This window comes from Xylocopa sonorina, chromosome 9 (assembly GCF_050948175.1).
Source record: "Xylocopa sonorina isolate GNS202 chromosome 9, iyXylSono1_principal, whole genome shotgun sequence".
NCBI lineage: Eukaryota > Metazoa > Arthropoda > Insecta > Hymenoptera > Apidae > Xylocopa > Xylocopa sonorina.
This window is the reverse complement of record NC_135201.1, coordinates 4,947,343-5,161,337: the sequence shown is the minus strand read 5'-3', so window position 1 is coordinate 5,161,337 and position 213,995 is coordinate 4,947,343. Positions and strand designations below refer to the sequence as shown.

General features: G+C 40.1%; 15 protein-coding genes, 2 long non-coding RNA genes and 2 other non-coding genes across 38 annotated transcripts; 7 read left to right on the top strand and 12 right to left on the bottom strand.

Annotated features, from left to right (window-relative positions):
- Window positions 1-3,717: 3,717 nt before the first annotated feature.
- Window positions 3,718-17,735, bottom strand: Nf1 (neurofibromin 1). 4 transcript variants are annotated; one of them, XM_076901533.1, is made up of 23 exons: window positions 17,520-17,733; window positions 15,112-15,439; window positions 14,782-15,000; window positions 13,966-14,653; window positions 13,582-13,852; window positions 13,080-13,457; window positions 12,625-12,811; window positions 12,273-12,314; window positions 11,962-12,035; window positions 10,933-11,807; window positions 10,551-10,852; window positions 9,887-10,448; window positions 6,961-9,793; window positions 6,753-6,893; window positions 6,409-6,667; window positions 6,174-6,289; window positions 5,894-6,010; window positions 5,423-5,509; window positions 5,082-5,284; window positions 4,787-4,973; window positions 4,418-4,682; window positions 4,132-4,303; window positions 3,718-3,933 (listed from the first exon to the last, which is right to left on the bottom strand). In XM_076901533.1, exons 1-22 carry the CDS (start codon window positions 17,577-17,579, stop codon window positions 4,215-4,217), a joined length of 8,283 nt encoding a protein of 2,760 aa, XP_076757648.1. In that variant the 5' UTR covers window positions 17,580-17,733; the 3' UTR covers window positions 3,718-3,933; window positions 4,132-4,214. The 4 variants fall into 4 exon arrangements, with proteins under 4 accessions (XP_076757648.1, XP_076757646.1, XP_076757645.1 ...); XM_076901531.1 differs by lacking the exons at window positions 3,718-3,933; window positions 4,132-4,303 and having other exon boundaries at window positions 4,360-4,682; window positions 5,423-5,482; window positions 17,520-17,735; XM_076901530.1 differs by lacking the exons at window positions 3,718-3,933; window positions 4,132-4,303 and having other exon boundaries at window positions 4,360-4,682.
- Window positions 17,736-18,421: 686 nt separating this feature from the next.
- Ipk1 (Inositol phosphate kinase 1) lies at window positions 18,422-91,535 on the bottom strand. 4 transcript variants are annotated; one of them, XM_076900505.1, is made up of 9 exons: window positions 56,894-57,036; window positions 34,314-34,521; window positions 28,375-28,579; window positions 22,025-22,224; window positions 21,519-21,938; window positions 21,243-21,449; window positions 20,589-20,929; window positions 20,270-20,504; window positions 18,422-18,564 (listed from the first exon to the last, which is right to left on the bottom strand). In XM_076900505.1, exons 2-8 carry the CDS (start codon window positions 34,503-34,505, stop codon window positions 20,294-20,296), a joined length of 1,776 nt encoding a protein of 591 aa, XP_076756620.1. In that variant the 5' UTR covers window positions 34,506-34,521; window positions 56,894-57,036; the 3' UTR covers window positions 18,422-18,564; window positions 20,270-20,293. The 4 variants fall into 4 exon arrangements, with proteins under 4 accessions (XP_076756620.1, XP_076756618.1, XP_076756619.1 ...); XM_076900503.1 differs by lacking the exons at window positions 18,422-18,564; window positions 56,894-57,036 and adding exons at window positions 59,430-59,514; window positions 91,183-91,535 and having other exon boundaries at window positions 19,821-20,504; window positions 34,314-34,514; XM_076900504.1 differs by lacking the exons at window positions 18,422-18,564; window positions 56,894-57,036 and adding exons at window positions 59,430-59,514; window positions 59,849-60,017 and having other exon boundaries at window positions 19,821-20,504; window positions 34,314-34,514.
- Window positions 48,168-53,893, bottom strand: LOC143427440 (protein BTG2). Its single transcript, XM_076901592.1, has one exon. It carries the CDS (start codon window positions 53,096-53,098, stop codon window positions 52,550-52,552), a length of 549 nt encoding a protein of 182 aa, XP_076757707.1. The 5' UTR covers window positions 53,099-53,893; the 3' UTR covers window positions 48,168-52,549.
- Window positions 71,146-71,896, top strand: LOC143427201 (uncharacterized). Its single transcript, XR_013102279.1, has 3 exons — window positions 71,146-71,261; window positions 71,561-71,749; window positions 71,844-71,896. It is a non-coding gene; the product is annotated as an uncharacterized LOC143427201 (long non-coding RNA).
- Window positions 83,345-84,584, bottom strand: LOC143427528 (uncharacterized). Of its 2 annotated transcripts, none has more exons than XR_013102322.1 (2): window positions 84,295-84,584; window positions 83,345-83,492 (listed from the first exon to the last, which is right to left on the bottom strand). It is a non-coding gene; the product is annotated as an uncharacterized LOC143427528 (long non-coding RNA). The 2 variants fall into 2 exon arrangements; XR_013102323.1 differs by lacking the exon at window positions 84,295-84,584 and adding an exon at window positions 83,763-83,922.
- Window positions 91,536-102,095: 10,560 nt separating the features above from the next.
- Dhc62b (Dynein heavy chain at 62B) lies at window positions 102,096-116,842 on the bottom strand. Its single transcript, XM_076900746.1, has 29 exons — window positions 116,643-116,842; window positions 116,130-116,506; window positions 115,790-116,036; window positions 115,252-115,650; window positions 114,953-115,163; window positions 114,600-114,873; window positions 114,143-114,523; window positions 113,946-114,039; window positions 113,721-113,875; window positions 113,346-113,631; window positions 113,115-113,276; window positions 112,839-113,050; window positions 112,647-112,764; window positions 112,058-112,298; window positions 111,740-111,986; window positions 108,456-111,633; window positions 107,707-108,308; window positions 107,183-107,469; window positions 106,858-107,111; window positions 106,412-106,708; window positions 105,855-106,350; window positions 104,990-105,735; window positions 104,568-104,921; window positions 103,994-104,460; window positions 103,733-103,890; window positions 103,420-103,666; window positions 102,924-103,329; window positions 102,559-102,822; window positions 102,096-102,459 (listed from the first exon to the last, which is right to left on the bottom strand). The coding sequence occupies exons 1-29, from the start codon at window positions 116,685-116,687 to the stop codon at window positions 102,109-102,111; spliced, it is 11,556 nt and encodes a 3,851-aa protein (XP_076756861.1). The 5' UTR covers window positions 116,688-116,842; the 3' UTR covers window positions 102,096-102,108.
- A 2,821-nt stretch (window positions 116,843-119,663) lies between these two features.
- On the bottom strand, window positions 119,664-123,558 carry Muskelin (muskelin 1). The gene is made up of 12 exons (XM_076900476.1): window positions 123,258-123,558; window positions 122,968-123,037; window positions 122,641-122,783; window positions 122,350-122,554; window positions 122,049-122,241; window positions 121,733-121,968; window positions 121,393-121,673; window positions 121,155-121,329; window positions 120,877-121,077; window positions 120,607-120,798; window positions 120,285-120,527; window positions 119,664-120,197 (listed from the first exon to the last, which is right to left on the bottom strand). The coding sequence occupies exons 1-12, from the start codon at window positions 123,344-123,346 to the stop codon at window positions 119,955-119,957; spliced, it is 2,271 nt and encodes a 756-aa protein (XP_076756591.1). The 5' UTR covers window positions 123,347-123,558; the 3' UTR covers window positions 119,664-119,954.
- Window positions 123,559-124,761: 1,203 nt separating this feature from the next.
- Window positions 124,762-129,231, bottom strand: LOC143426724 (ubiquitin-protein ligase E3C). Of its 2 annotated transcripts, none has more exons than XM_076900333.1 (5): window positions 128,763-129,229; window positions 128,220-128,677; window positions 127,603-128,138; window positions 125,481-127,522; window positions 124,762-125,376 (listed from the first exon to the last, which is right to left on the bottom strand). In XM_076900333.1, the coding sequence occupies exons 2-5, from the start codon at window positions 128,660-128,662 to the stop codon at window positions 125,209-125,211; spliced, it is 3,189 nt and encodes a 1,062-aa protein (XP_076756448.1). In that variant the 5' UTR covers window positions 128,663-128,677; window positions 128,763-129,229; the 3' UTR covers window positions 124,762-125,208. The 2 variants fall into 2 exon arrangements, with proteins under 2 accessions (XP_076756448.1, XP_076756449.1); XM_076900334.1 differs by lacking the exon at window positions 124,762-125,376 and having other exon boundaries at window positions 125,500-125,657; window positions 125,738-127,522; window positions 128,763-129,231.
- Window positions 129,232-129,294: 63 nt separating this feature from the next.
- On the top strand, window positions 129,295-135,697 carry LOC143426645 (uncharacterized). Of its 2 annotated transcripts, none has more exons than XM_076900233.1 (5): window positions 129,295-129,723; window positions 130,243-130,422; window positions 130,505-130,698; window positions 132,602-132,811; window positions 132,899-135,697. In XM_076900233.1, the coding sequence occupies exons 1-5, from the start codon at window positions 129,647-129,649 to the stop codon at window positions 135,577-135,579; spliced, it is 3,342 nt and encodes a 1,113-aa protein (XP_076756348.1). In that variant the 5' UTR covers window positions 129,295-129,646; the 3' UTR covers window positions 135,580-135,697. The 2 variants fall into 2 exon arrangements, with proteins under 2 accessions (XP_076756348.1, XP_076756347.1); XM_076900232.1 differs by having other exon boundaries at window positions 129,296-129,723; window positions 130,239-130,422.
- Window positions 130,651-132,459, bottom strand: LOC143426646 (carbohydrate sulfotransferase 9). 2 transcript variants are annotated; one of them, XM_076900235.1, is made up of 4 exons: window positions 132,092-132,459; window positions 131,695-132,014; window positions 131,437-131,623; window positions 130,651-131,358 (listed from the first exon to the last, which is right to left on the bottom strand). In XM_076900235.1, the coding sequence occupies exons 1-4, from the start codon at window positions 132,107-132,109 to the stop codon at window positions 130,846-130,848; spliced, it is 1,038 nt and encodes a 345-aa protein (XP_076756350.1). In that variant the 5' UTR covers window positions 132,110-132,459; the 3' UTR covers window positions 130,651-130,845. The 2 variants fall into 2 exon arrangements, with proteins under 2 accessions (XP_076756350.1, XP_076756351.1); XM_076900236.1 differs by having other exon boundaries at window positions 131,695-131,833; window positions 132,092-132,439.
- Window positions 135,698-138,384: 2,687 nt separating the features above from the next.
- LOC143426861 (solute carrier family 2, facilitated glucose transporter member 10) lies at window positions 138,385-141,884 on the bottom strand. 2 transcript variants are annotated; one of them, XM_076900558.1, is made up of 6 exons: window positions 141,633-141,884; window positions 140,360-140,764; window positions 139,594-140,151; window positions 139,175-139,512; window positions 138,715-138,943; window positions 138,385-138,635 (listed from the first exon to the last, which is right to left on the bottom strand). In XM_076900558.1, exons 2-6 carry the CDS (start codon window positions 140,703-140,705, stop codon window positions 138,388-138,390), a joined length of 1,719 nt encoding a protein of 572 aa, XP_076756673.1. In that variant the 5' UTR covers window positions 140,706-140,764; window positions 141,633-141,884; the 3' UTR covers window positions 138,385-138,387. The 2 variants fall into 2 exon arrangements, with proteins under 2 accessions (XP_076756673.1, XP_076756672.1); XM_076900557.1 differs by lacking the exon at window positions 141,633-141,884 and adding an exon at window positions 140,991-141,250.
- Window positions 141,510-157,367, top strand: LOC143426862 (uncharacterized). The gene is made up of 13 exons (XM_076900559.1): window positions 141,510-141,724; window positions 142,848-143,128; window positions 143,739-143,843; window positions 143,922-144,144; window positions 144,231-144,354; window positions 144,441-144,528; window positions 144,604-144,759; window positions 144,848-145,008; window positions 145,126-145,200; window positions 146,544-146,686; window positions 147,433-148,441; window positions 148,487-151,034; window positions 151,140-157,367. The coding sequence occupies exons 2-13, from the start codon at window positions 142,943-142,945 to the stop codon at window positions 156,249-156,251; spliced, it is 9,930 nt and encodes a 3,309-aa protein (XP_076756674.1). The 5' UTR covers window positions 141,510-141,724; window positions 142,848-142,942; the 3' UTR covers window positions 156,252-157,367.
- Window positions 157,368-167,048: 9,681 nt separating this feature from the next.
- LOC143426860 (FERM, ARHGEF and pleckstrin domain-containing protein 1-like) lies at window positions 167,049-173,665 on the top strand. Its single transcript, XM_076900556.1, is given in 10 exon segments — window positions 167,049-167,173; window positions 168,816-169,015; window positions 169,100-169,189; window positions 169,487-169,862; window positions 170,171-170,280; window positions 170,360-170,500; window positions 170,742-170,896; window positions 171,192-171,534; window positions 171,843-172,102; window positions 172,168-173,665. Coding segments are annotated over 10 exon segments (1,755 nt in total). The 5' UTR covers window positions 167,049-167,169; the 3' UTR covers window positions 172,244-173,665.
- Window positions 173,666-175,280: 1,615 nt separating this feature from the next.
- Window positions 175,281-177,941, top strand: LOC143426863 (uncharacterized). The gene is made up of 4 exons (XM_076900560.1): window positions 175,281-175,434; window positions 175,686-176,435; window positions 176,552-177,389; window positions 177,495-177,941. The coding sequence occupies exons 1-4, from the start codon at window positions 175,368-175,370 to the stop codon at window positions 177,640-177,642; spliced, it is 1,803 nt and encodes a 600-aa protein (XP_076756675.1). The 5' UTR covers window positions 175,281-175,367; the 3' UTR covers window positions 177,643-177,941.
- A 1,788-nt stretch (window positions 177,942-179,729) lies between these two features.
- Window positions 179,730-186,510, bottom strand: LOC143426856 (uncharacterized). 5 transcript variants are annotated; one of them, XM_076900544.1, is made up of 10 exons: window positions 186,140-186,510; window positions 185,692-185,730; window positions 184,841-185,608; window positions 184,442-184,621; window positions 184,046-184,216; window positions 183,158-183,997; window positions 182,105-183,085; window positions 181,161-182,027; window positions 180,105-180,236; window positions 179,730-180,025 (listed from the first exon to the last, which is right to left on the bottom strand). In XM_076900544.1, the coding sequence occupies exons 1-10, from the start codon at window positions 186,210-186,212 to the stop codon at window positions 179,988-179,990; spliced, it is 4,089 nt and encodes a 1,362-aa protein (XP_076756659.1). In that variant the 5' UTR covers window positions 186,213-186,510; the 3' UTR covers window positions 179,730-179,987. The 5 variants fall into 5 exon arrangements, with proteins under 5 accessions (XP_076756659.1, XP_076756661.1, XP_076756662.1 ...); XM_076900546.1 differs by having other exon boundaries at window positions 184,106-184,216; XM_076900547.1 differs by having other exon boundaries at window positions 184,106-184,156.
- A 1,315-nt stretch (window positions 186,511-187,825) lies between these two features.
- On the top strand, window positions 187,826-194,494 carry Ars2 (arsenic resistance protein 2). Of its 2 annotated transcripts, none has more exons than XM_076900549.1 (15): window positions 187,826-188,006; window positions 188,126-188,395; window positions 188,625-188,819; window positions 189,989-190,055; window positions 190,153-190,400; window positions 190,468-190,640; window positions 190,735-190,866; window positions 191,011-191,252; window positions 191,337-191,477; window positions 191,552-191,800; window positions 191,879-192,049; window positions 192,248-192,510; window positions 192,603-192,878; window positions 193,004-193,126; window positions 193,938-194,494. In XM_076900549.1, exons 1-15 carry the CDS (start codon window positions 187,885-187,887, stop codon window positions 194,014-194,016), a joined length of 2,751 nt encoding a protein of 916 aa, XP_076756664.1. In that variant the 5' UTR covers window positions 187,826-187,884; the 3' UTR covers window positions 194,017-194,494. The 2 variants fall into 2 exon arrangements, with proteins under 2 accessions (XP_076756664.1, XP_076756665.1); XM_076900550.1 differs by lacking the exon at window positions 193,938-194,494 and adding an exon at window positions 193,323-193,623.
- Window positions 194,495-194,512: 18 nt separating this feature from the next.
- Window positions 194,513-213,554, bottom strand: LOC143426859 (uncharacterized). 4 transcript variants are annotated; one of them, XM_076900552.1, is made up of 9 exons: window positions 213,215-213,554; window positions 202,368-203,408; window positions 198,905-199,148; window positions 197,413-197,839; window positions 196,922-197,049; window positions 196,040-196,159; window positions 195,689-195,700; window positions 195,165-195,312; window positions 194,513-194,775 (listed from the first exon to the last, which is right to left on the bottom strand). In XM_076900552.1, the coding sequence occupies exons 2-9, from the start codon at window positions 203,406-203,408 to the stop codon at window positions 194,679-194,681; spliced, it is 2,217 nt and encodes a 738-aa protein (XP_076756667.1). In that variant the 5' UTR covers window positions 213,215-213,554; the 3' UTR covers window positions 194,513-194,678. The 4 variants fall into 4 exon arrangements, with proteins under 4 accessions (XP_076756667.1, XP_076756666.1, XP_076756669.1 ...); XM_076900551.1 differs by having other exon boundaries at window positions 195,683-195,700; window positions 213,215-213,551; XM_076900554.1 differs by lacking the exon at window positions 195,689-195,700.
- Window positions 201,163-201,324, bottom strand: LOC143427779 (U1 spliceosomal RNA). The gene has a single exon (XR_013102359.1). It is a non-coding gene; the product is annotated as a U1 spliceosomal RNA (small nuclear RNA).
- Trnaa-ugc (transfer RNA alanine (anticodon UGC)) lies at window positions 208,346-208,417 on the top strand. The gene has a single exon. It is a non-coding gene; the product is annotated as a tRNA-Ala (tRNA).
- Window positions 213,555-213,995: the final 441 nt, after the last annotated feature.

The following is a 213,995-nucleotide window of genomic DNA, read 5'->3' as shown; positions in this document are numbered from 1 at the left end:
ATGATAGAAAGATACGAGCTTAATGGAAATCTATTCTGCTAATCTTTTAACATTCTATTAGCAATTTTTTTACTAATTAATCGTTCAACGTAGATGTAAATTCAACGTAGATTTAAAAATACACAGCAAGAAATTAATTTTAACATATTTATGTCTATACAATATTAAATAAAATACATTTGAATTTGTACAATATTATTCTAAATTAAATGTATTTAACTCTATACATCTATACACTTCTATATATCATTAATGAAATCTAGACTGCGGATGTTTATGTAATTATTGGAAATTTCTGCGGAAAAGTATAGAACGCTCGGCAAAATATACACGATAATGGAAAGTAATGAATACATAATGTTACAACGTTTAAAAGATGGAACAAGTCTCTGTTTGGATTCAATTTCGATAAATGTTTTTGCATGAACATCCGCAATACAATGAGAACAAAGGAGAGAGAAATAAAATTGAAGGACAGAAAATCATTCAAAAACATTAAGATAGTATATTTGCTTATAATCTATCGCAAATCATAGGTTTCTTTTTTTTTTTTTTAAACATCGCTCGATTTGTTATTTGCTCTCAACTTTTACAGAGGAACTCGATAATCCAAATGTTAATAGTGTGAAACCATTGAATTGTTTTATTTCTGTTTAAGGAATCTTTCGTTTTTATATTCCACGATCGCACACACGCGGTGCGCGTGTACGTGTGTTTGTTGTGTGTGCACACGAAGTAGATATAACACTTAAACATTTAACTAGATTAACAACGCTTTGTTCGTAGCGCAATTTGAGACGCGCCAAAAATATCTAAGTGTAAGCATTTAGAAGATTGTACGTTTTAAATCAACATTCGACGTGTGGACATTCGAACCTATATAGAACGCCTTCCCTAATAATTACTTATATACTTATCTTACTCGTTAATTTTGAAACAATTTCATCTCCAGAAAATTATAAATCTCCAAAAAGTGTGCATGTACTATACAAATGTTTTTATAGTGTATTCGTATGAATATACAGAGTATTTCATAAGATATGGTATTATTTAGACGGCACGCGACCTTTATATTTTGATAAATAAACCAATCGTTGAATGTTTTCAATAGACTATTGAGTGTCAACTTTTAATAATTAATGATACTTAAAGGATACGCACATCTATTGTAATATTAAGTTCCCTTACTGTTAGTACTTTGTCTTACATTATTTATATATTCGATAGTATGAAAATGAATAATTCTTCGATCTAGAATGACATTTATATCTTTGGTGTAAAATCACAAAGAAGAATATTAGACATTGATAGGATTAATGCCGCTTTCTGACGGAGTGAACGTTTCAACAGGGACAACAATAAAAGAGATGGGGAGATACAAAGAAGATGAAATTAACAAGGGACATACCACAATTTTGGTCGCGTTCAAGACATTCTTTTACACTAAATTAACGATGAATTATTATCTAGCGAATAACGTGGAAGAAAGTGACGGTATTTATAATTATCTAGATTCGATACATATATTTCTTTTAGTTGCTAATTCCTAGAAAATTAATAATCAATAGTCGTATGAAAACAATGGCAAGTTATCTCATATATTTTATTTAAATTAATTATTCCTCCAATGTAGTATACCGTATGAAATACCCTACATAACAGTATTCCGTAAGTTTTACGTCAGTTGTTAACACGTTCACTGCCTAAACTTCTAACAGTCGCCACTCGTATATTCGGCAGAACAACAGAATGTTCGAACTTCCCAATTTCCCAATATTTCCAACGTCTATGGAAGTTTTAAAGAGATTATACTTGTGCATCAACTGCGTGATGTTAGAAACGCGACAGGAAAGAAGATTGGGCATCATGTCTGATACATCGGACAGTGAACGTGTTAAGAGAACATTCGGTTCTCTTAAAATCACGCTCTTTTTTGAAGAACAGAAATTTTTGTGCGATTTACAATGAATGTTCTAAATACGTTAAAATGAAAGCATTTCGAAACGCCTTTTGCTCTCAATAATTTCATTGGATTAGATATCGTTTGACTTACGAAACTTACGAAACGACCTGCATATAATATATATGTATATACTATGTATGTACAAACGCATTATCGAGTTCGTTACAGGTATTCTATTGCTGCAATCAATCTATTATACCTATGTATATTAAATGTATATATCTTTCATATCTGTAGCCGTTGTTCGACAGAAATATCGACACTTGTGTCATTACCGTTGCGCTTGTATTGTTTTTTTTTCTTTTCTTTTTTTCTTCTAATCACTAATAATAAGGTGCCCCCCCCCCCCCTCCCCCACCCGTGTGTTAACACACTTTGCGGGGAAAAATAACGCGTGGTCTCGCTTTGTACTTTAATAAGTAGTAGACAGTAGAATCATTGGTGTTTCATTTTTAAGAACTCTAGAAATGACCGTCCGGCTGCTCGAGCATCCTGAGACGAAGGGAGGCCTCGATGCACCGAACGCATGCTGGTCCAGAGCGTCTTTGTATTGTCAACCCCTTGCCACTCGTTCCTTCAAACATCTGTGATATACGTGTTCTGTATATATCCGCGGTATTTTTTCCAACCAATCGTCTCGAATAAATATCCCGTAAACTATTACATATTAACAAGAGAAAAATTCTCAATCGAAATCCATCGTTTTTTAAATTTATTAAACATTAACATTAATATAAAAATATATATGCAAGCACCATGAATATACAATGGCTAAGCGCAAGGGGTTGGAACAATGTAACGATATTCGAGAGGTGAGTTCCTGAGCCCTCCCGAAAGCTCTATTCGAAAGCAAACGCGACATGTTGATGCCGCGGTCGCGTAAAAACGCACATATACTCGCTACGCTTTCTCAAATAAAATACAATCACACTCAAACAATAAATATGGAAAGAAATTTGAAGTTCATCGTATATGATATATATGTACTATACGAAGGATCTCGCACTGACCTAGAATTCTATTCTAGTCAATTGTCACCTCCCTTGTAATACCCGATAACGTGTGGAACATTCGTGGTTTAGTTTCGCAGATACATTATTTTTTCTCGTCTTACGTTTTTGTTTCACACATAGAAAACTTTGTGTGACTTCTTTTACATAGGCGTCTTGAACACTCATTGCCACATCGATGAAACTTCTATTAACGAGGTATTGTATTAGATGTTCCATTGAAGGTGTTATTTTTTTTCTTTTTCGTATTTTCATATATCGATTACCACTTCTTTCTTTCAAACCATTACATAATGTGTTCTCTTTTGCTTTTCTTTTCTCTTTCGTCGTAATCAAGTCTAATCTGTCATAATGTATTGTTTCATCTAATATATATATCAATGAAAAATAAACATGTTTAGTATTTCACAATCATACACAAAATAAGACTTCCCAGATAAACTACGTATAGAATTATTTCACATTCTAGTGACATGAGTTACTATATTAAATTTACTCTGAATCTAAAAACAAATTTGCTTCTATAATATAAAAATATTTAGTTATAAAGGAATAAAAAGTACATGAATTTTTTGTTGCTGCCATGAAACTGCCAGTCATGCGAATTGATTAAGAAAATTATTTAGTTGTACAAGTTTAAACAATTCTCTACAGTGTAGAATCGTTATCCATATAAAATAACGCTGACGTAGTAAAAGAATCGATGACTGATACATTCTATCATTTTTTTCGCTGTCGCAATAAAAATTCATAATTAAACATTGCAATGCAAATTTAAAAGTAACACGAAATCACTGAAATATACTTCTTCAATAATCAAATAGCTGTTAATACTAACGAAATGTTGACTAACTTATTGAATTTCCATTCCAGCGGGTACATTAACGTGAAGTGGACGGCATTGGATTAAACTGATTCGACATGTTGCAGCAATAACACGGAGCCAAAATGTTTGCGTTCCTGAATTAGAAACATACATATCTCAGAAGTTTTAGGTTTCCATGCCCCTGGGTCTCAGTTTGAAGAATGTTCAGAGTGTTTTCTCTATCTCTATTTTTAATAAATTTGTAACTCTATTGTGTTCATTCTCTCCGTCTCTTGATCTATCTTTTAAATTACTAAACTCATTTTTTTACTAAATCGAAATATTAAACGTACCTTAATTGTCTTTGCAATTTCCGACCAACCTGTCCTTTTCGGCCATGTTTACCGCACTGTCTTTTAAGTTCACATACTAATCGCTAAGGTTGTGAACTATTACTAATGTTAGTATTTTCTCCTTGACTCGTCGAATCCAATGAGATATCTCTTCTGCTATCCATACTGTGATTAAAATTATTGTTTACATTATTTCACTTTCTTCTCCTCGTTGTTATATTGACACCTATGATCGTATAGCATTTCTTTCTAATTAGTTTCAACGGATTACTATCATTCACTTACTCTCTATGAACGAAAGAAGTATTACTTCGAGAAGTTTCCTCCATTCTTTCTGAAAATGCACGTGTATTTGCCGGATCATTTCCACTACATGTTGAAGGTTTAGCTTTTTGTGTGACTTCCGACTGATGACTGTCGGATCGTTTATATTTTTCGCTTGTAAATTTGCTGGTACTCGGTCCTTCCGGCTCGTCTACTGGTAAACACGTTTCTACCATGGCTTCCAGGCAATTAACAAATAACTGAGCACTCTCAGCTGTGCAATTAGACTACAGAGTATATTTTATATTATAAATTTTTAGAATATTACAATAAAAATTATTTATTTCTCTTATTTTCTCAATATCTCCGCAGCACACGTACGTACACTTACATTTGTGTATGGACCTGCGAATCTCCATAAACCTCCAAACCCGCAACTTTGCAAGTAATGTAACTGTTGCTGACTCGTATCTTCACAAGCGATCATGTTTTGTATAATTGCTTGTACAGAATTCAATATACCTTGGTCATGGCATGAGGATAGCACACTATTGATTTTTGCATCGAGCAAATTGTGACTGTGAATAAACGTTAAGTCTTTATTAAAATATTCTATAATATTAAATACACTCCAATAAGTAAATTCTTCTGAAGTGTATAGAAAATGTTGACAGTATAATACTAACATTACTGGAAAAACTTTTGGAAACACCACAGAAGCTTCCGCGAGGTATTCGTAAAGAATGCGTTGTTCATTTTCGTCGGTTGAGTTTTTCACTAAAGTGACCAGAACAGTTAAAACCAAAGTTTGTGTTGAAAAGTCTGTCAACACTTCCGGATCGAGTAGTACATTATTTTCATTGCTCACGCTCACTCTGGCACTTCGATTCTGCATAAATTACAACGATTCTAATAAATACGTGTACGTAACTTAAAAAAGTATTCGTACGCTCACGATTTATAAAAATTATTATTCACACACGAAATAAGGTGCATGGAAAACTGTACGAGACGAATAACAAAATACCTTCGGTTCTGTTTCTTCGCTTGGTTTTGTTTCCTTTGCAGTTGGTACAGAAAATGATCGCTGAGTTTTAAATAAAATCCGTCCAGTCTTGTTAATGACGCACACATCGTAATTTTTGGGCAAATTGATGGGGTATTACATATTTAAGCCATAAGTTGCATTGTAACCCAGGCAGAAATGACAGATATAGGTAGATGCGAGAAAAGACATCGAAAGAGCAAACAGAGGCACATACAAAAATATAAAGCAATAACGTTATTCAAGATAAAATACTTAATACAGAATTTACTTTTAGCATATATTATAAGATATTATGAAAATTAACGATTATATGTCAATCGTTGAATTATGTAAAAGTACTACTATGCTTCAAAATCTTTTGCAACTTAAAAGAATATTTGATATCGCATATAATAAATATTGTAACAAATACTGAATTGCTTGTAAATAGATTTGGTGAGTAAAACATACCTGATGAGATGAATACTGTTTCTGTTGCCTAGCTTGAGTAAGCGCAGACTGATCGAGCAAGTCCCACGATTTTTGCCTGCGATTAGTAGGATTGGTAGATATTGCGTTTGACGAATCCTATAAAACAATATCAAATTTATGAAAGTTTATCTTTATTAATTAACATTTTATTTGTAATCGTAATCAGTTTAAAACTAGTAAATTGTAATCAGTACAGTTTCTGCAAGCGTAAAAAGGTATAATCAAAATATATAACAACAGACTTTACAAAGTTACTCACTGCATTCTGTGGAAGCAAAATATCAAGATAATCTGTACTACCAGACTCTACATTTTTGGTAACGGCGTGTCTAATATGGCATCGACTTCGTACTTCCTCGGATACAGATACTAATGCTAATGGGTACAGAAAGTATTAATAGGGTACAGACACTATTAATTTCAATTGAAAGAAACAAGGAAAACATTGTAAAGACATTCCAAACGTTTGAGAAATAGTGTATATGCAAACTTACCAGATAAGTATGCTACACTTTCAGGTGTGACTTCAAATTTATCCCTTCTGAATGGTTTAGCAACAATACTCAACAACATAGTCAATACTCTAGCTGTTCTTGTAACAGTAGTAGGTGTGGGATGTCTATACCCTTTTAAAAGATGGCCAACCAAAGCAAAATGAAAGTTAGATTTAAATGAGAGTCCTACAGCTTGATCTAATTGTTTAAAATGCCATTCTAGAGGCTCGCGCGTTGACATCATAACATGTTCCAGCGTCTGAAAAGATATCAAGAGCTTATAATAGCAATAAACGAAACACACATGATGAGATTATAGGCGAAAATAAATCTCAGATTCCTACCTTATCGTCAAAAGTTCCTTGAGAATCTAAGGTATGTAAATTTTGTTCAAGAAGTGCTAAGCCGCATGCATACAAGGATGCTTCGTCTAATTGAAGAATCGAAGTTGCGACCCAAAATAAGTATCGATGTATGGGAGATTCCTTGAAAAGTATAAAAATATTTTAATATAACTGTATGAGACTAACTGACTGTACACATGTCACTTACAGGCCTAAGCAATGGTTGTAACCGAGTGAGGCACATAATGATCGCTTCCAACAATGTGATATCGTTAAAACTTTCAAGCGCTTTCACCAATATCCTCAATAGCTGTTTCATGTCCTGATCGGTGATACTTTTGCTGATACATCCGAAAACGATCAGAGCTCTAGGTTGAAGAGCTGGGTTAAAGCAGAAAGCGAAATTTCTCGCCAACGAGGTCCAAGTCTTCAACCAATCGCACTGCGGAATGTCTCGCATGCAAGCCTCCATAATTTCAAGAAGAGCATCCGTAATTATTTCTAAACTGGTCAATGAAAGCCTTTCCTTCTCGTGAGTCCCCGTGACGGTGCGCTCGTTGCTGAACCATTTCTCAGTCGAATGCCTATAGCTGGATCTGAACGCTGTGCCAGCGGCAGATTTCACTTCACTGATCCCAAAGAGTAGATAAAATTTCGGAAGTGAAAATTCGTCCAAGCTCATTCGCAATATTCGATAAGTGTCCTCCGAGAATGAGGGGGAACTGCAGGTGCACAGTGAGTGAATGCTGTTAATAACCAACCCGTGCGTGGAAGCACGCATACTCAGACTTCCGGAACAAACCAGGAAAGTTACCGTGTGAAATAAATACGGTAGATGTTTTCCTACGTCCAAACAGTTGTTGAACGACAGCATTAGTAAATATCTCGCTAAAATTGCGATGTCGTCCCATCTTGTATGCTGCTCCAATAATGGTGTCGGAGATGTACAAGTTTTATCAACGACACGACAAAGTCTCCCAATCACTTTCTTCGCGACCAACTGAACGTTCCCAGAGGCCAAAGCAACAGCTGTATCGGCCATTATTTCGACCGTAGGAGATCCAAGTCCGAAACTAACGCTACGCTGAATAAAATTATCCAGAACCGTATCTATAAGGTCTGGCAAACCTCCGATTGTGCTCCATATCTTGGCTTGTATACTTGGATACATCTCTACCTCTTCGATAGTCAAGGCAATTAGTTTCTCCAAAATTTTTGTAACCTGCTTCTGACGTTTCCCGCCTTCATCGTTCGGTTTGTAAAATCGCACGAGATTATTCAACCATGGTGTCATGTACTCTAAGCAGAGATGCTTCAATTCGATGCTCGACGATCTGAAACCCTGTATGCACTCTTCTAAGAACTCCAGCGTGAGGTGCGGATCATGCGCTGCTAAAGTCTCGCTTAGATGTTTGATGAATATAGTATTGTTCGATGGTATGCAAAGTCCGGAAGTTTCTAACAGTTGACCTTCAATCTTCAAATCAAAAGTCGCTGTCAGAGCGCACAATTGATTGTACGCTGCTGTTCGTAAATTTGGATCTGAACTACCAAGGTTCAATAGCGCCATGTTCAACAGTGTTCCAGGTACATCTTTCGGTCTTATCTTTGGATGAACTGACACGGATTCTGGCTGTGATAATTCCCATCGGTTTCTTATGTGAATAATAGCCTGTACGATACTATCACAGTCGCTGTGAATAAAAGACAATGGGCCAGTTTCATTCGATATAGTCAATGTGAATTGATTGTCGTCTACTAAACAAACTTCTTCTATCTCGGACGCGTAATAAACATCGTTTAAAAGAACGGGATGCGATAACACTTTGCATTTCTCCGACGAGGTAATTTGTATCGCAGTTGGTCCAACTTTCACGGAGACCTTGGTGTCTTTGTGAGAAAGTTTCAATACGCTGTTGAAAACTTTTAAGTCTTCGTCGAGTGATAGGGTAGCACCGGGCAATTTCTGTTGATCAATGTCGATCACATCATTTAAACGGCCTGGCCCGTCGATGAAGACCACCTTTCTGTTTCCTTTCAACGGTGCTAAGATTCTGTCGTGGAACTTTGTGTACTCTCTCACCCAGCTGTTGCAATTGTAGATATACGCGGCGTGAATGTTCTCGTAGGCAACTTTAGGCAATACGTAAAACCATTTCTGTAGAAATTCAGTTCTAAATCGATTGTCTGAACATGTGTGTGTGAAATCAACAACCAATTCGAACGGAGAATGACAAAATGGTTTTAGAGTTAGTATTACGTGGTATATTAGCAAATCGCCGTTCGTATCGCCGTTTTTGTAACGTCTAGCAATGTAATAAAACACTGGATATCCTTGTTTACTGGTTCCTGCTTGATAAAAAATGTTCAAATTCTTGATACTCTTAAATTCTTCGTTTTCGTGCATATTATGCTTGACCATAATTTCTTCGAAATAGTTCGAAGACATATCAATATTTGACCATCGTGCATAAGACGAGGAAAATAGTAGATGCGAATCGATTGGTTTATGCTCTGGAGGACCAAGGTAAGCCAACAATGTAGCCATTTTATCGAAAGGTCTTCTACCTACTGCTTTATGGTCCCGACTGCTGCTAAGATAATCGCCAATTCGTTCTTGATGATTCCACAGTAATCTATGCAGAGCTAAAACGTTGGCGTCCGATACGAACGACATCGGATGGCTAGCCTGATCGACCGTTTCGCAATCCGACGCAATCTGTATGAAAAATCTTCGTCCGATCTCGAAATGAGCTCGTAAAAAGTCGTTAAACGGTAGCATGTGCTGTTCTTTGCTAAACTCTACATGATTTGCAATATTTTGAAGAATTTTAGACATCAGCATCAGACCTCGTTTAATGTGTGGTGGTACCGGTTTATTCACGATACCCATCTCTTGAGGCGATACAATAGCTGGATTGATGAACCGCAAAAATATTACAGTCCCAACAGCTCCGATATTATTTTGAGGGCACTGTGGAAATCTTTTGCTGAGTACTTGATATAAGCAATGACACATAGATCGCAATTGCGGTGGAAATCTGGAAAAGCGCAATCAAACCATTGGTATTTTAAGTGTAAAATATGGATGCAAGAAAAACTTGAAACTTCAATTCAGAACTTCTTAAACTTACCGATCAGCTGATGAAATTATAGCATCGAATACTTTTTGCGTTAATGCGATTAAATTACGACCATTTTGCTCTATATCCTCATTACCATCTATTCTTGCGCTGTCAACCTCGAAACCAGTAGTAGGATCATCTAACAGCGGCATAATTAAGGGTTCTAGTAAATTTTGCAAGTAACTTGCGCCATAAATTTTAAAACAGAACGCCATGATTTTACTTCCGAGGCTGTTCCCTCGAAATAACGTTTGCATACAATCAGAAACTTCGACTTCGCGATAAAACATGTTCCATAAAAGAGAGGATAGTAAGTGCTTCGCATCGAACAGCGTAACAAATACTCGTGCCAATTCGTCCATCTGATTTGTCGTCACTACATTGGCTAAAGCCATCGCGATAGGCAATTCCCCTTTGTCGCTGATCATCGTAACAAGTTGAACTAATTGCTCGAATCTATCAGCCAATACTGTTTCTGCAAGCGTGTCGAATTCTGTACCCTGTTGGAGAATTTTAGTAAGAACCTCCATGAAAGCTGCTCGCGTTTGTAGATCCGGATTATAACCCAAACCTATAAATATTCAAATACGAATAATATTAAATATTAAATAAATCAAAAACTATGTTATTATATAGTTCTCACGTATATGGCTGAACTACTGCAGTTACTTACTTAACGAATGCATTAAACCGCTGTCGATATTTGCGCTAAGAAGGTTGCTCATTGCTTGTATAGTGGCGTTGCGTAAGGTGGACAATTTACCGCTGGTCAAGCACGGCTGCTGAGACACGATTTCTTTATCTTCAGCAGCCGCCTCGTTGCAATCGTTTAGCAAATTCATAAACAAAGTGAAATACTTTAAGAATAACTGAGATTTTGCATCCATTAAATCACCACGATCAGATTCCTCAGGTTGGAGGGGCAAGCCCCGTAGTAATGCTCCGACTGCTTCCATACACGCTTGATCTAAATCTCTACAGATACGGATAAAAAGAAACATTTATAATCAATATACAATAAAACCTTTCTTGTCTAAACTAATCGGGAAAATTACCGTGTATAAATAATCAAGTCTCCACTGGCTGATGAAGTAACCTGATGAGCAGCACCCATCACCCAATCGGTTAAGTATTCAACTAGTTTATTTCGAAATTTCATTTCCTGACGAAACGCTAAATCATCTCGTCTTTTCATCATGGCCTCAACCAGTTGGCATAATTGCGTTTTAATATGAATAGAATGTACAGTCATGTCCAAATGCCTAACATATCTGACAATCGCCAACATCATTCCTTCAATGCTGGTCATCCCAAGGTATTCAGATGGTTGATCCGTCTTAGAGTCCAAGATGTTTTTCATTATGAATATTATATGCTCGATAAATTGAGTATTATTGTCTATTACTATAACTTGTCCTTGTTGATTGAAGAATTTCTCGACAATGCTTTTAATTTGATCGAAAAGTATCGGATAGAGCGCAGGGCTCATTTCATGTCCAACCAATTCTTTGACGTGTTTCTGAATTTGATTACCGCATTTCTCATTGTTACAGATCAATAGACGCAATAAATGGTAAACAAACTGCGTGCAGTATTGCACTTCTTGACTTGGATTCGACAAACAAGGTGTGGGCTCTTGCTGCTTCGAGCTTTTTTTTGATTCCGGATTAGGATTGGATATTCCTGACAGTGGCCTATTTGAAGAACGTTTCTGTAAGCATACACCGCCTAATGCGCAGAGAAATCCTGTCATGTTGGCCCATTCGTTAATTTGTTCCTCTAATTCGTGTTCAGAATTTTGATGCGACGCTCTCCGCTTTCCTGTGGTTCGATGAAACGACTCCATCTGACCATCTTCCGCTCTAGATTTTGGGTAACTTATCAATTGCCGCGACATCACATCCCAATTTCTAAATGTTTCTTCCCAAGCCTAAGAAAAACAGAAAGATTTTACATTCGCATAAATATTTTTCTCTTCGAACAAATGTTAACATTTAATTCATTATTTTGTTTCTGTTTCAGGTTAATTAAAATATGTCGAAAAAGTGTGCGTATAACATAGATTAAAAAAAACATATACGTACAGGTTGCACGCCATTTACACAGTGCTCTATCTTCCTCAATAAGGCCATAATTCTTTTCTGTAAAGCGGCGCGCCCTAAAAAGTATATAAATAATCATTGAATTTATTAATGTTATTTCTGAAGTAATTATATATTGATTATTATGAACACACACAAAATAAAGAGGAAAAATAATAATATTGCCTTAATTATATAAACATATATATATATATATTAATTATTGCCTTAATTTATATATATATATAGTTGCCGTATACACATATATGTATATATATGTATATGCTTACTTACAAGTTTTGAACAACACTTACCATAATTATGATCGTGATAGTATATGTTACTTTCCCCGCTGGCTGTTATGGTAACAAGGTCTTTAATACTCTACTGCAGCCATATAAGGGTTATACTAATCAAAATACAAAGTGAATTCAAAAATTCATGAATGAATGTTTGAATTCAAGTAAAATCATTGTTAGTGGATATCCGAATCGAAGATAACTCAATAAAACATCTCATGTAATATGTAAATTGTGTTTGTTTAGAATTGAATAATATAGCATTATAATTTTCTCGATTCGAATTTCTGCTTATACTTTTGGAAAACAGGATATTTTACAATGTGGATAGAATCGAATGAATAACATTCTGAATACTTAAACTCACCAGTGATTAAAACAGTAGAAGCTTGTGCCAACTCAAGATATAAGTGATAGTTCGGAAGTAAACAAGTCACTGCTACTTCATCGCTACCACAACGAATTTCTGCTTCTTCGCAGAGTAATGCAAAACAGGACATTGATACTAATACAGCCTCCATATTTATACTCCACAAATACATAAAAAATACAACCTAAAAACGAGAATAATAGAACATGATAAAGAAGAGTCTTCTCATATTATCTAATTTTCGTCATCCGATCGAGAATAAATGTCGACTGATTATCACTTGGAATAGTGCTTATTTTATTGTTTTTGTTTACTGCAAGTATATATGCATTTTTAATGCCACTCGATTATGCATACAATTGATATAGCAGCATAGTAAACGTTCATATCGGCAATCAGTCGACATTACATTTCAATCGGACGATGAAAATCAAGTATAAGTTGGAACAAACCTCAAGTTTGATGTGTGCTTGCTTACAAACAGCAATCTGGCTACCCACGTTAGCATAATCCTTATTTTGTGTCAGAAAAGCATTTCTACAAATTAGTATTTCTCTAAGCCATTTTAATATACACGTATAATTAACAATTTGGTGTTGAATCAATTTCTGGGATATTGAGAACAGAACTTGAGAACTAACATCCCAAAAAGTATTGATTGGTGCCTCTGGATTCCATGCTTTTATTTTATCTGGATGATGTAGTACCAGTAATGCCTCCATTGCTTCATTCGCAATATCGGACATTGACGGTTGATGAACTAAAGAAACTAAGCCGTTAATCAGCTCTAAGGTCGAGCTTTGAATTTCGTGACCAGCTTTCCCTTGATTCTGACAAATAAGAGAAAAATTCATTATACAGGGTTTACAGGAATTATACAGGGTGTTTTGTGTAGAATCATCCTCTACCGAATTGTAAAACCAATTACTTACGGTATAAAACCACGGTACTTACATTCAACAGTAACATAGGATCGGCATGAATAAGTTTTACCATCCACAGTAGTAAATTTCTATAACTCGATACTTCTTCACCACGGTCTCTGTACTTATTTTGTTCTTTACCTTTAAGCGTTAAACTTTGAATCATTCGCAATGGTGTGTGTGATATGTAAGTCTGTGTGACTTTATTTAAAATATCAGTAAACATATTTCTAAGTTCTGCACTACGAGAATACAGAAGATCTATTTGAGGCCACCATGGCAGTCTTGGTTGAGTTACAATTCTAAAAATAAAAAATTTATATTCCATTTATGTTTCATCTAACATTACATCTATAAAATATTCAAAAGCTGAAAAATACTAAAACTTTTGCACGTAAAATATTAACTTCCTTACTTGTATAATGAGCTAACCAAGACAAACTGATATATCGCTGGATAATTCAGGTTCAAGCAGACTTTAAGTACTTCGTTGTTTTGAGGTTTAATGCGAAAGAAGCTAACGAAACAGTCTATCATTAGGTCGATGTCTTGAGCAACGTAGCTTTGACCACGAGAGAATACTTTTCCTGGATTAAATAGTAGTGCCATTAAATCATTCATAACGTGTTGTACAAGCTTGAAGATAACGTTGTTCGAATCTAAATTATTCACGTATGTAGACGCTTTACAAAGTTTAATACAAGCAACCGCGGCAGCCTCCACTTGCTGCCTACTAGAGCTACCGTGCATCCCTAGGCCCCGTTTAACGCTGTCTATAAATTGCTTTTTTTTCGAATGCCTCGGTGAACAAGGTGTACCAAAATCAGCATTAACTATTTCTTGCAGAACTTTCGGCGAAAGTATCAGAAGCATTATTTGTAAACGCCAAACAGCCGCAGTTCTTCCCTTCTTATTGTCTGCGAATGTATCAAGAATGTCAAACAGCTCCTCGCACGCTTTACCGAGATCTTCGTTTGGTTTCTTCTGAAGATCGGCGAATTCTTGCGAATAAGTGTCCATCCAATTCCAAATTGCTTTCTCCAGAGAATTCATAAGAACTATGTGGGCTGACTTCTTGAGTTGTTTGAACTTTTGTATCGCTTCTATAATAATAATAACAGTAAAACGTATTAATATTAACATGAAAATTATAAATCAAAAGTAGAGGAAAAGAACATTGGAACTTCAGCATCTAATACTTTTTAAAAAAATTATTGTTATAAAAAATTACCATTTAGTAGTTTTGTTAGCCTGTACACATCCACATTAATATGTTGAATTAATTCGATGTCACTGTAATCAACATTTTCGTCGCCACATTTTGCTAATTCCTGAAGTCTAGATGATATTCTGCTAAATACAGTATTAAAGAAATTTAAACTTAGTGCAAACAAAACTTTGCTCGCTAAATTTTTTAAATGAGCATTTTGTGGATTATCATTTGGTATATCTGAAAATAACATTAAGTTACATGTAATAGACTTATAAGTAATGGATTTCCTGTGTATGCCCACAAGAAAAATATACACCTACATAATAACTGTACATATAGTATTATTACCTATAAACTGACATATTTCTTTAAGCAGAAGCTTAACATTCGTAGCTCCATCACATTTATCTGTATCTTTTGGCTGATTAGCAAGACACTTTTCCAAGGTGTCCAAAATGATGATGATAGATTCATAGCAATGCCGATCTTGTTCTGTACCATGAAATATACGCTGACCCCCGATACATGACACCATTTCATTGACACCTTGCAGTATCTTGGTGAGACTTGATATTACAAGAGAGAAACGGTACCGAGAAATTTGTATCAAGCATTTTTTGTTTCTCTCCTCGTTCATACGAGAATGAGTGGTTTGGGGGCCACTGTGACATGGTAACTAAACAAAAAATAGAAAAGAATATAATTAAAATCCAATAAACAGTTTTACAAACATGACAATGTGATCAAATGAAATTCTACAAGTTGATAATTTTACTTGCAATAATTAATTATTTACTTATTTATATATTTACAAGTCTTTCTAGTTTATATATTTCATTTATGTTTGTCCAATAATCAAGAAACTTATTATTATTGTACAATAAAGTGCTACTATTCTCTTTAATTATTGAACAAGTAATTAACAACTCTTTGTTTTGCTATTTCGTTACTTTTGATTGCATGAAAACTAGAATCGTATTTACGATCGAGGTAATGAGTAAAGACGTGCGTTGACTACTTATTAAACACAGTTATCAAGATATTCTTATACGCTGCATTTGTGTATATGCATGCACGTATGTTGACCGATCGAAGGCACAGTTGCAATGGCATATGTCTTCGATACAAAACATGAAAGTTACGTGCATGCTCTTGTAATGGCATTCGGTCGCATTTAAGTATATCGAGGTATATCGTAGATTCGAATTTTTCGATAAGCCGTGCGTGAAGGGAATGCAATTTTCATTCATGTATCCGTGACACGACGGAAGCGACGTTCTGTGGTTATAGAAGGGGTTACGGGAGGCGGAATGAAATTCTATAGGGTCATACAAGTTTGGATCCGCAACAAATCCTCTCTAAATTTTCGTCGCGCGGAATATTGCACTTTTTCATACGATAAATTACACGTGTCTTAAATCGAGATCGAGAGTTATAAAATGCTCACGTGCTTAAACTTTGTCGGGAACGTATAGTTTGTCATCGAACGTTAATTCGAAGCATTGTTTCAACGTTAATACGATCTACAACATTTATCGTATAACTCAACGACGAATTGATATCGTTGACGAATTATGGGAATAGCATGTGAATTTTGGGACATCCTGTATACACCTTAACTGAATAGCTGTTGAACGAGGAGGAGAGGGAAAAGGGGCGAAGGTCAAACCGTGGACTCCACGCGTGTAGAGGGAGGAGACCGCGAGAAAGCATCTTCCCATGAATGAACGAATCAACGAACAAACGAATGACGATGCATTCATGGGAACAGCGATATCAACTATCAATAACTACATAGGTGTTCTAACAATAGAAGAATTAATAGTTGTATTTTCTCTCTACTAAATGGCGCATTGATTGTCTTAAAATTCATGAATCTAATTTCGAGTCACTGAATTATTCAGAATTAATTCATATTTGATAAGAATACGAAACGTACCCAATCACTTTTAAACGATATGTAAATACTAGCACATTTTAGAGACAGGTGTTTCCTTTATCGATAACGTACTTCAAAGTTCTTAGGAAGAACAGTATCGAAGAGAACCGAAGGTACGAAAAAGGTGTACACATTGAAAAAATTCAGAGAAACGTTTGTTTTGTACGTTATCGCACCGTAGCAAAATATGAAAAGAGATCGATTGAATGTCAGTCGAACAGAAGAATACTGCCAGAGAATTGTTCAACGTTTGAAAGAACGACCGTTATCAATATTACTCGTGTCACTAAACGCGTTAACTTCTCGTCACTTGTCGAATGTTCACTTGGTAAATGAGAATAAAGCTTCTCGCACTTCGCTTCGGAGAACACCACCACCACGTAGAATACGTCGTCGGTCGTACGAAAACTTAACGTATCTTGAAACAAGATGGGAATCAAGCGAACCGTTACAGTAGAATGCGGTTTTTCTTGATGTTAACTGCCATTTCTCGGGCACAGTCCACGGTACGTAAACGAGAAACGAAAGAGAAGCGGTGAAACGACCAATTTCCTCTAAATTGCTAACCTCCTAACGAAGGGAGGCGCGAGAAGTAGAAGGAAAGACGAGAATACCAAGAACGGGATCGAGAGACAATAAAGAGAAAGGGATTGAAAAGAAAACAGAGGAGTGAAAAGTAAATAGTGGAGGAGAACGAGAAAGAACGAGAGAAAGCACCGGAAGAGGGTAAAGCGAGAAAGAGAGGGAGCGGAAGACGGATAGGACGAGAAACGAAGGCTAAACAGATTTGTAGTTCGAGTCACAGCTGGGATGGTACCTGTTCCTCGAAACGTGTGATCAGCAAATTCGCCCATTCTTCTGGCTTTTGTGTGCCCATCGCCGTCCGAGGTTCAGTTACGAGCCGTCATCACGTACGACGATTCACCAGTTCGCTATAAGCATTCGACATCGGTACGGCGCCATTTACGAATGTCGACTGGCGGCCGAGAGAGCGCCGCGGCGGTTCGCTCTTTCTCTCGCGTTGGGGAGGGGCGATGTGACAGAGCCGTCAAGAATTACGGCGCGCGGCAGAAGGGGCAGGGGTAGACGTTAGGACGGGGATCTCGCTGATGGAACCGATATCGGCCGAAGCTACCCGATATTCACTTCCGACTAGCCAATCGCGTTGCAGCGTTCAGGGATGTACCAACCCACGCGACTACCCTCACCGTTCGAACCTAAAACAATACATTTGCAAACTGTTAAGCGTAACTCGGAATACAATTGATTTCATATTACGTTCGTAATATTTGCAGCAATTTTTAATTATTTCAAGTGTAAAATAATAGTACCATTTTTGTTTATTGACATTCGAATATTTTTCTACTACGTTTTTCAAACACCTCGGCAATACACTCCTGATTCAAATGGGTACCCCCACCCAGTCTCATTCGTGTCATTCATAACTGTGCAGCACGCCCTTGTATATATACCAGGTAATTAATCGTATGAAAATTTAATCAAATTATTTTTCTAAAACACTTTGACACGCCTACTAAAATTGTTGAATGACATCATGGGGCGTTAATACATTCACACCTCCGCTGCAATTATTAAATGACATCGTAAAACCAATTAATTGACGCTTTGTAACGTTCTATTTATTCATAAAAAAATATTGTATTTACGGAAAGATATAATTCTTTCTTTAAACAAGGGAAGGTACATACCCATAGAACGAAATGACTGCAATTTGATTGTAGATTTGTCCATAACCTGAAGACAAATCCATATTCATCTGCATCCCTATTAAGCTTGTGTTTTGGTAGTAGAACTTGTCGATACGATCTGAGAGTAGATTGGTGTCAGAAACTGAGCGGCTTCTGTCAACATCATGCACATTAAGTGTTAAACAAATAAAATAGCACAGGGACGTAAATAATTTAATTACAAAAATTTATTACTTAGTAAAGTGTACATTGATATACATTGTAATAATAATCGATGGATAAAAATAATTTTAAATGTATATTCAAATCGTTTTAAAACATAAATTGCTCTACACTGCATATAATACAAATCACTTCTACATCAACATAGATATATGCGTATAGTATATGGAGAGAGTATTAATGTAAAATATAATGTAACACAGTTTGATACATAGTCTATCATTTTAAGTTGTTAATTTATAATTATATATTCCATATTTACTTATATCACATATTTTTCATTCACTTCGTTGAACGTTAATATCAAATACAATTTCAGTATAAACCGAAAACAAATATTAAATATAAAATTTTAATTTTAAAATATCTAAAAATCTTCATATAAAACAATTACACAGCATTCATCACACAGTACGTGTATTTTTGCACAAATTCTTAAGAATCACAAGTTCTTTCGCGAATAAATAGAATCACTATATTTGCATTGTTTTAATAATATCCTGACATAAATAAGTAATGGTAAAAACTTATAACTTTCCGCATTTATAAAGTTTTTACTTCCAATTTATACTTTATACACCATTGTTTAGCACGAAGTAATCGTACTCTCATTGTAATAACTTCACCAACAATAATTTAAACAATTTTACCAAACAGTTTTACTTCTAATTAAGTCAATAATTATTAAAAAATAAAATTCGAATTCCTAAATTAGTTCTAACTAGGTAATAAATACCATCGAATTTTCAAATAATATATCGAACACATATAGGTGTACTAGCGTTTAAACTTTGCGACAAAATTACCATAGAGATCATCTGTTGATTACCACATTAATTATAGTAATACTAGAAATATATCATCCTGCATGATATCAAGTCAATTCGCGTATCTTAACGAGGCAAAATTAAACCGTCTTTTCACCATGGCAATAGTAACGTGCATTATGTTTGATATATTATACTTATTTCAAAAATATATGGTCCATAGCAAAAATAACTGAATGTTTCAAAAACAAAAGAAACTAGTAGCGCGACTGCTACGAAAATGTTATAATTAGGGAATACATATTTTATTAATACTGTATCAGAGCTTTATAATATTTGGATATTAGAAGTCCAGTTATAAAATTTTGACATGGCATTAACGAAAGTTGTATTTTTCGCCAGATAACGTGCCACTGTTTTTTTCGTTTTTAAAATTTTAGTATTTTTGCAAGAAATTTTGTATAGTTGTTCTCTGTTATACGTTGTCTTTAGTTGCATGTATTATTTACCAAATACATCATGGGTGTACAAGGAAAATCCTCTAGAAAATTTTTACTTTTCACAGAAACGTGAAATGATCAGTATTGACTTTCCTTTTATTACAATATCTTATTTTTTAATATACAACGCTCGTAAATAGTGGATAATTAGCTTATGGCTATAGCTTATTTTTACGAGTCAATACTATGCATTGTTCACTTTGTTCATTTTATGTTTCTTACTTTCGTCTCGTAATAAATACGATTAAAATGTGTATATACATTACTTTATATTTTCTAAACTTCTCATGTCAAAAATGGACATAATCAATTTTGCTTGTATACACCCACCATACTTAATATCTCCGTACTTCAAAAAACCTAAAATACCTATAGGAACTTCGCGCAATAAAATCACTTTTCAAACGACGATTGATTTTTAATCACAAGTTCTTCTTCCAGAATTGATACCACTGCATTTAAAACATCAATATCTCGTCGACGATGTTTCTCAATGCAAAGTAGACTTTTTGGATCTATATCTGAAATCCCAATATTACAAATGAAACTGAGTCCATCCGATAGTTTTATTACGTCTCTGTCCAGAGGAGCCGGGACTGTGTTTCTACAACATAGCAAGAATGGAATCAGTGGTTAATATTCAATAAAAAAAAAATGAAAAATACTTCATATCTGAGTATTAACTTACGGATTTACTTCTCGAAAAGACATTAATATCGAACAATCTCTAGCGCAAGAGAACAGGAGATAATTCTGTAGACACAACATACTTTCGGTGTTCATATTAAAATATGCATCTTTGTCGTTATAATATAAATTATCTCCATTGTGTATCGCGCTAGGTTTATTACACCATGAATTACTTAAAATGAATTTTGATACAAGAGGAATATTCTCAATAGATTCCATAATATGTTTGTTGCCAGCACGATCACCGTCAAGCTTCAGCTTTTTTGAAATCAGAGTATCTTTGGCACATGGCTGTATGTAATTATCTCTTAATGATTCGGTGGTCCCCGTGATAGCTTTCTAAAATATAAATTAATCGTTAGAGAAGTAGATATGTATATAAACATTAGAGATGCAGTGTGATTTACACAACAGGAACTGGCGTAAAATCCCCTTTGAATCATTCACCTTTTTCTTCTAACAATGTATTCTATTCACAATCAGAAATAAAATCATAACTTATTAATACACTATAATGTCCAAAATACGTTATACACAGGTGATTAAATTCTAGTTGATCAATGACTTGAATTCATACACGTAACGAATTAAGAAATTTCAATTCATTTAATACGAATCACATAAATACACGTTAAATGCAACATTTACTTACTTTTTGTTTAAAATAAAATAATCGATGATCTCCAAGCTTGAACATTTTTATTAAATTAGAATATACCACGTCGTCCGTCAACAATGAGTGATACTTTGAGTACGCGTTGTAAACGTACTCTGAGCTAACAAAGGGTAGCCTCTGCATACGGAGAATTCGTTCCAGCACCGAATTATTTGGTAATGCTTCACCCTTTAGATTGCACTCCTGTAAAATATAATATGCAAATTTATGTGTAACTAAACATCTATCAAAATTTCTGAGACTGATACTTACTTCCCCTGTAAAATAGAGAAACTTCTTAGCTTTCGCAATTAGATCTGGATTAATGTACGACATTGACTTTAAGTCTTGCTCGAGCGACGTGCACAATTCGAACGTAGGAAATGGATCGGTGTTACGCTCGTCCGAAACGAACGAGTGCAAAAGAGCAGTGGAAATTAGAGTGCAGAATTTGTCGATGTACTCTTTGTTCGTTGAATTGGCAGAATTGCGAAACCATTCTGTTAAGACGCGCTCGAGATCGCTCGAGGATGATTCCTGGTCGTAAACCACGACGCCATCCTTGAAGATCTTCAAATTGTTTTGCGGTGATTTTAGTAGTCCTTTTAGCGCCGATTTCATACGCGACTCCACTCCCGAAAAGAGATCAAAGGGGCAGTAAGTGCTACGGCTTGAGATCATCTTCTTCTTCAACTGAAACCATAGAAATCGAATTAGACTACACATCTATATGTCTTGAAATAGTGAAACGAAGGCGAGATACCGATGAAGCATGTTACCTTATAATATTGTGTCAGACAATAAGGACACTTTTGGAATTTTTGATCAGTGTTGCGCAAGTGACCCTGCTTCGGTTTAATTTCAACGCAGAATGTTTTGTTCGACCGGAAGCAATCAGAGTCGTATCTTGTCTGAAGAAACGTGTAGTCTGGAAATTTCGTGGCGTACGTCTCGACGATTTCCTTGTAGCGGCGTTTATCTGAAACCAAAGAGAGGAACGTTAGAAAATCTTACACTGTCGTAAATAAATAGGAACATAAAAGAGATACCATATCTTATTTCGAACGACGAGTATTACTCGAAGCAATTAATTTATACGACGTGTAACAACTATAATTCCAGGGAAGAATGGCAGGGAACAAAATCAATTTCTCTTTTCCTCTTCAATCCTATCATACCAATACGCAGATGCGTGCGGTTTGTACGCGTCTACTCGTCCCTTGTTTATACACATTCCCCACGGCGAGTTTGAAAATAAATGATCAGACGGTGGTCCAGTTGCGAAAATATCTCGTCTGTCGTGACGCGACGTGACGTTCTCATTTTCTAAAAATAGGTAACTGGAGAGAATTTCTTTGGAAAAACCAAGGAGGCGAAATACAAAAGGAGGAGAGGCGCGTGCAACAAGTGCAAAGCACGCGTGCACATTTAATTAAGAATATTTTAAATATCCCTTATTCATCGACTGTCTTCTTGTTCAAACAGTCTGCGATAAAGACGTCGCATCTTACGATAACTTTTAGATCTGAACCGGAGACACATCGAGGAGAGCACACGTCCCAATTTTGTCGAATCATCCGCGACACATCAGGCTCTCGCCATCCGCGTGCAGAAATAAACGACGAGCAACGCGTGTAACCGTCGACTGTATAATTTCTAACTGAATCGTAAATGAACGGAGCAAGAGGAAAAAGAATAATCTCGTTCGAGTCCAGTTTCACTGTGATTAACGTTCTTCATTTGAACTATGTTATTTTTGTTCGTACGTACGAGGTATTTAATCTAAGTGGGACGGAAGAAGGTCAATGATAAAATAATCGGCAAATATGAACGCCGATGGTGCTGCGTTCGTGTGCGCGAGCGGGTTGACATAAAATAAAAAGCTACGAAGTGAAAGGCTCGTTGGTAGGGTGAACAGGACTGACGTAAAAGCAGGCAATCAGGATCGAGAAGATCCGAAGGAAGAAGCTACCAAAGAGAAGGGATGATGTAGCAGGTTTACAGGGTCGTGAATGCGCACAAGCCCAGAGGGAATCGAGTCTTTCCTTCTTTTCCTTTTTTTTCTTTTTTCTCCTCGTATCAACCGTTTTGTCCTTCTATGACTACACGCAGAAGTTGCATAATTGCGAGCCGTTCCTCAACGTCGCACCCCGATTTTATCCGCGTTGGTTTCTACAATTATTCACGATTGATATCGCGTACGCGACGACTGGCTGAATTATTTGTCGCGGTAAGAAACTTCAAGGAGAGAGATCCCTGCCCGCTCGTTTTCCTCAAAAACAGGCGTTTTAATGCTAACGAAAAATTGATACCATTTTTCAACGCGATACGCGCTCAAGGAATTGAATGTTTTGCATTTCGGGAATAATACTTTACCGCGTTTAAAAATAAAATCATTTCGCTCGGCCAGTATTTTGTTGTTTCCTTCCTCGCAGGTAGAGAACTTTTTATACCTCCCACGTATAATAACGCGCGTTCTTCGCCGTGAACGTTTCAAGACAGGAAATCGATATTCTCGTATCGTACATGCGCAATATCGTTTCACTGATAATTGCATATGGTACATGCTTTTAAATTGATCGTTCTCGTACACGAAATTCGAAACATTGTGAGTGAATAACGATTACAGTATTACATATTGGCATCGACAGCTGTAAAGTAAATGAATCGAACCAGAAGGATTGAAATTGTCATTGCAGATAAAATTTAAGAAAAGATGCTTCGAGTGTACAAAAGAAGGTGTGCTAAATTTATTTAAACAATAGGACAAGGCGATAATTAAGAATTAAACGATTGGATTCGAGTATGCGCGGATTAATAGCGACGGCCCCTGAACCACTGCAACACGAGTAACAGCTGTTAGTGACCACACGGAACAGCAATTTTCAGAGTGGTTTTTCTCGAAATCGAAGCTTCGTACGTAATTTTTTTACTCTTCGTTATTGTCCTATTTTGGCCTCTAGAATCAATTCTGAAAATTTCATCAAGTGAAATATCCTTACGTAAAAGTTCTCTACGATATAAGATACAGTTGCACAGCAGATGGATACGTTGACTTTACGATCGCAATAATTCGAGGGTGTTTCGTTCGAACGGAAGATCGATATTATCAGCAACAGTGTTTTGTAGCCAGCTGACGACTTGGCGGTTCATATTCAAGCACGATTTCCGCCGGCACGGTCGTTAGAGGGGACTTGGAAGCGAAACTTTCGCTTTTCGTTTTTCTGTCTAGCCAGAACTTCCTGAGAAAATAATGACAGGCTTGTACGACACCAGCACGATAGGTCCTCTATAGAAACGTACGTGTTTGAATGTCAAGCAATAAGAGTCGTGTACAACCGCCGCTAAGAAAAGCTCAACGTCTTCCAAGCGGATAGAATTTTCCTTGAAACGATAAAATCGTGGATAGTTGTAAAACATGCACAGGTATTTATGTAAGTACTTCATGCGTTAGAGAAGTACTTTTATCTGTTAGCATAAGAACGCTCTGTTAACTAAAATAAAAATGACTTTAATAAATGACTTTTTCTATCGTGGCAGTAAAGTGACACTCATTTGGATTAAGCAAAAGTCAATTGAACACTTTACTTGGTTCAAATAGAAGTTTATAACAATCCACTGCGCGTGAACTATCTTACTGTTAGCCTTCGAGTTGGTCGTGTATAGTTCACGGAATTGCATCAGTACGAGTTTCAATAATTTCAAACATATGTGCACCAAGGAACAATACGAATTACACAGTGCCAGTCTCCTGATCTCAGTTAAAAGGTCATGAAAGAGAGAGGAGGAGGTACGGTATAAAATTGCTTTTTTTCCTTCGAACACATAAATCTAACGCAAACAAACATGGCGATATTACGAAATAAACAGAGAATAGCTTTACAATTATAAAAAAATAATAAAAAAAGCTTACGCTGAACGAGAAAAACCCAGATAGTTCGTGAAAACGGTAAAACCAAGATGGTCGACCCACTTCTTACTGCAAGTAAAAAAAAAAAAGAGTAGTTTGTTTATCGGAAAGCAAGTTTAGAGATCACCGTTTGTTGTAGCTGACGCGTTATACATTTCTGTAATTGGTGTTTTAATCATTTAACAAGCGGGACGAAAAAGAAACGTATCGGGAAACGAAGTCCAGATGAAGCGTACGTCGTTCATTAAGGGGAACCTCTTCTGGCTTCCTGTCTAACGTGTTTTCTTCGTAACTCGAGCGGTTTCCATTCTACGCGGAACGGTTTCTCATATCGTTCTAATTTCTTCCTGTCAGCCTGACGCGTTCGCGTAGAAGCAGGTTTCTCGTGCATCGTGCAACTTCCAAGATAAGGCCGCTACCGCCTAGCAATAAACTCTCCCAATAGGGCTACTCTTAATGAACAAATTGTAAAGTCACGATCGTATCTCGTTAATGCATTCACTTCGCGAACACATTCTTAGACATGACGTAAAAAAACTCTCTGTCCTTTATTTAATCGCATGACTGACTCCAACAATTATCGTCGTATAACCAACGAGCAGAGAAACTTTGAATACGTTTGCAAGACTTGCAAGATTCTCAGGAGTTTCAAAATTTTTCTTCGAGACTGATCGAGACTTTAAGTAACGAATCGTGTTGGAAACGATTCAGATTCGATAGGAACGCCTAGCGGTAGCTAGCCTCTGTTCCATCAGCGTAGGAGGATATCGTCGAACTTCCGTGAAGGCAATTAATTGTTCGGGAAAGGGGATAGGCCGCGAGAAAACGGTATTTAAGTGACCCTGCGCGACGGAGGAGGTGACTCAATAGGCCGTACATCAGCTTTCCCGAAGGAGAGCTCGACGGATTACCCGTGGGGTCGTGCCCTTTTCGTAGGAGTAGAACTGGTCGCACGTGTGTTCCAACCATGGAACGTGTGAATGTCTCCGTGGAGGCAAGAACGAGTGCGAAGCTAGCTTTAATGTCTTCTCGAGACCGTCTGGGCGACGTCGTCATCCTTTCGAGTGCCCCGTAGCTGCAGCCGCAGCGTAGGCTGGTGCAACGAGTGGGCTTCCGTGAAACGCGCCTCGTAAATTTTCGTTGGCCCTCCAACGATTAATTTTCATACAGTTTTTTGCTCACGGGGTACGAATATTCCTGGCCAGAAAGAAAGAAAAATGTTCGTTGCTACGCTAATATTGACTTTTCCGTTGAATTTCGAGAAACTGGTTGTTAAAATCAGCTACAGAGGTAGATCCATGGATAGGAAGAGTTGCGCGGATGGAAATTTCAGTAACTTCCGTTCCGTCTGTTACACAAAATCCTTCCTCTAAAAATATGTCATGCGGCTTGGAATAATTAATATTTCGTAAAACTATTCTCTTTTCTTCTACTGTCGTGCGTTCCCAGGTTACGAGGGCAATAAGATGAAAATAATACATAATCCACTGAAATCGTACATTTAAATACAAAGTACGTTGCGCGACTCTCTTCTCGTCGATTTAATTTACTTCACAGTTTAATTACAGGAACGCATGCAACTATTTTCTGTTAAGTCTAATTTTATAAAATATTAATCAATTCAAATTAGTTTCATGCACTGGGGTTATACGCATATCTTCTTTTCCTAACAGCAGATTCAATGCGATATAATTACTGTTCGTCACCCTTGTACCAAATCTGTATTACATTATACCATATCAGTGAATTACAAAAATATCTGATAAACCATTATGATCTACGTATGATCTACAAGACGGAGCTTATAAAAGTTTCATACGGTTGCATTGTAATTTCAAATATGACCATTTGAAATTCAGCCTCGCTGGTATTTTTTGCGCTGAAAGTGGTCGCATTATGCGGCCGTTGAATTATCGATCCGGCTAGAAAGTCACCCGTGCGGTGCGAATTTATCTGGTGGGCATTGTGACGTTATACTTCGTTAGGCCAATCTTCGTACCAGAAAGATCCAGTTCAGAAACGTTCGAGGCTGTTATACAGGCTGATTCACTACTCGTCTGATAAATTTTTACAGCTGATACTACAACTCAAAAACCATAAAAAAGTTCATATAAACGTAGGCCCAATTGGCAAAAATTGCAAAGAAAATTAGAATTTTTGTTTTCTTTCAAATAGTATCTACTCTTCTTGATTCGACTGACGGTTTGGAAGATACAATCAATAATGTGAGTGAAACTCCCGTTTCTCTAAAAAAAAAAAAATCCTAACTTTCTCTACAATTTTTGCAAATTGGTCCTAGGTTTATATGAACTATCGGCTGTAAAAATTTGTCACAGGAGTAGTGAGTCACCCTGTATACTGGCCTGGCTTACAGTCTGGCTGGTCTGACTTTCTGTTCGAGCCTGGCAGGTCGCGGCCCACACTTAGAACGTAGCGCAATGCCACTATTATTGTGATTGGAGATGTGTCGAGAAGAAAAACCGTGACCCTATCATTGCGAATGCATACGTTACACTGGCTGCTTGAATAAAAGGTATACGCTCGTTCAAAGGTGTCGGAATGCTTGCACGACAGCGAACGAACCTTTTTTATGCGACAGAAATTATTATTAACGAACAATGGACGCGAGGTAATTCCTTACTCTACACTGTAAAAATATCATAATAAACGACAGCTTTTGCGTGCTGCATTTCAGATGCGAATGAAATATTATTGAACGCGTGACTTCCTACGACTGTAATCGATCAGCGTAATCGAATTTCAAGAAATCTGTAAATTTTACGGAACGGGAGCTAAAGCTGCGGAACCATTCCACGACGGATGAGATTTCATCGATGCGAGAAGCACCTCAAGGTGCGGCGGAAGGTTTTTACGCGCGTGAACGCCGCATTTTTTACCGGCAAGTAAAGGTGCAGCCAGCAGGTGGACGCGTAAGAAAAGAGGCGTACCACTTGAGCGGTGAACGAAAGTTGAAAAAAAATATCGTCCGCGTGGATGTAAATAGTTAACGCAGCCCAACACCTGGCGGTTTTTGCGAACAATGACAGCGTCGATAGACATCTGCCTTCGTGCAGCTTGTCCCAAAAATAATTCAGAAACAACCTTAATAATGATTCTACCGAACGATAATAAAATTTTAATTTCAATTGAATTGTAAAGTATAATTTAAAAAATACGCGTACGCATCAGTGCCCCGGAGTGGTTATGGCGGTTGGTTACCTGATCGTAGGGGTCGAATGGCTTCCGAGAGTTTGGCGATGTCCCTCGCGTCGTAACGAAGAATCTCAGGGACTTGCGTGTACGGACCCAAAAAGCAGGAAGCGACGAACCTCGCGAATTCCACTTCTCGCTCGGCTCGTTGTTTGCCGGCATCCGGTGAAACATCGTTCGGCAGTGACTTCCTGAATCGAATTACCTTGTGCTCCTGTAACACGTAGGGACAAAGGCGTGACACTTGATCTCTCGTGTGTATCAAGCTATAATTCCGTGTCGAACGTGCACGTACACGATGAACCTGACTTAACTTAGCCCAACGTGTTTGGTCGTGCTTTACAAAAATCGTACAGAAATCTCGTTCTATAAGCGTTACAAAGGAGGTCCTTGAATCCGCTGCGAAAAGGGAACGCTTTCCACGGCACGTCAGAAATATTTTTAACAGTGAAATCAATTAGAGAAAGAACCATGGAGCACGGTGCCGCTGTTCCGAGCGCGACAAACGATCACGCGTTTTGCATACTCGCCACTGCACAGTCGATTATCTATTATCAGGGACGTGCGAGCGTCGTAGTTAGCCCGTTGTGACATTCGAGAAAATATCCAGGTCAACGGCGTGAAAAATATTCATAAACGGAGATACAAACGCGGAGGATAGACCTTCATAGTTTACCTTGTCGCATTCGGATTTTTAAGGTTGATAGTTATCCCGCGCGTTTTAACGCTCCACGTACAGTCATCTCAATAAATAAAGAATAGAATTTGTAATTCGATTAGTTAATTACTTGAATCTAATGGAATAAAAAATTTTAGCCAGAATTGATGCCAACGTTGAAATGCAGTCGTAAAGCTTGTCGTAAGGAGAGATAGTATGAAAAATAGAAAAATTTTCGTCGATGTCGTCGACTTTGAATTGGAAAATAGGTCGACACGCAGCATTTCATATCGCGGCGAACCACAATTTCCATTGCGCAGCAGGCTTCAATTACTATCAGTGAATTGCTTAAATGACCCAGCGTTAATTACTGGCGCACACGTACAATCGTGCTTTATAGAGAAACCAGCCGTACCATTAACAAGTCCACGTTATGTTAAAAAAGAATGAAAGACAAACATTATCATTTGATCGATGATGGTACTCTAACGATCGTCTGTAAATAGGTTAGAAATACAACTCTCTTTCGATTTCTCACCAAGAGTTCTTTTCGTAATTACGTTAACTCTTTAAAGCATGGCGGTGCATTAAAAATGTTTCCACCTTTTTGATATGTAAATACGCATGGTGAGACATTTTTTCTACCACCTTAAATTATTACATGTGCTACTTGCACAAACGTTAAATTTTGCTTTATATTAGTTCATTCCTTTATTAACAGAAAGAAACCGGCTTTGTTCAATTTCAAAGGAATCAAGTTTCTCTCCAACATGGGTCGTTTTATTTTCTAAATCTTCTTTTACAATTCTTTGTTTGCGAACTCCAACATTCTTCGTTATATTGTTTTATTTCGTCCCATAAAAGTCACCGCCATTGCTTCGACCCACCTGTAGCGCTAAATCCCGTACAGGATATATATGTAGCCGTAAAAGCAGGAAAAGAATTCTTGCGACAACTTATAAAGGATATTTAACTGCTTGGCAACGACTCTGCGGCTAAACTTAACCGTCCACACGAAAAACTCATGTATTTTAACTTGATCAGAATCGAGAGAATGGTTTACCACCAAGCCGAGGTACGGAAAAATTCAGCGGTAGGCTGGTTTCGCGTTTATCGATCGAACGAAAAAAAGGGGAAACGGGAAGTCGATGTAGGTAAGCGATGTCAACACACCCGAGTGAAAATAAAATCTAGAACATCTGATTTCGCGGTATCCATGTGAACTTCTCAGGTGCTCGTCGCCTCTCATAAACGTCCAATCGATGTATCGGCTGACGTGGCTCGTAAGTTTCTCATGCGTCACCCACGAGTTTGTTTTAACAAGTTTCCGTGCATGCACGTACTGCTTTTTAACGGGCGTTTATGCAACACCCCTGAACTCATGCATATCTACATTGCGACCGTTGCATTTTACCAAGAACGATATCGCGGCGCAAGTTTCCTATTAAAAAGTTATTCCGCTCGGGTCGAAGAAATTTACTTAATCAATACTCGTTTCGTTTTTTGTAGAATAAACCAATAACTCTTATCTTAAACATTTCGATAACATCGGGTATTTCCAATACGTTGTTTATCATATTTCCACCTGGAAATATTTTGTTTCAGCCTTTGACATACATTGGAAACGCAAATATGGTCCACATATCTCCCTTCAGTTTTCCAACGAAAGTCTATATATAAGCAGGAAGGAAGATATTTTATAGCCGCTAAAAAAAGAAATTAAACAAAGCGTAGGTGGGACGTAATCGGTGCACCCACCATATTTTAGAATTTCCTTTCACGATAGCTTCCACGAGTATGAAAGGCAAAAAGCTCATCGATCATTCATCGAGCCCCCACTTCAGCAGCTTAATGTCCCACTACCTAACAATTCCCCCCTTCCCAGCGTTTGTCGAGGTCAACGGCCATCGTTTTATTGTGCCTTTTTTTTCTCTTCTTTCCTTGCGAACTCTGCACAGTTACGCTTCTCTTCTTCTCGTTCATGGACGCGCGGTGCATGCGCGCAAAGCCGCAAATAGGACGGGAAGCTTGGTTGTTTGGTCTTCTAATTCTTAAAAATTCTTCGTTCTCTTTTCAGCAGTACGACTATTCCAAGAAGGATAAAACATTTCAAGATTGCCAATCTATGGGTGAAAAACGGTTGGAAAACAATTGAAAGGATTTAGCTGGAACGGTTTCAATACCAGCTGTTTTTACTTCGCGGTTACTGATAATACGATAATTATTTTTGCTCGGCAAACGGGCACGTGAAAAAATAAGCTTGTCAGGAGAAATACGAAATAGGCTTGATTGCGTGGAACGTGGGCGAAGATGGGTGATTTGTGATTCGCCGCGAGTGCGAAGGCGGATGTTTATGCGGATAGATAACCGCTACGAATTGTAAGAGGACGTTGGGGCGCGAGTGGAAAGTGTACGAACCGTTCGTTCCACGTACAGACGTCCCCCAAACGATTCTGGCAATTCTGGGTAATGAGCGATCACCATTGTGTTTCCACTATCGTAACGCGTGGCGTCAAAGTCGTTTAAAAAGATCATTTTATCGTGCTTGATTTACAACGAAACTTTGCGAGTCGATTCTGCGAGCAAAAATGAGCAAACAACCAGGAATAACAAAATTGCATATGACGCATCGTTTTCGCGAAAAACGACTTTGAAAATCTTTTGGATGCGCGCGGGCGCGCGCTAATGGTAAGACTCCGTTCGCCAATAAATGTAGCTGTTCGTCTATCCATCAACTCGCAACAGCTTTGAAGAAATGATTATTGCAGAAATTACTGTTTTCTTCCATTTCTTTGGGTGATACAGCAAATACAACGCGTACTGCCAGTACCGTACGGTAGTTAATGCTCTTTTAACGCTAGTCTTTATTATCTGCGATACGTAAGAGGTAATCGCAGGTAACTAAACAGCGATTTGCAGATCCTTCAACTTTTTGCATAAAAAGGCTGAATCAGAATGGTACGGGTATGAATCACGGTGTACCATTACGTAGCAATAAATCACGACTCCGTACAATAAATAGTTAGGTCCGTGGTCAAGATAACTGTCGCCTGTAGGGAAATATACGATCAGCGTCGCAGAAATGTTTTACCTTATCTGGCTTAGAGGCAGGTGCCTCTGTAGCATGTAAGAATTTCTCATAATACAATTTATCGATACAATAAACAGTTTACAACAATTCTTAACAATCACCACTTTTCATTTGAAGAAAATCGTTATATTTCCATACGTATCAAAACTATAGATAATATTTTACTGTCAAACAAGATATTATTGAATAAAATTATTCAATTTCCTACGATCAATAAAGAAGCAAAAAAGGAGTCTAGATTCAACGAGATTCCTGTATTATTACTGTTTCCACTTTTTGTTGGAGGTTAAAGTGGTTTTTAAATACCAGCATGCTGAATCATGCGTTCAAATTATAATGTCGTGATGATGAGTCAGACCCGGCTAAGGACGCTCTGTACGGTGAAAACGAGCGATTCCGTCGTTCTCCTAATCGAACAAATAGCGCGTTGCGACAGCACACTTTCTTCCGATTTTCTCGTGGACGAAACTGGCAAAACGCGTACGCGAGGCCTGCCATTACCAACGGTCGCGCCTATGCAGCTTCTAAATATATGCACCGTCTTCAATTTGCGCGGAGTTCCAGGTTCGATAAACTCGTAGTCACGGTTCAGGAATAAAGGTCGTCAGGGGTACGTGCTCGCAACGTTGAAAGTGCAACGTATCAGTGACGGTTCTAACGTACATCGCGATATAACTTCGAATCGTAACACTCGCGTGACATCCGTTTCTCGAACGAAGAAATTTTCGAGAACGGCTCAACAATCCGAAACGAGAAGATAACGTAGAGTGTAGAAATTGCGTTAAACGCTTCGTATTCGAGAGAAACGTGTGTGAAAGTTCTGCAAGCATGCGCGCACTTTTGGCGGGAACCCATAAGCCAATGGTGCTCGCGAGCGACCATTAATTTTCAAAGTCGTATTTCTCGAAAACGAAGCAGCAAACGCGATTTTATTGTTCTTGATTTTCGTCTTGTTTTAACTTTTAGAATCGATCCTTGAAATTTCTGCTGGGACTGGTCGAGTTTACCTTGTACAGGGTGAGTCATAACGAAGGAATGGTCATTTGAAATAACTCGTTATTCGGGAACCCGTGTTCTGGAGAAATGAAGCTGTAATCTCAGAAACGAGACTGACGAGAAAAAAACTTGCTTTGAAGTTGAATGTCTCTGATTAACCTACATAAAATTATCTATCGATTGAAATATATATTTTCGAATTTAGTAAAATCGAAAGAGGAGATATTATCAACGATTTACACGCATTCGTATTTCCTGGAATGTGAGAGTCTGGGAATTTTTTCATTCGCTCACTGTCAGAAATATAGTCAGAATTACTATGCAACCGTCTTGAAACAGTGTTAGTGTTCGTAATATCGCAGTGAAGTAATTTTCTTTGTCTTCTATTGTACTTTTAAACAACTTGCAAGCACAGCTGTGTTCACAATAAGTTATGTTAACGGCCACAACTGTCTAGTCCGTGAAAGGGTTAGGAGATAAGCGTAACAATGTAAGAACAAGGCGATAATACGTACAGTTACGCGTGTGTGCATGTGAAAAATATTTGCGGACCATTTTCGAACGAAAAACAGGCAGCGGTGTGGCGTGATATTGCAATGTTATCACGGCGACGCGTTCCACTGCAATAACTTCATACAGGGTATAAATTTACTTTGAAACGTAAATAACAAAAGGTCAGAGAAGGTTAACGTAGAGAAACCATTTCGTGTCAAGGCGAAAATACGCGGTCCACTTTTGTTCGCCATCGTGGTTCATCTAACGAGAGATCGAAGGCACGGTGAACAGTTCCAGTGAAATTACACGCTCGAACTTTGGCTCATTAAATGAAATTTAAGGCAAAACGGACAGTCTGAATAATAATTTAATTGAACACCTTAATCGAGCAGTATCGAACACTGATAACATTGAATTCGATTTTATCGGACCAATCGTATTGCTCAAGCAGAGTGGACCTTGTTATTTCACATTTGCAAATATCATTTGACTCGTTTAAATATTTAACGGCTTGGCAAGGTAATCAGCCGAGCAAATAACTCCTCGGTTACTATTTTCCAAGTCTAATTATAGCCAACGGAGTTTCGGTGCGTCCAGTAATAATGATAATAACGCCTTTGATTCTTTGAACCCTTTTCACGAGATGCCGTGAAACTCGGAGAGGAAACGAGCGTGGAGGAAAGCAAATTTATCTGCGATCTGACTTACTTGTGGTAGCGCAACAACGACGTTTGCGTTCCCTTCACCTCTGTAAACACAGTCCTCGATGGGGAACGTGGTCGAGCAAGTGGGAGGTTCTGGAATTGTTGGTGTATCGTCAACCGAGCTTCCGGTGGAAGTGGTCGTCGATTCTGGAGAAAAGGTAGTGGCCGCCACAGGATTTCCTTCGTTGATTCTCATTGTTTTGTCCTCGTCCCTACAGGAAAAAAAAAAGAAAACGGATAAAATTCCTTGTAAAAGAGTGACGCGTACGCTTTGGCGGATGCCGTTGATTAATTCGATAATGCATTGTCACGGATAAAAATGGAAAAATAAAAAAGCAAGAACTGTTATTCCCGTGGCACACAGTCCACAAGATCCTTTTAACTGTACGATTGATGCAGAAATATACGTTTCAATAAAGATTGCATTACAAGCTGAACCGGAAAACCAATTTGCAAAAGAAGCACATACGAGTTTTAAATCGAATAAACGCTTCGATCCACTTGGAGTGGAAAAAGTTGCAAAACTTTTATTGATTTTTCAACGCATGCGTGTCATCCTTTATATTTACCAGGAAAAAGATAAGAGTGAATCATAAGTGACACGATCTTTTAAGTGACGATTAAATTGGAGAACGTTATCAAAGGGATTACCTTGACGATTATTAAATTGGTGAGCGTCTGGTGACGCAATAAACGAGTTTCGAGTAACCGATGGTAGCGGTCAAGATTTCCGCAGCCATGACATTTCTCTAAACATTAAAAATAGCTAAGTCCACGAGCGCAGAGACTCAAAGTCTATCGCGTAACAGAGAATTGGTGAAAGTCGATTAACGACCACGTAACGTGACCACTTACCACTTGAAAGTCAAATTTCTGGTAACTTCATTTCAGGTTTGCCTTTGTACGAATCGAACAAGCGACTCGTACCTGCTAAAGTTATTAGGACTCAGGCTACTCGAATCGAAATGAATCGATTTCCACGCCTAATCACTGTTAGATAGTTGGATCGTCGCCGACGTAATGGAACGTGAAGCTAATTGAATATAATCGTATACTGTTCTTCTAAACGGACTTTCAACCGTCCACCTGCTTCCTGGACTTTTAAAAAGAGTGATCGTAGAAATGAGAATCTGTATAAATATTTATTGCTTCATTAAATGTGAGCGTTTGGTGAGAGGTGGATAGGTGAACGTGTAGGTGGTGGGATTAGGCGCTAGAATGGCCGCATCGATCACCTGACTGGAATCCTCTGGATTTCCTTTTGCGTGTACATTTAAACACTCTAATCTATTCGTCAACGACAAGTAATACCGTTATTTATCTAGTTACCATACAACGACCAGAGAATATGTATCGTACGACACACAGGTGACCAGAGGAATACTTAAAAATGTATTGTGCAGTCGACTTATGATTCTCAGATGATAGCGCCACTCCCATACTGGAATAGAAGTGATCGAACGCTTCTTGGAAGTGTGAAAAGGTGGTTGGACATCCAGGAAGAACATAAACTGGACAATGGTTTTCATATATACCGTAGAGATTGGAAGAATCGACACGTAATTGGTTTGCGTATTTCAAACGTCGTCCGCGCTTACAATATCGATGAATGATTCAAGCAGGCTCGCCTGGCTTTCTCTCCTGTTATATTTACGAAATGTATTTGAGCAAAAGATTCGTGTCTCCGCGCCAGTACTGTAGCACCTTACCTTACGTAACTTCCTTTTACAGGGGCTACAAGTTTCTCATACTGAACCGACCGTTCGGCTTGGGTAAGCAATTTTTTCGTTCGTTTCCTTGCTGTTTGATTGGATCACCGTGTAACCAAAGGAAACGGCGATACGCGTGCTAGTATGTCCTGTACACGTACATACGTGTGTATTCTTGCACGTGAAAATCATACTGGATTCGAAACAGTCCGACGAATAACATTTGACCGTTTAATATTAATACTATTCTATATTGTTAAGTCCATAAAGTCCAATATAGCGACTACAATGTTAGCCAACTTGTTTAGTACTAGCGTTAGCTGTTTTGGGTTTAATATGATATGTAACATCTCAAGACTTCCGGTATAATAGCCCACTCTGTCACCCTATTGAAATGGGCCAACGATGCCATCCTGCGTGGTAATGAGAAACATATGCATGGGTTCGTCTCGCCAAATTAGAAATTTAGTAGCATTAGAACAAAACACGAGGCGATATACAATAAGGAATGTCTTACATTGTATAATTTTATTATTAACAAGTCGAAATCCGGTTTACATCCACTGTACCAAAGATACCCACTACCAGAGGAGATCCTAACATCGAAAACCTGCTAGCAATGTTGTATCATAGGATCATGACCTAAGAAGATTAGCGTCTAAAACGTCCCCAAGCCGAACGTTTCTAGATCCAAGTTAGATCCATACTTATGTCACGATATGGGAAACGTGGTAACGGTGGTGCCTAACGATAATCTCGTTACAAAAGCAGCAATCTAGTTATCAGAAGCCTGGAAGATAGGAAGAGGTGTGGGAGGTGCGTCAATCGTTCGCAAAGGTGACACGAGCAGCGTACGCACGTTGCACGTGAACGCATCCGGTCCAGCTGCACGTGCGCTGCCGTTTCCCGTATCCGTGCGATCTTCTCCGAACTAGTGCCGTTCTACGTAAAATCTCCCGGTAATTAACACTGCGCATCGAGCCTCTGTTCTTTCCTCTTTCGATCGCGCGGCGTTCGAATCGGATGCAACAATTATATTTTTAACGTTACGTAAAGCGGGTGACGTGATCCCATTAAGTACTCGTTCAAGATAATCACCGGCTATTTTCACGAGCAATCTTTAATTGCGGAGATATTCGACGTTATTTGCATTCGATGCGGAGCATAAAAAGAGGAAGAGATATATGCGCTAATAGTCGTGTACGAGGCATAATGTAACGTCGATGGGTGAGCGCAAATAGCAACGTTGATACGGACGGACGAGAATATTTAAAAAATGGCTTTGATATCGAACAATTCCGTTGAATCGACTACATTGTTCCATATCGAAGCGAACCGTGTACTTTCGTCGTTTCCGACGCGTTGGCAACAGGACGTGGGACTGCTATATCTGGAGGACTACTAATTCTAGCCATTTGAATTAAAACTAATGAAACCTAACAGACTGCGATTACCTGAAACACGATAAATCTTACAACTCGTACGGCTAAAACTGAAATCTTCAATCTGAACAAAAAGAATCGATACGACGGGAAAGAATAATCAACTGCATTTGCTATTTCACGATGACACGTTATTTATGCTCGTTGGATTTAGAAAATAATTTGTGGCCGAGTCGAAAAGAGTTGATAGATAACGAGGGAATTGTTAATTTGTTTCGCTTGAAGAGAAAAATAGCTAATGAAACGTTTAAACATATATTTACAGTGTGAGCAAATTTTATTCGTACCGTGCCGCGATAACTTCATGCAAATTGATTCCAGATGTAAAAAGCCGAAATGCGGATCGATAGTATGCGCACCGTTACGCATTTAGTCGATCTCGTCCCCTTTTCTGCTGATTGCGACTTGGCAATTTGCTAGAATGTGTATCCTGCCAATCCTTTAATATTTTATACAGCGAACTTTATTCCATTTCTAGTTTTTTAACTACGGTGTACGTAGACTGAGACTCATAAAGATTCACAAGAAAATTGATATTTCTATTTTCCAAGCTGTTCAACACGTGAATCAATACTATGTGAACGTACTGTTGCAATCTGCTCTTTAACGTATACTTCAGCCTACTTTTTATTGAAAGTTTCTCGCGTCAAGTTTGTTATTCACGTATTCAAAGCGAGTTCGTTTAATATTAATTGAATAGAGCATGCAAGGTACGCATGCAATTTGCTATACCCACTGAAATTTTCTAGTCATGGTTACGTTGATCAATACACCGTGGATGTAGACGCGTTTATGGGAAATCTAAATATGGAAAACAGTAAACACTGGATGTACAAAACGTCCAAAATGTAGTGCGCGCTACACAAATTAGAAGATAAACACAATTATCCAGCGCTACAACTCGACCCGGCTTGTGGTAAAATAATTGCGACGAATAAAACTTATAACGAGTCGCATGAATCCGAACTAGAACGATTGTAGTAACTTAAAAATTACGTTCAACCACGAACTGGTCATATTGTGGAAAAAAATGTGTCGAAACACATTCAAAGTTGTGCCATGTAATACTAGGTGTCTCGACAGTCCCCGTGTCGCAAGCTGGTCCACGAAAGAGGTCCGCGTAGCGCAACCAAAAACGGTGCAACCCTGTCCGTTTCTGTAACCGAGTCACGGAAATTCCCGAGCTTTTTTAAGCGGCCCACGTACTTCTGTACGCGCCCGCGTCCTTCCACGGTTCGGTCCCGCGGCCAAGCCCAGCCAGGCACGGTGTCAACCCGCCATTCCCAATTACACAAATACGTCATGCCCGTAGGAGGCGCAGATATACGTACTACGCTTCCAGCAGACGCTCGCGCTCGCCTCGCGAGCGGTAGAGTTTCGCAAACCCATCGGTCGTTAACCTTACGCGAAAATGGATAAGACCGTGTCCGACTGTGGCAACGTCGCCGCTCTCTATAGACGTGAAAACGCGCGGCGCGAGCGGGTACGTAAATGGCTTCAAACATAGTCTGAAACGTGTTCACGGTTTACGCGCATAGACGCGCATACGGGGTGTCGTTCGACGAAATCCTCTAACGAGTTCGAAAATTGATAGAGCGCGCGTTCTATCGCGCGGCTGCGCGGGGGTAGCTTGTATCGCAGTGATTTAGGGGCTCTGTCGATGTACAAATTTTCTAACTCGTTTTTCTTCAAAATGAACGTTTAAACGCAATTTTGTTGCTTTTCGTTTTCATCCTATTTTAAAGTTTTATTGTAGAATAATCTGTGAAAATTTTGCACGGATTGATTGAATATTCGTCCCATTTTTACAAAAATTGAATACGATACACTGGATTTCTATAAGCGAAAACCATTTAGATTCATGAACAGAACTCTGAAGGCAGAGTTGTTTCAAAATTTTAGTTATTTTAATATCGTGTAATAAAAGTATATTAGATTATATTCGATAAAAAGATCATGACGTTGCTTAATTCATATAAGACGCGTTTGTAAATCACTAACTCCGTAATTGCTTCCCGAATGTAGAGGCACCGAAAATCCATTTTTACCGCGTCACGAAATATGGCGCAATATGCAATTTATTAGACCTGCACACGCGTGTACAAAATGAGAGGTACGTGAGAAACGGAGAGGAAAATGGTTTTCACGATAAATCCTTATGGCAACTACATTCCTTTTTGATGGATTTACTGAATATTAAATACAATTGCTTTCAACACTTCCATATTAAAGGCTCGGTAAAAGTTGGAAATTCTATACTATTAGTGACACGTACGGAGCAAGTTTTTACTGAAATTCAATTTTCATACACCTAACTCTAAGAGTTAAACCTATACAGAAACCCATTTTATTCTGTAAATATTGTACCATCTACTTTGCTACTTTATCACGTTTTATACTTTCCGTACGCTCAAATTTTATAAACGCATTTTATAAACCATTTATCTCCCGATAGTTAATAACAACCCACACAAAAGATAAAAAATTAAATACCAGAGGTGCTCCTCTCGAATCACTAGAACCCCATTGTTAGCTCTAATTGGTATTTCCGAATCGAAACTACAAGAACCCAATTCTGTGTCCAGAAAAAAAAACTAAAGAGGAGGAAGAAGAAGAAAACGAAGGCGGAAAGTACGAAAGCTGGTCTCGCGTTGGGCACGTGAAACGTGCAAGGCGCCATTTTTATTTCTTTTTCCTTTCGTGGACCCTCGAAGACTCTCGCGACGTGCACAATAGTCTCCGCAATGCGAAGCACACTCGACCAAGGCACAATGCACGACGACGTAAAGAGAATGCACCGGGGTAAAGACGCGAGAAGAAGTTGGCGATCCGATGAAGGAGGAGAGGAACGACTGCTTCCTTTCGCAGCCCAATCGTCAACTCGAATCGAGAAGGCTCGGTTTCTCCACCGAAACACCGCAGCCAATGCACTTTATTGGGGTTCAGAAGTCTCGAACGAGGCAACGATATCGATAATACATAAATAAATACGAGATATATCGCGTGTTAAAGCCTATTTACACTTGTACAGTACCATGTTGGGTAAACATGTTGCGATAAGTCTGCTAATTTTGGCTGGTATTATACGTATATATCCGAGAAATCTGACATCATAGCCCGTAATCGTGCGTAGTCGAAATTGGACGAAACCCTCTCTGTTATTCCTAGACGTTGTGCACCATCTCTCACTGTTTCAGTACATCGTTAATCGCCTCCTAACGCTGCGTAATCCAAGCTAACAAAGATAACCAGTCTCCGCTGAAAAACAAACGACGAACGTATGCTACAGAGATTATCTGAATTTATCGCAGTGGTGGTTCCACCGATCGGCTGGAACGAGAGCTCGAAGAATAAAGAAAGATGCGTATTCTTGGTCGCAATGTGTCGGATGCAAAGGTTTATTAGAAGATCAGGGCTGGTTTAAACGACGGCGACCAGCGTGCAGTTAGGCGACGGTAGGAAGTCTATTGAAGGGGAGCACACTTAAATTGTAATATTTTATAATAAACGGGAGACATTATATCGGCCCGGTTGTTTGACACGTTCACTGCTGTATGCACGTTGAACTCAATATCTATGCCAGCTATGTTTGTCGTCGAGGGACAACAATTTGTCTTATCATCTACGAATGTATTCTGTTATCGTGTTTTCGAGTGGTAAACCGATTTTGGCACACGTGGCGCGAATTGGAGATCGTGTGAAAGCGGTATAACGTGGAACGCGTTGTTCCTGTAATATCACACGTATACAAGATCCCGTTAACGCCATATCGGGATACTGCATATTTCAAAGTTGGGAACGTGTGTATTATACTAAATGTATCCATTTTACACCAGACAAGCATCATATATTTCATATAAAAGCACAATGCAAAAATGATTCCACTATGAGAGAAGGCTTCCTAGAAAGATTTCACCCCACCTCCCTTAAAAAAAACTTGACCTTCTAATTTTATTGCAAAATAAGATGAAGGATAATCAGAATGGTAAAACAAGTCCTTGGAAGATTTTTGTGGAAAGCTGTCTTCAGGGTTAAAAATGAAATTAAAAAGTAATAACAACGTAATCGTCCATTCTACTATCAGAAGAAATTAGTTACAGGTCGTAACGTATAGAGCTGAAGTAGACCAATTTTTAACACATAAATGAACCAACTAATGGCAGACCAAATGAAATACATGCGAACACTGATAACTATGATAACAAAATTTACGTAACAGATTACATAATTGAAGAAAACCCATTATTGCCCTCGACTCGTAATGTAAATTACGTAACTCGTACTTTTTAATAAGCTTCTCGATTAACTGGCTCCAGTTTAAGTGATGTAACGCCGAATTGTGCATTGCACAAGCAGAACCGCCTTTCTTGAATGCTTTTTTCAACGCGAAATGATTTCGTATTGTCCGCGCAATAACATATCCACTGTAAAATATATCATCCATACATGTATCTCAATCTATTATCGTCGGTTCGCAATGATTTAATCGCAGCGAAAAATTTGGGGGAGTTCGCTTCTAGTGTGACGCTCCATTCTTGAAACTGATCGTACGGTTTCGCGCGTCGCGAACTTTGCGCTTCGAACGGACACAGCGGTCCAATTCCACCAACTCGACTAATCTCTGAACGAGGCTTTGAGCTCCCTTAATTTTCTCGACCGTACTAATGCTCATCCCAGTAGTACAAACAACTGTCCGTCGTTATTATTCGCGTGGAATTTCTGGAAAGCGATACCATTACATTGTGCGACGCGAGGCGCACCGTTATGGGACACGCGGTCACGGGGAGTCTGTCGCTTCTCAACTTCGGCGACACAAAAGGCGCACGTTTGTCTGAAACGGACCTAGAAACTGACAGAACAGCGCGCCTGCTCTCGTACCCGTTTATTATCGTTCGCAAACATTCCCGTTCGCGAAACTACGGCGCGCATTGTCCTCGTAACGACAATACGCGACGTTAATTCGCGGCTATTAAAAATAAGTAGCTCAGACAATGATTAATTGGCGTTTCCACGCGGATGTTTTGTGTCTCTTCGTGTACACAAACCCGTTTCTTCTTCGCGAAACGTTTTAATACGATTGCCACTCTATTTTCTCTATTCTTTTTTCGCGTCACGTTCCAGCTAGGCAAAGTACATAAACGCATTTAAATGATTCGTCTCCTCGTTTTTTATGGAGTTGAAATACAATGTTTAACTTGTACCCTTTACACGCAATGACGAATACACGTTATCAGTATTCGATTAACGTCTCGTATATACCTGTACCTGTATTTAGGATAACAGGTCTGAAATCCGTCGTTTCGACGGGTTTGGCTGCTCTAGGTTAAGACACGATGGTGGGGTAGAGCAACCGAGCGGGCCAAGCAACGTCAGGGGGCCAGGGCAACAACCGATGCTGACCTCCACGACAAGCATCGGTTCGCCTTCTCTTCCTCCCACTTGCAGGCACCACCACCGCGACCCTAACCCTTTTTGCTCCCTCCGCCGCCCTCGTGCCCTCCACCCGGTTACCAGTCCCCTTCCGACCACTCTCTGCACACAGCCTTTTGTGGCTCTTCTTCCTCCGCGGCATAATAATTCCCCGTCATTTCGCACGCCGCAGACTTCTCCTCCGCGAGAGCGAAAGAGAGGTGATCGCATTTGTCCCACATCGTCATGGCCTGAACCGAGAAACCTTAACAACGCTCAGGAACGGGTTGTTGAACCGCGCCTTTGCTTCTTGTCGATGGGACTTAACCCCTTCCGTCGTGAATTAATTTCAACTCGGATAGAGGCAAGAGAAAAAAAAAAAGAGAATCCCGGTTCCGGTGACAGATCGATCTTGCGGCCCGCGCTGTCATACAAGTTACATGGCTTGGAATTGTCCGAGTCGAAGTAGCGGATACCTTCGTCTTCTTTCTCCATAAGAGAAACTTGTAAAAATATCATTTTTCACACGTCGAAGTGATGACTCATCGATTCTTATCCGCAGTAGTTGAATGCTAGCGGCTTTCGATGGCCGACTGATCCCAGTAGATTGTACCGGTGGGGATAGCTCTGGCTCCAGTTGCGTTTTCCGAGACATTACTGCAATTGTACGGCGAACGAGATATCCCTTATCGATACATCGGAAGAAACATTTTGTCGGCGATAACGCGAACGCAAAGACCAGTTGCCATATCGCAACGTACGCGTTTTTCTTCTCGCTTAGACACGTGCTCGTATGCCCGAGCAGCGAACAACGAACACCACTTTCCAGGTGACTCGGGACTGGTCTTCAACTTGAAAACCCGACTTTCAGTGGAAAAATGGCGTATCGAATTCCCGCGGTAGCACACGGTGGTACACCTTTTCTCCCTTGGATACGATCGGCATCGGTCATGGCAATACGCGTGTTCCTTCCGATGGAACCAGTTCGCTTCGATTATCGAGCATCAGCGATTAGCTCTCCGACTAAGTAAACGTTTCTTAACTCTGTCGTCGTTACTTCGCGCGTGCAACGTTTACCAGCAGAAAAAGGAAAAAGTTGCCCGTACAGAACCACCTTTTGCTGCTTAATCAAATTAATCAATCGAACCATAGTCTTGACGTAAAAACGCGTCCACAGCGCCTCTGATTACGTCAATTACACGTTAGTTGCAATGATATACCAACTCGTAGGTTCTGTACGACGCATTCGCAACATCGACCGATGCGACTACGTCGTTACCACTCAAAGGGTTAACGACATCTGGCCAAACGCACGAACACATGTGCCCGCGGACCGTAATGGGTTAACACGCGTTGGGAACCATGACCTCTAGCAGAAATGCATTTCGTTCGATAACGGACGGGCATCGGGTTCGCACGCTGGAACGAATCGGCAAAAACTCGCCGACACTGGCTACATTTCACGCGAACACTGGGACTGGTCCGCATAGTTAGAAAGCAAACGAGAAAAACTTGCGCGGACCCATTAATTACGCCTGACTAACTATCGTTTTGTGGAAAGTACGCTGTTCAGCGATACACCGACCGAGGGGCGGGCAACCTTTTGCGGTAAGGGGAACATATTGTGCCAATGATATATAACCTGTTATAGTCTATACATTCTCACGAGGGCGCATGCACGGTGTATCTGAGATAGCTTTGCTCGCGTTAATACTACTTCCTCTGACCATATGCATATCTACTCTTTATTTACGTATGTTCTTAGAAAGTACACAAATACTATACTGATAAGGTAAACTGTGAATTTGCCGAATAAAATTGGGAAATTTTTACATTACGAGTATTAGTGCTCGAATGAACCATTTTTAAATGAGAGAGAGAAAGAGAGGGAGAGAGAGAGAGAGATGATTATTTAAAATAAAATAGTGTATGTGTATAGTTCATGCGTAATATGTGTGTCAGTCTGTTTGTACGAGTAGCTGTTTCTACATTATTTGACAAATTGAAACACATTTGTCCGAAATACAAAGTGTCTGATAGGTAAATGAGTCACTCACAAGTCGAACTGATAAATTCCATGGAAATCAACTGGTTGGTTTCTATAAAACTGAGTATAAATTGTATGCATTTATATTAAGCTTTTTGGCATTCGTGGATAGTGGATTTCATCAGTTTGACTTCTATAAATTATTCTCTAAGTATTTCGCAATTACTGTTGCCTGCTTCAATTTAAAACTTTTATTCATTTTTCTCGAAAATGAATAAAACTCGGTTGAAATTTGCACAATTTTATTGCCACTATATATAATGGATATAGAATCTTACTGGAAAACAAAATATATATCTAGCGACATTCAAGTGAAGTTATCACGCCGATATGAGATTTGAATAAAAAAAAAAATATGATTAATTGTAAAACACACGTACATAAATAAACGTTGTAAATGTAGAAATATATTTTTCCTAAGGTTACGTATTCAGAATTCGCAAAGTTGTATACAATCAAGACTACGATTAAAGCAATAACGCCATATGGTAATGAGCCTGTTACAAAACACGCATCAGCAGTTTTTTTCATGAAAGTTAGATTAGGTAGAGATCGACCTGATAAAAAAAATTTGATGCGAAAATATTTTATACTTAAAAGGGTATCGACCATACATACAGAAAACTCAAAAATGAACTTAATAATTGAAATGCACTTAACAATTTGTGATGCAAATAAAACTTAACAATCCTATCCTTCTAACTTGAATGATAAACATTGTTTGCAATATAAAGCACCATATATGCTTTGCAAGTTATTCGATTCTTCAATTGCACCCGTCTTACTTTGTATATCGGATACGAGTTTTTATTTCTTAAACAAACTCTAAATCTATCATAAAATTGTTCTCTATACAAAGTTTTAATAGATACCACGTTGGAAAAAATTCGTCGCAAAAAATAGACGATATATTTCGTAGGCTGGCGAGCGTATTTAAAATTGAAGTAAGTACGAAGAGAAATTAAACGCTTCAAGTGTACAAAAATCTCTCGCGACTTGTGCTGAGGAGATGGTATCTGGGATCACGAACGAAAATCAAAAACACTGGACACAGCGGCGTTTTGTATTCATGAAATTTCATAAGCACGAGGCCTTTGTTTTTATTATCTCTGTACAAAAACAGTCGAAAAAATTATAGATTTCTTTTGATAAAGATTTAATTTTTTCGAGCTCACGGCATATGTACAAGCGGGAAATGATAGACATAGTAACCTAAAAACTAAATATAATTATACATTGATATAATAATAGATATAATAATTATAATCTATAATAATTAATAGTAAACCTACAGTCTACAGATTCGAGAGTGTACGTAACGTGTTCCTCGTGTCTGTTCCATGTTATCTTGTCAAAAGTGTGGCTTCGTGTACATTTATGTACGTGCATATTTGCGTCTCCCCATGTGTGTAGTTCGTATCATTTTTTATGACCCGTGTACGTGTATTTGTATACATCGACAAAGCGAATTCCTTTTATACAGATTTCCTCGAATAGAATCTCGTGTAATTTTGTCTTCGTGTCTGTCCTGTGTGTACGTGTGTGTGTGTGTGTGTGTGTGTGTATGAACGAATGTTTATTTCTTGTGCACTGGCCAACAGGGCCGCCGAATTCGGATCTCGATGACCTTGGGTCGGTGTCTTTTTTTCATTTCCTTTCGTTCGATTCTGAATTTTCGGTTCGATTGCGTATTAAAATCACTATGAATCTTCCCTAATCGATAGAATAAATTCGGCATCACAATTATATTACCACAACGGGACCCACGGGCCACTTTACCCGAGTTGAGCACCCCTGCCGGGTCTCACGCTCTCTTACCGCCCACACATACATTCCCGTTTACTTCTTTATCCCTTTTAATATTCCCTCGTTATGCTCTCTCACCCTCTCCCTACCTTCCTTCTACCACGCTGTCTTTCTCTCGTCCCCATGCTTGCGAACCAAAAAAGAATGCTTCGTCCAATCGCTCCGATATCCGTATCTCTTCCCTATTAAAATATGTGCCCCTTCCCACCATGCATTCTCCTTCCTGGTGTCCCAACAAAATAAAGAAAAGAGTTTACTTCGCGGAAAAGAAAGACACACGGCATATATACTATAATTTCGCGCATCATGTACATCTTGCTTTTCTGATTTCGGTTACCGTCTTTCTTTTTCCCCCTCTTTTTCACAGTCACGCACACACGCGCATAATAACACGCACACTATCTCTCTCGCTCGTCATTTTATGCCAGCAGAGAAAGCGGAGGGAACATACTACGTATGTGAAAAATGCGAACGGAAGACGCACGTAATAATTTGTACAAATCGATTTCGAGACGATCGCAGAAGAACGCGCGTTTAACGCGAGGCGAGCCTGTAAACGATCAGAACGTACTCGAGTACGATTGCTTCGAACGTTAAACGGATATCTGTTTTAAGATCTTGGATTTTAAAACTTCAATGTACAGAAAATGAAAATACAAGGCATTTATAATCCTTACGATGTCAGGTATAATACATAAATATTTAAATTTTGTTCATAAAGCAAGATAACATTCTCGCCTCCCGTTTGCACGTGCCATTTCTACGAGCGTTCGATCGAAATACATCACATATACAATTAGCATCATATTTACAATTTTAGTCGAGTTGGGAACACAATTGTTTTGCACAACACTCGCGCCGCGTGTCTGCATAGAAAAATTTCAAGCTCTAAAATCGTTTGTCTGCAACGCAGCGTGCAAGCAATGATTTTTTTTTGTACAATGTATATCGCATTAAATGTACACGCGATAAATATCTCGCCGTTTGCACTTTTCTCTCATTTTCTTTTTCCACCGCGTTTCCCTCCTCTTTCCCTTGCACGCGCCCTTCGCAAACACCACCCAATAATCCGCGTCCCAGCATGCGCACGCAGTGAACGACAGTTCTTCATAGTTTTTTTTCGCATACAGAACTACTTTCTCCCGCTCACGTCTCATGCACGAGTTCTCTCGCAGTTCGAATCTTGCATTATTTTTTTTTTATCGTTTATCTTGATTTTGTCTCGTTTTATTTAAAAAAATACTGAATTAACCAAGCTAAAATCACAGACTTGCTGGTGCCTTGTCCCAGCGGGTTTGTACAAATTCTTCCTGAAGGACTCTATGTATAGTTACAAGACATATATACACATACATATATATGTATATGTATATACATGTATATATAATATATGCGCATATATATATGTATATATAGTTAATTACAATTCACGCAAGAAATAGTGGTTTTCTTTTTTGCACCTCTCTCGCTCTCATTCTCGCAATTTGTTTCGCCGAGTTTTTCCGCTTGTTCTCTCGTTACTCGTGTAGTTGTCTTACAGATCTCGTGTATGTGTACCGTTTTGTTGCGTGTAATGTCTCTAGATATATATGTACGTTCCACGTACGCGAACCTAATGGCATATTATCGAATGAGTGCGTTCGAATGTAATCGTCAGAATTTCGTTTCCCGATGGCATCAACCAAAAGGTGAACAAAACGCAGGAGGATATTTAAAAAGAAGAAAAAAAAAAGGAACGTCTCTCTCTAAGCTATTATCATCTAGAACTGTATCAACGATATACTGTAACGGTGTGCGAGATATTCTACTTCGCCGTTCGACTCTCACACTTTCACCTAGCTAGCATCGTCTAACATATGCTTTCGACATCGATTTTTTCGTTTTCCCGGTCGTACAGAGAGAATCGGTTTGCATTTCTGTTCTTCGAAATGAAAGAGCGAATTTGGATGTTCCTTTGTTCGTGATTTTGCGCGCCCGGTCGCAATTTCGCAAACGGAGCATGTTTAGCAATTTTAATCGAACCATTAACGGGACACGTACCTAACCAAAGCGAATCATCGAAACGTATTCGTTCCAAGAAAAATGAACCAAGCTGAAAGTACGATAATAACGATCGAAACGATCAAACCTCCGTCAACGTAAAAATGCTGTCTTTTGTTCGTGCGACTGACGAAGAACATGCAACCTAACCGAAAGAAAAAAGAAAAAAAAAAAGTAAAATCGAATTGACAAGCGTAAAAGGTATTCATATACATACGTAATGCACAATCCGCGGTTAAGGTTGATCGCTAAAACGATTAATCTAAAAATCCGTTTAAAATTGCCACGCATACTTTTCGATATAAACATATTTATACATATATACTTTTACATATCGGTACAATACAAGCGCGTGTGCTCGCACGCCTGTACAGACGCGCGCGCATCCACGCGCTTCTAATTAGGTCGTTCGTACACACAGAGATTGCTCATATTGTCTCTCTATTTTTAATATAATCACAGACACGGTTTCTATATAATTGCTACGTACTGAATCATCCGATTCAACACCGAACGCGACAAGTTCTTTCTCTTTTTCTTCTCCCCATTTCGCTCTACTCTTCACAAACACACGTCTCTTCTCTCTCGTCTGTTTTAATATTCCTTAATCACACAACACTTCCTCGCGATCTCACGTATCGCCTACCAAACTGAACGGCACACTCTCAAATTCTTGCACACCACAAATTCAATATTCACGGAAAACGAATAATTTTCTTTACGTACGAGAGAAATGCGAGCGCTCGTTCCGCCTTGGAATCGCATGGCAACGGCTGGCCAATGAAAAATGACGTCACTAGATAGAGTCACTTCCCATTGGACGGTTGCCACACGCGTTCGTCTTGGTTAGACGGAATCGATGTTCTCGCACATTTGTACGCGATTAGAAGGTTACGTTATCGGGGGGATGTTGCTCATTTTCACATTTCACTCGACGCGTTTCACGAAATTCTGCGCGAACCGGACGCGCCATCGGAGAACCTACGACGAAACGATTGTATACCTACATATACATATACCACGTATGTATAGAATTGAATTTCATCTTGAAACAACGTAATTACCAAGTTAAACTGAATCTATTATATGTATATATTCTTCAATTTCTATTGCATTATATATCTGATTAATTGCATTCAATTATTGCAACGACCGAGCTATTTGAAACAAATTTTTTCTTAATCTATCACCGATGCAAAAACCGTCCAAGTAAATTAGCCCTTAAATGCATGGTGCTGCTTTCAGCAACAAATTATTGCCAATATGACAAGCACATTAAAGTGTTTAGGTTGACCTATGCGTAGATAAATATAATATATACTTTATAATTTCTTCATGCGTTGCACACATAGTTCAGAAAAGTGAAATAATTTTTAAATTATTTTACTCGATACATTTTGGAACATAATCTAGAAATTTCAAAGTATTTGATAATTTTTAGAAAATCATGCATTTAAGAGTCAATGGTGGATTGTATTAAAGTGAATTATGAAGCCGAAAATGAACAGTAAAATATGTGACTTGCATGAAAAGATATGAAAGAAATAGAAGCAATGAGTCATTACCATTATTGTCGAAATGCAAATTGATGGATCGAAAGATAGCCACGACGTTCACCTCTACACGTTTCTCAACACGCACCAGCATACATTCACCACACGTCTCGATCACTCTGCCACGTACGAAACACCAGAAAAGATAATTATACGGTTATATATGCACGAAACACGCTCTCTCTTTTTGCGAAGAGAATCACAGTTGTTTACTTCATGTTTGTCGCCTGCTTTCACGCGCACAACGCACACACGTCCCTCTTCCTTTCTACCCTTCGCTCATCCAGCAAACTCGCGCGCACATTCTCCCTCTCCCTCTCTCTCTCTCGCTCTCTCTCATGGCACTCTCTCATCGCTCACTCTCACTCTATACTCGCGGAAACAGATAATATACAATTTATACGCAACATATACGCGCAAGCTTCGCGTCTCGTCCGCTCGCGCGTACATGCGCTCTCTACATACATAATACCTATATATATGTACATATAAACTCACGCGTTTTGTTAAAGGTTTGTACGTATGAAGTGTTTTAACGTGTGTTCATATATATTGTGTCAACGATGCCAACGATGCTGGGGTCGGGATCGAGACTGCTCGACAGCCGACGGCCAATGAAACAACGGTGATGGACGATCCAAGAACGATAAGTGGGCCACTGCTACGACGGGTTAAAACCGCCGTCGATAATGCTGAGTAAAACATCTGTCATCAGCGTTTCTTCGTTAACTCGTTCCCCCTTGAAAGAAGCTCCGGATCAGAGAAGAAAACTAAAATCCGACAGAAGAACAATTGTTGTTGACAGTAAATGGTTTTCGTTCTCTACGTTCGACGACATTTTTGGCGACGGTAGTATGTATATTATGTTGTTTTCTCTTTCAAGACTGCTATTTGTAATTTTTTTTGTTTTTTTTTTTTGTTTTTTTCTCTATGTGTTTGGTGTCTGTATGTGGCTCGGTGGTAATTTGCATTGATAGTGCGAGGTTAGGGAGAAAATGTAATCCTTGACGACCACAGCAGTGACGACCATCTATGTATGCATATGTATATAACGCGGCGGACAGAAGAGAGAATGCGGCGGACATTGCTCGTCGATCCTTCGCCAGGGAGTGAATCGTTTGTCCTCGTTTTCTTTTCATCTTCGTCCTCGATGTTTGTTCTTCGCCCGATTAGGAGGGGTTGATGGTGGAGGTGGGGGGGAAGAGCACGAGAGCAAGAACATCGGAACACGAGAGGGTTCGGAATAATCAATTACATCGATACATAAGAAATGTTCGTGGAAGAAAAAAGATTTTGCTTTGACGGTAGAGAAACACGGTTCTGCTGTTGAAACCTTCTCAAGGGAGAGAGGTACCGGGGGTTCCGCGCGTTTCCTCTCTCGGGAACGGAGGAGAGGGTGGTTCAGACTGATTCGTTGTTCCCCACTCCGGGCGTAGCTTCCTTTTAGGATAAACGGAAGTACGCGGGAGGAGAGCTGAGATCAATTTGTCGGGCTGAGGGAGAGATCCTTGCGCAACTCGCCCGTTTTAATATTTCTTCTCGCTTCTGCTGACGCGGTCTCGCTAGACGGCGTGGTTTCCATCGGGAAAAATGCAGCTGGATGTTCACGCGAGAGACGCCGGGACGCAAGTGTACCGGTGATCTGGATGAACGCGTAGTTACGCGAACGCGCAGCATTCTCCTCGAATATCCGAACGACGATGATGACATCTCGTCACGAGCGTCTACCCTCTTTCGTACGGTCGACGATAATATTCAAGATGACTCGTATATATATATATAGATATATATTATGTGTACATATACGGTTGGACTAGAGTCAGTCGTGGTTGATGTCGTTGCGACTTATCCAGAGAGCCCATCGGGAATCCATCGAGATCTCGTCGGACGACACGTATTGGACGAATTTCATGGGTGAACCGGATTTGGCCAAAATAAAGCGGTTGCTCACTTCTCTTTTCCTCTCGCACTTTTGCTGTCCGTCTGTTTTCTGTTTCATATTTGTCAACGAGACGCACGAAAGAGCCTGGTCGCACTAGAATTTACATGAGAAACTGGAGAGTAGGATTTTGCGCGTTCGTGTGTACGAGTCGAAATCTTCCACCCGACCAGAGAAGCGCGATCACATATCACGAGACGCATATGCTTTGATCAGTCCGAGAGCGTGATGCACGTCTAGTGGAAATGAGGCGGGACGCTAGCGTCGCCGCTACGCTTAATCGTCGTAAAACGCTTCAACTGGAAACGAACGCAGCGATTTGCTCGCTGAACTGCGAATGCTCCAGCAGCAACGAGTCCTTACAGCTCTCGAACTGCTGCTGCTGTTGCTGTTGTTGATGATGCTGATGCTGATGTTGATGCTGGTGTTGGTGTTGGTGTTGGTGCTGGTGTTGATGCTGATGTTGAGACTCCTCTGGGTCAGGCTCTGTTCGCTCGTACAGCACGCAGATGGATCCATTCTCTCCGATTCTGTAGGAAACTTCCGACGGGTCGATCCACATGGTGAGCTCGCTTGGGAACAGGCTGTGCAACACCGTGGGCAGTAAACCGACGTTGGCGCCTGCCTGCGCGATCACCGGATCCATTTTACCGTTGATACGTATACAACGGTAACCGGATCCCCGATTCGGACGATCCGGGAACCAATGATCCCTGTAACGATGACGCAGTACCTCCGTTAAGGAGGACTTGAACATTTCCAGCTGCCGTTCGGACAGCTGCCCCGTTTGGAGGCGCAGTAAATGCACCAAAAAGTCCGCCGCTGACACAATTTCCAGTCTCATGGTTGCTATGCGATGCGACCCAGGACGAATGGCCTATGATAAAATTTCGTCGATGCTACACCACACGTCGTCCTCCTCCACCTTCTTTTTTGCTCCTTTTCCCGATTCAGCCGAGAGACGACGACGCGTTCGCAAGAAAACACTGTTCCTTCCGTGATTCGGGCGGTCACGGCACGAGAGTAGCCGTTGCTGTTCGCGGGACGCGCACAAGAGTCTTCACAAAATGGCGTCGCCGCCACGTCGCACGGTCGCGTTTAATATTTGTTCGTCGACGCTCCAGCGCGAAACGAAATGTTAAGCGTGTCTCGGTAATTCTCTCGCGAATATTTACAAGGATCCTCACTGCGACTCGCTTCCGGCGTGAAAAGCGTCCGCGGTAGTCGGCTCTGTTTCGCCTCTGGTTCGTCTTTCGGAAATCCGTTAGGATGATCTCGCTAAAGCGGCGAGACTGATCCCTCGTTTAGTCAGAGACCTCGCGATCGTAACTGACAATTTTCTGATCGTGTGAACGCGTTCCAAATCGTTTCTCCGATCCGTGGGATGCCCGTGAGAATCGACAAGACGGCGATTAATTGCTGTAAAATTCGAACGATCGCGACGACGGTAACCTTCTTCCCTTCCGACACTGTTTCGCTCCCCGTACACCTTACAACCGCGGAAAAACTTTCTCGCGAAACCGACGCACTTTCCTCCGCCTAGCGGCACAACCGCACCCATCAACATCCAACGACTTTCTACAACCAGCGACCGTCGACGCGAACGAAGTCGCTTTGTCTCTTTGTCCACGCACCCTACGGCAAGGATAGTAGCCGCGCTCTAATTGGACCGTTTCGTCTCCCACCACGCCGGATGATCACGTGACCACAATCTGCGCGGTCTTGGTAGCGCAAACGTCTGCAGCTGCGTCCCGAATACAGATCGTCTGCGCGAATAAGAGTTCTCAATTGGTTTATGCCGACATCATCCGACGGCTCGGTAATTTTCTACATTTCACAAAATGTTTCTCCGAAATTCAAGTTACGAATAACTTGATGCACGGACTCTCTCTAATCGAACAGTTTAGAAATCGGAGCCATGTATTTTTGTAATTTTTGTAAAAGTAAAAACGATCCCATTTCTCTTACGAGTATATTTATTCTTTCCCTTCCGTTTCCCTCCAGATAATAACGTGTATATCAATTATACTTTCAGCCTGTATTTACGTGTCTATGCGTGCATACATTATCAAACGTACTTTTAATTAACATTAATTACTAAGGGCAAGCAAAGAAATTAATAAGTTAATCGTAGGTTATATTAACCTACTGATAAAATTTATTCGCGCTTCTGGAGAGAAATAAAAACTATTTCTTTTCCAAAGAAAAGATTGCTTAAGTAAAGTACTCTTAGAGAAGTAAGAAAAAAATTCAAAACGACGGATACTGCCGCGTGCAGAGTATACTTTTTGGCACGGAGTCCCGTTCGGTGGTGTTCTAGCGCTTATACCCACCGTGGCGAAAGGGTTAAATGAATATTTATTTCCCATTAGCATACCTTGACATATTTTAACGTTTGCTGTGGATTCTGGCAGAATCGTTTACATTTTTTCAATCCAATGCACGAACGTTGTCTTCTACAACGTTTTGTTCATTTTAGCCTACCTCATTCAATTAAAATTTAGTTTCCATTAAACTGTATCTAAAAAAGATATAACGGAAGGTTACAAGTTTTATCACTTGATTTTCAATTGTACCTTCTTAGACATAAAAATATGCAGAATCAATTGTAAACTAGAAACACATTCTATGGAGTTATATCCGCGTGCGCTATAAAACGGCATTACACCTACACCGTTGCTTACTTACAACCATAATTGTGGGAAAAGGATCCTAATACAGACAACAATCAGGCAACAACGTTCTGTAACTATCTGGTTGACGATTGCAGGTCAAAGTACCGCTTTCTGGAATGTTCTAATTACTCTAAGCACAATGGACTTTACGATCGTGTCAATAAAGTTCTTAACATCTCAAGGTTTACAAGCACTCCCTTGAAAATGTATAACCACGTATTATAAATTCCACGCTTGGTGATACAATGGAAAGCCATAACACCGTATTTTCGCTGATAATCATACATGTTGCCAGACACGAACGTTCGTCGAGTGTTCGTGTTTTACATAAGATATAAAGCTCGAGGATACATCACGTACAACGCAACATTGTTGATAATAAATTCTTGTCCGGTAAGGTGAATATGAAATACTTAAATACCGAGGTGTGTTTAAATATTTAGGACTTCCATTTCCGCTCTTTCATTTTTTTTTCACAAGTGACGCAAACTCGTTAAATAAATGGTGAAATGACTGATTTCTATCGTAGCTATTCTACTTTTTCTGTCGAATACAAACACTGTGTCTCGTTTTACAACCTATGTATTTGCTCGGTTTTTACATGAATTTCAATTGCAAAGAACGTTAAAAGTATTTCGTATCCCCCGTCCAATGACGAATAAACATTTAAATCGTAAATTGGCAATTTGAAAATGCTATATCATTACTGGAGAAATCATGCACTTAAAGGTTAATAAGATCCGTCACGTTAGAGCTCTTTCCCAGCACGAAATTTGTAAAGTTCACTCGTCCGGCGTTTCCCTTCACTGAATCGGGAAGAGCGCTTTCATATATCGATTTTCTCACAATTTCCCCCGGTTTATTTCATTCTACCGCCGCTGGATTATTCCCCCCCTCACCTCTCTGGTCGTGCCTGATAAAAGGATACGCGGAGCGTACATACCTGATGGCCGAGGGTGATCCGTTATCCATGATCTCCCAATGAACACTACCGCGACCCCCCCAAGAGTTTAGCTACCTATACCAAGCGAGCCGTCCGAATATAAAACTAGAAATGCACGCCGTGTAAAAAGTGCCCGGCTGACGAGTGTCTGCTCGTTTCTCGTAATAATAGCGACTGCGAGCCCGATTTCGACAATTGTACACGGCCCTATTATCAAAAAGAGGAGGAGCGAAGGAAAAAAAAAAAGAAAATAAAGCTTGCCTGCCCGCTGTGCAACCCTTTCTATCCCCTTTCAGGGCCCCTCATTTTTTACGGATCCTATCGATGGCGCGTCTATGTACGATCTGAACCAGTGGCTCTCAAAACTTTGCAACAGTTGTTCATTTGTTTGCTTGGGAAGTTGGTTGCAGTGTACTGTGTGTTATCGGGATCGACGATGTAATTATACATAATTATCGTTATATATTATTCGAGGCAGAAAATGAAGACACGAAATAAGATTACAAAGGAAATTCTAATAAGGAAAAATAGTTAGAGTTATGAAACTTCTTAGCACGTCGAACGAAATGCAGAGATCACAGGCTGATGGTAATTTTTAAGTAAATGTCAAACGATCGATTGGGAACCACTGTCAGCTAGAATTGGAGGGGGGATTGTTCAAGAAGTTAAAGGCAAATCATGCAGCTTTGAAGCTTTGAGAACAGACATTTATCTTTCATTTCGTCCTGCACATTATTGATTATTATTGTTATTGAATGATTTCAAACTACGAAGATATCGAGTTGACATAAGAACCGAGGATTTCTACCGAGTAAAGCCAATGCTCAACAGCCGGTCGTTTCGTAATAGAAATGTTCATGGTACGTAACGTTTAGCTGATTTAATTCGTTTCAACGGGAATTTTCAATCTCGAGTGAAATTCCGCCGAAAAAGGCGATTGGTTGTCCCGCGTCTATCGCAATTAAAGTGTACGATCGTAAAAAAGTACTGCGTAAACATAAAAGCTACGTTTTATACGTACCGACTTGGATTTCCGCTGCACGGACCGCGCGCGAGCGCACGACAGACTGTCGATATTGTGTAACGCGTGTGGTATGATCGCGCGTTCAAGTCCGACGCGGGACTTGTAGCTGCAGGAGTTATCGGGGCATTTCCGTTCTGGTGTATCGTATCGTATCGTATCGTCTTGGTTGTAATTAACACTTGTCAGAATGACTCAACAGCCACGGGACTGTTATTTTCGAAGTTAATGGTAATCCGAATAGATTTCACTGGCTTTTTAAACATACTCGTTTAAAATAATTAAGTTACGCTTACTGTTACAGCTGTACAAGATCGTTGGAAAATAATCGAATGTATTATGGAAAAAAGGAAAACTCGAGAATTACATAAAATTGAAGAGAAAACGCAATTTTATAAAGTAGTGTCTAAATATGTATATGCAGAAAGAAATGATAATCAGTTAAGTATAAATTCAAGGACTAATGTGAATGAAGTAATATTTCGTATTTCATGCAACTTTTTCAATGTCGCTTACGAAACATGCGTTCATTACACTATCTCAAGGGAAATATTGAGAAACTTCCAACATTATTTCAAGATAAGTACACCTGAACGCATAAAACAAAAAATGAGATTAGAATTTTAAGTCAGATGGCTTTATCGGATTTAGAACTTGTTTTATCCCTAAGTAACAGGATTAAGTTTGTTACAAAAGAAATACTCGAGTTTTATCAAACTTCTGAAAAACCCAACAATTATAAATAATAAAAGGAAACAGATAATTAGTTCTACTATTTGATTTTACTAATAGACTTTGGTAATATCGAGATAGTGCAATACGATAGTAATATATTTTTTGTTTCTCGCTACTTAATACATAAAACTTAAAAATGAAAATCTCGTTGCTCTTGTATATGAATATGAATATTAAAGCGAGTAACTGTAAATGTTGTAGCCTTAACGCGATCGTTATGTGCCATTGAACGGACATAACTATTCATTGGCAATACGAGACTCATCATCTTCAACACTATCGCCTTTAAATACAAGTACACGCGTCGAAAATAGAAACACAATACAGAGGCACGACAGAAGAAGTATTATTAACCTCGAATATAAATGCGATGAGTAAGGACCACATGTTAATTACCGAGCCCGTTTTTAATTGATACAATGATTCAGATAACAAGATATATAGATATAGTTTCGTGGCAACGCGTTGGTGTCTGCGTTGCAGTGCAAACAATTACATTCTTTGTTAACAGAAACGCTGTGATTAAAGTGTTATCTTGTTTCAATCGAAATTATCGATACCAATACCGAATGTCCACAAAGTTCCTTACCAATTCTGAAATTATTGATTTCTTTTCTGTTTGCAGAATATTCATCTTTAAGTGCAATATATTATTTCTCAATTTAACAGACGCAGAAATTAATGTATTGAAAAGAATTCTTTGACATTTAATTATTTTTTTCGAAATACTATAGTATCTGCTTATAATATTCATCTATATTGTAATATTCATCTATTTAAATTATATTTCAAGAGTTTGTCAAGGCTCGTCTCCTCGTGTTTCAACCACTCTGGATGAAGTAATAAGCAGTTTTTCGTGAAATGTCTTCGGCCCTGACTCTCTTACTCTCTCCATAAATTTTTCACGCCCCTGGCGAATAGACCGACGGTGGAAGTTTTCCATACTTTGTTCTAGAGTTTCGCTGAGTCTGTCTGGCAGATTTAGTTTCAAAGAACCAACGCGGAATAATACTGCGCCGTTCTTTACCATATGGCGAGCCATTCCGCGATAAAAAACATTCCTTATATCTTTCGAATTTCCAAAATAACACGACGCTTATAATCAGTACGATGAATCAACTACCAGTGCGTTCTGCTCGAGAACTATGCGTACACCACCTACGACAATAACTATTTTTATGTACGAGACTCACGTTACGGAGGTGAGCGACCCGAGGCCAGTAAAATTTTGGAATCGTGCGAGATTCTAATTTCGACGTGACGAATAATTAAAATTAACAAATTATTCAGAAACGAGAAATTATTGATATTCATTGAATTATTACAAAGTAATTTATGTTAGATTTAAAGAAATACTTCAAGATACTCTGTTAGATGCAGATCGTTTAAAAGGGAAAAGACAGAATTAAACGCAAACTTAAACGATTGCTACTCTCGCTCGGTGCAGGGTAGGGCAACGTCTCGTCCAATTGTTGCCAGGGGAATAGTTTAAACATAAAACATCTCGGAATGCAGACAGAATTTCGGTATACAGTCCCACGCAAAGGTATGAAAGCAGACCTGATTTGCCAACCGTTTTCGCTATGTGGAACATTTCATTCGTAATTCCGGGAGTTTGCCGTTGCCAAGTTGGCAACTAAGAGTCGATCGATAAACTCAGATTATTCTGGCTGGCTTCGCTCCCTGCGTGTATGCGCGGGCTTTTCCAGCGTGTACTGCTCGTAAACGCCGAGCAGGGAGAGAATTCGCCGAGCCCCGACAGCCATTTGCGTATTTAATTAATAATTAACGTAATAATAACGCGCTAACCTCTTTTTTTTTTACAATCCGACCATTCCCTCGCGGACCTCGATCTGACGGAAGTGACGGGCTCGCCTTGATGCCACCTGCAACAGAAAACCGTCCAACAAGGTTAATAACCCGTATAAGTAGTGATTTCCATTAGGTCCCTCCATTTCTTTACTCCCAAAAAAGGAGAATACAATTTTATTACTATCTTGTTTCATTAAAAACTGATAAATTCTCCTGTTAATTAGCAACTTGTTGTTAATTCAAATTCTTCAATCGGTATGCAGTGTCGAAAATAAGACGAAAAGGGAGAATAAGAAATTCTCTATCGACAAAGTTACCGAATCGTTACTATACATTCCATATTTGAACAACATTCGCGTATTGGGTTCACGCAAAAGTGTCCGGATATTAGAGCGTTATCGTACGTACAATGCTCGGTTTTATGGCCGAATAGAAGGATGCGGTACCGCTATTATTGCCACTATAAACCTGCGTATCCACCAATCGCGCAAGAGGCTTGGCGATCGCCGATGGATCGGCGTAGCCCGCATGAATATAAACCGCTCGCGACCGTCCGTGAACGCCCGACAACTGTCTCTGGCAAAGTCGTGTCTGCTCGCCGCACACTATTCCAAAATAGCCGTTTGACCGCCAAACAGCAAGCGAAATTATTAAAACTCACGTCTAGCATAATCATATTATCTCCCTTCTGACAAATTCCAAGAATTTAGCGGAGAATCACCAAAGGTCCGATACTTAAACAAATGCAAAGTGTATTTGTTTAAGCTCTACTCGACCAAAGTTCTTTCGAAAGAATTTTCTCTTCCTTTTCTAGAAAGAATTGTCAAATATAAATCGTGTAATTTCGCCTTCACGAACGCGATCGCAAGCTTCCTGGGGAGACTTGAGGACATGTGTACACGCGGCTGTACCAGTCAAGTGTTTGCAAAGGACTATTCCACGTTCCAATTGAACCTACGATCATCGAGGACTGGACTACGGTATCTTCGTACCTTGGCAAACGTCCACGAAGAGACGCGATGCCGTAGGGTCGATTTAAAAATAGGCCACTGGCTCGTCCTTAGAATAACGCATCACTTACAGGTTTCTTTGTAAGAACCAAGACAATAAACTCCATTCAGCGCGATAAAAATCGTGATGTTGATCGCTACGAATTTTTACAAATATCTATTATAAGTTGATTGCAAATTTAATGCAGAACAATGTATGACCGAGGTATGCATAAACACCACAAAAATGCACGATGATTTCATTGAAGCGGATTCTGTTCTCCGAATCCAGTTGGAAATACTAGCGAGGAGGAAAAGATTGAAATATGCTTTTTCTTCATATTAATTCTGCCTAAAGAAACACAATATCTGAAAAGTGATCGCATCACCAGCATTCTATGCATTCTCGGAGATTTAACTTTCCAAAGGTAAGTGTATAAACATCATAGTGATTACATCAGAAAAAAATGAATCGTAGTTATGTAGTAATTTGTTGAATAAATGGAAAATTCATAGAATTCGTGCTGTGTATGTATATTTACGCTCAATTTAATTGCACTGTATAATAGACCCATTATAACCATTTATATAACAAAAATATCCGAGAAATACTGATTTCTCAACGGAAAGCATATATATCATAATTACAAAATTAGTAACTCTCATGTTCAACTACTGTTATTAGATATTTTACTTCCTCGGACGAGAAATAATTATTCATAGAAATTATTATTCATTAGAAATAATTATTCATAGAAAATCGTAAAAGGAGAAACTTAAATACTTCAAATTTATCATAAAGATATTTTACAGTAAGATAGATAACGATGTAAAAAAAAAATGTGTTTTTCTGCATTAAATAACGAAGATTTGCACTTTGCTCTTGATCAACATCGAAAAAATCTACTCTATTTTATTAATGTTGTACCTTCTACTGGTTTAAAGTTATTCGTGTGTAAAAGAATACATGCTCGAAGATATTTCCTTAAATAAACGAAAACGTATGCATTATTTAAATAGAAATAGGGTTACGCGAGGATATAACATGTGCATCTTGAATATTTTAGCATATTATGTGCGTTCTGTAATTTTTGGCACGTTTCAAATTCCCAAAATGCATAAACGTCCGCAGTCTAATAATAAAATCCGCGACAGCGTGTTTTCGACAAGTAACAGGCAATATTTCCGAGCAACCATCCGAAGCAGCCTGCGCTACAACCTCTGAAGAGGGAGATGGAGTGGTCAGTGTGCAGTACAATCAAAGAGGCTATTAGCAATACTTCAAACTATATTTTAAAGACTCCAGATATGAAATAAATAAAGGAACATATTAAATTGAATTTCCTCCAAAACGAAATCTCAAGAGAAATGTTTCATGCCATCTATTATTTCTTGTTATACAACGCTCTGTACGTCGAGCAGGAATATTAGAATGCTCGCAAATAGTCGCGTTAAAAGCAATATCAATAAAAGCGCGATGGGACGTAGTATCGCTAATGGGTTTCCACAAAAAAACGAGAGAATCCTCTGGAGATTTTCAATCGAGGAAGCGGAGGCAGGGAGAAAACGAGTAGCACGGCTGGCAAACCCTGGGGCAGAACGAGCCGTATGGCCGGTCAAATATGGCAAACTCGAAATTTGCCAGGAGGGGCATAAAGGGGTGCCGTATATTCAAATTATGGGGTGACCCTTCTCGAAAACTTGACGAAGGGGAAAGGGGGAATTACCGCGTGTAAGCTAGCAGGCTTGCTGCTCTAAAATCAATAGCTCTGGCTTCGACTATGTATGCGCCCTGTGCGTTTAGCTTGCGAAGCGACGCCTCGAAATTTTCACTTTCATTTCGAAAACACGTAGCCACATCGAACACTTTCAATTTATCAACTTGAAAGTGATAAAGTCATAAACGGACCCAAACTGAAATGCGAGAGTAAAAAGTGTGGTCCTGAAAAAATCAAAGTACGTAATTATTTTCCAATGGCGAGTTTGATAATAGCTTCGAGTAAAATCTGAGCATCACAGCTGGCATAAAAACGTCGTCGAATATCAGGCTGGAATTGGATTTCCATCACCAAAAAACGGGCTATACGGTTGTAAAAAAAAGAAGGAACGATCGTGCAACAGTCCCCGCATATGGAGACCCATAAAAGCGCGGGCTTTTTTATCTAACCCGAAGACAAACGTATCCCATTCGTGATCCAGCGCGCTGGTGAGTGGCAGACAGGTTTGTCGAAGAAGGATCTCGCCAAGGAGGCTACGAGTCTGGCTCGACGCTCCTCTATTTCTTCTTCAGTCGTCTCTTCCTCCCTGTTTCTGTTGCGACCGATATCCTCGTGGAACGAACAACCACGCATATAATAGCGAAACATTCTCACGCGATGTTCCAGAATAATAGCATTTCCTTCTCTTTTTGCATTTTAAATAAAAAGGATCTTTATTTGGTAGCCCCAACCAAACCTCCAAGTAATGAAACGTTTTTTATATTTATATTAACTTCGGAGGTACCTAATAGCACTTTATTCAGATGTAGCGTACATTTTAGTGCGTTGCGCAGCGAAAAGTCTCTAAAAAGGTGAACAAAGTTAGCAACAACGAGGCGTACATCCACGGTGAAAGCTTTCATCACGACTCTATTGCTCCGCTTCGAGTAGCGGAGTTTTGAAACAGAACAGCGAACAACTGTTAGGCCCAACCGCTGATTGTGCCCACGAGTTTCTAGCCACGTCCTACTAGGTCTATCTAAGCGTGCATCTAACGTGTTAGGAGATATATACAGGATGACTCTATCACCATGCGAAACGAACCACGCAAATTCACACATACCATTCCCTTAAAGAAAAGAATAAAATGTGAGTCACGAAACGTAGTAGTTTTTGAGTAATTCGATTTCTTCTCTCTACCAGCAGTATCTTTGAATTGCAGTACCTTTGGAAGAGAGATACGACTGGTTCGATGAGTCACCCGGTATATAGACGAAGGCGGAGCAGCAGCGAGAGGCCAAAGATTGACAGTCCGGAGAAAACGAGGATCTCGATCTCTCGAACCGGTCCTGCGGGCCAACTTCTACGTCCAAACAATCTACTCCTTTCCTGACACAAACGCGCGCCACATCACCTTGACTAACTCGTACCATCGGACGTTTCAAGTCATTCCGTTCTAAACCGAGAGATTTTTATCCAGATTCTATTCTCGCACGATCACATTAATCAATGTCGACGCGAATTTCTAAAAAATATTACTCATGATGTCTGTATATATTTAACTACGAAATGTGAAATCCGTCGAATCGGTGAGTTTCATAAGTAGGATTGGAGGGATAACTTGAAACACTCTGAGCGCGAGTCGACGTTCGCGTGATAAAGATACGATAAAAACGAAGGAAACGTTGAAAATATAACGTCGTTAGACTGTTAAACGACTGGATGAAAAAGGGTAATGTGTGCGAATACGTGTGCGCGCGTATCAAGGCGAAAGGAGGTGTGAAGGCTTGGCGATTTACTAACATCAGGGTCATCTAACTGTTTTGTAGATCCATCCTACTTTTCATTGAACGCTCGCGAGGTGCTCAACTCGGATCACGGATCCTTGAGCTGTTCGATTTGGAAATAGAAACTCGCGGCGGGTTTGTAGAAAAACGCGTCTACCGACGATAGACGCCGAAAAGAATCCTTGACTGTTTCTAGGTGGGTTTGTAAAGCGATAGTACTTTCTATTTTGCGCGTGCAATCATCTAGACGCGTACGCGTGCAAAAATATTGAACTTTATAACGTTCAAGAGCCTTTTCCTGAAAAGCCATGTTTGGCTCTGAGAATGAAGAGCAGAGTGTATCCAACGATGTAATTACTCGTTGGGATTACATGTGTCCGAAAGTAAGCAACACGTAATGGCAATTTCCATCGAGGCTGTTCATTCTGCTTTCGAAACTTGCTCCCTGGTGAGATTCGTACTTTGAGGGACTTTTATCTTGTTTATCAAGCGAAACGATAATTTGAAACGGCGAGCGCTATCATTAATGACACGAACGCTTCTGTCGTTAAAACTGTAAAGCAGAAACTGGTTTACAACGTAAACCTACGGGGCTATCGATTTCGCGTTGCAAAACATGGCCTATCGTCGCGAACGAGTAATCTAAGGTGAAGAAACGAAGCTCGGAAATCTTTCATCGGTATTTTCTCTCACGAAACTGTTCGAATTTACAAAATATATTTATTCCAATATATTTCCAAATTATGAGAGAACAGATCCAACAAGCATCCATTGGCTTCCATAATACGAAATTCAATTTTGCATAATGGTTAACAGGCACGCCAATGGGTTAATATTTCAAAATTAATCCATTCAGCAAGATAATGAGGCAGTTAGATGAATAAATAATTTTTATCTTCATCATTATTTCGTGTTTTCGCGAGGTATAAATAAATACTGGTGATAATTGAATTCGTCACGATAAACAAAAGCGCGGTGACTCTTGGGAGCGTCATAGCTCCAGAAAAATCGTAAAGCAATAAATGACTAAGTAGGTAGGCGATAATCGAAGGAACCGAGTTTTCGTTGCGTCTATCATTTTGGACAACGAGAATAGATGTGGACTAAAGGAGCGAAAGGCAACGAGAAAAGATCTCACAGCCGAACTCTTAACCGGTCGTGCGATCGAAAATGTGGCTCGTGCGCAAGCGCGGTCGCTAGTAGTAAAGTTAATACGTGTGCGTATGTGTGTGCGCTAGTGCGCGCCAGCCAGACGGTCGAAGAAGCCCAGCATCAGGCTAACTGTTAGATGGAACCTCCCTCCACACGAAGGAAACTCTTCGTTCTACTTTTTTTTATTCCCCTCCTGTCGACCCTTGCGGTGGATCACAAATCCCAATCGCAAGCGGTGCTCAGCCTGCATCTAGACCTGCAACATTATCGATTCTAGCAAGCACAGTTCGCCATCGAACACCGCGTAATACAAATTTCTTTATCGTTTCGTAGTCAATCCTTAAAAACGTAATCATTTCGTTATAATTTTAAAGGCATTTCGAAAAATATAAAGAAGCGAGGGTGATAGGGTTGGCTGGTTATTTGAGCAGCATCAACGGCACGTAGGTCAGGATAACGCGTGATTTATGGGGGTAGAGATAACGATAGTTACAGAACGGATGATTCAATGTTGTTCGGTACAGAAATTATCTAGGGGGCATATATTATTATTCGAGTTCTTGATTCGATTTTAATGGACATTTTAATCACCATTCCATTGACTGGAATTTCTGAGGAAATATAAAAATGTTACGTGTTTTTGTCACTTTGGTGAAATTACTTTTATATGCGAATGGGCTATGGAATCGGAAACGCCTCGAAATGTCGAAATTGATTTAATGGATTGGGGCTCCGTATTACAGCAAATCGAACCAGTCGATTGACTTTCGAATGTTTCACCTGTTCCATACGGGAGTCGAAGTTTGGGTTGCACAATTTAATCAAGGATTTACATCGTTTCGCTACATATATTCCATTTAAAAGGAGAGTTTCTATCTTGTTTCTAACATTGAAGACACGTCACTCATACTTTCCACTTGAAAATCCGAAAAACCTAAATTATATATGTTTGAACAGGTGTTTTATAGTAGAAGCAAGTTACTAAATAGTCAAATACTTGGACGTGACGTTGATCACATAGAATGTAACTACGTCACTACGTTGCGTCGTCAACACCAACAGCAATCAACCATAAACGTCGTTTTTATGTGCCATCGACTACCATAGATCATTTAACGACGAGGCATGGCTTGTATTTCGATTAGGTTAATATATAGCCAATAGAAAATGTGTTAATTTCATTCCAACACCTCAAGCGTGGTCGAAACTCGATAATTCCACGCTGTATGCGTTCATCGAGACTCACGAAATAAGATACAAATATCTTCACTTACTTAAGCTCCAAAAAAAAAAAAGATATGAGAGATTCAAAAGTATTTTAGAAAACAAATACCTGCAAACATGTTCATTATACACGTAGCTACAAAGCAAAATGTATCAAAGAGAAAGATGACCAGTAACGGTAGACAGAAAACGGTTTTCCAATTTCTGTAGCGAAGAAACTTTCTGGAAGAGCGTCGACGCTAATGAACAGAAGCCTCCCGAGGGGGTTAATCCATCGTACGTAGTAGATATCCCATCTCGAGACTTTCTCTCGGTTCGAGCCGCCGCTGACATCGAAATAACGTCGAATAGATTGCCCAGAGCTGTCTACTCTTGGAAAGTCGTCCGTTTCGTTTCGTTCCGCTGGTGCAGTGGAACCGGGTATCGGCGGCCACTTTGATGCACCAGCCACAGAGTTCGAAACTACGATTCCCGACAATTACAATCCCGTCCCCGCCATCTTCTTTCCTTTTGCTACCGCGGTTTCAAGCGGTCTTCGACTTGAAAAGTCTCGTTCAGATCCACTGATTTCAGAGCCAGACGTAAAGCGTTTTACGACGAAGACGAGCACCGTTGCGCACGTTTCGGTATTTAAGTCCACTGTACGCGCTCGACTATATCGTTATCTCAATACATATTACAACTGGTCGTATTCAAGTCTCTAACGAATGTACAGAGTATGTTCCGTTTAGATTGTAAACAGTGGAGTTTCTGGGCTAAGTGCGTTAGAGGTTCGGTTAGGTTGCAAGTAGTTGTTTCGAGTTCGTAACGAATGTATGCGCAAGGTGTTTCTTTTGAACGGAATCAGAAGGAAACGTTCCCCAGCGTGAATAAATTTAAGCAGAAAAATCGAATCAAACCGCGGCCGAACGATTCCAATTAAGGACGCTGCATTACGAATAAAAGCAGCCGATACAAAATAACTTTCTGACCCGAATTAATAACAAGTTTCGAAGAATTTCCAGGGAACTTTCTCGTAGGGTCGTAAAATTATAACGATTCATTGACGTCAACGCAGAATTTCGCTTGTTTTTGTCTTCACGGGCGGAATAAAAACACACAGCGGGTACGGATTTATTTAGCTTATCGTCATCGCTGTCACGTGCACGCACTCGTGTATTCTCGCGTCTAAAAAGTTTCTGTATTCGAGGCTTACTCTCCGATTACCTTTATCCTCGGTCCGAGCTTAGACGGAATTTTGCATCGAAATAAACTTAATAGAAAATTCGAGGAGTAGTCAAAGCACGAGGCAAAAGCGGCGGTAGCCTATCTGAATCGTAATTTTTAGCAAATTATCGTCGAATAAAGGGTGGGTTGCGTCGCGCACGCGGCGCACCAGTTGCCCAGGGAGTTTCGCAGGTAGGAAGTGATCCCTGGCAAATACCGTTCCAGCTCGGCCAGCCGGGGACAGAAAATCAATTTCTGTTCTCGTACAATTTCCTGGAACGTGTCCAATTAAGAGGAGAAGGTCACCGAGAGACGGGTTGGTTTTTCTTGAAACAAACGCGCGCGCAAAAAGCACCTAGTCACCGAGCGTCGCGATGGCAAAGACGGAGACATCCGAGAGGACGAGGTCCTGTTATCAGCACGGATAACGATGATAATAAGCGACCTTTGCCGTGCCGTCCCGCACCGATCTCCGCTCTTTCGTTCATTAAATCGCTACGGCGAGCTCGAATATGTAATCTGAGGTAACGATGAACGATTACTTTGGAAAACCTTATCCAATATTGCCTCCACTTTTCTCCTTTCGACGCTAAAAAGATCTCACCCTCCTCTTTTAATGCAATAAATGCAGACAAATGAACGACAGCGTGTAGCATCCTTTATTATCAACACCCAGTTGCAACTTAATAGAATCTATAACACACTTAGCTCAGACAATTTAAACGAAACGTAACAAAGTTTCATTTTACGCTTAATCATCGGTAAGGACAATACCATCCTAGCCTCGCGTTTCAACGTTTCCAAGATTGTAAAATTGGTGTAGGAGCTTGGTTAGGTCATAACCAATACCACTGGCATGTTACGTGTTCAGTATTATTGCTTTAACCTTGACTTGGATTCGTATGAGGCGGACTTGGAAGTAACAAAGATTTAATGACCCCTATTGATCGGCCTTAGTCACCGTGCACTTCTATTATATACCTCTGAAAGTGGTAATAAAGACTTTCCGTTGTCTCTGTCAAAACAGACGCCAATAATTGTATTGTTGGGCAGCAAAAAGGTCAGGGAAAAGTCCTAAACCCTTCATGGGCGAATATGTAATACATAAAATTCCCTAGTCTTTAATACCAGTACCCGACCACTGATACGTCCTTAAAACGAATGGTGCTGTGGGAAATTTTGTAAACCATTACACCTGACCATGGCTGGCTTCCTCGTTCAGTATCAGCTATTCTGACATGGAATTCTTTCTATCCTAAAACTTTCAACATTGCGTGCTTCTTCCTCTAACGTTCAATTTTAAAGTAACAATAATAACTTGAATTAGCAATAATGAATGTGCTTTTGTTTTCGTGTACGTTAGTATGGCAAATGATATTTGGCTAAGTAAGCGCGTGTTAAACAAAATAACACGAATTCTAAAACCGGGCAAGATGTACGGAAATATTTATTTTTCCGTACAGATCAAGGTAAAGTGAAATTGTAAAAATACATAAGTCTAAAGTCTCCCAAGAGTGATATCGCAGTCTCAGGAGAAATTTTCAATCTTGTACCGTAAAAACGATTTTTCTCAGAACGTTGAACGTAACAGGCACATGTAGTCACGAAAATATTTAAGTGTTTACATTCGTAATTTGTAACGAGTGAAAAAATGCGAACAAACGTTCCATCGGAAATGTTTACCCGTTGGAACTGTAGATACTATTAGTGGATGACGTCGAAAAAGCCGAGGAGGGAATGTCGTCTTAAATATTTATTTAAAAATAAACCAACTCGAGATTGATTTTGCAGGGAACGTAGGTTACATAAAATAGACACGTGACGCAAATAAGAGAGGAGAAGGGTTCGTAATAGGTCATGGGCTTACGTGGGGTGTGAATAGCAAATTATTAATAATAAAAATTGATTGCTTCGAACAACGGCTTGTTCCAATCAATCTTCGTAGGCTCGCGCGATCGAATCGTCGACACGATCGCTAGCAGCGACAATTTTTCCATTCTGAATCTTTAGTTAAAATAGAATTGTTTAAACAATTCTACTTTTCTACGAAAAATTGAATTTGCTCTTAAATATCACTATAATACGTCCCTCTGTTTATTCTTATTAGTGGACTGAATAGTGCATTCCTGAGATAAAGTAGAAGCTTAGTACACGAACAAATATGAAAATGTCACGGAAAAATATGATGCGATGTGAAGAAGAAGATAAACAGGTATCCCCTTCTTCTCTTAATTCGTTTCACGTAATGCGTAGAAGCCCTTTTACGCATCGCAGCAGCGTTATGAAATTTTTCTTTACCCAACGCGATACTCACGAGATTACAGTTATCACAATACGTGATACCGATCGTTAGTTAGAAATGCTTTGAAAATTGTCCCTGGAACTCGAGATCATCGATATTTTTCACGAGCCTATCAATTGTTCAACTTCTTAACCAGTACGAAGTAAAAACGGATAACGTGTAGATATAACTAGTTCGATAGCGATAATAAACTACAGAACAACCGTGACTGAAGACTTCACGAGTATATATGGAACAGTTTCGAATTCTTCAAGTAATACAATTCGATAAGTAGGAATCAGGCTTAAGACTGGCATCTACAAAATCTCTTTACGTTTCTACCCGCTATGAAATCGGCAGACGGAACTTACGCAGCGTGTTCTACCGCGGCGAGAAATTATTATCAAGGAAATAAAACGAGACAAATGAAATATTTATGAGCGAAACAGACTGAATGTTTGAATATCAAGAAGAAACCGGGTAGATATTCACGAGGAACCCGACTTTCCATCTTGCCGTTCAGTCGATCTCAAATGCGAGATTTTCTTAGTGAAATACATATCAGATCCGTGAGAAACGTTAAGGCCTAATTACACGGTTCACTTTTGTTCATAAAAGTCTGACGCGTTTTATTAAACAACGTAGATTATAATTTAATTAGTAATCTACATTGTTCAGTTTTCTTTCGATCTACTAAAGTAACTATCTAGTCTCGCGACTCCAAATATTAGTAAATATCCATTGAATCTAAAAATATGTGCACTTAGTGGGCATTCTTCCGTCCTGCTTTTGCTTTCCCCTTCATAAACTCAAAATTGTGGAAGTATCGATGGATCTTTATCTACATCTGGCAGTTCGCGCAGCATTCTGGAACCAGAACGATTATTTTCGAGAAACGAGAGGACGCACCGCCTAGCTGGAATCAAGCGGAGAAAAACGTTTCTACGAACGAGTCTCTCCACGCCTGAGGCCACTAGGTTCCTCTATTTTTCGAGACGTATATTACTCCCGTGCTTCTCGACCCAAACCGTTTCACCACTGCGACGTTACGTAGCCCTACGAAACTCTAAAATTCTTTAAGTCACAGTCTGAACAATTAATTACTTTTGAACTCGTGATAAAGTCGATCTATTGATGCAAAGATCTCGAAAAATTCTAATCGTCCATCTTGATACCAGGATAAAGGTATGTAATAACAAATACAATGGAAGAACGATAAGATAAAGCTTGAAAAATATAAACGAGGGTATGATGCTTCCAAGTCACATGATCTGTTATAGAGGATTATTAACGAGACCGCGCGAAAACACTTCTGTCTTCGGTTTTTCTCGCGGATATTTGTCGATAAAAAGTCGCGACGAGACCCAACCGAAGATACGGGCAGAGTACCAAATTGAAAAACACCGGGTTACGTGATACGCGTGAAACGCCGCGTCCGAGGAACGTGTGGAGCCACGATGGCGCTTCGAAAATCTACTCGTTCGTGTGAGTGATCACGTAAGCCGTGTCTATGGGGTGTCCCAAAAATGATTCGAATATTTTTAGACCTTCTAAGTGATAGAATCGTACAGACACGCGTATATAATAATAATGGTAATTTAAGTGAAACAGGAATGGATTGTTTTCGAAACCTTTTTAGATCGTAAAAGAGGTTACGGGCATCGTATTTACGACCTCGCCAGCCATTTTTATCTGTCATTGAGAAACGGCTTTAGTGTATTTGCTAACGAAGTCGTATATACGATCCATCGATTTAATGGGTATTTAAATTCTCCTTTATCCAGGTATTATCAACGCTCCGTTTTACAAGCGGAGGCGAACTGGCTCGATTGAGAGAAAGTGGCACGTACAGCTCGAACTTACTACAGTGTATCCGCGTGATTACAATCTGATCTACGATTGGCAACCGGTGCTTATTGTACACGTTAACAATCGATCTTACTGGCCGAAAAAAAGAAATCACTCGGATCGAAGTTGAAAGCTGTGCTACAAAAAATAATACGTGGCGCAACGTGGTATTTGCCTTTAATATTCCGTTGCAACATTACGTCCTTCTTTAACATGTAGTACCCTCGCTAGCTGTAGAAAATGTACGCAAGTGTAGATTAAGCCCTCGATAAATACGCATCAAGTACAGATGTTATCTTATACTTAAACAAATGCACGTGTTCGATCAAAACTTGAGTGTATTAATAAAAATTTCAATTTTCGACCATTATTAGCTAAATGTAAATGTTCTTTGTATTCGATAGTACAGAATGATACTTAAATGTAATCCATTATACTACTGTCGAATTAATTGTTACATTTGTAGTAATACAATCAAGTTTAAACCGGTATAATAAATTGATGGGAATATCGCGTGTGTTCATCGTACTGTTACGATCACTCTGTAGAATCAAACTCTACACTGAACTCTTCCTACGACGAGACTTCGTGTCTCAGCGTGGTACGATAAAGAAGTTTAAGAATACACGATATAGACGTGTATGTGCACTGGCACAAGGCTAGAGTTGTAAGGCAGACCTTCTAACTTGGTTTGTTTGAACGTTTCGACGAGAACCGATTAGGTGTGGGTCCTCCAGCTCTACGTCATTCAAACCTATTTATATTCCATGGTACTGTGTACGCGAATGTACCGGGTACCCTACACGTTTCATGTCTCATCTCATGATCGTTCAAAATATGGCTGTGGAAAATTTGCGCAATTATTCCTTAATCCGGTTATCACAGAGCCAAATTTAATACGGATAGAATCTGGAAAATGATGCAAAACTTTGAACCGGTAGTGCGCATAAAGAGACAAAGCCAGCGAAAAGTTCAGCATCTACAAAGCGTTCCCTTTTCTCTAGCTAGATTGTAAAAGATGATTGCTTCGATAAAAACAACCGGTCTTCCAGTCTATTTGCCTTGTGCCGACGATATCGGGAATACGATTTCTTTGGTCAATTTCCGGTCGATTTGACCTGATATCTAAAAATGGATCATCCCTTCTACGTAAACCGTTACGGAGTATTTGACGAACATGGGGAGAAATTCTGAGGGACGATTCTAGAAAGTAAAATAAATCGAAAATCAAGAGTAACAAAATTGCGTACGAGGCTTCGTTTTCGAGAGAAATGAATTTGAACATTACATGTGCATGCGCGCATCAAAGATTAGAGTCCGTAGACCAATTCACATATCTTCAATATCGTTTTTCTCGCACACGAAGCTTCGGACGCAATTTTATTATTCTTCAATTTCGTTTTATTTTTATTGGTAGAATTTCCTCGTACAATCTCTTTTTAATGCAGCGACTATTCGAGATAGAACAGGTATGGTAATACCACATAAAGTATCAGGAAGATATCGATCGCGTAGTCGATCGCGGAATGTTCCTCGTCTTGCCTCAAAAGTACTACGAATTACGTATGGACCACGGTGTATACACTTTGTCAGTGGTGGAGTCTGTTTCCGTAACGTCTCGATTTTCTTTCTGTCTTCTATGTATGGGCATGATTCATGGTGTAACTGTATATTTTATATACACGTAAGCCTCTGTTACTTTTATCCGGACCAGACAACAATTTCTCTGTTTCTCCCCTCAATTATAACATAAGAACGTATATAACGAAATCGTCGTACATTTTTCAGGGAGAAACAGGAAACGGTATCGAAGAGAAGTACATACTTTCTACTATTACATGGCTGCATACAGGGTGGTCCACGCGACCAGAACAAGCCCTCCAGGCTGTCTCAGCGACTCTGAGGCCTCGTGCGATCTTAAAGCGAACTTAGACTGGTGAGCCGAGAGAGGAGTGAATTGAGACAATTTATACGACTTTTTCCGTTTCCACGGACCACCCGCTATAAAAGAATTGCATTTTGCTCGATCACGAATACACGGGAGATACGAGGAACAGAGATTTCATTGACACTTGGGTGTACGGTCTCGCGCTTCCCACGCTCTTGTTCTTTATTGGCTGCGGTAACGATTCGCCGTGGCGGAAGGAGGGCGAAGCTGTTTCGACGCAGAAAAACCGGCGCTACGCGTTGGCGATCCGGTAGATTGTTGGAAACGCGACGGGTAACAATAAACGGAGGCGGCGAGAATTATTTAACGGTACCAATTTCTTGGTTGTATTCACCGGTTTCCCATAATCGAACCGGTAGTTCGAAGAAAGAAATGAAAATAGAAGATTAAAAATCGAGTCGAAAATTTCATTGGTACGACTTTCAATGGACAATAATGAATCGATCGTGAGAATAACGAAGCCATTTTGGACCACTAGGCAATAGGAAGTACTGGAGAGCATTTCACTTCCGGCAATGCCGTCCGAATAGGTCAACGTCAATTCGAATCAGCCGACGTGAGAAAGAGAGAGCACGAGGCACTAAAGAAAAAGAAGCATATACTGCGACGAATGGACAAATATCAATTTCCCGACTCTCGTGTCGTCACACCGGTCCCCAGCGTCGTTTGCATTTTCAATTTCCTGTACTCCTGCACTACACAGTAAACCCTCAATTGTTGCAACATATGAGGCTGCTACCCCCACTGCATAGGTCAAACCACTTCGACTCTCCCTCCGACCCAGTCGAAGCGATTTACCATTTATTATCCATAAACGTCCCAAGATGAAAAGAAGCGATTGAAAAGTTGAAAACCACTGTGCACTGATTACGCGCGGAAGGAAAAAAAAGCCACCCCGAGGGCGGATTTAACGAGCCTCATTTCCGAATGATCCGCAGCGTCGTTTCGGCCGAGTTACGAACAAAGGAAAGGGCCCCGAGATCTGGCAACAAGGGAAACCTTTTGGAAAGGATACACCGTAGCTGCGATGGCGGTGGCCGTGCACACGGTGCCGCGTAACCCTCCAAAAAACATCTGTCGGGGACGCTGGCCCGCATCACCACACGCTCGCTCTCTTTCTTGGGCAGCGCGCCGGCTGCACACGCCACCAGAAAAATACTGCTGTTTCGACAATGCCGTTTCGCAGGGGAACCCGTCGCGTTCTGCTGCCCAGGTATGTACAGAGAAATTTCGAACACCACTCCCGATGAAATTTTTAGATAATGGACTCTTCTAACTTGAGTCCAATTCGAGAGATCCTAGGAAAATGCGAATACGTAGATGTGACGGATTCAAAGTTTCGTGACGGCCTGGTAACAAGGCCAGGTACCAGCGGTGCATCGTACAATAGTCGTAGTAGAAATAAGTCCGGTGCATAAACCTGTAAGCCGTGACCTGAAGCACCGCGCACGACCGAAGCACAGTTCAGAAACCCTGCCACGATACGATTTGAAAAGGAATTCTGTGTCCATTCATTGGCATGAAATCTATGATAGATGAAAGGAAAGCACGCAGTGGAAAGTCCCAGGTTCAACGAACAAGGGATCGTGTGTCTGAATATATAGAAGGCTTAATGTTAATGTTAACCCTCGATAACTGCACACAACTTGAAACTGAACTCGCGCGAGTTATTCAGCTATGAAACCACATCTCTGATTAATTTTAAGCTGACTCTTGGGGTGACAATTTAGAGCGACAAATGGCTGCAACAATTTTTTATTTCCTATACTTAACCGGCCGACAAACAGTTTATGATTATGCACTTTCGAATCGTTAAAAAGGTGAATCATCCGGTGTATTATGTACTGTAGGGATCAAGAGAGGCAGTTAAATCGGAGTGCACGACAGGAAGTGGTGCCTCCGACTCGATTTCTTGTGGGTCAGGAGCGTGGGTAGCAGCGAGGAACTGGAGCGCCCCTCCTACAAGTTGCCCCTTCTCATTTCTACTTTCACTCTACGGGCGAACCGTCTGCGTTTATCCACCAATGTGGAAGTGAATATTACTGGAAAACATCTGCTGGGAGTGTAGCCGGACTCCGCTACGGCTGATACACGCTCCCACGTTCGCTTATCGTCGACAATAAATTCAGTAACGGTCGAAGTGTTTAACCCTTTGGTTAAATTGCTTATCAAACCTCGCTACATTTTTGTATCACTACGCTATTTGCATTTTATCATTATGCCATTATATACGGTCGTGCGCGTATCGCGGGGGAACTATCGACGTGGAGTATTTTCTAGGCGCGGGACTAGAAGAGCGAAACGGGAAATCATTTTGCGTTCTGTGCCGTGATTTTTCTACTATAGCTTTTCCCCTTGACGCACTGTTTATTGGAATAATCGAGATATCGCAATAAACGACCGTTCACTGGAAACGACGCAAAAAGTTAGATCAACAAGTTTCGTATAACACTCCCCTCTACTATGTTCTTGCGTTCGACTTTATATCGTAGGCACATAACGTACACCAATGTCTATAAACCCAAGGTTTCGCAAAAACCAAGTTTTATTTCCCACAAGAAATGTAAATGTTGTATTAGGTTTCATAAATAAACCTAAACTTATACATTAAACTAAAAATGGACTCGTAATAGACTTGTCCTGTAGATTCGTGTAAACAGGGGTTAAGTTCGTGTCTGTGCGTGTGAGAACGTAATGCGTGCCCAATAATATTTTCGTTTCACGTGACAAAGTACATAAAGGAATATGGGATAAGATCCAACAGTTGTTATTGGTCAAAAGTATACCACACCTTTGGAGACACTCCTTGCTAGAATACATGAACTATACGAGGGACATAACTGATAGAAGATAATTCCGATCGATAGGTTATCAAGTGTGGAATACAAGTTTTTATAACTACATTAGAAAGAAAAGTTTCTTCAATTCCGCTATACTAATAGGAACGATATTATCAGAAATAACACTTAATATAAACAATACTTTAATTACAATATAGTACATGAAATTTTGTAAATTTTTAACACGAAGAGTAATGATAGTTTTTCCAGCATGTCCTCAATAATAAGATAATGTATCTACAAAGTTCAACAGTTTTGTTATTTCAAATCTGAAGAGCGATAACAAACTCAATAAACGAGCATTAACTTAAAAATAAAATCAATTACGTGCGGTTTTACTATTTATAAATCTAATCTTGGATGGATTTGTTTAAACTTTTTACGAGATACCACTCTTTTCAGTTAATGGACAGAGACAATAAAAACAGCTCTGAATTATTCTGAAACACAGTCACTAAGTTTTCGAGCAACCCAATAGATTCAATTTAATTCTAATGTGTGGTACGTAACAAAAGCCGGAAGTCGATGACGGAGTCTTAAAGAGTTTAAGGACATCAGCATTCCTAACGAGTCTATTTGAACCAAACACCTTCTAACCCGTATATACATTACCCACCAAAAGTTTAAGACCAAACATTTCAAATTGTATTATTTAAACAAATTCTTCGATAAAAAATTGATTTGAAAAATTAGATGTACACGTATATGTATGTTCCCGAAGAGATTGTTACTGAAATTGACAAAAGAATGAAAAGAAGGGTTGACATGTACCAAGCCTGGGAAATTGCCTCGAAATTTTCGATGAGAGTGTACTTGGACAATGAACTTCTCGAGTACAAATTCTTTCCTACCCGAATCTACCATCGTGCAATTTATATCGACAACTTTTGGGATGTTCGTTCAGCATTGCTACGTTACATCAAGAATAACTATACACCGTATGCAAAAAAGCACAATTGGTATTACAAACGAAGCTTTTCACATCAGCGTGTACGGCTCGATAAAAAGAAAAGATACTTCAAAGGAACCATGTGCCGCGGATAAACAGTTTTCGAGATAAAAATTGATAAGATTTCGGGAACGATCGATTGTAGGAAGCGGTGTTCCTCAATGCGGGTTCTACGAAATAAAATCGATTGGATGTTGTGTAATAAGTGGCACATGCACTCGTCTGATTCGCCATCATCTCCGCCCCATATCGCAAGACCCGAATCGAAGCAAATCACCGAAACGACTGTCTTCCCTTTCGCAACTGGTACACCATGTGGCGAATGGACACGGATCGTTTGCTTCCCAACTTTACAGAACATAGTTCCGTTGCGAAACAAAGTCGAAAACAACATTTCAGACGAGTAATTACGACGAGACAACTCCAACTTCGATGAACCCTTAATAACAGTACAAAATAAACTTTAGAAACTCGTATCCGACTTATCTACCTTTAACACGCGTCCCTTTCGTTCCTTTTCCTAAAAAAGAAATATTACCCTTTAATTGTAAACCTGTTTTGCCGATTAAAAATGCCCTCAGTTAGTTCCAGTTGGGACAGAATGTTGCATACATGTATGCTTAAAGAGATAAAGAAAGTCGGGGTGGTATATACAATGTTAATGGTGGTATTGAGCCGTATAGACATAGCGTACTTAATAATGGCGTAGTTTCCACGAGTTATCGCTATATTATAAACCTCGTTCTACTCTTATTTCAGTGTAACCGGTTTAGGAAGAGATTACGCGCAGCACCCATTTAGCAAAGCAAAGGGTACACGTGTATATTCTCTAACTTGAGAAGACACGCTCTATATTTTCTCCCCTGTATATTAACTCTGACTAACTCTACGAAAGTATTACAAAGCATTTGCAAGATGTTTACATAGAGAACGTCAGACTAATATAAACTAATAACAAAAACTAGGAAACGTTTCAAAGAATTTACAACGTAATGATATTTGAAATATCAGTACATGCTTCAGACTTAAATTTAACTTAAAATTATCGTTCTATTGTTGCGGCATAAAGTCAGATCAGAATAATAAATCAGAGTTTTGGCAAAGGATTGCGAGGAGCACGATAATCGAGCCACTCGGGAGCTAAACTAATCAACTCCACTTTTGGCAAAGATCTCAAGTTTGGTACCGAAACGTGCAATTAGTGCTCAACTTTAGCACTGAAACTAAACGCTTAACTTTTATAGAATTGATCGATTTAATTGCGTAGACTGAATTAAAAATAAAAAAAAAAGAGTCCATTATGAATATGCTTCACATGTGAACTGATAAAAATTGAGAAACAAAAGGGGAAAGAAATTCTGAGATTCAAGGTTCGGAAATGCACAATGAAATTTTACAATAATCGAAGGGTAAACGTGAAAAGGCCATGAAATGGGGTTAAAAAGAGGCCAAAATATGCAACGAATACATTAGTAGTTGCCTTTTGCTGAGTGGCAGCTGGCAAGGGCCAGATGTTCATCGTTAATGGAGTATATATTGGTCAATACGAGATTCTATCAGAGACGTACAGCTCTCGACTAAAATTTCTGCTACCAACAGTGAAACAATATTCAATAAATTCAAAAACATGTAATAAAATGAGTAATACATTCATATTTTCGTCCTCTTGTCAGTTTCTGTTAATCTAATCATTGTCAAAAAATGCAATTTTTATCAACGAAGCATGCTCTAACTGCATATATACAGGGCTAACAGCAGGTGATACAACGAAGTATGGTTTATTACATTACATGCTCTAGGTGTTTGGTAAAGCCTCGGGCACGTTCTGAGGGTCAAAAAATAGGACGTTGTCGCATCGATTTTACGTCGTTTTAAGTTTGTTGTTAACCTGTTTATAATAAAACTGTCGCGCAACATTGATATAAAAAACAACCTCGACTCACTCTGCACGGTGTACCTTTACTAAACAATAGATATATCAATTTCTAACATTTTTAATGCTTCCATTTTATACGCTATTTTATTCTTGCGATCGATAGACCAATAAAGTACGATAAAGCTGTTCGCGTGAGAAGTTTATTAGGTGTTTAATATAAAACTAAAGCAAGTATACTTGTGTATTTGTAAAATCGTCAAAATGTTGTTTTCATTGTAGAAACAAAGCCAAACGCGTCCAGTAATAGCGAGACAGTAGGAATGTTGATTCTATCGCTACGATATTAAGGACATTTCACAACTTCCCCGATCGTAAATAACGTCCGGTGTTGATCTAGTCCTGTACGAATAAACAGGGTATAATTAAACATCAAAGGCGCACTGCTGGTGGTTGGGCTAGGCTACCGTAGGTATATACATATTTACAGGCGGCCACCGACACAGCAGCGCGTGTTTCTTCCTATTTTTAGCAGTACTAGATAGGATGCTTTTTGAGTGCGCGCCCTTTGAACAAGTGGAAGAATTATGTGTGGGGTGAGCGTCTCTGTACGCGTGACCGATCTCCGCTCGAGACGTGATAAAGAAGTAGACAGACAAGAGGGAAGAAGAAGACGCTGAGTAAAATACATAAAGAAAGAGAGGGAGGGCAGTACCAGTATAAGTGGTGTACGAGTCGCACAGTTACCCTGGGCACCATTATTAATACAAATAGAAACATATAAAATGTTTATAAGGAATCATTTTTAGTAGTACACAACAGAGGATAAAAATTAAGTAGAGACTGAATCAGGAAGATACAGAATTAAGAGAAGAAGCATAGCATGAGTAATTCTAATTTTTCGCACGGGGCACCAAACTAGTTAAGGCCGTGCCTGAGGAAAGGGCGCGTCAAAGGGAACTCTGTCTCCTTCTTTCTTCTCTCTTTCCTATTCAGTAGCACCACAGCCGAAGGGAACAAATAAAACTAAACTGCAGAGACAGCTGGTCGCTGGAGCTCTACCCGAGAACGAGTGAGAGAGAAAGAGAGAGAGAAAAAGAGAGAGAGAGAGAGGGAGAGAGACAGACACAGAGGGATGCGAACAACAAGCCTAAATGACGCGTGCACGGATACACACAAGCACGGAGCGCAACCGTGCACGTGCACATGCGCGTTGACCGGCTCTCTTCCCACATCCTGACTAACCTCCTCGTGGCCATCGTTCCATGACGCACAGGCGCAACTGATACACTGGCGGTAATGAAAATTCACCGGGACTTTACTTCACCGTTTACCCTTTTATTTCGATCGTCTCCATCGCCCGAACATGGGAGCGTCACCTTTTCTTTTAGAACGTATATTGGCTACAAGAGGCATCCGTGCGTACCCACATTTTCCAATGCAAACCTCTTTGATCAACTTTTGCATAGATTAAACACGAAGATATTATGTTAAATGATAGGAATTGTAACTCTACAGTTGCACATAGTTGATCCGTATGTAAATGGTAAAATAAATGCAGAGGAGTGCCAGCATTTTTTGCTACCATTGTGATTTTCCACTGCGCTGTAATTTAAATTTACTCATTTTCTGTCACTCATACGATGTGAATAGTTAACTTTAGGCGTGTACCCGTGAAATACGTACGGGAAACATTTGTTTCTCTTCCTGTAATATTCATGAAATGTATCTAAATATCTTGTCAGTGATAAATGAACAATTCTCGCAATATCCTTCTTCATTTCCTCTTTTAAATCCAAGATGATTAATATATGTATCTCACAGACCAGTACGGCCCACCGTGGCAGCGTTCTACCCCGACCTACGTAGAATTATACTGTGCCTCGAGATTCAATGAGGAGATTACGAGACCTCGTTTTTTGATGCGTCATTTTTTCCACCAACTCGGAGCCTAAAGATTTTCATTAAAACCCGGAGGCTTTGGGCCCCAACCAGGCAGGTTGCAACCCTATTCACAGCACAATAATGGAAATCAGCATCCTGTTGGGGGTCATAAAAAACCCCAACGAACGAATTCAGTAAAATTACTTTGTCACCTCGGCTTAAAGAAACAATAAGCAATACTTTCTCAGCAGAAGGAATGGATACCACAAAAGACAGCGTTATATTGGCGTTTGTTCTTTGTATCAGTTTATGACGAGATAAAATAGCACTTAAAACGTGAGATTATAAGATATTAGACAATTGAATCTGATGATCTGTTTTCACGACAAGATTAGGAGGTTCCAAGTAATAAAAAAAAGTAGAGTTTAATTTTCTGAGGAAGAATGAACATGAATTAATACAACGTTTTGGCAAATTGCACGCGGGCATCAAAATATTATACAGCATGTGTACTACACATGTTACTCTGCGAATATACGCGGCATACACGTGACTACTGTCATGCACCCGTAATATACGACATTTAGGCATGACAAGAAAATAACTTTCCTGTCATTCTGTATTTGTGCTGTTTATTTATAATATAAAATACGTGCCACAAATATACGTTATCTACCACATAAAAAATCACTATCCAAAATACAAACATTCAAGTAGAAATAGAATGATAAAATTGTTGTTTCAACACCAACAAGAGAAATCGAGAAGACTTACTACATTAGGAATGGATCTAGCGTGCATAAACCTAAAAACACGCTAATTTAGTGCTCTTAGTATCGTCTACCCAGCCGGTATTAAAACCATGGAAATAGTACGCAAGCCACTAACACGATAGGTGTTTTAAGCATGGAGTCAGGCTTCGATCGAGTCGCTGAATGGCTTCTGTTTGCATCGTTTCAAGAGCTTAAAAACCCACAACGCCTTGAAAAGAGGGAAAATCGTCTGGTTGAATTTTTTTCTCTCTCCTCCTTTTTTTTTAACAGGAAACGAGAAAAACACAGAGAACGAGGCCGTGGCATAAAGGATGAGAAACGGCGTAGCGAAACGAGGTCAAACCGCGAGGCTGAGAGAATTTCTTTTATCGCCCTTCATTTGAAAATATCGTAGGCATGCAAGAAAAATGTTCTTATTTTTTACTTGGAAGTTAAATACGAATATAACTAGTTTAAAAAACGTGAAATAAGAAATATTTACGTTTCATTAAACAATTTCTCAACGCTTTTTATTTCACATCCAATTCCTATTTGATAATCGATTTTTAAAAGAAATGACGAACTTCCTTCCTAATGATATAATAACAAAGAATTGTTAAACAATATACTGAGTTTCGTCACTCAGTCTATCGTACATCTCGATTGAATCCTTATTTGGAAAACACAACATTTTTTATGAACAAAAGTTAATTCTTTACACAAAAATTAATCGATAAGAATAATTGAAATCCCGGAAAAATGAATCGAAAGCGAGTGTAAACAGATACATACATGCAATTATGCGCATACACAAGATGCAATCAATTGGACGATAAGCACATAATTGAAAGGTGATAAAAGTGGAATAAAAATGATAAATAAGAATATATTTATGTTCACGGTACACGAGTTCTCTGATGAATTACACATGCTACGCGGCTATTAAGGTTTTTTTTTTAACTGTAAAAAAGGAAATAACATGCAGTAGTAAAGAAAAAGAAACAATGCGATTTTGTCTTAAGCGTCAATACTTTTGAGCAGAAGTGTATATTACGCTGACTTGAACAATTTCATTCTTAATCACCATCGTCGTAATTAGAAACGGTTGTGAATCTAGTTTAATTTCCTTCCTTTTTCGCCGCAATACAGCACGGCAAGTGTCTTCGCGCACAGGAATTAAAAGAATTAACTTCAAAAGAGAAAACTGAAATTACATCAATTACCAAAATCACTTTGAATCTTTTACAATTTCACGAGCCTCCTCTATGGCTTTCACTCGCATGAAATCTTGCGTGTTGCAATGCAAAACCAATTTTATTCTTCACCTACTCGCGTGTATTTATGGCTCAAGTATTTATGTTTGTACTAATACAGTAATTACGCTAAAGCAGTTGTGTTATATTAATATATTAACGCCATGAACATGTTGCGTTTAATAGAGGGTGAAGTATGTTTGAGCAATCGTGTAGCTGCAGAGATAGGAGATTCAGTAATTCGAAGTTGCAATGTAACACAATCAGTCTAAATATAATATTGCCTGCACCGCAAGCATGCAGGTATCACAGATCTACTCTTTCAACTACTTGTTTTCAGTTTTGCATCGAGTTTCGGTTGTGGTGAAACTGAAATTAATAACATCAATGTAATATTCGATTTCAAAAAACTCAACACGTTCCAAGGAATTTCATTAACGCCCAATTCAGTTTATAATTATTACACGTTGTAAGAAACAATATATAATAACGAGAGAGAGAGAGAGAGAGAGGGCGGGGAGTATCTAATTTAAAAACGTGGCTTGGATAAAAATTGTTGAACTTAATGAAGTAACACGGTGGTCATTTTTATACACACATCTCCCACTGAGGGCATTGTTTCGAAATTGTACGACGTACTCTCAGCTTGAGACTCTCAGGCGCGTATTATTAGATATGTATTTCGAGTGAATCCGCTAAAAGTAGGTATGTAAATATGGTGGTTTCTTTCCAGTGAATGCACTGCTAAACCCACGTGAAAAGAATTATGAGTTGATTACGCGATTTGTGTTATTAAAATACAAGAGAAATGTATTAGCATAAAACTATACTCTAAAAAAAAAAACGCACAAAAATTTAAGAGAAAAATATTTGGAATTGAATTAAAAATAAAACAGACACAACGTTTTTATGCTGTATTGCATTAATAGCTCATGACTATCATATGTACTAGAAACACGATAGTTCATATTACTCGTGTGTTAGGATGACTCATATTTACTTTCTCGATTCTTAAGTTTCAACAAATTACATTCTATATTTATGATTTCTTCCCTTTAAGTCTGTAGAGAAGTAGTATATTTTTCTCGGGAACAGGTGACAGCTTCGAGCGGTTCCCACCAGCACTTGAATAAAAGCATTGCATCCGAAGCTAATGATAAAGGAACGTTACGTGATACGATAATTTCTCGCGTCGTCGTAGCGAGTACAGTAGCGTTATTTCCGCGAATCCACTTTATGATCTTAGACGATAATAATGAGGAGAAGCCGAGCAGAACGAGAAGGTTCGCAGATTTATCACACACCCACGCTAAAAACAAACCGGTTCTTTGCTTGTACATACGTATATCTATCCACTTCCTACCCATTCAATAGCTCTTTTCAATCGAATCGACCGCGAATGGTCCTCGCTCTCTAATCTGAAACTGACTGGAACAAGACTACAGAACTAGTTTCTTCGAGAAAGGCAGAGTGAAGAAACTCTGCACGTGGACGACAATTATTTAGACCTTTTTATACGAAAGAAGCAAGTAGCAAACTCCAAGTATGATTAGTTGAAAATATATAATTAACCCCGACAAACCATGCGATTAATTCCCACAGACCTGTTCAGTTTGGCTGGTTTCGCGTTTCGAACAGTCTACTGCCTCTCCTAAATAGACCCCTCCGCATATATCGCGTATGAAATAAAAACACGCGCAGCAGGGAAATTTTAGGAAAGTTTGAAGCGGCAGAAAGAAAAAAGTAAGCCTCCGAACACACGCGAGGATACCGCGTTCGGGCAACGCGTGTGTGCGCGCATGCATACGTGCAACGCGTCCTGTGGGCATGTGTGACTGGGCAACGCGTGCGTGTGCACATGTGTGCTCGCGCACGTAGAGAGGGCATGGCGCGGCGAAGCGTGGGAAGGCATGGGAAAATTGTGTAGAACGAGCACGGTTCGCAGCTGGAGGGGAAATTAGACAGAAGGGAACGTCGAGTCGTTGGACGCTCCGTTGAAGCGCAGAGAGGCAAGCGGAGTCGGGAATCGTAGGGTCTTTCACCATGAGTGGGGCACCACACAGGGTAGGGTGGACCAGACGGGGTGAACGGTAAGGAGGGAGCCAGCCAGACCTGCGCTGCCTCCAGCGCTTGAGGGTTAAGGCCCGTTACGCAACGTAATAACCCCGTGAATATTTTTTTTATTTTTTTCAAAAAACATCGCCCGGTTTCAAACCGGTCGGAAACTCGGCGCAAAGTTGCCCGTCATAAAAAATATTTGAACTTCTGAATTTCATAAAATCGTAAACACACGTTCAGGAGATATTTTAACCTATACCTTCCAGAACAAAGCTCATTCTATCCCATTAAAACTGAATTCAAATCAAATGTACAAATATACGATAGGAACAGAAGCTAAAATGGAGATTTGATGTTTTTTCAACTGCGTTTCAGTAATCTCTACTGATCACCAACTGCTTTAAATGTCTTTTGAATTTCAAACAACGGCGTTTGAATTTCCACGCTCTTCATGGCAAATTAAGCAACACTGTCGAGGCGCACAGCATGCGCAATAAAGTTCAGAAAGATCGCGTATCACGTAACGCTTCACAAACATGCAATATTTGTAAATCAAATGGAAACGTTCAAAGAAATTCATTTGTAAATTTAACACTCAATGTTATCATTAATCTTGAATAACATACATAATATATACTCGATGACTACCTTATAATTTAGTTGCTTATATATTTTTAAATTTGTCGCTAGAGGCTAAACATGTAACTATTCAATTACTTCAAGAATGTACAATATATTGCGAGCTAAACTTTTTTTAGATAAAGATAGATATGTAAAAATTTCACCTTTACCATAAAAGACAGACTGTAAATGGAAGATAAATAAAGATAATATCATTATATTTCGGTATTTGAATACACACAGCAACCGCAAAACAGCTTTTACTCGTGTTACTATTTGGATCGTCGTGTTCGCTCCACAAAACAGAGAAATTCTGGCGGTGACCAACTTTCGTTACTGATTCGCGGCGAGTTTTCAAACCGACGAGATACACGCTTCTATCCTATTTAATTCTTATCAAGCGAAATTTAAGTATCAACGCTTTCTTATCCTTCCCTCGTATGTGTATGCATGTGCGCTCGCGTGCACGCGATTTATACGTGTGTGTACAGCGTTGCCGAATTTCTGTCAGCCGGAGAAAAATGGCCGCCGTGTGGGGGACATAGGGAGAAACGGGGGGTAAAACGAGATGAGCATAGAAGGGAGCCAGAGAGAAAAAGAGAAAGAAAGAGAGAGAACATGAAAGAGAGTTGGAAAAAGAGGAAGAGACAAAAGCAGCTGTGAGAGAGACGCGTGAAAGCTACTGATACTGTGTATAAAGGAGGGGACAAGATGAAAGGGGAGGATACTCGACCCAGTAGCGTAACCACCACGAAACAAATATAAAGGAAGATATATAATGGAAACTGATTAATCTGCAGTTCGTGATAAAATGGCGAAACAAACGTCGACGAGTGTAACATGGATATGTAAATGAGAGACATGAACACCATGTGAGAGTTTGGAAAATGAGATGTATGATTCACGGATTTCCTACAACTTAGATAAGCTGTTTTAAGCAGTATTTCCATAAATTTAGTTTAGACTTGGATTCATTTATGGAAGAATAATATACTGAACATACAGTAATCAATTTATGGGAAATTTAAGTGTGAAGAGAAGTACAGAGCCCATTGTCTTCAGTTGAATTTATAAAAATATGAATTTTCATAAATAAACCTAACAGTTTAATAATTAACCTTAAAATGTTAAGTAAATGTGAAATTAAAAATAAAATGTGCCTACAAGTACTAATAAATACACAGCCAGGTTTTATAAGATAAGATTTACGATGGTGAAATTAATTGGCAGTTGGTACTGTCGGGTTTTCTTTTTCGTAGACTTAACGTAGCAATGGACGCGTCGTCCGACTGAATAAAAGTGTACTACGAGAAAGAAGTCCTCGTCCATCCTGCTGCGAATAGCTTTTTTCTCCCCTTTTTTTTTGTGAATGCTCGAGAAGGGAATTGAACGACCGTATGCTCCCCTCTCCTGATTACGCCACTGGCTTAACCCAGCGAGGCAGCACGGACAACCGGCTGCGCTGTTGCCAAGCGGAAATCACAGACCTGCGGCATTTTCTTCTTCCACGAAGACACGTTGCGTTTGCTCACCGTGTTGCCTCCTGCATCGAGCAGTGTTCAGACACGACCATCACAATAATTAAATTGGTCTCGTTTGATAACAATATCCTTGATAAAGGCTGTTAACTTGTACGTGACCCTCATTGCTAAAGTTAATCGATATCGAAATATATTTTTGGAGTTGATGTTCCATTCGGACGTATAGCTTATCGCGAAATTATTCGCACAGTTGGGAATATGGAAGATAAATATATGATATAATAAAACATTGGAAAAACTCGGTGATCGATATGGTAAAAAATGAAATGGAGGAATAATAAAAATCGGAAAACAATTTCATCACTTTCACCGTTGCTAATGCAAAACTGATAATCGACACGTTTCACAAAAGTCAGAGAAATCGCAATAGCGTCACCGGACAATTGTCATTCTTCAATGTTTTCGCATTAATGACAAAAACAATTTGTTTCACCTGAGTTACCTATGTTTCTAATGTGCAGAAATTTCTAATTAATGCAATCATGCATTCATCAGAACATTAATTTCTTAGTCTAGTAAAGATAATCTGATCTTTTTTAAATTGGAAATTTCAATTGTTTATAAATATTTAACAGAGTACCGACGTGAAACTACACCTGTGTTCGTTTAACTAAAATGAATGTTCCTTATTTTCCATTGCTATCAGGAATACTGCGTGCGGAACAGTTTCATAGGAAGTAATTAGAATTTCAACTGCGTAAAACCACAACTACCACTCAGACTTCCTAGTGCTCATCATCTGATACAAGTTTAATTCTAGTGAGAGTGAGACTCTAAATAAATGAATAAAAAGAAATACCAATCCTCTCTCGCTTTGCATAGTTTTTTCTTTACTGATTCAAAATAGTATATATACATAATTGACTTTCAAAAACTTTCAGGAAACATTACGAAAAAAATTGAATCGTATCGACATCAGCATCGATCAACAATTAAATCTCTCTCATGCTATAAATCAAGTTTTCCCTCATCCAATGGAAACAATGCGCAGGAAATTTCGTATACGTGGATGGAACACCATGAGAACAATGAGAATTCTCCTTTTCGCAGATGGGTGGAACAATAAAAATATTGTACGGAACAATAAATGGAGGATAAATTGTACTCGATCAATAAGTGAAAATCAATACCTCTTTATGTCTTGCCAGACCGAGATAAGTATCATTACAATCTATTTTTCTATGCATATTGAATCGTGAAGAGAAATTTGAAAGCGTGCAAATAGTTTAAAACTCTGTACGAGATTAAACTATTAATGAATGCATAACGATTGCTTAGCTAATTTAAAAGTGAAATACTTCTGGTCTTTTAAAACTAGAAAGAAACGAATACACGCACGGACTTTGTTTAAAGCAAAAAATATGTTTTATTTAGCATAACCCCGCAGGAAAAAAGGTATAACATTACACTGTTATAGCTTTATGGAATTTCTTTCGCGACGATTTTCACGTGAAGAGAAATCAAAGCGACGACGATACTATAAAAAGAAGGGCGGAACGTGAACGCTTGTCCCCTACCTCCACGCTTAATGTTGTCAGCGTATCGAGGCAAGAATATCGATGGAGCAATACCATGGTGGCCAGTTTCAACAAATCCATGTTGGAAAAAAAGCCAATACGAAATGGAGGTCGATAGCGTGATGACCTCGAAGCCAATCGGCAATTTTACAATGCCGTGGCCTCTCGCATGAAAGATGTGTACGTGTTGTGTATACGGACGCGCTGTTGCCATGTCTTTGCTCCGTTGCGAGGATAGAGTGACCAAATACGTTCTCCCCACGAATTCATGGGTTTACATCGCGCTACTGGTAGAGCTTAAGGCGACATCGGCGATATGAGCACATCTCTTGAAGCTAACTAATCTCTCTAGGTAAAAGAACCGATTTAATCATTTCCGAGCAATCAATTGCTTGTTAAGGGAATAGATGTTTAGAAGCTATCGAAGGAAAAGAAAATTTTCTGAGGGGTACGCTAGCAGGTATACCTTTCGGCTCCAAACCGAGACGTGCCAGGTAAAACCTGTCTACTTGGCCGGCTTTTTTTCCCTTTTGTGAGTAGGGCAGGTGGTGTTACAGAGGAGTGGGCTCTCAAACACGGAAGAACGAAAAATATCCGTGACGAAACTTGAAGTAAAGGAAAACTTTACAAGGAAATAGCTGCGTTCTATGTACATAATTCTGAATTAAGGCGATATTCTCAAGTTAAAGTTATATCTCGTAAATTTTGCTACGTCTTATTCGTCGAAAATGATACTGCTTATCAGTTATACGTTAAGTGGAGATATCGTATAATACCTAATTCTATTAATCTATATATACGTGTACAGACTAAATAAAAATAACAATCGTCAGGAATGCTAGAGAATCATCGGAATACTTAAAACAAACATTACAAAATATTTAATTTCACAGAAGGTGAATACTACATTGAAATAAATTTGAATACGAAAATATTTTTCGTACGATTGTTGATCATTAGTAAAATGTATTTGATGGATTTCGATACGAAAAAAAATATTTTCCAATTGATTATTTAACGATAACAAACGAAGAACATCTAAACGAAATATGTTTGCAAAATGTCCTTTGAACAATCTCGGTGACTACAATTACGATTACATTCAGCGTAGGTGACTCATAGTTTCGTAAATTTAAAACGTTCCATGGAAAGTAGATTCTATTTTTGGAGTTGAAATATTCGTTACGTTCAGTTTAACTTTACTCTTCCCTGCATTATTTAAGAAAGTAGTACACTTTGAAATCCAGTAATTATTACCTGATGTATACAGTCACTTACAAAAGTTCAAAACCAAAAAAGAACACATATATTAAATTTATTTATTATATTATTAATTTGCGCTACTTATTCCAACTAAATTATAAAACATCAAAGACACCACGGTTAATACCAAATTAAATATAATTAATAAATTTATAATACATGTGCATAGATTGTTATGAAACTTTGGAAACAAATTTTGCGTAGATTTTTCTAACGAATTGTATACATCTTTAATAAGAAAAACGTAGGATCTTGTCTACCTGCATGTAAATAAACAATAACTAAAAAATATTTATTAAATGTTCATATTAAATTTTAGATTTCAGATTTTTATAGCTATATGAAAGGTGTTCTTAAATTTGTAATTCAATTGCTCTACCTTTAAACAACAAAAGGAAAGTAACGATACAATAAAATTATTAATGAATATTAAACATGCTTTACATTCATGTTCTAAAAAAATATTACGTAAATTACGTAAGTAGAATGTGCATAGCATACAAAGTGCACAAGTGCACTGAACTCGCTTTGGAAGAAACAGCGAATCCGAAGTAGTGACAGTTAATATTGCACGATATGAAACTAATATATATTATTTTCGTCAGATCAAATTATAAAAGACAAATATAACTAATATTTCTTAGAAAGAGAAAATCTTATTTATAAATAAACGCTTTTTTTATCATAATTTTAATATAATACATACTTTGTATTACTACGAAATATGTATTATATTAAGCAGGTTAAACAATATGATCTCATAATTTACAGAAACTGCATGCGTGTAAAAACAATAATACGTAGCAACGTTATCGATATAGATAAATAATTTGAAACTCACAAGAGGTTCAGATGCATCTGTTAGGGGGCAGCATATGTCAGCAAGACCTTTACAGGTCAAAAATGAACTAAAGGAGCGCTGCAAGCAAGCAAAACCGGTCGACGTGTTCTTGATACACGACTTTTGACAAAAAAAGAATTTTTACTTTTCATCTTTGGTTCTAATAAAAATTGTTCGAACATTCCACCTATAACGATCGACAATAAATGAAAGCTTACGTCTTTCTGTTTACGTGCAGAATGCATCATCGGATTCAAACTGTAACTGCCGTATCCAACCTCTGGCCAACGGGGTGCGAGTTCCAGGTTTTAATTTTCAAGAAAACGTCACTTGTCGCCTCATAATAATTGTGCACTCACTTTCTCGACACTATCACCTTCTGAATTTTCCCTCCGCGAGCAAAGACAACAACTTCTCAAACACTTTCCGAACGACATGTTCAGGAACAAAATTGTCAATCGCGAGACAACCGCATGGCATGGCGACCGCGGTTACAACTCGACATATACGGTGTTTTAAACGATACGTCACATCCTTGATCTTTAACGCTATTGGCTGGCTTCAGGAGAATCAGCCAATTAGCTTCAACATTTTCTCAGTACGCGGGAAAATAAACTGAACTTCGTCAGAAATAGGTATAGGAAATACACATAAGAACTTATACGTTTATTTGTTTTTTTTTTTTTATAAATTTAAAGTGAATTTTTTAATGGAGATACGATATTTTATTTAAAAGAATTAAAAAAAAAGACAGAAGTTGCATTTAAATAATATAATCTAAATCAAAAGTAATTACGTAGCAAAAATGTCATATGTATTTACGTATGTATGGTTATAGGCATACCACACCGCCATTATTCTACTAATTTAATCAGATTCAAATAGCTATCGTGTCAATGATTCTATAAAATGATAACAATTGTAGCAGAATTTCATTAAAAATTCTATTGATTTAAAGAAATAAATAAAATATGAAGAAAATACTAATTTAGTAAAATATAACTTTGTAACATTTATTCAGACAAAACACAGCGATTGGCACGCCAGTGGCAGCGGGTGGAACGAATTCCGTGGTAAAATCATACTAAGACAGTGTTCGTACTCAACTCTCATAACGGCATAGTCTTAGCATTGGGGTAACACATGTTCACGACACTAATATAGCACCGTGATATGGTATAGGGGCAACATCGCTGTTGCAATAACACTATCAGCTGAGCATACTCACACGCGTGGCAGTGGCCTAGACGGACATTTACTTATGGGGAAGCTGTTTCCATAAAAATTATAAACCAATACTAAAAATGACTAAACTAAACAGCTCATTTATTTTATTCTAAACATGATTAAAACCTATGGCAGCCATTTGCTCGAATTATTTGCTACATAATTTTTAATTACATCATACCACCGTATGATGCAATTAACAATTATATAACAAATAGTCGGTGCCCGGGTCTCACCACGTGGAGGTTGCTGCGAATGGAGACCCACCCTAGCCGCAACCCATCCACCCTCCTTTTGCATAAGTTATCATTGAATATCGCCTCTTTTTAATGTACATTTGCAACGCGGTTAGCCTTCAATCGTTATGCAAATGGACAGTAAAATGAGTATTGTAAAGAATTCTCGCGAAAACATAAAACTATCTTAACAACATCTTACATAGCCAAAAATTTACTTAATCTACTAAGCGTACTACGTTTACTTAATCTACTAAGCGTACTAAATCTATACTTAGTCTACTTTAAAGCTAATTTAATTTAAAAATTACCCATCCAACTAGAAATCTACATAAATTTAAGGCAAATTATCCCTACCTATCAATAATTGAAACATGTTTCACCCTACCTATGTAAAAATCTAATGGAATTTGTAGAGATCTTACATTATGTATGTACTGAGAACAAAAATGTCTCAACCTGCCTACGTAAAAATCTAATAGAATTGAACCTATGATACATTCAGAAACAAAAACAAAACAACGACACAGCGAAACAAACCCAAAAGTAACTAACATCGTACGACACATACATCTTCCAACCTGCCTGTGTAGAAATCTAATGGATCTGAATCCATGTGATACATTCAGAAACAAAGACAATACACCAATACAGGGAATCAAACCCAAAGGAAACCACGAGCGACACACACGTATATGATGACAGAAAATTCAAGATCGAAATAATTTATGAAGAAATTACAAAAGAAAAGATTCAAAAATTACACCAAGAAAGAAAAACAATGAAGAAAAACCATATGGTTTTCTATGAAGGAAAACTGCAGACATTGGAACATCTGAAACAAGAATGTACAACACACAAAAGAATAACATATCGATTAACACTAAACCTACCAGAACAGTAACATTTATTTGAAAAGCGGTCATTTGACCACCATGTGTAGAAATAAGTATGTATAAAATGTCGTTAGATTTAGTATTAATAAATCTTACAGAAAATATACAGTGCTGGACAAAAGTATTGGCACAGCATGATTGTTATGATAAAAATGCTTATAACTATGAAACAAATTGTTAAAAAGGAAAAATTTGTTTACACGTTTATTTATTTATTATTCTAGATTATTATTTAACAGAAACAGTAATATAAATAAAGTGATATGCGAAATAATAACAAAAACATATTTATTGAGCGTTTTAAGCATGGACAAAAGTATTGGCACATTATACAAAATTTAGTGTAGTTGTATCTCTCCGAAAAAAATCCGATTGTCACTTGATGGTATAGGTAGGGGATTCCCTGATAGTCATTTTTTCTAACAGTCATCCTTAAGTTCAGTCGATTAGCAACATAGGAAATATAACAAGCAACAATGTCAAGAAGAGGGAAAGAAACTACAAGTGAAGAGAGAAAAATAATATTAAATTTGCACAAAATGCGAAAATCTTATAGTGAAATAGCAAAAAGTGTTAATAGAAGTCGATTCACTATTAGAAGTGTCGTAAAACGATTTGAGAATCAATCAGATTTCAAAAGTAGGAATCGAAGTGGACGTCCCTCAAAGTTAACAGTTAGAGAAAAACGGAAAATTGTAAAGGAAGTGAAAATAAATTGTAAATTAAACTCATCACAACTTAGAGCAAAGTTAAATGAAGAAAATAAAAAAGAAGTAAGTTCGAAAACTATACGGAGAGTGTTAAAAGATGCGGGATATTCTGCGTGTGTCGCAAGAAGGAAACCATACATATCCAAGAAGAATCGGAAGATGAGAAAAGAATTTGCAAAAGAATTTATAAAAAAGGATCCCACATTCTGGAATAACGTATTATTTTCAGATGAAACTAAATTTAATATATTTAAATCAGATGGCAGAGTATTAGTTTGGAGAAAGCCAAATACGGAAATGGATCCACAACATTTACAAGCCACTGTGAAACATGGAGGAGGTGGAGTCATGGTATGGGGTTCCATTGCAGCGTCTGGGGTTGGCGAATTAGTATTCATAGATGAGATTATGGACAAATATGTATATTTAAATATATTAAAGGAAAATTTATTTAAAAGTGCTAATAAATTAAATCTCCCGCGTGATTTTTATTTTCAACAAGACCATGATCCAAAACATACTGCCTATATTGTACGACAATGGATCGTTTACAATACCGCACATACATTAAATACCCCACCCCAGAGTCCAGACATGAATCCCATCGAACATGTTTGGAATGAATTAGAAAAAAAAATTAGAAAATATAATATAACAAACAAAAACCAATTAAAAGCTATTATTTTACAAGAATGGAACAATATAGAGCCGGATTTTACAAAAAAATTGGTAACTTCAATGCCAAAACGATTGAAGGAAGTTATCATGAGGAATGGAGGGCCAACCAAATATTAATTTTTAATTTCTAAGTACTTTCAATCATTTGTGCCAATACTTTTGTCCATGCTTAAAACGCTCAATAAATATGTTTTTGTTATTATTTCGCATATCACTTTATTTATATTACTGTTTCTGTTAAATAATAATCTAGAATAATAAATAAATAAACGTGTAAACAAATTTTTCCTTTTTAACAATTTGTTTCATAGTTATAAGCATTTTTATCATAACAATCATGCTGTGCCAATACTTTTGTCCAGCACTGTATATATATAGAGAGAGAGACATGCATATACCTCTTTTTTAATAATTAGATCTGTAGGCGTCATCCAAAATTTTAGATCTGCAACAAAGTTGTATAATTGGTTAATAATAACACATAATATGGTTTCATAATACCCCTTCTTTATTTATATATATATATGTATTTTTTTTTCTTTGTCACTTACTTTCTTTGATTAATATTAACGTGACTAATATTTACTTCTACCTGCGTGATATGATATAAATTCTCTGGCCACATTATTTCAACCATCTAAATATCTTTCTAAAATCATGAATCTAGAACAAACTTATTTAATGGATTAATACAAGCACATTAATTAAACATTAATTAAACAATAACAATACATAAGACGCATTTCAATGAAATGTTATGTCTTGTGGTGTGGTAAAACTTAAGGATTCATTTTTAATTCATACAAAATATTAACTTTAAAAAAAATAATAATAATACTCTAATAAAATATTAATAGTTTTGTTTTTTACACCCAATAAATTTCAAAACTGTTATAAATAATGATACACAAGGGATATCTAGAATATTTACAGATCAGTCATAAAAAGCACATATCAATACTAAATAAATTCAGACTTTACAAATGTACAGATTATCGTTTATTTTAATGACAAACGCTCGATTTGCAACGACGTAAAGATAAACATAACACTCATTATAATTAATTTTTATTGTCATTAAAAATGATGAGTGAAATATTATATCTTTTACGTTATCTTTTTGCATTAAATGAAGAAGAAGTGAATAATGTGTCAATCAACTCAGAATAAAGTGAGCAAAAAACCACGAAAATTGCCTGGCATTTTGCTAGGGCCTTCTTTATAATTCGCAATATTAATTAATCGCGAGGTGCGTCACAAAAAAGCAATACGCGAGCAGTCACCTAAGGACGCTTTTTATGGTTCGCAAATCTAATTTATGCACCCAGAATTTAAATACGTAACACTAGTGAACTAGATTTTAGAAGAAATGATCTACTTAGGTGCAATGTCACCATAGTGCAATGTAGCTTTTTCAGCTACGTAGGTGACTCTAAGTGCAAGATCATACTTCCATTTATGAATCAATCAAGAAAAAAATGAGTAAAAACATCGCGAAAATTGCCTGCCAAATTTGACAGGGCCTTCTTTATAATCCACAACACTAATTAAGGAACTTTTAAGGGAAACTTTTATTTTATTTCTACATTATCTTGGGTATTTTATTTATTAATGCTCGCAACGCTACTTTAAAAACGTGATCTTATATATCGCAACTCTAAAGAAACAACCGCGATTAACATTTGTACGCAACTCTAAAGAAACAACCGCGATTAACACTTGTACGCAACTTTAATGCAAACCGTAATTAATCATTCGCAACGTTAAAAAGTGAATCCGTGATTTGCCCAAAATAATATAGCCAGGTATTCTACCGAATAAAGTAACGAGCACAGTGACGATATAGTATAAAGGAATGGCTTTGCATCCAGAATCCAGTATTTCCAAATGCAACAGTCATTCGTTGCAGCCCTCTTCTCTGGGCCTCTTCGGCCCACAGCCTCTTCTTTCTTCGGGCATAATGCCCAGAATCTTCTAAAACTTAAATCTATGCTCGAGATTCCCTAAGCGCAACCCAAAAAGTGATGCAACAAAAATCAAACACATTAAGCGAGACAGCTAACGGCACGCAAGACGAGCAACGACTTAAGAAATCGTTGTTCGTGCACAACGTGCCAAATCTCGAGCAGTAAACGTTCGTTTCGACCAAAATCGCGACCACGACCGCGAAGAATTCGAAAAATCGATAGGGTAAAGCCCAGTGGCGAACGGCATTCTCCATTCACGCCAGCTTTACCGTCGATGATTCAAATCAGATTTCCTGAAACAGGTTGAACCACGCGAGGAAAAACGCGCCTGCCCGATCGGTGACTGTGATCAACCTGCCCGGCCCTACCTACTTAAATCTAGCACACAATCATACCAGAGTAAACTACCTGACCTACCTAACGCTATATTTAAAAAATGGCAACAGACTCGTACCAACACATACATACAACACACGGAATAGTCGCGAACTTTCATACAATCTCACACTTTCTAAACTTTATACATCCCACATATTGCAATCTGAGGGATATTACTGATCGCTGTACATTACTATTATAATAAGTAATAATATATTTAGTGGAATAAATGCAATAGTTAATGTTTAATAAAAACTGACGTATTCCCAGTCTAATCACACGTATGGTAAATACGTCGTACAATATACTAGGACATCAGATTGCAAAGAAATCTTATAAACTAATGGGGAATCATCGTGCCCATCACCTTTTCCCCACCCAAGTAGCACATGGGCACGTAAATGGGGTCTTGGCAACGAACACGGAAAAGGAAACTGAAAATCCTAATCTAAATATAATGATTAGTACAAAAACAACAACACATATCAACTGTACTTCGGTTTATTTTTTATTTTATTTTTATTATTGGATAGGTGGGATATTGGGAGGGTAGGAGGATATATAGACACACAATAATATTCGAGCGATTTCATCATCAAAGCAAATGTTCTAAGGTATCAAAATATCATTCAAATTTAATGCTTCAATTTCGAAATAAACTCGTTGAAATAAAATTAAATGTTTTCTTGCACATGTAATTTAACATAGCTTCGATAAGCATATAAATAGACTTTAATATTTTAAAATCTCTAATTATACCAAATATAAACTCATTACATAATTTCTATTATACGATATCAACATGAATATTAAATGACTGGAACATTTAATGTTCTTAATAAATGTACACAGTATAATTAATAATGATACAGGTCACATTATTAAATGTTCATACGATAATTATAATTATTACAGATACGAAGTCGGAGGACATCCGACTTCATCACTAAATACTGCTGAATTAAGGCAGTATATGATATTATTCATTTCTTTATATAAGATCTATCAAAGATATTATATTTGTATATATATATGTATATGCATGTACGTAAGATTACAATTAATACTAATAAAAGTATTTCATTTGTATAAATGTTCATATATAATGCATTACTTTTAAATTTACTAGACATTCATAATGGACGTGTATAGATCATGAATATTATATTACTCATATTTATTTATTTCATAAATATCATTATTATTGTTATATTATTAACGTTATATTGTAATATTTAAAAACGCGAAGTGCAAGAAAACGTAACCTGATCTAGTAAATGATACACATAAGTTAAATTTTGGTGTTCACAGGTACAATATACCTGTTGTCACTATGCTCGTTAAACAAATTCTACGTAATTACAACCAGTCACCTGTGCCGATTTGGACCTTTCATCCTACGACATGATTGAGTGACCAGAGGAACTTGAAAGCATGCGACTCACCGACCGTAGAATCGTAGAGATGCTGCTTATGTCTGGAAGAAGTCATCAGAGATGCTTATAATGTCTGGAGGAAGTCATCGGAGATGCTGCTGATATCTGGAGGAACTACTGCTGCTCCTGCTGCTGCCTCAGTGAAGTGGTTGAAGATATGGCAAATGCCTGAAGAAAGTCATATTATGAATTAAAATTCATGTTACCACACAATGAATCGGTTAGGAATAAATATTAAGAAATGTTGCTTACCCCTAGGACATCATGAACGTTGTCGTCAGGGTAGAAATGGTAGGATGAATTCATCGTAGATGTAATAGCTGTAAAACTTCAAAAAGGAGGAAATTATTAGGATTAGGTTTACGAAAATGTTTATTGAAATCTACAGTTTCATAATTAAAACAGAAAATATAATTACATTTTTGGCTCCTGGAGCACAGCAATATCTATTTCAAGCAGGCGATGATGTGACTCTAATATACCGGATATAAATATTAAAAAAAAAAATAATAATAAATAAAAGTCTATTATAATATTGTAATAAAAAATATTATAATTTACGAAGCAAACACTGACTCTAGTCTCGCGTATGGTTACTATGACAAATTAAATATAATTATAATTAGAGCAGCTGTGCTCTAAAAAATTAAAAAATTAAACGCAGCAAACACTGACTCTACCAACCGCATTGCGCGCGGTCATCAAAATTTTCTGGAAGAAACTATTATTAGTGAGGGGACAAAGGAAAGAAATAAATAAGACACAAATTTATTTTTCACATTACTTTCTAATTTCTTCGAGCGTTTGTTCATGAAAATAACTCTTCGCTAAAGCTACTAAAGCTGTGTGGAATATAGATATGAAATAACATGTATAAGTATTATAAAATATTTGCAAATATTGCAAATTGTTAATTAATAACACATGACTGATCTGTATGATTTTTACTTTGACACCATTTGTCATCAGAATTTAAAACATATTGAAATTTACTAATTTGTTAATTATATCATATGTTATAAGCTAATCATTTATTACTCATTACATATATATAATGAATTAAAATTTAGATTTTACCACATGATGAACCAATTAAGAAATAATATAAATGATTCACCTTTCACCTTTAAGATAATTCTTTTTTAATAATAAATTCAATATTACCATAAAGTCTCCATAAATACTACTCCATAAATACTTCTACTGCCACTATCCCAATCGCCATTGGTCATTGTGATGTATATAAACTCGCATTTTACTCATTTGGAATGTCTCAATTAGTAATCTATAACAATGCAGAATAAAGCAGTTGTAATCAGAATGTGTAATAGTAAAACCAACTGTGTTGAAAATATGCAATAATCAAACCCAAATCTCATTTTAAAAGTGCAAAAAATCTATAGAAGATTGTAAGAATGAAATGCACGAACAACAAATAGACAAAGAAAATTCAGAAAATTAATTTACACTTAGAATACTGATAACGTTCAATATATAATTAACCAAGAGTAGGTATCAGTTGAATAAAGAGTTGATAACGATAAAGATGCTTGTAGGATAAAAACTGTCAATATTCTGCAGTCGATAAGCAAGTTTGTTACATACCTCGGAAACAGCGAGACAGGTTCCGACAGGTACGACAGGAGAATTCACACTAGCACGCCGTATACCCCACTCCGCTTGCTCACTCGACGACGCAATTCCCCACTCCGCTGACGCTGTAAACAGAGCACCAAATTGAAATTGTGTTTCTAGAATACCATGTACACGCGCAAAAATGTCAAACGACAACTTATTTAATATCAAAACTTCGAAATGAAAATTTACAGCAAAGATGAGAAAAGACGCTGCCGCCATGACAGCTGGAACTATTCACCAAGGGATTTGAATCTCGACGCGTGCGCATTCGAACATTAACACAATCGCTACTTCAAACTCAAATGTACCTTAACAAAAACAAATATACAATTGTACTCACTAATTTATCGAGATGACAATTGTTGTATGATCAGAGAATCCCGATTTACTTGTAAATTTCTTGAAGGAGAGTTATTTTGTTCCTACGTTGTTTACTGTATCAAGTACAGTTTATATTTAGTGAACGGCAGATGAGTTGTAAATTTCTTGAAGAAGAGTTATTTTGTTTTTATGTTTTTTACTGTATCAAATACAGTTTGTTGTGAATAGCAGACAATTTGTAAATTTCTTGAACGAGAGTTTAGTGAACTGGAGTTGCTTCGTTCCTACGTCCTTCTCCGCGACAAGTCAAGATTAATAATGCGGATTGTATGAAAAAATCACCCCCTTATATACCCAACGTAGGTGCAAACCGTTAACCAATCAGATCGCTCGGTTGAAAAACATTAACCAATGAAGCGATCTGATTGATTAATTGCTGCTACTACGTTTGGGTATATAAGGGCACGACTTTTTTGCACTAATTTTAATATCAAACTTGACTTGTTAGAGGGAGGAACGTCAGCGCTTGCACTTACATTTAGTATACATATAAGGGCAATTAATTTATTCTATAAGGTTGACTTTTTCAATCCAAGGTGATAGAGCTGGTTGGTAGAAACAACAATGAATTACACTAATGAATATTTTAGATCTACGAATACCACATATCGAATAATTTACGTTGAAAACGATAAAATCACATTTCTTTTACACTTGTGTTTCTTTTTTAGCATTTGGTACATCATATGATATCATTTAATATCATTTTAGTACATAATGTACTGCAATATTCGTAATTAACATTGTATAAATAATAAAATGATAGAGGATAATATTATATATGTTATACATATTTTACACGTACATAGGACAATACAAATTTCTTTGTGCAAATTATCTAGTAGAATGTATATCATAACACAACAGTGCGTACTTTTCTGAGAAAAATACGCACGAGAATTTTCCTGAAACTCCTATTTTTGGGACGTGTCTTTTGTAGTAGATTTTCAGTTAGCTGATTTGTTTACAGTTGAAACAGATAGCGAAATACCAAGCCCACGAATTGGAAGGTAACAACATAGAAGAAAACTACGTTCGCGCGCCTTTGGCCTCGTTCGGACATGCGGAAACATGCCTACGGAACATGCGGAGAGTGACATCGGCAGTCAGTTTGTATCGTCGTCGATTAGTGGTAAGATGTGCCGTCCTCTGTTGTCGGTATAACCTGTCCAGACACGCTTCTATTTTCGAGGTACGTTCACAAGGTTGCTTATCAACTACATAGTATTTTGTTGTAAATGTCTATAAAAAAGATGTTTTATTTGATAAAAATTTGTGTAAAAGGAGGGAGGATGGGATGTGGCTAGGGTGGGTCTCCATTCGCAGCAACCTCCACGTGGTGAGACCCGGGCACAATATATTTGATATATGATCGTTAATTACATCATACGACGCTATGGTATAATTAAAAATTATATAACAAATAGTATAAGCAAATGGCTGCCATAGGATGAATGTTGTTAAATTAATTTAGAATAGAATATTTTCGAGTTTAATTATAATAGATGATAGAGTTTTTCAATTAATTCTCTTTATTATAAGTGTAGAGATATTTTGAAGAGTATAGATATTTTGAAGGTAAGAGTTATCTATTAATTTAATTATCAAGTTGACAAAGTAGAGCCAATCCTCTTTTAATCCAATGACTGACAGGGTAGTCGGTATCTAAAAGGATTGATAAGACATAATTGGTAGAATGTCCGGTTGTCTTAAGAACACCAAAACGTGCTGAAGTTATGTAAAGGGGACACTCGTATCGGTTTCCTACACGAAGCGAATCCACTATACATGGTTTCATCCAGATGATCGGTATCGGATCCCAAAGAATTTTCGGATAACTTTCCGCCAACAACATACTTCGCATATCCCATCTTGCTCCAACCAAATACATCCCGTAAACGTATACACCATCGACTGGAGATGTATGCAATTCGTATGCAGGAAGAACCTAGCAAATAACGAGAAACGTTATATTGCTGAAGTTTCGCAACCTTTCTTGATGCATTAATGGACGAGAGCATTGTTGAGATATAATTGTAATAAAAACCTCAAAATCAAAATCGATTCTATCTATAGGTATTTTGTACTTTCTTGCAAAGTTCTGGGTTGTCGCCGTAAGGAAAGCATGCACAAATGAGAAACCAGATATCCAAAATGTCGGTGGTTTATTCTCCTTCAGCCACTTTCGGAAAAAGCTTAGTCGATCAAGAAAATCGTTGATAAAGTTCGATAACGGTTTTAAACTTGGATATGCGCATGCTTTTATCCAAGATGGCGGAATTCTTGCACTTAATATGTAAACACCTAAAATCTAGAATATACGATTTTCTATCTAGATATATAGTTAAATATATATTTATTATATATAAGTAATTAGATTATAGATAGGCATTAGATTTCTCGAAGTAGTACCTCTATCATAGGTGTCATCACTATCAATCCTTTTACTGCTTTCTCCAGCATAGTGAGAGATTGGCGAATCTCCTGTAAGAGGGTATTGTATCTTTCCAATTCTTGTATCAGAACAGTGTTCATCGATTCCATGTAAGTAACTGGGTAGGTTTTTTGCGCTTCTTCAATGTCAAATAATTCAGGCATTCTGTTGTATATGTCATCTTTCATGTTCAATAACATTTCGTCCTGTTTCGTTGTGTCTCCTACCACCACTGCTCCTTGAACTAACATCATAGATTGAAAGAAATTATTCGCTAGCTCAAGATCTCGCGTGATTCCTGCATTCATGTGCAAACCAAGCACCTCTGGTGGTGGATTTAACGGAATACCTTGAATTTGTTTGATATAATCTTCGTATTCGTGTCTAGATATGCGTGCACGCGAAGAAAGCAAAACGCATTAATCTTTTTTTTGTACAACGAGAAGAGTCTATTATAGAAACAATTATAAGTACCTTTTGGGTAAAGCGTATTCGAAACCGATATCTGCGAAGGTATAATTCGGATCTGTGATTACGTTCTGATTGTAAAAATCGTGTAATATCGTGTTCAAACATCTTCGATCTCTGTCGTCGGTGACTCTACCGCCATAATTACATTCTCCTGTTAAGTACACAATGGCTTTGAAGGGGACATCTTCGTAATCATTTATATATAGCTGAAGCTGTTGTGCGGATATCTGAAGATCAGATTCATTGAAGCCTGCATCATGGAACTTTTTAGTATACATTATACGTATAAACTGGAATAATAACTATTCATACGAACTATATTTTATGTTCCATCCCTGGGCACCGTAATTCCGTCTTTCCTGCACTACCGCATGGAAAAAGCACAACGCGTACAATAATTTCGAGTACGTTCTCTTTTTGTTGGATTTGGTGTCAAAAAAATCCAGATCTTTGGTTGCTTCGGATTTGTAAGACCTAGCGATTGAAGGCATTTACTTGTTCGTAAGAAAAACATTTTCTCTCACTCTCGTTCTATCGAAATATTTAAGCGTAAGGACAGAAAAGTGATTAAACGAACCTCATAATATTGTTTTGCAATCCTGTTGGCGGTTCGTTTGTCATTTTTACACCGTTTTGTAGGATCGTAATCGGAAAGTGATCGGAGGGATAACTGGTGAGCCACAAGCGAAAATTGACGTGCGTATTCGAGGGATCGAAGCGTTCACAGATACTTTCCATCATCGGCATCCAAGAGGCGGCTAAGTGACAATTTTGTAGACACACCCACTCGCCATCGTTTTGCGCTTGCTCGATTAACTTTTGGGCAATCGGCCCTTGGCCTTGTCCGAGCGAGATCGAATTAAATCTTTCCAGGAATTGCATGCTCTCTGCGAACTTTGTCAGCGCCTCCATCGGATCAGAGCCAGTAGATAAAATGAAAATCAACGGTATCAGAGAACTTGAGTCTGCATAGGACTTGGAAATGTCGAAAGGTGGCGGTACCACGAATTTCAAACCCATTCCGGCTTCCACGAATTGTTGTATCTAAATCATTTTAATCAAAGATGTTTAATCAAAATGTTTTAAAACGTCTTAAAATCGAACAAAGTATAAAAGGATGAATAAAAGAACGTAGAGTTGATCTACTTTACCATGATCATCACTTTGTCGGTTCTGATCATCCTAGTGACAATCAGCTTTTGAAACGTTGTTAAACTATTCTCCCACGGGTGTGGAATTGTTGCATTTTCCGGATTTGAAAGATCGTAATATTGCTTCCACGCGTTCAAATTCCGCAGAAAGCTCGCTTGAAAATCAACGAAGCTGGGTAGTACATGAACTCTGCAAATTTCACCCCAAGATTTATCCGGAAGCCAATTGGATGCTGGATTATCTGGTATCGTAGCTAGTGCGACACCTCCTGACAAAAAGAACGTTATCTCTTCCGTTGTGATCATTTCTTCCGACACCAAAATTGTCGTATATAAGATGAATGAATATAGAATCTGAAATAAAGAGATCGATGAAACGTCGCATTGAAATTTTCAACGCAATAAGCGTAACGGGAGTTTACCTTGTCCTTCTCGAATAGTGATCTACAAACGTTTTGGTACAAATTGTAAGTAAAAGTTTCTCGTAAGAACGCGAGTCTTCTCTCGAGAATTTTACTCTTGTTTGCAGTATCGATGGAATTAATGTACAAATTAATGAACCATGCCAATGAATATTGGTACATTGGATCGATGTTGGGCAGATTGGTAATCGTGTAATACAGGGCAGAACTGTGTCTCGCGATAGGCTTGTAATTCTGTCGGAATTTTTCGATTTGTATTTCTGTTTTTACAGCTGCAGCTTGCTTCTTTAATATATCAGTTGAAAGAAGTTTAGACGAGTCCAAGATCTCTATAGCTTCTTCGTCTTCCAAAATACTGGCACCGGACGCTTCTAACGTTCTCAAAATATTATCCTCCACTTGTTTCAAAGCTTTACGGTTCGCAGCACTCTGAACGATCAAGTATTCTCGTTTTTCTTGCAAATCTGGTCTCTCTTTTGCCACCACGATGCCTAACAGTTGATCTTCCAAGGCACTTATCGTCAGTGCAAAGTTAATCAGAGTCACTTTGTTGAAAATCTCTGGTAGATAGTGCGGGTTTCGTAATTTCGTCGTTATGTACAATCTGAAGCCCAAGTCGTATTCGATCACTTTTTCGCCGAGCGTGATGTACCACAAGCTACCCATTTTGTATATAGCCTTCGTCAATATCGGATCAAGAGGCGGTGTTAAATCTTCAAGAACGTTCTCTATAAGCACTGGTTTTCCTAAACTCAGATATAAGAAAACTGTTTAGGAACATGTCAATATTAAAGTCAGCGATGGCCAGAACCTTGGTGAACCTACATATGTCGTCTTTAAAGTGTACGATTAATAATTGCGTTACCGTATTCTAAAGCCTGTTCTATGATGTTCATGTAATTCGCGTCTGTCAGTTTGATGATTTCGAGTTCATTTTGTTTCTCCATATTACGAATCCATTTGTTTGCCTGGCTCTGAGGATCGACGAACAGACTCCATCTTTTCGAGTTGTCCATGATGATGGCATTCTCAGTAGAGAACAAATCTCGAGGTAGTCCAAATATATTCCAGGAATTGATTTTTATCTCGGATCCAAGCACTTCGACCAAGTCGTACGTTTCCGAGCATGGAATTTTTAAGCTCTTTACGTAAACGTGCCATTTTTCTGAACTCTCTAAACGATATGTCGACGTGAAGGGCCCCAAATATGCTATCGTACCGCAGGAAATTAAAATATCACCCGGCAAAGTGTCATAAGACTTTTGTAAGTTCTCTGCTGCATATGTCCAACGATCCTTCTCTCCTCCCAAACCGCTGATTAATTTCTCAGCTCGAATCAACTGGTTTCTACATTTTGTTACCTAAGGACACGCAATTAACATTTAATGCTTCGTATATAATTTGTTTACATTTCTATTATACCTCGGCCTCTAGCTCAATCTTCTTGGCAAGGGTTACTTGCAGTCTTTCATTAAGAATGTTCAATTTTTTCGTCAGCTCGGCCAGCATTTCGCGTCTCTCGTTCAAGAATTTCATAGTGTTTTCGTAATCTCGTTCCGCAGCTTCGAGTTTCGCTTTCTTCGGAGCAACTACCTTCACCACCGCATCGTACAAAACCATCGCTCTCACCCATTTGCAGAGACCCTCGGCTGCCGACGAAGCCCGCGCTACGACCTTCGGCTCGAAGTTTTTGTCCGTCAAATAAGTCGTTTTGATTTCCTGTAACCACCAAGACTTTCTTTGTTCATACGAAATGGTTTCAGTTGATTTTTCTGTAAAGAAATCGATCCTTTGAAAAAGCAAATCAAAATCGACGTCTTCCTAATACAGACAAGGTGTCGCAGATAATGAGTAACCATTAGCGATACCTGTATTATATGCGGCGGTATATTATCTTTATCGTATTGGCGTAAAGTTTCCAAAAACCTCATATCACCTAACAAACGTTTGCTAGGACCCCAGTAGTCGGACACTTTTTTACCGGTGGCTGGATCTTCAATTTTAATAGGTGGTATACTCAACATCACGCATACTGCAGCCATTACGAGTCTTACTCCAGCTGGAGGACTTCTCATCGTTCTTACAACTGCTATATCCGCCGGTTTTAAAGTATCCAGAGCCGCTATATAATAATACAATAATGTTAGCATAAGTTAAAGTGAAAATTACGAGTAATATAAAGGACACTTATACCTAATGCATCTTCTAAGGCTGGCAAAGCCTCTGCCAGGTCCGCCTCGCATTCTGTCTTCAAATTCATCGCGATTTTAGCCTGTACATTTGCCATGTCTTCATCTTTCTTTACCATGATTCTTGCCTTTTCGACGCTGACATTCTCTGTCTCGATTTTCTTCATAGTTTCGGCCGTTTCTTTGGCAGACGCTTCGAGTTGGGGACGTAATTTCGAAAGCGTTACCCTCATTCGACCAATTTGTACAGCTGCGTATTCTAATTTATCCAGTCCACTAACGTAACGATTTCTGCAATTGAAAAAGAAACATGTAAATCGTTGATACAATTTTATTATCAATTTATCATTGTATATATGTATAGCTACTTTATTGTCGCGTAAGTCTTTCTTATACTTTAAACTTAAACGGGAGGTGCCATTGTACTCCTATTTATCTTAGTTCGTTTTTATATTTTTTCAATTCACTTCATTGAAATGAATAAATAAGTAAATAACTATAATTGATAAATTTTCGTTAAGTATGTACTTGGCGGCACTAAGTTCTTCTTGTTTCTCCTTCATAAGCTTCGCATAGGTTTGTATAAGATCCAAAAAGCCAGCCGTCGTGACATAGGTTTTCCTCCCAGTGACATTGTAAAATCGGGTGCTGATATCTTTGGCGCAAACGTGAAAAAATTTGCACGCAATTACGGCGTTGATTTTCACACGCTCGTCGATATTAATGTGAGTGGTGCTAAGTAAAGCCACCTGTTCCAGCGCGTCTTCCGGCCAAACATCAAACCAGTCAATTGTGCAGCAATTCACGAGGCTTGGATAAAGTCGTAGTCTGATTCTGAATGTGTCTCCAATAGGACTGAAGCAGAGCATTATGTGCAATTTCTCTTTGCAACGATTTACAAAAAAGGCGAGAATCGATAGCACCGATATGTCTATGTTCCGGTTGCCACCCTGAGCGGCTAAACGGGTTGCCTCGATGATCTCTTGTCTCTCTTCGATGGTGAACAAATTTGGTACCTCGCCAGAATTTAACAAACTGTCGATGTCGTTCAGAAAGATTTCACGCTTTATCTGCCCTTCGGTGACTAGGAACACGAAATCCTTTCCCAATCCACCGGAATTCATCAATATCTAAATAACGCAAAATAGAAAATATTATAAAATGGATGATTTAGTCACATTTAATCATAATGAATCATTATCGCGTTGCTAAGGTAAAAGTGGAAGATCTCCTCGATCAGACATTAAAGGGGGAGATCTACACGTTGTACCACGAACCTTCTTTATATCATCTCGCCATTCTTGTACACCGTACGTGCTGCCCATTTCTGGTTGAAACAAACCATGACCAGCCATGTTGGAGGCTAGTTTTGTCAATGATTGCCTACCGGATCCACCTACGCCTACCATTAACAAGCTACCACAAGGAATCACGAGTATACGACAAATTCTTGCAAGATGTTCCAGTGCGTAACGGAATAAGACGATATCCATCTTATGCCTGTGCGTGAGATTGTACTCCTCGAGGCAAGAAATCGCTACTTCCGAATATTCCTCCATCGACTTCACTTCTTCGTACCGACGATCCGCCGGAATGGTATCGATATCCATAAAAGTACCGAATATGAGGCTTCGTAAACTTTCCTCCGATAATTGGTCGTCGAATTTCGGCAGATGACCGAACACCGTGTCGAAGGACTCCTTCAGATTGCTCCCTACCGCTTCCTTGATCCTTAGAAACAACCAGTGTCGGTCTTGTTCGTCGATTAAACGGTCGCTGAATACTCGTAAAATTTCGTGAGTCCACAATTTCGTGAAATCTGACTTGGAATCGACAGATTCTTCTTTGATCATTGTGCAGCCAGTTATCACGCGCGAAAAGTCGCGCAAGTTGAAGAGGTAGTGAGACTTGGTTGGCGTCGGTCTGAGCTCCTTTTGGGCGTTGTTAAAAATATTCATGGTTGCGTTCACGATCTCAATGATAGTCGGCATAGCCGCAGTGGTGAAACCGTTCCGTTGTAAGCCTATAAACGCAATGTTTGTAAAAATTCTGACAACAGTGTCTTCGGAGAAACGGTCAATGTTAAATAAATTGAAATGCCTGAGGAATCTTTGGTACAATTCTTGTCTACTACCGCCTGGCGGGGCCATGGCGCAAACAAACATGGTGTCGTATATACGGACCGTTTCTGGTTTCTTCAGATCGAACCAAAGTCTGTGATCGAAGAACTGTCGAAGTAGCTCGATCGGTGGTTGGGATCCGTATGTCTCTTTCGCAGGCATATTGACATCGTCGATGAACACAATGCAGTGCGTGCCAGGCAAAGGACCGAATCGGTTTCTGCGTCTTTTGTACAGTTTCAACACAACTAACTCCTGCGTTTGCCCCGCGGTGATGTTTGGAGTAAATGTAATAAAATTCGGCAGATAATCTTTCTCGTCTAACTTGTTCATGATCAAATCCTTGATATAGAAACTTTTTCCTGTCCCTGTTTCCCCGTACAAGAGGAAGCGTTTGCGGTGATTGATGTGTTTCAGAAAGAGAGTTTGATATTTTACCGTGTCGATGGTGGGAATCATCAGTTGCACGATACTTCCTGTATCTAAGTATTCCTCTTGTCTAGCCGTGTCCGCGAATCGTCTCCATGCGCCTCTTCCTCGGTACGTGTAATAGCAATCGTGAATCAAGTCGTCCGGCAGCGAGATCAAGGATTCACCGATAAACTCGGGGATCGGGTGTTCCGTTTGTTCGTTTTTCCAAAAGCTCAAATAAAACGTGTTAAATTTCACGCGGGAAGCGTAATCGAGCGTACCCGCGGCACCCCAAACCATCGACGTTAACATAGTAGCCTGCAGCCAAGATACAATGAATTGATCATATGTTTTTGGGTTTTGCTCGACCGCATCCTCCAAATAAATCTCGAAGAGGCTCATCGTCGATACAACTTGATGAATTTGACCAGCGGCAATTGTCATACGGCAAGTTTTTCGAATAAATTCCAAACAAGGTTCGATCAACCAGTAGAATAGTTCTCTGATGTTCTCTTCGTGACCTTCTTTCCACGATGGATTCAAATCGTTTATCCAAGAACGAACGAATGGTTTCCAACCGAGAACACGCGGTTCTATGTATATCATTCCACAACGAGAGACTGTTGCAGGGGATGCGTGCAATAGATCCATCGCCTCGAAGATCATCGACATCACGTTGGACATTTGCATCACCTCGCCGGATGTCAAGCATAGCTTTTTATTGTCGTCGAGAACGGTATTGAGATTCTCGATCCACACTGCGTCGACTGGTCCATCGAAGATAATCCATTTCTTGTCAGGAGTGCTTTCCGTGCAATACCTTCGAAACGCAACTGCGCATACGCCATCGGTCCATTCGGAGGAAACTGGATCAAAGAATCCATACAGCTGCCCTAATGTAATAGATTTCGGATTGATCGTATAGTATTTCGTTTTTGCTCCATTTTCATCGTTCCATTCATACATCAAAGTTAGAGCATCCGCCAAGGTATGGAGAACGCAGGTCTTCCCACCGAATGGCTCCCCAACAAGCATAAAGCCATGACGGACAATCATCATCTCGTACGTTTGTATGATTTTTAAGAGGAAACCATCCACTGGTTGTAAATTACGTTTGTTAGCAACTTCGTGGACAGCCTTTAGGAGTACGTCGTAACTAGGCGACGGGAGCTCCAATCCAGGAAACAGATCAGAAACAATACCTTGGAAAAGTGGAACGTCGTGCGCCAAAAACTTTGGTAGATTCACATCGATCACAGACCTCAGCAAAAGTACCGATTCGTCCTCGTCTGGGAATTGTAATTTAATATTTTGCGCTGCCGTTAAAACTGTTTTCACGGCGCGCATTCCGTAATCGTAATGGGATTGCGTGGACAATTGCTCGGAACATAACTTGTATGTCGTAACAATTTTCGTGGAGAGTTCTCGGGCACTGCTAAACCCGGAAGAGTAAAGAAATATCTCAGCGATCATAGCGTAGTCCGGCACCATCATAGCGACCGTTCTAAAAAGAACTTTTAGATTATCGGGTAGCTCTGAGCGACCCGCATAGCCGGGATTCATTGTGATGCAAACGTAAACGGCAGGATTTAACGTCAATTCTGTGCCTTCGAATATGAATGTTTCCACATTAGCCCGTACCGCCTGAATGATGCACAGTATTTGTTGCGCAACTACTGATAATACTTCTAGCTCTATTCTGTTGAACTCGTCGAAGCAGGACCATGCGCCGCATGAAGCGAGACCTTTGAAGAACTTGCCCATATTTTTGTAATCGAGGCCCTCGGAACAGTTGAAAACGACGCATTGTACTGCTAGTGCTCTGCTCAAGTCTTTCGTACTCTCTGTTTTCCCAGTACCGGCTGGACCTTCTGGTGCTCCGTTCAAGTGTAACGAGTATGCCCCGATTAATGTACGGTAACATCTACAGACGAAATCTTATTAAACTCTTTCTCGATGATGCTATATTAATAGATGACATATACATTGTAGTTTTAGTTATTATAATTTCGTAATGTATTCTTCACTACCTATCCGTTAGAGGAGTAATAACTAGACGAGGACAGTTTCCGATGTATTCATATGCGTAAGCCACACTAGTATATATGATACGAACAAACACGTCGTCTTCCCAATAATAACGCAGTTGCGCTAACCATTCGAAGTCCGTTTCATTTACAATTTTCTGGTCGATCAACGACTTAACCACATCCATAGCGTGGACGTCTAGTGTAATCAGAGCATTCAAGGTGGTTCGATTCTGCTTCGAGAGAGATCCTAAGATCGTGAATCTTGTTTAGTTAGAGCAAACACTTTTAGATGAATCCTCATTTTTCATATTTCCATACCTCTAACCAGTTCAACCATTTCTAAGATTTGAGATCTGAGTTTCGCATGAAGCGTTTCCGTTGTCGAAGGAATGTGAGTCATAAGACTGTTCTGTACTTCCATGCTCCAATAAATTTGAGATACACATAAAACAACCATACCAGGCCATATACGTACCCATACTACTCGTTTAGTGACTTCATAATCGAGATAACTCATAAGGATTTCATGCCTTATAGATTTCACCATTTGTTCCTCGACCTGTAATAGCATAACATTTCATACCGCTACGTCTATTTGATTGAAAAATTCATGCATACGTACATATAATACCGAAAATACTTATTGCATCATTTCCCAATTGATATCGTACAACATTTGTCTAGTATTAATATCAGGTATGCCAGTAGATTTCAAGTATCAGAAACTCAGATATTATACTGATAATTAAATAATGTTGTAGAGTAGTGTGTTAATGTCACAATAAAATTTTTTAATCAAACTTTGTATTTTTTGTCTTATAATTAGTGATAATTGCAATTGATAGATGCAATAAATACTTCCAGTACTGTACGTACAAATACAAATATCTTGCAATCATCTATATACTTGAACGAGCCATCGTTCTACGCAGCCCCTTGCAGCAGCTGTTGAAATTTTTTCCTGCACTCTGACTTCCTCATTGTCTTCGCTAAACATCGACAATATTTCCAATTCTTCGTTAAATCTACCGAGTTATGCTTTATTAGAGAGTGAAAGTTTTCTGATTATCGCTTTTCCAATCATCTCTGCATGGTTTACCGCAGTCTATTTATGCCCTCGAAACATTTTCGAAGATGCGGTTGAACCCGTAGTGGGTCCTTCGTTTCGGACAATATTTCTAGCATATCATCGTTGCTCAAGAAGAAGAATCTTGGAAAGAAAAGCCTCTTCTTTTCCAAGTAGTTCATTACTCCATCGTTCACTTTTTCCATTAACATATTAGCCTCTTGCATGATTTCTAGAAGACCCACCTGCAAGTAAGCGTCGGTTATACAGCATTTGACATGTAATTATACAAGTTTAAATAACACTTACGGAGCCAGCGGTTTCTCGAACACGAGGATCCTTTGCAACGCTATTCATCGAGCTACGAAATATTCTGTCCACTTGAGAAAATAATATTTCTTCTTCGGGTAATTGCGCTACGATATCTTTGCTCGAAAAAATTGGTAACAAGTACATCCACTGTACTTGAACCTAATACATAGAAATATAAAGGTATAAAAAGGTGAGAAACAAATACCGGATGAAAACTTTTGAAAATACTTTGGTCCATTCTTCGATCGTTGATTGTATCCGTAGCAGAAGAAAGTAAAAATGTTTGACTTCTTCCTCGATGAGCTTGACAAATGCGGATCCTCGCATAGCTTGTACTTTCACGATGTGCTCCTCCAACAAAGCTTGTATATCATCCAAATGCGTCAAAATGTTGACTCCGGAGTCCTTATAAAGTACAATGGTAAAAAATACGTTATCCCATTCGCTGATCATCTTTGCCAGTAATTCCGCGAGCCCAAGTTGTTTCGTAGCGCTAATACTTATCGTTTCGTATCTTAATTGAGTATGAACAAATCAATGAATAAATGAATTTTATATTATTAATAAGGAGGTAAATGTGAAGAAATAAAGTAATCCCGTTACTTCTCTATTTCTTCCATTAAATCCATATTTACAATCTTCCGAAATGTTGTACCAGCATCAGGAGTGAGATCGAAGCCGGCTATAAGCGACATTTCGTCCCAGTGAATTTGCCGCATCGCGGGATTTCGAAAAACCGTCAGCAATGGTATATAATACTGCATAAAAATAATAATAACCACTTTAAAGAAACATTCTCATCAAAATTGTCCAAGTCTTAAAAATCACTTTGAACCACTTGATATCCTCGATAAGTTGATGACAAATTTTCAATGGCGCCGGCTGTTGAAAAGGATCTGGATCATCCGGTGATCCTTTGAAGCTAACGAAAATACCGATGTCTTAATCCTTCCAACATATCAATTATAGAAAAGCATCGAATACATGTTTATTCAAAACGATTGGACTAAATTTTGACTAGATACCTGTACGGATAATTCGTTGCAAGTTCCATTTTTATTCTCGTTCTGTATTGTTTGCTGATTTTATTAAAATCTGCGAAATAATCGGTAGTTTTGTTCTCAATATCGTTCGAGTCCAAGTACTCGAATGGACCGTCCAGCCAAACATCTCGATGTCTTTGCCACTGATAACCGCGATAAATTAACTCATAGTACGGCATTACGTTTTCCTTCAATTCATTGATACGAGGATATTGAGAGGGAGGATATTGAAATAGACTCTCCTCATCGTTAATGCTTTTTACCCTCTCATCCATACGATCGAAGCTACGTGCAAATTTTCGCATGTATTCTATGTACTCCCGTATGCGGCTTGCGTCATCCATATCATTCATAATTTCCAATCTGATGGGAGATTATATAAAATGTTAACTAGTTACGATTTAAAGATAATATTAATTTGGCTGTTGCGATTATTCACCTAGGGAACATGTTTTCTACATCCATATTTAGGGCTTCAATTTTTTTCACAAGTTCCTCTTCCAATTCAAATTTGATTTGTTCGTATGCAGCGCTATTTTGTTCGAATATCGGCCTTATTCGTTTTAACCAATGAATAGTCGTATTATTCAACTCAATGTGATCTTTGGTCAACGTCGTCATGCCGATTAATGAAGCCATCATGCGTAACGACAAAGTGATCTTCTCTTCCAATGATCTCATTAACGTTGACGCAGCCATTAACATATATTCACCTAAAATTGAAAATAATTCAATTTTTTTTACCGGTACCGGTATCACTTGTCTTGGAAATTTTTCGATTAATGTATCCACCTAATTCGAGTAACTCTTTGGTTGTATTAGGTATGTTTAAAGCACGTTCCTTTATGGATTCGAATGTATTACAAATTTCGAAATTATAGTTTTGGTGGCTCTTAACCAACTCCTCGATAATCATTGTGCGAACTTCGTCCGTACAACGAAGAAGTTCTTCTTTCGCTGCGGTTTGATGAATTATTCCTATCGAAAAATATTCATGATCCGGCTACAATAAAATTGTTCCTCATAACTTCGAGTTACTCTTTTCCAAACAAAAAAAAAACAGCTATAATGTACACATAATAATAGTTTACCATGCCGTTAATTTCTCGAATGAATTCATTGAAATCCTCGACTTTAGACACGCATTCTTGAAAAGTTCGTCCCGTGCTGACGTAACTAACGATTTTCTTACGCATTTCTGGATCGAAAACAACTCTGAATTTGTTACTTAGTTCTTCGACGTAGTTAGTGAAAGATTGAAACGTATTCTCTAGAACCTCTGCGAGACGACGATGCGTCTCTTCTAAATACCATTCTGGCAACAGAACTTTAATATGTTCGCGTTGGATCTTCACACCGACCCAAGAATCCAACGGCGGCAATTGTTGGCCAACGCGACTGATTTGATCAAGTATTGTATGAAATGCGCTGCAAATTTCACGCATCGTAGGATTAAGGGATAATTCGTTGTTCTCGCATCTTAACTGCAACTGAAATATATTATTGAGTGTTCGTTAATCGTCCAACCATTTGAATAACAAAGTTAAATCTTCTAGCCTGAACAGTAGCTTCAATTGTATTCATTTGATTCGATACTTTTTACCATAGTAAATGAATTGCAGATTATACCTTGAACAAAGGCACGGTTTGTTTGTCTCCTAAAATTTGAAGCATATGTTCGATGGTATTTATCATACGCGTAACCACTTGAAGGGCGAGCAAATTGTTAGCACAATTAAGAAAATCTGCTACGGAATGAGTCGGTACGTCGTGAAGATAACGAGGTTGAGAGATCAGTCGAACGATGTCACTGTAGTAGTTACTAGCTATCGTTAGGGCGCCTTTTTTTATATCGCTTTCCACTAAATCCAAGAATCTGCAACCGTTCGTTGTAAAGAAAGATAATTAAGTTCAGAAGATAAATTAATTTCGCGAGCTTCCGTTTCATTCTGTACTTTCACGTTATCACCTGTTAAAATCTAGATAATCCATTTTTTTTCGATAACGTCGAAAATCACAAATCCATTCTGGCATCAAGAGATGGGCTCTTGCCACTATGTTCCTTATCAGTCTGTGGGGTAAATAATATTTATTCCTAAATGCACATCGATTTCTCAAATACTTTGAATAAAACTCTGTTCGTCCAGCAAGTTTATATGGGGGAATGTGCTTTAAATCCACGTTACACGGATCCTGACAATCTATCGCTATAACTCGTCTGACCGCTAAATCATGCATCGCTTCGTAATAACGTGCCTTCATTTCGAACATTTGATCTTCGAAAATATCGATGTATTTGTTTCGCAGACTAGTCGATATTAAATTTCGTATGTTCATCTCCCAATTCTAAATGACGTTCAACATTTAGTTCATATAGAAATCTACTTTGCGATAGGGATGAATCAAGACGAGCGCGGCGCTTAATCCGCTTTAATTCATCCCATCATTGCGAGCGAATAGAACGTGTTTTAAAATTACATACGGGCAACAAAATATTCACGGGCAATTTACCCGCACACTCTTTCATCTTTGCATAGTAGGATTCTTGACTTTCTTCTAATTGACAATCCTTAGAAGGGTGACAATAACTTTCTGTCGTTCCATGGTTAACTTTTGACTTTATAACCGCTAATTCTAGCACGTTTCGAGCATCTTCGATGTCCGTATCCTTTCGCAAAGAAACAAATAATTTCAAATTCACTCTGGTAGGGGAATAATAATTTTTTCTGTACCTTTAGGAACTGAAGTACATTTTTGGAAAATTTCTCAATGTTCGAGCGATAATTGAAACTCGGCGTTGGACTTGTTTCGGAGATCAGACATTGATCTTCTTCAGCGTCTGGCATCTTTAACTTTCTTGTCTCCAAAGTATTCGTTAACGAATATTTTCTCGTTTATATCGGGAGTCGTGAACAAGGTATCAAATCTGCGATTGAAAGTCGATATTGAGTACTGCCACTTGTTTCGAAACATTCCGGAAGTTAGCCACGAGTTACAAATCGTGTGGCTGTTGAAATTATTCCGCTTAAATTATTCTTGCAAAAAGTTCACCTTTTTTATTTCATATGTACACACATATATTCGTTTTCGCGTTACAATTAGCACAGTTTAACAAATGATAATGATGTCAAATAAATGCATATGACTATTGGCAATGAAACAAGTATATTTAAATACATATATGAAAAAGAAAAAGATAGAACACATGGTCGATAAAACAATTAATAATGATTCTATGCACAACGCCTTTTAAAAATTAAAAACGACGATCAAACTTAGCTATCGCTAGATATTATTATACAATAACTGTATATTACGTATAGAGTAGAAACAAGAAAATAGTTAAATAAAATCGAGATTAGAAAAATACATGTACATCTACGCGATAAGCCGTTAATTGAAGATATTTATCGGTAGTTTATGAATTTGTACTAAAAAGATTCGAGAATGAAGGATTTTATACGTTTCCTCGCCTATCTTTATTCGTAATATATGCTGTCACGGTTTGATCGTCCAGTCTCAAGGCATTTATTTTCTGCGCGCGTAAACGGAACATCGAACCTTCGGTAGAAACGAATGAGTTATGTAAACAAGATGGAAGTATAGAGCGTTACAACTTACATATGACAATTAGAATTCTTAATCGTTATAAATCACATGTTTGTCTTTTCACCGGCGGATATCAATGGTGATCCTTCTTTTTTCGTAAACCGTACGTTAGTTGACTAGAACTTGGAATATCACGTGATTAGACTTCTACCCAATGTTCTTGTCGAATGTTTCAATAAAATGATCGGATAAAATCCTGAGGCAAATCTGATATTTAGTATCTTGATATATGTATATATATATATATATAACATGTGGAAGTAATGTTTTCCCTTGGCTATACACGTGTACGCAATTTTAACTTTCTCTGTCGTATATGAAACAGACTTCCAACGTGTCTGAGAAACATCGAAGATGTTTTTTCCTGTACACTATAATCACGCTTAAATAAACCAATAAACTATAATAGTATTCCCTGTCGATTGATATTGATGCGCTCTGTTTTTACTGAAAATCGCCTAGAAAGATTATAACAGTTGGAACCTTTCTGAGAGGATCGTACATGTTTTTCAAAAGTTTCGCATCGTTCCTTCTTGTTTGGCTATTCTAAAATTTCTCACGCTGTTTTCTTTTTTACAACTCCTCGCAATCTCTTACTTTATAACCGAATTGTACAATCGTTTCGCTCTTCAATGCATAAATATTATATATGTACAAAGACACGCTTCATCTGAATTACATTCTCTCGCTGCTCGTATCTTCTAATAGTTACAAATGACTGGTTGCACAACAAGTATAACCGACCAAGCGATGTTATATACAATATGTATCGTGATGCATAACAATATGTATGTGTGTCATCGAATAACACTTATAGTACATGGGGATTAACAATAATGACGGTGTTAATTATTACTCGCTATAGACGTAGAATGTATATATGTATATATATACAAGGTGATAAAAACAAAAATACGCGGCATACACGACGTGCTTTTTTATACAAAATTTTTATCACAAGCGAACATGTTGGCGCGTTGTATTTTCTTTCATGGCAATGATTATTTAAACAGCGATATAGGAGTAACGTAGCTTGTGATAAAATACATCGCGAACACGCATAATATGTTTAGCAAGTTCGTCTAAGGAAGATAAAAAATATGTTCGCGTTATTGCCATGTATTTTCCTTTTATGACCACAAAGAAATATTTTCTTTCTATCAAGCTTCGTAACATTTATCACGAGACATATATAGTAAATTTATATTATGAATACAAATGGAAATGCTAATATTCTAACTATTTTTTTTATCGATGTACAGATGATACTCGAGTAAGAATAAACTGTATAAAATATTTTAAATAGCGAACAGAGTTAAGCCATAAAAATATAAGAGTATATATTTTTTCAAACCATCGCACTTCTGTTGCAATTTCTCGTTACTATTGCAGCAGTTAGCGAGTTATTGTTTCGCGAAACTTTACAAAGCGTCTCTTTCTTATAGATACATTGGATAATGACAGACTTTAAAAAAAAGAGAAAACATGCTTAAATCAGTTTAAGAATAGGAATAGCAATTTATGCCTTTTAAACGATAAAGTATGGTATTTACAGGCAGGTATTAATGCATATCGATACGGTAACTCAGGTTCGTTGGTAATAAAAACCAGTTCGAACAACTTAATGATATTAGGATGAGCAATCATAATACTTATTAATTGCATTTTATAAAGATGGATTTGCAAATAAATTTAACAGATCTACACATACAGTGAAATTAACTAGAACAATCCAATGCAGACAAAAACTGAATACAAAAAAGAAAAGAGAGAAAAGAAATAGACTCGGGATATATCTTTATGTCTTAATAATTGTCAATTTAAATGTATCACAATGTGTGAAGTAAGTGTATATATATATGTATATAAAAAGAATGAAATTTTATACATATATATATATATATTTTTTCCTTTTATGCTACCCTTCGTGTAAATAAAATTAAGTTGAATATATGTATATAAATATATATGTATATATATGAGCGCAACGCGCATGTCTGTGTGTGAAAATTTTTCTTTTCCTTTTAAAATGATACAAAGAGAATTACACTATAAAAATAACGTTTTCCTTTTAAAGATGAAATCGTTTCGATATCATAGCGAATATCTTTTCAAGAAAACGAAAGGAACCTCTTTGCTTTACAGTTTGAGATACTCTTTAGTTAGACTTCAAATTATTGTTGGATCATAATGGCAAAAGATCGATCAGATTAGCACGAGGTTGTGTCGAAGATTCGGGAAAGAATTCTGTCAATTTATCGTATAGTTCTGTTCTTAGTGTATGCATATCACGCGTAGTTGAACAATACAACGACGATGTGTCCATGTTAACTAAATTTCCTAATATGGTGTCTGAATTATTTGGATTTGTAGCTTCTCCTAGCAAGGAACTTTGTTCTCTGAATAGGAGTGATGTTAACAATTGAAACTGTAACGAAGAAATGTATACATTTGAAAAATCAAAATTGATAAGTAATTAGTATCCGTTCGTTGGAAATTAAAAAAATGTTACTACCTCTTTCGTTTGTTCCAAGTCGTTATGATCGATGATTTCCGATACTTTGGTCTGTAAATATTCAAGTGCTTCAACACTATTGTTTAAAGCAAGTTCTTTAAATTTATGTTTCCTAATAAGTAATTTGCATTTTTTTAAAATTTGCTCGTGAGATGGTTTGCATAGTTTTAGTTGCCAAAAATCATCGAGTCGTAAATTTGGAAGACAAGATCTTCCAGGGTTTCCTCCAAATAAAAAGTGAACCTAATAATATATTACATAATACAGTTACTATAGGCTATAAATTAATCGAAAAACTTGTTATGAACAGAGCGTAACAAACCTTCTGCACATGGTCATAAACTAACTGATGAGCGTATCGTGGACATGGTTCGTAATTTTGCATTTTACTCCAATATTGTTCTCCAACATTGTCATTTCGGTAAATGCAGGACCACTTATTATTTTTAATACTATATACCCAGAACGAATTTTGAACACTATCAAATCTTTTACCTTTCTCCTTACTCAAACCCTAAATAAACCAACAACAAACAATTCAATTTGCTTTTCTTATCTATGCGTTGAAGAACAAAAATTCTACAATACGAACCGATAAAACATATATTTCTCCCAGTTCCGGATCGATCGTAGCTCTTTGTGTAAAACCAGCTGCCGGAACGTGATTTGAATCTTTTACACCAAAATCATTAAAGATGTGTTCGATGTGATTAGTGTCGACTTCGTATGTAAAAAAATCGCTAAGATCTTCTTTACCTCTTTGACCTGCGAAAATATATAACTTCCGCAATCCCTATAAAAGAAATTAAATTTTTTAACTGCACTATAATCCAGTGAAAGTACTACATGATATTATTTTGGCGTACATACTGGATGGAATAGCATAGAGTGACCGGCTCTAGATTTAATAGTTGGTGCATTAGTAGGACATGGTCTTGCAATATCGCAAGCAAGTCTGTTCCAAGTACCAGTTGGTACGTGGTAAGAATACAGTCCCGAAAAAATTTGTTCAGTTGAACTTGATCCCATACCGTGTTCTTCGGAACTGCAGATTAGATACACTCGTTAATTGATTATCTGACACCGTTATACCGTACTTTTCACTTACTTTGTTGAAGAAACAAGAACACGTCCGCCAAAAATGTAAATAGTCCGTTTTTCTACGTCCATAGACATTTGATGATCAAAGATCAGCTGTGGTCCTCCTACAGCACCTGTATCTTCTGATATCTGCGTCCATTTATTCGATTCAATATCGTATACAAAAAAATCGCACTTTAAATTTTCTGGCGTTCTATATTCCGCGTCCAAGTATTTACCAAGAGTAAACAGCTGCCTGCGATCTGGATCAAGGCACATTTTGTGGCAAGATCTTGCACTTGGACCACCCTATAATTTCGTATTTAAGTTCTCAATCGAACAATACGTGTGTCTCTTAGACAACTTACCATAGCTTCTGTATCTTTACATATTAGAGTCCATTTATTAGAAGCTATATTATACACCCATAAATCTGAAAGATCTTGCTTTCCGTCCCACCCTCCGAAAAGATAAAGAAGTTCAGCAGTTGGATCAAGTACCATTTGATGACCTCCACGCATTCCTGGTTTAGAATCACTAAATGATAATTTAGTCCAAACTGCTCTGTACGTCTGAGCATTGATATAGTCATTTAAGAAGCCCACTGTAATGTAAATTATATTAGTTACCAAAATGAAATTTAAATAGTGTAAGATACACGATTGAAAAAAGGTAATCACTTACTCATCACAGCATTGCTTATAAAGCATTCAGCTTGCACATGATCCCCCTTTCTAACTAATAAATCATATAATCCAGTTAGTCTAGGATCTTCAAGGGGAACACCTGTAACCCTCTGCAGAGTTTCTACTATTTCTACCTGTTCAAGTTTTCTGAAGTGTTTCATACACAGCCTTATTACTTCTTTCTGCCGATACTGAAACAACATATTAATTATTATCACAAAATATCATTTGCAAGAACTGTATGTATATATCTTCATAAAGAACATATTTTTGTTCATTCGAGTGCATTATATATTTACCGCATTAAGCCATTCGATACTAGGTTTTACAATTTTAATATCGTCCGTGCCAGTTAGTCGTACATGCCAAATAGAGAAATTAAAACTAGGACCCCAGGATTGTAGTGGAACAACCTTTATATACCTAACTGGAAAGTAATTTTCTTCATTTCCTAGTACATGTTTTAAATCAAAAGTTTCTGGTATCGAGTCATTTTTCAATCCACTAAAAAATTACAATTATTTATTGATATATAGACATGGATGCAATTATCTCTTCGTATCACATATTAAATCACATTTAATACTTACTTCTCTAGAAGTTCCATCATATTCTCAGGCTCTAAGCCACCGTACACCTTAAATTTCTTTATATTACACACATGAGTTTTCTCATATTTACCAAATGTAATTGTTTTCACAATCGAGGGAAATCGTAATTTTAATATAAGAAACTGAAAAATTAGAATAGCTATTATGCAAATTAATTGTAGCAAATCAATCACATCAATTTAAAATATTAGATTTCTTTAATGAGTGAAACGAGGATTCATAGATTGAATTTTTCTAAAAATCCCGTAATAATTTTCTTTATTTTGTAATCATTTATCGCACTACTTTTGAATAATGTTTATATACCTGTGGGTATGTGTCAATATCGGAAGACCAGCGCGACGTCTGATCCGATGGTTTATCTACAAGGATATTTCTAAAAAGAGAAGTAGAAAATGTTAATTCAATGCCTGACAAACAGTCCGGCGTAATTAGCGGAGTTATTTAATTTATAATTTCGCGTATAGTGTGTCTTAACGTTTAACATAACCGTTAGTTTAGGTTAGGAAATCATTAGCGTATAACAATTACATTCTATCCTATAATTACGAAGCGTAATCGGAAGAATATCGTTCGAGTATTAGTGAAGCGCTTACTCTGGCACGTAAGACGATGAAAAGCTGGAGCATTTGTAAATTTTAAACTCCAAAACTTTCTGAAAATTGCTATTCTCGTTGGACGCCATGTTACACAAATGACATAAGCTTTAACACTAAATGTGTGTGCCATTTTTATAGATACAGATCTGGGCACGAGCGCCGTATGAAAACATGACCCGGTGAACGATTTAGTGTACGATAATATATTTGAAATTCATGACCTGTCTCTAAACAGATTTGAATCGAATTTTTTCGATACTTTTAAATAGCATTCCATTTCTGTGTACAACCATCGTTAAAACGTAAAACGCTATACGTGATATTCATATTACGTACTCAATAAGCATAATAAATATACGTGTGTATGTATATAAAGGTATATATAACTCTATAGGTCTTCATTTTATTTACACCAATTTAACGAATTCATAAATACATATGTTCTATTCTTTAATGTACATACAATATTGATGGTGTTGTATATTTATGACGAATGATGTATACTTATGACAAATACAAAAAATATACACAATTTACAATCGTAGGCCACGAGCAGAAAAGTTACAAATAAAGTAGTGGACTTATCGAAAAGCTATCTTCTCATAGATTAGAATGGGGCTGTTTGTAATTACTTTAATGCGATGTACACGTAACAAACTAATATAAAAGGACGGTCGGTTCTCTACGAGTTTGAAAAAAATAAAATATCTCGTTAGATACAAACGTACGTTTTCACGGATTTAAACTACATTTTTCAAATCTCTCTATTATTATTACGTACCAATAATAGAAAGATTAATTAAACAGATTCGTTGAGTCTTAATGACTTTGGAAAATTAGTTTGTACAAGCGTAGCCGGCCGTTTCGCGGCGGTCCAAAATTAAAGAATAATTCAAACTTAATTAAATATTGAATTCTAAATTTGAATTGATACACCAATGCATTCGCTGACATCGAGTTTTGATTAACTTGCCGAAAAGCTACTGAAAAGGGTTGATCGAATATCAATGACCTCGAAAAATGGTAAAATACATTAATGTAAAACATCAAGTCAAGTACAATGATTATTTAGTTTATGGGGCACCACACTGATGATCATGATTTTAACATATATTGTCAAGAACATGATTCTGAGTAACTTTTCCTTGCAATCTCATTTTCGGTGAATTCATTAAGATTCGGAAATCTTTTAATTTCTACCACAGGACGGCCGGTTACGGTACTGCAAACTAATTCTCTGGAATTATTGAAATTTAACGAATTTATTCCATTATTCTTTTTCTTTTCTCGTGTTACTTATAAATCATAACAAATTAATTAAAAAATATTCTGTTTAAATTCGTAAAAATGTAGGTTTTTGACAAGTAACAAGATATTTTATTTCTCTCAAGGTCATAAGCGGCCGACCGTATTACAACAAAGTGATTAGAAAAAGTCCGGTTCAAATCCATAAAAAAGTAGCTTCTCAACAAGTTCACCAATAAAATGTTTTGTATGTATGTGTGTGTGTGTACCTATATAAGTTGGTATTGAATATAGTAAAGTAACGTATTCTTACAAACAGTATTTTGTTCACACTACCGATAGCTGTCCCATTAATAGACACTACCCTTAATTAATTGGCCCCTCCTGACAACGTTATACCTTTATTATTTGATCCGACAAAGATTTCTCCAGTCATTACGCTTCGTTGCGAGCAAAAGAGCGATTCAAACGAAACCCACTTTGTCATCCATTTGCTATTATAGATAAACACAGTACATTTAAAGCAACTTAATTAACATTGAATCGAATCGCTTATCCATTAACGAGTTATGACAAATTCGCATCCGCATTTTTGTTCTCGAGTACGCGTTTAATGTTAATTACGTTTACATTTTATGTACAGTCATGTATCACTGATTTAACGTGAAAAGATTCACAATAGATCAAGAAAAAAATAACGAGTTTAACTCAATTCAAAACCTGCACCAGCTTGTATCGCATATAAAAGTTTCTCGCGTAAAGTTTTCTCATCTGGAAACTCTGGGAGTTTCAATAGATTCATACAGGTACTGGAGGTTGGCAAATGATCAACATCGCCGGCATGTTGAATGCAAAATGGAGGATCAAGTTCCTAAAAAAATAAACGAACATATACGTATAAATATACATATATATAATTATCTGTACGTAGATAAACGTGAAAGTCATCGATAGGGACAATATACCAGTTTATACCTTAAATCCTAGTAAAGGCGGTCGACTGCAGCTTGTGACAAACTTGAGTAATTGCCCTTTTTGTTGATCGTTGAATTCATTAACCACTTTCCAAAACGCTGTGATTGTCGGATGATCAGGAGCGTATCCTCCTGTGTAGTTGGTATGTAATTTTAAGTCATTCACATCCACCGGAATCTGTGCACCCGATATCAAAACTTGCAGCTCCTTGTTATTGAACATTTGGAGCCAATCCAATGGAATTACATTACCGATACCTTGCTTGAATGCGTAACACTGCGCTCGAATCTGCTTATTCAACTTATAATCGGCCATCAAATGAATGTATTCGATACGATTGTAATTCGTTACAGGGATATTGGCACCGCCTGGTTTTAATTCATCGATTCTTCTTTCACCTAGCTCGTCCGACAGTATAGTGAAATCCAGACCGAGATCCGCAACGTCGTCTTTGTAGCTTTTTAGGTACAACAGGTTTCTATACATAATCGGATCTAAGGAGGCTAAATGATGAACATCGACATCTGACTGACGACCAACGATTTTCGATAGGAAAAATTCTGCGAACGGAAGTTCGACTAACAAATTCTCATATAATGCTTTTCCAAGAATTCTACCAATAAAATAATAATGCTTCGTAAAGTCGTCAACCAGCAACTGTACTGTAGGATTTGGATATAACATGTTATCCTTGGTGAGCCTGAAAAAGCCTCTGTTAGGGTCGAAGCTCGTTTTTAACAATTCCGATAAAAATTCTCTGAACAGACCACCACCATCTACGCCAGCCTCTTGTAAACCAGCTGTATTAAAAAGCTGCACACGCATTTTTAATCGCAATTCTGGCTCGTTTTCCGGTGTTAATTTTTCAAATGAGTCCTCATACAGATAGTTTCTCCTTACCGATATTCGTATAGATGGTCCTTGCATGAAATGCGTCAGTTCACCTTGCTGTTCTGTTTTGTCTCGATAGATCAACGATTGAAACACCACTACTCGATCGTTAAATGGTACAACGAACGGTATTTCACGAAGAAGCGTCAACGTTCGTACTTCTTTCGAGGAAAGCGGTGGTCCTTCTTCTAATTCTTCGCGAGTGAACACACGTAATCCTTGAAAGGGAACGTATCCCCTCAATCTATGTCTGCGAAATGTGAAATCTTGAGGTTTATCGATTGGTATTACAATGTTTGAAGCAATCCAGTGTCCATCTGGACAAAATTGTCGTCTTAAATCTCGCATATGGAGCTGATGTAACAACCCGACTGTTACTTTGAATAAATGGGTCCACATTTGCGTGTCTTGTTCATTTTGTATGGGGCACGATGGTCCAAGAACTGCACTCTTATAGTCGTCCCGTATAGTCGGTCTGCTATCGGGAAACGCGAGTTCAACCAAACCTAGGCAAACATCCTTCAAATGACTTGACAATAATATCAATTCTGAGGTTGTAAACGGCATTGCTTGTTGTCCATTGGTATCTAATGGTTGTTCTTGAATGAAAAATTCCGTATCGTGTAACGTTGCGATAAGTAGACTGAATAGTGAGCAAAATACAGCTAATAATGGAACTATTTTCTTCGTATCTTCGGCAGAGAGGCCAATCCCACGTGGTATGATTTGTAAGAGAGGCGTAGCTCCGCCAAATAATGATGTTTGGCAAACTGACAATAGAGCAGCCCACAAATTCTGTAAGAATGCCGGCTTAAAAGCGAGCATATACAATAATTTATATTTATGAATGGCTAATTTGTCGGTAATCAACAAACGATGACAGAGTTGGCACAGTGGTTGTAATACAGCAGGATCTTTGCTTCGATCTACCGCTAAGAGTATTCCTTGAACACGTTGCTCTTCGTTCAGCATTTCTATACATTCATGCAAAATGTCGGCTTGATCTTGATCGATCATGTTTGCATTAGACTCCGAGTCCGAATCATCACCGTCCTCTATATCGACATCGACAGCCAACGGTATTATCGTTGAACTCATAGATGCGAGAACTTGTAAGTAATTAATAAGAACATTTTTAGATTTGCATGTAGCTGCAAAATAAAAATGAAGAGTCGTTAATATGTTTATTTGTCTTAACTATGTAAGATCTTAAATTACTTTATCCACTTACAAAACTGATTCGATTCCAAAGATAAAATGGAATAAAGCAAACTTATAGTTGGTTCTATTTCGATTCTATTAATACATTTAATTAGTTGAATATAGGGAAATTCTTTAAATTCGGACAGCGATGGAATGATAAACATTTTAATCGGATCAGACATTCTTGGAGATAATATACTTCTACAAAGTTCTTGTAGAACAAGTATAGAAAATTTATCTTCCTGCTCTAGAAAAGAAATTAAGTCTAATGGTCGCTTAATCATATCCACTAAATATTTTGAGATTGGAGTTGGTGCAACAGACGTTGGTTCCAACATAGATGGGACTTTATTATCTATTAATTTTCTTAATTGATCAAAGTATTTATGCTTAATCAAATAAGTAAAGATATTTTCTAAATATTTAAAACTATTCGCGCATAAAATTTGTTCAGCATCTTCTCGACTTGTGAATGTTTCTAATGCTCTCAATGGTATAGCCAATGAATAAGCCCCATTCAGTAAGGCTTCTGAATTGTGTCGCATACACATACGAAGAATCCATCTGTAGATATGACATATTTTATTTTACTCATACCATCGAGTAACAGTAATATTACACTGTGCTTCTCTTTCTACAACTTACCTTAATCTCCATAACCATTCGGGACAATTTACACATTTCTGTTTTATTTCTTGTTGATGTTTCAAAAAGTGTTGAAGCATCCAAACCAATCTGCTGGCATCCACAGTGTGATTATAAAAGAATAATAATTTTTGAAGATATATCTTTAACTCTTCTAGAGTTAGGTTTCTGCGACCACTGGCTTGTTGTTCTTCGTCATACTCTTTTCTCTTAATTATTTTCATGCGTTTTCTTACAATGAAGCCACGTACAAGTGCCTGAATTTTCAATGCCGCATTGTGTCGTTTACGCTGCTCCTCCCTTTTCAATCGTTCCAATTGAGCATGTTGTAACAGAACTGATTTCTCATCCCTTCTACTAGCGCCAGCTAAATTTTGTTGTGGTTTGCGTCTATAATCACCCTCAAAGCTGTACATGTTGTTTCGATTCCTTTTTAAAAGCATAACATCCCTATTCCCCTTTTTTTAAAACGAGAAATAACAGCAATCAACGCTATTATACTAAAGAGCGAATCATTACATCTTAGTATCTTTTAGCACTTACCGTATGAAAGGAATAGCTTCAACCAATGACTTGCTAGCTTTACTATTTTGCTAAACACAAATATTTTTCAGACAGGTATCATTTCTTAACAATCGACAAATCTAATCGATATCTTCTCGCTTATCCTTGCATTCTCGAAAACGACTAAAGTTACTTCGAAATTAATGGCATTGCTGTCTTTACGAAGAGTTTTAATTTATTTCTACGTATAGTCAAATATCTTTTCGGCTACAAGGTTAACATTTACAAAAACTACAACTTCTCTTGATTTATATTTTAATACGATATACGTTGATAATTAAACTATAAGCATATTCTTAAAGGTACGTATATTTCAATGGTGTGTCAGCGAAAAACAACTAGTTGTTAACACCAGATTGTACGTATACATCTAGTCATCAAATGCTCGCCATATTTTATTTCACCGTCATGCTGAAAAACGTACTTTGGTACATAATGCGCCTGCGTATGTGTGTACCCAACCTATCCGCACTTAAAATGTACATAATATAGGTATATGGAGAAAGAAAGAGAGGGAAAGTATACTTTTATACATATATTCATTTTCCTAGGACGATTCAAAACAACTTTACATGTGTATCTGACTCTTTTTAGAAGCGGAATAATTGTTTTAGTAATATATTTAAAGAAATCTGATAATTCTGAAACTGTATCATGCGGCGCAACTTAAAACAAAATTGTAAAAAACGAAACGAGTGACGAGTATGTAGCAAATTTCAGAACGCGTTCTTTCATCTGTTATGTAAAATTAAATCGAGAATGGCCGGGAACATGGCAGCGGCAGGGTTAAAACATGACAATGTTTCGTGCTACGAAACTGTGAATAGAAATGTATCGACAATAACATTGCACAGAGAAATAGAATGTTATCAATTCAGATTGTTAGATCTATTCTACTACTTGACTTCTGTCAGTTTTTTTTTCATCGATATAGCAACAGGTGAACAAAGAAGTAAAAGTGTACTATATATTCCTCGCGCAGAGAAACTCTTTTTCTTCTGACAAAAAAATAATAAATATCATTGAAAAACAAGTTCGAATAAGTGTAAAATATGAATTACAAATTGTTCTATGCTTAGTATATTCAACATACAATGCGGAATATATCAATTTTTACAATTTCATACATATCCATTGTACTTATTTACATGTTTTTTCAATACATACAATAACAATTATGACAATATGAAGTTTACAACTTATAATTGTCCATGATTTCTGTTCTTATTATATTCGCTGTAATGCGTAATGTGTATCTTCGTTTAAAAGATGAGTTTATATTTAAAACTCTTTCTTGAAAGTCCATTTCTGCAATCAAAAATTTTCACATATTAATGAGAAAATGAGACTGTTTTCTGAAACAATATAATGAAAACGATAAGTTTTTCACCTATTAATGTATTACATGTAAAAAATGTATAAAAATGATTATATGCTAAAATATTTTTGTTGTAGATAGTATTGTGTTTATGGAATACTTTTTACAAGGCCAGTTTATTTGGGGATGCTTTGCTTTGAGTTTTACAATATTACCTGCAGGCATTATTCAAATGTTTAGTTTGAGATGGTATCAAAGCGATGGTTCTATTAAAAGTATACATTGGTTGTTACATTTTTTATTCATAGGAGTATTACACAGGTATTACTTTAAATTTGCTGTCCTATCAGTTTACAGTTAGTTGTTGTACCATCTTTGATAGGGGAAACAATTTTATTTTTAGGTATTTAATTTTACTTTACTCTACAATATATTCATTAAGGAGCAAGCGATTCGTGAAGGATAAAAATTGGGTGTATAGACAGGAGAGTGATATATGTATGTTGCATTTATTTGAGTCATTTATGGGGGCTGCTCCACAATTAATATTGCAACTATATATCATGGCAGTATTACGACGTACACCACTATGGACAAGTAAGGACAATTAAAACAGTTATCTTGACTAAAAAATTTGAATACTGTTAATTTATTATTGTTGCTCAACTATTATATTAGTAATAATTAAATGCAGCTGTCTGTATTATGTTCGTTTGTATTGTTACTCTTAGACGTCTCGAGATATTATATGGGTAAATAGGAAAAAAGTTTAAAATCATTTTCATAAATTTTGTTTATCTGATCAAGCAGTGACCTAGGAACATTTTGCATATATTGTTTAACCAAAGCAGTAGTCGTGACTCCACGTGGATTTATATTTTTCAAATCATTTTTTTCATACAAGTATTCGTTCAAACCTAATTCTTGTATCAGGAACTTTTGATCTACATCAAAGGTATCGAATTTTAAAATGTAGTTGTACTTAATTAAACATGGTTCACAAGTATCTATAAACGGTGCCCAATGTTCATCGAAATATTTTTCTTCAACTATGAACCGAAGAAACTCTGTAAATGTGGGTTCTAGTTTTGTTTCGTTTGGTTTCCTATATCTGTGATATTTGTGGGCAATATGGCGTCCAAATCTTTTGTAATAGTAGTCTCTTCCTTCTATATGTTCCAATTTATCTCTGTATGCGGACACAAGACGTTCAAACGGATGACGTACAATCAGAAATCTTTTTGTCATATTTAACTTCTACAACAAAGACGTCTTGTATTAGAATGGTTCTAGATTTTGTTTTGTTGTAGTATATTGTTTATACATACTACATACTTGATATGTTTTTTTCACATCTCGATCACGTGGGAATGCCTTTCTGACAATGGTATTTATTTGTAAAATGTTTCTGCGAATCAATTCCATAGCTGATTCTGTTAACACGCCTCCAAGTGTAGCAAAATGTTTCATCCATGTAGAACTTGCAGCTTTATAAATGGGACACCATGATAGTCCATGTGTTCTGTATAACAGAAAATTTTATTAAATCTATATTTTATAATACAATAAGCATTGAAAATAGCTCCTACTTACGTATCAATAATCATATTTGACAATACATTGTCTAAATTTGTGCTTACTCTACTAATGGTTTGACAGTATCGTTCTAGTTTATTTTTCCTAGTATTGAATCGCATTCTTATGTTTCTCATTTCTTCTATTGAAAGCACGCCTATAATAGATTTATTGCTTACTGCCCTATTGTGCTTGTAATTCTCTTTATCGATATAATTTGCAGTCTTTAAATGTTTGTTTATGCGTAAACATGAGTTGCATAGCAAACTTAATAATAGTATGAATGACATAAATATTATAACAAATATCGTAACTAACTTTAACAATGTAAGTTGCCTCTGTGGAGAAACAATATATATGTTTAATATAAACACTTGATTAAATGCTTTTTCGTTTTATGTAGAAAAGTACTTACTTGTAATCCTGAGAACATGATAGTGAAAACATGCAATTACTCCACTTTTAATGAACACAAATGTGTTGTCATTCAGCATTCAAATTGTTGTTACGTAAAAAGGATCCTTAAGAATAATGGTAATTTTGATACAGAGGTAAAGGTTGAAGTATTTGAAGGAAAACTGAAATGGAATATCTACATATCCTCACTTCCTTTGACCCGCCCCCAAAGATAACAGAGACAAGAACATGAATATCATTAACAGTATTCTATCTCTATAATATGGTATGCTTTGCCTATGGAGTCTAACTTACATGTCTACTATCTCAGCTTACAGCTTACAGCACAGTAACTTTAAAAATAATGTCTTCTCCCAGTAGGGTGGGTGTTTGAAGTGCTAAAAATAAAATGCCTTCTACTATCACTGTCACTGACCAAAATCGTTGAATGATTGTAAATGATTTGCGTATCTCTGAAATCGAAAGTCCAATGACATTTAATGCACCTTTAAATAATATAATTAAACAGGTTTATCCGCCATAGTCTCCTTTTGTTCGTTGAGTTGGGCAATAGGTGCATATACAAAAGCTATGCACAAATTAAATCCTGGCCATAATGAAGCAACATGGATAATGCTAACTCTACAGGGTCTTTGGCGGGCTGGAATGTTAATATCCAGGATAGCCGTTTTGGTTTTGACCGTGATCTGTCTAAGGGAATGGTCTTTATTGTTTCTGGGTAAGTTGTGAGAGCGAGCCAATAAGATTGCTCTAGAAGAAGACTTATGCCTTTTATATAGCAAGTATTCCACTCTAAATGTTACAGGACTCCATTGGCTCTTTATGACCATTTGGGTAATCCTCCAAAACACAGATTTTTGTCCTACTGTATGGGAAGAGCGTATTTATAATTGTATCATAGGATTTATTTATTGTTTCGATTTTTTTAACTTACGCGTTGGTAAATCCCGCTATAGAGTACTTATATTTTACTCTACCATCGTAACAGAAAACATAGTCTTTTTAATCGTGTACGTATTATGTTTTAAAGACGTGATAAAAGCCAAGGAAATAACGGTAATGACGTGTTTAATAATAGGGGGGATGATGATCGGCTTGACGAGTATGTTGTTCTATTACGTGAAATTTCATCCGTCAAAAATTGGAGGGACATCTAACAACACCCATAAAAGATCTGAAAACGTAACCAACAACGCTCTCACTCCTAGATCTATTAAACAGTATTACCCTAATTCGTTCGTTTCGTCTCCTTGCTCTATCGACCATTCTCAAAAGAGCACCTCCGAGGAAGTCACAACCGACAAACAGTATTTATTGACAAGCATCGTACAGAATACCGAGTGTACAGAGAGCGGTATTGTCAATCAGAGTTGTCAAATTGAAAACGAACCACCAACAACCACTGCCATCCGCGTTGTTTCCGAGTGCGAGTCGGCGCACAACAATCTTTCGAAAGATGCACAAAGCACGCCGCCGAAAAGCGCACCGTTCCCTGCCGGTGGTACCACCTGCGAGTATCTCGAAATTCAAAGCGACTGTAACGATTCCAATGAGAAAGATATCCATCGTCAAAAACGTAGAGGCATTTGTTTGCCAACGAGCCACGGATTAGACATAGACAAAGGTGTACCGACTAAAGATTCGAATTCTCGTCTTCCGTTGCAGAAGAGGCGAGGTATTTGCTTTTCGAATCAACTTATCCTCGAAATGGAGAACGATGTTCGGGGGAAGGTTACGCCGGATAGAAACTTGATACCCAAGGACGAGGCCACGAATCATCATGATTTACAGGAATGCTCGCTTGCTAACATTTGCGACGATTTAAATAGTATTACGATATTGAGAGATCGGCTAGAAATTCCGACTATTTTTAGCGATTCCTGTGAGAAGATTCCGACAGAAGAGACGGAAAAGCTGACAAAGGAGTTACAGCAGAGAGACGAAACAATGAGCTGCGTTACTTCTATTCATGACTACGAGAATGTTTGTCCTCTTGGTGTAGCTAGGCCACCATGGTGTATTCGTAGCTGGAAAGGATACACCGATATTGAGACCTATATTCACGACGATAGCGTTGTCAGAGATAGAAGAAGGGATACTTTAACAAGCACAACTACCGGTACTACTTACAGCTCGGAGTTTTCCGATACGACATGCGCAAGTTCAATACTGCGAGGAGTTTTGAAACAGGACGATTATCTCGATACGCTTACTTACGATTTGATAGATTCTCGAGACTTAAAAACCGCGTACAACGATAACGCTTCGGCGAAAAAAATTTCAGACGTGGACGAACAAAATTCCACCCTGTACATCGCGAAGCCGGTAGTAATAGATGACAAAGGTGGCATGTTCGCGTTGGACACTATCTTGGAGGAGCACGATGAGGTTTCCGGGGACCAAAAGTTCGAATACACTCAATCCGGTTCCAATTCGGTTAGCACGCTAGTTAATACGATAGATCAAATCAGAAAATACACAGCTGAAAATTCCCCGAGGCACGTGTATCACACCACGGGCAGTCAATGGGAAGACTTCGATCCAAAAATTTTGATAAAGAAGGCGCAGCTTACGAAAGCGTTGTTCAAGAACGATCTCAACGATCCCACCACGTGTAACAGAAATTACATAAATCGCCTGGACGAGTCAGACTCGATCGTGCGAGGGAAATGCGAAATAGACGCGATCAAAGATTTGGTCAAGTATTGCACGATCGAATCGATTAAAAAGACACCGTTGATAGACGCGATACTTTCCGACTCGCCGATTTTAGGGAACAAAACGAAGCTACAGAAACAAGTCTCTATTGCGTATCAGAAAGACGAGCCTGACTCGAAGGAACACGATCTGTACGTTGAGATGAGTCCTTTGGTACCTGCTGAGAATGTTAAGATTGTACATAATAATTTATCCGAGGCCGCATCCACTAACGACATGGACGGCAGTTCCGCGGACATTAAGCGACTAGATGTTACGCCAAATATTCCCACGCAATCGGCAAAGCCACCGAACACAGACGACGCGGAGAGACCTGAGACGACCAACGATAAGCGTAAAAAATCGATTAATTATTCGAAACGAAAATTTTCTCTGCTGAAAGAGAAATTTGAATCGAAGTCGCAATTGGTTTACGTTGTCACTCCGAATAATACTATCAAGATTGGACAATCCACCGTTTCGCCAGAGTTGAACGCATCGAGGAAAAATGTTTCGGTAATATTGAAAAAGTCGTCGGACTGTACGAGACACGACAAGGAGAACTTGGCGCCTATCGCATCGTTTAAGAAGTACGCCTCGAACGAAAGATCTCATTCGAACCGGGAGAATATTGATTTTATTTGCCAGGACGATAAGTCTTTGTGCAATTGCGATTTAAATTTAAAAGAGAGAAGGCATATATTTTTAGAACAAGTTTTATCACCGCCGAAACTGTTAACTTGGAATAAAAGGAAATCTCTTAACGCGAGTACTGTTAAAAAGCTGTAAAAAATATCTATGCAATAGTTTCAGTAATTATGAAGAGATGATTGCAATAGTGACTCGATACAATCAATGTATTTGTTTGTTAAGAGAAACTAGGGGCGAATTAAGCGGTAAGAGGAATAGGCGGACTATCTTAAATATCTTAATTTAAAGAAGTGACCGAAAAGGTGCAGAAAACCGTCCATGAACCGTCCATGAAATAATCGAACAAATTTGAAAACAAAGTGTTAAACTGATAGCCTCTAATTCTCATTTTTTTTTTTTTTTAGAGTTTCCACTTGTCTTGACCCGCCCCTAAGAGAAATCTTTTAGCAAGAGTGATATTTAGTTTTATTTTATAGGTCGTATTATTTTCCGAAATTCGCGCAATTAGTTCCTGTCGATTGGTGTACATATACTTCAGATCTCGAATTTAACACAAAGCACATGAAGTGCGTAGCTGTAGATGACGAAGACAATTGCTTAAAAATAATTAAGAAACAAAATAGTTACATGGTTTTTATCATTTTTATTAAGTACATAAATCAACTGTATCGTTGCCAAGTAATATATATTACATTTTACCATATTGTAAATCTGCAATAATTATACATATGAAAATTATTTTTATATACAGCAATGTTATATATAATAAAAGATTTTTTTACATAGTAATATTTATTTTAAATGGCACCGAAGAACATTGCACGTTGTAGTTATATGTGTAGAGAAGTTGCCGTGAATATCCGAACGAGTGTACTAAATGTTAATACTTGAAGACATCTATACGTAAAACGCATATTTACTTGTCAAATAAAAAAGTGCTACGTATATCTATTACGAATTCGCAAATATTATATGTACTTCCATACTTAAATCTCTAAGCTATCCATTTTGGTGAACGTAAGTTAATCTGTTCATACACTATAAAATATCTAGCTTATTACCTGTCGTCCAATATTCGATTTTGGATAAACTGTTTCTTTAAATTACTCTTTCATAACGAATGCGTTATATACGATGATTAAAGAGATACGTGAATGAATTCTTACCAAATATAAACGAGATTCTTTTTTACGCTTCTGTGATATGTTCTCTCATAATCGGCAGTTAAACAAATTTTGTTATCTATATTACTTACATATAATATTTCTTGAACACAATACTGTACAAAGATATTATAAGAGCTTAGTATGCGTTTGTTTAAGTTGATAATCAATCCGAAATTGGATAAAATTATCAATATTTAAAATACTTTTGTAAACATATCGGGATTACACTTAATTAATGAGTTATCCCGAAAGTTACCATGATTTTTTTTAACCATTCACTTTCAAAGATCACCATGTGCCTGTGTATTGCTGAAGTTCTCTTTTCAAATAACTTTCGACGATTATGTAAGAACGTTAAATGGTTTTGACCCCAGTGACATTTGTGATTAATAAGGGATATTCGCCATAATATGCTGGTATTTGTCAAAATTATATTAAAATCATTGAATTTTTCTCAATTATACATGTACACTTGTAAATTTATTATTTACTGAATTTAAGTTTCACGCACATAGATGTATTCACTTCTGCCAAAAACCTATAGTTTTGAAACAAGGATCTATTGCATGCAAACTATTATTATTTTTAATATTATTTAAATAATACCACATATAATAAATTAATTTTTACATAAGATGCTACAACATGATCTACGTCAATATCATCAATATGGTAACATATAAAAGAATACTTAATCGTGTTTCTCGAGTGGTATTATTTCCTATAAAGTGACGTATTTTTTATAATTAAGAAAAAAATACATAATATAGGTATGATACTCTACGTGTCTGTTATTATACATACTTTCTAAATATTAATTAATTCTTTTACGCATTTGGCTTAGTATCTTTTTATATTTTTCGTTTAGTTATTTAAATAATCTTCAATTAAATAGAAAATTGATATTTTGGATTTATAAATTTTAAGAAAGCAACATATTGGTTTCATTTTGTCTACAATGGATAATGGCTGCAGATTAATTATTATCAGATCCATGATTAAAGAATTGACTGTTTTTTCCTCATTTTAGCCTCTGAAAGAAGAAATATGTTTAGAACCTGCTTTAATAATCCTTGTGTACGATCTAATCATAAATCGTTAATTGGAATTACAATAGAAATACGATATACCTTCGTGAAGACATCCGTTTTGAGTATCATTTTTCTTACTGTCACTGTTTTTGACAGTATGCATCCTCACATACTTAATTTTTATAGTACATTTATCATATTTTAATCTTTTATTACATATATTGTACTCAACAACATAATTTTTTGGTTTGAAATAATATTCCCAAATCCAAGAAAGTTTAGGTATGTTTAAGGAGAATTACTACTAGTGATCTACAACAATGGCAATACTGACGTTTGTGCATTACGACTAGCTTTGATCAAATAAATAAAATTAGAGTCGTCAATCGCTTCCGGTTATAGTAATAAACTTAAATGAAATTACAGTCTTTTAAATGTTAAAGTATATATAAGTACGTATTCGAATCATGTAGGTACTTGCTCCAGGATTTATAACCAGTTTGTACAGTCCGAGTACTTTATAAGTACATACAAATTGATCACCTTTTTATGAGTAGTAATCAAATTTTATGAAGTGCACTTTTTGTTTTATATCTGATTTCATTTTGCGAGTACATGTTGAATTTGATTCCATCATTACTCTCGTGATCTTGGTGTTCGATATTCGATCAAAATGAACGGTTAAGAAAAAGAAAAAAAAACGGAAACTTTCAGGATGATTTAACATTTCAATAATCAGGATTTCATTTTCAAATTAAAGTACTTTCTCCGTTAGTTACATTTTCGTCATATCTTTTTATCCATCGAATATGACAGATGAGCGGTAAGCTACGCAAATTATTACATATACGAGTACCAAGTGGAATTCTCCGTAATTCTTGTGCAATCTGATGCAAAGTCTTGCCTTTCGTCTCAGGAATAAATAAAAAAACGTAAAATATTGTAACTAAACACATGAAACTATAAAACAAATATGATCCGGCTAACGTTAATGATTCTGAAAGAAGAATAATTATATATTTACCGAATAATGTATATTGTTTATCGGACACATAAAAAAATTAGAAAAGACTTACTGATCATAGCACTAACGGATTCTGTGGCAATCAGATGCGTTATCCATATCACGATGGAAACAAAGCTGATACATTTACCTCGTACAGATGCGGGGAAGACTTCTGTAAGATTCAAAAGTGGTACCGGTCCAAGTCCTAAAGCGTACGCTGCTTCGTACACGAGCAAAGTTATTACCGCCAAAATACGTAAACCGCCAGTGAGACCATCAGAAACAGCGATATTTTGTGTCTGTAATAAAAAAAATATATGATTAGTTAAATTTTGTTAGCGTCGTTAAATGCAACGGACAAATAACATGCACACAATTATCACTGTTCTGGCTTTTCGAATCGAAGTCTTTTTAGAATAATTATCCTAACGTTAAGGATTGTAGCTTTATGAAGCGTGGAACGACACCATTCGTTCGACAGTGATAAATGTGTCCCTGTGTAAGCTTCAAATCTTTGAAGTAATATATACTTCGCAAGAAGCTTTAATTTGCGTCCATGTTTCCGGGCTAGGTGCGATTATGGCTAACGGAGTCGGTAATAAAGGAAATGGCGGCGGTGATCCGGTAGGCATAATTTGAACTTCTTCATTATGATGATTCTTGCAGTGATTATTTACAACATCTAAATTGTCATCGCTCCTGTCTATCGTCGCGAGCAAAGACAACAATGATATTGTTGTCATGCAGATAGTCGCCGATGTGATTAGGGCTGTTCGACGTCCACATCTCTCTACTATGATTAAAGATAACATCGTACTGAAAACCTTTACGATACCAAGCGATATTAAAGCCGTGACTTCTGCAACGTCTGTAAGATGAATAAAATAAAAAGAGTACTTACTCGTGTAAAGAAAAAAGGAAAACGAAATTATATATTTCTAACACGTACTGGAACAAATTCCTAATAATGCGAATAACCTTGGCGCATAGTACAGAACTTGCCGTTTCCCGGTACCTTGTTGTAGCATTAGTAAGAAAGCCATAATCGTTAAAGTTTCAAAAATCGTATACCAAGCCTTAGCCTTTTTAGATGATGTCTTTGGAACGTTTGCCACTCTTTTATAGAGCAAGAATGGCGGAGATCGTTGAAGAAATATAATGGTCACGATACAAGCGGCTAAAGCGGGTACAGCTGTTATACCAATAGAAAATCTCCACTGGTAATCTATATTCTTAATGGCAGCAGCAATAACAGAAACCAAGAATCCGGTAGCAGTGCCCAATTGATACAACATTATATTATATCCGCGTTTACTTGAGTCAGATACTTCCGCCATATATATGCAGTGAGCTACTGCCGAGACAGATCCGGAAAATCCGCAAATTATTCGTGCGACAAGTAACAAAATATAATGATTCGCCAATGCTGATAACGTGGCACCGAAAGTTAGAAAGACTAGAGTAGATATCATTGTCCAACGCCGGCCAAACGAATCAACAAGGAAACCTGTAAAATATCACGATGTTACTTTCCAGACAGTAAATTATAAAATATTATTTATTTTTTAATTTTTATCTTGGTTTAACACGTTGACTGCCACAGTAGTTTTGGGGATTCCAATCTAAGATGCTAGTAGCAATATAGCAAGTAAATAAACTACGAGTTATCTTGTAGTTGGCAGTCAATGTGTAAGTCCAAATTTATCTGCACATACCACCAGTTAAACCACCAATAAGAGCTCCAATGAACCAAATGCTTATAACAAAATCCTTCTCAAAGCAATTCAAGTTAAATTCATGTTTAATAAGAGGAGCCATAGGTTTTGCGATACTCATATCGCACCCAAAAGCAATGCCTGCTAAAATTGCTACCGTAGAAACAAAAATACTTTCATTTCCTGACGTTAATGGCGTCAAATTACTATTCTCTTTTGGAAGAGGTTTCCTTAAATTTTTCGGCGGCAAACATTGATAATCGTCATTTGGTACTTTACTTATCGATGTTTCGATAGTTTTGTTGGCATTGTTTAACAATATCGCTGTGTCCTCCTCGTCCGACATTGTTGTTCAAAGCTTGTGCAAGTATATACAAATTACATGTAAAGGATCGTTCTTATATCCTGAAACATAAATATTGCGCAAAACTATGAATAAACAAAGAATTTAATTTTCATATTAATTTCAAGATCGTTTAATTACAATCGATACACGAATGTACGATTAGTGATCATTTTGAAGCATTTTATATTTGACAAAAAGATTATTAGAAACTATTATTAGAATTGCTCTTCCAGAGTTAGATCGCAAAGTAGTATTACATAAAAACGATGTCAATACGATACTCACTAGTCAGCTGAAACAAAAGTAGGAAAAACGTTAATGTTTACTTTTGTTTATTTGACATTTGCGGTTCAGAACTGTATGTGGACATGAGAATTGACAGTTCTCATGACAGTTTACGTACCGAGCGCCATCTTACGAAGCGTTCGGAACAAGAAGATCCAACTGTGCGCAAAAGCAGGGCACAGCTTCACTTTCCCTTTCAGAGTACATCCTATCTATCGTAGATACGAATAAGGGGAAGGTAAATACGAAGAAACGTATCGAGTCGAGGGAGGATTCTAATTGTTTTCTCTATTCAATTGCTAAAGTATCCTAGTAAAAACCAGGGAAGCATTTTTTTCGAGCGATTTAAGTTCTCGAATTTTCTCGTGGATGTCGCTGTTCGTATCTTTTCGTGTGGCTCCGCCCTTGGAGTGCATCGCGCGCTACGCGAGCAACCCGAGTAGTAGTTAGTTGCCTATCGGACACGAGTCGTCGAAGGTATATTTCGAAAAATCGAGCCTCCTCTTTTCGTGAATACGGACCGTTGCGTTGATACGCGTTACCCGTATGTGTTGGTTTATCAATGAATAATCCCACTGCTTGTCGCATGCTGAGAACCACTGACGTTTCGTATAATTTATGCCAAGGCGGAGACGTACTTACGCTCCATAGGTGTGTGATGTGGTTCAATTCGGCGACTTCCTCGATCGTTGCTCGGAGTTATCTAGGAATCGCTCGTGATATCTCAGCTCGAGGTAGTAGTAGCGGGGTAAACGACTCGTTAACACGACGAGTATCGCGAAGACGAATCCACGACGGGAGTGCCGGTATATGACTGTTTAGTGATCAATGAACTTTGCGTTTATGTATGTTGGGGCGTGCTGCCACTGGGTACTTATTAAGCCGGCAGATGTTACACGTACGACAATTAGTGGAACATTTTCTATTATTTCCTAATTAACTTGAATTCATTTTGACCCCGTAAACGACCCCAGGCCCCGCCTTTTTCTATTCGATCTTGGCTGTCTCTCTCGTACTTAAGATATGCCTTCACCACGGCCCTTAAATTTCTTTGATCTTCCCTTTAAGACGATTCGTCGGTTCATTCGATCTTCGCAACTGAAACTCGCTGTCCTCTATTGGGAATTTAATTGCGTAATTACTATCGGCTAAACGATAGTTGCCGATATCAATGTTCAGTTGAATTTCAAGTTTATTCATTGATCGACAAATGAACAGTATCAACCCTTTCGGCTGCAGCCAATCTCTTAATGCATTCCATTAGCATTGTTCGGTTAGTAGTGTAATCGGTACAATCAGTCTTGACGTAACATCGCCAAGCCTTCTCGTTACGATACTCCAGAAGTGGATCGTCGAACGATAAGTAACACTTTGCACGTAATATCGTTATGAATGATGTAAACAAACGTACGTAATTGTCTTTTTTTTTTTTTATTTTTTTTTTGTTTTAATTATACAACACGAAACACAGCTTCAACAATTACGTCTTATGTATTTTTTAATTATTCGCTTTCAATATTCGCGGATACATTTTTCATGTCTTAATTGTCGCTGGTAAAATTTTGTTTATTCTTTTGGGAATTCGATGAAATTAAATGTAATATTTACGAGTGTGCGTGCAAGCGTGAGCGCGCGTATGTGTCCGTGTGTTTTCGCCAGATATATGTATGTAAATAGATACATTTCAGCTAGGCCAGCAGAATAAGTGCAGAAATTCGTATATTGTTTGTGTGCAAATGCTTTCTGTCTAACCTTTATATCGCATGTTGTTAAACTGGCGACCCAGAGTATATAACATAAAAAGATCAGTTTTTAATTCCTTTTATCAGCGCGAGTGTATTTAACGTTTTGTTACAGATGACAATGTAATGTAAGCGTGCGTTAATTAAATTTTCCATAAGGAAACACACGACACCGATAGTCGGTCTACAGTCTTCAGTAGACGACTAAAAATGAACGACATAGAAAGTATAAGCATGAAGGGCAGCGGAGGATCCAAGATGCCTCATAGTCATTCGACTCCGGCAGGTGTCGATGGAGGTAGTAGGACTCCTCCCGCGACACCTAGAAAGGCTGGAAAAATGCTTGCTGTTCGTGTACAGATGTTGGATGATACGATTACAATGTTTCAAGTACAGGTAATTTTTCTAACTGCTTTATGTGGAGAATGTCTATCATTTATCGATGTGAATTAGTCCTGGAAGTTCAGAGTAATAGGATTAAAAATTGGATATAAAATGATAAACTCTTATAAATTTATAACTGCAGTTTTTATTTATCAATCCAAGCTGTGTTAATAGAATTAATTTTAAAACGGAATGTACTCGACTATATTTCTGCAATAACATATGTAACGAATATAAATAAACATGAAACTAATTTCTAAGAAGAAATGAGAAGAAGAAACTTTACCTTTAAACATATATAAATTGTCATCTTTTAACATGTTTATTTTGCAATACCACATTATTGTATGCTGTCTAAAGTGTTTACTGTATCTTGTCTACGCATATGATACTCTTAAATGAACAACTGGAGCACATAATTGGTGGTACTATATTGCATGAAGTAGATGTATTGATGTATTGATTATTCATAAAACTTATATGTGGCATCTAAAATGTGTATTCATTTATCTTAGAGAGCAATTTACTTTGCAATAACTGTGCCCAAACATGATTAAATATTAGAAATTATTTGCAACAATATAGTTAGACTAGTATTATTCAGAGTGCATTCTGATTTTAGGCAAAAGCCTTGGGCAGAGTATTGTTTGATCAAGTTTGCAAACAGCTGCATCTCTTGGAGGCTGATTATTTTGGCCTGGAGTATCAGGAACCTAATGGAACGAAAGTAAGGAACCGATCTATATGGATAAAAAAATAGTGCATGCGCGCAATTCTGATATTTACTAATAATATTCAATTACAGTATTGGTTGGATTTAGAGAAACCAGTTTGTAGACAAGTTGGATTATCATTAATAGATCCTCTATTGAGATTCTGTGTTAAGTTTTATACTCCTGATCCAGCACAATTGGAAGAAGAGTTCACAAGATATTTATTTTGCCTTCAAATTAAACGAGATCTAGCTCAAGGTTTACTACAATGCAATGATAACACTGCAGCCTTGATGGCCAGCTACATAGTTCAGGGTAATAACAATTTAGTCATTCGTACGATTAACTACTAGAAACAAAAGGTTTTAGAACTTTTTGCGGCAAATGGTTAATTATTTTAGCCGAGTGTGGAGATTATGTGATAGAAGATTATCCGGATCATACGTATTTGTCAACATACAAATTTGTGCCTCACCAGGATCAGGAACTAGAGCGTCGCATTATGGAGAATCATAAGAAACACGCGTAAGATGTTTATCGATTAATTTTGTTCGAAATAAATTTTGTTCAAGTTAAAATGATTGTACGAGGATAATGCGTTTTTTAAACAGAGGTCAGTCACCGGCAGAAGCGGATTTGAATTTGCTAGAAACAGCACGCCGTTGTGAATTGTACGGGATGAAAATGCATCCGGCGAAAGTGAGTGCAAACGACATAGATTTAATTTCACAGGGTTGGTACAGAATCATCGTTATGTTTCATTTCTTACCGAAGGATCACGAGGCTGTACCGTTAAATTTGGCAGTGGCGCATATGGGAATAGTAGTCTTTCAAAATTTCACCAAGATTAATACATTCAGTTGGGCAAAGATTAGGAAGATCAGCTTCAAAAGGAAACGATTTTTAATCAAACTCCATCCAGAAGGTTACGTAAGTATATACACGAATGTTATCGGAAAGTTATAATAAATTTGAAGAATTGCGTTTTATAATTGATTGCTTCGCACGATGATTGCAGGGTTATTACAAAGATACCGTGGAATTCTTTTTCGAAGGACGTAACGAATGTAAAAATTTCTGGAAGAAATGCGTGGAGAATCATGGATTTTTCCGTTGCTCGGTGGTGAAACGCGTGGTACGGCAGAAAACCCGAGTTCTTAGTCGTGGCTCGTCATTTAGGTAAGTTAGTTCGCAGTAAAAACGTCTCACGTTGCACGACATGTATGTATACGCTGTAACAGTAACGCTTTTAAAGCTACTTAATGACATTCTCCAATGTTATGGTTCATCTATTAGGTACAGCGGAAAGACTCAGAAGCAAATCGTGGAATTCGTACGGGATAATTACGTAAAGAGGCAGACGTTTCAAAGGTAAGTTCAATTAGAAGCGATGAAATATTGTCGTTTAATGATTGAACGAACTCTTGGATATACCAGTAATGTGTAGATAGTGCATGCGTACCGTTATGTACTGTCCCCCTTTAATGCTGGTTTTACACCGTTGAGATATATTTTAATTAACGAGCGCACTGATCTTTGCGTGGGTAAGACGGGAGGTGGCACGGTCTTGCTTTTGCCGGGACATTAATTGGTATTTATCATGTAGAATGAAACATTTTACTCTGTTCGTTTTGTCATCCGTGTGTCAGTGTTGCCTGTTCGGACAGGGGTGGCGGGGAGTCAGGCTCACCATCAGGCACGATAACCCGAATGATCAATGTAACCCTCTTTTTGATAGTATGGTCACTAATTCTCGTCGTTGTAACACCTAATGACATACACCGCAAAGTTATCATACTTCACTGTCCCCGACTGAATTTTGTTACCAATCAGATATTCATCCATAGCAGTAGCCTACTCTATAATATAGAGAAATAGATTACTTTCTTTCCAATAATTTCATCCTTGTACATACGTTGTTACCAGGCGTGTACACGATACTTGATCACGCGGCGTCAATTTTAAATCGGAACTAACGTCACTTCTAATGCGCTATTAGAGCGGGAATAGCATTGTGACTCACCGATAGATTCATTAACGTTTGCGTGCACATTTCTATCGAAAAAATAACCGCGTGTGCGAGATACGAGCATGCGAAGATAACTTAGCGAGCTGTTTTGATGATCGAAAATTCGCTAGATGATACATTGTCCGTGCGAGAGTATAATTAGTTTATCACGGTCATTAAATTTTAAATTGGTTGGAAAACTGTAAGCACCAGATACGTAGAGAGGAAACGAGAAAATATATTTAGGGGATAACGAGGGGGGTCTTCTAACGAGTTCTAAATGACACATTAATTCTCGTACGATTGCCTGCTAACATATTATTATCACTTTGACGTGTACTCTGTCCATTGAACATGTAACGTACTCTATTATCGTTTTGAGGGCATAATTGATTATTTGATCGTGATACTAGTCGCTGTTTAATGGTAGCTAGCGTCGTGAATCGGGAGCAATGTTATTTGCGAAATGTGAAATTTAATGAATGATAGAGAGAGAAAGAGAGAGAGAGAGAGAGATTGGGAAAGAGAAAGAAAAACCCTTGAAACGATAACGGTTCATCAAATAAGTTAGCGAAAAGAAAACTACCATCTTACGAAAGATGGTAGCGAAGCGGAAGAGGATGTAAAAGACATAAGTTAGTTCTGAGCAGGCTTGGCATTTGGTAGGCTAAGTCTGATGCTGAACTTGACTCTCTCTTGCTCGCAGGTCCAATTCGTTCCGGCAGACTAGCGGTGGTAGGGCATTGCAGGGCTTGGAGGGGGGAGGCTATCGTGGGGCCACTCCAAGCAGCTCCCTTATGGGCAGCTCCAGCATCTCTGCCCACCCCCTCCTGCCCCTCGGCGATCCTGGTATGTACCATGACCGACACCAACCTCCACGAGAAACGCTTTCTTTTTCATACCCCCGCTCTTTGCCTCTATTGCGTTCTTTTCTTTTTTTTCTTTTCTTTTTTCTTTTTTTTTGTATTTGCGTTCTTTTTTCATTTCGATCAGTTTTTCTTTATCTATGTCTATTTCTTCTCCCCTCTTTCGTTGTACCGATTATTTTGCTCTCATTCATGGTTACGTTCGTTCTCTAGCGTTACTTTTCATTTCGGAGTATCGTACATAAAAGTATCGTAAGAGTAGAGAGTAGTAGAGTTAGCGTATTGCCAATATAGAACGTTTTTTATGAACGAATGTCTGAAGTTTATCGGCCTGTTTGTTCGTATATCGTCGGAAAGAGAGCGAAAGAAAGAACTATGTGTCTGAAAAACGCTGCCGCACCGGAAAACGCAACGTCAGCGTTACAGATACGACGGGAGAGAAAGATCTTGCAGCGATCGATTTAATGTCGAGAGGTTTCAAGATCTTTCGAGCCGTGACGATCGAATCGAAGGAAACGAGAAGAAAGAAAACCATAAGAATTATTACCGGGGAAGAGGGACGGTGACAACGGTGGGGATGAAAGAGAGAACAGTGGGGCAGATCGTAAAATAAGAAAAAGAAAAGAAAAAAACGAGGGGAGAGAGTGAAAGTAGAGATTTGCGAGCGAGAATAGGCGAGGAGAGCGAGTAAAAGAAAAAATTGATAGTTAACAAAAGAATGAATTTCAGCACTGGAAACCCCAGCTCTGTCTCTATCATGCGGCTCGATGACACTGGATTCTCCGACGACTGTGACGAGTGTCTCGATGGGAGGGACGATTCACCGTCGCGAAGACATAGCTACGTCGTTTCGGACACTTACCTCCATCGACGTCCATTCCCCGGCCACACCCAGCCAGGTCCCAGCACCGCGGCCGATGCTTGTTGCCAGCCAGCAGCGGATTTCATCAACAGGTCGTATCAGCCCCTCTAACAGCAGTCCTCCTGAATTCCCACCACCGCGACCTATGCCCAGACATCCCTGGCAACGATCGGCCAGTTGCCGCGAATTGTACGCTTCGAGCTTCGAGGATTCAGGGAAAGCGCGATCGAAGGACGATAAACAGCCGTCCGGTGATCCTAATTTGGACGCGTTCCGTTTACCATCCCAGGGCGAGCTAGACAATCCCGTAACGCGATACGACGAGAGCAATCGATCGTATAGCGCTGCTAGCTCGAAACTGCCCTCCCTAGATCATGACTCGGTGCCGGAGCGCGTCTATAGCAGTTCCTATCCGGGGACATCGTCGCTATCCACTGAATCTGGCCACGAGGAGTCCGGCCCGGCGGGAGATCTGTCGCACGACGATCTCTCCCACGATTCCTACGAGTTGTTGGAACGCGAGCACGAATTTGAGTATCCGGAATCGTATTCGAGCCCGCGTGACGACGATGACGACGAGAACGAGCCGATGACGGATCGTAGCGACGAAGGGATCGAGCACGAGATGTTCCAAATGGACTCCGAGACCGATTCCTTCGTCAAGCACCGCTCGATCAAGTCCACGGACAAACAGCAATTCAAATCCGTGCTCGCGGACCTCAAGAACGCCAGGACGAAGTCCATAGATCGGTACTCAGCCGTGCCCGCGAAACCGGACGGTGATTATATCACCGTCGAATCTCGCATACAACGGTCCAGCACACAGATCGAACGAAAATTCGAGACGCGACACGCTAATTCTATAGAACAACAGCCGCAACAACAACCACAACAACAGCAGCAGCAGCAACAACAACAGAGTAAACTTTCGCTTCCGCATCAGGACTCCGCGAGAAAAGATCCGGTCGTGTTACAAGTCCAGAAACAGAAAATGTCCGTGCTTAACGAGCTGAAAAACTTCAAACCCAAGTATAAGATCACACACGTAGACTCGGAGATTTTACGGGACGAGGGTATCATGCGTCCGAAGTCTCGTATAGACGACGATTTGAGTCCGGTAGATTCGACTGGTAAGACGATCGTTGATCAAAGAGGTAGGACGGTTAGAGCGCGTAGCATAGCTAGCCTGGAGGATCATATATCGCGCGCGTACGTAGAAACGGGTAGCTTAGGACGAGGTCACAAGGCTGTTGCTGCTGTTAGCGGTGCTGTTAGGGACAGGAAGTCGAGTCGCGAGAGTGATGCGAAGCTCGAGAAAACGTTGGCCAAGTTGCAAGATAAGGATCGTAGAAGCGTGGATCGGGAAGAACGGAAACGCGTCGAGAGGGATTATTCGCGGGAGTATAATAAAAAGATGGAGAAGAGCGACTCGCGGGAACGTCGGTCGATCGAGCGATTGGACTCGCGGGATCGCAAGTCGGAAGGACATGGACGACGTAGCGTTGACCGGATAGACGTCAGAGAGCTGCGAAGGAGCATCGAGAGGCTGGACGTAAGGGAGAGGAGTTACGAGCGGCTCGACTCGAAGGAGAGATCGTTTCGTTACGGCGATCCTTACGAGCTACGCGGGAAGAGCGTCGATCGTTTGGATTCGCAGGGGCTGCGCGGTAGCACGGAGTACCTGAACCGAAGCCCGAAAGAGAGGACCGGGCATCGATATTCCGAGCTGAAGGTGCGTCGAGAGAGAAGCGTGGAGCGGTTGGATTCGAAGGAGAAGAGGAGGAGTCCGAGTAGTCGAAGTAGCACGATCGACTACAATCAGAGGCATACGTTGGAGCGATTCGATTCTGGAAACAAAAGTCCGTTCGATCGAACCGCGGCGCGGGAACACCGCGGCAAGAGCGTCGAGAGGTTGGATTCGCAGGAAAAGCCGACCTTCGATTTCGACCCCGTGACGATCGAACGGTTGAAATCGTTGGAAAAGACCAGCAACGGTGTTCCAAAGGATAAAGCGTACGAGAGGAAAACGGAAACGCGAAGCGTCGATCGGAAAAGCTTCGAGAAGTCGGACTCGCGCGAGCGGAGGCACGTCGATCGACTGGAGTCGCGCGAACGGAAACACTTGGACCGGTACGATTCGAGAGCCGGTGGCAGTCTCGAGCGAATCGAACCTGAAATTTACAATTGGAGGAGGAGCAGCGTGGAGAAGATCGAGTACAAGGAGTCGAAGAAGAATAAGGGGCGAACGGAGAGAGGCAAGTCGGAGGAGAAGCCACGCGAGAGGGACGATTGGAGAAGCTTGGAGAAGGCGCGCAAAGACGAGGAGAAGCGCGAGCGGGAACGTCAAGCGAGGCTCTCGGTTGAGTCGAGAACGGACACGGTGATTGGTGTACCGATGGAGATGGAAAATTTCAAGCCAAAAGCTATGTTTACAGAGTACGAGCCGAAGATCGTCGGTGGCGTGGTGTTGGGCTTCGACGATACGATACCAGGGCACACGCCAGTTGAACGTACCAAGAGTGACCCGAACCCGGCGCGACAGAGGCTGGGCTCGAACAGCAAACGGCACATCTTGATGCACCAAAAGTCCATAGATTTAACGCCCGCAGACTCCGGCGACGAGGACGTGTTGTCGGACAGCGCAGCATTGCAGAAGACGAACATCGAAATACCGTACACGCTATATAAACGGCACGTGATGAACGGTACAGCTTCCGACGAGAAATCAGAGTCCGACAGCGGTAAAACGGTATCGAAGAAAGCCACCGTCACCAGAGACTTGCCCAAGTTACCGTTGAAGATGATCACGGACATTTCCTGTTTCGACCTGTCCAAGTTGTCCTCGATAGACAAATCCAGCACTAAGCTGTCGCCAGACAAACCGAAGAGCACATCGATCACTCCTACAAGACCGAAGTCGATACTCTCAAGCCCGTCCGACAAGCCAAAGAGCATCCTGAGCCCAACGTCGAAGTTATCGCCGACCGATGCGAAAAATGTAGTTTGCAGTTTCTCCCCAACGAACAGAAGTCCATCCAAGGCGGGCTCGAAGGCTCCGTCGCCTGACAAACAGTCCCTCAAGTCCGCGTCGTTCGACAAGGGCGTGAGATCGTCGAGCATCGATAAGAAATCGTCGAAACTGTCGCCGATTGAACCGAACGTTACCATCGTCTCGCCGATCGAGAAACGGTCGCCCAAAGTGTCGCCCACGGATCCGAACGTGACGATCGTCTCTGTAATACAGAAGAAACGGTCTCCGTCTGAGCCGTCGAAGGGCTTTGGGATCGTGCAAAGGTCGCTGGACTCGAAGACGAAGCCTTTGAATTTTGCCGACGTAGTCGGCATGGAGATGAAGATGAAGCTCGAACGCAAAGCTAAGTCCGAGGTAGAGAAGGACAATCTGAAGACGCCAGACGACAGTCTGGAGAAGCAAGATAGTATAGAGAAGATACCGTTACCAGAAATTCCTGTGCCGATCGTGGCTGGCGCTGAGAAAGAGGCGGATGGACCTCCACCCGTGGAAGAGGTCGACAAGAGGGTGCTCGAGGATGAAATTGTTATCCCAGATGGGAAGCAGAAGCAAGAAGAGGCGAAGGAGGAAGAAGAACAAGAACGGAAACAAGAACAGGTAGTGAAAGAATCGCAACAAGAAGGGGAAAAGGAGAAGGAACAGAGAGTTACTGCGAGCGTTGGCGCAGTTTCGGAGAAGCCCAAAGTTCCTGAGAAACCAAAGACTCTGGAGAAGCCAAGCATCCCGGAGAAAACGAAGCGCATCTTGGAAAAGATCGAGATGAAGTTCTCCGAAGCGAAAATCACCAAACCGAAGATCATCGATACCGGTTTCGACGATTTCGTGGACCCAGTCGCCGATCTGCCTTTGGACGAAGTGCCCGTGAAGCCCGCGTTAGAGCTGGACAGCCTTAAAGTTCCTGAATTCGTTCCTTTCATGTCGAGGCCGCACGGCGAGCCGCTGCGTTCGAAATCGTTATCGTTGGCGGAGGAGAAGGCGCCGATCGATACGTTACTCTCACCAGAGGTCGAGAACAAACACTTCGTGCCGGACGTGTCGCCTAAAAGGGCGAAGAAGGCGAAGCCGGAAACGAAGAAGGACTTTAAGAAACAGTCCAAGTCGCTGGAAGGTGACAAGCCTCCGCCGTTAAAGAAATCCGCGTCGAAGGAATCAAGAGCGCCTACGCCTAGCTCGAAAATCGACAAATCCAAGTTGAAACTAGGAGAGATGCCTCAAGAGATCATCATAATCGATTCAACGGACGTGGCCCCGGAAGTGAGCATCGTTCAGAAGGGTAGATCCAAGTCTATCACTCGTTTACCCGAGAAAGCGTATTCGACGTCGACGTCGAAAGAGGAGAAGGAGGAGACGAAGGGTACCCGGGCGAAGTCTGCTTCGGTTGACGACGACTTGATCAAGTTAGCAGCGAGCGTGAAAACGGAGAAGACGAGGCCAAAGTCGCTAGGCATTTCGAAGAGTCTGGGTAGCAACGCGGAGAGAAAGGATTCCACGGAGAAGATATCACCGAAGAGAACAATCACGGCGAAGGCTGGCTCGAAATCGGAGGCGAAGTCGTCGTCGGAATTGAGGTCGCCCACGTCGTCGAAGGAGGCGCTGCCCAAGGGGCAAGAGTCTAAAGTGTTACGTGCGAGAACCGAGTCGAGAACGGATACGGACACCGAGGAACAGATCAAGGATGCGAGAACGATCGAGGAACGTGCTGCGGAGAAGAAGAGCTCCGTTCCGCAAGATCTAACCGCGCAATCGCCGGTAGTGTTGCGCAAACCGGGACAAACGCCGGTCCTCTTCGCTCGTGCTCGTCTAGGTTTCTCGGAGGGAAGCGGAATAGGCGCGTTGCAGAGGCAGGGCGCGACTCAGTCACCGACCTCGCAGAGACGAGCCAAGTCGTTGGACGCACCGGTAATCGCGGTGCACAAACTGCCGCCTGCGAACGCGTTCTCCAGCAAGGATGACACTGTGGACGTGTCGGAAAATCCGGAGGAGCAAGAGGCGCAGGAAAGCATGGCGGAAGCACCTATTGGCGGTATCGTATCCGCCGTCGTTCCGATAAAGCCGCAGTCGATTCAGATAGAAGCATCGCCCAACCACAGGTCCGATAGTACCGATCATACCACCATACCGGAGATCTTTACGGATTCTCTGTCTGTAACTGAAACTTCTGCTCAGTATTTAGAATCACCATTGACGGAGTGCAACGAGATCACGGCAAGCGCAGAGTTAATTCCGTACGAGAAGGACGCGGAGCAATTGGAAGCGAATGGTAAAGAACAAAAGACGATGCTGGAGTCAGTGAAAGTGGACGAGAGGACGAAATTCATCGACCAGAGTTCTGTGGAGTCTGGCGCCGAACAGGAGATCGCGTTTGAAAAAGCTGTTAGGGCAGAGAAGATTGATTTACTGAGCGTCACTAAGACTATCGAGGGATCCGCCTCGGTGGATACCAAACCGCGACCAAGCACTGCGATCGAGTCTGTTTCGCCTACGAGGGAACGCAGTATGGTCACCAGTGATACGATCAGAAAAGCGGTGGAAGCTGAAATCCGTGTCTACACAACGGAGATCGAGGAGAGAGAAGTACAGCGAGTTCAGTTGTTGGAGGATTTGAAAAAATCGATGGAGAGAGACGACCTTCCCGATGTGACGGTGACCGCTGTACCCTCCACCGTTCGAGACGATGGCGAGACGAGCTCCTTCCCCAGACCCATCGACTTTGACGACGGTCAAAACATGGTGAAATCGCCGATACAAATTTCGATCGAAGAGTGCTCCGACGACGACGGTGACGCGGGAGACGAGGATGAATGCGAAATGGAAGGCGAGATGATTCACATTCAGGACGATCAAGAGGAGGATCGTGAGATGCAAGAACAAGAGGGTGAAGACAATCGTCCGTTGGACTCCGGGGATACCAGCGAAGACACGCTGGACGCGTTAGACACGCAGGTTCACATGAGAGGTGTAGACAGTGAGTTAAGTTCGCCGGATTATGGTATCGATAAAATGGACGAGAAAACTTTAGTGGAAGTGGAGTTGACGCCAGAGTACTTGGAGATGAGGAAAGAGGACGAGGAGGACGCGGAGGAGTTACCAAAGGACGAGGAACCCGTGGAAGAGACGACAAAGGATTCACCAGTGGACGAGACCGCGAATGTGGATCGTTTGTCGATCGAGAAAAAGCTTAGGTTGAGCAGCGAACGTTCGAGGAGTGAGGAAACTACTACGTGGACACCGGACCGCGAGGATCCAGAGTCCAGTTCTTGTTCCATAGCTCGCCCGCTCGGTATCGGACAAATTCAGCCTATAGTAGATCGTCGCGAAATCGCAACGATCAAGGACACGCGTGCAGCGAGTTCTTTGGAGGACGAGAATAACGGCGGTTCTCAGCCAGGTTTCAGGTCCGAATTGAGTTCTACTTGGAAATCTTTCCCCCTGGAAAGTTCCGGAAGTTCGAGCACCGAGGACGGTTGGCCAGGACAGGATGAGAACAATGCCGTGCAGTCTCAATCGGAGGACAGTAACGGACAAAACGAGGATAGCTTTCAAGAGGACCTTACCGATTTTCCTGGCAGTTTCATTTATCCAATAGGACCAGATATCTTAACCAGCTGTGGAACGTTCGCACTGACCCGAACCCTCTCGAGGATATCCGAAAGGTCTACTACCTCGGAACAAGACAAGAGCGACTTGGAGGACTCGTTTAAGCCGAGCTCGAGGTCTCCAAGTTTGGACGACGAGTCGTTAATATCGAGCGATCATCAGCTTTCACTGTCATCCGATCCACCATCGGGTACGCCTCTTCCCTCGATTTCCGACGATCGACGTACCTCTTCCGAGTTACCAGATATACCGATAGACGTGGTAAATGGCCAAGAAGAAGAGGGGAAATCGCCCAAGTCAGCTAAATCCAAGTTACAGGAACAAGGCTCGGAAGAGTGGCCGTCGCCGCCTAGTTCCCCCGTGTTCGAGCCACCTATGGTTAGTCACGTGGAGACCTTTTACATGGAAATCAAGCCTGAGGAAGCGATCAAGGTTACCGTGACGGACAGCACCGAGACGCCTGAACAAGTTGAACAAGACAGCGACTCCAGCGATGAGAATCGAACCCTGCACGACGATCTGCACTCGACGTTACTCGAGGATGGTCACAGTTCCACCTCTGCGACCACCGTCGACGGCACCGTAAAGATAGTGGTTAAACCGAAATCGAATTCTCACGTGACGGGTTCTTCGCACAGCGAGGACACATCGATGGGTCTTTCAATGTCCGAGTGGTCGAGCTCGAATAACACCGTGCGTCAATTCTGTCAGTATTCAGGCACCAAATCGGACGACAATTCGTTGGCAGAGCTCGGTGCCTCCATCTCGGATTGGTCAGGCAGCACGACAGTGGTACCTCAGCAGCATTACTCCCCTCTGACGGTCGAGAAAAGCCAGAGCGACACGACTACCTCCGAGAAAAGCGTGACCAGTATGAGGCCGAATTCCAAGTGCAAAACAACGGAGGGTCCTGTTGTTCCACCCCCGCCGCCGTTACCACCGCCGCCTTCCATTTGCGAAAGTATGGATCGACGTTCGCCGTTCGACGAGAACTATCCGATGCCCGTGGACAGAGAGCAGCCGTCGATCAGTCGGACGACCAGAGACGAACAGCTGGACGAGGCAAGGAGATTCATCGAGAGCCAATTCGACGAGCAACGTCGGCTGGTGTCGCGACGCTCCGAGGAAGAACAGCAGTCGTCCCGGTCGTCGTACACCAATATCTCACCGCCTCGAATTACATTGCAGAACGAGTTCGACGAGCCTATCGACGACGAGTTCCGACTGATATCGGACGACGGTGACGAGCTGCTTCCGATCCTGAAGGAGGAGGAGGAGCTCGACGAGGTGGTAGCGTTGATGCGTCTGAAGGAGGACGAGGAGGATCGACTGTACGACAACGTGCCAGCGATGAAGTACTCGAGTGGTGATCAGATACGAATGGAGGTGGGCAGAGGTGATAGTTCCGAGGACATGCACGAAAAGTACGCGGATTTGGCGCTTGGCACCCGGCCAGGGGACGATGACTGGTCGTTCGAGGAAGAAAGAGAAGAGGCGGTCGTCGAAAAGGAGAAGGCCGCGAGTAGATCGTCGTCCAGGTTCGAACGGGGTTTCTCCGAGCCCATGGAAACAGCCAGGTATCACGAGACAAGATCGACAGAGCGACCCGTACTAGTGCCTATCAGGGCGAAATCGACGCCGTATTACTCGACGACAAGCTTGAGCGGCGAGTCGACCACGTCCAGTCCTCCTATGCAAATCAGATCGCAGATTCGAACGAAAACGATGCCTTACTCTCTAAGCAGAAGCCCCCAGAGCGAAGGCGACACGTCCTCCAGCATGGACAGTCCTGTTCAAACACCCGTTCACGGCTCGTCGATCCCGGTTCGTCGAAGACGCCGGGAACATCTCAAGAGGCGGCACAGGGTGGTGGTCGACCTCGAGGTGAAGGACGGTCAGATCGTTTCGAGTACCGACTCGAGCTTCGACGTGGCTACCATCCCGCCTCCTCTGCTGGCCCAACGTCCGAGTCCCGACGTCGACGACGACGAGGACGAGGACGACGACGAGTATTCGGAGACGAAGAACGAGCAGGAAAGTCGACGACAGCAACGTTGACAGGACTGGCGCCTCGACACCTCTTAACTCTTTCGTCGCAACGTCCTCCCGCGTTTCCACCCGTGACGAATGGAAACGCGGTAACGGAGCTACTGCAGAGGGCGTGCTGACGAAGCTGTCTGTGTGAAAGGGAACGACGAAGACACGATCGAAGAAAGTGAATCGATGCGATGGGTTTCCTTGATCCGATCTTAATCGGATTAGAAGAGATCAAAAGAGAATAAGATATCGCGCAAACAATCTAGTCTAATCAATCTGTCGCGTATAAGAGTAATTAGTACGTTTGTTACGCGTTTTAGAAATTCGATTTAATTTGATACAATATATATCGTTACCGCGTGGGAGCTTTTCGACCCGTAAACGAATCTTTGATTCTATCGTACTTAAAAAAAAAATGGTATCTTACCGTGTGTAATGGGAAACGTCGACGAACTCGAATACGAAGTGGAACGAAGCTACACCTACTAACGATAATTAGCTTAGGGAATACAATAATATACGGATAAGCGTCGGGTAACGGTCAAGGGGCGATACGTATGAAATACGTTTCGGGATTAATTAGGATCGTTGCGATTGCGGATTTCATTTCCGGATAGAAATAATTCTCGATAGAGGCGGGTGGTTTTAAGAAGAGGGCTGCGAGGGAAAACCGGGTGACGATGCTATTCCAATATAGAACGACAATCATTGTTGGCGGCGAGGTGGCATCGTCGATGGAAACAGGCGAGACGGACAACGGGTGGTAGATAAACGGCGGTGGAATTGTCTCTTTTGGTTCGAGAATTGAATCTTCGATCGTAGTTTAGTTTATGTCTCGTTTTAGGACGAAAGACAAGTTGCTCAACGTAGATACTTATAAAAAAAAGATGTTTATCGCGTACTTTCGTTGATGTATACGTAAATACGCGCGTATATCGTATGGAATTGCGATTCACGGTGCGAGTGGGTAAGAAACGGGACGCGCGGAATATCGCGGTAGGCTCAACGATCCGCAACTGTTCGTCTCTTCGGTTTTGCCTCTCGACGCAAACGACTGCCTACGGTTTGGAGCACGATCGAACGGTCAAGATCTGTCGTGTCGTGTTGGTCGTTGTCACGAATAAATTAACGCGAACAGCGTGTCGTCTCCCGTTTCAGTTTCTCGATAACGACGCAATCGGCTCGTTCAAGGTTTCGATGATGGCAATGGCAAAGGGTGAAGGTGTTAGGTCGTTGAATTTCTCTTGGTGTCAATTAATAACAACGTTGCGTCGATGAAAGTGTGTCGTTCTATTTAAAATATACCGGAGAACCTTGAAATCCGAAGGACCGCGTGCTCTTGACGTTGTTTATCGTCGCGGAATTTTATGGTGGCTGCTTCTTTTCGCATCGTGTCGTAAAGCAAAATCGAACGATACAGTACGGTGATTCGAGGAAACTCCAATTCCTTGGGACAATTAATTCGGTTCCTTCTGATGTACAGTGGTCGACGAGAAGTATCGATACGCGTCAATTCATATTTTTAACCCTTTAACTGTGGGTACTTCTAAAGAGAGGTGGAATGAGAATAAGTATGTACATCCTAATTTTCTATCACTGAAGTGATATTCTATTTTAAAAGAGTATTTTTTATTGTATTTATTTTAGTGGTATGTAAGTCACAGCCGCTATTTGATATTAGCGAAAATTAACACGTTCGTACACCACACCTGCCTCTGGCTAGAATTTTAGTATCTCGTTTATAAATCTCACCCACGGTTAACGGGTTAAAGGAGATGGTTCTCGGTCGACTTTTACATTTCATGTCTACGGTACCTACTAAAATTTTCTAGTCGTATGAAAGTACTAGTAGAAAATAGGAAATTTAATCTAATTAAGTGAATTCTCACGAGTATCTGAATGTTAAAAGTAAATACGACGGCGTGCCGATGCGTACTTCTCGTAGCCGCTGTACATCATGCCAACTAAATGGTACCGCACCAATTCCCCTACTGTACGCGACGTTCGAGCGGTATATTTTCTTTTAACACGATCAAAGGGCGAACGTGAATCGACGCGGATTTCTATGCGTTTTCAACTCGGTTATCGTTCCGCCGTGACGGGAGAGACTCGGGTTTTAACGAGCACGATATTCCGCGTGCGAGGGCGGGGGCGTACCCGAGTACGTGGATCGGCTGATGCTAAATTTGTAGAATCGATCGATATTAATATAATGGAGAGTGCGAGAAAAATGCCGGGTGTAAATAAATACCCCGTAGCAAAGCCGGGTTAACGCGGTATTAACGCGTGACGTTACGCCGAGCGTAAAGGCGACGACGTAAAAATAATATCGCCGCTCGTCGCGATGTTGCTGCGATCAATTAATATTCCATTCGACGCTCGAATAAGAAGAAGGAAACGACAGATGAGACGCGACGTAAGCACCGACCGTACTTCTTCGTCTCTTTTCGCGCGTTTTATTCGACTGGGGGAATGTCAATGTTGGGTTTCCGGTGAGACCGTTTGGAGACAGACGTTCGAGAGCAATAATTTCACGTACTCGTAAGAGGTTGTTGGCTGCAGGTCGGGGGCGGCGTGGTGTGTGGATCGTTGACGGAAGCAAGGCTAGTGCACTTCTAAACGTTCGCCGTTCGAATTTTGTAGGAATGGGGGTTAAAAATAATTGCAGGAGGATGGGGGCGCGTTGGAGATCCTGCGGATATATCGCGAGTACCGGGAATACACGGATCGGCGATGTTTGTTCGCGTTTTGTTGCATAGATGTGTCGTTTCAACGAAACGATTCTGTTTACCCTCTGGCTGCCACGCGTTAAATCCCGACGTCCACGAATAGTCTGACACGTCCCTCCGATTTTTCTACGCTCGATCGGTTCGTTTCCGTTTTTCCCCGCGATTGACAAAACGGGCATTCCGCGCGGGTACAGCAGGTGGAGGTGCGCTATTTTACATCGACGCTGCGAGAATCTGCACGACGTGCGCGTTCTTCTTCTCTGTTTCGCTGACAACGACTCGATCGAATTAAATAGAAAGGTGCGAGGAGATATCTCTGTTTCGTGTAGTGGCGGTCGGAGCGGGAAAGCCGAGCTTAGGTAGGCCTCGTTTCAGGCTAGGGGTTACGAACGGTCTGAATCGTTCTGTGATTCGTCGGGAATTGGAGGGAGAAATGCGGACGAAGGGAGAATGTACATAGTCGACGACGTATCTCGGAATGAATTCATCGGCCGGTTACTTTTCGGGTGGGCAATGGGGAATCTCTTAGATCGTCTATCGTGAGCACGAACGATGATCGTGGATAAATCGCATTGTCGTTGAATAATCGTTAATCACCACCGCGACCATTAATCGCCACTCCATTAGTCATGGTTACGCTATTATCGCTACACTTAATCGATTAAAAAAATGATTACTACATCGTAGAGCGCAGATGAGATGATTATACGAAGAAACTAACTATACGTAACTACACTTTACGTATCGAATGCTATATGATTAAAGATACGGGAATTAGAGGACGACTGCTGAGTGCCGATCACGATGGCGAGGCTTTAAGTTATTTTCTACGACAAAGACTCTATGGGGTTCGTTTAATCGCGATAGATCAACGACGAACTCTGGAAAACGCTGTTACGAACCGTTTCGCTCGTACGTCCTTTCGTCGAGGATAGTCCAGGGATGCTGATTTCATTTTATTAGTTCTATTAGTTTCATTAGTTCAGATCTACAGAAATTTGCTCGTTAATTATTAGAAAAGAACAAACTTAAGATCGTAATTTTTCGTTATATTAAGTTTACTAATTAATGCTACATTTCTTACAATACTAGAGGTATAGCGATATTGGTTTATTATCATACTCGTTCGTTCTCGCAAAGTTTGAATGATTTATTTTTCGAAAAATTGTCTCAAGATCGGCATTCCTAGGATAGTTTGCAAGTTTCGCTTATGATTCCTCGAAGCTATACGATTCTCGGATGCAATCTCTTTCGAACGCAGGTACGTCGGCGAAACGATCCTCGAGCGACTACGGGAGGCGTTCTGAACGAAAGTGTAGCGACTCGAAAAATCGAAAGCATTAAACAGCAGGGAAAACATTGCACGGAAGCGAGTCGCGAGCAGTTCGTGATTATGTCGTATCGGTTCTGAATCTGTTCTTTTTGCGCGTCGATTCGTCGGTACAATACGAACGTAATTGTTCAATGACGAACGACAGTGAAAGGAAAGACGCCAATTTCGACGGAAACACGAAACTTGAAACGTTTGTTCAGTTTGCGCAACGATGGACCGCTCGACTCGATTGTTTTCCATACGTTGAAACAATCGTAGCGATCGGATCGCATATTTCTCTTTATCGGCGATATTCAATCCCCTCCTGGCCAATCTGACGTTGAAATCGCAATGTTTTTTCATTCAGAACGAGCCGACAAAGAATTCAGCGAAAAGGGAAATGTTAATCATTTAAAAGCCACGGGGATATTTCGAAATCGCATTTGGGCGGTGAGAGGGCTTTAAAGCGTGAGTTTGATTGGAATCTTCTCAAGGCAATTGTTAATTTCACGCGAACGCGTCGACGCTTTGACGGATGTCCACCAGCCCTGAAATCGTCGCTTTCTTCTCGAGTTCCTCGATCACTACGAATCACGCATATCCCCCTTGTTTCCCTTCTTCTTATCGTTCTTCCTTTTCTCTCGACGCGTTCTCGAAGAAGGTCCAGAGGTGTACGATCCTGGCCATCGACTCTCCCAAGCGAGATATTCCCACCCAATCCCAGACAGAAGAAGAGTATCGTCGTATCCTCGATCTATCCGTACGAGTTCCTGTATCGTTTTGATATCTTGACTTGTCCTACTACGTCTTGCATTTGTGCATCGTCAGTCCCTGTCCTGCCATCGATATTATCACACACGCACGCGTCCCTTCGAGCACTTGTTCTCTTTTCGTACTCCTCACGTTATTCGTTTACTTTGTGTCATCGTATCATTCTCATTGCCACTATCAGCATTATACCCGAAAACATCACCTATTCGCCCCCATCATTCTCATCATCGGATATTCTTCGTTTCGTTCGTTCACTTCTTTTCCATTCTCTTATTTTTATCGTTACCGTACTTCCGTTCATTTTCAATTTTTCCCGCCTGGTTAACGTTGCTTCGTACGCGTGCGTGTTACGTGCGACTACGCAGCGCGCATGCACAGCCTCGGGATATCGTTGCGCTCGAAGTTTTCGGGTCCGTCTTAACATGTCGTTACGAACAGGCGGATTGTCGGGCCGTTTAGAGACCCGAATCTTGATAAATTCGGTTAACCGAGAGAGAGAGAGAGAGAGAGGGAGAGAGAGAGTATCGGGACGAGTTGCTCGTTAACCACGATTGCCTATCAGCAGCTCTCGCGTCGAGAGGGTTCCACAGCTTCTTAACGAGTTATCGATCAACGAAAAGAGGACGCGTTCACCACGGGGTAGCCCGCGAAAACCTCGAGCCCGACGAGAGAGAGGCTCGAAGTTGATGATCGGTTTGTATCGATATTAGTAAACGACTGAATACTGTATTTATTACGATGAACGATATACGTGTTATGTGTAAGTATATACGCGTATCTGCCAGCAATACGTGTATATGTTTATATAATATATATGTATATGCATATATATATATATATATATATATATATATATATATATATATATATATGAAAATTTATATCTAATTATAGACTTAAGAGGTTAGTATGCAAAGGTCATGATACCTGCAATAGGGGATCAAGGTATTAGGCGTGAAATATATGTAGATAACTTGTACGGTAATGCGAGTTTGCAGCACGAACGATTTGATTCGATTATCGCGGTTCGATGGGCTTTTTTGTCGAATTCTATCGTGGTTCATCGTGGACACTGGACGACGTACCACTCGATGATTCACACGGATATGTTTGATCCTGTCGATAGACGACGGGTCGTTACGGCTGACGGTATCGAATCGGTAGCGCGGAGGCAGAGAGCATCGTTACGGGATTTTTCTGTTTCGTTGTACACTCTACGTATGCTTTTCGACAGGTGGTGGTGAATACAATCGTTGGAACTACGCGAACGGCTACGTGAACTCGCCGGCTTGGCACGTGCCGCTCCGCGTGGCGCAGATTCGTAACGTAATGGTTCACGCAACGCCACGCACCCTCACCAATCGGTTCATACCGGCGTACCCACGTTGAGAACACTGCGGGACAAACAAAGAAGTACCACGCTACATCTATGAGAAAATCGAGGCCTTCCTTAGCACGCTAGAGAACAGAGAGAGAGAGAGAGAGAGAAAGAGAAACGGGACGGAGCGAGTACAGAATCGTCACGTCATCCGATCGGAAAGAGAAGGGAGAGGAGGCCTTCGTTCTTCCATCCTCGGTGCTTCCTTCACGTTCACGATTTTCGATAGCTACGGTCTGCCAGAGGAGAGGAGAGAAAGAAAGGGAGAGAGAGGGAGAAAAAGCGCTGTTGACCCTTTCAGCGCTATGAAAATATGATAAACTTCTCGCCGTCGCTAACAAATCATTTAACATATGACGAGTCCATACAAACGTTTGGATATTATTATTGGCCTTATTGGCTAGACTTAAAATTCTTCCACTTTATCGGAGCTTCTCTCTGTACCATAAGTTTTAAATAATTTCAAACTCAATCGATATTCTTACAATCTGTATCATCAGAGACATTATCATTCAGACTAGCGTATGGTTTTATTGTATCGAGTAAACTGGATGTATCGTGCTCGTGTGAATCGGTCAGTTTAGCGCTGAAAGAGTTATAGGCGGATCGATAGATCGTAGCTGGCGGCGAGAGATTTCGTTCGATATTGGTACCAAGTAGTTTTGAACGTTCGAAAAGGAAACGTTGCGTTCCGTTAAGTCGCGCGTGCCGTCGTCTCGGCCGATTTTCTTTTCTTGCTCGAAACTAGCCACGACCCACATCCTCGTACCGTTGCACCCCTCGTTAGTAAGCTCGTCTCGATCTTAATTGATCCCATTATCGATCACGTATGTATAGCTGTTCCATTCGTTTCACACTGGTCTCATCCATTCACCACGAGCAATCTACCTTTCACGCTTGCACCTGCACCTTTAGAAAATAGAGGAACGATAGTTGATCGATTCGTTTCGATGAGCGTGAACGCCTCTAATCGAGTCCCTCCTCTGACCAAAATGACCGAGAAGAACTCCTCGGCAGAGTTCGAAAGGTTCCAGGTTAACTCGCTAGATCGTATTGCTCGACCCTTTCTTTTCATTTCTGAACGCCCAACCAGTTTCACGTAACGATCATTCGCATATCTCACGTCTCCTCGTCAACCGATCTAGCTTTTAGTCCCCGTATAGTGCATCGAGACCCCTCGATTCTTTTCCGCCACACTTTTTAGCCACCACTTTAGATTGCCTCGGTAGTTTACCGTTCGACTTGGTCTGTGTCCTCTGTATTCACGCGCAGAGATGTGACTTTGCGAGACGTCGACGCGCTTTTGACTGATCCGCGAACGCTCGCCTGGAATGCAATTTCGGATTTCGCAGAGTGACGGGCCAGAGAAGCGGCGGCGACCGCGCTACGAAACGGGCACCCCACGGCATCCGTACTTCTCTCAGAGTCGTGACGCATTATCTAAACTCACATCTCTAGTTGCAGTGTGGTACTTGATTCTCCCGCATCGTACACACGTACATGTACACGTACACACACTTGCGTTGAACGTGTGTCGATTAATCTCTGTTACTTATATAGAAACCTTGTGAACCATTACGTAGCGAACCCCCCTCACGATTCACCAACGATTATATATATATATATATTGTATGTACTATACATTCTATATGTTACATATATTATATATATATACATACACATACATATATATATAATCTTCGTTGCCTGTCACGATATCTCACCGTACCCGTTTTACCTGTATCGAGTACCCTGCAGAGAAATCACGCGGACCACCCACCCCCTGAACGGATTCATCTCACCCTCTGAACACACGAGCAAACACACCGTACGCACTCTTCTACACACCGTGGTACTTGCCCATTATTTTTGCAACGTATGCGTATGACACCGTATCTTATCGTATTCTCCGATTCTACGCTCTCTCTCTTCGATCCTGTTCCCTCTACAACTTCTCTCTAATCGTGGCCTTCTTCCAGGTGTTCACACGTCCGCTCTTCTTTTTCTACGTTATTACGTGTTCAATGTGTACCCTCCATCCGTGGTTGCGATGCGCGCGATTCATTCTGAAAAAGAAGTGTCGCGATAAGATCAGAACCGTCCCTTGGACTTGTTACAGCTCGAGCTTTCGCTCTCGAAAGCATCGTTCTCTTCTTACAGCCGCGTCAAGCTACGCGCTGATCGGTAATCATCAGTTTCGCAACTGTTTAATTGCTTGGGCGACTATTTGTCAAGTATTAGCGCTATATGGATGTTTCTATACCAGACTAGGCCAAGTCTATTTTTGTCGTTATTTAGTGGGGGCAAAGAAACAACGACGATTGTTCTTTTCTCATAAAAATCAATTTACTTTACGATTAAAATATTGGAATTTACTGAAGTACCTGAGATATATAATACTGAAATTATTTACCTGCGGAGAGAAATTGAAAGTTTTTTATTTTTTGTTTTGTTATAAACACTTTGAATCGGTTTGTCTGTGAAAATGTAGATAACCAGTGCAACTCAAGTTTGTAAGATGATGTACATGACTCAGAAAAATGGACTTGGATGGTACAAAGTATAGATTTGTAATTTGTTATGTGTGTTGCGCTCATACACAGCGTTCTCCGCGTGAAACGAGCAATTTAAATATTTTTTTCTATCTGTGATAATAAGAGAAGTATTTCTTACGTGATTTAAATGACTTCGACAGGTGCATCAAACAGGAGAACAATTTTTTTACAAGTGTCATGTTTAAATATTTGTTTTTCAACGTCAATCATTTTCTCATATTAGCACAAACAGACAAGATTATTTAGGAGGTCTGTTTTATGCGAAGTGGCGTTTAGTAGCCACTCAAGCAACCAAATTATCGCGTAACTGATAATTACAAGTCAGCCTCTGGCTTTACTCTTTTCAATTCTTTTTTTTCTTTTTTTTTCCTATTTTCTCTTCTTCTTCTTCGACCTGTCGCATAATGATTTTGCGCGCACGCGATCGAAGTTAAACGATACTCTTTCCACATATTGTTCAAGCGTTTTACACAGTGCCAAATTCTCCGCAGACGCAATTTATACACGATCGTGTTCCGGTTGAAACGCTTTTGTTTGGTAAACGGTACGTTTGTTTGATTTCTCACAGACGGAAATCCTCGTCTTCCACGAAACGTTATCCGTAAATAGAGAACTTAATTAGGGAAACTTTTATAAACTTTTTATACGTGTTATACTTGGCTCACTCCAGAAAAAAAATGAAAGACGCGTAGAAACAGATACGTACGTTTGACGATCGATGAATTTCCGGAAAATGCAGCTTTCAATTTCACGGTTTTCACGGTATCGTGGTTTTGTCCCTCGTTTTTTATGAAAAGGATAAAAAAGAAAAAACAATAGTTGCTCTTCCGTTTCGATACGGGTCAAACGAACGATCGAAATGGACTTTTAAAATGGTGACGACGGAGGGAAAGCGAGGATTGTTCTATCGAAGAAGAAAACGCGTGTCCGTCGTGTCGGCGCTCCTCCAATTTGTAATTTGTGTACCTTTTTTCGATCGTTTATCGACATACCGTACTTGTTAACTCTATCTATGTATGTGTATATACAGGTATATATACACATATACATATAAATAACTAAAGAAATGAATAAATATACACAGGATGTTACCGATCCGATGGCATAACCGGGCAAAGTGGATGATTCTACGTTCAGAAATGAATCAAAAAGAAAGAAGAACATTTTTTCGTTCCGGGCTTCGCTTTCGAGGAAATCGAATTTAAAAAATTCAACGAGTGCTCCTGAATAATTGAAAAACGGATACGATACGAGCACGCGATTAACAAAAAAGTTATTCTACATTGAAAAAGAAAATTGAAAACGTCTAATGGAATTTTTTCGTATAACGATTCTTTTCAGGAATGAAGCTTCGTACGAACTTCCTTTTTAATTTAGGATAACTTCTCGCCGACTGAACTGTTCGTTTTATACTTGTTCCTTGGTTAATCGAGTGTATTCGTTGAATTTCCAAGCTCGAGATCCTCAGAAACGAAGCGTCGATCGATAAAATTTGATTTCCTTCTTTCGATTCATTTTCTCGCGTAGAATTAACCCCTTTCTCGCAGCTGCACCCCTGGATCGGTAATATCCTGCATATATATATACATATGTACACACACAAACACACACATACGGTCCGATAGTACGCGGTGATTTCCCCCTGAAGAAAAGAAACTCGCGACACTCGTGGTTCAAAGAACACAGAGGAAAAACGGGAAGGGTAGGTAGCTCGTAAGGCTTAAAAAAAAAAAATATACAAGGGGAATCACAGCGTTCGAGGGGAAGGAAGACATTCCAAGCGTAGGAAATCTCTATTGTACATTGATTATTGATACATTAATTATGATAATAATAAATTATATACAAAGTCACATGGCCAGAGGTCTTCTCTGATTCCGCATTTCGTTTTCACGACGTAATTCGTATTTTAGTTTCTTCGACCAGTTTCCTCGACGCTGCTTTCTGTGGATTACAAGGTTTTTTTCTTTCGATTTGTAGCCGCTCCCCTGTCTCAGTTCTTCTTTTCTCTAATTTTCTCTCTTTTTTTCATTCTTATAGTTCTCCTACCCCCCCCCTCTCTTCTTCTTAAATCGAACTTATTATTATTAGAGATATTTTGCCCCCGTCCTTGCGCGTTCTCCTCTTTCCGTTCTTCATTACCGTATCTTTTTATCGCACTCCCGGATTCGTTGGTCGACCGGATGACAATACCATGTGTGAGTAATCCCTAACAGTGCCTATCTTTACTGTCAGTGATATGTTTGCGATATTCTTTGCGGTTCGTTGTTTCGACGGTATGTTCACTTGCTCGGTAGCAGCACCCATTTCCCTCAACTTCCGTTCACCGATCTGAACGTGGACTCGCATCCTCGACCCGCTCGAACGTTCTTTCTTCGAACTGTTCGAGCGGACACGACGAAGAGTGATGCGCGACCAGGTTCAGCCTCTCACCTTTCGAACGAGCTCTGTGCAATAATAGCTGGCTGAAGACTGCTCGTTGGAATGGCTTCGTCGTTTATCGAGTTTCAACTCGATAATCCCACTTGTTTTCACCCCACGATTTTCTTTTTGTTTGCCAAAAAACACGCTGTCGAAGCTGTAGATCTGCACCTCGTAGGATATGTATTTACACGTTTTGCATGTCCACAATGGTACCTCCTCTTGTTTAGTGTTCGGCGCCGATTCGTCGGTCGCGATTTGTCGTAAGTTCGTTCGTTGGATGTACAGAGAGATTCTTTAGTTTTTTTTCCTTTTTTATTTTGAGTTACCCTCGCAGAGTTTCTTACGCACAGTCTTTCAGAAGTCGGATTCCCCTTATCGATTTGCGATGTGGCACGTGCAACGTAGATTAACGACGTTCGTTTTCAAATGCATCCCTCGTTAAAGCGCCCCGCACGATCTACCGTGTTTCCGTACCATTTACTCGGCCTTAAAGTTTCTGCGGCTCGTAAACCGTTCTCTTCGGAATACCACAATTTCAGTGGCCCCCGGTGCGATTGTAGATGTTAACACGTTCGCAGACGTGGATGCTGTAGCATTGAAATTTTACAGCCAATTTATTTAATTTTATATGACATCAATTTTTGTAATTTTTATCCATTTTAACCCTTTTAATGCTGATTATTTTACTTTTGCAATTCACTGAAATTTTTACTGTCCCCGAACGTGTTAACCACGTCTGGTAATCCAAGTAAATTGTTTTAAAAAGTATAATTAGCTTCGAAGGAAACAGCTTGTCATTCTTTACGCGCCTCTTCTTGTATATTGCCGCTGTTACAGGGTTCGCGACATTATTGAAGGTTTGAGGGTCCCGTACGTGTGCAATAATGTCGAGAACCATGAAATATTAACAGCATATATATTGATCGTCTGAACGCCCCATTAGAGTTTGATACGACCTTCATTGACTTCGGTCTAACTTTAATTGACCTTGTCGCGATCTCGAACTACCGTCACCTAACTTTGAGCACCGTATTCCCATGGTGTAGAATTTTTGCAAAGTCTTGTCCCTTCGAAGCGAACGGTTCTACAGAGCAGCCACTTTCAGGACGAGTGACCCGTTTTAGCAGGAATGATCACTCTCCCGAAATCCTTGCTCGACGTTATCTTTGTTTCACCTCCTTTTACTTTTCTCTACTGTTCTCTTTATTACGGAGCCCATAATGATTAACGGGAACAAAGATCGACGCAGCCAAAGTCGAAGAGAGGCTGATGCATAATGCACCGTAGCATGCGACTCGACATTTATACTTTCTCCACGAGCGTTTATTTCTTATTGTCTTTGACCCGCCGTTTTATTACTCTTTGTGATCTGGAACGGTACGAAGAGTTCGTTCACTTACTTGCCTTCGTTTACAGATACCGAGACAGATAAGCAGGGCGCGACCAACAAACAGGAGAACAATAATTCCGTTTACGCGAACGAGAAATCACCCGAGAAATGTACGAACGGTACGGTGGAGACCAGCAACGCGAGCATGGTCAATACACCGGATCTGAGCCCGGTGAAAAATTTACGAAACGGTCAGGTGGAGGATGGCGAAGTTCGGAAAACTAAGGTGAGCTCGCCTTTAAACGTTACCACGCTTGGGGTATCGTCGTCTTGGGTTTAATTAATGGAAGTTTTTGTCTTTGATCGACAGAGATGGCCAACCGACAAGGCGTATTATATAGCAAAGGAGCTTCTCATGACCGAACGAACTTATAAGAAAGATCTTGACGTGATAAACGTGGTACGTATTTAAAGAAAATGAAGTACTTCTACACAAGTATTTTCTCTCCGGCATGAGTAGCAAGTAAAAATAATATTCAACCTCAAATACCTCGTTTTAAAACTACATTACACATACATTCTGTGAAAATTGATGATTTACACTTAGATGTGGTCCCTTGTGGATCTTAATTCGTTTCCAATTTGAAATGCAAAAGTACCGTGGTTGTAATTGCAAGAAATTGAGTGAAATTTACCTTTAGCATAAAGCAGGAAGAAAATTGCTACGGTAATCGTATGCCTCATTTTTGTTCCACAGTGGTTTAGAGAGGAAGTATTCCGTGAGGCAGAATTAGAGGGTGAATCGATCGTTTCGCTGATCGAGCTTTTAGCGGACGTTCACGGACCGTGCCTCCAAGAAATGGAGGCGAGATTAGAGCGGTGGGAAAGTAACGCCAGGCACAATATCGGCGATTTCCTTTACAACACCTTGTTGAACGTGCTATCGCTTTACGATCAATATCTGGAGAACCTGATACCTGTCCTCGAGAAGATGGAATATTACATGAAAACCTCGCGTCGTTTCGAGCAGCTGTGCCGCGATTTCGAGGCACAGAAGCATTGTTATTTACCGATAACATCATTCCTTTTAAAGCCGTTGCAGCGATTGTTACATTACAACAGTATTATTGATAGTATGTCGGCAAATTTCTAGCTAATACACCTAATCTACACACAATGACTGGGAATTACATTTATAGACTGTGATTTGGATTTCGGTTGAAATGTCTTTTTTTTTTACCACGCAGCAATTTCTAAGGATATAGCTTTTAGTCAAAGTGTTTTTAACATATAACAAGATGTTGGATTGCTGTTGTATAAGAAGAAATTATTGCGTAGGAAGATAAAAAATCTTTGCTATATAAATACGTTTCCTCAATCATTGCGTGTATACATGTTGCTGTACAATTCACGTCCATCACGATCATTCAATCTTTTTTAGGATTATTAGATCATTACCCGAAAGATCATACAGATTTCGAGGATTGTTTGGCGGCAAGAGATCGATTAGGTGAAACGTTGCTTGAAGGTCTTAGCATAATTAATCAAGCGGCAAGTATTTACAATATCTATCGGTATTTAGAACACTACCCTTTAGTAATTAATGTTTGTACGAATTATAATTGCGTAGAAGAATCTGGTTCAGCTTTGTGAAATGCAAAGGGATATCGGTGGTTTCGATCATTTAGTTCAAGAAGGCCGTAGATTCATTAGGCAAGGATGCCTTCAAAAGTATAGTCGTAAAGGTTTTCAACAAAGGATGTTTTTCCTGGTAAGTTTACGAACATCAGCAACAAATTAAATGGTCAGTACTTTATAGAGACAATTTAGTTAAATTAATAAACAGACGATATAAGGGAGAAAAAGTACAGTATTAGATCCATTTCATTATAGACTCATCGTAAGATCGAAAAATAATTACGTTAAATTCAGAGGATATCGTTCGTTTTTAAATACTGACCACTAAAATACAAGACCATTAATATCTTTGATTCAGCCAAATCTTCTTCCAGTTTTCCGATATATTACTGTACACATTCCGTACTCAACAACCGACCCAGTGTTTCCGTGTTCACGGTCAACTTCCATTGAAAGGAATGAAAATTCGCGAAGGTGATAACAAAACTGGCTCAGAGTTTACGTTTATAATCGACGCTCAAGGAAATCAGTGAGTAACCGGTGCATTGATACATGGGAATACTGTTCCGTTTAAGTAAATTATTGAACGTAACAAGGTGTTAAAAGGATGGGGCCTCTGCAGTTACTAAGAGGTCAATTGACTGTAGTTAACTCAAGTGTTCCATTATTCCGATACAAACGTCCCAGACACGTATTAATGAACATTTTAGGGGCAAGCAATTGACCGCAAAAGTCTTCTTCATACCACCATTGTGGTCTTGCTTCTTTTCTTCTTCTTTTGCCCCCCTTGTCAAGTGTATTTAAGTCGGCGGTTTTTATTTCAGGCCGATAACAGTTGCCGCGAATAACGAGGAAGAAAAAGAAAGATGGTTAGAGGACTTGAACATGGCTATCACTCAAGCTGATGCAGATCTGAAAATGCCATACTTAAATTTGAAACCTTGCGGTAAGTGTTACGAGTGCGATAATTCCTAAGCAGGTGTCGAAGAGAGATATTTTTACGATATCCTAGGTTCTGCCGACGAAGTTGGCGATGGTGTTGGATTAGACGCGGACAGGGGAAGTTGTGGAGGTGCTAAAGCTTCTCAACCAAGCAACACGACCGTACACGCTTGTTGGCATCGAAACACGAGTATCAGTTACAGCGATCAATTACGAGCGTTTCAAGTAAGTGGAAATTTAACGTCTCGCCTTTTAATCATAAATCCCATGTGGCAGATTATAATACAAATAAAATGATACATATTTATGATAAAGTTTAATTTCAATTTTAAACGCAGATTCAATGTATAAGATGGAAATTATTGTTCAATACGAATAATTTATAACACATTTGTACGTTTTTAATCTGATAGGAGTATTTAAAGCAGTACTTGAAGCAGAATAGTTAATGCTGTTATTAAAAAATATAGCAAAATGTTAAACTGTTTTGGATTTGTATCTGTTTTGTCGACACGTACGTGTATTCGTTCCAGAACCAACTCAGTGGATTTCTGTTACGGAAATTCAAGAATAGTAACGGTTGGCAGAAACTGTGGGTCGTTTTTACCAACTTCTGTTTGTATTTTTACAAATCACACCGAGATGACTTCCCGTTGGCTGGTCTGCCATTGTTAGGGTATACCGTGACAACCCCGTCGGAGAAGGACGGGATCAATAAAGATTTCGTATTCAAATTACAATTTAAGAATCACGTTTACTTCTTCCGCGCTGAAAGCGATTACACATTTGGACGGTGAGGATAATTTTTAACTTCAGTTTTAGAAGTGCCGACCAAAGAAATGCAAACACTTTTTTCAGGTGGATCGAAGTGATTCGAAGCGCTACACAACAAACCCACGTGTCAAGTAGCTTTAATGGGAAGGAAGGATATTAACATACGTGTTCTATGGAACATTGAAAGAGAAAACGTTTTGCTAACGAATTGCGAAAGAACGTTTCAACAATGTTAGCGCTATATGCTGCATTGTGTCGAATCGTTTTTTCTTATCTTACAATGTAGTATTAGAATTAATAATAGTATTAAGATGTTGAACGATCTTAACATCTTGAAGCTAAAGCTGAGTTAGCGTTGAACAAGTTAAAATTGCGCGGCCTTATTCGAAAACTGAAATCAAATTTATACGATTAAAATTGAAATCGACAATCAAATCGAAATCAGAACAAGACAACAGTACAAGACTGTTTTCCGTAAAAAGATCAAAGCGAAACGTTCTATGCGGGGAAAGCATTTATTTCGTCCTCGTTATTCGAAGCAATTTCGATGTTGAAATACATCGTATTCTTCGTGTTCTTTTTCTACTTTGATAATTGACGTGTACTCAAAGATACGCTTGACAAGAGTGATAATTGGATATGTAAATATTAATTACATAGATCTATACATATCGCGTTCCGTTTGGAATTTATATTGAATCTAACGCATGAATCTTGAATGCATACGGATTGTCGATAAGAACTTTTTGTTTGTCATTGAAAGAGCAAGACTTCGATGTCGAGAATGAAAAAGGATTTAAATATTAACGAGAAACCTTGGACCAATTTTATAATGAATTTTTACAGCGATCTATGTCTTGAAAAGACAATAATTTTTGTTAGCCAACTAGAATTTCTTTCTTCGTTATCGAATTGATATTAATGGGAGTTCTAAAGAATCTATTTCTACATTATTACTAAGGATTTTATTATTTCGCGGTTTTTTTATTGCCACCTGCTATTGTTGTGGCTTTCTCGAGGTAATACCCGACTCGATTACAAGAAGAGTAGATATACGAATTAGTGTTCAACGAGAAACTTGTACGCACCGTGCGTGTGAACATTTATAACGAATGCATGTATTTAAAAAAGAGAGAACGAATCTTTACAATAATACAAACACACATATCTATGTGAACCACTCACCGACGCGAAAAAGAGAAGTCCGTAAATTAATGGTTATCTGTTTTTTAGTTAATACAATTGTTTTGTTATAATATAGAATTTAATTAATATATACATATATATTATATATATTATATATATATATATACAAATGACAGAAAAAAAATTAGTTTTATACTTGACGAATCGTACTCATAATCGCGCATTGGACGTGCTGCAACTTTGTTTAGCAGTAATTCGAAATGCTCGTGGATCACAAAAGAGAAGCATCTTCCAAATCGCCAAACTCGTACGTTTATTTCAGTACAATTGTATTGTTTACGATTTAAATATGGTTCCATATCGTAGATTGAAAATACGTCGTTATGTAATATTATGTATCGATATTTCGTAATAAACGTACATTAACACTTTTAAACTTGTTACGGTCAGTTGCTATACAAATAAACGTACCATACAGGTAGAAAATCCTTGGTAACCGTCTATAACCTTCATTGTAAGATGGAACGACGTGAATTAATCGTTTCTGGATGTAAAAAAAATACTTATCATTGGTTCTTTTTTTTTCAATTAATTGGACAAGTTTCCGTTGAGTTTACGGAACTGGGTACGTAAACACTGTATTAACCTGTGTATAAATCATTTTTTTACCTAACACTACCGTATTTTATTGCAGCTTTTATAAGAGTTTGAAGAAAAACGTTCCGACGAGTGGTCGAGGGCCGCTGAAAAACAAATCTGCGGACAGACGATTTTTTCAATTGTATGGAAAGAGATACTGGAAATACCCATAATAGAATCGTGTGCGATCGTCATTGATATCCGTTAATCGTTTCCTTGGTATTACAGTAACCGATCGAAGATGGATAATCCTGTTCATATTAAATACAGCGGAGCCAGTCAAACTAGTGTTCAACGTGAGAATTGCGAACGCAAACTATCCTTGAGAGACGAGAGTAAATGATAAAATCGTCATTCTTTAATAACAATCGCAGACCGAAGAGATATATATTTCCACGAATCACATTATACGAATCTATTGTTAAAAATACGAGTAGAATAGTATAAACATAAATTCTAGAAACTAATCGCTGTCAAATGTTGTAAATAGAATGTTATTAGATTTGGGTCAATGTCTAAAACATGTCACGGGGTTATCGTTGCTTATTTAACTTTTACTGAAATGGGTTTGTTGCTCGATCTCGATCACAACAACGATATTTCTGTTCAACGAAGCTTTTCCCAGTGATGCAACGAGAGTCGCGTTATTGGTCTTAAAAAAATACTTGCGTGTGGTGCTGCGTGATTGGCATTGCTTGCGGAGCAAAGTGATCGTTTAGAGAGAAAAAACTTGTGCACGAAATTTCCAATGACGTAACTCGTGTTCGGTAACTGCTTTTAATGATCACTATCATTCGAATTTTTCTGACTTTGATCGGGGATACCCTGTTTTTTGCTTACTCAGAGAACAATAGCCCAAAAGAAGATAACAGTCAGTCATATCCTAGAATAATCCAAGAGGTAAAAATTGAATCTTTATTTTTCAGCAACAAGTGGAACAATTTGTGGATTTGCTGAAAAAAAAACAATAAGCCAGAGGATACGCAAGATAGTTTTTTCATTGTAAACCATGTCGTGCCTTTCAAGGATTTGAGATGATATGTCACGGGTATGCAAGGACTTTCACTTTATCTTCTTCAATGAAAGAATTTGTACTCGTGTCATCCAGAGATGAAAAACTCCGAGCGATAATTTTCAACTTCCGTCATAAACGAATCAACAACAGAAAAGGACAAGTTAGTCGCGCAGCTAGTGATTGACGGCAAGAGAAAAAAATGGTAATGGGTGTTCAGATTGACGGGGATTTACGAGTTCAACGACGCCTGTTTATTTGCTGGAGGTAAGAGGAGACGGGACGAAAGCAGGATTTGATAATTATACGCGTTACCTTAGCCTTGGCCAGTAGCTGGTTTTTTTGCCCTCGTTGTACAGTTTCTTGGTTGGATAAGCATTCGAAGAAGCGGCAGCGGTTACAGGAAGAACCACGAGAAATCAGAGTGGGAGAGACGATATAAAGATGAGCGTCTAGCGAACAATCGGTATACTAGAATCGTTTCGACATGATGTGGAGATACCGAACGGTCGGGCTTTTCGCCTTGTTGGCCCTCTTCTGCGTTCAGGCGCAAGGTATATTTCTAAATAATACTTCTTCATCTTTTTATTAACGAGTATTTCATGTTTCCAACAATATATAATTTGTTTATTTTATCTCTATTATACTATCATGCCATGCTTATTACTATTTTGTCAATCTGCAAACACCAGTTTGTATGTCTCGTAATCATCCTCCCAGTTTTTCAAACGCTCGACAGATCATTCAAATTTTGCCTGAAATAATTTATTCCCTTTAATTTTGAAAACGCGAAACGTTTGTTTAGCCGCAGAGACGAGGGAAAAGCGTAATGCACACGAAGTACCTGATCCAGTCAGTTTCGTGAAATCCCTTGCAAGTCATGGCGGGTTAGGTGGTCTAGGCGGTGGACTCGGTGGAGGATTCGGCGGAGGATTTGGCGGTGGCGGCGGTGGTGGCGGCGGTGGTGGAGGAGGATTTGGCGGAGGTGGAGGATTCGGAAGTGGCGGCGGATTTGGTGCTGGCGGAGGATTTGGTGGTACCAAAGGTGGCTGCCAGACCGGAGGTTGTGGAGGTCAAGGCGGTGGTGCAGGAGGTGGTGCAGGAGGTGGTGGTGGCGCTGGCGGTGGTGCTGGCGGTGCGGCGGGTAGACCTGGAGGACACGGAGGACCTGGTGGATCCGGTGGTTATGGAGGTGCTGGTGGAGCCGGGGGCGGAAGTGCTGGTGGCGGAGGTGCTGGTGGAGCCGGTGGCGGAGGTGGAGCTGGAAAGGGAGGTGGTCTAGGAGGATATGGTAGTACCGGTGCTGGAGGCTATGGTGGCTCAGGTGCTGGAGGAGGTGCCGGAGGGGGCGCAGGTGCTGGTGGAGGCGCCGGTGCCGGAGGCGGAGCCGGAAGAGGTGGCGGTGCAGGAGGATACGGTAGTACCGGTGCTGGTGGAGGCGCCGGCGGATATGGTGGTTCCGGTGCTGGTGGAGGCGCCGGAGGATATGGTGGTGCGGGTGCTGGTGGAGGCGCAGGCGGTGGAGGTGGTCTTGGAGGAGGTTCTGGTAGTGGCGGTGCCGGAGGATATGGAGGTATAACGCGTACAACTTAAATTTAAACAGAAAATAATTGTTGGAAACTAATGTCGTTATTTTTAAAATGGGTGCAGGATCTGGAGTAACAAAGACAGGTGGTTATGGTGGTGCAGGAGGTGGAGCTGGTGGATATGGTGGAGCCGGCGCTGGAGGTGGTGCTGGAGGATACGGTGGAGCAGGTGGTGGAGCTGGTGGTGGCGCTGGTGGTGGCCGCGGTGGTGGAGCTGGCGCTGGAGGATATGGCGGTGCAGGTGGTGGAGCTGGTGGTTATGGTAGTACCGGTGCTGGAGGTGGTGCTGGAGGATACGGTGGAGCTGGTGGTGGCGCTGGTGGTGGCGCTGGTGGTGGCGCTGGTGGTGGCCGCGGTGGTGGAGCTGGCGCTGGAGGATATGGCGGTGCAGGTGGTGGAGCTGGTGGTTATGGTAGTACCGGTGCTGGAGGTGGTGCTGGAGGATACGGTGGAGCTGGTGGTGGCGCTGGTGGTGGCGCTGGTGGTGGCGCTGGTGGTGGCCGCGGTGGTGGAGCTGGCGCTGGAGGATATGGCGGTGCAGGTGGTGGAGCTGGTGGTTATGGTAGTACCGGTGCTGGTGGTGGCGCTGGTGGTGGCCACGGTGGTGGAGCTGGCGCGGGTGGTGGAGCTGGAGGATATGGTGGCGCAGGTGGTGGAGCAGGAGGAAGCGGTGGCTATGGTGGCGCAGGTAGCGGAGGAGCTGGAAGCGGTGGTTACGGCGGCGGCGGTAGTTGCCCGGGTGGATGCAGAGGTGGCTACGGAAGTGCTACCGCCAATGCAAATGCTTTTGCAAGTGCAAATGCTAACGCAAATGCAAACGCTCATGCCACTGCAAGTGCAACAGCGAATGCAAATGCTGGTGCCGGAGGTTATGGAGTTCCTGGTGGTTTCGGAGGTTTCGGAGGTCCCGGTCATGGAGTCGAGTAAGTTTAAACTGTTTATTCATTTGCTTAGTCTAGCAATCTTTAAATATATTACAAATATATTGGTCTGTAAAGTAACTAATTCAATAATTGATGTTATGCTAGTCTTTTCTCCCGCATGGGCGATATCAATGAAGGGGCGAAGAAGAGTGGCACCGTGGGTAATGCCAAAGGCGTTTACAGTAGTAGCAGCGCCAACCTCGATTCTTCCGGAAAGGGATCGTACAAAGTAGCGGCTGGCAAGATTGTTTAAATCGCTTTGCTGAAGAAAACCTAGACGAATAACCATGATCAATCACCTGCTTTTCACCTTGAAAACAAGCCAAAATTTTATCTGTGATCAAACGTTAAAAATTTTTACACCTCAGAAACGTATATAGGCCTAGAAAGATTCATTAATTCACCTATTTTTTCTATCTCCATATAGACTCTGTTATACTGCTGATGAATGAAATGCGCGTGCGAATTTCGCGTGGGGGAGAAGCTTTTCTTCTCAAGATAAGTGCTTCGCATGATGTAAACTATGCAATTTGAATAAATGATTAATCCTTACGTATATACATAATTGTGTTCTAAAAGAATTAATAGGCTCTACGATTCTACTGCATGTGGCAACGATCGTAATATTCCTTGAAAATAAAACCAACCGCAGGACTGCCTCAAACAAGACTTATTTAATTCACGCCTTCTAATGATTTCTTCTGCAATTACTTTCCTCTTATTTTTCTGCGAAATAATATCCTGAACAACAGAATTTGTACACAGTAGATTGTAAAGTGATTTTCAGTGCAGAATCAATTTCTTACCGAGTTATTATCCATAATTATGCATTGCACGTTTATGTGCGCGTTTGGTCGATAAAATCATGTTTCCGAGGCGCTACGAGGCTATTGATTACAGAAACAATATATATAACTGCACATTAAAGATTCTTTTAGCGTCGTTATGAATAATTTATAAGTTAGCACACGTATCAGATAATCGACTATCTTTGGTACACATCGGTTACGTAAGTGGTTACATCTGTGGTATTTCCATAGGTGCTGTTATATTTAAATCTATTAACGCAGTGATGAATAATCTCTGGGAAGTGATGTGCGTTATTTACGTCATCGATTTCAATCAACTAAGAACTATAACTTTGATGTTTAGCATGTGTGCGGCATACAAACTTGTAAATTAATGCTTAAATAATCTACGATCTATAAGCAAATATAAAAATGTAACAGAACTATTTACCTTTTAGATACGGCGCGTCTGGCCGCATCTCTGTATCCTGGGATGACGCACCTAGTCACGGATGGCACAGAAACCGTTCATGGTGATTTCCATTACGACATTACGTAGGACGGAGCATTAAATGAATAAATTATTCTGTACACATTTTCATATAACGACATTGAAAAACTTTATTAAACGTATAATATCGTTGTGACAGCTACGACTTCCCAGTCACGCAATTGTTTAGGGTTCTTAGATTACGCAAAATTCCTCCTGAATCTTACAATATATAGACCCACGATCCGACGTGGATCTGGTCGCTGCATGTCTACACTTGGCCATCAGGTTTACACGCTATCATAACTCCAATATCCGTCTGATTAGTGTCCGTTCCTAAAAATCCCTAAAGTCTTTCAATTGTTTCTTATCCTCTAAGGTACTTTGTGTTTTTTCTGAGAACGTTCATTTCCTTCGTCCGCGCATCTATCCCTTTTCCTTTCCTTTTCATTTTTAAAAGGCAACATTTTCGCCCTCGCATCGTCACGAGTTAACGGTTAGCAGTAAATCATTATTGTCGGTCAGTTTAAGTTAGTAGACAGTCGGTTACGCGCAAACGTTGTCATTGGTATCGTCATCATTATCGCCACGAAAGCCATTATAGTGGCGTTCCGTTCAAATTGATATACCGTATCTAAGAAGTTAATACGGCAGACAAGCTTTGTAGTTATTGCATTAAATATTAATATCATTTGATCATGGTAATTATTTTTTTTTTACATTACATTATTTGTTTCTGATCTGAATTTAATGTCAATGCTATAGAACATTAAGAAGAGGCGGAAAAAAAACCATAAGTGCTTCTCGCTATAATGATGTTTAATTTGGATGTTAGAGTGATCGATGGTGAATTGCAAATGTATTTAACGTTCACCTGAGTGTGTCTAGTGGCGTCTTGCAGCCAAGGTTACTATTCATTTCTGAAGGATAATAAATATTACAGCACTATTGTTTTTTTTTTTTTTTTTATTCATTTCTTCAATTCTTTAATAGGAACCTTTTAGATCCGTTTGATTGTTGATCGATTACATCATTATCTTATTGGCCATCAACTGATAGCAATCTGCGCATCGATCACGGTACAATCGTTTCGAGGAATCGTCATTAATTTTCTGTCAATCATCGACACGAACGCGCGGGATTACGGGTGTGAAAATATAAGGATTCATTTTGCCACGGTAGTGTGTCGTAAGCGGTATGTCGAATAAATTACCAGTAAAAGTACCAATGAAGCGAAATAAAATAATATTACAATTTATGTCGTTTGCAAACAATTGGAACGTAACATCAGCCATTAACAATATCGTCTTTTGTGTTGGATTATCCTTTCACAGAAACTGGTGCAGAGCCTGCCCAACCTTAAACAACAATTTCAATTAATAGGTGCCGATGATTCGGTTAGTTCCTACCTAATTTTACTAAATATGCGAGACTTACTGCTTGCACTGCTACTAGCATGAGCGGATGCACCACTGGATGACCAGGAACCGCTTCCGGCGTGACTTGCTGCGTTGGCTCCGCTAGAGGCCCAGCTTCCACTGTTCGCTAGCCCCAAAGCTAGCCCTGGCACTGAAACAGCAAGTCGTTGTCGCTTAAATACGCTGTTCTTGAAAAGATTAGACCGTGTCACCACTTAAAAACAAAGAAAGGCTTGAATTACGGTAACTGTATTATGCTTAGATTGTATAATATTTTGTGCAACGCGCACAACCGTGTAATATCAAATTATGCAACGTCGCGTGCGTTAAGAAAGCGGAAGCTGTTCGATAGGATCAGCGTTTGTCATTAATTGGCAGCTCGTGTTTCTTATTTATGTTTCATTGTCAAGGTGATTTCATCAATCGGCTCGCTATATTGGATCCTCTTCTTATTCATTCGATGGTGGGTGTTGAAGTTTGCTCCCACTGTTCAGGAATTTCCGCTCTGTTTACTCTAACAAAGATCTTGATCTGAGACTTCTGTCCTTTAACCTTTCGCGATCCGATGTTTTGCGTTCCACTGGAATTCGCGTAATGATACCGTAATTGATACGGTATAGTACGTTGTAACATTCGTTATCGTAATTGTTTTCTAAGTAAGTCAGTTATACTTTCTGCGCGCCAATAAAACAATTATTGTTATCAGTAAAATGTAGCCTTGCGCCTATAACCGACAGATATTGGGGTAGCTTTTAAATCACTTGCACAAGTTCCTCTTTTTAACGGATTAGCATTTCTAACATCAATTTTATTTCAGATCGAAATTTGACTCTCTACTGGCTGAAGGAATGTTATTCTGCGAGTTTCAAACATTCCCAAGTGGTTATGATAAAATACACCACCTAAAAGTGCTACACACTCGAAATGGCTAAAGGTTATGAGACGAAACGAGTGAAAAAAACCTCAACACCGAGCGGTCACTTATCCTAATCCGTAACATCATTGAGTTCAAGACTACAGATGCAAGTAGCACCGCCACGCCGTTGGCAGATTTATTGAAAGGAAATGAACGTACCTCCAGAATAAGAGCCAGCATTCGAACTGGCAAAGCTGGAAGCTTGAGCATTGCCAATCGCTCCAGGCAAAGCCCCATCCGGAGAATTTCCAATATTGTACCCACTTTGCCCAGCCAGACCCCCGAGTCCGTCTTCGCTGACTCCAATACCTCCTCCGCTTCCTGTACCACGATTTATGCCGAGTGGATTTTTCGCTCCCGTAGAACTGCTGCCAGTAGCTGGTCCAGTACTCCAAGTCGAGGTAGGATAATTACTGAATGGGTGAAGAGCAGATGAACACCCTCTTGTTCCAGGAATACAGCCAGATGGAGTTCCTGAAGCAGACGAACAGCCCCTTGTTCCGGGAGTACAGCCAGGTGAACTTCCAGGGGCCGATGGACAACCAATTGTTCCAGGAGTACAGCCAGATGGACTTCCAGGAGCCGATGAACAACCAATTGTTCCAGGAGTACAGCCAGATGGACTTCCAGGAGCCGATGAACAACCAATTGTTCCAGGAGTACAGCCAGGTAGGCTTCCTGGAGCAACTGGATGGCCTACACTTCCTGGTTGAACATTACCGTCGCTGGAAGGATTGAATGTCACTTGGATGGGTATGCCGCTTGGGCCTGAGATCACAAACCCGTCTGGGGTTGGGCTGCTAGTGTCTCCTCGTACAGGTCCTGCTGCGTTGAGGAAAGGATTATCTGCACCCATTGAACCAACCGTAGGGACACCATGTGCAGTGGAATCGATGCCTACTGGAGAACCGGGTCGGCTCCAAGCGCCCGTTCCTGCGGCTACGCTAACGCTTCCTGGTTTCACAGATCCTTGAAGGAAAACGTTTCCTTGCCCGATTGGTTTGATTGTAGGTGTTAGAGATGGACCTAGGGAAAACGCCATTTAAAATCTGATGCGGCTACAAACAAAGTGATTGTAGCTTCTTTTGTTGATAAATAATTACCAATATTGGTAGTAGGCACTTTCCCGGTTAAAAATGGATTCCATGGATACAATTTTGATACTTCTCCGGGGATTTTATTCGCGTCTTCGGGTTTGTCGATGTATGATGGACTTCCTGGACCAGATGAACAGCCAACTGTTCCGGGAGTACAGCCAGATGGACTTCCTGGAGTAGATGGACAGCCAATTGTTCCAGGGATACAGCCAGATGGACTTCCTGGAGCAGAGGGACAGCCTCTTGTTCCAGGAGTACATCCATATGGAGTTCCTGGAGCAGATGGACAGCCTCTTGTTCCGGGAATACAACCAGATGGACTTGATGGAGCAGGTGAACAGCCTCTTGTTCCGGGAATACAACCAGATGGACTTATTGGAGCAGGTGAACAGCCTCTTGTTCCGGGAATACATCCAGATGGACTTGTTGAAACAGGTGAACAGCCTCTTGTTCCGGGAATACATCCAGATGGACTTGTTGGAGCAGGTGAACAGCCTCTTGTTCCGGGAATACAACCAGATGGACTTGTTGGAGCAGGTGAACAGCCTCTTGTTCCGGGAATACAGCCAGATGGACTTCCTGGACCAGTTGGAATTCCGGTAGATGGTTGACCGCTTGCTCCGGGAATTACTTGCTGAGGACTTTGCCAGGAATCTATTGGATAACCTCCTAATGGCCCAGATGTTTTGTTAACGCCATCAGCTGGACCGTACTGATCGCAGGGTGTGGAATTCGCTAATCCATTTTGACTTGTTCCCTTATTGCATCCACTTTGGCCTCTGCAGCCTTGAACTCCAGTCGTGCAGCCTGTGCCTGGACCTCCTGGTTGAGGTTTACTACCGCTATCAAAGCTACCAGGTTGTTGGGAAGGTTTACCAGTTTCACCACCACCATAAGGACTAGGCTGATAAGAAGGCCTTGCTGTTTCAGGGCCACCATAAGGACCTGGCTGATAAGAAGGCTTCGTTGCTCCAGGACTACCATAAGGTCTCGTTGTTCCAGGACCACTGGAAGGACCAGGTTGATAAGAAGGCCTCGTTGTTCCAGGACCACTAGAAGGAGCAGACTGATAAGAAGGCTTCGTTGTTCCAGGACCACTAGAAGGACTAGGCTGATAAGACGGTTTTGTTGTTTCAGGGCCACCATAAGGACCAGGCTGATAAGGTCTTGTTGTTTCCACGCCACTTGGTTGGTAAGAAGGTCTATCAGTGCCGGTGCTACCATAAGGACCAGGTTGGTAAGAAGGCTTACCAGTTCCTGGACCAAGTTGACTAGCAGGTACTCTAGAACCTCCTGGTGCTTGATTAACGTTAATATAAAAAATTTTGCTGTCATCACTGTTGGGTGTTTTAGGACTTGTGCCTGCGGGTGTACCAGAAAACATACGAGTACCCGGTCTCATAGAACCTCCTTTAACGCCACTATAACTTGGTGTCTGAGTTCCGGATGGACCGTATGGAGATCCGGTTGTTCCTGCTTTTCCGAACGGAGAACTGCCAGAGGGAATACTGGGTGTATAAGTGGAACCAGAAGTTGGCGTTCCGCTTGCTGGATAACCAAAAGCAGGCCCGCTGCCTGCCCTGGCAGAGGCTGAACTCACGGCGTTTGCTACACTAACGAGATTTGGGAAAGCAGCATTACTTTGCGGTGACCCACTGCCCGGCTGTTGTCCTTGTCCTCCGGTAGATCCATAAGGACTACCTTGCGGCGATCCTCTACTCGGCTGTCGTCCTTGTCCACCAGAAGGTCCATATGAAGGTCCAGGAGGTCTACCTTGCGGTGATCCACTACCTGGCTGTTGTCCTTGTCCTCCGGTAGGTCCATAAGGACTACCTTGCGGTGATCCACTACCCGGCTGTTGTCCTTGTCCTCCGGTAGGTCCATAAGGACTACCTTGCGGTGATCCACTACTCGGGTGTCGTCCTTGTCCACCGGAAGGTCCATAAGGACTACCTTGCGGTGATCCACTACTCGGCTGTTGTCCTTGTCCTCCAGTAGGTCCATAAGGACTACCTTGCGGTGATCCACTGCCAGGCTGTTGTCCTTGTCCTCCAGAAGGTCCGTAGGGACTACCTTGCGGTGATCCACTGCCAGGCTGTTGCCCTTGTCCTCCAGAAGGTTTATACGACGGTAGGAAAGGATGTCCAGTAGGTTTACTTTGTGGTGATCCACTGCCAGGATACTGTCCTTGTCCTCCAGAAGGCTTATACGATGGTAGAAAAGGATTGCCTTGCGGTGACCCACTGCCCGGCTGTTGTCCTGGTCTTCCGGAAGGTCCATACGAAGGTCCAGTTGGTCTACCTTGTAGAGATCCACTACCAGGCTGTTGTCCTCCTCCAGAAGGTCCATACGACGGTCCACTAGGTCCACTTTGCGGAGATCCACTGCCAGGTTGTTGTCCTTGTCCAGAAGGTCCATAACACCCGGTGCTTCCAGAACACCCGGCAGGAGATCCTTGTTTTGGAATGTTGGTTCCAACGAACCCTACTGGAGATTGTTTCACAGGACCAGCACCGCTTGAACCTAAATTAAAAATCATTTCAATCCTTGTACGTAGTCCTCCAATTATCTTGAAACTTCTTCAATTTAATTACTCAAAAAGAATCGGATGATATTTTCTTCAACACTCTACATTCCTCCAAATTCAAATGTTTAACCGTGAATTTATACGAAAGGAAAACCTGTCGCTCGACGATCCGCTAAACAGTTATCTCAATTGACACGAACGAAATTCTAGCTAACCTTGAGCGCAACCGGTGCCAGTTTGATAATCGCCCGAGCATCCAGAACCAGTTTTGGGTTCATTGTTCCAACTTCCACTCGGCGAACCCGAACCGCCTACACCGGGTGAACCACGGGGACCCGCGTTCCAGCTGCCTAAAGAATCCGAACCAGTTCCTGGCGCGTTCGGACCACCGCGTCCTTGATCCGAACTAGGTTTCGACGCAGATCCAGGACCAACGTTCCATCCTGATCCAGGTTGCTGACCAGGAGACGGTTGACCTGACCCTGGCGACAATTTGTTCCAGGGGGAACCCGAACCTGACCCTCCAGTCTGCGGAGTACCTTTGCCTGGAGTTGTTCCAAACGGTACGCCAGTTCCTACGCCACTTGCGGCGTTCGCGGTAGTTCCAGTCCCTGTGTACGATTCTGGACCGCTAGAAAAAGGGGCTCCTACTTTCTGCACGGACGGACGTGATCCCGGTTTGCCTCCACGTCCGCGGCCACGACCATGATCGTGTTGTTTATACTGTCCGTCATCATCGTCCGCGCACTCCTGATCGTTTTCCTCTTCCGGCTCTGTTTCCTCTTCGTCTTTCTCCCAATAATCGTCGTCTTCCCACTTGCATTTCGCGCAGTCGCGACCACGGCTTCCTTTAACCCCGCCGCTCGACGGATTGTTACCACTGTAGCCGGTACTGTCGTAGCTGCGAATTCCTTTGTGCCCGTCGTGGCTTCCAGGATAGTTTCCCAGTCCTGCAGATGCGCTCGCCGTTGCAGACGCGCCGCCTATTTTTAGGATAAAAAAATACAGTTGACGACCGTAATTATCTCGAGCGTTTATCTGGCTTATTTGTAAACAATATACGTACTGTGCGCTAAACTGCTTCCTCTGTTTGTCCCGAACGCTCCTATAAACAACGAACGTCATATAACTCTGGTTTTCCTCAAACGGAAATAGCATAACGCAACAACGCTTGGAGATTATGTATATTTCAGATTTTTTAACTTTATACGTTTCTGCAAAGATAACATTACATTTGCCAGTTATATAACTATCAGAGAATTCTCAGGGACGAGTAGAACAAGTTACATTGCGTACTTATTTTACCGTGGGACTTATAAACCATCCATTATACAAAGTCCAAAGGAATAGTATTCTGTCTTACGTTATATCAAGTATCGCAGGGTTCAGCCAGATACAGAAAACTAGCTCAACTTTCTTCAGCTTGCTCCTCGCAACCGGAACGTAAGAATGGTGGTGGATTTATTATTCCAGAGGAAACGACGGATAAGCCACAGAAAGAGAATCTCAGTTACCTGAACCAACGATGACCGTTACGATCAACAGGAGGAACGTTGTGAACCGGATCGTTTGAATTCCCCCGATCATCCTGAAGTGATCTGACACTGTCGTATTTGTTGGTCGCTCCTCACGAGCCTCGAGTCATCGCGTGGTGAATCTCGATCGCGAATACTTCTATATATAAGGATACCCCCGACAGTGAAAGGATGTATTGTGCCAGAGTATCATCCCCGACCGCTGAGACGCGCCTCTGAATATGGGTGGCAATGAGTAATACAGTTGTTTAGCTCTTTCTAACGGACGGAGATCCCGCAAGGCACGGAGTACGCTGTACGACGACTGGTTTCTGGCCGGCCGGCTTTGCCACGACTACGTCATTCGCGTTTAGGAGTCTCCACGAGAGACGCGCCATTCCCCTCACGTTTCTGCTGGCGAGGAAGAAAGATCATGCAAGTCGAACGTGACATTCTTCCTCGATGATTTCGTTTTCGTTCTTTTTACGATTCTTTTTACTTCTCGGCCGTTTGGCGAAGTTGGTTAACGATTTCGCCTCGTTTATTTGCGGATGACACGCGGTCTAAAGATACGGGGTAAAAAGAAGAAGGCGACGAGAGGCGGGACGCGGTGGGAATCGCAAGCGTGACGACTTTTGATCGAGCTTACCAATCGATGGCGTCGACGATCGTTTCGATCTGAACTCCGCTTGAGCTTTTTTAAATTCATTGAATTCATTCGTAGAAATAATGCTCATGTAGAACGTTGGTGCGAATGATAGCATGTAATTCCCGGGAATCGTGAAGAAGAAAACCGATGAGCATTGTGTAATTGTTACTGCATGATCGCAGAGTTATTTATAGATCATACGCTTTGTTTAACGGTGCTTCATTAAACTTCGATATCCCGGATATGCTATATATCAGAATTCGGGAAAACCTGCAATTATTTACCTTCTTTCATTCAAGAGAATAAATAATTTCATGATTTATCAAGGATCGATATCATCGAAAGATTGTTACGTATTATCCATTCATCATTCGCATAATATTAACACTTAGTGAATCAAGCACACTTGGAATGTATGACTTCAACAATTTCACAAAGTATATCCTGCACGTAACATATAAAATATAGTTTGAACTGTCTATATTGTGCGGAATACTGATTAGCACGTGAATGGCATTCAAGTCGATTTGAATTTCGCGGTTATCGAACAACGAGGAAATCGATACACGAGTGAAGCTATCGATAACAACGATCCGACGCCGAGCCTCGTAGAGAGTGGTACTTTGGTGACGCACGATAACGGATGGTAAAAATCCTCCAGGGTACAGTTTTAATATCATTCGACAGTGTGTTTTAAGTGGGTGAGTTTTTCTGATTTTTTTCTCAGCTGCTTACGTAGCTCGAAATCTAATGCACGTATCTATTTTGTGATCTTCGTCTCTTGTTTAATGCACGAAGTGCATGCATTCTAAGAGTTATACTCGCGCGTTATTCGAATATTTTGTTCGAAATTATTATGGATAACCTATAACTCTATTGTTACGAGCGTTTCTGCAAAAATTTGTACACCTTAAACTGTAGTATGTATGATAATTGATTAAGATTGTGTTCATTCGTCACGTGTCGGGCAATATGTGAATTCCAACTACTTAACCCCTCAATGCTGTAGAATGATTCCATGTTAACATTTGTTAACTAGTGAAATATCTGTAACTGTTTCTACTGTTTCGTTTGTTTAGTATTAAAACTATTCGTTATGGGCGACTCTGACGATGAGTACGACAGGAAACGGAGAGATAAATTTAGAGGGGAAAGAACGGAGTCTTATTCGAGAGAGGGCCGTCGAGATGACAGAAGGAGAGACGATTGGGTGGATAGGTAAGTAATTTAATTTGTAAACATAAGATACTTATTGTTCGATTAAATCATAGCGAAAGGAAAAGTTGCAATCTTTTGTAAACAGTCCCTTGTAAGTTTGACGGTAGTGATTATTCCAGGGAATGGTCCAGTCGACCAAGACAACGTCCAGACTATAGAGAATACCGTGGGGGTGGGGGTGGTGGACGCGACAGATACAGTCCTGCTAGATCACAGGAAATGGCTCCTCCTATGAAAAGAATGAGAGCAGACTGGGATGATCGACCTAGGTACGGACATGATTACTATGGAGGCGGGGGTGGTGGCGGCGCAGCATCCTGGGGTCCTGATCATTACCCACCTCCTCATCATGGCAATCATCACTATGGAAACCATGGTAACAGCAGCAGGTTTGTGTTTCTTATGTTATTTTATCGCAGATGTTCATTTCTTTTTTCTTTTCTTTTCCGCGAATATCTTATTCATTTGTAAACAGCATTGTCATGAAAAAAAGAGGTTGCACGATAACTATGCAAAAAAGGAGTCGATTTACTCCAAGATTGTTGGCCCGATTAAGGTAGAACTTAAAGGTCATTAAAGTCTTTGATTAATTGTAAGTTGCGTGGATTTTCTGTGCAGCCGAGAGGTAGCTGGTAACTTCAGCAACTCCAATGTTGAAACTCAACCACCGATGATGTCTTTCAAAGCATTCCTTGGCACTCAGGAAGATTCGATTACAGATGAGGAAGCTATTAAGCGATATAACGAATATAAATTGGAATTCAGAAGGCAGCAGTTGAACGAATTCTTCGTTGCACACAAGGACGAGGAATGGTATATTCTAATTTTTCCTTAACTCAATAATAAATACTAACACACGTAGTTATCCACGCGTGATACACTGCGAAGCTCAGTCGTACTTAAATGTGGATATAAAAATAATTAATTTCTACAGTGGTTTAAGTGTTGTTCTCATTAAAGTCATAATCATGCAATTAATATATCGCAATAACGCGTTTGCGCTTTGTAGCTTTATAATTTTTGTTCGTGTTTTCAAAAGTCTTGCCCACTGTAGAAAGTAATCTTTTAATCCCAAGAAAGCTATCGAACTATCTGTTCAAATATGTATGCGCATAGAGTGCGTATGTATGTGCATAGGTACCATGAACAGAAAAAGAACATGAGGGTGTAGTAGCTTTATAATTTTTGCTAAATTGCAGACACAATTTAATCGGTAATTGCAAGCAATATGACCAGCTCTGTCTATCCCTACAGCATACAGCCAACAACGCCTTATGTCTTGGGCACAGGTCACCTCGCTCGTTTATTTTTCTCGTACGATATTCTATGTATTCCGCGGTATCGCGCATCGCAGAAGAATCTCGAGGTGTTGCTAGGTAGTTAAAGAAAAATGCGAGCTGGGCGCGCAAAGCCCAAATCACGCTCGTGGTAGGCCGCGTTCTAAACCCGTTTAATCATTTGTATACATTCAGAAATGCTATCGTTACAATAGACCTCTGTGTTGACGAGAAAACTGAATGCGAGTTAAAATATCAGACTCTACAGGTGAGGCTTCATTCTGTAACTGACAATGTTGACAGTAAAAATGATAATGTTACACATAAAATCGTCTCTTGAGGAAAAGGATACAATAATGCTTAGTCACGAGGAATGATTCGCTCTAGATATGGATGGGAAACGTAACAAATTACTGCCACACTTTATTTAATTACCTGTTACGACCAATTTTTATGATCACAAAAAATATGCTAGTTGGTAATATTGTCGATTTCGAAAGGCTTTACTCAAAAAGCACACTCGTGCTTACGTGTATATTCTCAATATATAAAATTATATTGAGAAATTAGTAGAATTAACTACCATTTTCACTTTTCTATATTTTTAATATTCATATAAATCCACAAATTGTACGTCTGTTTGCTTTAACTCAACAGAAATACATTTCAAAATTTATATTAATATCGTCTTTCGTTGATCGCTAGGTTCAAAATAAAGTATCACCCAGAAGAGTCTGTGAAGAGAAAGGAAGAACAAGTTGCAGCTCTTAAGGTACAAATCGTTCAACAACGAACATTTCTACTAAAAGATCCAGCTCCTTTATCATTCTACTATTCGTTTCTCTTTTTCTTTTTTCTTTTATCAATAGAAACGCGTTGAAGTGTTTTTGGAAATGCTTGAAGCTGAAGAAATAGACAAAGTTTCTGTGGATGCTGATCAGGCTGATTCCTTGTTGCACCTACTCGATGCGGTAGTCATTAAACTGGAAGGTGGTACGGAAGAGGACTTACAAATTTTAGACATGAAACCAACAAATACAATTGTACCCAAAGAAACGATCAAAGATAAGGAAGACGCAAAGAGCAAAGCTGCAATTGATAAAAAAGTTGATAACAGGTATGCATGTACCTTCGTTGGCTAATAAAGTTATGTGAAGTATCAATCGTTATTACGAACTTTACAGCGATACAAGTAAAGTAGATGAAGCCTCGCGAGCAGATAAAAATTCAAAGAATAGACAGAGCACAGATTCTGAAGTTAAGTGCGCTGAAAAGGACGAGACTTCGGTAGAAGAGGTTGACAAACCAGAAGAAAATGAAGAAGAAACTAAAAAGGATGATGACGTGGAAAGCGCAGGTACATTATTCCGTTTATAAAACAAAAAATTATATTTTTGTTGCTTTAACGTTTTCAACCATTTTAATTGTGCTACTTAATCGTGACATTATAGATAAACCAGAAGAAATCAACACTAAAAAGAGGAAACGAACGGACAGTAATAGTAGTAGCAGCAGCAGTAGTAGCAGCAGCAGTTCCTCTGGTAGCGATAGTAACAAACCCGATACGCCTAAAACGGAAACTCGTAAGTTTCAATAGTTATTATTTATTGATACTGAAAAGTAAGAATATGAATAATTAGAAGATAGAATAGTTACACAATTAAAGTTTAGTTTTGGAGGAATAATTTAATTATATTAAAATTACGAGTTATCTTACTATTTTCTAGATACCACTGAAAAAATGGATGCCAGCAATGAAAATGCAGACGCACAGGAAGGTAAAGAGGACGATCTGGAAATTAAAGGGGACAACGAACAACCAGATGCTAAAAAGTCTACTATTGAACCAGAAGCAGTAATCGATCTAGCCAGTGAGGATAAAGAGAAAGAACCTAGAGCTTTGCATAAAACTAGTAGCATCTTCCTCCGCAATTTAGCGCCCACGATAACAAAAGCAGAAGTCGAGGCGGTTAGTTCTTCATTTATAAGTAATTATTTCACATGATTAGTTACGTACATATATAATTAAATGCATGTGCAATTCTTCTTAAAGATGTGTAAACGCTTCCCTGGATTTTTGCGAGTTGCAATAGCAGATCCTCAACCGGAAAGAAGGTGGTTTAGAAGAGGATGGGTATCTTTTGAGAGACAAGTGAACATAAAAGAAATATGTTGGAGTTTAAACAACATTCGAGTAAGTCAACAATGCACGATAATATAAAAAAAAATTAAAGCGCTTCAATAGTAATAAATTGGTTTAATTTATAGTTACGAGATTGTGAACTTGGTGCTATAGTAAACCGAGATCTCTCGCGTCGTATTCGAACAGTGAATGGCTTAACATCCCACAAACAAATAGTCAGACACGACATTAAGTTGAGCGCTAAAATCGTACATAATTTGGACAACCGTGTTGGTTTATGGAACGACGAGAAAAAGGATGACAATTCGCTTAAACAAGAGGATGATAACAAAGAAAATAAAAGCGCTCTAAATATGCATGAAGTTGAACAGGCTGTAAGACGGCAGCCGATTTTATACGTTTAGTTAAAGTCTTGTAATGACGTTGTAACGATATAACATGTATTTTCATAGGCATTTGGATTGTCGTCAAAAAATCCGGTACTGAAGAACATAACTGATTATTTAATAGAAGAGGCATCCGCTGAGGAAGAAGAATTGTTAGGAATGTCTGGTGATCAAGAAGAAGGTCAATTAGGAGGTGATGGAGACGGTCCCATCGAAAGAGATCCAACTCTCATTAAGGTATATCATGTGTGGTAGCAAAATATATACAAGATTACGATCCCGTATGTCACTCGCCATCGGTCTAAGATCCTCAAAAAATCGATCTCTATAGGTCCACTTAAATGATTATTCAGGATTTCAAGCTAATGGCGAGCCAAGCATGATTGCATGTTAAGGTTATATTTCATTTCTTAAATTCCTAACCTACGTTTTCAGGTGTTAGATAGATTGATACTTTATTTACGAATAGTTCACTCTGTCGACTATTACAATCACTGTGAATATCCAAACGAAGATGAAATGCCAAATAGGTGCGGAATAATGCATGTTAGAGGCTCTCCTCCAACCGCTAAGGTTTCTAGCACGGAACTGTCCGAATATTGCCGCAATTTTGAGAGTAAAATGGCAGCATTCTTGCAACCAGTAGCAACCTTATCTCAAGAAGAATTTGATAAATTAGGCGCCAAGAATGCGGAAGCGTATCCTTTTCTTAACGTCGTACGAAGTATCTTCTATATAGATATTATTACGATCTCTTTGCGAAGATTATTTCCTTTATCCTTGGAATCAGTGAGGTAGAGAAATTTGTCCAAGCAAATACCCAGGAGCTGTCGAAGGATAAGTGGTTGTGCCCACTTAGCGGTAAGAAATTCAAGGGACCAGACTTTATCCGAAAACATATTTTCAACAAACACGCGGAAAAAGTGTCGGAGGTGAAAGCGGAAGCAGAATATTTCAACAATTATTTACGAGATCCGAAGAGGCCCCAGCTTCCCGAACATCCAGGAAATAAAGCGCCAGCGAGAGAGAACTTGCGCGAGGGATTCACTCCTTACGGATGTAACACGTAAATGTTCAAACTCAATTATTTTTTTCCCCTGATAATGGAACGTGTTCCCTTGGAAAATTCTTAACCCATCTTTCTTTTATTTCACTGAATAATTCCCATGAAAAAATTTGTAAATTTTAAAGCTTCGGAAGCTACGGAGCTGGTTACGGAGGTAGCAGAGGAGGATACGGATCGGGATACGGCGCAGGATTCGGCGGTGGATTCGGAATGCCGCGTTCCAGCCGTGGTGGCTTTAACAGAGGACGGTAAGGCATTTTTTCATTCTACTCGATGACACGTCGCTGCATTTGCTAGGTTAATTCCTAACGCAACAAAAAAAAAAACGCATTGAAACTTCTGGACGTTCGAGAGTATATAATCTGCTTGAAAAATCGATCAGGCTCGGTTCACAAAAAAATTCTCCTCCGACATATTGAACGTGGTGATACCGCTGTTTTACAGGGCTGCACCGGAATCAACTTCGAGGCCTATTGTTAGTTATAATGATTTGGACCAGCTAGACACAGACATGTTCTAAGTTTTATCCACTTTTTTGTACGAGAACGAAAGAAATATCGCATGAAAATTTTTAAAGATTATCGGACTTCTGTGCTAGCAGATTCATATCTGGATTATGTAACACACGGTATAATGAGCGAAAGTAAATGATCAATTGTCTATGTGTTACAAAATCAGCACATTTCTTCTATATTTTTAACACGGGATAAAAACCGGTTTCGGCGGTTCGTGTACATAAAGAGAAAAGGAAAAATTGTATTTTAGCACAAAATACTTCTCGTATCGCGCTCCTTAACGGAAAAAGAGAAACAGGATCGACAGATGCTGTAATCTTATAAGCAGAGATATAGCAAATAAAATTATTTGTTACTACTTCTATGTGCTTTTATTTTATATCCCATGTTTCTCCGTTTGAATCCTATGTCGAGTTGGCCGTGGTTACAGTCCCCGTTAATCGTGTTTAATAATTTACAATTTGCACGTAGCTTTTAGCTGATCGCATGTGTACAGTACTGTGACTTGGAACGAGCATCTATTAATTTTTATTAACCGTTGCAGTGGCGGTGGAGGAGACTTTCGACCAGTCATTCACTACCGCGATCTCGACGCACCGAGAGAACCAGACGAATTCCTCTAAATTGCTTCGATAGGCGAAAGATTCAAGGATCAAAGGGGAGAATGTGCCGTTGATCTTGGTTAAAAACAAATGTCGAGATGTGCGTATTATGTATTCTGTATATATTTATCGTACCAAGATAAATCTACTTAGCTAAGGGACTAGGCAAAGTTTTGCGATCAAGTTGTAACGTTACATGATATCTCTGAGAAGACTATACAATTGTTGGCAGTCGTCACTTGTATACAAAAATATATATACGTATGCATAATTCTGGCGTTATCTGTGTACAAAACATGGCGCAAGATTAGAGAAACGCGCATCAACTACAAAGATCTCCTCTACTTAATAATATGTCCTACGTAAACAATTATATCATCTCTTATCCGTAATACAATTGAAAATGATAATCTCTCGTAAGAAAGTGGTTGCAGTGACAAATCAACATTTGTAACCGGTCTCGTATGATACACCAATAAAATATATCCTTTCCTAATTACACCCTCGACGTTAAGTATTCCGCTTGTACATCGTTTATTACATACCACTGCATTTTCATACAGCACAGTTATGTACAACTTTTAATTACAATTATTTGTTTGTAGATAATAAGAATACTGTAACGCGACACCGTGAAAGTGATTGCGATGCGAATGCTCGTCGACGAACATGTAAATGTGGAGCTAAGAGAATCGATCCTTGCAATGCCTCTCGTCCGTTCCATCGCCGCAATCGTCCACTCCGTTGCACTTCATCCCCTTCGTAATGCACCTACTGTTTCTGCATAAAAATTAATTCGATTCCTGCGTAACACCATTGGACATGTAAAAATGGATCGAATATAATTGCGAAAAGCGTATTACTTACAACATTCTAACGTCTGCGTTTATGCACAGCTCTTTTTCGTTTACCAATGATTAGTGCACGCATTTAAAAATATTATTTTTAAGTTTTTCTCACAGTAATTTACTATATTGTAATATTTGTCTTAAAGCTAATTATATAACATAATATGTTAATTATTTAACATATTTACGCAGACGAAGAAAACGGTGCATTCAGAGCTGGAAAAAGAAATATAAACCTGGAAGACGTCTTTTTGCAATTATATTCGTATCCTTAAGAATGTAACAGTGATTGATAATTGATCACAGTTCCAGTGAACTTACTGGCATGTGAATTCGTGCTTGTTGCACCGTCCTTGGCACCCGTGAGGTTCGTCAGATCCGTCGAGGCAGTCTGGCAGGCCGTCGCAGAAACGAGCTTTCAATATGCACTGTCCGTTGCTGCACGTGAACTCGTTTTCCGAGGGGCACGCTGGCATCAAAAGAAACGTTGTTGCGCACGATTTACGCGTCCCATCCGTCGCGTGTATATAACGAAAACAAGCATTGCGTGCGGTTCAACATTCATTTAGAAGCGCATCAGAAGCTGTTACCGATCGAACGCGGCGATACTCGAATTCTTTATCGTGCGAGAAAGCTCTTGGGCAACGTGAAAAGCGGCGTTGTACTCGTTAGAGTGAAAGGGGATCGTTGTGCGTGTGCGAGGCACATCGTGGAAAGCGGTGCGGATAGTTTAGCGGCGGATGAATCAAGCGGCGCCTCGGTATCATAGCAATTACCAGCTGGCGTGCATCGCATGCAGAGAATCGAATACGTGTAAAATAAAACGAGTATGTACTCACACCCACCGAGATTACGACCTACGAAGAACAACAGAAAAAAAGAAAAATAAGAGAAGCTGAAAAAGACCTTAACCGAAAAAGTGGTGGAGATATAAAGAAAGTAAAGAGAGTAACCAAGAATTAACGAAACGGAAGGAGAGAACCGTGGTAGCCGAGGGTACGAATAACTCTGCGGCCGGCGAACTATCTAATTAGGATAATCTCAGGGAAAACCATTGCGTTATTATCCGCGACGTTCCGCGTGGGAAAGGATATGTAGATACGCTGGCAATTATTTTGACAAGTCGATAATTCGCTAACCAGCGGCGTGTACCGGTTTTCTCGTGACCGCGACAACAGTCGTCGCGTGTATCTTACCCAAGGTGCAATTAATCTCGTCAGCCGCGTCCCAGCAGTCTATCTTGCCGTCGCATCTCTTTTCCAATGGAAGGCAGGAAGTCTCGTTACCGCACTGGAAATGCGTCTCCAGATCGCAGACTGCAACAAGAAATGCGAACCGCTTTATCGCTCGCAATCTCCTCGTACGCGACATATACCTCCACCCAGGATTCCCTTGGTATGCACACGAGCGGTTGCAATTGAGGCCATTCGTTCTGACATAATAATACAGATTTGCGTCGGCCGATCGATCAAGAAAACTTAACAGAATTGAACTATCGAAACCAGTATACGTACGTATATACGTACATACATTCAATACATTCTGATAGTATTAAATCATACAATATTAATATATAGATGCTTTATTAATATCAGTTAAACACAATGTTTTGATCTGGTAGCATCGTTTGCATTTTATGAAGATTGCACTGCTGCGTTTAGTCACCAACTATTCAATGGCAAGCATGCACAACAAAATACATAAAATTTGTCGAAATTCTTGAATAATCTAATATTTTTTAAGCATTCATCAGAATTAAGCAATTGTTCTCATACTTTCAAACAGGCAAACGTATGCTCTACTTGTTCTTTTACCAACTGTTATTGATCTAAGATAATTTCTGTCATCGAACAGACACTGTCTCCGTTACGTTAGTATCGCAAAATGAATGCTCCCAATCGCAGGCACCCGTAACAGACGGGGGACCGTTTACCGTCACCCGGATTACATTATTGCAACAAACCAGTAAACTGAAGCCTCGCAAACTGTGACAAAGCGCCTGGAAAGCCGATCACGAGAGAGAGAAGAAAGTTAGAAGTCTCGGGAAACTGGGCTAATCCGATATGCGTGGTACGTACCGCAATTGTACTCGTCCGAATGGTCGTAGCAATTCATGTGCCCGTCGCAATGCTTCTCCAAAGGGATGCACAATGTGTTCAGACAGGTCCACTCGTCGTCCAGACAGTAATGCTCGATCGTGACGCACCTTTCGAAATCGGATGAACAATTCAAACAACGATATCTGCTTGCCTATCAGTGTAAGGAACTGAATGCACGCGTGAACAAGTTATACGTGCGTTCAGTTACCCCATTGATATTCGAATACCACTATCACTCTCATTCGCACGTTTTATATATCGTATCAATATGTAAAGACAAACAATAATATGTAACATAATCGCAACATATCCCTTTTATTCGCTGATATATATTTAAAAGATGTTTACATATTGATAGAAAATGTTCATATAACAACGTGAATGACTGTACATAGAGGCAGAAATAATTTTCGAGAGGGGAACAATTCTTGTGCGACGAGTCTAGTCTGATCGCTTAAGTACACACAAACCTAAACGCGTCGATATCGAGACGGTGACATTTTTGTTTGTTAATAAGACAAAAGCCAGCGCATCCGGTTGGATCTTCCGTATCCAGAGGGAGCCTGCAGGTCGGCACTTGTTCGTCGACGAGAGCGACGCATACCTCCTCCGGCCGGCAGTCGTCGCAGTATCTGGTGGAGTTGACGCTGGACAGGCTCGTGGCTTCCGTTTCCGATTCCGGCGCTAGTGGAGCGTCGCTCTCCGGAAATGACCGGTCGCTGTTTAAAAGCATGCTCGCAGCGAGGGTGGTGCTCGACGGCACGGTCGAGCTATCGTTTTGTAGCTCGTTGTCCGGCTGGTGCAACAACGTGCCCGCCGTGAACGCGTTTTCGTCAAGCGACGAGCCATTCGCGGACGACCTCAGGTACTGCTGAATAATGTGCAGCTTCTCGGGCTCTGCAATCGAAAGATCGATTCGACTGTTACACACAACGATATATATTCACCGTCGAGAACGAAACGATTAAACTTTTAACGAGCGTCAACAGGCCAGCCGAAGAACGAGCAGGTCCCGCCACGGGCCCTGTCCGCTGGAAATAACCCTCTTGACGAGAAATAAACGGTCAACGGCTCTTGACGCGGTTCTCTGCATGACCGCGTCTTAGCATTAAACTCGATCGCCGGTTCATCGAGCAGAGAATCGCGGGCGCGTTGAACAGGACCGCGCGCGATTGACTCGCCGGTTAAATTCATCTCTCGTTGGTACAATTATTTCGCACGACTGAAACGAAACCTCGGTGACCGAGTCGCTCGTCGCCTGGCCGTCTTCGAGCTTAACCCCGCCGGGTTAACCCTGTGTGCGGGTTTAATGCCGCACACCAATACGCGACCACTACATTTTCTTTAACGTTGTTCCATTTATTCATCACCGCGTCGCTCTGTTTTATTATTGCACCATCGTATCCGCGCGCGGATGCGCGCTACCAATCTAGCCGTCTACTTCTATTCATCGTTGATCGCTAGTTTCCATGGTTTAATATAGGAAGCATTAACGCTCATTTGTTTTTTGTTATTGTCGAAGAAGGACAGTGGAAATATAATGTTCAGTTGTCATTAATGCGACGAATGATACTGTTTGAACGAATTTTTCACTATTCCCTTTACGTTTACGGGAAGTTTAGTTAAAACTCTCATAAAAATCACTGACGAATGACAGACGTAGCATAGACAAGATAATGGTATTACCGTGTTAGAAAAATGGATCTGCTGCTAAAGTGGATAAAACTTATCGATAATTAAATATTATTGCCGCTGCACCTCAAGGTGTGCCTCTCTGATCCACTATTCTTTTCAAGACTATTTTATACATTCATCATAAACGACAATCCTTTGTACAATGAAATCTTTCGCTCACACGTGCATCGATGTTTGTACTCTATTTAAAAAACCTTCGTTCTTTTCTTAACACTAAGTTTCAGATTGCGTATAGACTTTTACGAATAACTATCGCGCAGCACTCACCCAATGCGATGTACAAAGCGACGGCCCCGATCCCCAGAAGTACCAATACCGCGATCAGCAGGAGGGCCAGGGACTTGGTGCACCCGGAAGCCTCGAGAGGATGCGCCAGATGCAACGTCCATCCGTGTCTGTGTTTTCGAAGCCTGGCGGGATGCGGCGGTGGCTCTCCCCTGACGCTACGTCGCAGGTTGATACGATTCTGCGAGGACGGTGTTTGCGTCCGCGCTGGGAGGGAGTAAGCCCTCTGAAAAATAACGCCAGATCGCTCGATCTTAAACCGCACGAGTCGCGCGACGTAACCGATCCCACGACTACTGAACTTCGCGTCCCGCGGTAAACCCGTGCGCGGATTTACCTGAAAGTTAGCCATCGGTGTTGCATTCTCTTGGAACTGGCGCGATGCTCATCATTAAGCTAATCGATAAACGCTTATCTGCCAGCCAGATAGCATTCCGGAAAGCTGGTTTCCCGAAAATAAACAAAGGAGCGGTGGAAACGCTGAGCGTCAGTTAATCATCGCCGATTAATCACGAAACAGTCGAAGGACGGCCCCGCTCGAGCGCGTTAGGCAGCACGCCAGGGGACTTAAATCTCTTGGATACCGCTTCCTATTTCTTTCGCGCGGTAAATATAGCCGCGATGTCAGTGATCGTTACATTTATTATTCTCCTTCGTATTTTCCTTTTTATCTTTCATAGAGCGCGAATCCCGTGTTCGTTCACGACTATCTGGTTCGTTCACGACTTCTCGAGAATCAGAACCGTCAGTGTGGGCGTCGTGCCTACCGAGGCAATGGTCCGCGTCCAACTGGCCACCGTTCTCGACGTCCGTCCACCTGACTACGTTAAACGTGACCGATCGGAACGTTTTACCAGCCGTGCGCCCGCTAAATCTCCGCGATCGGAGGCTCGATCGATGGATCGGTGCTACGACCGCGACGACCGTGCCCGCGTGGCCAGTTCGCTTACGGAAGACTCGCGTACGCCGCTCTGCCGGCGGACCATCATCGCGTCTGGCTATAGATAGACGTTCTCCACTTCCGTTCCGTTTTATTCCTTTAGGGCGGACAAGCGCCAGACGCGACTGTGCCCCGAGGAGCGCGAAACCGTGGTAACGATCATCGACAGGTCAAATTTCTCGGTTATTTATACGATGCAAACCGCGTCTGGCGATCCTCCCCGATAACCGAGTTTCCCGCGTTTTTTTTTCATTTTTGTTTTCGTTTGGCTATCGCAACGATCGAGAGCGCGTCTACTTCTACGATTGTCTACTTTTCCGCTGAAATCAGAGACAGGAAAAGAGATGACGCGACGAGAGGAGTTGGTAACGTGTACAACGAGGAATATTCCCCGACGAAACGACGCGGTTCGTCTGTTTAGAATACAAATGAAAGAGAAACGGTCTTGGCGGCCTCGTGATCAAAGTCAGTGGCGAAACGTGTGGTTTTTATTAAGCCCTATTTCGAGCACCAATTACGTGGTTCGATGACTCGTTATTCTGATACGAGGAGAGCGAGACAAAAATGAAGAGGTTAATTGGGAAAGTGTATTTCTGTTTTCATTGGGAATCGCGATCTGTTTAATCATTAAAATCGATTAACGTGGTTCTATTTGTGGTATGTCGTTCTATATGTAAGGGAAACGTAAACCGCAAAGTGGAAATTTTCAGGTCGGTTAGATCGGAAGACGTGATTCGTTTATATATAGCCAATCGCCGCGATTCTTTCATCCGGTTCTCTTGAAGGAACGTATTTGTAGCAACAGAGGTGACAAAGAAATCGTTCGTTTCGACAAAAATACACGCGGGCGATTAATACTTGTTTGTCAAAACACGTGTTGGTTATAATTATCAAATCAGTCAGAATAACTTATTCGTAAACATGTTTTTTAAATATCCGCCAACTAAGGTTACAGACTTTTCAAATTAAATAGTGAATATCAAACATGTTAAAATGATTGTCCACCTTATAAATATATATAGCGTTTCATTAATATAAATGAAAAATAGCATACTTTGGATCCTCTGCCAATATAAAAACCACACTTATCAAGAAAATTTCAAATTTTGAGGAATTTAAGTTAAAAGTCTGCGGTTTGCATTTTACGATGAGAATTCCAAATGGTTTGAATGGAATACATTAGTGCAGGACTTAAGTCTCACAAATTAAGCAAAATTAACACTTGCAGTGTTGGTTTATAGTAAAAGTGAATTCAACCTTTAGAAATCTGTAAAAAGTTTTTGTTTTTAATCTGATTTGTCCGGGACAGCGCGAACGCAGTCCCGACTACCAAAAATTATACGCCCGAGATATCCACATTAGGGATATTCGCAAGGGTCAGCCTAACCGTAGTGCAATGGAAAAGCCTCGCCCTGGAGGAACCGCCTTCTTGATCACGGTAACCTCTGCGCCAGGTAAGTATGCTTTCCTCCGCTTCGGGCACCAACTTATCCCAACCACTACCCAATATCGTTTACGAGAAAGTCATCCTCCTGGACGCCATCTAGTGGCCAGTTCAGTTCCTACACTCTCTACCAGAACAGTGGTTCTCAAATCGTTCCCAGCAGTTCTCAACTCACGACCAATCGAAACAGTCCACATCGATATCTCGCACGAATCGAAGCACGTAAAGATGATTTGATTTGATTTACCAAACAAATATATATAATTACTCGGATATCCCTGTGCGGTGGGGATCAGAATACACCCACAGTATCCCCTGCTTGTCGTAAGAGGCGACTAATAGGGGGAAGAAAGGGTTGACGAAGATGTAGGAAAGAGTAACGAATCCTTAGTTAAGAAAAAGAATAATGTAAGTAATAAGTAGGATACTGCGGTACCTGCAAATGTCGCACGAATAGTGGGCCAGATCAGATTGAAGTAGCAACTTTTCAAAAGTATAATCCACCGAAATAGTGTATTAAAATGAAGGGAGTAGTAAGATAGCTAGCTACTTTTCGTTCAGATCGCATAGAGTATACATGTCCCATGCTTTGGAATTCAATTTTGCCTCTGGCATATACTTTACAATTTCTACAATAATACAAAGCGAACTGTAAAGCGTACAGTTCCATACAATGATTTTTCTACCTTTCTCATAAACTGAGAGATAACTATTGACATTAAACTTAAGGATTATATATTGTACAAAGTATAAAGAAAGAATTAAAGAAGAATACACTCGTTACATTAAACGTTATCGACAATATCAAGCAGAAATAGGGGAGAACTGCAGTTCCAGAGTGCTTATACGCAAGTCATCCCTCGTGCAATGATATCGATACACAACCTCGATATTAGAATCATTCGAAGGAATTCCATGTTTTAGATAAATTAGCTCGATGCGAAACCATTAACTAACCATGAACAATTTATGTATTACTGTACTTTTCGGGGGAACCGTTTTTAGTATCGCGTGTCTAAATTGTAACGTTATTTTTGACGCCAATTGCGAGCAGCACTCACCTGAAACGAGCCATGTTCTTTGACGTCGGCCAAAAATATCGGCGCCTCCTTGGTGTACCAACGATCTTGAGAATATATCGAATTTACCCTCATGCTGGCCCGGGTCTTCTCCGTCGCGGTCAAAGCGTTGCTGCCCTCGTTCGCGTCCGTCGAATTCGCGAAATACGCGCGACCGTCGTTCCGCTCGCCTTCGATCGGTGTGATCGTATTGTCCTGCGAACGCGGCTCGTCGATTTTCTCCGAGATCGTAAAAATCGGGGACGAATTGTTCCCCGTTACCGCCAGCTCGTCCGCCTCCCTGATCGGCGAACGCAACGGCACCATAGCGAGATTACGGGTGTCAAGGATCATCTGGGGGTCGCTCGAGTCGAGATCCATCGCGTGCAACCGTTGTTGCTGCTCGTTGTTCCTGTTCTTCCTTAGAATCGTGTCGTTTCCCCTGTCACCAACTTGATGCTCTTGACTGCAGCACGCTTGTGCAGCAGCTTTCATTCTACAATGCTTACAGTCCTTCTTTCTGCGTCTCCTATTAGGCCTGCACTCAGCTTGGCCTGACTGTGCCTGAGACGAGAAACCACCGTCGATGAAGACATCCGCGTTCCACGCTTCAGCATCCTCGCGACAACGGTTGTTCCTCTTCCGATTCGTCAGTCGAACGGAAGAGCTTGCGTTGGAAGGCTCGAGGCCAACACCGCGTCGAAACGGTAGCGTCAAATTACGTCTGAGGGCGCCCGCGATGTCCTCTCGTTCGAGAGATTTTCTGGTAGAGTCTCTGGAAATGTAATCGACTGCGTCCAACGGTTTCCGTGGGCTATTCGCGTTCGATTCGCGTGCATCGAGATTGGACGGTGTAGGATGCGAGGCGTTGTCTACGTTGGGTAGAATGTCCTCGTACACATGGCTGTCCGCGTTCAAAATTGACAAAGAGTCGTCGGGGTAAAGCTCGTGCCCGGACTGTTCGAAAGCGAACGCTCGCGAATCCTGGCAGAGATCCCTATCTCCTCGTGGCTGGTGCTCCTCCTCGAAACCTTGGTTCTCCATCTGTATTCGAGGAAAGAAAGAGACTGTTACAGGGTGATATTCTTCACAAGAATTTGTGAATCGAACTTCGATCGTCGAGTGAGGTCCTTACTACTACTGTACTTTCTACTTCAAGATCTTCTCATGTTTCTCGATAATCGCTAGTTTCTTCCACTTAATTCGTCTCGGAAAAGCAACTGCTGAAGTCGTTGCTTATCGATTCGTTTATCGAATGTGGGTAGAGAAAACGCCGGACGCTCCCACGATAACCGATTCGAACCTCTTTATGACCGCTAAATTAATCGATATTGCGACCAACTGTACACCCTCGACGTTCTCTGCCACTGTCGCTCATTTCTATGTTGTTCCACGTACGTTCAGTTTCTGATCGAAACAATTTCGATTTAAAAGGAAGTTAAGCAACACGCTTATCTAAACGCCATTCGCTAACAACAAATGTATAACCAGTGGAAAATAAAAGACCTCGAACAATTTTCATTCTTCTCTGGGGCGCGTTTCTATTGATAATCGATCCACTAATTATCGACAGTACGACGAATCAATCACTTCTCATTATCAGACATCTGTCAGTAGAATCGTCCTAATTAAAATGTTAAATATTTTTCTGAAGAACGTGTCTAACACTCGACTGTTAAAAAATTCTTGTAAACCACGTCGTTTCCCGTGAAACCAGAGTGCGTTCAAAATTTCCGATTGGCCAATTTTATCCACCGGAAGTCAAACGATTAACTTTCATCGAACAAGTCAGATTTAATTCCCAAACAATCTTTTGCTTTGTTAAAAAAAAAAGGAACGCAGCGCTGATGTGTTTTCGATCACTGGAGAAAACCGTGGAGCCCGCGACGTTCGGCAGGGCAATTAAACGATCGGCAATTTTCGAGGCTAAGTAAACGGCGCGAGGGGCCGTAAATTGAACGGCGAAAGAGCCGGCCAGGAGAAAAGAGAGTTGCGACGAGGCGAGGGAGCGGAATTTAAACGTCTCGTTGGGGAGCATCCCGACGATTGTCGCAATTATCGCGACTTGACTCTCCGATTGATCCCAGCAAGCATCTGACGTCATCGACCTCGTAGATCTTCGACGGATCCTATGCGATCGTTCCCTTCGCGAGTCGCGCACGGTTCCGTGCCCAACCGATGCCTATCTCCCGTTGCCCCGCTTCCAAGTCATCGATTCGACGCATTTTCCACGTACTCGCATCTTCATCCGTATTGCATTCATCAATCAGTTAATCAGTGCACTTGTGTGGCAGTGCTTTAAACTCGAGGAATAAAAAAGATCATATCTCCCCTTTTTCGACAGATCTTTACGTCAAAGGATCACTTCTTGCCACGTATTACAAAACCTGTACAATATTTTACTACTTCGTCTAACGAAAATTCTTTTCCTAATTATAAACATCCAATTATTGATCCTAACTGTGGAGCGTATCTTGAAGAGTCGTCCCTTTTCGCAATTTTAATGTTCAGCCTGGTCTCAGAAAACGGATTGCGACATTGCAACGGATGCCAAATCGTCGTTTCCGCGAGCAACGAGGAACGTCGATCACGGGAAATCAACGATCCCTACGTTGAGGTACGTTGACTGCGATGGAAACGTTCGCACTGGGTGCGTGAAACGGAACGAGAGGGGCGAAAGAACCGCGAAGCCCCAAGGAAGAACGGCCAATTAACTAGCTCGACGGTTACGACATTTTCGACGAACCGACGGGACTCTAATCTCCGGGGTTCTTATTGGGAACGGATCCCGAACGCCGGAATCCGGGACTGATTCTGATTGTGTGAGTCAACCGCGCACGGTGACGCATTGCACGTGCCTAACTGAATTGCGTACAGCCAGTTGCATGTTAAACAAGGGGAAACGACGTTCTATTGGGACCAGTCATCGAATGTCGCGAGGAAAATCTCGGCTGTGGCAAGGATGGCTCGCGTGTCTGAGCATCAGGCCACGCGGAACCGACAATTACAATTAGGGACACGTTAATGGCGCAAACGCGCGGAGCAGAGAAAAAGACTGCTTTCATCCTTGTACGTAGGATACGCGTTTCTCAGAAGGACCTTCGATGCGCTATTATTAGAGTTTCTATATCCAACGTACCGCTTACTTTCCAGGAGAAAAGGAAGCTTCTCTGCATGCACGACCCGCAACGGAACACCACCGGAAGTTCCACGCGTTTTTTTTTTTGCCTCTCGCACCTGCGTTTCGGTTCATTAACTTGGGACGCGAGTCGAAATCCGCGTACCTATCGATTTCTATTGGAGGGTGAGCGACCACCTGCGAATAAAATTGTCAGCAATTGCTTCTCAGAGTGAAATCTACGTGTATATGTTTCTCAATGTTATGCGCATTGGTAAAATTGATCTCTTCGAAGCAACGTGCGGTAGGTCTTGCTGTTGGGTAGACGTGTAACTGAAACGACAAGACCAAGAAGAAGACTTGTCCCTTTAACCGTTCCCAAAGGACGAGAGGTGGCGATCGGTCAGTCGAGCGAGCCGATGGCTAATTAGTTCTCATCTACGCTTCTAAGGCTGCCGTCTCTCCTTACATCGCACCGTTCTGTCCACCGTGCGCTCAATTAGAGGTTAACCAATTAACGAACGTTACAGTCCCGCAAAGGGTTCAGCGCAGCTGATGCTTAACCCTTTTAAAAGAAGCTCTCCTTCCAGCCAACGATCGGTCAGCGATGCCAGTTCTTTCTATTCAATACGCGAATAATCTTGCGATCCTCCTGCCACGCGAGAAAGAAAGAAGATCGGGACTTAAGATAAACGAGCGATCCTGAATGGGATAGCGATGGCACGTGGCGACCCCTGGACGAAATTAGACGATTCTACGACGATTCCGTTCCAGTCCAACGTGTGCAGTAATTGGTACGGTCGGTGATTAATCGAGAGTCGATTTCGACGGTTACGCTCGTGCTTAGACAATTACGTACGAAAGCACACACGAGCCTGCACGTGTGTGGTTACGTAGGGCGGTCGCAATTAGTCACGTTTCGAAGACGCGTGCGACTCGATGTCCGAAGGGTTCCGGTCGTGGAGATTCCTTGATGCTCGCGGATCGGCTGGAAAAAAACGTTGTGCGTACGTGCGACGCGTTTCCAGTCGAGCCTCGCACGCAAAGAACAGCCGGTGGAAACTCGTGTCGGCGCCTTCGAACGAAAGAAAGGTGCCGCGCGAGGAGACCGGTTGTTTGGTCGCACGTGTCGCGCCATATGTTGGTGCACGGGGTGCGCAGCGGGTACCGGGACCAGGCGCCTAACGTTACGCATCGATCATCTCGCTACGAGTCTCACGCGTTCTAAAAGAGACTTAAAAACGATCGAACGAAACATATTTGCAAATTAGGCTGTGATAATCGGATAGAGCATTCTGTAGAACCGACGCTACAACGAGATTACGTGATTCTCTTCTTAAACTCTGCTCTCGCAACGTGCTCGCAAATTGTTTCGCGATCGAACGCCAACGGCTATCGATCTAATCGCAACTGGTTTTGCGTTATTAGCGCGATCCATCGCGTCGATCGGCTACTGTTCTCGTTTCCCATTGAAATCGTTCGTCCCGCGTTCTTTTCGAATTCTTCTCGCGAAAAACTGATGCTTAAAGGTTTTATTTATGAAAACCGCTGAGATAGGCGTAGCAGGATAGAAAGTGGAACGCGAGCAACGAGGCATTTCGCGAATTAAGAGAAAGAAAATTGGAACGCGAAAAATGTGAGATGCCTTTGATCGAAGCCCTGAATCGCAAGGGTGGCCAGTACGAAAGAATCGAACAGGGTTCTGTTACGGTGGGAGGCATCGAAGGAAGGCTCGAAGGAGAGCCAACTCGATCATCGTTTGATCGCGTACGGACGGATGAAAGGCGAAAGAATGGGCAGCGGGGGTCGTCACACCCCCTCCTGAAATGATTGTGCTCGGCGTATTACTGGCAGATTCCACGGCAACGATACCCCGGCGATTCCTCGCCGTTATTCCATTCTCGTGTACGGTGATATCGAGGAAACAACAATGGCGCATTATACGGGAACGTGGTACGTGGCAGGCACCGCGCAGCCACGACTCGGATGAATTTTTCGAGAGGGGATCGCGATTACGACATTCCCCGTTTCCACGGCCCCAGATCGCGGCCCATTAATTCTGCGTTTCGTAGCTTGCTTATTATCTTGTCTGCCTCTCGTATTTGCTTTGCTAATTCCTAGATGTCGATCGAGGAACGAGCGCGCCGGATTTCGAAGCGCTGCGCCGCGCAGCCGTTCCCTTCTAAAGAGAGGACAGCGTCCAAGTTTTTCCGCGTACGATACAGTATCGGATAGAAAATAGAAACGCTTGATAACAGCGTGCTGGAAGAAGCGAAGACGAAAGACAAATGGTCGGTTGGGGGAGGGCGTACAACGTTGGGCGATCGCGTGGGAAACGACGAAACGCTCGTGGACACGCGAAAGAGCGCAACAGTTAACGATCATGGAAAAAACAGCCGGGACAATGTAAAGCGTTCGATAACAACGTGTCCCGATGCATCGATTACGCGCGACAGTTGCGACAGCCTGTCCACAGAAACTGGAACGTGGTCTTAATGAACGGAAATTCTTTCGCGTCGATTCCATTCGATTCCCTTCGCGTTTCCTTGGCCCAACGTGGCTAGAGGCTCGTGTTATGACACGACTATCGTCGACGAGAAATTCTGAATTCATTGGCCATGCCACCTCTCGTGACTGTACTTCGCAATTGTAAGGTAACTGTATAATAGAAATCACAATAGGCTGTTTCTTTGCGGTTACGAACGACTCGAGTGGTGTATCAATGGATCTGCGTTGGAATTAAGAATCGCAGCGATGTTCATTTATCGTGTTAAGAGATAGCGTTCAAATTTTATGTACAATTTTATGTACAGCAAAAGTAAGTGGTAGCAGTACTTGGATTTTCTGGAACTCTCTTACACGAGGGGATGTAGCTCAGTGGTAGAGCGTTCGCTTTGCATGTGAAAGGCCCCGGGTTCGATCCCCGGCATCTCCAATTTTTTTTCTCACTCTTATCACTGCTTTCGTTTAACAATTATTTTCTTATACTCGATTTACGATGTGGTTTAATATTTTCTGAAGGAAATTTATACACTCCAAAATCTTCTTCCACAATAGACAAAGATCTGTGTTTCAGTTAGAGCTTTCTTTTCTCACTTTAGAACTCCTCATCCCTGAAGAGGTGAATCGCATTTCGTCTTCGAATAAATTGTCGGGCATGGCGCGAGGTTAAAAATAAATTTCTGAATATTTTTCATTCGTTCGACAGGGAGGACACTGGGGCCCCGTCCCATATTATTAACTATTATTTTTATCACGTTGAATCACGGCCACCGTAAAAGTTATTTCGCTCTCACGTTGGCCCGCGATCCCGTTCGACGCAATTTATTCGAATTGGATCGAAGGGAAGCAGTGGATATCCAAATAGTTTGGGACGCAGCTTATTACGTCCGCTAATAAGCGTAGTATATCGCGTCAATTATCCGCTAACTATAGGGTCGAAAGCAAAGGGATATCGGCCGGTGAACATTGCCCGATGACTGCACGTCATTGCCCTGGACACAGTCATAATTCATACAGTCGACTATAATAGCTAGCCCTGGATCTCTCCGTCTTCCCCTACCGCGGTTCACTTTGCCACGAGCAACACGAGTGAATCGTAAAATTCATGGCTGACCCTGCCCGTTCCGGACCAATCCGAACAAATCTTCGCGGAAACGAGCAACTTTCGCAGAGGGATTCCGACCGACGCGAGACCTACACTCCCATTCATAAATTACTGAATTTAGTATACGCTGGGCGTAAGAATGAACTAGCATTATACAGTTGTTAAAAGGGAAATTAAATTGGCAGGCTGAGAATCGCAGTGGTTTGGTTCATATCAGAGACGAGTAATTTGTATCAGGTCACTTAAGGCAATGTGCAGTCAGAGTGTAGTTTAATCTTTTATCTCTTCGACTTACAGCGCTAAAGTATTATTACAAAATCTGTGTTCAGTTTTTGTGGCTATTCAAGGATTTGATATGATGCCTAGTAATTGGTTAAGATAGACAAGTATTTTATGACTTATATTCGAAAACGTGGTTCATTAGAATGTTCGAAACTATCAAGTAGAGCGTCTCCTATAGAATTCCTCCTAACGCGATTGTCTGCCAAGCCCAGCTTTATAGACTCGTTCATTGAGAGCAATCGACCACGCCACGTAATATAAATCCATCTCTCTTGTTCTGCGCTTTCCTCTTTCTCTTCGTGTGCCATCGAACGAAATAAATGAAACCCGACTACAAACTAGCGCGATCCAATGTTAACGCCAATGTTGGATTCCGGTACGCGCATCTGGGTCGACATCGTGGCGTAACAAGTGAGTTAGGTTTGGTATCGTATAAGTCGGAGAGCAGTTCTCGACTGTCATTAAGAACGAAGAACCAAGGACCACGAACGAAGAACCAAGGACCAAGAACGGAGAAAGAACAACCAAGGACCAAGAACGGAGAACCAAGAATGAAGAACCAAGAACGAAGAACCAAGAACGGAGAACCAAGAACGAAGAAAGACGAACCAAGAACCAAGGACCAAGAATGAAGAAGGAAGAACCAAGGACCAAGAATGGAGAACCAAGAACGAAAAACCAAGTACCAAGAATGAAGAAGGAAGAACCAAGAACCAAGGACCAAGAATGGAGAACCAAGAACGAAGAAAGAAGAACCAAGGACGAAGAATGAAGAACCAAGAATGAAAGACCAAGAACCAAGCGGAAGAGCGAAGCAAGTTAGATTTCACGACGGGATCTCGCGATTCCTTGCCCTCTGCATGATCATATTCGCACCATAACAGAACGCGATACGATTATCGCGCCAATTAACGGCACCGTTTTATACATACGCGTGATCCTTTGGATTCGAACCACTCGACTCGCCTCCGTCGATAAGTCCTCGACAAATCCTCGGGTAAGGACGTTTCGCGGTGGACGCGCGAAACAGTCGAGGACGATACCGAGGGAAGCATCGAGCGACTCGAAGGATTAGATTTCCCAAAGCCTCTCCCACTATACAGCTTGCCAACCGCTTCGGTAGCTGAGAGCACGTCTGATCGCAGCCAAAGATATAAATACTCGAGTAGAAGTAGTTCCTCGTTATTAAACTAGAGCTGTGACCGCAAGTAAAGGAGCAGGCAGCTGCCACTCGACTACGTTTCTCTTGATAATCGCTAGATAACGCTCTGGAGGGTGATGGTTCTTTACTAACCGAACGTTTCGCCTGGCACGCGACGCGCGCTAATTATAACGCTCCTCGACTGTCTCGCCGGCACAATCGCAATTATATTTAAACACGTCGATTTAACGCCAGCCACGTTGCATCGTTTAAAACCAGCGACCCTAGATGGAGTTCCTAAACACGCATACGAACTTAAGCACACGAGCATCTCGCGTCCAAGCCCTCTACAGAAACAAGTGGAAACACCCAAGTATGGGGTAATCGGTGGAGATTCTTCTAAACAGTCGATTAGCTATGCGCGTTTGCGTGCGCGCATTCTCATCAGAGTGGAATTTGTGGAGGGAACAGACAGAGGTGGCCCCGCCGCGAGTTTTCCTCCGCGTCGACGAGGAGGATTCTTATGGTAATGGGCGATCGGCCACCGCTCGAGAAAGTCGAGCGCGCACAGTGGCGGGCAGAATAAAGGGAGGCGAGACGAGGAGGAAAAGAGAAACGAGCAGCTGACAATGGGACGAAAGAAAACGTTCCGCTTGGCCGCGGCTCGCTAACCGTGGGTTACGCGTTCGCTTTTATTTACACCTGGCGCGTACACGCGGTGCGTGGCGCCCACGCAACCGCTGAATCGCGCACCGTCCACGGCTGCGCCCTCTCGCGCTCGCCTAATTTTTCCCTCCGTTTCAAACGGGCCGACACTGCACGACGAAACCATGCACGCTCCCATTTCGCGTAACAACTTCGAAAGTTGCCCGCTAGGAGTTAAGCTAATGATCGATGAGATCGATTCGAACGTAGGGACGAGATTGCTCTTTTTGGCTCGACATCGCGGCCAGGCGAACTTTCAGCCGAGTTTTACACGCGAGTAGATCGCGGCCAGTCACAACTGACGATGTATAAATAGGCCTCGGTGAGCCGAATCCAGGAAAAGTTCGTCGTGGTTGGGCCGGCTAAGCGCGGAAACGGGAACCGCATAGATGCTTTCGCTTTCGTATATCTTATACCCTCTACGTGCTACTCCTTCCTCTCTGAACCGAGTTCCCCGCAGTATCGAGCACTCTAAATTCACCCGTTTGCAAATTAAATTGATCCTTTCGCAAATCAAGTGCTTCTACTTAAATACATATTTATTTTAAATACCACATATCGATTAGATAGTGAGAAATGAAAAATAGATTTAGACTTAATGGCAAAAGGTTGGATCGCAATTGGGGCTACGCAACTAGGTGGACTTAAAGCGATACGTTACTCGAGAAACGTTCCTTTATTCAATGATCCAAGTGCTGCGCGCGGATCCTCCAGTTCGAGTCAGACCGTGTGAATTTTCAAGTATAAATTAACCAGGAATGTTAACGAGGCGTAGTCAGGATAGCCTAGAGTGCACGGTGCTCGATGCACTTGGAGCACTCAAGCGTATTATACACCGTTCCCAACAATGAAGGAACCTCTTTGTTCGCGGGGACCGCGAACGTCTTCGCGATCGCCTTCGAGTCTGATCCCCGACTATTACAAAAGCTAACTGTAATCCGTTATCGCGGTGCGCAGATCGATTCGATATTCCATCGCGGTTAACATTTGCGCGAAGTGTGGCGTGACGCGTTCGCGCTTATAACAAATTTTTCTGTCCAAGTGTGATCAGCGAAACGATCGTCGAGCCAGTTCAACGAGCGGAGATCACGAACGGATCGATACTCTGGCCCTCGTTTCTCTTTAGCGTCCAAGATCCCTGATAAAGAATTGGTGTTTAAAACAGAAGTATTCCTCGTGAATAATTATCGACGCAACTCTGTTTACCGGGAAATCGAACGCAAGTCGCCTCGAATGGACTGCGAAAAGCAAAAGCAAACAGACTCGCTAAACTGAATCGTACGTCCGTTCAAAATAGTCAGAACGAACTAAATCCTCCTGCTGCTAGCGACACTACGCGAATACGTATACAATATGCATAAGCCGTGCTAGTTTACGAACAGTCGCATGCACAACTGAAGAGGAGAAAATAATCGTTCCTTGGAACAATCGTACAATACTATAATAATAATAATAATAATAAATCAGGTAACGCAAACGTTTGCCAATATCGAAGAGAAACTCTCAGTTTCAGTAGTAGAAAAACCTCTGTAGATTACAATAATAGAAAGAAAAAAGACCCGAGCAATTCTAAAAGGTAGTAGAACGAAGCTTTTAGATAACGGCAGACTGTTGGCCTCCACCTGCCAGTCTAACGTCAACGATCTACGCTCAATGCGAACAACTTTTCCCCGTTTGAATAACACTTTCCAGCGCCAGGAACTTCGTAGTTACACTGTTTCCCGGAAGCGCGTCGAGATTAATATTCCAAGCGAAAGCATGAATCGGCGGGCGCAGTCTTTCGTATGAATGAAACGGGAGGACGTACGAGCACGGGTCGGTCCGTCGATTCGCCTGACAATGGTGCTCGTTGCGGTACCTAACGTCGCGTAAATTGCGAACGCGGCGATCGACGCGGAATTTTCGACTGAACGAAACGGTAGCGGCGATCCTGGAAAAGCGAGGCAACGTGAAACTGTTACGCGTAAATTGCGCGTGTATGGGGGAATCGTACGCACCTTTGGTCTGTCACAGCGATCTCATGTTCTCCGGAAGTGTCCTCCGCGGAATGGGGTGCGTCGAACAGGTAGCTGACGCTCTCTCGACGTGGGTCAATTAATTATTCCTGACTAATCTGCCGTTGATTCGCTTTCGTTTATCATCGTTTCTGGCGTTCGCGTCCTGTGGTCACATGTTGATCGCAACTACGTTCTCCGATCCAACGTGTGTCGTATTCGCCGCGCACTTGTCACGCATCGACACTCGCGCACTGATCGCCGCGCGCGCTGCGAATGAAACGCGCCGCGACACACCGGCTCGGTGTCCCCATGGTTGTCAAGCACCAGCCATAGCAACGCGATGCAACGCGATCTTTTGCACGTGACTACCAACGAGCTACAGGATATACCTACCGCCTTGTGGAGAACATCGTGTCCACGCGAACTGAAGTACCGATCGTGCACGCGCGCAAAAAAAAAATGACTGTTTCGTTGTGCCCTCTGCGATTTACAACGGTAAGCATCACAGAATTATGTTGAATTCATGATAGATGTTGATAAAGTCGACAGAACATATGGGGATTCGCTTTCTTAGACAGTCCGTAGTATTTTAGTGCCGCTCACAATGTTACCTGTTATCGATTCAACATGGTATAGTGGTTTATCATTTTATGGGATATTGTGCTTATTGGAACTTGATAAAATGGTTTTATGCGATAAATAATTATAATAATATGTCTGCTAATTGGTACAGGTATCGTAAGAGAGAAGATCGAAGAGGATAGAAGAACTTTGAGAAATC

Coding starts and splice junctions, on each gene's coding strand:
- Muskelin (XM_076900476.1), bottom strand. CDS start 123,346: ATGGCGTCCAACGAGAATAGCAATTTTCAGAAAGTTTTGGAGTTTAAA. Junction 121,078..121,154: donor ACTCTATGCTATTCCATCCA/GTATGTACGCCA, acceptor TTTCTTTTATAG/GGATTGCGGAAGTTATATAT. Junction 120,799..120,876: donor GAGAAATATATGTTTTATCG/GTTCGTATTGTA, acceptor TGGTTTATTTAG/GGTTTGAGTAAGGAGAAAGG.
- Ars2 (XM_076900549.1), top strand. CDS start 187,885: ATGGGCGACTCTGACGATGAGTACGACAGGAAACGGAGAGATAAATTT. Junction 188,396..188,624: donor AACCATGGTAACAGCAGCAG/GTTTGTGTTTCT, acceptor TTTTCTGTGCAG/CCGAGAGGTAGCTGGTAACT. Junction 192,511..192,602: donor GGCGCCAAGAATGCGGAAGC/GTATCCTTTTCT, acceptor CCTTGGAATCAG/TGAGGTAGAGAAATTTGTCC.
- LOC143427440 (XM_076901592.1), bottom strand. CDS start 53,098: ATGAGACTGGAAATTGTGTCAGCGGCGGACTTTTTGGTGCATTTACTG.
- LOC143426859 (XM_076900551.1), bottom strand. CDS start 203,408: ATGGAGAACCAAGGTTTCGAGGAGGAGCACCAGCCACGAGGAGATAGG. Junction 199,149..202,367: donor AAGAACATGGCTCGTTTCAG/GTGAGTGCTGCT, acceptor GTTATTTTTCAG/AGGGCTTACTCCCTCCCAGC. Junction 197,840..198,904: donor CGCTTTGTACATCGCATTGG/GTGAGTGCTGCG, acceptor TTTCGATTGCAG/AGCCCGAGAAGCTGCACATT.
- LOC143426645 (XM_076900232.1), top strand. CDS start 129,543: ATGGCCGGGAACATGGCAGCGGCAGGGTTAAAACATGACAATGTTTCG. Junction 129,724..130,238: donor TTTCATCGATATAGCAACAG/GTGAACAAAGAA, acceptor TTTTTGTTGTAG/ATAGTATTGTGTTTATGGAA. Junction 130,699..132,601: donor ACGTACACCACTATGGACAA/GTAAGGACAATT, acceptor ATAATTAAACAG/GTTTATCCGCCATAGTCTCC.
- LOC143426862 (XM_076900559.1), top strand. CDS start 142,943: ATGAACGACATAGAAAGTATAAGCATGAAGGGCAGCGGAGGATCCAAG. Junction 145,009..145,125: donor AGTCGTGGCTCGTCATTTAG/GTAAGTTAGTTC, acceptor TTCATCTATTAG/GTACAGCGGAAAGACTCAGA. Junction 145,201..146,543: donor AAGAGGCAGACGTTTCAAAG/GTAAGTTCAATT, acceptor TCTTGCTCGCAG/GTCCAATTCGTTCCGGCAGA.
- LOC143426646 (XM_076900235.1), bottom strand. Junction 131,624..131,694: donor TCAAATATGATTATTGATAC/GTAAGTAGGAGC, acceptor TCTGTTATACAG/AACACATGGACTATCATGGT. Junction 131,359..131,436: donor ATGTGAAAAAAACATATCAA/GTATGTAGTATG, acceptor TCTTTGTTGTAG/AAGTTAAATATGACAAAAAG.
- LOC143426863 (XM_076900560.1), top strand. CDS start 175,368: ATGATGTGGAGATACCGAACGGTCGGGCTTTTCGCCTTGTTGGCCCTC. Junction 176,436..176,551: donor AGGAGGTTCTGGTAGTGGCG/GTGCCGGAGGAT, acceptor TAACAAAGACAG/GTGGTTATGGTGGTGCAGGA. Junction 177,390..177,494: donor GGTCCCGGTCATGGAGTCGA/GTAAGTTTAAAC, acceptor ATGTTATGCTAG/TCTTTTCTCCCGCATGGGCG.
- LOC143426861 (XM_076900558.1), bottom strand. CDS start 140,705: ATGTCGGACGAGGAGGACACAGCGATATTGTTAAACAATGCCAACAAA. Junction 138,944..139,174: donor AAATTAAAGCTTCTTGCGAA/GTATATATTACT, acceptor TTTTTATTACAG/ACACAAAATATCGCTGTTTC. Junction 138,636..138,714: donor ATCCGTTAGTGCTATGATCA/GTAAGTCTTTTC, acceptor TTCTTCTTTCAG/AATCATTAACGTTAGCCGGA.
- Ipk1 (XM_076900503.1), bottom strand. CDS start 34,505: ATGAGAATCAACGAAGGAAATCCTGTGGCGGCCACTACCTTTTCTCCA. Junction 21,939..22,024: donor GTCTGACACAATATTATAAG/GTAACATGCTTC, acceptor CTATGGTTTCAG/TTGAAGAAGAAGATGATCTC. Junction 20,505..20,588: donor TCTTTTCGAGAAGTAAATCC/GTAAGTTAATAC, acceptor GCTATGTTGTAG/AAACACAGTCCCGGCTCCTC.
- Nf1 (XM_076901533.1), bottom strand. CDS start 17,579: ATGGGCACACAAAAGCCAGAAGAATGGGCGAATTTGCTGATCACACGT. Junction 15,440..17,519: donor TCACACGTTTCGAGGAACAG/GTACCATCCCAG, acceptor TTTTTTGTTTAG/TTACCATGTCACAGTGGCCC. Junction 4,304..4,417: donor TACTTCTTTCGTTCATAGAG/AGTAAGTGAATG, acceptor ACAATAATTTTA/ATCACAGTATGGATAGCAGA.
- LOC143426856 (XM_076900544.1), bottom strand. CDS start 186,212: ATGATCGGGGGAATTCAAACGATCCGGTTCACAACGTTCCTCCTGTTG. Junction 185,731..186,139: donor AACGGTCATCGTTGGTTCAG/GTAACTGAGATT, acceptor CGTTGTTTATAG/GAGCGTTCGGGACAAACAGA. Junction 180,026..180,104: donor TGCTAGTAGCAGTGCAAGCA/GTAAGTCTCGCA, acceptor TTGTTGTTTAAG/GTTGGGCAGGCTCTGCACCA.
- Dhc62b (XM_076900746.1), bottom strand. CDS start 116,687: ATGAAAGAGTGTGCGGGTAAATTGCCCGTGAATATTTTGTTGCCC. Junction 115,164..115,251: donor TTCGAGAAATTAACGGCATG/GTAAACTATTAT, acceptor ATTTTATTGTAG/CCGGATCATGAATATTTTTC. Junction 114,040..114,142: donor GCAACGAATTATCCGTACAG/GTATCTAGTCAA, acceptor TATTTTCGTTAG/CTTCAAAGGATCACCGGATG.
- LOC143426724 (XM_076900333.1), bottom strand. CDS start 128,662: ATGCTTTTAAAAAGGAATCGAAACAACATGTACAGCTTTGAGGGTGAT. Junction 127,523..127,602: donor TTTGGAATCGAATCAGTTTT/GTAAGTGGATAA, acceptor TTTATTTTGCAG/CTACATGCAAATCTAAAAAT. Junction 125,377..125,480: donor CGCCTTTACTAGGATTTAAG/GTATAAACTGGT, acceptor TTATTTTTTTAG/GAACTTGATCCTCCATTTTG.